Genomic DNA, 236,845 nt, shown 5'->3' on the forward strand with positions numbered 1-236,845 from the left:
GGGAAAAGAACCCGGATGAAGGCGGGACTAAGAGTGACTGACGGGCGCTCTAGCCAATGGGCGCTGTGGGGGGGGCGGCGGGAAAAATACCCGGATGAAGGCGGGACTAAGAGTGACTGACGGGCGCTCTAGCCAATGAGCGCTGTGGGGGGGGCGGTTTGAAAAGAACCCGGATGAAGGCGGGACTAAGAGTGACTGACGGGCGCTCTAGCCAATGAGCGCTGTGGGGGGGGCGGTGGGAAAATAAACCGGAAGCTAGGCGGGTCTAAGAGTGACTGACGGGCGCTCTAGCCAATCAGCGCTGTGGGGGGGCGGCGGGAAAAATACCCGGATGAAGGCGGGACTAAGAGTGACTGACGGGCGCTCTAGCCAATGAGCGCTGTGGGGGGGCGGCTTAAAAAATACCCGGATGAAGGCGGGACTAAGAGTGACTGACGGGCGCTCTAGCCAATGGGCGCTGTGGGGGGGCGGCGTGAAAAATACCCGGATGAAGGCGGGACTAAGAGTGACTGACGGGCGCTCTAGCCAATGAGCGCTGTGGGGGGGGGGCGGGAAAAATACCCGGAAGAAGGCGGGAATAAGAGTGACTGACGGGCGCTCTAGCCAATGAGAGCTGTGGGGGGGCGGTGGGAAAATAAAGCGGAAGCTAGGCGGGTCTAAGAGTGACTGACGGGCGCTCTAGCCAATGGGCGCTGTGGGGGGGCGGCGGGAAAAGAACCCGGATGAAGGCGGGACTAAGAGTGACTGACGGGCGCTCTAGCCAATCAGCGCTGTGGGGGGGCGGCGGGAAAAGAACCCGGATGAAGGCGGGACTAAGAGTGACTGACGGGCGCCCTAGCCAATGAGAGCTGTGGGGGGGCGGTGGGAAAATAAAGCGGAAGCTAGGCGGGACTAAGAGTGACTGACGGGCGCTCTAGCCAATGAGCGCTGTGGGGGGGCGGTGGGAAAAGAACCCGGATGAAGGCGGGTCTAAGAGTGACTGACGGGCGCTCTAGCCAATGAGCGCTGTGGGGGGGCGGCGGGAAAAATACCCGGATGAAGGCGGGACAAAGAGTGACTGACGGGCGCTCTAGCCAATGGGCGCTGTGGGGGGGCGGTGAAAAATACACTGATGAAGGCGGGACTAAGAGTGACTGACGGGCGCTCTAGCCAATGAGCGCTGTGGGGGGGCGGTGGGAAAAGAACCCGGATGAAGGCGGGACTAAGAGTGACTGACGGGCGCTCTAGCCAATCAGCGCTGTGGGGGGGCGGCGTGAAAAATACCCGGATGAAGGCGGGACTAAGAGTGACTGACGGGCGCTCTAGCCAATCAGCGCTGTGGGGGGGCGTTTTCAAAAGAACCCGGATGAAGGTGGGTCTAAGAGTGACTGACGGGCCCTCTAGCCAGTGAGCTCTGTGGGGGGGCGGCGGGAAAAGAACCCGGATAAAGGCGGGACTAAGAGTGATTGACGGGCGGTCTAGCCAATGAGCGCTGTGGGGGGGCGGCGGGAACCCGGATGAAGGCGGGAAAAGAACCCGGATCACCCGGATGGCCAATGGCGGCTGTGGGGGGCGGTGGCATAACAGAACGGAAAATAGACGGATCTAAGAGTGATGGACGGGCGCTCCAGTCAATGGCGACCGTGGGGGGGGAAGCCGTGGTGAAACAGACCGGGAGAGGGGCGGGGATAAACCAAGAATGGCTTAAACTGGTAAGAAATGGGCAAAAATGGGATAGAAATGGCCACAAACCGTTTAGAAATAGAAAGAAAGGCTTAAAATAGGTTAGAAATGGGGGAAAATGGCTTAGAAACAGAAAAAATGGCTCCAGATGGGTAAGAAATGGGCAAAAACTTGGTTAGAAATGAAGAAAAATGGTTTAGAAATGGCCAAAATGGCTTAAAACAGGTTAGAATTGGACATAAAAGAGCTACAAATGGCTAAAAATGGCATAAATTGGGTTAGAAGTGGCCAAAAATGGGTTAGAAATGGTCAAAAATGGCTTAAACTAGGGACAAATGGGCATAAATGGGTTAGAAGTGGGCAACATTGGGTTAGAAATGGGGAAAAAAAAAGGTTCAAAATGGGTTAGAAATAGCCAAAAAAATGACTTAAGCTGGTAAGAAATGGGCAAAAATGGGATAGAAATGGCCATAAATGGCTCCTTCGCTCATTCTTTCCCTCCTTCCTTTTTTCCCCTCCCTCCTTTATCCCAAACCCAAGGAAAGCTGCCCCCAGCAGCAGCTCATCACTTCAGTAACTGCATTCACACAGGCACACGCACCCCGAAGAGAAGGCCAGAAAGATGAGGGGACAGCACCCCCAGTCCTGTCCCGCAGGCTGCAGAGGATGGTGGCATGGCTCTTCATCAGGCTCTGCTCCGCAATGTCCCCTCTCTGTTCCCATGCCGGGACAGGCACCTCAGAGCACCATGGGCCCCATACCTACTGAGCATCACGAGACATCTGCAGCAGAACCCCTTGAAGGTACTTTTCTTTCCCCGCCCCTCCATGGAGCTATGGACAATGCTACCAAAGACCCTCAAATTCAAGCCCATTTGCCTACCAAGGACCATTTACAGGTAATGTTAAAATAAGTTAAAGTTTAATGTTAAAATAAGTTAAAATAATGATGGAAAGCATCCATCTTTTTTGTGTTCTGGTCCTGCTCCTTGGCATACAGATGCCAGTGAGAAAACACACCAAAACCAAACTCCTTCTTGAGCATCTGTTTCGAGAGAGCAGTGCGCAGAGCAGGTAAACACAGAGTCCTGACAGGCTGGAAGCAAGCCCAAGGCTCTGAAACAAGGGTGCGCAGAAGAGGGGACAGTTCTGACGGGGTCAAACTATGCCAGGCTTCCAGGCACACCCCCAGAACTGTTCTTCCTGGTGCTGCAGCGGCTGACCCCAACAGGGACACGTGCACCCTGCCCAGTCAATGTCTGAAATGCGTGTCACTTCCCATCTGGTTCTTCTTGTTAAGAAACCTGAACACAGAAGACTTCCTTCTGCCACAGTCCTCACTGGAGTACACAACAAATACAGTACTTACTGATGGAGGTGATGAGAGAGACTTGGCAACGCCGGCCTGAAGAGAGGTGAACTGTGGTTAGTAGCTTAAATCAATAAAAAACCTTCTTCAGTAAAAAAACACAGTGTGCCCGTTACAAATGTTATTCTGTTGCGCTGGTATGTTTACAAAGATAGATACCTTAAAAGGAAATGGATGCTATACATATAAAATACATTTGTTGTTATAAATTACACATTGTGCTGTTCTGTATTACCTATTTAACAGATAAATGCACAGTAAATTCTCTATATGCACACATTTATGCAGATTTATGGATGCATGTTCAACAGTGCAAACAGAGTGTGCTTGTGCAAGACAAGTGGACCACCTGTTTCAAAGACTGCTTTTCCTTAGGCAAGATCTTTATTATCAGATGTAAGAACCGTAATAGCAGATACATTGGAAGAAAATACTAAACATTATACAACTTATTTGTCTCTAGAAAATAACAAAGGGGATGCAGTCCATTATCAAAAAGAACTGTGCTCCTCATCTCTAGTAAATGCTTTTACTTCAGGTGTGTTTTGTGGAAAAAAAACATGAAGCATATGGTCTTTGAGTAGTGAATATAATTCAGACTAAGCATTAAGAAATGAAAAATATGTGGAAAGCAGTGTTTTCTAATGCTATGGGGAAAACCAGAATCACCTTGCAGTCAGAACAATTAGAGCAACATCCTGTGCAATGCATTACTGTTGCTCATCACTCTGTCCAGGTGCAGGACAACTGGCTTCATACTTCTTCTTCAAGCCTTTCAAATATATCCGCAAACTGTCTGGATCCAATTGAGAATTTCTGGCAGTCTGAACCAATCTCATTGCTAAATGGTACACAGCTCTCTGTCTCATCATCTCAGGAGTGCTCTTCTGCCTGTGCTGTTCTCAAAAACACACCATGCGGTAAAACAGGAAATCAATTCTCTTCTGCTATTACAATGCTAATATTAGCTATTTTTCAGCCTCCTTCGCACCTCCTGATTCTTGACTTGTACACCAACGCTCCATCCTAAACTCCTTCACCCTAAGGACTGCTTTGGGCTGTCACCTAACAGCAACCTTCAGTGTAGTGTTTTATAACTGGTTCAGAAACACAGATTTTACCGACATCTACTTTGCTAAAACCAGGGGCAGTGCTTCTCCCATGTCCTTCCAGGAACAGACAATGTCTCTGAGTTTTATGAAAACTGAATTACTCCCTTACAATTTTCTATTACATACCAGGATTTGTTTTGCAATGTGATTTGTCATTTCCTTTGCATCCACAATGATAGATGATGGTAGGGAGGAAACTTCTGCAGCTTTTAATCCTAAATATATAAAAAGACAAATCAGGGGTTTTGATGTAATTTTTCCCTACCTTCCACACTATGTCTGCCAGAATTAACTTGACCTATTTTTTGAAGGGAGAAATTTTAATTTTTATTAAAATTATTTTTATATACATTTTCTATTTGTGTCTTGTATTGGTTTTAATAAGCAGTACAGTTTTAAGAGTTACAAACAAACTGTTTCCTGTGTTACCTCTGAGATAGGCTTCTACAAGAAGTTACTGCTGGCAGCACTGTAACTGTGCAGGATGAGGCACATGAGGGGTTAAAGCTGAAAAATGGCACGCTGGTGCTAGCAGCTTCTCTGTTCAATTCTTTTAATTGGGCAGGCCAGAAAATGCTGTGGTTGTGCTAAATGCACTCTCCCTTTAACCCACATATCTAGTGGATACGGAAAGGAAGAGATGTATGTTTTTGTCCCTGCACTAACACACTTTTTTGCCCTCTGCCTGTGGCCCTGGCTGTTCTCAGAAAGCTGTGCTTCCTTGGAGGCTCTCACACTGTAGGGTTAAAAATGAAAAAGGGAACCTGCCCTCTTTCTTAGAATTAAACTTTGCTCAAGTAAGGGCTGTTGCAGCATCTGAAACTGAGCTTGTGCAGCAAAAGGGAAGGAAGCTTATTCTGAAATTCTGATAAAGAAACATTCTAAGTCCAGTCAATGGAAGCCTGACTGGGATAATTCCTAGGCCTCAGTTACCACTAATCTGCAAAAGTCATGTGTAGCTAATTTTCTGCTGATTAAATGTCACCTAAATCAAACTTCAGAATCTAGTATTTGGAAATCTACAGAGTTCTGTAACTCCTTAAAAATGTAGCTATGCCTTACTGTCACTCACTCATTTCTTTATTGACCCATTATTGGCCAATCTGTGCAGTCTTAAATTTGACTCATTCTGAATCATAGAACAGAATCATAGAATAGCTAGGGTTGGAAAGGACCTCAAGATCATCCAGTTCCAACCCCCCAGCCTTTCCTGAGAACACCAATGCTTTAGTGGAACCTCTCAAAATCAGCCTTTGGCTGACACACTGTATAATTCCTGCCATTTTTAAAAGAAACTCTATGCCTTTTTGCTAACCGAAAAAGCCCAAGCTGCTATTTAAATGATATATCATTACATATGGCAGACACATCAGAGAGTTTTACATAAACCTCAGCATTCACAGCTGTAAGTCTCGCCAGAACTTTCACTCACTTCCATCATCACCTCGAGCACTGTGTGCCGAGTTTGGCTCATCTCATTCAGAGATGAATCAAGTAGCTACTCACATTATTAAAATTTTTTTTTTTTATAGAATCACAGAACGGTTTGGGTTGGAAGGGATGTTAAAGATCATCTAATTCCAATCCCCCCACCACAGGAAAGGAAAATTTCATCCAAGTTCTTCATACTACCCCAAAACTAACATCTCACTGCACAGTTAAAACACATAAGCATTAGGAACATATTACAGATCTGCAACTGTAACTCTGAGAGAGATACTAACTCAGGAGGAATCTGTCAGCAGAAAAACACTGTTAGATGCCTATTAACTGAAATAATGTCCTATATGAGGTTTACTAAGTTAAAGTCATAGTAGAATCCATTACCATAGTTCTTTTCCTCTGTATACCCTTTAGAGAGTGTGTAAGTGTAAGCAATTTTCTCCTTATTTCCAGCACTACTTCTCACATGTTGCACTTCAAAATGGTAGTTTTCCACATTGGGATATAAAGCATCTATATGACACAGTTCCAGGAAATGTGTAGCAAATAATGTAAATGCCTAAATAAGGAAACAAGAAAGAAAATTTCTGTTGGAAATGATTCTGGAATAAATTACAGTAAATCAGAAAAAATAGACGATCACCTAACTCATGACAGAGGTGAAACTTTCAACCCATCTAACACCATCTTCCTGTTTTCTAAACAAGCCTCCAGCCTGTGTGATTGCTGTGTGGAACTGCCACTGTACTTTGGAAAGGTAACAGCCGATTAAAAAGGTTCAACATTCGAGCATTCGAAGCTGTACGAAGCAAAACTAAAGGGACCAGGTTGTTCCCTTTCTCGACAGAAATGCAAACTTGCATGTATGATAAAATAATTAGAAGGGGTTTTTTTTTGGTTTTGTTTCTTTTCCAAAACAGAATTACCTTTAAATTCAACAGATATTCACAGGCAGCGTAACAAATGCCAATTCCTTCTTCAGCACTGGTACCTCTGCCAAGTTCGTCAATTATGATGAGTGATTTGTCATTAGCATTTTGTATGATGTATGTTATCTAAAAAAATATTTCACATGTTACTATCCCTACAAATCCATTTTTTAAGAACCCCCATTAGGAACAGTGCTGCTCAGAGGGATGCCCAGAGGGATACTCAAGGAATACTCTGCCTTATTCAGATGAAACTTAATATAGAAATTCTTAAAAATCATGTCAGAGCCTTTTCACAGCTTTCCAACAGCTGCCAATTCTAACCAAGCAAAGACTCCTCTTGCAGCATTCCTCCTCTTGTCCATTGAATATATATCACTTTCCCTCAAAACTGTATCATTTTGGGAAAGGGAACTGAGGGAGCTTAGGCTCATTTAAGGTCCAAGGAACAATAAAATGTCAAAACTACTGTCCAACAGAGCACTGATTTTTACTTGTATTGGCATATCTTGTTATTTAAGATATGCCTGGGTTTCTGTGGTTTATCATTAAGTAACAGACGACAGCTGAATTTCTGACTACTTTTAAAAGTACATTCTTTCAGTGGAATTATACTAGTACAATGCTTACTAGCCTAACAGTAAAAATGGGCCTTGGACCCTGACTTAGCCATGTTTAATACCTCTTTCATTTCCTTCATGAACGTTGAGGCATTTGTTTCTATATCATCATCCATACCTATTCTGGTAAATATCTGCTCTGCTATTCGAAAGGAACAATACTCTGCTGGGACATAAGAACCTATAAAACAAGTAAAATATGAGTTTTCTCATATCAGTGTGACATGACAATCTGGAACTTGCAGTTGTTGGGGACTGCACCCACAAACACATGGTGGACAAATTTTATTCACCACTTCTAAGTAATTTCATCCTAATAGGGACAGCGTCAGCCTATTAAGGTGTTTCTTCCATGCTACCAGCCTGCTGTGGAACAGGTGGTTACCTCCATCTTTAAGGTAAAAAACATGAGGAGTATAACTGAGACTCATCCCTGTACTCAGGAATTTCTCATGTTCCTTTTGGATTACCAACGCATATGTAGCTTGATGAGCATACTTCAAGGACACTTGCTATCAGTCTAATGTAAGGTGCTAGACTGGGTTAAGGCGCTCCAAAGGGCTGAAGCACACAACTGTACCTCTCCTAAGAACAGACTGGGGAGGCTTCCAGATACACAAACAGGGCCAGTGGCAGACCCAAAACCTTGCAGTGGCTTCTGTCAGCAACACAAGAGCTGACAGACTTGACAAAGTCTGACAAACAGACTAAAAAACACCTGGCACCATTTAGACAGAATCTTATTCTAGGAGCCAAATCATTCAACTTCAGAAATATTTTTAAGTGGAAAACAACTGTCTGCAGAAGATTAGTAACACAGAACATTATTACTCACCAATCTGTGCCATAATTTGACAAAGTGCAATCTGTTTTAGGTATGTTGATTTTCCACTCATATTTGGTCCCGTAATAATGACAAAATTGTTACCCTCTGTCAGATATGTATTGTTAGGCACAGGTTTTTCCACAGCTATCTTTTCAAGAATGGGATGCCATCCCTGCTTGATCGCTAAAGTATCCGTAAATTCTGGACGAACTAAAGCAGAAAAAGGATACAGGACACTGCAGAGTTGGTATGGAAAGCTTCACATTTTTAAGCTAGTGAGTTCTGACAAAAAGTCATTCTTGCAGAGCAAAAGCCAAACTCAGACTCTGTTCCCTGATTTTCACTTTCCTGTAGAGAGCAAGACTGACATGCAGCACTTGGGAAGAATTACCAGCCACTTTCAGGTACAGATTCTGACTGTCATGCAAATCTTCATGACTTGTTACTACAGAAAGAATCCCATAACACTTCATTTCTAAATTAACATTGTGTTTGTGTTCTGCAGTAAGTATGGTTAGACTCCAGTAATAAACTACAAAGAGCAAAACTTGAAAAGTAATTAAAACAGAAAACCTGAAAGCCAGTTTCATAACTAATATATCCTTATTAATTTATTTTTATACTGCTATGAGCACATCAAGTACAGGGGTCATCGACCCTGTTACTACTACTTATGTACCTTGTTACACAAGCACAAGAAAAGAGGAAGTAGCATTCCTTCTATTTCTGTTCTATGTTATTGCATTGATCATTTAAGGTCCCTTCCAACCCTTGGGATTCTGTGATTATCTGGGTACGCACTATGCCTACAAAGATCCACTTGATACTATCTGTATGCATTTCTGTCAGAATACAGTTCTTCTCTGAACCTGTTCCGTATGTTCTCTTTGTCCACCTCAATGGCAGCACCCCTGGCTAACAAAGTGTTGCTAAATTTGGCAGTCCGCTTAAATGGAGCAGACTTCAAGAGAGAAGTGCTAAAACAGTTTCTCAGCTTTAAACACTGGGGAACTCTAATTACCTGGTGTAGGTTTTAGTCACTTAATGATTTACAAGAGAGAGTCAACTGGTAAAGGGGACTGAAAGCTACATATGACAGTACGTTTCTTTTAGTGGATGCACATTCATGCCTGGCTGTGGAAACTGCAGGTGTAGATTTATGGGAGAAGCTAAGTGGCTTTGGTCTTGTTATTACTGCTGAAGAAGACTTGTGCTCTGATTCATCTGGTGGGAAAGACTGTAATGCTTCCATCACATCAGGTAATGCTCAGTTCAGTTACATATCAATTCATATGTTATGACTGGAATGACCAGCACATGAAGATTCACAGTCCAAACTGCGAAGTAAACTGATCCTGCTCGTGAACTGAGAATTACATAGCAGCACCAGTAATGATGGGCTAATACATCTCCTGAAAGGGCTTCTAGACCTGATTAAGTATCTACACCGTATTGTACTGGAGGTAGGTATTCCAGCTCAGCACTAATTGAAGACAACGTGATCATTTGTACATTGCAGAACTGGGCAAGAGAAGCGGGAGAAACAATATGACAGTAAGCATGTGATCCTGGATTCCTTACAAGAGTCTATTTCCAAAAACATCTAGATGTGCTACAGAAATTGAAGCAGATAAACAAAGGTAGCCACATATTTTGTTTTATGCTACTTAGTGTTGATCTGCTTATATTATCTTGTGTCCTTTCAGAACAGAAGTGTAAACTCAGAATGTTCACGGGCTTTGTACTTTTCAATAGAATATGCTTAAACTGAAAAGACTTCTGAAAAAGACTGGCTGTGAAGGCTTACAGGATCTAAATGGCAGAATGCAATTTCAGTGAATGGAAAGAACATCAGCACAAAACTGGCAAGGATTGGCCAGAGACACTCATATGAAGTCTACTGAGACCTAGAAAATGAAATTGTGGACTTAGCAATTGGAAAACCAGACAAAACAGCCTGGATATGCTCCAGCAGGAGGGACTTTACCTGGCCCATGACAGAATCAAAGAAGAAACTTACCATAATCAGAAAGGGTGCAGGCATGGGCAAATGAAAGCAGCATATCCAGCATGGACACAATGTCAGACAGCTTGTATAGGCAATGAATGTGTTCATAGATCTCGCTCAGTAGCTTACATACTATTCTGAAATAAGACAGCAATTTAGTTGTTCCACAGTACACTGTCACTTCATACAACTTACAGAAATAAAGCAAGTTAAAAATGTTCATACTACATACATTAGGATAGGTGGTTACTCATAAAATGCAATCATTTCTGCTAGATGCAAGCAAATGTATACATTTCTTTGAAGCAAATTAAGATTTTATATCATCATCTCAGATTAAATTCTCCCATCAGACCCAAGACTCAAATAGCAACAGCTCATAGGAAAGCTTCACAAAGGGAATGAACTAAAAATACAGCTATGGAAACAAGTATATTTTATTAACACATCAAATGCAATTCTAAGTCCCTTAGGCCTTCATGTTAATAAAACCCCCATATGGTTTCTAGAAAGAATTTCCATAAAACTGACATGCAATGTTATGCTTAGTGAATCTCCTGGAACAGACAGCAGAGCAACATGACAGCAGCAAGGGCAAAATACAGAAACAGACAGTTCTCCTGCAAACGCAAGGATTCTGCATTACAAACCTAATGCATTCATTGTGTCATTTTGCATAGATAAGTCACCCATAAAAAAATTAATATATATGATGGCCACCCTTATTAAAAAGTGCCAATATGTCTGTAATCACACTTAATACAATACACACTTTGTGGTTTGGTTGGGTTTTTTTGGGGGGGGGGGGTTCAGGAAGTACATGTCCTAAGTGTCACTTTGGATTATTTCTGCAAGTGGCCACAACTGAACAGAAATCCAGCTTTAAGAAAGTGTGTAAGTAGCTGTTAATTGGACAAATCCCATGGAATTAACAAATATTAAATGGTCTTACAAGTAGGTCATGTGATATATTTCTCTCAGGGACTCCTGACATCTTTCATTCATCTTTATTAAATCTGCTGAAGTGAAGCTATATGTGTTTTTCATTTTGGTGATCTACAGAAAATACAAACCAACAGTAAGAGCTGGCCATATTATCAGAAACAAAAAATAGTTTCTAAAATGTAAACTGGGAGCAATCGGGGGGGGGGAAGGATGGGTGGAGCAGGAGAAACAATGCCTGGTTTCATTTTTTCCATACACATTTTTATGGAAAATCCATGTAAGAGAAGCAGTTATCAGCAAGATATATAACTTTATCTTCACATACAACATAACTGCATGTGATTGCACATTTCTCACTATATTAATTAGAAATAGGGCAGTTATAAAAACATACCCATTACACCTTCATTTACTTCTAGATATCTTTACTGAAATTATTTTAATTGTTGCTTAAATTACCATTTAACGTGTCCTTTAATAATGTATTCTACATTTTTTATATACTAAGTATACAAACATATTATGCAAAAACATATCTAGTACAGATACCTTTGTAAATTCTGAAGGAAGTTGGCCATTGGGTAATGCTGAACAATCAATATTCATCTGGATAAAAAACCCACGAGCAGAGCTGAAACTTGTTTTCATTGGCAGGTTGTACTTTTCTGCAAGCTGTGTGATCATACCTATATACCATAAATACAGAGTGGACCCAAATTACACAGAGACTTGTGCATGCACACATATACGTGTTTGCTTTGGTACAAAGACACATACTGTTAATGAGATTTATAGGTGCTGCATGTATCAGGTAAGCAACATGACAAAAGGCCTTAGAGGCAGGTCTCCAGGGAGTTACTGAAGTAACTTATTAATGTAACAGATGTGGCTGCATAAAGCTATTGAGAAAAAAAAAAAAAATCCAGTGGAGAATCAGATAAATTCATGGGGCTTTTAAAGGCAGGTCATGCATCCGACCGACTCCCACATGGGCCTAACGATGGCAAGGAAAGTTTGCCCAAGCACCTAGTGTCACTGCCTCATCGATAGTGAGAGACGAGAGATGATGAGTGATGAGAGTGATGAACTCAGAAACTCTCAGTTTTTAACCAGTTCATGATTCTAAGCAATCTTCTTCCCCCAGACTGAGGGGTGTGCTTTACATTTGTGATCCCCCCCTTAAATCCATCTTGTTCCTAGCTGAGAAGATACCATATGTGGGGAAACTGTTAGATGATAGAAGAACATGTAGTGTTAAATGATGGGAATTCTGAATACTTCAAAGATGGTAATGGTGTAGTACTCCTGCAAGAAGAAAGGATGGAGTTCCTTAGTGGTCTTTCCCTGCTGCTCAAGGCTCTAAGCTTACCCACTCTCATATTCCAACCACTCCAAATGTAGACTAGCAATTGAGGACATTCTGTATATAGAATCACAGAATGGTTTGGACTGGAAGGCATCTTTAAAGAATTTAGTCCAGCTCCTCTCCCATGGGCAGGGACATCTTTCACTAGATCAGGTTGCTCTAAGCCCCATCCAACCTGACCCTCAACACTTCCAGTGATGGGGCATTCAGAACTTCTGTAAAAAAACTGTTTCAGCATCTCATCACACATTATAAAAAAATTCTTATGTTCAGCTTAAACATATCCTCTTTCAGTTTAAAACCACTGCCCTTGTCCTTTTAGCATAGACCCTGGTAAAAAAAAAAAAAAAAAAAAAAAGGTCTTTCTCCTTCCCTCTGAAAAGCCCCATACTGAAAAGCCCCATATTGTTTACATATCGAAGGTCTCCTTGAAGCCCTCTCTTTTCCAGGCTGAATAGTGCCTAGTCTCTCAGCCTTTCTTCAAAGGAGAGGTGTTGCAGCCCTCTGATGAGTTTTGTAGCCTACACTGGACCCACTCCAACAGGTCCTTGTTGTTCTTGTGCTGGAAAACCTAGAGCTGGATACAGTACTCCACTGGGGTCTGACCCGAGCAGAAGAGAGGGGGAGAATCTCTCTCCTCAACTTGCTGGTCACGCTTCTTGTTTATGTAGGCCAGGACACAATATGCTCTCTGAGCTGTAAGCACACATTGCCAGCTCATGTCCAATTTTGTGTCCACCAGTATCCCAACATCCTTCCCTGCAATCCATTCATTACCCAGCCCATACTGATACTGGGGACTGTCCTGACCTAGGTGCAGGGCCTTGCATTTCAACTTGCTGGACTTTAAGAGATTCTTATAGGCCCACCCTCAAGCCTCTCATGGTCCCTGTGGAAGGCATCTGCTCCCTCCCACCAATCAATTGCACCACTCAGCTTGGTATTGTCCACAAACTTGCTGAGCGTGCATTCAATCCATGTCCATGTCACTGATGAAGATGGTAAATTGTATTTGTCTCAGTATGGACCCTTGAGGGACACCACTTGAGGGTTTCCACTTGGACATTGAGCTGTCGCTCACTGGATGTGGCCATTCAGCCAATTCCTTATCCATCTCATATCTACCTCTCATTCCTTAGTCTATCTGTCAAACCCATCTCTCTCCAAATTAGCAGCAAGGATGTTGTAGAGGACTGAATCAAAGGCTTACAGAACTCCAGGCAGACAACATCAGTATTTCAGTCTTAGTCACTTAAGAGTTTAATCCAGTAACAAGGAAAAGAGAAAAGAGTCCCTTCTGCAAGCGTGTGGGCTACAGGGAAAACAGGCACACGGAAGACTTTCACACATGCTGGATTCCCAGCAGCTACCAAATACTGGAAGGTTTAGGAAATGAAAAACAATAGCCTCTGTACTTTTCACTGTGTACTATGTAGAATATAAGACTAGAAAGGAAGCTCAGAACATATGACAGATGCTAAAGTTTCTGATGCTCTTTTAAGTTTCCAATTACATAGTAAATGAAGAAGATGGTCCTCTAGCTAGAAATCAACATCTTATACTAAAAATGGAGATCCATTCCAGAAGGCTGGGGTTTTTCTTTCTCTTTTGACTGATTAACAGGAAGATTACTAAAGCACAGTAACAGACATGATGGTAAAATTCCTTTCATTTGTGTTTTCCAACTCTTAGTAGCTTGGCTAAAAAGCAGTTCATAGATCAAGACTGCTTAAAATATAAAGAACACAGAATTCTGATATTTTAAGTCAATAAGCTAAACTAAAGATTTATCTGCTTTATGCAGAATGTTTTAGGTGGAATAACTCTGTTACATTACTTTAACTTTATTGTACTTTCAGAGAATAAGGATCAACAGACTTAAATATAGGAGCCACAATACAGTTGTTCAACTTCATTAAATAAAACTGAGTTTTTACCTACAAAAAGGAGAATCTCTGTATGTATCTTAAAAGTACTTCGGTTACTTATCAATGCCAATCAGTTTATAGTAACTATTTTTTACACATTAGAAGGTTACAACAGATAGGATTATATGGCTTCTATATGCCACGTGCAATATACTTTGAACTTCAAATAAAAAACAACTTGGTTTAGAAATACCTGCTATGTCATCAACAATTTCTGTGTATGTTCTACGAGCTATGTCGAGGAATTCATTGATGTTAGGCTTAACAGCATAGCACTTCTGGGTCCTCATGCTCAGACATCCTTTTGTGTACCTTGTATCGTCATTAATGACAGTTGTAATCTTTTCAAGTATAATTCCAAATCTGCAATATTAGTTGTATTGCTAATTAGCTACATAATATTTTACTATTTTTATTTGTAATAGCATCCCAAAATTACAAATAAGAGCATTACGAATTACTGAAGCAAGTTATGCACTGTTAAAACAAACCACTAAATTTCATGTCTACTTTTGCCTCAGAATGAAGTATGACTATAGCCAACTCTGACCAAAGATGTCATTCAAATGTTTGGGAGATAGAAATTATTTCTCAAAGATACAGGCAACTCTTGATTTTTGCATTGCTATGGGGATGCTGGGAAATCACTACTTTTGTCTTCTCAGAATTATTTCTAAAAGAGTTCAGTACATCAGCAACTGAAGTGTCACAACTAACTTTCTGGTTCACTTCCCCCCCCCCCTGTATTTTTTGTTAGTTGAAAACCAGATTTTTTGACAATTAAAATCAACTTTTAGGCAAAAGAACTGAGCTATACCTGTAACTACAGATAAGCAACGATGCAACATCTTAATTCTCACACACATTCTTAACATAAGAGCTTCTAACACACTAGCTAAAGTATCCTGATAAATACCTTGTATCTTCAAGAGAACTGTAATAAGCCTTTAGCAGCGGTGTGGTACAGTTTCTTAAAGCAGCCTGTTGAAGAGTAAAACATGGACGTGAAGAGTTAGGGAGTTTTTTAGCCCTTTCAAAGGACAAAGTTGTCAGATTCACTGAGGCTACATCAGTGGTTGGATAATCTGAGCAGGAGTTTCAGTTAAAGGTCTGTTATAAAATCAATTATTCAGGTAATGGTAGGAATCCAGTCCTTAAAAGAGTATCAGACTCAAATACGTATTTCCAATAATCTTAAGAATTAACAGACTGTGTTGACAGGATCATGTTCTGATAGATTGAAGTAAACTTACCTTTTTTTTTTTTTTTGACTTGATGATACCTATTGGTCCCTTCCAGCTTGAAATAGTCTATGAAATTTAACAAACTGCACTGTATAAAAATAAGGACGAAGCAGTCTGTGCTTTATAAAAAAAATGGCATAACTTACCTTTAGAGGCTCCACAAGTTCTAGGGTATGTTTCAGGTAGATTAAATTAGTTATTTTTGATTCAGCAGTTTTAACCTGTTGAAAAATTTTACAAATATTGGAGGTGTTTGTATGTCTGCCTGTTTGAAGAAGTACTTAAGAACTAGCAGAACTCATACTGTTAACTGTAACACCTTTGTACTTTTAATAAAAAATGCCACAATACTTTATAAGCTCACTTCGACAACTTGATGTGTAACAGCGTAAAAAAATGCTTACCTAAATTTTACATTGCCTATTGTGATAGCTTGCCTACCAGTAGCTAATATTTTCATTTGTCTGCACTGGTAACGATTGACCAAGCCACGAAAACTTCTAATCTCCTACATAGCTCTGTAAGCTCTACAAGCTCATAAACTCTTTCAAATACAATACATTATTCACAACAATTAAGCAGCATAGCCCTTTTCAGAAATGATGTTAAATACAACATAACCCAATTTGGTTGACTTATCCTTGGTTAATATATTTATGTCCTTAAACATCTACCCTTGTAATTAAAAATAAATCCAATAAATGTTTAAAAGTTTTGCTTACATTAATGACTAACTTAACCATGTTTTGTCCACATAGCCATTCTAACTTGTTTTCTATGCCCATTAATATTTACAGTAAAAAATTTTGCTGATGATATTAGAGCATAGCATGTGTAATGCATAGCATATGTACTACGTATACACTGTGTGAGGGATTCTAAGAAACCAACATAGATAAGCACACTGTTTGGTTCCGAAGAAAACCTAACGTCCGTTTTCAGTACAAATGTAGGAGTTGACCCTGTGTGAAATCTTTTCTTCTTTGTATATAATAACTCTTTATTCCTGTGGTAGAGGGCATCCCTTGCCTTATCTTAACCTTCTATATGAAGTAATTTTTCTGTAAAAGACAAGACTAAATAATGCTACATGTATGAATGGAAGAATCATGATCTGCAAATACATGTGGGGTCTAAGTCCCATGATGGAATTGGACATCAAAAGGACAGACACGGTCAGACGTGTAGAGCTGGTATTCACAGAGTGCACCTTGCTAGAATAGTTCTTACAGGAACTAACTGGTGTTAAAAGAGGATCTTTGTACATGCTGCACTTCAGGCTCAAAGGGAGAAAATGAACAAATACAGTCAATAGTCAGTAACTCTTCCATATAATGTTACTTCTTTTAGACTCATTAATGACTAAAATGCAAGCCTGTCCTTTATGGAGTCTTCACCAACATTTGTTTACAAACTAGTTAGGAACAGGAGCTGATCTCCAGTCTAACAAACACACTGCGGTACACTGAAGGAAGAGAAACCTTACTTTCACAGTATGCTAGAGATTGGAAGGGACCTCGAAAGATCATCTAGTCCAATCCCCCTGCCGGAGCATGAACACCTAGATAGTGTTACACAGGAATGTGTCCAGGCGGGTTTTGAATGTCTCCAGGGAAGGAGACTCCACAACCTCCCTGGGCAGCCTGTTCCAGTGTTCCGTCACCCTCACTGAGAAGAAGTTTCTTCTCAAGTTTAAGTGGAACCTCTTGTGTTCCAGTTTGTACCCATTACCACTTGTCCTATCATTGTTTGCCACTGAGTAGAGCCTGGCTCCATCCTCGTGACACTCCCCCTTTATATATTTATAGACACTTATAAGGTCACCCCTCAGTCTCCTCTTCTCCAAACTATAGAGACCCAGCTCCCTCAGTCTTTCCTCATAAGGGAGATGCTCCACTCCCCTAATCATCTTTGTTGCCCTTCGCTGGACTCTCTCCAGCAGCTCCCTGTCCTTCTTGAACTGAGGGACCCAGAACTGGACACAATATTCCAGATGGGGTCTCACCAGGGCAGAGTAGAGGGGAAGGAGGACCTCTCTCGACCTACTAACCACCCCCTTCTAATACACCCCAGGATGCCATTGGCCTTCTTAGCCACAAGGGCACAGTGTTGGCTCATGGTCATCCTGTCGTCCACTAGGACCCCCAGGTCCCTCTCCCCTACACTGCTCTCTAACAGGTCGTTTCCCAACCTATACTGGAACCTGGGGTTGTTCCTGCCCAGATGCAGGACTGTACACTTTCCCTTGTTATATTTCATCAAGTTATTCCCTGCCCAACTCTCCAGCCTGTCCAGGTCTCGCTGGATGGCAGCACAGCCTTCTGGCGTGTCAGCCACTCCTCCCAGCTTAGTGTCATCAGCAAACTTGCTGATAGTACACTCAATTCCCTCATCTAAATCGTTGATGAATATATTAAATAATACCGGTCCCAGTTACTTTAATTAATTTTGGTTAAAAATGTTACACTGTGATTTTCAAGGTGTAGAGATTAAACCTTTCTCAAGCTCCTAAAAGACTTCAAATGGGAAATTCATTATAAACACTGAGGAGGAAAGAGAGGTTCGAAGGAATCTGATCTGAAGGTATATTCAGTAATTTTCCCAAAGGTGATCTGTGATGGAAACCTTCTCTGTCAGCCAAGCTCCTGAATGCACTCTAATGGATGTCACGGGAGGTATACAACACTCATACAGACCAAACCCATGGCTGCCACTGTCATGCAGATAAGGAATAAAACACCTTCCTGCTGAAGCCTGAACACAAGCAGATAAAAGTATTGCTTGTCTTTCAACTAAGCTATGTTATTCTAAGCATTTATAGCTTTATTGTCTAGTTGCACTTTTATGAATAAATGCTTTTATCTGCATTTCATTTTTGACTTGTGAGATCACAGAATCCTAGAATAGTTAGATACATGATTTAATGTAGCCAGGTACTCTTTCAATCTGTAAAACAGGACCATGAGGAAACTTAAGAGTAATTGTTTCTTCAATACATTACTTATCTCTTGTATTCAAACGTTAACAGAGAAGCATGGGTCAAGAACATGATGCACAAATGACTTCCAAACACTATTCATAACCTAAAGATCTCTCTGTTATGTGCTTGAGACATACATCTTATCCGCTTTTGAGAACAGTCAGTGTAGGGGCAACTTCTGCCTCATTTTGTACTGCTTATGCTATGCAAGTGAGTATATTGTTTCTGTCAGCTCATTGTTGTTCAGAGGTTGTTCATTAACCCCTGCATGAAAAAGCTGCACTTGGTTCACAGAGCATCTGTGCCTTGGAAATTAACAGGTAAGTTCCATTTCTGGCTCTGTATGTTTATATGACTGACTTAGTTCATCTGTTTTGTATGCAGAGCTGAGAAAAGTCAGAATGCTTCCTAAGAATCTTTCTCAAAATATTTTTTCAGGCAATAAAGACTAATTTCTATTCACCTGTATTACATGAAAATCAAGAAATTATTTATTTTCTAGTAAGAAAGATGTTTCATTTTCTTTAGGCTATCAAAAAGTTTATCGACCTCCAAAAATAAGAGTAAATTTCTGTTATACACTTTTTACTCTTAGGCTGACGCAAAGGACATTCCTCTCTCTCATCATAGTACTGTCAAACAGCATGTATGCATATGAAGACTAAAGGTGGGGAATGATGAAAAAGTAAAGAGTATTGAAGTCAATTTGTATAAGTTTAGATAAATGTGATATTGAAGCAAACAGAAATTTTTCTAATATTCTTCTATGAGAATCCTCTACTGCTGTAAAATATGATCTACTCTCAATCTATAATAGAATTATTCCACGTGGTTTTAAGGTACAGTCTTTTTCTTATCGTATCACACATATTTACAGATATCACATTTATATATTGCACATCTTAGCCAGATAACTCGTAATCTAAAGTGTATTTCAAAACATACTGTATCCTGCTTTGGAATTTGTACCAAAACTGAAAGTAGTTGTTCTGTATCCAGGAATTTTGAGATAACTGTAAAACAAAAGTACAGAACAGAAAATGAACTATAATTATAGTAAAATCAATTTTTTACACTGATTAATTTATGTTAATTTTTTCTTTCGTTCTATTTTCATAAATTCTTTACCAAGTTAAAAATTGGGTTAAAAATAGCTGCTATCTCAATTATTTACTGTATCTAAATATTATTTACTGGAGGTCATATATCAATTCAGCAATATTCTTTTGTTAGATTGAATCATATTTCTTCTATGATTAAGATTACATGATCCAGCTTCAAGGGGACTAACTCATACTCTGGTACAGTCTTTATTTTACATTTGTCTAGGCCACTGCTTTACGGAGCAATGACAAAAGAACAATGCATACACAAGTATTACAGCAGTGATGCCTTTGGTTTTAATGTATACATTATACGTACTTGTATTCTTCCAACATAGTGTGTATGTAGCCATAGAGATGAAGAGTTAAACTTTTTGAAAAAGCTATTGGCCTGCTGACTTCTACCCACTTTAAGCAGAGAAATTAACTTTTCTTTGCAAAATACTTGAGAAAAAAACATCACTATCAAATAAAGATTACTTCAAAAATTAAGTGCCCACTATGTCACCTGACAATCATAAAACCCAACTTTTCAAACATATTGTCACCCCGCATACTTTCGTCTATCAGAAATAAATGCTTAAAAAGAAATGTAATACTATGAATTAAAAAATAAACTGCTACCTGCTTGAAGACCAAAAAAGAGCTCCTCATCCTGGAGGAATTCCTGAACACAGTCCAGTCTTGTGTTAATTGTTTCAGTGTCTGTTAGTGGCTCCAGGATATTGGATCTAAGTCTTCGACTTCCACCCGGAGTTTTGGTGTAGTTTAGTACACCGAAAAGTGTGTGACCATTCCTTTGAAAACAAAATGGATTGGAGAATACACTCACAAAGATGGTAAATGTCAAGGACATTTTCAGGTAAGAGTACCCTACAAATCTGAGACATGCTTTTGGGATATTTAACACCTCCCTGTTTGCCATGTGTATTATATGAACTACAGCAGTTTAGGCAGTCAGGCAATTTAATGCAATATTATCCCTCATTATATCATTTTCTTAAATACAGAAATTCATTTGTATTCAGTATTTTCTTCATTCTTTTGTGGTAGTATTCCATTCCTACTGCAGTGGTGCAGTTCACATTTTTCTTCTCAGTTGAGCTAATTAAAACCAAACAAACCCAACAGAAGGAGGCAAATTAAAGAGTCTGAGATCAAACACTAATCTGAACATTTCCGTTAAAATACATTTCTGAAAATTACTTCAAATCCTTACAAGTTCAAGAAAGAATTAAGCTTTGGATTTATTTTTTGAAAGAAATGACTTACAGCCATTATAGGAGACAACATGCTAATGATCTGTAAATAATATTCTCATGTTCATGGCTTTTACATGTTACACCCCAGAGCTTCACACTTAAGGGTTGATTGTATCTGTTTAAAATAAACAGCCTATAATATTTACATCTAGTACATACCAAACAGTTTTAGAAACCTGAAGCCTTCAACACTACTGGCTTGAAAGAAGACCACATAAACACTGTGATTGAAAGGAGAATTTGAATAGGAAGAAATCAGACACCAAACAACATAAAGATAGCTAGGCAGTACAGAAACTCCTGAAATATCATGATCCAAAAGAAGAAAGCAATAGTCAAGAGAATTAAAAAAACGGTAAAATTCAAAGCCAGTTTTATTAAGGACATACTTACCATGAGCTGCAATTCATAGCAACAATTAAAGGGAACTCTACATTTGGGATAGTATCCACACTGCTTACCTTTAAGCAACTGAGGGCTCATTTCCTGTACAGTAAATGAAAAGAGATAAGCCCCTTCAGATACTGCCACAAGAACCTGATTCAGGTGTTTCTGGTGTGTGCCTGTACTATTAACATTTACCTGTTAATATCTGATAAAAAGATATCAAAATAGGCTTTAGGGGTAATATTTAGGTCATGGAAACAGCACTGTCTGGTCTGATTCAGGCTTGCTACTGGGTCAGCAAAAAATTGTGCAGCTATAATACTAAAAATACTAAAAAAAAAAAAAAAAAAAAAAGCAGCAGTTTATTGCTGCTCAGGTCCTCCTCCTTCCTCTCTTAGAGCAGCTTTCAGAGAAACACTACTCTGAGGGTGCCAATCCTACAGGCTGGCTCCTGCAGTTACATATGAAGTGATGGAGCAAACAAGAAGAAACTGAGGGCAAAGCATGGCAGATGAACAGAAAGAAACCATAGTTACCACCCTCTTCTGAAAGAACAGATCTAACTTTGTTCTCTGTGATCCCCACAAGAGAAAACCAGGGAGAAAAACAGAGCAAGAGCCAAGCAAGACAAAACACAAAAGAACAGTGGTAAGGGTGGCTGATCTCGTCAAAGGTGCCCCTGCCCAGAGCAGGGAGCTTGGAACTAGAAGATCTTTAAAGGTCCCTTCATACCCAAACCATTTTATAATTCTGATATACTTCTAAGCAGAAAGCTTTTACAAGTAATACTTGGAGAGCGAGCAATCTCCAGGCTCTCCTTTTTATATCACGGTGATGAGTGGACTTAAGAGCAGAGGTGGATCTCAGAACTTGGCAGGCAGCCAGTTCTAACCAGAAGTGTAACAGTCTTGAGAAGGTAACTCTTGCAGTTCCCCTTCTGCCTAGAAAGCAAGGAACTCCTGGTGAAAGAAGTGTTCCAGGCATTGTTCTCACTGTGGAGAACAACTTGCCACTAGTCCTTAGAAGTAAAGGAAAACAAAACAATGTTTCAAGCCTGTTTATCTTGTGTAAAATGAATAAAATCCAGGCAGTTTAATCCAACATAAGCTACTTCTTATGGACGTGTTACCTCTTTCATTTCATGATCTGTGAAATTTTGCATCAATATCATTTTAAGTTTACACTGATTCAAAGATGACTACGTGTCATCTTTCTGCAATTCATTTGTGGGATTCCTATGCTAGAAATTTTGTGCTGAATTGTAATGTATTTCTCTGTCCAAGTATTTTCTGTAAGCTCTGAATGGTGTAAGATCTGTCATACAGAAATAAATATATTGGTCAGCTCTTTGACACAAACATCAAGAACACTTGGTAAAATACAACTTTAAAAAATGCAATTTGTAAACTTAAATATTCTTACCGAGAATCTCTGTTATTAATCACTAATTCCAGATTTTGTGCTGATGATGTATCTATCATGGCTGTTTTCTCACTCCCCTGGAAACGCACCTTGAGCGATTTAGGAGCATAAACCGAATTCTGAATAAACTCTACATATTTTAGCAAAGCTGCAGCAGCTGCAAGACAGTAATACCTTGGAAAGAAACAATCTTTAATGAATGTTGAACAGGGCTACTGAAATACCACAAAACCAAACTCTGCACTACAGAGATTATATTCACACTTGTGCTTGACAACTACTGGGATTGATAGCACTGAAAACACAGTATGTTTTAGGTATGCACTAACCCATGAATAGTGCACATATACGGATGTAAATAAAACATTCATGTTTGACTGTTTGTACACGTGACACCCCACACTATATACCTGGTACTTCAAACATACATATTTCAGTACATGACTTCAAGACCCAGGTCACCAAGGACCACTACTTAAAATTGCTGGTACAAGGAAAACAAAGAGAAGAAAGTGGAAAGCTATGAAAACAAAAACAAAATCAGAAAAAACAAACAAACAAACAAAAAAGAGGCTGTAACGGGCTTTCTATGCAAGTTTCTAGATGTATCAGAAACATCCGAGGGCAGAATAAAAGACCAGCTCTCTTCTGGTTCCCTAGCTTTTGCACCAACCCACAAGACTTGGGTGCTAAGTATGCAAAAAGGTGTTAAAAACTTATCTGAACACCGTGTGTTTTTTCCTTATTTCAACATACTTTGACTGAACCTCCATGAAAATGGTGCTGAATTCAGAGGCACACAATTGTTCTACGTATTCCAAACCCTTAGTTTCATTGAAATATTTTCTTTGCACAGTTGTAAAAGTCACATTCTGTGAAGATGGAGGGGAAAAGCAGATAGTTTTAAAAGTTACAAAGATTTTTATCATCAGACAGACTTCTCTATTTTTCTAGTGATATGTGTTTCCAAGAAAATCTATCGTTTAGTTTAGCAATCTGTGTAAGTATTCATTCTAGCTTATCAGCACAAGCAAGCCACGCTACTGCCACTCATCTTTCCTTCTCTTTGCTAGTAAGTACATACAAATAGGCTCATACTACTGTTTTGAGCAAATTAATATAGGCTTTTTCTTGGATATTGCTCTTGCTCTCAAGAACAAGACAAAGAACTTGGATTTGGTTAAAATTAATGACGTCATGGAAAGTTATTTTCATGGCAGCATCAATGCTGACATTGAAACTACAGTTTTCTCTTGCCAAGGTTTAAGCCCAAGGGATCATTATCAAGCTCTCAGCAGTAAAATGGCAATAAAGATACACAGGTTAATGTAATGGAATGCGTGGGATGTGCAAGCGGTATACGCAAAACAAAGAGGAGAGGTCAGGAAGCAGAAAAGGACTCGTGAAGAGGCCACCAGCAGTACAGACAAGGGAGCACTTAAAGCAGTATTCAATACAGAGTTTTTTAAAACTTCTGAGGCTTTGATACTTACAAATTACATACACTATTTATCTCATGATCTTTCACCCTGCAGTGCTCTTTCTTCTATAGCCCCATCTATTTATCAGGTTGAGAGAAAACAAAAAAGGAGCAAAGGAAACTGCTTGATTTCTTTTAACCTCTGAGTCCTTCCTAGGCTCAGTATTAAAATTATTTCAATACTATAAATTTGAAACTTGGGTCTTTAATCAAAAATATACTTATCTCTGCAATTGTCAAGATTAGATCTACTAGTGCTAGAACTGCATTTAGATTATTCTTTACCATGGTAAAATTAGGCCCAAAAATCATAAACCACACAAAATCTGATTGCATTCAGGGTTTTACAAGTTGTAGAAAGCTCTCAAATCAACAATCGTATAAAAGCGATCAATAAAGACTCTAAAATATTGAATGAAATTTAAGAGCTTACCTTGAAATGTTCTGTTATCAGACTGAACAATTTTGTTGTGTTCCCTGCATCACAAGCAGTGTTTGACATTATGATTTCTAGTGGTGTTAAAATCTTGAGCTTGGTAATGACCTGAACAAAAAAATTATAAAATCAATGAAAATCCATCTATAATCTAAAATATGAACCAGCAATGAAGAATGACAGCATCCTTGTATTTTAAAAATTACAAATATGTGTAATATTGTAAATAAAGACCAAACTTTCTGCTGCATTCTACACCAAGTAAAATTTATCCATATCTATAGATATGGGTATCTAAATATACATGAAACCACATTAACAAAAAATACAGGTATCTATTCCCTGTCCAACACCAAAACATGTTTGTTGTCAAAGCAAGAGATAAATATCCAGAACTGTATTCCATGGCTAAGATGGGAGAAGGACTTATTTTCAACAGACAGCAGCTTTCTGGGCTTGCAGCTGTAATGTTAATGGTGCTCTGGAAGATGAAGAAATGTAACATGTCTGAATATTAATAATCTTTTGATTGAGACTTGCTTTAGACTTTCTTGTAACCTCCTCTTACAACATTTCTCTCATTTTTACACACCTGCTGCAGGGATTCAAAGTACACTAAATGCTTTTCTATTTATTTACTTCATAAGAGAGAACAAACATTAGGCATTTATATAATCAACCACCTATTCTCAAGGAAGAAACATGAAAAAACTTTAAGCGCTTAGAAGTTAAGATGTGATAGAAGGGACAGGTAAAAATGGAAAGGTGAACAAGCATAAAGAAAAAACCCACAAAATATATAATATAAGGGTATTGCAGGGTGGGAGGGAAAGCTACTGCTGCCCATCGTGTCTGGTAATCATTAGAAAGTTTTTTCAGAGGTATCACAGATACAGTGAACCTTGAGGAACTTAAAGAATGCAAGAAAACTTCACTGAATTAATTTATGTAACATTCAAAAATAAAAGTGTACAAGAAAAGTAAAATACAATAACTTTGATATCAATCACTAGCAAAACATGGATAATGACACTGTAAAAAAGCAGCTGATCAGCAGGTAAGACAGTACTGTTAAACATGTTAAAGAATGAGATACAAAACTAAGCCATGTAGTGCCCTTGGGGAAAAGGTCTGAGAGTTGGCTTGTTTTGGGGTTCTTTGTTTGGGATTTTGTTTTTTTTTTGACTGGATGGTCAATACAGTATCAGGTATGCCCACAGACTGAAGAAGTCAGTAATCTAAATGAAAAAATACAAAGATATGTATACAAATAAAAATGCCATCTTTTAGAATAGTAAGGGAGAAAAATACTGAACAATCTGGTCAAGGCCTGACAAGCAGTAACAGAAGATGTAAACTTGACAAGTTACAAGCCTGAGTAACAGAGAAGAAAGTTGTGTTATCATAATTTAAAGACAAAATACGAGTCTTAAGAGAAGTATTTTATCATTAAATGCAAGACAAAAATCAAAAGTAAAGGGATAGGGAGGGAGTTTGGGCAGCTAAAATACTTGCCAGTTTGACAAAGATAAATTTCATGGGACACTAACGCAGCCCTTAACCTTGACACAGCAGAACAGGGAGACCCTAAACACAGCTACTGCTAGCTGAAAAGAAAGCCTTTTACACTTAGAAGTAACTGCAATCTTTACGAAACCATTAAACAACTTCCATAAAATTAATCCAAGATTTCCTTGCAAGATTCTAGTCTTAACATTCTTTTGCTTACACAGGACAGGGTTTTTTCTTAGGTACTAGCAGATCAAGTTTTCACTTTCACACCTTTAAGAGAATGGTTAAGTTGCCACATCATCACCCGAACCTCAACATTTTATCACGCACCCACACTTTCAAGGTGCGCATCTCATTTTGAATTTTAGTGCTGTGTATTACAGAAGTACTTCTGTAGCTGCCAGGTTTAATATGTACCCGCGTGTGTCAAGATCAGGATAAGTTTTAAAAGCACTGCTGATTAAAAACAAAAGAATTACATTAGACAGCATGTTTCAGTAAACAGATTTGATGGCTGTTTATATCCTGAGTCATAGCTACTTATTCTCATAAATTTAGGTTTTATTCCTTCAAATATTGTAAAGATCCTACAAGCCACATTATTTTCTAGCAGGCATAGCTACAACAAAACCATTAGATGTTTTACTCATGCTTGTGTTGCATAAAGCGGAGATATTACTCTCCAAATTAGGGTATTCAGTTCTGTATTCAGAACACTTGGCTGTAAATGGGGTGAATTTCAGTTCAAGCTGATGAGACAGAACATTTATGCAGTCAAAGCCAGACCTACAGTTACCCTACCCTACCATACCATTTATGCCCTTCTGCTCTCAGAGCTATTCTGCCTGATGAAAAGTATTTGCAAGTTCTACTACCATGTATTGCCCAGTGATCTTCAAAATTAGGCATCTCACTCCCTCACAATTCAGACACACTGGTTTTTGCAAAGGCTACTTTTCTTTTGCAGAACATTCTTTCCCCTTCATCTAAAACCTGAGGCACAGTAAGGAAAATAGTCCTTTCAACACTGCAAATTTTCTAGAATTTGTTGCTTTCACATTTGAGAAGTTTCTTCTACAAACTATCACATTCCCATTAGTCATAAGCTTTTTTAAGGAAGAAAGTCATAATTAGCCTGTAAGGGAAACAGCAATTAAGTATATGCAACAATACCTTGGCATAAGTTGTATTGTCTGAAAACTGTGATAATATCACCTCAGGATTTTTTAAGTCGATACTGGCCATTCCTACTTCACCTCTGGCAAGGCCTCTTCCTTCTATTACAGCTACAATAACTGATGCAGCAGTATGAGTAGAGACTGCAGACGAGGATGTAACTGTAAAACAGTTCCATATATTCAGTTACAAGCCACTACTTTATGTTCACAGAATCATTCTTTGACATCCCAAGTGAAATATGTATTTGTATTCTCATATAATGGAAATCCCATTCAATTTAACAAACTTCATTAAAAATTAAAAATCCTGGTTGTTGAACTCCTTACTTGCCACACCATACAGGCAAGGCACTTTCCAAAGCGTAACCATCACACTCCTACATTAAAAGATGGACTGAATGCATTACCTAAAGATTGTCAGAACTAATCACATCTCTGTTGCAACTGAAAACACTTTCTGAGTCACTACCTCTGTGCTAAACAAAGAACCGATGTTTATTACATGCCAAAAGACATGGCTATTATTATACACTTGCCATTTAAATTCCAATGATGCATAGCTATTACCGTTAATTAAAATCAGATGTATTAACTGCAGAGAGATACTGTAAATTAATATTCCACTAAAGGCATAGCTCTGATCGAGGTTGCTTAGATCTTAGTTAGGGAACTTAGATCAAGTTAGGGAAAACAAATGTTTTTATATACAAATATATATATTTTATCGGATTTTATGCTAAACTATTCTAATATCTATATCTATAGTATGCTTGAGTTCCAGTAATTAGATTTTTATTTTGGTGTGGAGGGGTTTTTTATCATTTTTGGTATCTGAAAATTGTTTTAGCCTGCATTTTCCCAGATATGATCACAACCTCAACAAATGTCATCTCCTCCTTCAAATACCCAGCTATCTCTCCAACACACCCCTTGCAAAGACTAAGTGTGAAAATTAAGCTCCTTAACGCCTAATGCCATCCCTCCTGAAGACACTAACCCTCATTTTCTTACTTAGTCTCTTTCTTTCCCCCCCATGCAGATAAAACCACCAACTCAACTGCTTTAACAACTTGCCCAACACAACACAGCAAATCTACTTTGGGATTGTACTACAGACCTACAATAAACCTGATGTTGATATCTAACCTGAACAGACCTGTTATTCCTCATCTCATGTCAGCCAAATAGCTGAAATTTCAAAAATGGGCCTGTTTTTCATTCAACTACGATTTAATGAAGTACAGCTGACTGGAGACAAAGGCTGACGCATTCCTTCATCTCACTCTTCCCACACCACTTCATACAGTGCTTCATACCACTTCTGCTAAGAAACAGAAGTTTAATTAGCATCAAGTTAAAACCCAACTGTCCTAGCATTACTCTTCTGGCACCTAAAAGCTAATCTGTGAGCTGGGAAGTTGGACAGTCTCTGAGATGAGGTTATCATCTGCAGTCAGAATCGGGGTGATGAGAAGCTGAATGAAATGAGCTGGCCCTCCCACTTCTCCCCAGTTTTCCTCTAGGTGCCTGCCATCACAAATCAATGCAACAACATGTCTAACCAATAATAATGAAGTCCCAACACATCCAATTATATTCCACATTTAAGAAGCAGTGCTCTTGTAATGGGTTGATGTAATTTTATTTGGTGTACTGAAATTCTCCTAGTCTATGAAAAACCAAAAACATGTATACACTGCTTCTTTTGGTATCTCATCTAATTTTTGTTTCATATTTGCAAAATGGCATTGCATTCTTCCAAATTCTACTGGAGAAGCTACTAACAATGTTTTGTTTGGAAATCTGTGACCAAACATTGTGAGACTGTGCTATTCAAACTAGCAAATGTGTAACTTGCAATACTGAAGTAACTATCAGCCTATGGAAAGCAGCTGCTACATACACTTCGCTACATATCAGAACGTGAGATTCTGGATATGCTGTAGTCATTAAAGGTCAGTGAAAGATTGATTAAGGACTGTCACACACAAAACAGAAAAAATAACTTCTTCAGGCTAAAGAACACACAGGTAAAATCAAAGGGAACAGACGAAGTGAGCTTGTTTCACTGTTAAGTTGCATAATGTCTAGAGAAATCTGCTCTGTGGGTTTCAACATCATAGTTACTCCAATTCTCCAGTTCCTGGAGTAGTCACAAAGAAAACTGCATCACAACAGCTGCAGGAAACCACACACTTCATGATACTTACATTTTGCAATATAATAATAATTCAGTGGCAAGTGGAGAGCCAGTTTATATTCTTATCAGGAATAGGTATTTTTTTCAAATAAATTTTTAAATAATTTCATTGCTTCAAAGAATTACCATTAAACAACTTTAAGAACACTAAAGACAGAACTGATTAATCAGTTAAAGAACTTTGAATCCCATCACTTCTGCACTACCAGAGCACACAGACAGACATAACCTGGCACAAGGCATCATTAACCTGTAGCACAACTTTTGCATAAATAGCTCATACCCAATGGATAAGCATTCCTCTGAAGATCTAGTGTTCTACATCTTTGAAGAGACCAATGTAAACCATGTAAAACTTGCATCAAGAGACCTGAGAATGACAACATGATATACAATGTACAAGCATTTACAAGCCTAAGAAGAAACCTTGATCAGCAATGTGCATGAATTTGGGATCTTCAGTTCAGTCACCACACAAACCAACATGGCCACAAAAATAAATCCATTTTGGACAATTTGAAAAAAGCCTGAATTATAACTACAGTGATAATTTATACATGAATGGAGAATGGCAAGAGGTTGCAATACCAAAACATCTACTCAAGTATTTAATGTAGCATTTTCCCCTATGGGTGCATGTTGCATTGGCAGGCACCCTCTGTAGTACAAAACACACTATGTTCTGAGTTTTGAATATACTTCAGTATCTTACTGGATCACATTAAAAAATAAAATGTGCTTTATAAAATAATGTAAAAAATGTAAGTAGGACTATTTCCTTTAGTAGCTGTTAATCTTACCTGAATATCCCATAAGAGGCGTATGGCTTCTGCAAACAGATCTACTAGAAGAGAGGGGTGTTTTTGCTACGCATGTGCTATGCAGGCCTCGCACAGAAGAACTCGTGAGATTCAGTGTGCTAGTGTTTTCTACACAAGAACTTTTGTCCCCAAAATATGATTCTGAAAGGGGAAGGAAAAAAATATTTTTTTTAATTCAGAAAGCAATACATAAATATACCACTTTGAAAACTTTATTTTTCTTACTACAGAGATATCCAAGCAACAACCTCTAATGTCACAGAGGCTCTTTGAAGTATGAAATAAAATAAAAAGAAGTCTGTTTTGAAATCAAACCTTTACTAATGCTTATTTTCCACAATGACGTAAGTTGAGGCACCAATGAAAGCCACTGTTTGCATTGCTAGACTGAAATACTACAGAAGTCACTGTACCACACATAATTTCATATTCTAATGTACCTTACAGTTATGAATGTGGTGTCAGCACCATCTTACATTTGCCTATCAGTTTTTAAATCTATACCTGAAACTGCATGTGTTTATGGGTTTATTTATTTTTGAAGGTCAGCATTCTTTTTTTAATAAAAGAAAACAAAGAACCATGCTCAAAACCTCCTCCACTTGAGAATGGAATGATCTCCCTTTGATTTTATGGCGTTCAGCTCTCAGAAATCATACAATAATCTGGGAAGTATCTGTTATCTGCAGTTTCTTTTACACACATATCTTCAGATTTATCTCTATTTTTAAGTCCTGCAAAATCTCTCAGATCATGTTTCTGTTTAACGAATTATTTAAAATATTTATTTTCAGTTTTCTTGAGATGACTAAAATCAACATCATATCCTTAATTTAGCTTGAATAGTTGCCGTAAGTTGCATAAAAAGGAATTAAAATAGAAAGAGTTTTTCTACTTAGCAGTTACAAAATTCCAGGTATTAAGAGACATGGAAGCCCAAACATTTCTGTTCCCTCTATTAAATTAAAAATAGATCTATAAGAGAGAATACTTTAGCACTGTGCTCAGATGACCCATTAACTGCATGACATTTCCTCATGGTTGGTACAAAAATACTGACAATATTGTTTGATTTTTTTTGTGGGAGATGTTTTCTTTAGATCTTACAAAACTGACATCTGGAAAAAAAAAACCCAACAAAACATCATTAGTTCAGACTGTTTTGTTTGGGGTTTTGGTTGGTTGGTTGGTTTTTTAAGAGTGGACAAATCAGCACTGAAATGCACAGTGATTTTTTAAAAAAAAAATCATTCACAATGCGTAAGTTCACTCAGAAGTTTGGTAGAGAAGACTTTGATTTCCTGGCATAACATGGGGAAAAACGTAATTTTAAAGACCAGATGAACCGAACCACCTTGGGGTATCTTTTAAAACCAGCATTTAACAAGTTATGCACTACTCAAATTGAAATTCTGTTTGTTGTTTGGCATATTTTAGGATTCATGACTGAGCATGTACATTACCCACAACCACGTTACCTTCCTCCCAGTTTACATGTAATGAAGATGTATGCACTTCAGAATGCATTCCAGCAAGTGTTAAGATAATTTCCAGCTCCTTTTATAGGTTTTTCACTGAAAAACATACAATTTGAACAATAGGAACTGGCTGGTGCACACATGTTCAGCAGTCAGGAGCTGAGGTGCCACGTCCTCAGCGGGAGCCAGCAGCCCAGGGTGAACAGCTTTATGTGGAGGATGGCAATAGCAATATCACATTTTAGGACCTCAACATTTTTACAACACATGGAGGATAACAGCATTTAAAACTACACACACACACACACACACAAAACAAAAAAAAAAAACCAAACCAACCAGCAAAAAAAAAAACAGAAAAAAAAAAAAAAGAATAAAGAAAAACCACCACCAAAGAAATCAAACCCAAGTCCCATAACCACCTGAACGCTGTCCAGGTCCCTAGTGAAGCAATACTGTGTTGCAATTCAAACCAAATTATTGACCCCATCAGGGAACAGAGATAATGCTATTAGAAATCTCACATCAAGAAAATAATGATTTATTTAAAGAAGTGTGAAGAACGACCAACATTGTCCTGATGGTTTGAAGGGAAGCGGCGGGGCGGGGGGAGAAAGGTCACTAAGGAGATGGTGCTGCGCCTCGTCAGGCAACCACCGCGTGTAACTGCCCCTTCGACCGAAACAGCGGGCAGGGCGACAGAAGAAAGCGGCCAAGGCCCGTACGGAGAGGGCAACGCAGCACCCCACCTCCTCTTCCGGAAACCGGCGCCTTTACCCCGGCAACCCGGCTAGGGGCGACGCCTTCCCGGCTTGAGCTGCCCGGCCCGGCCCCGCCGCTGGAGAGCTCTCCGGTGCTGCCCGTCGTGCTGCGCGGCGTCTGCAGCAGCCCAAGGGTATAGCGGGGCGGCCGCTCCGCCCGCCCTCCCAACCCCGACGTGGAGGAGCAGCGGCCAGTGTAGGACTCCGAGGTGGCCGAGGCGGTCTCCCGCCGGTACGCGGCCGCCGTACTGCTCGCTTCCAGCATCGCCGCCTCGCCCCGAACGGCCACCGCCGCTCCCGAAAATGGCGGCGCCCCCGCCCCGCTCTCACACCCCCGCCCCCGGCGGCCGCTGAGGGGAGCCGCGCGCCCCCGCCGCACACGGGCACAAACAGCGCTCGCCCCGCCGCAGACAGCGCGGCTGCGCACGCAGTGAAAGGGTGATACGGGGCTGCAAGGGAAGGGAGCTCTGCAGAACGGGAGCGGCGCGTTCACCCGCAGCTCGCCCCACATCCGTTCTTCAGCATCCAGAAACTGCTCCAGCCGCGTCCTCCCTGCTCACGACTTTAGGTACTAAAAGATCCCAATAACAACCACAAAGCTTGTGTACATCTAGAATTGTTAAAACATACCCTTAGCACGCTCTGACGTGTGTCACATGACTGTAGCATGCATACATACCACTAAAACCGTTCCAATAAACATTCTGACAAGATTTGTCCTTGGAACGTAACACACCTGCATTAAAAAACACTCCAGACAGAAGCCAGCCCTTGCCAGCCCACGGCGCTTCACAGACAACTGCAGTCTGATGGATACTCAGCTTCACAACTGAAATGACAGCAGTTGCAGCTCCTCTGCTGGCATCTGCTCACAGTTCAGACAGCACGTGCTTTCTCAGCAGCGAGTATCATCAGCCTGGTACCAGGAACTTGAATGTCACTGCAGAGCAAAGGATGGCAGGCTGCAGGTGCCCATTCCAGCTACTGCCTGTCCTCAATTTCAAGTCCTACACTGAGCTTTCCTTTTGTCCTGGGCTCAGCAGTAGCAGTCATTTTTCTCCTTCTTAGTAGCTGGTGCAGTGCTGTGGTTTTGACTTTCAGCCTGGGAACAGCACAGATAACACCGATGGTTTTAGCTGCTGCTCAGTAATGTTTACTCCGAGTCTCATGCTCTGCCAGGGAGGAGGGGAAGCCGGGAGGAAGCAGAGACAGGACACCTGACCCAAACTGACCGAAGAGGTATTCCATACCACAGCACGTCATGCCCAGTATATAAACTGGGGCAGTTACCCGGAAGGGCTAGATCACTGTTCAGTCAGGCTGGGTATCGGGTGGTGGGTGGCGAGTGGTTGTATTCTCTCCCCTTGTTATTTCCCTTATCATTATTATTATTATTATTGGTGGTAGCAGCAGTGATTTGCGTTATACCTTAGTTACTGGACTGCTCTTATCTCAACCCGTGGGAATTACATTCTTTTGATTCTCCTCCCCATCCCTCTGCAAGCAGGGGGAGGAAAGGGGGGAGTGAGCGAGCGCTGCGTGGTGCTGTGTTGCCGGCTGGGCTTAAACCACGACACCCTTCCATCAATTCAGAGTGCATTCAGACTCCTGCAGCTGAAGGGGGTTAGACCCTTTTCCTCTTCTCTGACAGAAATCCAAGCATATGACAAGAAAGGCAGAAACAAAGGCAAAGTCCATCTTCCACCTTCCTTCCTTCTGTATGGTCACAGGTTACAACTTAACAGAGTTGCCTTAAGAAAACTGAGAAAAATCATCTCTGGAATAAAGTACATACCTCTGGACTTGGACCATGTTCTTGAAGGCAACAGAATGGCTGTTGATCCCTCTTCCCTCCTCATTTTCTTTGAATAAGCATATCTACAGACACACAATTTATGTACCCAGATTATTCACTATTCTCTCACAAATTCTCATACAGTATCTTGCAATATTTATTGCTGGGAATACTGGCTATGCTACAGTACTTAAAATCAAGTACTAATATAATGTTGGGATCTTTCCATAGGAATATTTCCACGGGGAAAAAGAAAAAAAGGTTATGAAAGTATGTATTTCTGAAAGCCTTTAATAAAGGACCAGTAACCAAAGACTGAGAACTGCTGATTAATTATTGCAAAGTTAACTACATAAGCTCAGAAAAGAAAAATCTTATTAGTACTTTTAACAAAATAGAGGTAGACAGTAACAATGGATTTTGCACCAAAATGGCATAAGACATAACACAGACACACTAGGAAACTATTTTTTCACTGGATATTTAACAGAAAACATGACTTTCTTCACGTAAGAAAAATTGTGGTGACTTCTGCAAATACAGTACTTTAAAGAACTGATGTAAAGAATGGAAGAATATTCTTAAGAAGTCAGTTTGTGCACATACATCTTTTTTAACCTATAATCTTTTAAGATCTTCACAAGTAACAGCTTACTTAGGAAATGAAGTTGACCAGACCTTCTTCAGAAAAAAAACTCCAATACATTAACAGGATTTCAACCTACAGTTAAATGTTCTACACTGTCATGCAGTATCACCCACAGGCTAATTCTCAAGGTGTCTCTGTCTATACTAGACTAGAAATTCTGAAGATGATTCTATTCTGTCTACACAACATGGAAAAATGGCAAATTCCTATGTACTGAACAATGTTTCCTTAGATGAAAAGAAGTGGCACTTGCAAAAGTAACCTGGAATAAGAAAAAAATAACTTAAAATTTTCTGTTACACCTCATAGTTGCATAAAACCTGATCAGTGTTCTCGCTCTCTCACACTCAACACAAAGCCTGCTGTAACTTTCTTCCAAACCTTGAGAAGGAAATTAATTCATCAGGCAACTGGACAGTTTAAGAAGAGCAGGGTTCTTACCTTATCTAAAAAAGCCTGTAGAGAAAGCTTAAAACATTTATTAGAAATACTTAAGCATTCAAATGCACGTTCTCTCTTTGAAATTCTCTATTAGTAAAGGTCTACCAAAAAGTCCAGTTATACCTTACACTCTACTAACATGAACAGGCTGGGTAAAACTAACCAGATGGCTTTTAGAAGTGTCTGAAACAAATGTAGACCTTCTGAAGTACAGAAGCAAAGACTTTCTCCCCTTTACAATTACCTTTTATTATGTATTTCACTCTTAGCCAGGGTGTGAGGAACGTAAATTAAAAGGCAATTTTAGGGCTTCTATGAAGACAAAGAGGACTTAATCCTTCAGAGAACAAGTATTTTCCATGCCTAGTTTATTCTCATTACACCATAATCAAGTGCTGGCAATTACCGTCTTAAAAGCTACGAAAACAGGATTGCAACTCAGCAACAACTCTATACTCAGTTAGAAGTTACTGTCCTATAGACCTTCTCTAGAATGCTTAGTATTAGCAAATTTCACTACAGATACTCAAGGTATGCTCTATTTCTATCAGAGAAATTCTGCCTAAGGGACTCATCAATAAGTGAAGACATTTATATGCTTAATGGAACAACAACTGTTGTTTTCACTGGAATCAATTACTATCAGAAGAAAAAACTTGCTTCTCAGTATATAAAAGTGATGGCAAATGTGAAGAGGAACAATTACATACACAAGCGCACCGCAGTAAGTGCATGGCTTAAGTAGGGTTTTGTTTGCAGGTTGGTTTGATTGGTGTTTTTTTTTCGTACTCTTTTAAAGTGCTTTCTCTGATCTGCCATCAAAACATGCTTGTTGAAGGACAGATGTGAGCATGGTTGATATCACACGAATACAAAAATTAAACATTCAAGCTATTGCTTTGACTTGAATATTAAAAAAAAAAAAAGCCCACCGTGTATTTAAGTACACATTGGAAGTGTTTCTACGTCTCTTATATACAACCAAAGAACATGTTACACTCAGATTATTAGAAGCAGCCTGTTCTGATACAGTTTACGAAGTGACAAAGCCAACAGTAAAGCTATTGCTTTACTTTTGCAATGTAAACATCTCAAAGAATATGCTAACAGTTTCAGAGATGAGATTACTTAAATCAGTAGAACCAAAGCAAGTGGGCATATCAACCTTTTGTCTCTATGAGGCTTAGCTCAGAAGCTCAGGCTGTACATTTATTCTTTGAAGGACATCTTCTGGCATGCAAAAGACAGGATTGACTGCCTTGATTTGTTCTTCTCCTAATAAAGATAGTCCAGCAATTCCAAATAGGGTATGAAATGGATCCACCTGGGGGAAAAAGAAAAAGAGTTTGTGTCTGTTTCCAAAGATGTTCATGTTCAAATGTTCATTCATACAAGCTTTTCATTTGTATGGCATGAAGCTTCTGTTTGCTAGGAAGAGGCTGAAAACCCCCATGGCTGAAGGAGACAATGCAACTGAACAAAGCTTTCATTTGTGCTGACAGGCAAGACAGCTTCCACAGCATGTATCTACAATACTATGATTTACTCAGAGATGCTTGCCAATTGTCTCTTAAGACAATTTTCAACTCTGAATTTGACAGGAAGCACTCGTTTGCCTCCATTACCATTAAATGTCACAGGGTAGCAGAAGCAAAGAAGAGATTTTAAAAGTAAGTTTGATCATCCATAAGTATCGCTTCCATAAATTCCCCATTTGCTCTTCAGCAACCTTTTAATTGTCTTCAGCTCTTTAATGGTCTCTGAATACAGAGTTGTGCTGTAAAATCTTGAGAGGGGAGAAGCAACCTACTGTGAAAGAAAATTGAAGGAAAAAATATAAGAAAAAACCCAGAAGAGACAGGAGCAGTGATGTGGTGTCCAAGTATTCCTTCACTGTATGAAACTTCCCTAAAAGCACTTACCACCACATAACTGCAGCAGATTATGAAGTCTCATTAAAAGCATCCTGTCAATGGAGTTAATCAACCATTCTACAAAAACCTATCCAAAAGTCCCTGTGCCGTCTGGTGCAGCATACATCCTGTTTGCTTTAGTGGAACTTCTAGATCTCACTGCAAAGGTTCTATAATGCAGTAAACTAAGCCAAATTACCATGTTGCAGCCATATACAGGATCCTCAACCACTGATCACAGCCTAGAAGGTTCAAACTACACTACCACAGCAAGTCTCACTCCTCAATGGATTGGCAACCACATTATTAGTGCGGTCAAAGCTTAGACTTATATATACTTGCTCCTGCCCAGAACTGAGTATATGGCCATAAAGGAGGGGTAAAATAAATAAGCAGTAAAATAATAATAATGAATAGTACACTTTAGGAATGGCAAGACAGATGGACAGGCCCAGAAGGGGAGATGGTCCCCAATGGGAAGTGTGCAAGTGAAGTTACAGATTCAATCTGTTGATGAACAGTGTGTGTTCAGGGAAACCGAAATTCCTAGAAGATACATCTACTGCCATCTGCTCCTTTCTGCAATCTTCTTCAAAGCAAATAACAAGGAAACACCCGCTGAATGACAACCAAGAGCTAATAAGCACAGCTACTGAAGTTAAGTTATTGAGAATTAGCTGCTTGGAACTTAAAAAAATATAAAAAAATGACAGAGCTATCTTTTGTGAAGTGGTTCAAAACCTGAAGTACAATCACAACATCAAATCAAGACTGGAACCTAAAACTAACTAAAAACAAAACCAAAAAACAACACCAAACAAAAAAGCCCAACAACAAACCAAAACCCCCACCACACTAACCCCCCCAAATAAACACCCCCATCCTAGCCAAAACAAACATCCTCAAACAAACCAACCCCACAAGCCTCCAAAGCAACAGGTTTGTTAGGAATGAGTTTTTACAGGAACAAAGCAAAAACCTGTAGGTGTCAACACCTCTATGGCAGCACCCACTTCAACAATGGGTAACAGGTAAAAATAATATGAAATGACCACTAACATAACACACAAAAAACCTCTCAATGGAGCCTGCATTAGACATGGAGGAAAGGCTCTGCAAAGGTGCTCTTCTAGCAAGACAAAAATACTTCAATAGCTCAAATTTAATCTCAAAGCCAGAAAAGCATAAAGATTTTAAGAGTCACACTTCTCAGGGAGAATTCTGAAAAGGGAAAAAGTCTTTCTGTGTGCTCTTTAGAAATACAAAAGCCTTCCAATTTTAAGAACACCAAAATACTTCCCAAATGACAGACCAGAATAAGGAGATTTCTCCCCTTCCCCCAACTGGGAATGTATCATCTTGCAAAGAAACAGAAAGCTACTTCAGTTCTTAAGTTGTTTGTGAAGAAAGGAGAAGACATGGTCAGCTGCAATAGAATGAGCAATAAAATGAGGTCCCCTTTGTGACCTCTGACAAATAAGCAGCCAACTGCTTTACAGGAATTGCACTGAAGTCTCAGAATACTTTTATCTGTCCAGGATCCTTGAAAGATAAGGAATATGGCTTTATTTGCCATTTTACCTGGGCAATCTCCATTATTTCTTCTTGAAACCAGAGAGCACAGACCACCTAAACCATAACTGCTCTCTCAAACAAGTAGAAAATTGTACCAACACGCTCTTCATAATGTTATCACAAAACCTTTTTCCTCCCTCCTCGTATAGACAAATGCCAGTGAGAGGCAGTTGCTGGGCTGGCACAGAACAAAAGCTAACATATAAAGATTCTTAATAAAAACTTACAGCTCATTTAGATCAGGCAAAACCATGAAGAGAGTCGATGACTACTTCACCTGCACTGGACTCTAGCTTGCATATCGTTTACAGAACAAACCAAACTCCTAAACCCCCACACATCCCCCCTGCCAAAAATAAAAAAAACAAACAAACAAAAACAACAACAACAAAAAAAGACCAAAACAAAAAACCCAAACCAAACCAACCAACCAAAAAAGAAAAAAAAAAAACCACACAAAAAACCAAAACACCAGACACAGTACTTTTACAGAGGTCTTCCAAGTGGTCTTGTAAGAAACAATTTGTGTGGTATGCGTTATGAGAACCAAGCCAGGATTTGTAAGGAAGGGCAACTGACTTCAGTGGGGAATATCACAGCGCAGGTGTGACAAAGTATGTGCTGCCCAAGCAAGCCTTCAAAAGCAACTCTACCCTAATCTTTCCTACAAAGCAAACTGCAGGCTCTGCAGAATGCTTACACCTGGATCACAAGTTGAGCTACACTCAAATGAGAAAATTTACCTTCCCAGTTGGAATTTTCAGTTACGTGTCTTACATAGTAAGGGGTTATTTACCATATCTCCTGGTCTGTCAGCAAATCCTCCTGTCTCCTCATCCTGGCAAGCCAAAATAAAGCAGCGCAGCTTCTCTCTGTCAATCCAGTGTAATCTACCAATCATCTTCAAAGATGCTAGCACCCACCACGAATAACATACATCAGGTAACTGGCAAGCAGAAAAGCAGATTATTATTTGATTTTGTTTTAAACATGACACTGTAAATTTTACTGGTGATTCTGCAAATTACTAAGTGTGCTGTCACAATACTGTTGCAGAGAAACAACACTTGAAGAGCTTACTTGGAGTAAAAGACAAGAAAGTTCCTGGGTGCAGTTTCTTTTCAGAGGACTTCCCTTTTTCAGGAAGGAAAAGTCTCTTTCTCAAACCTCTTCTTCAGGAAACAAAACCACAAGAATGTGATTTTGAAGTGTTTTTCACCTGCTGTGGAAGAGGCTAAAAAACCACAGCCCCTTTTTCAGGAGTACAAAGAACTTCGTATCAATTACTTTTTGGTTGTTTGGTTGGATTTTTTTTCCATGGCAAGGGGTTGAACAGAGCAGGGGAAGCATTTTTAATTGGTTATCTATTTATCAGTCAAGATTATTTGAGGTCACACAATTCCCTAGTGTGATGAGGAACACTATTATACCCAGGATCTACATACAGGAAAACAGTAATTTTTGCACAGATTCTACAGAAGAGATCATTCCTCATGTCAGAAAATATTAAAGCCCCAATTTAACAGGATACTGGTTAAAGTAGTCAGCAAGACATACGCCCATATGTGTACCTTCCTAACCCGAGTACTCACACCAAGCGTAACTAAGGACTGCATGACAGATGTTAGTGACAAAATTAAGAGTCAAAATGAAGTCCTAACTTCTTTGAAAAGTTTATTAAATATTTCATAGAAGTCATGATGTTTTCCAGAAGTACTTCATTTTAGAAAAAATAATCTCTACTGAAGTCTGAGCAAAGAAAAAAAGCCACCTAATACCTTCTCTGGTCGTCCGTTGAGACCCCCGGAAGGTAACTGACGTTCACAAAGCCACCAACCCAGCAAGTCAACGTTTATTTGATGCAACTGGTCTGTTATAGCCAGGAATCCTGTGCAACAATAGATCTAAAATTACAGACATAAATTGGTTGTGTATTTAAAGACTATAGTTAGCAGACTAAATGCAGGAAGATCTCAAAGCAGGAGTACGGCCATGCAAACAATACAAAATAAACATACATTTTAACTTTTGGTTTTACTTTTCCATTAGTATGTTATTGATACAGTTGCACTGTATAAAAGTACCAGCTATATGATGTAATTACAGGACAGTAAGATTTTACTAATATAAGAACTTAACGCACTTGGAGAAAAAGTCTAAAAGATCAGGCAGTTTTATTTTAAGATAATGGACTCTGAAGCCAGAGAAGCCAAACTGATTTCTGCAGGCGGGATATGGCCTATATGAAAATTCTGCATCCAGCATGCGGTTTATTCCTGTATGTGCCTCTTCACCAGCAGCTTGCGGACAGCAAACTAAAGACCTTCTAAGACATTCTCTAGAAACAGGTTACCCTGATCTTTAACTATCCTGGCAATCCCACATATATCTAGCCATGTCACGCTTGCTGCCAATGTGCCATGTAACATATGTGCATGGATTAATCCATGTTTACTTTTTTCTGGGAAATAACATTTACAGTGCAACAGCACACAAAGAAGTTGTGAATGCTTCATCCCTGGCAGTATTCAAGGCCAGGCTGGACAGAGCCTTGGGTGACCTGGTTTAGTGTGAGATGTCCCTGCGCATGGCAGGGGTGTTGGAACTGAATGATCTTAAGGTCCTTTCCAACCCTAACTATTCTATGATTCTATGATACACTGGTCACCTTTCATGCAGTCACTAGGAAAGCAGCCAAAGCACAAACCACAAGAGACAAAAACCTCAACTGAAAACCACTCATCATCACCTTTTCCTAATTAAAACACACACCCAAAACAACAAGGAAAAATAACAAGAAAAGCACCCATCAACAGGGATGTGCCTATCTGAGAACAGTAAAAAAGTTTTATATTCCCAGAAAACTTTTGAACTATTGTGCAGGTAAAGGAGTTGCGCTTTACAGTGGTTCAAGGAGTATGTGAATATGCACAACAGATCTAATCCTTCCTGGAAATGCCAGCTGCAAAGAGAGTGCATTCAGCTACTTTGGTGACTTCCTTGAACAGTAGAACACGGTCCAGCCATCTAGACCATATAGGCAACCCTATACCAGTTGGTTTGAGTTTACTTTTTCCCCTCCCCTTGAGAAGGTTCACATCTCATTTTTATTTGAGCTCAGCAGCTGATAAGTGTCAAACATAACACATAACAATTGACCTTTATGTTTCATGATTTGCGGCACAGTGTACAACATCTCTATTAATACCAATTTCAATTTCTCTAAAAATTCCTTGTGCTAACTACTTCAACATCACTATGTGAAGACTGAAACACAGTCCTCTAAGTTATTCCCTTATGACATTCATCACACACACACACACACACTGTAATGGCCCAAATCTCTGATTTATCTAGCTATTTGCTTGTTTATTTTAACTAAGGTACTAGAATCAGGCATTTTGGAAACAAGAAAGGTTTATCAGTTGACATCCTTGATAGACACTGTAAAGAAATGCTTAAGGCAGTATGTGATGCTTGCAATTTTAAAACATTTCCATATGAAGCAAAACTCACCTGCCCTGCATGCGATTCGGAACCTGGTCTACAACCAAATCCTCCATCAAAGTTCATACAGGACAAAACGAATTCTACTGCTTTTCCCACATCAATAGCATCCAGCCTTCCCTGCAAGTCAGAAAAGCAACTAATGCACTTTATATACTACCAAGCTCGTTATGTTCAGAAACTTCAGCAGTACCAAACAGAAGATTTTGCATGTGTACACATAATGATTTAGGACTTACCAGAAGTGCAAGAGTTGCTGCAGCACAGAATGAGAACCTTGTATCTATTTCTCCTAGAAAGCGAGGATAGGAAATGAAATAAGAGTATTTTTATTAACAACAATAAAAATATATTTAAATCACCACTAAAAGCATGAAACAGTATGTTAAAGTACCAGGTTCTACACAGAACAAAAATCAGCCAAAAACTGCTCTTGTACTATTTCCCTTTCCAGCCCATGAATTATTCCTCACTAATTTAGAAAGTGTACATTAAAACTGTTTTGTTTACTGCACATAAGAGCAAACAGTTTATAATAAGCTGGTGTACAGTCAGATATATAGCCAAATCAATTCAACTAGTGGTAATTTACAAATAACTACACAATTTTAGAGTTTCTGTAGTGTAGACAATCACAGAGCCGTGGACTCAAAAATACCCAGACATGACTCTTCACCTGCCTTAAATCTAGGCAGAAGTAGAAGCCACTTTTGTATTTAGAGTAAGACTGATAAAAGTTGCATACTTTTATCTGGAAGCTAAACCAGAAAGGCTACATCTATAGCAGAATGATGCTCAGGAAGTCCATACCAATGTAACTCTCCTCACACAAACTCCAAACAATTAATACTTGAAGTCAAAATTTAAAATTGAACCCATCCACAAGCAGTATTTTTTTGGTTAAACTGATACAAGACTTTTCTTCTTCATCAATTCACAGGCTGATAAATACAAACCAAACCTGTGCTGTTATGTCCTACATCAGGTACTGCATTCCTTCAGTTGCACTGTTAACTTCCTCCCACAAATAACATAAATCCATTGTGCATTCGGTATGTTTTAGTACTTTAATTTTATTAAAATGTAAGCGTTCCATGGGCTATTTTCCATGGAACTAAATATTTATGCTACAGCGTAAAAATATCAGCTTTGCTCATAAAGAATTTACGTGCAGAAACAAAATCAGTATTAAGAGAAGTTCATTAGTACAAACCCAATTTTTCTCACTCCCATATACTGAAAGATGCTTCCACAGCTGTCATGCATAAAGATCGTAGCTGAATGCCATCAAATAACATGCAATTTTGTATCCCTTATGAAGTAGCTTATCTGCTGTATCAAAGCATTGTCAAGTTACAAATGCTCAAAAGTTTTTTTCTTTCAGAGATGGACAATTTTAATACAAGAATAAACCTGAAGTTTAGAACATTTATGAAAGGAATGAAACATATCTCAGCACTTGACAAAATCTCCTTTTTCATAACTCAGAAATAAGTGTTCACATACAAAACATAAGCAAAAAGATCACCCAAGGAAACTTAAGCTCACAGACTTAATACATGTCAACCAAACCAGTAAATTTTAATGATCTAAAAGTTACCCCATTTGTCTCCAGCAAATGATCCATCCTCTTGTTGCAAGCTCTGTATATATTCAACAATTCTATTTACATCAACAACATGCAGACTATCATATAAGATAAGAATCTGGGAAAAAAGACACAGTAACAATCAGAGAGAGGCAAAAATTTAAAAAAGTCTATTTCTTTAACAAAAAAAAAAAATCCTGGATTTATAAAAGACTTCATTTAACTGTGAATGCTACCTGATAAGGCTTACTAAAGTAAAATGTCATTCACTGCAGTTCATCTATCTCTGCCTAAAAACTGTTAGGAAACTCTTACTGTTAAGAAACACTTGAGTGCAAACATAGGCAATTCAAGCTGAACTCTTTCGCGCTTTGTTACTTTCCAGCTTCCAGCTCACTTCTCAAAAGCATAATCAGGTTTGTTTGTTTTTATGTCAGCATTACGCAGAACAGACATTTAATTTATGGCTAATTTCATAACGGTATAATGACATCCTAGATTTACAGATATGTAGTATGAGCACTGCTGCTACTTGGATATATGGCAAGGTTAAGTTAAACTGCTTGTTACTAACAGCACTTACAGTCCAAGCCTGTCAGCAATGATTAGTTTCAAATGATTTTTATTTACATTCACTTTTTCAAATATAATGAGGAGACCCAAACTGCAGTAACTGAAGTATGAACAGTATGAGTAGACACTAACTGTACAGTCAATAAAAAAACAGATGTCATAGGGAATATAAAGTTTGTTGAGCTACCACTGATCTGAGCCAGTAAATCCATATGACAAAGCAATACTGTTTCTGAGCCCCAGCCAGCTTCCTGGTTTTACTCGTAACTTGCATAATATGTAATGAGAGGAATTAAGAATTAGAAAGAAGAGTTCAAACTAAGCAGTATTATAGCACCAAGCCTGAAAAATACCAACAAGCATGACTTTGAACACCCAGAGTTAGATGGAATCTTTCAATTGTTAGATAAAATTTAAGTCTTAAGGAAATGAAAAAAAAAGAACATACAACTCTAACAGAAAATATATAATCATAGCATACTCCTTAAAAAGCAAATCTGAACAAATTGCTATTAATAGTCAAAGGAAGATGTGACATGACTCTTACACATTCTGGGTATGTCTCTTTGCTAAGAACATGCATGCTCATTAAGACATGCGGTTTTAATGAACAAAAGTGTTACATCAGCACTTGCTAAAACTTCGCAACTTTGCACATCTAGAGCTGCATTCAGTTAGCACGAAAACATCCTCCAGTAACATCAAGTATCTACTTAAGAACAAACATCTCTAACAACCTCAGATTGTACCCCCTTCTTATACTGCATTAGAATTTGTGAAGGGAATTTGACTGGGCAATTTGGAACAGCCCAGATGTCACAGCCTAAAGAAACTTTAGTTTCCTGGTTCTCACAGTACTTGAGTAATTCTAGAGCTAAACTGGTGATAAATACCAACTTCAGAGCAGATAATAAATGCCAGCACTTGCCACTAACCCAAGAAAACAGCACTCTTCTGTCCTACCTAAGGCTTTCAAATCAAACACCTTAAATCCAACACACTTTCTTCCTAAAACAGGGAATCTTATTTATTTGTAACACCATTTAGATATTTCTTCCATAAGACTGGACCAGAGAGAAGTTATGCAGCAATAAAACAACAGTTCAGAAACATCTGAGCCTTTTTGGTATTTTTTTCCACAACATGAGTTTTCATGAGAACAAAAGCAAAACAAAAAAAAACCAAAAACCACAACAAAACAAACAAGAGGAGAGTGACAAATTAAATCTACAGTGGAGATGATGGCAATGAAAAGATTAGGTTGAGAATTACTCTTTCTCAGGGAAAGAGTACACACCATCTAAATCGAATGCTCGGGAGACTGGTATCATTTTTAAGTTATACACAAAAAAGCAGATTTGAGGAACACAGCAAGAACCAAGTACTACAGTGTTTTTTTTTGTACAGTACTAACATCTAAACACAGTATGTATAATTATACATATTACATAGTTTAGATATATACTTATTTATATTATATAATTGTTAATACATTATAATATCTATCAATCATATTCTACAGTAATGCATACATGAAAAAAAAAATCCAAAACTTTACTCTTATTCTGGTCATACTTATCTTTCACCTCAGTGTACACTATAAAGATTTTATAAAATCCAAATTTTACCTACCAAAAGCTCAAGCAAAGCCTGTAGCTAAGAGCATTTAAAAAAAACTGCAGCAAAATTATCAAGAATGCATTAAATTATCATTAAAAAACACAGCCTTCCAAAATCTGACCATTTTGTAGGAAACAATACAGCCAAATGCTAAAGTTTTTTGTTTGATTTTTTTTTTGTTTAAGAAGGAATTCAAATAGTTTTTCCATTGGCATCTCACAGGACCTGGCTCATCAGTCTGCAGTCATCAAAAGCAGTAAATGCAATGGTTTCTTCTAAAATTGCCCTGCTACATTTACCTGGACAGCACTGAGGGTATAGAGGAGATGAGGATCATGACCTATGCTGGCACTTATTCCACCACATTCATGTTGACATGATTCGATGAATTCCAGAATTTCTTCTTTATTCATTCGGTGCAGCTGCCCCATGAGATCCATTGCTGTCAGCCCCCAGTAAACACCACTCATCCTCAAATACTCCGACATACAGTATTCCTAAGTAGTGCATTATTTTAGTTCTTCATCAGATAAGCACATAATCAGTAGAGAACAATGAAAATACTACAAACTGTAAACATTAGCTAATGTATGTCAACCATCTTTCATCCCATTAACAACTTACTAGACAGCAGCCCCTCACACATACTCTGCAGATAATGCATTTGTCCACATACGCACACATACAGGCACATGTATATGCATGTATCTACATGTACTACTTTCCCTTCCTCCCGTTTTGTCTAGTTCAAAGTATCAATATCAAATTAAACGCATGCAGGTAGTTTAGCACCAATTCAGTTATTACCTTGGTATTCAAACTACCACTCAAATTACCATCCCAGCTAGTCTCAAAAATAACAAACCTACCATTTAATGAAACTGTCAAGTGCCAAAACCGCCACAATCTAAAGCTGCACTAGGAAATGAAATTTCATCCTGAATTCTCTTAAACCAATCACATCACCCACACCACCCATAAACATTGTTTTCTACTTTCTGAGCACAAGAACAATCATAAGCAATAGTGCTTAGAGTTCTTTTGCAGACAGCAGAGGTAACTGCATGTTTTCTTCAGACACAAGCAGTTACTGACATCTTTCATCTACTGGGACCGGAATACTGTCTGGGCCTGATGGCCCAAGGCTATAAAACTGCTGTTTGTTAAAGTGTTTCTCAAACCCAGGAAGCACAGGGCAGTACTGTGGTGGGATTCCCCATGCCGTCCCATCAAAAGAGCAGCATGTAAATGTAGCTATAGTCCTTGCGCATTCTAGCGGGTGAAAATGCAACAAGCAGCTCATTTCTCAGGTCTCAGAGTAATTCTAGAGCTAAACCAATAATCTTCAAATTTACACTCAGATAATACATGCCAAAACTCATCATAGACCTCGAGATATTAACAAAGATGTCCTTCTTTTGCACTTGGGATTGCAGGGTGAGAATGAGCTGGCTTGTGAACAAGAATTTATGACTATTAACACTGCAGCTGTACTGACACGAGTCGATACCTACATAATCATCTTTCTTTGTTCCATACGAAGCTATGTAGTCCGCGTGTTTCTCCGAGAGCAACGTGCTTGGGGCATCGGGTCTTATCACAACATCCTTTTGGGGTGTCCCCTGTAAGAAGTACCAACAAAACGCCGGTTGTGCGGTCAGTTCAGGCTGTGGGACCGGGGTGTAACCCAGCCGCCACCGGGACACGGACAAACTCGGTGGTGAACACGGGCTGACCCCGTGCCCCCAGCGCTACCTTCCCAGCCCGGCTACGGCCACCGCCGCCGCCCCTAGCGAAGAGAGCGAGCGGAACCCTCCCGTAAAGCTCAGCGGAACCGCCCTTCTCCACGAACACCCCGAAACACCAGGAGCCGCGGAACCCTGCTCCACCGCCAAGGGGCCGAACCGGGCCACCACGCCGCCATCCCCGGGCCAGGCCCGCTCTGGCCCCGTAGGGCCGAGAACCACACCTGGGGCCGCCCCCAGCCCGTCAAGCGTAAGCGGAGCGCGGCTGGAAGCCTGCGCGTCCCCCCTGAGGAGAAGGCGCGGGCTCGGCCTACCCACTGACCCCGGGCCAGGCACTCTCGCCGGCGCGCCCAGCGATACCCACCATCTTGGCCGCCTGCACCGGAAGGAGTGTGGTGCTGCGGGGCGGAGCACGGCGGGGCGGCGGCGGCAGGGCCTCGCTATGGCTGCCCCAGGGCCGCCCGAAGGCAGCGGCGGTCACGGCCCGGGGCCGCGCCAGGTGAGGCGGCAGCCTGACGTACCGCCAGCGGGGCCTGCCGAGCCGAGCGTCGCCTAAAGCTGCCTGTGCGGCCCAGCCGCCATCGCCTCCCGGTGGGTGGCCCTACCGCGGTCCGCGGCTCTCCCACCGAGGAGAGGAGAGGAGAGGAGGGGGCCGGGCGGTCGTTCAGGTCTGCCGCTGCAGGGCCACGCTGCTGGGGTGGGCCACGTCCCGCTCTGCGCCGGGAGCCGCGGCAGGGGCCACACTGGGGCCTCGGGGGTGCACGAGCAGTTCTGCACAGCTAAAGGTCACCTTGACACGGGGGAAGCGGGTGAATTTACATACACTGACTGCAGCTGCGCGCTTTCCTGCGTCACAGCCCATTTAGACATGGGTCCGGTTTCTTTTTGTGACCTCAGTTCCCAAATCCCAAGATTTTAGCTACAGAGAAGGTAGCGATAACTTTAGTTCAAAACCACCCTTTGCTACCTGTTTAAAACTGCACGGGATGATAATGTGTTGATGAGCAACACCTGATGCTGCCAGGTGTCCCCCAGAGAGCTGTGCCAGGCAGGAGCACCCCTGCCATTCCATAAAGAAGTAAGATGCGCAATGCTGGCTTGCACAGAACAGTCAAGATCTATTTTTACATAAATACCTTCCAAGGATGTTGCATCATCAGTCTTCCTGCAGGTAAAGAAGTTGGTGATTTATAGCAATTAATCACTTTACTTAATGAACTCATTTCCTAGGTGGCCTACCTGAGAAATAAGTGTTGCAGAACTGATAGCAAGGTGGCTGCAGGTACTTATACTGCCCAGCACTGCATTCAGGTGATGGATGAAAGGACAAGTTGGTGAGAAATTGCAAATGAATTCATAGGATAGTTGTGGTTTGAAGGGACCTCTTGAGAGTGCTGAGTGTGACCCACCTGCCCGAGCAGGGTCAGCTAGATCAGGCTGTCCAGGACTGTCTTCAGGTGAACTCTGAGTATCTCCACAGATAGAGACTCCACCACCTCTGCCTGTGTATGACATCTCTCACAATAAAAAAAAAAAAGCACATTTTCTCATGTTGCAGAGGAATATTGTGTGTTTTAATTTGTGCCCACTGCCTCTTAGACCAAGTCTGTGAGCACTACTGAGGACAGCCTGGCTCCCTGCTGTTTGTTGCATCCCATCAGGTATCTATGCACATACATAAGACTACCCCGAGCCTTCTCTCATCCAAGCTGGAGAGTGTCGGCCTCTCCCTACATGACAGATGCTCCAGTCCGTTAACCATCTTTGTGGCCCTATGCTGAGCTCCCTGTAGTTAAGTCTATCTTTCCTGTAGTGGGGAGCCTAGAACTGGATGCAGTACTGCAGGTACGGCCTCACAAATGCCAAGTAATGTGTTCTACAAGTCCAGGGCATGTCCATCCTGCCAGCACTGCCACGACAATCTATCCAAGGTTAAAAAAAAGTACATCTTGCAACATTTCCTTCTTCTCAGCTGTTCTACAGTTACATGCTGATGCAAAGGAATCGTAGATTTAAATACACTTGATTTGAAATAAACAGAATTGCGTAAGACAGTCTGAAGGATAGCTACACATGTTCACTTGAAGTGAATTATCCTAATTGAACATATACTTGCTTAAGGAGTATAGCAGTGCCAAAGGCCACACTCTCTGGCTGGTATTGTTACTACTGGAGAGTGTTGAAATCCTCAGAGCAGACACAGTGGAGATACCAGCAATGCCGGCCATCACCCTGCTGAGCTTGGGGGGCTGCTCAGCTGCTCTGGGCTGTAACCTAGTGGCAACTGGACTGCTTTTAACGTCTTTATGACACTGGACAACTTACCCAAAATACTGTTTAAGTGATGAACAAAAAACAATCACACTACTCTTAAAAAAATATTTATTAGAATGCAGCAGTGACTGTCAGAAGTAACATTCTGATCATGTAATTTTACAACAAGGAAGCATTGTAAGGTTCTCATTCTTTGCCCATTTGGTATTTCAACAACTGATCACTTTGGAATTCAGAATGTTCAGAAAACACCAGCTTTGCTTGTCAGGAGTGAAGTGAGGGACTGGACAGAGAGAACATAAGTAGTGCTTAATAACATAGAGAATAAAAAGATTTTGAAGGCAAGTGTGTTTTGTTTTTTTTTCTCCAGGCCTCTTTAATTCTATTGAGAAATGCACTAAAATTCTCTTCCACGAGAACACAGAACACTGCAGTGGCACCAGACACACTTTATATGTTTCTTTAAGCCTTAAATTTGCCAACATGTTCACGAGCTATGATCATCCTTTGAATCTGAGCAGTTCCCTCATAAATCTGAAAAGAAGAAATAATATTAGCTGATGATTTTTTACAAGGTTTTAACACACCTACACTTTTAAACCTTCAGGGCACTAATCCAGCATGGATTAGGACGTACAGAAAGTCAAGAAAATTCCAGTGCGACAGAGCACCTTAAGTGGGCTAAATGGAATAAATCACATACAAGATCATGAGAGACAGTCTTGTTTTCTCAGTTGCCCTTACCTAAATTCACTATGGTTCTTGTGAAAATAGACATGGCAGGTGAAGAAGGATAAAGAAAATTGCTTAGGTGAGGAAGAAAATGCGTAATTTAGTTTTTTACAAAACAAGATTTGGAACACCAGGTGGAGGGGAGGAGATGACTTGTGCTGAAGTCTTGTATTTTCTTTGACTGGCCTTTCAAGTTCATGCCAAATGTTGTCTTTGATCCATCCACTTGTTTCCATTGCTTCTTGTTAACTGGTACTCTCCCCCATACAGTTTTATTTGGGTTTTGTTTTGCTGTTTAGGGTTGTTTTTTTATTTTTTTCAATCATGTGTTCTTGCATTTTCCTCCAGAAACAGTCTGCATCACACCTCTGTTTGCTGGCACCACAGTCAAAGATAGGCAATAAAGCATATATGAAGCTCTAATGCCAGAGGAGGCAAAATGCTCCCCAGGTATACGGCAATGTAATAACGCAAGAGCTGAGACAACACAGTTCAGGGCTTTAAGTGTTTCAGCTCCTAGTTCTGCCAGAACCTGGTTTGGCAAATTGCTCAAATTCATGCAAATTCAATTTCTCACCTACTTAGAGAATAATCTTCCCAAGAACCTTCCAAAGCTTTTTGAAAATAAAGACACTATAACCTGTGTTCACGTTAGTTTTTTGATTCAGAAGAATCCGTTTATTCCCAAAGTGAATTCCCTGACTGCTGCTGCTCAGCATGTGTTGATCCAGTTCATAAAGCAGGCTGTGTTCTGTGGATACTAGGTACCTTTGTAGCAAACTGAAGTGGCAGCTCCGCATTCTCTGTATACCAAATACCCACCAATCTCTCATCAAGACCTAATGTCCAAGCCTACATCTGGGCCCTTACAATTACATGCATACTGGTGACATATAGTCCAAGGGACATGACAGGCCTGCTATGAACTCAACCTGTCCAAACTGCTGACAGTGTAGCTGCTGGGGCCTCAGCACATATTCCTGCAATCAACTAATCTGCTCCTATAGCACGTAATGACTTGAGGATGAGGACACCCATGGGGCTCATGTGTAAAGACATCAAAACTCACAATCTTCTTAACGTTTTGGTTTATAAGCCGATGGAAATGGTTTCAAGAATCATTCACAATTAAAGAAGGGAAGCTTTCCCTATTTGAGTAAGGAAACTAAGATTTTCTACCAGAGTAGCAAAGATTTGTAGCAGAGTAAGGACATGTAAAAATGTTACCAGTAAACACAGTGTGTGTGATACTGAAGGAGATCAAATATATAGAAAAAAAGTTGGAAACCCAAGTTTTTGTACATGAAACATTGCCAAAAGCATATACTACCTGGAATCAGGCAGCAATACAGTAAAGCACAGTGAAGTGCAAGGTATAATCAAGAGACACAGACAAAAGAATTGTAAAGCCAACAACTTATGAGGAAAAAGGTCAAGAAGCTGCTTTAGTGTTCAGGTGGAGAGGAAAGCTGAACTACAAGGCAGGCACCAATTGAGGATACATATGGAAGGTCAGAATATTTCCATCACTTTAGGTTTTTAAGAACAGCATTAGATATAAACCATCTCGACTGCCAGAATACCAAAGACAGTGTTGGTATTTTGATTGCTCTTTTCTACTACTCTTTCTTTTTTTTTCCCTTAAAAATTCAAAAGCTTCAAAATTAAGAATCCAAGAATTTCAGAGAGTTACCTCACTGGGAAAAAAAATAAAAATAGAAAAACCATAACATATTTCTCTTACCTGAGCTGAGTTTCAATCCAGTGCAGTGACTCCTGTGTGCAAGGATTTGCCTGATTTGAATGAGTCTTTTTTCAAATTGAAGAGTCACTGCTTTCATTCGAAACTTTTTTTCTTTTTTGGGTATGTGTACATCGTGAGTTGAAGTAACGGCCATTACTCTATTTTATATGAAATGTATTCATTACTATAAAGGTCACATCCTCTGTTTTACTTACCTGGTAGATTTTAGCATCTCTCATCAGTTTTTCTACAGGATATTCAGTATTAAATCCATTTCCTCCAAAAATCTGTACTGCATCTGTAGCTACTTGGTTTGCAATGTCACCAGCAAATGCCTTTGCAATGGAAGCATAGTAGGTATTCCTGCGACCAATGTCAACTTCCCAAGCAGCTCTCTGGTAAGCCATCCTAGCCAGTTCCACTTTCATTGCCATTTCAGCAAGCAAGAAAGACACTGCTTGGTGCTGTAAACAATGAAATGAACCAGGTTAACACTGCCTGCTTAACACTCCAAGAAAAACATAATCCTAATACAGTGATCTCTTCAACAAACTCAGTAAATTGTACTACACTTCTACAGAATATGGATCAGGCTGTCAGCACTGTATGTTCAACTAGACTTCTAAGTTTTTAATTCTCAAATCCATTTAGTCATAGGGATTAAATACTGAATTATGAGGTTGTTCTTTATTATTTATGAGATTGGCATTTATCTTACTTTTTATTCATATTTCTTTAAAACTGGTAAGCAGTGTGATAGACAGTATATTCTATTAGCATTAATGCTGTGTGTTATTTCACATACCTTAGAGTTCTTTCCTTTTCCTGAAAATCCCAGTTTATTAATGCTGAAGACCTTAAGTATGTCCTGTACATGAGTTTCAGGTTTTTGGGCAGAGTTTAGTTTCTGCTTTTACTATAATCACTGATAAATTATGGAAAGTTACCACATAGCTAAGTTTACTGAAATGGTTCTGGCCTATATACTCAGAAACCCTAAAATGGCAGAGATACAATATAAAAACTAAGTAAATCAATTAATAACCTTGAAAAATCACTAGTAGTACATCCAGTGTGAAAACATAGCTTTTACTTATACTCCCCAGGCCCCCCTCACTTACTTCAACAATTGGTTTCCCAAATGTTTTTCTCTCCAAAGCATATTTAGTGGCTTCATCAAGTGCTCTTTTTGCTAATCCAACAGCACCAGCTGCTACCTGAGTTGAAAACAGCACAGACAAAAAAATCAGGGATCCTGCTATACTTTATAATTAAGTTATTTCTGATACTTACAGGTGGTCTGGTCTTATCAAAAGCTCCCATTGCTATTTTAAAGCCAGCTCCTTCAGCTATTAGTACATTTTCTTTTGGGACTCTCACATCTTCAAAGACAATACCTCTTGTATCAGAGCAGCGTTGACCCATATTAATTTCCTGAAATGGGAAATTTATAGAGGTGCAAATAAATTGGATTATGCAAAGGAACAATATGCTTTCATTCTTTAGTTTACTCAAAGGATAAAGTATGGGTTTTTTCCCAAAACACTTCATCCAAAAATTACCCTATACATGACAAATACTAGTTTTGCACTTGCAGACCAGCATGCCCTTAACTGGTCTACGATGAGCAAGTTACTTTCTCCTTATATGTAAACAGTCTGTAGCTGTCATTAGTCTTGTTGTCTTTCTGTAGTTCAACTACATCCTTCGAGATGGGAGTGAAAAAAGTAAAGAATCTAATATGCAGGCAGTACAGGGGTACTACAGGTAAATAAACAAGCTTTTCAAGTTTTTGGATTCCTTTTCTAATGTTCAACATCCAGTTTTGCTTACTACAAAAAAACAGTACTTTTTAAAGAGAAATAGCACTAGTGTCTCCAAGGCCTCTTCTTCAACCAGCAGTAACTAAAATTAAAGCTCACTTGGCTAAAGCTGTCAAACTTGCTTCTTACCCTTTCAAAGCATACTACTTCTCATTTATTGGCACTTGTCAATAAAATAGTTCTCAAAGATTCTTTCGCAGCTGTTCAAAGGCATCTTGCTTTAGACCATTCTGAATAATCCCTTATCTGAACGAATAACTTTATAATTAAATGTGTCTTATAAATAGTTCCTGTATATTGTGAAACTGAAAAGACTGTTGTACATGAGTATATAAAATGCGCAGTTGCATAACAGTCTTTTTTCTTTAATGGTAATTTGTTGCATTATCCGTTTAGAACTGAATGATAATTCCTGGCTTGTCAAACAAAAGATACAGTCTTCACCTTTCTTCCAACTTGGATTCCAGGACTATCTGCTTCCACAATGAATCCAGTAAAGGCTTTGCTTGCAGGAACTTTTGGATCTGGATTGGTACGAGCTAGCAAAAAATACCTAGTGTAAAACAAAGAAGAGGGATGCAGTTTATCCTCACAATTAACAACCAGATACTTTTCTAGCTAACATTTTAAGTGGTTTTATGTGCATTTCTATGATATAATAAATTCTATCTAAGTTAAAAACTCCTTTTTCTTGTCCCTTGCAAAAATAAACAGAGCGTGTGAGGAAGTTTCAGAGAATCAAGATTTCATAAAATTTAATAAAATTACTTCTGATAAACCTGCAAAGATTCTCCACCTTTTCCATGTACTGTAAGTCTTTGTGATATTATCAGCTTCATGAATAGTACAAAATAAACCTATTCACAGCACATACATAAAAATTAATGTTTTGGAAATACTGCATGCAAAATATTACCACCTAATTTCAAAGATCTTAATTTTATTCTTCTAAGTGTAGGTTGTAAAAAAGTATTTCTCTTAGAAATTAAACAGTTGTAAATCACATACATGGTGTTCAGTACTGTCAAAAGACATCTGGTAGATTGCCTTTGATAGATCTGCCTTGAACAAGGAAATAACAAACTAGAAAATTCAGCTTTTGGATAAATATATAAAGTTTTTTCACTTGAATTAAGAATAATTTATGTGCTGTGGATCAGCATGATGTGAGACATAACCAAAGAGGTTTATACTGTAAAGCATGCTCCATACACACCACAGCAATAATGTTTCTAGCTTCACTAGAAGTGAGAGGTGTTTTGAGTAGAATCACTGATCTCAAGTCACCATAACCATGAAGCAATGTGGCCAGCAATATGAGCCTCTTGAGTACTTTGCAAGTTAAATCAAACTGGTGCTCTCCTGCCCTGAAGAAAAAGCAGAACTGATTTCCTTTGACAGTAGAAAGATTCAAGAGGCCTTTTTGAGTGAGGAGCTGTCATATCAAGCCTCATTTTCCTTTTTAGGCTTTGCACCGCACTGAGAATACATTCTTGTATCCTACACAGATAAACTGGTCAGAGACTAAAGCGTGCGTGTTGAAACACAACAAAGATTTAGATTTCTAACAGATCTTTAAAGAACTTAGAGGGCAGAAAGCCACTATATAACATAAACATGAGTTAACAGTTAACACACCAGTTTGCTTTCCCACCGTTTGTGATCCACATCTTCTGACCATTAATGACGTATTCATCTCCTTTCTTCTCAGCCTTTGTTTTTATACCAGCCACATCAGAGCCTGCTCCAGGCTCTGTTACACAGTAAGCCTAAAGGAAAATATGTAGAATCTTGAGGAATGAAAGTTCTGTTTTTAGGCAACCACAACCTATTGAAGGCGACATGCACCCTGCTGATCTGTAAAAGGTTTAAGTGAACTGCCTGGTAAGCCCAAAAATATATTACTACTACTATTACTACTACTACTAGTAATACCCACAAACCAACCCAACCACTCAAAAACACCCAACAGCTAGATTCTTCACTAGAATCTAAACATATACGGGTTAATTTTCTTTATAAATCCATAAGAATACATAAAATTATCTTTTAATCAAACAACCACTCTGTCATTACTTCCTCAGTCTTCACAAACTGATGTGAAAGGTGAGGATCTTTGAAATGTGAAAATAAGGGCACTGAGTAACATTTTATGTTTATTGAGTTCTTCATGAGGCTTAGTTGTTCACATTTTAATGCACTGCACATGAATGTTTACTTCTTTCTATGTAACAAGTACTGTTTTTATAATATTTAATATCACAAATAGTTTAATTCCCATGCAAGGTAAGTTTCTTTTTATACAAACTTTGTATTTTTCTTAAAACGTCTACATATGCTTTCAAAAGGGAAATAAAAGGCATTAACTTTTTGTAAGTGACTTAGGATGGGGGTAATTTGCCAAGTTATAACTTCTATTTGAGTATTTAATGTATCTCATTAGCTATTCCCTGACTTTCAGTAAATGCCACCATTTATTTACAAACAAAAATGGGCCAAGTTGTAAGTTGTTAGTTTTCTGGGAGAAAAAATAAAGAAAAAAAAAGGAAAAAAAAAAAAGGAAAAAATTAAAGAAAAAATAAAAATAGGTAATACTATTAATCTGGTTTAGGAACATTCTACAAGGATGCAGTTATACTTACACACATCATTGGTTCCTCTGTCATTCTTCCTAAGTACTTTTTCTGCTGCTGCTCATTTCCTGCAATGATTACTGGCATTTGCTGAAAGAAAATATTTAGACCATTAATCCCTCTTTTTAAAACACACAGATTCTAGTTTAAAGAGCATAAGAAAAGGCAGAACTTACCCCTAGGGAATTTGCTTCAATGGCAGTCTGAACCCCTGTACATCCATAAGCTAACTCTTCTGTAATAAGGCATGCTTCAAAACTGCCAAGGCCAAGACCACCTACAGTTGAAATACTTCATTTATTAAAATGGGTTTAAATTGTAACATATTAGTGATTTACACAAATTAATTAACAACACCACATTCCCCCACATTCATCTGCTTGTGTACCATGCTTGGCAAGCCATTCTCACACAAGCTTTTTAAAAAAGGTTTTGTCAGAAGAGTAACGTGATTTGAAAATGAGGAATCACAGTTGCAGGGTTACTGTGTGATTCATGTGGGACAAGGTGCACAAAGTGGCAAGAATATACCACTCCGATTTTTTTTACTACTTTACGTTTGAGAATTAAGAGTTGTCAGAAAGCAGAAAAAGGGCTCCTGAGCTACCACTCAGGAAAGCACAGCACTGAAGGGAAAGAAAAAAGGAAAGTGTCCATACTAGTCAGACAACCAGCTCAGTAATCAGTCTCTGACAGGAGCCAACACTTTGGGAAGTAAATACAAATACAATAACAATGCAATTTTATTTCCTTAAAAATATTTTCCTCACCCTTCAGCTGACTTCCTCAGCCAAAGAGATGCCTCTTTTTGGCATCTTTGTTATACTTAACCCTTGACAGATATTTCTTGTGTGAATTTGCCCAGTCTCTTTTTGAATCTGTGTAAAATTTTAGCATCAATATCATCTGTGATAAAGAGTTTCACAAATTAACTACATACTGCATGTAGAACCATCTCCTTTCATTTATTTTAAACCTGCCATCTGCTGACTTAATTTGATGCCTTCTAGTTATACTGAAAGGGACAGTGAATTATTAATCTCTTTTCACACTCTCCATGACACATTTTAGTAATTTCTCATATAGAAGCTACATCTCACACAGAACATGCACCTTTTGTAATTTTTGTCATCCTTTTAGGAACCTTTTCCATTTCCACAATACTCTTCTAAGATAGAAGGATCTGACTACATAATGTATTAGAGGCAAGTGCAATTCAGATTCAGGCAGCAGCATAATTATGTCAGCTGCTTTTTTCCTCATTCCCTTAAAGGTCCCTTCTGACCTAAATGTTACAGTTTTGACCACTTCTGAGCATTATGCTGACATCCACGTAATCACATATTAGAAACCCCTAAATGTCTTTTTTGAAAGGTGGTAACTAGTTCAGAAGATACTGCTTCTCTGTGAAGTTCAGATCGCTTCTTTCCCTTCACATGTGCATCCCTCTTCCTTTTTTGAATTACATTTGCAATTTTAACAGTTGCTCAGTTTCATGACCTTCTCCTGCACCTCTCACCTTTTCTACACTGAATAACTTAGTATGATCAATTAACTCTATCATCTCAGTACTGACCCCCTTTAACAGTTTATTTATAGACATTACAAGTAGCACAAGACTCAGCAAGGCTACGCTGCTAATTTTTCCACTATGAAACCTGAAGATTTTTAAAACTCATTTTGGAAGTTCAAGCATTCTGTATCAACCAGGCAAGGCATCCCCTTGTTCACACACTTACCAGCTACTTCAGAGAACTCCAGTGATTTTACGAGGCATGGTTTCCTTTCACAAAACCCCTTCTGTAGCATACCATGTTTATCTCTTATCTACTATTTCTGTACTTCACCTTACTTGCTCTTAATTTCCATGGTGTATGAGGCTTACTAGTATGCATTTTCCCAGATCTCCCTTGGAGACTTTTTAAAGCAGTGGTGTCCAATTTGCCCCTTGTAATTTTTCATTTAATAATCAGGTGATTATACTGCAGTAGTTCAGCTACTTCAGCCTTTAGTTTCTCTAGAATTTGTGGCTGAATAAATCCAACTCTCACAATTGTTCCTTTTGTCTCTTTGTTCCTTAACCTCCATGGTTACTCATATTCATAAACACTGCCAAAGCACTGCTGTGCTGCACCTAATCGAAACTGAAAAAATGTCCTTCTGGAATAAACTCCCTAATTGTCCCAGCCTGTGTCAGAGACTAGAACAAAATATGACCTTCTAATTTCTCTGCCTAATCAGCTGACATAGTGCACCAGGAAAACGAGGCACTTGTAATCACGTTAGGAAAATCTACTTGTAAATTACTAAATCATGATCTGTCTAATTTATCTCCTGATTACATCCATACCTAGCAACACTTGTATGTGTCAACCTGCCTACTGATTAAATTTAGATTATCCAAGTAGGCAACTGTTTATTTTATACAGAATCCATAATTACACACATAAATCTCATCTAATGCCTTTTCTTTGTTTCATTTTACACATTAAAAAGAATGTTTACTTACCACAGCTTTCTGGTATGTGTGAATTTATAAGACCAAGTTCCCAAGCCCGTTTTATAAGTGGAAGAGGATACTGAAATAGATGTAAAAATCACCTTCTGATTCACCACAATCAACATCTTAATTTTTATGCAGGTTAAGATAAAAGTCTATTTTTCCCCTTACACTAAGGTAGACTTACCTCTCCAGTTCTGTCATACTGTGCAGCAACTGGAATAATTTCCTCCAGAGCAAATTTACGAGCAGTAGCTTGGAACTCTTTCTGTTCATCAGTAAGTTCTATTTAAAAAACAAAGGTCACAAATTCTCTACTATTTTTAATTCTGCCAGTTGCCAGACTATGAGGAAAAAGAAAACAAGAGTGTCCTTCCATGACAACCCAAACCACCACTTCCTGGGCTTCTCAAGGAATCAAAAAAGCTTGGCTTTCCCATCTTCCTTGGAGAAAACCTCCACTCTTCTCTCATCAACACCTACAATACACTCACTCACTCCTCATGAAATTATCCACAAAATAGTGAAAATGGAGTAGAGAGGACTGTGTAATACAAAATGTATTACCAAAAGAAGAAGAATGCTGTACGCATTAAATGAAGGAAGAGGAGGTGGAGGCTGTCCAAAGATCCTGGCTATTCAGTTTCAAACATCTAGCTGCTGACCCACTAAGTTTGCTTTACATCTATAGCATGCCAAGACAAGGATGAATTTCCTTATAACATTTCTTTGCAACTATGTTCAACTATGACAACGTTTAGCTACTTTAACATTGTAATATTCCTAGCTAAGGCACTTTGGCAAAAAAGCTTAAAACAGACACAAGTCTGAAGAAGAAAATCTTACAAACATTATGCACATACCTGACTTGCCTGAGCTGAGAAGAAAGTAATTTTGGTTTTCAAACTTTTTTTTTTTTTAAAGACTAGAAATCTATTTTGAATAAACACCTTGACTTTTAATTCATGTTAAACTGTGATATATTATTTTTTCTTTTACCTCTGCAATTTGCCCTTAATTGCTATATTTCTTTCAAAAACTGCAATACCTACCGAAGCTAAAGCCAGCTCCAGGTTTGCCTATATGTGCACTTTGAGCAGGTTTGCTAGAATGTGACCTCCATCCATGCCCTGCAATGGTCTGAAAAATCTGCTGAAGAGAAAAAGAACACAAGTTGTCAGATTTTTACAGCTCCAATCTCCTAAAGCTACCAGCCTGACTGCAGCACAACTTTAAATGTAGAATCCCTCTGTAGAAACAACATCACATCAAGTAGAATACAATTACTGCAGTGATAAAAAATTCTTGGCTACCTCAAGTTTTGCTCCTGTGGCAAGCAGAGCTCACATGAACTTACAGCTATTCCAGGAATCCCAGGTTTTAACAGCACTGAGGTGAGCAAGCTGCTGTATCCACTTCTGAGTGTTGCAGAACTGATTATTTAAAAATAATTAAGTGCAATTAAAATTTATGTTCACAGAGACATAGCAATATCTATCTATCATTTATACACACTCATCAAACCTGATTTTCTTGACCAGTAGTGAATATATGATCTATCCAATGTTTACCACCTACATGCAGATTTAGTAAGACTTCAAAAACAACCTATTAACCAAGATCTATAAGAATACTTTGATAACATTCCAGACTCACATCTGCTTTCTGTTACTAAGCTGTTTCCACAGACACTTAGTGATTATTTCACCCCAAACAGGGCAGAACTCAGTAGAGTATCTGAGGTTGGTTATTTTTTCCTAATACTTACCACAGATTTATTGTTTTTTTCAGTGTGTTTGCTTTGGGTTTGGTTCTGTTTGTTTGAGTTTTGTGGATTGTGGTTTTTGGTGGTAGTGGTGATTTTTGTTGGTTGGTTTGTTTGTTTTTCTTTTTTAACTTAGTGCCCACAAATATTCCTGCTACAGCTATTTTCAGAATGCCTTAATTCTGTGCAAAAATATGTCTTGATTTTAAATAGTTCTTTTACCCTCTTTCATCCTTCAGTAGTTCTGAATCTCTGAAATGTTTGGACAAAAAGTGAAAAACATTTAATTAGATAAATTTCTGGAAGGACCCAAATCAATGCTGTGCAAAACCAAACCAGCCTAAACACTAAGAAAAGCCTTGTTCTCAATTTTGCTATCTGAAAATCTAGGCAGGAGAGGGAGGGGAAGCATTATCAGACCAGCCATTTATTATGTAACATCGAAAAAAAAATCATAATAGTGCAAAAAAAGTACAAAAATTTTCCCGGAAGATGTAGAAGACAAGGACATTCCAGAAAGGTACACAGCTGGGGAGGCAACAGGTAGCTTCAAAATAAAGTTGTGAGAGACAAACATGCTCTTAAAAATAAGAATGCAATGCAGAGATTGTTACAAAGTCACACCACAAGAACCGGAAGAACACAGACAAAAGAAGGTGTCAACACAGCGTAGAAATTATTTCCAGAGGATACTGACAACACGCATAAATCAGAAAGGTGAAGAAATGCAGAAAGCCCTCTGCCAGGCACAGGAGCTGGGGAGGACATAGCTGGATACAGACTGTCAAGGCAGTTTGTTAATAGTTCAGCACTGTGTTTTCCACTAGGCAATAAATTATTCAGTTCAAGTTTTCACAAGCCACAGACATTGCAAAATGGTATCTTCTTAACTTCTGCATTACTGCTGCCACTCCTACACAGAAAAACAAACCAAGTAAGATCAACAAATGTTTATCCTGAAAAACCTCAACCCTTCAGAATGTATTATACCTTAATTCATCTGGAAAAAGACAAGATTAAGTTGAAAAAAAGCCAGATGATTCTAATAGGGTTTATTTTCCTTCCTTTCTTTTCCTTCCCTTTCTTTTCCTTCCCTTCCCCCTCTGTTAAGGAATAGCCTTTGACAGACTCATATATAGCTTTTCCATCGAAAAAGTTCTGCCTGCACCAGCAAAAGTACTGAACTCAAAGTAATGCTAAAAGTGACACACTACATGACAGAAGCTGTCAAATTTATACTAGAGAACTATTGTGGGTTGTGTACCAGAGTAGAATGCAAGTCAACACTGAAGGACACTGGAAAAAATGAACACTCCCCCCCTAAACAGAAATAGGAATTGGTCAGGTGGGATTCATACCTGGAAGTTGCGTAAATGATCAAGTGAGAAAGGATCACTGCTTGCTACATGTAAGAATCTGGATGCCCATCTGCCTGCTCTCTCAAGTTTCTTATTGCCTGACTCAAAGGAACAAGCTACTGCCAACGATGCTCCAGTGCAACTCCTGCTGCATTTCCATGCACTATTCCATAAACTCTGCCACAATTAGAAGTACTATCATTAGAATGGCAAGACTAACACCGGAATAACCTGCTGTCAGGAAAAGAGCATGACATGGATACACATGGAAGCGATACATATTATTGCCTTAACACTTCAAACAGCTACAGAACCTGTCTGAAAAGCTGCACATCACAAAAGAAGACCGACAACAAGCTAAGGTCGCTGACCTTGACTCTGCATCAGGACAAAAATGAAGAGAGTTGTCAAGCGCAGTCCGCAGCTGAGGTACTGTGCCAGCAGGCTGAACTGGAAACACCCATGCCCTAGGACGGGCATTAATAACTTCCGTTCCCCCTGCCGAACGCACGCGTTATGACCTGTGAAACAGTGGCTGGCTGCAGAGGAAACTTCTTCCTCCACGGACGCTGTCAGAGCAGCACTCTGGGGCACACCAGGCAACTTTGAACAGCTGTTGCTTTCTAGTTTGACACCAGGACGTTACTGGTGGCTCCGCACAGCAGAAGACTGGTAGTTCAGAAAAACAACTACTGCACTTCACACACACTTTCAAGAAGTAGCACAGGCAATGCGGCTCCGTGAACTGCCCGGTACAAACACCCCGAGCTATGAGCCCCGATGTGCTGCAGCGGTCTCCACCGGGACACGGGGGCCGCACAAGTACCCGCGGCTTTCCCGCAGTCCCTTCGCACGACCTTTGACACACAAAGCGGCCCGCGGTTGTGCAACAGCTCCGCGGCGGACGGGTGGGCGGGCGGCACCGGGCTGACCACGGGGACTCGCCCAAGACCTCGCCGGTAACCAGGAGTAGCGAGCGGCCCCTCCGGGGCAGCCGTCGGCCCTCGGCTCTTACCGACAAGACGGGGCGGTCGCGGCAGCGGGAGCCGGGCCTGCCCCCCGCCGCCCGCCCTCCACGCCCGCGGGGCCGCCGGAGCTTCCCGCCTTTGCTCCGGGGCGCTCCCTAGGCCGGCGGCCCTTCCCCACCACCGCAGCGCCCCGCCGCACGCCCGGGACCCGGGACCCAGGCCCCGGCCCCGGCCCCGGCCCCGGCCCGACCGCTCACCCGGGTTGCCCGCAGCGCAGACATCTTGGCGGGGGTGCCGGTGGCCGCGGAGACTCCGGCCGAGCCCGGAGAGGCGGGGCGCTGGGGCAGCGGGGCGGTGCCGCGCAATCCGCCGGCTACGCCGAGCTGAGGCCCAGAGGGGTTTAACCTCCGCGAGGGTTGCTCCGCGCCGCTGCTGAGAGTCTGGGCCAGCCGCTGCCTGGCTCCGCGGTGGGCAAGAGCCGGGGGAAGCGGCACAGCGCGCTCGGGGGCTCGGGGTACGCAGGAAAGGCGGCGCGGCTCGGGGGATGGTTGTTGTCTCCCGCCCACCCGCACAGACCTTCATTCACTGCGTTTGCTGCTTGCTCCCAGGCCAGGGGAAAGCCCGGGCTGTTGATGCCGCCGAGGTACAGGCGCTGCCCCGCAGATGTCAACTCAGCGCCAGCGAGTACCGGGAGAGGAGGTTTGACTAAGGCTTGGCCAGTGCGCCTTTCGGATAGCGACTCTTTTGGCCTGTCTCCAGCCCCGCACAACTTTCCTTCCCTCCCCCTTAGAAGAAAAGCCGCCGTGACCTGTTCTGTTGTGTTTTTACAAGAGAGACATTGAGGTGCTGGAGCCGGAGCCAGCCCAGAGAGGGGCAATGGGGTTGGTGCAGGGCCTGGAGCACAAATGTGATGGGGAACGGCTGAGGGACCTGGGGGGTTCAGTCTGGAGAAGGCTCGGTTGGGACCTGATGGCTCCCTACAAGTGCCTGACAGGAGGATGGAGCCAGGAGAGGCTGGGCTCTGCTCCCAAGGAACAAGGGATGGGACAAGAGGAAACGGCCTCAAGCTGCCCCAGGGCAGGTTTAGATGGAGCTGAGGAACAATTCCTTCCCCAGAGGGTGCTCAGGCATTGGAACAGGCTGCGCAGGGCAGGGCTGCAGTCACCGTCCCTGCAAGTGTTCACACAGCGTGGAGGGGAGCCCTCAGTGCCATGGGTCAGTGGTGGCCTTGGCAGTGCTGGGAACGGTTGGACTGGATGGGTTTAAAGGGCTTTTCCAACCTGGTTGATTCTAGGATTTTAATACCATTCTTAATTTGAGGTCTCATAGCGATGTGTACTGTGTTGATAGTTGTGTAAAATGCACTTATAAATGCTCTCAATTCTGGCCACATGCTAAAGCAAAAGCTCTTATTTTATGAATTATGTGCAGTGCACAAAATACATTCTTCTGAATATGATTCTTCAGTGTCATAAAGCAGTGTTAATTAGGGGTTTATTAAAACAACTCTTTAAAGACAAATAGCCACGTCAATTTGTCTGTGAATGACTTTTTTATGGCAAGAGATTTTAACAGAATTACCAAAACATAAAGCAATTTCCTGGAAGCTGAATTTTGGATATCGTTTCATTTTGCATAACAATTCAAAGTAAGATGTCCCAAATACTTTTAGGACAGTTATTGCCTTGGTATGTTTAGTTCTTCATTGCTTGGTTTGTTTCTGACAGTTGAGTACTGATTTTGTATTTAGTACCAAAGAATTGCTTAAGTAGGATGCTGTGTAAGAGCTATTTCTTATCTATGTCAGCTGATTAAAAGGAAGCTGAGGATAATGTTGTGTAGGCTTTATCCTGGCATGACTCCAGGTGTTCACCTGACTCAGTCACAGGCTGGTGATTAACTCCTATACCAGTAGATTCCCCACTCCCCGCCCTGTACTGTAAAGGTAGTTGAGTAAAAGACAGAAGCATAATTTATAACTTTGTTGCCCAAGTATTTAATGAAGAATTTTGTATGTTCTTCCTGTTGTAAATCTGGTTTCAAGTACATCGTACCACTCGATTGGATGGCTGCAGGGCTTTTAAATACCAGCACTCAAGTCTGCATTTTGTGTTCTATTTTATATAGGGCTCTGTTCTGTAGGTCATGTTTTTGACTATGGTGTTGGAGTTTAATTACTGAGCAGTCCATTTTCTGTTGATAAATTGTTTGGTTTGTGTATACATAGTATCTGTAACTCATCTGATTTATCATCACAACAGCCCTTGTGACGAGGTATAGGGAAAAATATTAATCTCATTTTAATGTTGTAAAAGTTTAATTTTAGATATGCAGCATGGATTTTACTATGTGAATTCTAATGAGGATTACACACACACAATTCTAAAGTTGGGTTGATGGATTCAGAATTTGTATGAAAAGCTGGTGTCACAGGTAGTATGACTGAGTCAAGTGCTTGGATACCTGTAGGGATATTAGACACTGAGTGTATTTGCTAGCTGCAGGAAGAGATTTAAATACTGTCGTGCTCAGACTTGAGACCTTATTTCTAGATGCCTTTGAGATTAGGATCCATAACCCTTCAGTAAGTAAATAAGCTCTTTTTTGCACTGTGGTGAAGAGACAGCTTGGAATGGGGCTCAGGACATCTGTAAAGCTGATAGATTGAGTAAATCAGTCCACTGAGGGAATATGGACATTAGGAAGTAATGCAGACCAATACTGTTGGATTTGTAGTGTGAAATGCTTGTATTCAAGACATGATAAGTGTTTTGTAGGATTTTTGCTTTGAGCTACACAAAGTACCTACTAGTGTGTCATTGGGGCACATTAGGTGCACTCCTAGGTCAGGTCTTCCAGATAGTTTCATCCAAAATTCAGTTAATATGCTTTGAAATCTCTCTGTGAATGAAATAATGTTCAGTAAGTGGGGACAATTGGGAGATTCCCCTCAGAACTACACTCCTTACCTGAACTGAACTGTTTGTGTAGATAGAGCCTGGGAAGATAGTTGTCTGAAACTGTCCAGCTGAGGAAACTGAGCCAGGAACAAACTGGAACATTTGCTGTTCTCCAGGCTTGCCTTGCACTAGAAGCACCTTTGCAAGTTTGCTGCTTGCCTCTGAAGACAGGTGTCTATGTAATTTCTGGATGCAAGCCTCTCTATTAAAAAGCTCCTAACTATCTGTTATCTCCTGCAGTGTTGTAGAGGTTAAAGAAAGAAGAAGGGAAAGAGTGCATGGAGCCAAGATCGGTATTCAAGGGCATTTCTGCTAACTGACAGGAGCAACTGCGATAAGGTACTAGAACCAAGTCTTGATTAAGGTCACTAGTTAATGCAGCTAATGAAGCCATACCCTTGCTCACGTTTCTTCACTCCCTTCAGTCATTTTTGCACTACCTCTCTTCACATCTTAGGTAGATGAACGAGATTGTTTTTGACAATATCTTGCCAACAGAGCTTTTATCCTGCTAGTCTGGACAGAAAATTAAAAGCATGGGTGACCTCCACCCAGTGGTCCATGTCTGCTAAGTTTTTGGGAAGAGAGGGGTGTGAAAGATGGCAAGGTTCTCTGTCAAAGCCTGAACCACTTCAACTTTGAGGCTCAGAGTTAGTTACATAAGGAGTGACAATAGATGGAAGTTCCGGTTAGATGCATCCAGCATTTTTAGCCTTTCTCAGAGAAGCAAGAAATACAGCATCTGTATTTTTATCTTCTCAAAACTTTAGTACTCTGTCACATTTCTTACTCCTCTGATCACTTTTACTACAGTAAAAATTGTATAATGCACCGTTTGTCTTGTTGGGCTTGTTTTTTTTTTTTTTGGGGGGGGTGGTTTTTTTGAGGGGGGTAATTTTTTTTAATTGTTTTAGCTTTTTTAAGGTTTTTAAAGCAATAAATGTATCTGGGAAAAGGGAGGAAAAAAAAAAAAAGGAAGATGCCTATATGGGAAGCTTTGAATTACCTAAAAAGGAAGATAATATGATGTTTGCATTAAAACATCTTCAAGTATATTTTTAGCTTGTTTGATTCCTGCATATCCCAAACTTAATTTCAGATTTTCAGTCTTTTTAATTACAAAGCCATATCTGCTCAAAGTTTTGGAGGCTTTTATTTTGACTATTATATATAAACATATCAAGTATTTTCTTCTTAGTATAATAAAACCACACTGAGTTACATTTCTGTGACTATCTAACATGAACTATAAAGAAAAAGAAAGCACAGGTGTACAGGGCTTGAGAACAAATAAAAACCATTCACTTGCATCTTGTAATGATTTTGACCTCCGAAGATGCAAAAGGTCAGTGGAAAGCTCAGAAAGTGGCTTTTGAACCATGCCTTAAAGATCACCTGTCCTGTCTTTTTCAAAGTATATTGAAATTTCCTTTAAAATTTTTCAGGACTAACTGCTTTACCCAGACAGCGATGGCTTTTAGTTGTGTGAAATAGAGACAAGTTCATCATTGAAATAGTAAAGTGAGGTAAGGCCTGTCCGCGTGAAAAAAAAAAAAGAAGAATCTAGGCCATTTTAGCACTAAATCAATTTCAGTTATCATATTGAAATGTGCTGCAGCAGGCACTTTAGCAGCTAAAAATATCTTGAGGCTATGTGGTTTGGTACATTTCTCCTTGTTGAATCATGTATTAATAAATACCCAGTTGCAATCTCCTAAACGTATTTATGCTTGTAGGTTAGGTACCAGAGCAGTAAAGTCATTAAAAAGGTGTTTTGCCAAAGCAGTGTGTGTAGCTCTGGCAACCCCCCCCGATGTAACGGCGAGTTCCACATAAGCAGAGCTTTAATGGCACAGTGACAGGAGGGGGCGCCGCAGAAAGACCTTTGTAGGCTGGATTACAATAAACGTTTATATTACAAAATGTCAGTTGTGACTATGCAAGGCCATACCAATGCTAACATTTAATGGCATACAAGAACTTAACCATGTAAATGAGTATCGATGTAAGATACAATATAGACGTTAATTTTATAGTAAAACCTGTATAATTATTTTTAGCAAGTGCAGCAAATGACAAAACACAAAGTAAGTTCTGCCTTAAATGACGAGTTCAATTTCCATAACAGCTGACAGAACTTGTGCCCACATACTGAAGACAGAATTCAGTAATCACAGAATCCCAGCCACTTTGGTTGGAAGGGACCTTAAAGCTCACCCAGTTTTGATCCCCTGCCATGGGCATGGACACCTTCCGTTAGAGCAGGTTGCTCCAACCCCTGTCCAACCTGGCCTTGAACACTGCCAGGGATGGGGCAGGCTTCTCTGGGCGCCCTGTTCCCATTGCCTCACCACCCTCACAGTGAATAACTTCTTCCTTGTATCTAACCTGATTAAGATAGGTTTAAGTTTGAACCCATTGCCCCTTGTCCTATCACTACAGTCCCTGATTAAAAGTCCCTCTCCAGTATCCTTGTAGCCCCCTTCAAACACTCTTAGCTGCTCTGAGGTATCCACACAACTTCTGTTCTCCAGGCTGAACAGCCTCAACTTTCTCAGCCTGCCTTCATAAGGGAGGTGCTTCAGCCCCTGATCATCCTCGTGGCCTCCTCTGGACTTGCTCTAACAGCTCCATGTCCCTCTTGTGTTGGGGACACCAGAACTGCAATGAAGAATGCTTAGGGAAGGCATCAAGATCATAGCATTTACCAATAATGTAGTGATTTCCTTTCCTTTTTCCCTTTCTGCTTCCCTTTCCATTTCTGCTTCCCTTTCCTTTTCCCCTTTCCTTTTTTCCTGTACCCTTTCCTTTCCCCTTTCTGTTTCCCTTTCCTTTTCCCCTTTTTTCCTTTCCCCATTCTCCTTTCTGCTTTCCCCTTTCCCTTCCTCTTTTCCCCTCTCCTCTCCTCCGCTTCCCTTCCCTTCCCTTTTCTTTCTCCAATTTTTTTCTACCCTCTAAAAATTTTCCAGTTTAGGAGTTTCCTGAGCTGGAGGTGATGCTATTGTATTTCATAATGCTTCATGGATGTCTCTTCCATTAACTTGACCAGCTGCTTTTGAATGTGTTGGGAACCACAGCTTAGTTTCTTACATTACGAAGAAACACTGGTTTGCTTGTTTTCTGTCTGCCATCTATTACCTTCATTTGTGTTCCTACTGCTTGAATTGGAAGAGGCACTGGACCGTCAGTCCCTAACCATCCTCTTTGTGTCAGTGATTTAAGGGAAAAATGTTTTGATGTCCCTGTAGCTATTTTTTTTCCAAGCTGAATAATCTTCTTTGAGTACTTTCTACAACGTCATTGTTTTGTGGCAAAATAATCAGAATCATAAAGTGGCTCATGTTCTTACAGAAAAATGAGAGTATTAGTTCTGTTCTCCTTTTCTGTTACTTTCTTTTTGTCTGGTACTTTTTTGTTCTTTTTTACTACCTCTGAATACTGAAATGAAAATTTTCATATATTATCTATGATAACAAAATACAATTCCTGGGTTGTAATGGTCAACTCAAAGCGTATATTTGTGTACGAGTGTTTCTCTGCACCCCTTGTCTGTATCATTTTACATTTATCTGCCCTGACCTTATCTGAAATTATTTCAGTCCCATAACCATTGGCAGCAAAATTTCTCACTCCAGTGTTCCTCTCACTTATCAGATCACTGATGAGTGCCTGGAACAGCAATGGTCCTGGCACATTAGTCTTTGAGATTCCCTGGGGGACCCCATCACTGTAACACAGTATTGTTTAGTCTTAAAAGTTTTTTGAAAGATTTCTGTAAAGTGAGACAAGGGGGGCACAAAATCACAAAATGGAACATATAGAACTTTAGAATCAGTTTTAAGTGATGTTAAGTTTGTGGGGTGTGGAAGTGTCTGACCCTTTGGGGGTATCTGGTCAAGAACCTCAATGCAAAATGGGGGAAGAAGAAAAGGAGGAAGCCATAAACAAGAACATAAAAAAGACACAGACATGACTGACAAATGGTAAGGTAGGCAGTGATGAGACATAAACCCGCTCAGTCGCACTAATGGGTATGGGGACATTTATTTCAGTAGGACTATCTGACCAAGTCTCTTGTCAAATGGCATAGCAAGAAAAAGTGGGAAGCCATAAACAAAACATGGAGACACAAACTTGACAGGCAAACACAACACTGACAAAGACAAGCAACAAACTGGCTCTCAATAAACTATAGGCAAACTGAGACTTTGCAACTGATGAGGATGAAAACCTGAGGGTCCAGAATGTTGGAAAGGGATCCCTGGAGCTATGAAAACTAATGAAGGAATGTGCAGGGGAAGGGCATCTGGAGGAGCAAAGGAGGAATAGGCAGAATGGGGTATAAAAGGGACCATGGATGTGCACATGTGCTTGTGTATCCAGAGAGCCTCGTGTGTGTACCTGCACCAGTGACCTGTCTCTGCCAGCTCAAGAGTAGCTTTCAGTGCTTGTGTGTGGTGTGGGTCCTGTGTGTAGATACCACTGAAGGCAATGCTTTACCTGTGGAAGTGCCTGTGACTGGCCAAGTCAGTGTCCTATGTGGGTCACTAGGACGTGTGCTCAGCTTTGCTGCTGGATGATCCTGCACATGAGAAGGTGCTGCCTCTTCCTGGACAGGTACACTGGGTCTCCAGCCTGGGCTCCAGCAGCTGGGCAGGGGTCCTGGGCTGGAGCTGCAAGTGGTGACAGCCACTCCTAACACCCCTTAACGTTTTTTAGCCATAAAAAGACTTCTTTTCTCTTTATGGTGGCTCAATTTATTTAAGACTTTTTGATGAGGCACCTTGTTTTCAAAAAATGTTTTCAGAAATCCAGATAACCTGAAGACCTGCTGTATTCCGCATCTTCACACCTGCTGACTCGCTGGGATGCCTCCAGTAGTTCTGTGAGCCCTGACTTCTCTTTACAAAAAATGTACTTCCCAATATATCATATGTTCCAAACCTGTCTACATGATTGTAGCTTCCTCTGTTTGCAGCATGCAAAGAGGAGGTTTATCGGTCTCCACTTTTCTGGATTTTCATCAGAAATATGTTCAAAACTTTCAGAAATGTCTATCACCCTCAAGTCTGTATGTGCATAGGAGGCTTGAGGGGAATACCAGATCTGCCCTGCATGTGCTCTTCCTGCTCTTGGCTTTTAAAAAGAGGATTATTTTTAGTGTCCGCACTTCTTGCAAATTAACGCTCAAACTCTTTTTTTGGCCTGCTTTAGCGTGCTTTCACATTTAACTTGCCAACTTGTGTGATCCTTTGTCATTTGCTCATTTGAGCACAGCTTTAACTTACCAAATGATTCCTCCAACTGCCCTTTTCATTCTGCCTGGACGTGCTGGCTTCCTTTCACCATTTCTCAGGCCCTTCAGAAAAACATGAATATGCAAAGATGATCTGCTATGTCTCAAAGCAGTGTCTTTACATAGCCTTCTATCTACCAGAAAAACTCTAACTCATGTATTTTTAGCACTATTCTAACCTATTGAATTCTTATTTGCAAGTTCTTTCTTTCTTTTTTAGTGTATTTTTCAGTTATTCCTTGGTTCTGATGGTTAGAACCAAGTCAAAAGATACTTCTTATCCTGGAGGATTCCAAACTAACTTCTTAATATTATGTATGATTTTATTATTTTGAAAAAATCTAAGAATCCTGATTTTATATTGGCCTATAAACCCTAGTGAAAAGAAAAAAAATTGCTTGAGTGCACGTGAGGGTTTTCTCTCCCTAGAACTTAGAAACGCTGAGTAAGTAAAATCTCATTTCTGGTTGTTAGCCAGAAAACAGAAAATGACTGCTACTGCTGAACCCAGGACACCCATATATATATCTATGCAGAACGTACATGTAGAACATGTATGTTCTGTTATATATAATGCATATAACATACGCATATATTCTATATAGCATATATGTTAAATATACCATATGTTGCCTACAATATATAAATACTGTATTACATAGTCTGTATAATGTTGTATATACACAAAAATATATGCACACACAATAGAGGCAACAGTATGTTATATATACTACTTATGATATAGATATATATATTGTTTATATATGTATTGGTAGGACTAGCTATATAAACTCCATTACCTATGGCTTTTATGGTTCAGTTTGTTGAGATTCCAATATCCGTTCTTGAAAGTAGGCTATATGCAGATACTGCTCTGCACCAAGGGAACGGAGTAGTACTGAGCTGTAGGATAGTACTGATGCTTCCTGATAATTCAACTTCAGCTCTGACCAGCAAATCCCATCCTGCCCTGCTTTATAGGTTGCAGTGCCTCATCAGAATGAGCTAGAAGACAACCCACGACCCTGGTGCTTACAGAGCTGTCCTACACAGCTTTTCTCCTGTTTGACTCAATCTCTAACACAAGAAGCTCTTCTTTCTGTAGGTGAGATTGTCTGAATTGTCATCAAAACTGAGATGAAATAAGGATTTCTCTAGATAGCAAAGTATGTCATCCCTTTGATACAGGAGGTGTTTGCTCTTTGGATCTTTTTCCCAGAACAATGACAGGTATCTTGGGTAGCTAGACCAGGGAAGTGGCTTAAGAGGGTAGGTGGACTAGGTTTAGGAAAGAACTCCAGTTTACCTTTGTGAACCACCATGGATGCACAGAATGCATTAACTTCTGCCTGGGTAGTATTCTGATGAAACAGGGTAGCTGGAAGAAGCAACTACTCATTTTAAAAGTTATAAAGACAAATAAATCCTCCCAATTGAATGCAGAAGGGAAATAACTGCACCCAAGTACTTCCAGTACTAGCAGACAAAGCTGCATATGTGAACTGAAGTAAGTACGAGAGCAATTGGCCTGAACTGAACTGAGACCTCTGCAGGGATGGATAAGGTGTGACATGTGCCTGGTTTGGTTTCCTTAAACCTAGCAAAGGCAGCTGGCTCTGTAAGACCTGGTGCTGCACTGACTGGATGAGGCACACACCCTCACTGCCTCTGATATATGTGTGATTGGTTCATGTTTCAGTACCAGCATATTAGCATCTTTCATGATCTATGCATATTAATTTAGCCATAAATAAAATACTTGCGTGCTTTTGAGGTTCGTAAGCCAGCTTTTGAAAAGTTACCCTTATTTGCAAGACTTGGAGTACTTTTCTCTCAGATTGCTCCTGTGTAAACATGTAAATGATGGCCTACATCTTCTGTCAAATATTACAACGGGTTAGTTCAATTTTTTTTCAAGACAAGATTTTGCATCTTGTGTTGGACTTTTCTGATGTTTCCCCAGCAACAAACTAAATCATAGTGTGACATCTTGTCCTGGGTTCAGCAGTAGCAGTCATGTTTCTCCTCCTTGGTAGCTGGTGCAGTGCAGTGTTTTGACTTTCGGCTCGGGAACAGAGCTGATAGAGATGTTTTGGTTTGGCCAAGGACTTTGTGAGCCTCATGCTCTGCCAGGGAGGAGGGGAAGCTGGGAGGAAGCAGAGACAGGACACCTGACCCAAACTGACCAAAGAGGTATTCCATACCACAGCACGTCATGCCCAGGATGTAACTGGGAGTTAGCCGGAAGGGCTGGGAGACTGCAGGGTTGGAGGAGGTATCGGTCGGAGCTTGGTCGGGCTTGGGGGGCGAGTTATCGGTCAGTGGGTGGTGAGGTGTTGTATTCTGTTCCCTTGTTATTTCCTTTATCATTATTATCATTGGTGGTAGCAGTAGTGATTTGTGTTATACCTTAGTTACTAAACTGTTCTTATCTCAACCCGTGGGAGTTGCATTCTTTTGATTCTCCTCTCCGTCCCTCCGAGAGCAGGGGGAGGGCAAGAAAGGGGGGGAAGTGAGCGAACGAATTACCTGACTGGGTTTAAACCACGACACATCTCAATGTAGTGTCCTTTTGCTGCAGCAATGATTTGGGCCGTCACTGTCAGCAATCAAACTGCGCTCTAAGTGGCCATTGCCCCACAGGGAAGAGGCTGACAACTGAAGTTTATAGCCAGCATCTGTATTTGTCAGCACCGAAGCTGTACTTTGACGGGATCATGGGAATGCTCCTATCAAGCCCGGACCAAAGTGTTGCGGTTCCTCCTGGTGAAGGGGGGGGCCGGGGGGGGGAGGGGACCGGAGATGCTTGGCCCGCTGAGCAGTCCCCGGGTCCTTCTCCGCGGCTCGGCTCGGCTCAGCACGGGCGGCCCGGACAGCTCCGCCGGGAGCGACGGGAGGCGCTTTCCAAGGTTCCCTCCGGGGCGGCGGGGCTAGGGCGGGCGGCGAAGGGCTTCAGGACCGGCTGCCTGCTCCCGACCCGCCACTGAGCCTCGGGGCGCGGGTGGGGACGGGGAGAGAGTCCCCCTTGACGGGGTCACGGTGCCGGGGTCGCTCCAGCTGCTGGCGGTCACGTTCCGGGGGGCAGCGACCGGGATGGAGACGTCCCCGTCGCGGAGCCCGTCAGGCGCTCGCCGTCCCGTCCCGTCCCGTCCCGTCCCGTCCCGTCCCCCTCCCCGCCCCCGGCGCGATGCCGCTGCTCCCTCCCACACCCCACGGCTCGGGCACCGCCCCCGCGGGCTCGGCGCAGGCGTCAGCTGCGGAGCCGTCGGGACGGGCGGTTTAGCGCGGGCGGTGTTCTGAGCCGAGCGGAGCGGGGTCTGCCCGGCTGCTGCCGCCTCTCATGTCTTCACGGCAACAAAGGGCGCGCTGAGCGGCGGGCGGCGGCGCCGGGCCGCAGGCCGTGCCGGCGCGGGGGCACCGGGAGACGATGGCCAGGAAGGGAGAAGCCTCCGCGCCTCTCTACGGTGAGCGCCCGGCGCGGGGGCAAGGCGGGGCGGGTGACGGTGCTGGCGGGCGGGGGCCGAGGGCCCCAGTGCCTCGCTCCGGCCTGGTTGCGCTGCGGATGCAGCCGGCGCGCGGCGGCGGCGGAGTTTGTGTCCCTCAGCGGGTGGTGGGCGCAGGGACCCCTCGCAGGCGGGAGCTCGTACAGCCCGGGGCGGCCGGGAGCGGAGGGGAGCCAGCGGCAAAGGGATGGGGGTGGGCATGGCGAAGATCTCCGCCAGCCCCCCGGCCTCGGGAACAGGTGCGTTGCGGCCGCTTTGTCCGAGCTGTGGGGCGAAGAGGGCTGCGGGGCCCGGAGCCGGGAGGGAGGGCGGGCAGGAGGGGAGGCCGCCGGGCGGCAGGTGCGCGGCGGCGGCAGGGCCGTGCCGGCCGTTAGTCGTGCAGGGTTCGGCGGCGCCAGGCCAGGCCGCGGCGGCCGTTGTGCGGGGCGGGGGCCGAGCCGCGGTGCTCGCGGGGTGCACGGCTGCTCGCAGCTGGGTCCGGGGAAGGTCACCGGGGCAGGGCTTCACCTCGGCGGGCGCTCCGTGGAAGCCGGTGCGGTTGCGGCAGCGGGCACGGGGCTTGCGGAGCTCCCTGCCCTGTGTGAAGGTGTCGGAACAGAACCGATTTCCTCTTCCAGCGTGCGCGAGATTTCTGTGGCAAAACAAACCTGCGGAGTGAGCAGCCCCCCGGGAACAGGGGGGCCAGGGAAGGAGGTAACGAGGCAGCTCCTCTGAGCGCCCCGGGGACCCTGATAACCGGCCCGGTGACACACGGGCGAGACTGCCCGGCAGAGCAGCCTCTGCCTTTTGGTGCCACGGGCACGCACTGTGCTGTGTTTACAGCTCGTGGTAAGCTCTGTTTTGTAATTCATCTCTGTGGTTTGAGCCTTGCTCTGGCTGAAGGGAAATTCACAGCTTGGCTTCCTCACAAAAGGAAAAGGGGACAAGCCATCAAGAAAGTGGGGTGTTTCAAAGGTGAAATCTAAACAGGTGCGTCTGTGGTGGTTTAACTTCAGAGAGAACCTGTGCCTACCCCTGTGGAATTCAAATGGGTTTGCAGATTACTGCAGAGGCGGTAGGCCTTGGACCACAGAAACTCATGGTCTGATGGTAGAGGAGGCATGGAAGCATCCTCTTGAAGGAATGTAGGATTCAGGAAGGGAAAATGCATTTTAAATAGATTTCACTCAGTACTGTGCATGCTTCCAGATTTGCCATTTGTAAGTACGGATGCTCTGGTAAGAAAGTTGTGACAGGAAGTACTCAGTGTTGTAACATCATAATACAATTGTTTTTGGACTTCACTTTTCAAAGCATGTTACTCAGGTAAGAAAGGGTGATCCTCTATTCAACTTAAGGGAGGAGGGTGATGTGTCTGGAATGTAGCTGACTAGGATTCCTGCTGTTCTGGCTGTTTTGTAGCATCACTGTCTTTACTTCCCGTTATCTCATTAGCATGTGTGGATTTTGTTTGTGGTAGCATGTGTTGTGTTACTACATCTCAAGCACTTGCCCTGGTCTTGTACGAGAAAGCAAAGCTTGAATTCAGCTTTTTTTTTTCCCTATTGGATCACATAATGGTAAAGACTTACAGAAGGGAAGTGCAGCATTTCCAAATTCAGCAAACATAATAAGGTTTTCCTTTCCTTACTCACTTGCTGTTATTCTCTTGACTTTGTAACTGGTTATTTATTAGTGCACAGGTGTATTTTTCTGAGGTGTACTAAACTTTTCTTCTTGGAATCTGAAGGATTCCTCAGAGGTTCAACATTTATAAATTACAGAGGCAAATTCTTCCCCAAAGTTTTGGTCTTTTAACTTGTCGCATCATTCTGATTTTTCAGAAGAGATGAGTCAAGCCCACAGCTGACAAAAGGCTCTGTGGACAGGTTTGTAACTACCTCATATTTTGCTGTGAGTACCAAGTATCCCGTTGGATGACTGCTCCTTATAAGTTGGACTGTGCTGGCAGCCTGTCATGGTAGACTGGGTGGCTGACTGCTCAAGTGATCTGGCTCTGAGAAAGGTTTTGGTAAGCCCGTAGAATTTGGAGGTAAACCCTCTCAGTTTTAGTTCCTCTGTCCACATACATGTGTGAGAAGGATCATAAATTCATCTTTGAAAACAAGCTTTTGGGTGTTTCCTGAAGTTTGGTCTTCGTCAGGATGGCTGTAGGCTGCATCCAGGGCTTGCATCAGGTTTTTCCTTAACATTTGTAAAATAGAAAGGTTTTGTCAAGAGCAATGACATGTACTTTATTGAGGCCTCTCTCTTTGGCAGGGGATTTCCAAATGAGAAAAACCAAAGCTCTTTCCCAATCGGAAGGTTGCCACTGAAGCTAAGGAGGCGAAGGAATTATTTCTTTTTCTCATTATAGCTGATTATGTGAGAGTTTTTTTTTTTAACCAAAGTAGTGTTTTCATTCATGTAGCTGCAATACTGAGGGCTGTCATGTGACTGTTGAAATAAATGGTAAATTTCTTTTTGACTTCATTGCAGAATCAGGCTCTTAGCAGTGATTGTACCATAAGCAATTTTCTATAGCAGTGAACCACAGTCCAGTTGTTAGATTACAAATCACCGAAGTCCCAGTGGGTGACGATGTTGTCTTTAAAGAAAGCTTTTATCACTATTTTAAGAAACAGTATTGCGTATATACAATTGCCAAATTTTATTACTTTCAACTCAAATTTAGCTAGCTTACTTTTTTTTTTTTTAATAGCTGCATATTTAGATCCCCTGTAGGAAGAACTACTTTCCTGTTGTTTCTTCTGCCAGTAGTGGTTGCAACCAAAACTTGAATCTATAACTGGGATTCTTAATCACTTCTGTGAAGTGATCATGTCATTTATTTATTTTACTAAAATGAATTCTCTTTTTTTATTTTCTCAAGATGGGGAGGTTCTTCTGTTTTCCTTGGAAGAGCTTTTGATGAACTGTGAAACTTCCCATCAAGACGTGTTACTTCTTTTAACTTGGCCTGCATTTCCCAGTCTTAATTTCATCCAGTTACACATATGTACCATGCAGGAAGGTCATCCTCCATCTAAAGAGAATGGGCTGTTCAGCCATAGCCGTGCTGTATGACGTGGAGGCTATTGGCTGTGACACTGCTGCAGGTAAAGCCTCCTTGGCTCCTGCTGGTAAATCCTTGTGTATCATATTAGGTAATTCATGAGGTTCAAATTTCATACCAGTGGGGTACATTTATAAGAGATGACTTGGATTTATAAAGCTAGGCATATTCCAAGTTTTTGCAAGAGGTTTTCAACAGGTGATTGATGAGATGCAAACAACAGCTCAGTTAAATTTACACACGTCTGCTTTGGTACAACAGTAAGTGCTTACTTTATTAATACAAGTAGCTGAATTGGATTCAGTGTATCTTCTTAAAATATGAACAGGACTGCATACCAGAAACAGGTCAGTAAGTGAATAGCCAATAAACCCAGTAGGATTTGATCAATACAAATTGCATATGTAGTGGTCTGGTAGGTCTTTGTATGTCTTGAGCCAAATTAATTACTACAGTTTTTAGTCCAATTAAGATTTTAGAGTATGTGAAAGCATCCAGGCTTTGATTTGTCATCCTTTAGAGGTATGAGTATTGTACTTCTTTTAGCTTACCCACTTAAGCTGAACCATTCTTGGGAGTGAGGTATTGCTCAGCCATGAGCAAGGATGATGCAGTAAGAACATCTTTACTTAAGAAGATTAACTGTTATGCATAGTGATTATTTATTGCTGAGTGGTGTGACTGTCAATGACCATTACCCAAAAAGAAATAGTTCAGTAAGCTAGGCTTCTTTGTGTCTACATACGTTTTGTTACGTCTTTTTAACAAGCAGGATGTTAATGCATAATTGAGGGGAAATTCTCTCTGCTACCATACAATTTAGTGCTGAAATGAAGTCTAACCTTCACAGAGTCCTGTGTCAGATGGATTGGATCAGTTTCTATGTGATACAAATTTTCTTTGGGATACAAAGGAAAGTGTGATTGTGTAATGGAATTGTCAAGCAGGTGATGATAAAGCTCAACCACCCTCCTTTTAGTAGAACTCCCTGTGTTACCAAAACAAGGCTTTACATACATGTACCATAACTTGGTAGTTTTGTCAGAGTTGGTGAATCCTTCTGCTTAGGAATACATTGAAATTTCTCTGCATCAGGGTGCCAAGAGCACAAATAAGTCGTCATTGCCCTGACCAGTATCCCTTTGGGTTTCCACCCCTGTCCTCTGACCAAGGGTTCCATTTCAGCTCAGGCTGGTGCCTTTCAGTCCCGTGTGTGTGTGTGCCTAGAGGTGTCTGTCCCTTGTCCCGTTTCCGAGGTGCTACATGGAATCCCTGGGTGGACCTGGCCTGCCGTCCTTTTACCACAAAGCAGTTGTTTTCACAACTCAACTTGATAAAAAGAAATTAAAGAAACCTCTTTATATCAAATGCAGAGACACTAATGGTTGTGTGAAAGTGAGACTTGGCACTTTTCTCATACCTCTTTGACATGTTTATGTTCTGGTGTGCTGGCAGTTACATATCCTGAGGTGTTCCATCTCTTTCCAAGCTTCTCTCACTTTCAGAATCAGGTACAGTCTTACATGTAAAATAAAGCCAAAATGAAATGTAGTTCTGCCTGGTTTTCTCTCATGTGCACACTTGTTTACATATCTGTGGAAGCCCAGTGGAAATCTCAAAGACAGGAGAGGAGGCAGATAAACAGGCAGTACCTTGAACTTGTCCGGCTGCAGCTGCACAAGCAGCTGAGATATCTGGTAGTCCTGGGAAATGAAAAAAATGCTCCAGCTTTTTAGTAGTTTCTTCCCTCAAGTCCAAGCCAGCTTCCTGCCTTGGGTACCCAAGCAATCCAGGTTTTTTGTGCCGGGGACTTCCAATCCCTTCCCCACTCCCATTCCCCCAGGTCATAGTTTAGCTGTGCTCCCACCCTTTCATGGCAAAACAACAAGTCTTGGGCTTTAGAGAGTGCCTTAGGTTGCTGGGGTTGGAGTTTTGTTTGTTTTTTAGTACCTATGTCATTGACGCTGTTTTGCTGCTTTTAAAACAGTATTGTGAGAGATGAAAGCAACAAGGTCCTCCACATTTTTGCATGTGGTCTTTATGCCACAAAACGTATCTCTGCTATAGTAGCAAATTTCAGGCATAGTTAATCAGAACTTGCTTGGAAGGCAGAGCTTTGAAGCATATTCCAGGACTTGCTTGGCTCCTTTGCTGTGATTTGGGTAGAATGTCATCTCAACTCTGGTCTAGCAAATTTGTCAGAGTTTGTCAATGTACACCAGTGAAGCTGGGATAGTTTTTATAATTATTTGGTTCTTCGGAGTGAAGGGACAAGAAATCGGGAAAAGTTGGTGTCTTATATTGCAGTTGGGCTGTAATAGGAGAATTTAGCATCTGTGCTGAGCTGAAAATCTTGTTCGTGGGCAAATGGGAAATACACCTTATATATACAACCAAGAATTTTATTATTAGAATAATTAAGATTTTAACAGTCTAACCCAGTGATCTTTATTAGTTCAAATCTAGTTATTACAGAAGAAGAAAGAGTACGTCTCTACAGAAAAATTCTCAAAACCAGTTCCAGTTAAATGGAGATAGAATTGTTACATTGGTGATTCTTAGTTTCTATCCCCTTTCTCTCTTGTCTAGTGACAGAAGGTTTGTTCTTTCACGTGATGCAGTAACACCCGCCCAGCACCAGCCTGAAGCCCCTAGCCTTAGGACTGGAGCAGTGCTGGAAGGTTCATCCTTCTATCCTTCCATCACTGCTCCATGTCCTAAGGTTGATGGCTTCAGTCTGGTGCTGGCTGGGTGTTACTGTGAGTTGCCAGCGTCTGGAGGCCCTTGCCAGGAGGAATATGATGTTGGTATTGATGTTTTCTTCCTTGCTCTAGGATCCACATCAGGACCTTTTTATGTTTGCTGACACACTTGTATACCTTGCTCTTCACTGGCCTACAGCTTCAAATTACATCCAAACTTACTATATATCTGATGTTTTACTTAGGTTAAATACTTGCTCTTTGTTCTCTTTTGTTAACCTTGAAAAGCAGTATTTTCCAGCTCCAGCACTGTATTTCTGAACTGTTCATTGTGAGCTGTTTGTAGTCATAGGGACTCCAGAGCTATGCCTGTGCCCCATCTTTTGTCATTCGATGCCTGTATGCTTTATCTTATGTCTACGCTTCTCAAGGTCCTGTATTTTTCTACACTGCATCCTTATGTAAGAGACATAACTATCTAGTTCTGCACAGACTAATTACATATTTCTGTTACCTGTAAAACCATGGTCACACCACAGCGTGATAAGCAAAAATGAAACAAATTAGTCATAATCATCTGGTCAGAAGGGGCATTGCTGTTGTAGTTAAACAACAGCAGACCTGGAGGTGATTCAGTAAATTCAGTAACCGATTTTCACTTGGATGTGAAAAAAGTGGTTTGCTGTGCATTCACTCCTGAAGTGCAGAAGCGCGTAAACGTTCACAGTTGCTTAACTGTGCTTACTATTTGTCTTGTCTGTTACTAGTACCTGCCTCGGAGGCAGTCAGATTTAACAAATCTGCTAGTGTGAGTACATCATTTTTATCACCCATCTGGGTGTTGGGTCAAGGAAACAGTGTCTAGCTAATTACTCTTAGCCTAATGCCATAGTACAGAAACCCCTAGCAGGATAACATCAAGTAAGCTGATTTAGAACTCTTAAAGCACGTAAACATAAGAGCTTTCCTGTGAGGTTATGTTTGAAATACAACTCTGCTTTGTTTAATACAATGAAGATAAACACATCCCCAAATTTGTTAACCACCTTGTTTTGTTACAGTGAAGGCTAAGCAAAACATAATGGTTGTGCATTGTACAACATATATGCAAGCCTGGGCATTTATGTTTTTGCATGTAGTCTCTTCCTGCTGAACTTGTACTGATTCCTTTGGAAATTTGAAGAAGCTATTTCATTTGAGAAAGCAGTGCAGAAGTACCCAAGAGAATTCTGGAAGAAGACAAACAGAATAACCTTTCACAGTTCCTTCTACCTTTATTTTCTGTGGTCACCTATCTGGGAGGTGGCTGAGTCTCAGCAAGTTTGAGAGCCAGAAGACCCAATAAAAAGCAATGTTTGGGATGCCTCTATCCCTGTTACCTTTTGCAGTGTTTGTAGCAGCCTCTGGTCAAGTGTCCACTGAACACAGTGGACAGCATTTGGCCCAGGGTCAGTTGTCGTTTAAAAATTCGTTCCTTGTTTCCTCTTGGATAAAGAAAGTAGTAGGCAAGATGGGTTTATAATACTCATTGGACTGTGCTGACTTAAGTGAACTAATGGGATCTCCATCAGGTGGTGTGATACAGAAGGCATAAACTCCATGAAGGTGATGGGAAAGCAGTGGCAAGCCTAATAAGTAATTACTGGGAAAAAATAGGTTTATTGTAAACTCATGTTTTACTTTTGCTAGGATGATGGGGAATAAACGTATGGCAGCCACTAGAGTTGGATGGATATCTTGGACATCCAAATTTTCTTACACAGCCCATCCATCCCCACAGTACCTGACTGTAATTTTAGACTACAGACCTCTGCAACTTCAGCTTGGTCCTAATGTTTTCATTTTTTCTTCCCCCCCCCCCCCCCCCCCGTTGTTCAGTCAGAATTCATTGTTGCCAAGCTTTTGTGATCCTGGAATTCCAGTCTCTGGAATTCACCTCTGTCTAGGTATAGGTACAAATGCCTTTATATGTGTCATTCTCAATAATAACTGAGCTGTAATCCATGTGAAACATCAGGTGTTTGGGTTTTTTCAAATAGTGTTACTCTGCAGGCGCACTTCACAGTGGCTGGGCTGCTATGAGCACCCATAAATAAAAGCAGCCAGGAGGGAAATCTCTCCAGCTTGTGGGATAATCCTGTATAGCCTCCCGCTGATGTAGAAATTCAGTGCTGTCCATGTGCTCATACAAATGATGGGGAATTTTTACAGGCAGGGATGGGATGCCTTTGACCGTTCCTCCTAAGGAAGGAAAGGGCACACAGCAATGTTTGCACATTTCCAGCCTCTATCCACAGAAGTGAAATCGTCCTTTCCCTCCTAGGTTGTGCTGAAGAGACTTGCAATAACAGACTGTCCTCCTTAAGTGCTGGCCTCAATCAAAGCTCCTTCATTGTACTACAACCTGAAACCCTGCCTTTGATTGGCCTCTGACAGCTGCCTAGACAAGGAAGTTTGGCCCAAAGCGGACCTCTCCCTAAAGAGAACCAGTGACTGAGGTTCTCACAAGATGTCTGGTGGGTTCCTTGTCCATCAGGAAGTCCCATGTTTGTACCCATTTCTTAATCCAGGAGATAATCAGTTAAAATATATGGTGTAGCTTTTGATGTTGTGAGGAGGCGAACCTGCTTCTGCCTTATGAGCGTGTGTAACCATAAAGAGATGGTCTAACACACAGGTGGGCCAGGATTCTGCTTAATATCTCTTCTGCACAGCTGATGATATGTAGAAAAAAGTAAGTTTCTTTTTCAGGTCAACAGATTCCCACTGGCCAATTGCATGCAGAGCATCTAGACTCATACAGACTGATGTGCCATGAAAACTGGTAGCTGAATTAGTGTCCTTCATAATCAGTGTACTTTGAAATAAATGAATATGCTGAATAATAGCCCTGGTACTTATTTAAGATTTGTTGTACTGGATGGTACAGTAAAACTAATTGTTGTCTTCATCACTTCTATTTTTCTACAGGAGTTTGAATGTCTTGGATGTGATCAGGTTGCTAAAAACCAGCTGACTAACAGTTTAGCAAAATACAGTACTTATTTTTAGACTTTTTTCCCCCAGCAGAATGATGAATAGTTCCTATGCTGTTGCTTTGCTCTGACAAAAGGCAATGAGCTGTATCTGTGAATACCCCTTTTTGTTGGTTTCAGTACAATGCAAGAGCTGTGCTAACATCTAGACAACTGCTGTAAACAGGAAAATGATAATAAGTACTGGGTGCCTGTGACCAGTGTTCTTGAACTCTTGTAACATTTACCCCCATAAGTAATTTAAAGGTTTGGGTGGGATTTGTGAGATAATAAAATGCTTATATACATACAGAATCATAGAATCGTAGAATAGTTAGGGTTGGAAAGGACCTTAGGATCATCTAGCTCTGCCCCCCCCCCCCCCCCCCCCGCAATTTAGGAAAATAGGTATATAATACAAATATACATATTTTTTTTGGCAGCTGTCCGGGTCCCTACAACCCCCAGACAAAACAGCAATAACAGAATTGTTATAGCTATTAATACCTAATTTCATTTGGAAAGCACAGGTGTGCATACACTCTATTTCTATTTGTGTGGGTCATGGTGAGTAGAATTCCTAATTCGTGCTGGTGGGCTCTTCACAAATGACTGAGAGTTGTGGCAAGAGGAATGAAACGCTTGTCAGCATCTTGCCACAGGCTGGAGATGAGCCACCACTTTGGGACCAGTCCCCCAGTCTGAGGGAGAACGTCCATCTTCACAGCTGTTTTGAAGCTTATTTTGTAATTGTAGAGAAAAAGGTAAAATGAGCTTACCTACTGGAAACTGCTGACTTTTTCTTCTGATCCCTCCATAGTGAAAGGTTTCCCATTCAATTCAGGGGATCAAAAAATCTGTAGGTAGTGAATGAGTTAGTTTGGGGTACTGAAAAACAAAATGGGAAACAATGGAAGTTTCTTAAAACCAACCCAACCCCAAAACAAGTTAATCTGTAGCTGAGCATAGTAAACAACTAAACAAACAAACCCACTAGAATTCTGGGCCATAAGCTGTCAATGAAGTTGTATATTACAACTGGAAAAGTGGCTTTGCAATCAGAAGGAAATAAACCCCTCAGCTGCTAAAAGCTCCCTGTCATGTGTACTGTAACCACTGCCAGAAAAGATACATGAGAAAACCTATGACTGTTGTGTATTTATGCTCTATCTCACACAAAGGTGTAAGGAAAATACAGTAAGAAAGGGCAACACAGTAAAGGAGCAGTTTCGTTTCTTCCTGGAGGATGACTTCCATTTGTTGACACTAGCAACTGCTTGTAACAAAACTGTGTTTGCAGGTCAAGATGGGAGCTTTTATCCATGCAGATACCAAAGAGGAGTTAATACATTTCCTCTGACACTGTCAGAACATGCTGTCACTTGGTGTAATGTCCAAGTATAAACACGAGTGTTAGGAAACCTCTGCAGATTCCCTGAGCAATCTTAAGGTGATGCTGGAATTGAGCTAGGATAGGGGCTTACAGAAACGCTGGAGCTAGTTCATAGCCCTTCCTGCTTTACTCGCCTATCTCACCGAGCGTGTAAGTGCATGGATTGGGAGGAAATCACCCTTGTCCTTATAGATGACTTTAACTTCCCAGTTCTCAGCTGAGAGATCATACAGTGGGCACAAACAGGCTCATGTAATTCCTGGAGCATACTGGAGGGATCTTCTTGGTGCAGGTACTAAGGGAGCCGACTAGGAAAAGTGCCTTCCTAGGTCTGTTGTTTGTAAAGAGAGAGCGGCTCATGGCCCACGTGGTGGTTGGTGGTTGGCTTGGTCTCAGTGACCATGAAGTAGTTGTTTCAAATTCTTGGTGACAGGAGAAAAACTGCCAGCAAAACTTCTGCCCTGAGCATGGGAAGAGCAGATCTGGGGCTGCTGCAGGAGCTGGTTGGTCAGGTCCCCTGGGAGTCTGCTTCTGAAGGTACTGGCTGCTGGTTGGTTTTTAAAGCCATCTCTTAAGAGTGCAGGAGCAGACAACTGAAGCGTGGGACGGCAAGCAAAGAGGTAGAGGGCTGGCTTGGCTGAGCAGGGATTTTCTTCCAGAACTTAGGTGGAAAAGTATACAGACATTGGAAGCAAGGACAGGTGACATGGGAGGACTACAGGGACACTGTGCAGCACTCTAGGGAGAAAATTAGCGCAGCCAAAGCTTGATTAGGGTCTCTCTATGTTCCACCTGTCTGTCTTTTTGTTACAAAATAGTAATTTTGCTAGGAAGCGCTGCTTTAGTTGATCACTTGCACCTTCATTGTTTTCTTCTGTTTTAGAGGAATTTTATGAAATTTCCTCCCCACCTTCACTGTTCTGGTTTCAGCGCTACAGATCTGACCCACAGCAAAATGAAAGTGAGTGAGAGGATCTTTTCTTCTGTGATACATTTGCATTTCATGTCACCATCAGAAATTTTAATTTTTTTAAAGGTAATTGCAGGTGACCAATCTATAATCATATTTAGAATATAAGTTTTCAATCAGGATGAATTTGTACTTGACTTCCAGCTGTGAATTCTCTCTAATGCATGATTTTTCCCTATAGGGAAAACTGCCATTTTCTTTTCATAGAATCACAGAATGGTTTGGGTTGGAAAGGACCTTAAGACCATCCAGTTCCAGCACCCTGAAATGGGCAGGGACGCCACACACTAAACCAGGTCATCGAAGACTCCGTCCAGCTTGGCCTTGAACACTGCCAGGGATGGAGCATCCACAAGCTCTCTGGGCAACTTGTTCCAGTGCCTCACCCCCATCACTTCTTCCATGTATCTAAAGATACCTAAAGAATTTCCTCCTTATATCCAATCTAAACTTCCCTGTTTAAGTTTTAACCTGTCACCCCTTGTCCTATCACTACAGTCCCTAATGAAGAGTCCCTCTCCAGCATCCTTGTAGCCCCCTTCAGACACTGGAAGCTGCTCTGAGGTCTCCATGCAGCTTCTCCAGGCTGAACAGCCCCAACTTTCTCGGCCTGTCTACATACGGGAGGTGCTGCAGCCCCTGATCATCCTTGTAGCCTACCCTGGACTTCTTCTGCAAAGCCTCAGTAGTGATAAACATTGATCAGCAAGTTGTTGGAGGTGATTTTGTTCATTTGTTTTGTGGCTTTCTAGAACTAGGTGGAAAGCACATCACAGCAGATTGTCTGTACAGCTGAAAGGCAGTTGCAAGTCTTTTCCAAGTCTTCAGGTGCATTAAAATGCTAAATCTGTAATAACTACTTTGGCTGTGAGAAAATCTTCCCCTGAAAGCCCTGAATATGAGGAATGTTGTCATGGACTTTCACGTTAGAAAAAGCTCAGGAAATATTTAACGGGTAAAGGAAGCCTCTAATTTTCATCAGTTAGGTTTTAATGACTTGTGTGTTGTTCAAGACAGGAAAACTGCAGAACGTGTGAAAAGAAGCTCACAACTTCAGGACCATTTTTTCCAACCACTTTTCTTTAGTGAGTATCCACTCAAAGCAATTGCAAATGCAACTGTACAGACACAGCTCTGACAAAGTATTACAGTACCCCAGAAATAATAGGTCTTAATACCTAATGATCAGAACTCTGTTTGGCTTGATGTACTTAATTCTGGCAATGCCCTTTGCAGGACAACTGAAACATTTCTAACACTGGCAATATGAGTAGGATGGAATGTGAATCATGGGATAGATTTTCACTTGAATTCTCTAGTGAGTGGGAAGTATTTGAAAGGGAGGGGAAGTCCAGGGATGGAGGTCAAGAGAATGCCATCTCTTCTCTTATTTTTCTTTAAGTCTGAATGGTGGCATTTATTCATCTGATGATTTTTATGTGTATTGTGAAAACACACAATTGCTTCAGTGTTCCAGCACAAGCTGGATGACAACTAAAGTAGGCCTTAGCGGGGTACATATCAAAATCATAGTGAAGGAAATGGGGACCATGTCTTGACATGAAAGAATTGGCAACATATAGCTAAAAACATGTTGCAAGAGTATAAAGGTCACTGGGAAGCTGACTTCACTTTTGTTTTTCCAGATCTGAGTGCAGCAGTCCACAACCATAAGAGGTTTTTTCCCTCTTTTTTTTTAGTCTCCAGTGAAGCAGGGACACTGGGGATAGTGATTGGTATGTCTGAAAAAGCCTGGGATTAGGAAAACTTTGGCCTCCATCCTTAGAATAGAATAGTAACTTGTAACAGCCTTCTGGCATGTGATCTTAGAAGGTCTGTCTTCTGTGTCCCGGTATTCCCAGCTTGTCATGTTTAATCTATATTAATTTTCTGAGTTATTATAGAAGCTTTGATTAGGTTTAGTGATTGAGATCTCATGTACAAGGTGCTCCAAGAGGGAAACTCTTGTTACCCTTCGTTTTATCTGTTAATAACAGGAAAATACATGGTTGTGGTTCAGGTAATTTTTTTTCCTTCAAGCAAGTTCATTATTGCATTTCCTAAAGCATTCAGGATATAGATGTATTATCATTTTAGACAGCATTTTGCAGTACGTGCTCATTATCTATATGGTTCTGTGAAGAAATCATATGGGGCTTACTGTGTGCTTTTGTAAGAATTCAGGAATCATTTCATTAATGTATTATTCAGAAGTCAAAACCAAGTAGTAACATATTATAACTATCAAATTCTCACTTATACACAGTTTACTAGGGTTACAATTTGACTTACTTAGATTCAGTTGATGGGAATGTGTTGTTCAGTTAGAAAATGCTTAGGTGCATTAGGAGAAACTATTGCTGATGGTTAAAATGAAGTCGTATTAGGGCTTGCAAAGAATTGTATCTTGAAACACGCTTGGATTTGATCTTCCTTCCTTCCAGTTCACACCATTCTTAATTAAAATACTGCTCTGCTATAGATTCGGAATTCTGACATAATGCCCTTACGTTGCCTACTAAATGTAACTTGTGGTAGACTTGTGTTTAGCAAAGGACATATGGAGAAGCCTGCTGCTGTTCTCAGACACCTGATGGGTTTGTAAACTGTTCTCCACCCTTTCACCCCTGTATCCTTGTATCCCCTGCCCGCCTGATGCGGTGTTTCCAGTTCCACTTGCTTTGAAGTTCTCCCAGCTTTCTGCTTTTGGCTTTTTTTTTTCCCCCTCCAGAGCAATTTTTGTTCCTGTGGCTCGAGCTCCAGGAAGTCCAGTTTAGATGGAGACCTGGGACCTGGTGGTGTATCTTTTAGTTAGCTGTTCTGCAAAGTTGGAAAGAGCAGTGTTGTTTTTCCCAGGGGAGGAAAAAGGGGAATTGCAGACAGTCAGGGCACGTAATGATACATCACAGTAACACCCTGATGGCTTCCTTGTGTAAGGCAGTGGCTTCAGTGTCATAGTGACTGTGCAGGAAACTTGCTCAAGCACTGGAACCTTCCCGCAGTTAAAGTAATTGTAGTTTCCTCAGATTAAATTGTATTTCCTACTTCCAAGATCAGTACCTGCTTTATAGCCTATTTAGCAAAGAACTATACTGTCCCTTCCTGTAAAGTCTCGTCCTGGTCTTGATGTCAGTTCAGCAGAATTTTTCTAGTTTTTTGATAATGTTCACTACAATTTAATGTTTATTCACTGTGAGAGTAATGATTGTGTGAGATTCAAATGAAAAATTGAAATTTATATAAATTTGCCTTCTCCTGCGAAATGATTCAGACAAATTGCATTTCTAGACAAACACTAAAAATTATTATCATTCAGAGTTTTTCCTTCTCTATGAATATAAGGCAGAGCAATGGGTAAATTATAGGCGAGACAGAAATATATCGGCTGGAGCGTCAGTGGAACTAACTGATAGTCACTTCCCTGCATCTTCAGGACTACTTCCGAAGGGTAGTATGCCGAAGTGTGATTCCCCTTTCTTGGAAGGAGCACAGGTCCTCTGGACAAGCTGGTTTTATCCTGTTCTCTGCATTTTTTTTCTATACTGCATCTCAGAAAATAGGTATTTCTGATAAATTTTGCTACCACTGCAGAAATGTTTTGTTTCATCTGGTCCCTACAAGTGTGAGGAAGAGATTTCTGGCAAAATATGTCAGGATTATGTTTCAGTGATCCACATGCTTTAATAAGGCCCTCTAATGTGAAAAGGATGTCAAAGGAGAGCTCAAAAGAAACATTGAAGTGAACTGGTGAATGTGTCCTCAAAGGCTGGTTATGCAGACCTCGATTGAGCATTGGGTAAGCATAACCTCAGTCTCCCCTCAGTCTCCTTTCAGAACTGCCTGTCCTGTTTCCAGGAATGGGGAAGCCACCTTGATAATGGGCAGTTTCACCAGGAGTCCTGCACTGTTAATGTATTGTGAGCAGCTGAGGACTGTGTGGAAGGAAAAGAGAAAAATCAAATGATATGGAGCAGAGAAAGAACATTAAAAAGTAAAAAGAAATCATTCAAAGATAACGTATGGTTGCCAAAGGCAATAGCAATAATCAAGATCTTAAAGTTCAATATGATGAATCAAACAGTAAAAAAGAAAAAGAAAGTAATAATACGGCCTAAGAAATAACCAAAGGTATGGAAGGGTTTGAGAGACTTCAGGTAAAGAATAAAAAAAGAAGAGAAGAAAAGAAAATCTGAGGGGGGGGAAAAACAAAGGAAAAGAGAAATTAAGTAATCACAGGCCGGCTGAGGTTGGAAGAGGCCTCTCCACATCACCTGGTTCAGCCCCCTGCTCAGGCAGGGCCACCCAGAGCTAGTAGCCCAGAGCCGTGTCTGGCTGAGCAGCCTCAGCTCCCCTGGTCTCTCCTCATAGCAGAGATGCTCTGGGTCCTGCAGCACCTGGGTGGCCCCTCGCTGGACTCTCTGCAGTGTGGAGATTTGGGAATTTGATAGCCAGTGCACATTTAAGACACCATGTGGCAAATAAGGTTTAGGTGCCAAGCCCTGAATTTCAAATCACAATTAACTCTATGCTGAAAGGTAAGTATATACTTAAAACTAAGCCCACTTTTAAATGCTTTCCTGAATGAGGCCATACATAAGAGGAGTGAAGAAATATTACAGTGAATGGAATGTGAATATCATAATGTATCTACTAAGAGACCCAGTTTCACTTACACAAAGAGGAGGTTGGATCAAGTCTGAAAAGTAACATTAATGCTAACATTTATTAATGTTTGAGATCTTGTTGTTTTAGTATTAACTGTATATATTTGCAGGGTCTGTTGCAGCCTATGGCTTACTTGATCTGTGCCCTCGATGCATGTATACCCTTATATTAACAAAAAAAAAGTTGGGCTTTTTGATTATTAATTCTTATTTTGTGAAGTGTCACTTCCAGATGCAACCAGATGGATTTACTGGAATAGGCCATTTCTTATAAGCTAAGGCATCTGACTGAAGCAACAAGTGACTGACGAAGTGACTTCTGTTTAACAGGAGTTTTAACTTGATAAATTCAGTGACTGGCCTACTAGGAGACTTCATAACGTAGAGCTCACTGGCAGTATAAACTCACAGGGAATTTTGCTAAAGCATAGGTTTAATACCTCTAAAAAAAATAAATAATATATGGTCAAATAAATGTGCAACCTCAGTGTTGAGTTTAATATCAATGTTATGTGTGATTGTGAATGTGTTGAATGTGAATGAATTTGAAAATGTATAAAGAAAAACATAAATCAGTGGAGAATAGTTCAAATAAGAGCAATGAGTTACAGTTACCGTAGAAAAGTGCTTTCTTAGCAGCTTCGCAGAATTAGGAAGTGACAGATTGAGCAGATGTTCTCTCTTTGTTTCTCCATGTTTGTATGTTGTACTTCTAAATTGAAACAGTGTTTGAATAGAGTTTGAACACATGCACATTTTGGAAATAGAAATCAAATTCTGGCATATCAGAGTCTCAGTAAAAAAGAAGAAATGTTTTAGGGGAGTGTGTATTGATTGTCTTTAAAACATTCCAAACAAATCCCTAAAATACATTTTGGGGCAGTAATTCATCTTGAAACTGGATGAAAATATAAACCAACATCCACTGCCCTACTAAAATTCTGGCAGCGAGCATGTAGCCTCAATGGCAACAGAAGAATCTAGGGAAGGGTAAAAGAATATGGTGTTACCGTTGTCTTCAGAGAGTTACCCTCGTGACCAGATGGTTGCAGAATTAGGTCCATGATACAACAGATGTAGCAATATGTCTGTGTATTTCTATCAGAATTGGCCCATAACATTCATCCATTGATCTCCAACCTCACTTACACAACCGCTGTACTTAAGCTGTGGTACCGTGATTCACGCTTGTGTGCTCCTGCAAGCCGTGGCACGGCTTGGTGGGGCCCTGCAGTGAAGCTGAGCCACATGCTTTGCTCAGAGGTGGTTTTCAGTCTTGTCAGGACTGGGCTGTTACCATCAACCTCCAGGAAAGCTGCTGTTGGCACAAGGGAGAGGACCAACCTCTTGAGTTTCAACCAGCCCTTAAGCTGACCAGCCAGGTGCTTTAATTAATCTTGAAAAGCAAATCGTATGCTGAGGAGTACAATACAGAATTTCAAGCTGCTCAGCTCTTCCTCTTGTGAAGAAAAACGGAGCTGCAGCTTTGGGGTTTGTTTTCTCAGGTTGAAAAGTTTGTGAGTTTGGTTTGTTTGTTTGTGGTTTTTGTTTTGGTTTTGTACAGTTTAGTTTATAGATTAACTAATACAGTCTGCATGTATAAAGGGGATCTTCATTCAAGTTGGAATTTGCCCTGCATGTGTTTGTTGTGATTTACTATTTCAATACTTAAGAAGCAAACACATTAATTTACATTTCTGTCAATACTTATAGCTCATTTTCTTAACCCCTCATTTCAGCCATAAAATGCAATGTCTCAGTGACTGTCCTGTCATCCTTCGTTTCTATAAATGCTTTGAATGCAGGTATAATTTCTGTGCTGCCCCCACAAGTGGTCTGTTTCCTGAAAGAAGAACACCACAGGGCAAATGTGTGGTACAGTCCTTTCTAACATGTTAAACGGAGGCAAGTTCTGTGAACGATGACATCCGACTAATACAAAGTATATGTTGTCTTAGGAGTTAGATGAGGTGTCAAATCAGTTACCTAAACCCAGACAGATAAGCTGCAAATGTTTGTAACAAAAATTCAGTTTGGCTGAGTGTGGGATACTTTTATAGCTGGCTGACAAGAAACAGTAGAACTAGGATATGTCTGCAGTGCTGTTGTGATTCAGAGTTCAGGAGACTTAATTGTGAGCTTACACCACTTAGAGCTGTTTTGCAAAGATCTCAGAAGAGCTATCTGCTGCCTGTAAGATGTCAGCAAAGGGGGTCCCATGTGGGGGTGTTCTGGCTGAAGACTAAGGAAAGTCCTGAATGAAGTGCCCTCATTTGGGGTCAATTGGCATAGTCTAGGCAAGAGCCCAAATCCCTAGGTTGTAGGCTAGGCTGGGTAGTAATTGTTTCTCTATTCTCAGGCAGGATATGAGGCAGAATGCAAAGCAGGATTCATGGCAATAAAACCTCACGGGAGCATGATGAAACCCAAGTGGGAAAGTTATTGGCATGAGGAAAGACCTGAATTCAAGTCTCTGCAGTAGAATTACTGGGTGGCGGTGGGGGTGTGTGTTGTTATTATTTTCATTGTTTTGGCTTGGCTGTGAGCTGTTCCATATAAAGTCAGTGTTCTCACAGACTGGAAACCGAGCCTTCCCCAGCAAGCATGTGTATCTCTCTACCAGTCCTGTTTTCCCCTTGGCTTACTATGATCTCACAACCTTCACATTACTCACCATGTAGTGGTCTGCTTGTAACAGGATCCCTCAAGTCTACCTAGTTTCTTTTTTTTAGGCCTCCAGTTATAGATCTGTCACTTCACAACTTATTCTGAATTACTAAAGTGGAGAAAACCTCTTTGAAAATAATAAAAGGCCAGTTAGGAAGCTTCTGATTCTTATCTTTGGCATCTTTTTTGCTTGTGTAATGTCTGCTGCTTAAAACATCAGATAAACTCAAGACTTCTGCTATTTTCAGTGCAAAAGTTCATAGGTTTTCATGGAACTGCTGCTGTGTGTAGTGATCGCAGCACAAATTCAAGTTGATATTTAAGAACTCCATCTGTCTTTAAAAAAAAAATCGAAGACAGAATTTCGAAGCAGTAGAGGGAGATGAAGTTTCTGAGGCTCCTTTCCTGTGGAACCAATGGAGAAACCTGTCCTTTTGGCTGAAGGAGTTATAAAGGATTTGCAAATGTAACTGTAGAATATATAGTAAATGCACATATAAACAGTGTTCACATTAACAGTGTGTGTTAGAAAATACATTCATGCCCATGGGAAGACTAATATCTGTACCTCTGAAGTCCAAATGCTCTGGTGACGTGTGCTGGTATTCACTGTTGAAGTTTAGAGCTATGTACTTCCAGCTTGCTTATGAGTGGGTGCTTCAAGCTTGAAGCCGTAACACCGCAATTGGCACTCAAACGTGTCTGCAACCCAGTGCCTCATGGAAGAGCACATCTCCATCAGCGCAGCTTCCATTACTCCTGTTAAGTGGATAACTGTGAGGTTTTGACCCTTAAGTTCATGACTCTTCTTTTAAAAAGCGCTGGCTATGCAGTGACAGGATTTTATGTAAATGTCTGAGTATAAAAGGATATTTACGTTATTTAGTCTTTGCAGCTGTGGTGATCCTTGCTGGAAGGCCACAGGACATTAAGGAGCTCATAATGCCTTGACTGCTCACCTTTTCAGACCCTGTTCTTGCTGTGCTGTGTGAATAGCTTCAGTCTCCAGACCTGTGATGTGCAGCACGTGTCATCCAGCTGCAGGGTGGGCTTGGCTGATTGCAATGAAGGAGCAACCACCTGCATGGCTGTGGCTTTATCTTAAACTGAAGCAGCATGTTCAATATGAACGTCATTTTGTTTGATGGTAGAAATGATGAATAGAGTTGTTTTCTTCCAAGAAAATCCTCAAAGACCCCTACAGACCAAAAAATGCTGGTGAACCTCTCCACGGATGATACTGTGCTGTGCTCTGATCTGAGGTCTGTGGCCAACGCTGTGCAGCTCGAGGTTCCTGGCATCTGAGGGAACATCTTGCTATCCTCTTTTTCCTTCTAGTTTTAGTGCCAATAAATGGTATTTTAATCACTATCAGCAGTATTATAATTTTCTTGTCTGTTTGTTATTAATGGATTGTACTTGTTAATAATACAGAATGGCTTATCAGCTTGTTTGAGATACCAAGGACTTTCTTTGCTGGTTTTGAAGAAGCATATAGTGTTAGTATCTTGATTGACAATAAATATTGTTTTTTTGCCTTCTGTAGCTCATAAGGGCTTAGTTGGAGCCAGTTCTGCAATGCTGCATATTAAAAATAAAAACCAACAAAACACCTTAATGGAAATTAAACACAGTATTTCAAAATGTTGTACCAGGTTCCTAGAGAAAATAACTAGTTTAATCCCAAGATTATATGCAACACCTCATTCATTTGGACCTCCAACCTAATTTCAGTTTTGAGACCTTTCTATAATGATGTGTAGCAGCTTAGTAGACAACAGAAATATCTGAAGAGGGTGCTGGCTGTTGCAACATTCTCATTTTACTTAAGCATTAGTTACATCTGGCAGTGATGTTGCATTAGTTCTTAAAACACATGTTACTGTGGTTTTGTAACATCTGGTTTTTGCTCTATACCTTTCTTTGAGCTGGTAAACAGCCTCTGTAAGAGAAGTATTGGTGTTATTCACACAAAGTGGCAGTGAACCCACCTCCATTTTTGATGATACACTTTTTAATACAAAACCTGAGAAAGTCTGTGATCAGTATTTCTCTTGAGAAAGGAATTTTTGTTTTGCAGTCTGTTCGTGTGTTACCACAGAAGCCTAATGAAGCCTGTGGGAGCTGCATAGAACAAATCAAGTCAGGACACAGATCCTTTTCAGCTGAACAGACTAAAAACTGTAGCAAGTCAAGTGAAGTTACTGATTTACTGTGCACTTATACTGGAATAGGTTGCCCAGGGAGGTTGTGAATGCTCCATCCCTGGCAGTGTTCAAGACCAGGTTGGACGAGGCCTTGGGTGAGATGGTTTAGTGTGAGGTGTCCCTGCCCATGGCAGGGGGGGTTGGAACTGGATGATCTTAAGGTCCTTTCCAACCCTAACTATTCTATGATTCTATGATTTTATGATTCTATGATTCTATTTTATTTAGACCAGAATATGGCTGATACTCTTATAAAATTAGAAATGGAATCAAATTGCTGAGTATGAAGGTCCTCTCAGACTTGGCTTTTGATATAATATTAAAACTTGTTCATGTGCTAGTTGAAACAAAGGTGTTGACATGCCTAGTACTGGAAGCAATATCTTTAGAAGTCTTGTTTCTAAAACAGAATTAAGCCTCTCTGTTGGTCTGACTACTCTCAGAATTCCCTCTTGTTATAACAGTTCTTGTTGAACACCGAGATTCTTACGATGTTGTAGCATTTATCCTAACAGCGTGAGGAAATAAGGTAGAGGTACAGAAGATGATTGGAAATGTTCTTCTCCACCTTTAGACAGAAATGTGAACAAACCTGATGAAGTTTCATTGATAATTTCGATCTTTATTTCACTGAGATACTCTCTTGAATATTTGTTAAAGTCTTTGCACTTTCTTAAGGAACTCAGCTTTGGCCTCTCCTCCATGGAAGTCAACAGGAATTTCCATGCTAGAATCAGGGTGACCCCAAAAGGTTTTGAAAATGAAACTAGATAATAAACCATTGGCTTTAGAATCACAACTGTCAAATTCATAATGCTGAATTATACACAGGAAAGGAATGTAGTCAAAATGAGTCATTCTTTTCTTGTGACATAAACAGTCCTTTCCTGATATGTCCTTTCATTAATCTCTCTGCCAGCACAGGGCTATTTCTATAGAGTAGCTCTCTCTTTTCAAATTAATTTCTGATTACCTTACCTAATTTGCAGCAGTGTTTGAATGTTGATTTCACTCTTTCTAGCTATTTTCTGTGATAGGCTGCCAAGCAGAATGTCTCTTGACTGGCAAAATATATTAGGGAACATGAAGAGCTGCTTTTGTTTTAATGGAGGATGGTACAATGTAAAGGACGCCAATTCAGAGGATATTAGGCTGATGCAACTGCTTACTGAGATATTTAATTAGTACAGAGAGGTGTGGGGGTTTTCTGGTTTGGGTTGGTTTTTTTTTGACTTAACCAATTGGACCTTTTAAAATGTGTTGATGACACTGCAGTGTTTTTCTTCTTTTCATGATGTGCAATGGACTGTTGCGGGATAAATTTTTAAAATACTTTTGTGTGACATTATCCCACTGACATTTTTCAGATTTTATATTAATTGAAAAAGAATATCCTGAAGGAAACATATTCTTCAACAATCTGTATAACCTCATGTTCTTGTACCTGTACCTGTATCTTTCTCTATATGTTACTGATGAGCATCCTTGAAATTCGTACTCCTGATTCAACTGATGTAATGGTTGTTTCATTTATAACATACCGGCAGTTTGTAAAGATCACTACAATTAGAAATTAAATTGTTAAATTTGAGTAGTGAGGTTTTCAAGAGGAAAATATAAAGATTGAAAAAAAATATCTGTTAGTGGAAGTTGTATTAACTGTTGAAGGAACCATACAGGCACAAGTCCATGGGAACTGATGAAATCCACCCATGGGTCCTAAAGGACCTGGCAAATGAAGTTGCTAAGCCACTGGCCATTGTATTTGAGAAATCGTGGTGCTCAGGTGAAGTTCCCGACGGCTGGAAAAAGGGAAATATAACCCCCATTTTCAAGAAGGAGAAAATGGATGACCTGGGGAATTACAGACCAGTCAGTGTCACCTCTGTGCCTGGCAATATCTTGGAGCAGATTCTCCTGCGAGGCATGCTAAGGCACATGAAAATCAACAAGGTGCTTTGTGACAGCCATCATGGCTTCACTAAGGGGAAATCCTGCGTGACCAGTTTGGTGGCCTTCTATGATGGGGCTACAGAACTGATGGACAGGGGTAGAGCAGTTGATGTCATCTACCTGGGCTTGTGGAAAGCATTTGACACTGTCCCCCATGACATCCTTGTCTCTAAATTGGAGAGACATCAATTTGATGGATGGACCACTCGGTGGATAAAGAACTGGCTGGATGGCCGCACACAAAGAGTTGTGGTCAATGGCTCAATGTCCAGCTGGAGACCAGTAACGAGTGGGGTCCTTCAGGGATAGGTGCTGGGACCGTTCTTGTTCAACATCTTCGTCGCTGACATGGACAGTGGGATTGAGTGTGCCCTCAGCAAGTTTGCCGATGACACCAAGCTGTGTGGTTCGGTTGATACCCTGGAGGGAAGGAATGCCATCCAGAGGGACCTCAACACGCTTGTGAGGTGGGCTGATGCCAACCTTATGAAGTTTGACCATGCCAAGTGCAAGGTCCTACACCTGGGTTGGAGCAATCCCAGGCACAGCTACAGGTTGGGCAGAGAAGAGATTCAGAGCAGCCCAAGGAGAAGGACTTGGGGGTGCTGGTCAATGAGAAAATGAACATGAGCCGGCTTCAGTGTGCGCTTGCAGCCCAGAAACCAGCCGTATCCTGGGCTGCATCCAAAGGAGCGTGACCAGCAGGTCGATGGAGGTGATCCTGCCCCTCTGCTCTGCTCTTGTGAGACCTCACTTGGAGCATTGTGTGCAGTTCTGGTGTCCTCAACATAAAAAGGACATGGAACTGTTGGAACAAGTTCAGAGGAGGCCACAAGGATGATCAGGGGCCGGAGCACCTCCCGTATGAAAATGGGCTGAGAAAGTTGGGGCTGTCCAGCCTGGAGAAGAGAAGGCTGCGTGGGGACCTCATAGCAGCCTTCCAGTATCTGAAGGGGGCCTATAGGGATGCTGGGGAGGGACTCTTCATTAGGGACTGTAGTGACAGGACAAGGGGTAACGGGTTCAAACTTAAACAGGGGAAGTTTAGGTTGGATATAAGAAGGAAATTCTTTCCTGTGAGGGTGGTGAGGCACTGGAATGGGTTGCCCAGGGAGGTTGTGAATGCTCCATCCCTGGCAGTGTTCAGGGCCAGGTTGGACAGAGCCTTGGGTGAGATGGTTTAGTGTGAGGTGTCCCTGCCCATGGCAGGGGGGTTGGAACTGGATGATCTTAAGGTCCTTTCCAGCCCTAACTATTCTATGAATCTATGATCTCCACATAATGTTTTTGATTAGGTGAAAGCATTTAGTGTCGTGGACTTGTAGTTGCTTTGACCAGTGGTCTGGTTAAATGCCCAATTACCTTTTCTGTTTTTCCATCTCTCTCAACCTGTTTAATCAAAGCAATACCTTTTCCTAAAAGTTGCCCATTTTTTGAATCTTTAGATCTTTGGGCTATAATACAACAGCTAGCATGGATTTTCCGAAGAGAGTTGAATTAAAAGGAAACTCAGGGTTTTCAACAGCAGACATGGATCAGACATATAAAGAGTGGAATGTTAACATGCAATAACACATGGACACATGTCACCTTGGAGTGTTAAAATGTTGCATTTCAGAGTTGTGTGGAGAAAATCCTTCCAATTACAATTTTAAATCTCTCCATATGTTTGCTGATAGACATGCACAGAAATAAATTGTAGGTAAAATGCAATCATTGCGAAATTACTCATTAATAGTCTTTTTTTTTTTTTAGCTTTTCCAGAGAGTTGGAATATCTAGTGAGTGCTGGTAATAGATGAATGGATTTCATATTTATATGTAGCATAGGACAGATAAAGCGTCTTTCTCCTCATTTTTTTTGTTTGAAGAGATGAGTGTGTTAACAGAATGCTAAGGAAAAAGAAGGGTATAAGCATTTGGTGTGAAATCTTCCTTTCACACACTGACAGTTTAGTTTTGCAATACCTTTTGTTCATACCAACCAGAGGCTCATCAGAATGAATGCTGTGGTGTGGTGGTTAACTGCAGAAAGCAAATTCAGGCTGCAGGCCATGAAATTTATGTTGATGCACAATTCCCTCAAGGTCTCAAGAGGTTAGCTTAATATACATGGGTAATGCATTCTGTAAGCTAATTTAAACATGGTATCTAAAGGCCACGAAAAGAGTGCTGCGACCTGCCCTGTCTGCAAGACAATGTGTCCCGAGTGTGTTCTACCACTGTACCATTGGGACAGAGTAGAACTCTACATGGCACCAGTAACAGTTACTAGCCGCAGAAGCTTGCCTTACTGCTATAGACTTCCATGTAACAAAGCATGTTAGCAGCACCTTCATGTCTGAATGATAGGCTTATGTGCTTTGCAGCACTTGGCAAGAGGCAAACGCAGACTGTAGTTCAGTGTCCTGGGTTCAGCAGTAGCAGTCATTTTTCTCCTTCTTAGTAGCTGGTGCAGTGCTGTGGTTTTGACTTTCAGCCTGGGAACAGCACAGATAACACCGATGGTTTTAGTTGCTGCTCAGTAATGTTTACTCTGAGTCTCATGCTCTGCCAGGGAGGAGGGGAAGCCGGGAGGAAGCAGAGACAGGACCCCTGACCCAAGCTAGTCGAAGAAGTATTCCATACCACAGCATGTCATGCCCAGTATATAAACTGGGGGCAGTTACGTGGAAGGGCTAGATCACTGCTCGGTCGGGCTGGGTATCGTTCGGCGGGTGGTGAGCGGTTGTATTCTCTCCCCTTGTTATTTCCCTTATTATTATTATTGGTGGTAGCAGCAGTGGTTTGTGTTATACCTTAGTTACTGGACTGCTCTTATTTCAAGCTGTGGGTGTTACATTCTTTTGACTCTCCTCCCCATCCCTCCAGGAGCAGGGGGAGGAAGAAGGAGGGGGGAGGAGTCTTGACTATACTTTTCAGTGCCATATACCCCTAATAGAAAAATGCACTGCAGCGGATTCAGCAACAAAAATGTAACACTAAAGGTTCAACTTTCAGGATTTACTTTGTTTTTAATTCCTACGATTTCACAGTTTTCACAGGATGTTACAACTTTGTCCCAGTAGTCTTTTATAAGAGCAGGAACTCTTGTTTCCAGTTGTAATCTACGCATTTACTGATATTTACCAAATATAAGATACCGATTTATAGGAATACATTGGAGATTAAACTAGAGACTAGCTTTTAGGCATCTAGGCCTAATATTAATCATTTTAAGCTGTGAAAATAGTACCAGAACTTCCAGTCAGCAAGTTCTTATATTCATTATGCTCTTAACTGCTTACTGTTCTTAAAATGTTAAGGGACATCTGTGGTGCATAAAGCTGAGCCTGTGACTGTAAAAATGCTCCTTTCTCTGTGACACTAAAGGAGATGAGGCAAGTTTCACTTCTGGGGCTGGGAGGGAATTTTCTTATCTCTCAGTGGAGCAGAACAAATCCTTATTTTTATGGCTTTCATCTTTCATATTGTTGCAGGTCTAAGAGACACTTTCTCAGGGTTGTTGAGATTGATATGTACTCTGAGAATCTCCCCAAACCATATGTGTCCTCCTGCTTTGGTTTTGGTTTATCTTTGGGATGTTTCTTCTACCCTGGGTGATACGATTTAGCGTAAGGTGTCCCTGCCCATGACAGGGACGTTGGAACTAGATGATCTTAAGGCCCTTTCCAACCCTAACTATTCTATGATTCTATGAGTTACTTGTCTGTTAAACATTCACGTGTTAAACACACACATGAAATATTCATGTCACAGTGGGCTGGGATTTTCTTTTTTTATTTATTTTCCCCAGGAGCTGTAATCCACTTTTCATGTCATTTGTGTATGAAGTGGGAACAGGATCCTGAAGCTGCTGCAAAGCCTGTAAGAGTACCTCCTTCCATTTAGGTAACAGGGATGATCTGAACCAGCATCTACATTTGACAAAATGCCTAGATACTGAGCAGTCTCTTCTTAAGATGCTGCTAAGGCCCATGTTAGCATTGCTATAATGGAAGCAGACATTGGGCTGAGTTAACATTGAGTGGCCTTTCTTTTGAACAATATGTTGTTTACAAATGTTCCTACGTGTTTTATCTTTTGTAATCACCTCTTCGCTAATTCCACATACCTTATGGCTGGTCCACAAGTAATGATTCTTCTATATGGGTTTTACTCCTGTAATAATTCCAGACTAGACTGAGCACTCAGGACTTACTTATGCCATTGTGTCCATGAATTATATTCTGGACATTGAATCCAGAATTATATTCTTCAGCCCTTTTGGTTCTAAGTTGATACACCATCAGCAACAGAAAATGTGTTCCTAATTGCATCAGAAACTGTGAAATCTGCAAACCTGTTATAATAAACTGGGTCTTACGCATTTAGCACATCATGCATTTTGTTAATGAAGCACATCATGCATTTTGTTAATGAAATGGAGAGGGAAATCTGAGGCAGCTTTATGTGCTTAGAATGTAACTTGGCACCTGCTTCTGCAGGAACACGTTGTTTCATAGAAAGACTTTTCTCATAATGCACACTGCGCTCTACAGAGGATTGGGGATGTACATCTGTAGAATATAGTTGCAAGTTAGTCTGTTTACAGGTTAAAGAGTTTTTTCCAGCTGTCTAACCAATGTGAATATTTTCAGATTTAATCTTCTTACATTCAAAATCATTCAGACAATTTTCAGATAATCATTCAAGTAGTATTTGTTTTTTTTATTGTGTCACCTGATGATTAGATGCATGGTGACATTTTCTGCATGAGTGTAACAATATCTCATTAATTGTGTATGTTGGAAATGCTGACAAGTTCGTTTTAGGAACAAAACCCTTTAACTAATGTTGGATTATTTAATTATAAACAGTCTTATTAGCAAGGAATAGAACCTGGCTCAGTGCATGCAGACCAACTTAGCTTAACATGTTGTGCTTTTTGGGGTCAATAGAGACAAAAAACATCAGTAGTCACAGTCCCCTTCTTTTGTCTAAGAACCATTTGGCTTTATTTAAATTCAAGCTTTTGATTCCAGAGGATTTTTTTATGAAGGCAAAATAAAGAATATAGTGGAAGTCTGTTTTTTATTAATAAAAGCAGAAAAAACTTGGTATGAAGGTTCACTTCTGGCCATTTCTAAGCAACTGTACGGGATTGATCAGATAAATTCTTAAAATCTTCCTGTGTTATTGTTGCATGAATATATTCACTGTTCCAGATAACACAGAGCCATTGTTAACACCAGTAGGACTACGGAGCGCGTCCTAGAGTTAATGGCAGCAGTCTCAGAAACGAAGGCAGAATGAACGAAAATGTGGCTGCCTATTAAAATACTGGATCTAATTAACATAATCTTACAAACTCCACTTGTAACTGTATATCTAACGGTTCAAAAACAGCCATGGAGATCTGGTGCTTTGTTCATTATACCAGACAGTGTGCTGTACATAGATGCTTTCAGAAAGGCAGGCATTCATCATAATGCATCTTATGTGCAGTGTTATACAGACATAAATTTTAACCTCTGTTAAAGCAGCAGTAGTCACAAGTCACAAATCTCCATCTGGATGGTTTTCTTTATATCATTTTTATGTCATTCTTAGCATTTTTTTCTTGCTTTCTTCTTTTTTTTTTCTTTTTTTTTGTCCTAAGAATATCTCTACAAGATGTGTGTGTGTCTGTACAGAGAACACAGGGAATGAGCAATTGTGTAATGATAAGGTTTTTTCATCTTATCTGTGGGCCACTCATTTTCTGTTGTTTGCCTAATCAGTCTAAAGCATAACTGGCTATTTTTGTATTCAAATATCATACCAGCTCAGTACCCAAGTGCAAAAATCATTCATGCAATTAGGCAGTTAGGCTTTCACATGAAACTGTGTCCACGTGGTTCAAAAAACCCCTTTGTGAAGGGAAAATAAGATATTCTGTAGCTTTTGGAAATGCTTTAAACTATCAGCATACTTGTGGTACGTTGAACTGTCCAGACTAATGCAGTGTAATTTATCAGATACTGCTCTGCATACACGTTTTGTTGGTATTTTAGCGATGTTTGTGTAAAACAGCCCTTCAGATCGTCCTGGAGGATATCCTCGTAAGAGAAAATGTTTTACCGATGTTAAATATGCTTGAATTTCTGATAGGTTGTCTTTGAGGAAAATGAAGTGGCCGCTCTTCATGCCATCATCTTGTGCTCAGGGCAGGGTTTGCCCTGGGGGGCTGGGGCTGTCCCCAGACACCCAGGCAAGGCTGGTACAGCCAGGGACCAGGAGTGAACCCAGGACTGGGGGTGAATATTTGTATATGCTATTGAAAAACAAAGGCTGAGAGACAGGAGTTTGTGGAGTGAATCGTGATGTCTGGGTTGAAATTTTTAGAGATTACTGTAATTTCCTAATGTTATTCAAGAAGGTGGAGCCATGGGTATGCTGCTGTCAGTAGATTACACCCTCACAGCATTTCTCTTGTTTGAGCTGACCAAAACTACAAAGATCTTATTCAAATGCTTCTACTCACACAGAAGGAAAACATAATTCATAATGCTACTCCAAGTGCTCTGTTTACATCTCAAAGAAACTTTGATTTTGCTAAATAAGTTTTAACTTGAAAGTACCTTATAGATATGAGAGTTGTTTTGTAGTGGATACTTGATAGTATAAAAATACAATAGGGAATATGAGCCGATTTTGAATTAGTATTTTATCTCAGTTCTTAAGGGAATGTCTATGAATTTTCTCCATTTTGAAGTCATTAATCACATAGGACCAAGCTTCCATCTCATTGAAAGTTGCAGTCATTATCAAATGTCAGAGTCCACTGGAGTGCTAAACATTTAGTGGAATAAATTTTGTTAGTCCTAAAAACATATCGTAGAGGAGTAAGAATAGTGTAAATTTTCCCTTGTTACAACTTGTTCTAGAGCTGAAAGTTATCTTACATATTTGATGCCTTCCCTTTGATGTCAGTATCAGGCTTATTTAGTCTGTAGTAATAGTGATGGGGTTTTTGTTGTTCTTATCTCAGAAACCCAGAAGACTGTTTTCAAATTCCTGTGTTCACCTACAGGAATACAGTTCCTCCTAAAAGTGGGGTCCTAGTTGTAAAAGTGAACTCACCAGTTGCTGAATGTGCTTAGCAGGCACGTTGCCAGAGGGCTGCTGAAATGGGAGAGCAGTACACATGTACCACACCAGGATCAGGGTAGTACACATGTGCCATGCTAGGAGCTGGGTAGTACACACCAAGGATGGAGTCTCAAAGGCACGAAGAGCCAAACAATGGAGGTAAAACTGAGGCAACTGTCTTTAGAATGTATATATTGTTTTCAAGGCAAAAGCTTCATTTTAAAATGTTAAATAAAAAGGAGGAGGGGTAGAAAGGATGGAACCTTGTCTTACTGTTTTGTTTTATGAGAACCAGGTAAGTAATCATGACTAAGAATTTAAACATTAGTTACTTTTGCAGTTATGGAACAACATGAGACACATGGTAGATAAGTACATTTTATGTTGGATGTTCTAACATGTTACATTAGGATTCCTGATGTCTAATTTTCACAGAGAATGGTAGCTCACTAGACAAACTCAGCTAACCAAAACCAGGCAAACTACCCATTCCTAGTTTGAATCAGCAGCCTTTGGAAGAGGCCTGGTATGCAGAGGAGGCCAGATCTTCAAAACCATGCGTCGCTGTTAAGGCTTTGATTACTGTGGTTTCAAGATGGCTTTTATGAGTTAGACACTGGTTTATTCAGAAGGTTGTGGGTTTGACTGTCCCCTTGCTTGCAAAGTTACTGAATTCATTTATACAAATAAAACATGCTTGTGTATGGCATAGATGATGTACACAGTCCAGAATAATCCAGCTTTTGTTTTCCTTCACCTGACATTTTTGTATCTCAAAAATGTGTATAATGGTACTTTCTTTCCCAGTAGAAACAGTGCAGTGGTTTGTTTATTAATGGTAAATGCTGATGGATAATACCCTCCTTCTGAGCTTATGAAGGTATTATTTCAGTGTTATTTTATGGTATGGTATCTGCATGCAGCATTTTACAGCATAGGACAAACTAGAAAAGGTTGCAGTGGTGTGTAAGGGTGTGTAAAGCATCTGGGGCTAGAGGCTCGGCTAGAAGAAAAGAATACTTTGACTAAGGTCTGTTGTCCTTGATCAACTAGAGTAAAGCAGCCTAGAAAGGGAAACCTCTTGTGTTTTCTGGTCCTGGGTGGGAAGCATCTGATTATTTCAAACCACCACTTTTTCCAGTTAAAGCATCTTAAAAGACTGTATTTCTGAATATAGTCTTCATATAGAAGAAAAGATGCTGTTTTTTTCTAAAGCATGAGAGTATGTTTCAAGACCAAGTACCCTTCCTAGATGGCTTAATAAGTAAAAATGTTGGGAAACTGAGATGTTTAACAAAACAGTCACATCAAACACGACTGTGTGATAACAGCTTGCTTTTCTCTTAAGAGTTCACCCAGTCTTCTGGGCCCAGTCCCTGTCTGGCAGAATGTCTCAGGCTCATAGAATAGTTGAGGTTGTACTCATCCTACACACTTGCTCCATTTCGGAAGCATTTTGGTGTCTGTGACTTTGCTTGGAAATTCCAGAAGAAATTGTAGCTGCAATAGTCCCAGAACAAGAATAAGAACTGGAAGCTGGGAGGCAAAAGAACAGAAGTATGTAATCTCTAAAGAATAATTTGGGGGAACAGCTAATAAGCCCACAGGAATGGAAGCCTTAGTGGAGCTGTGTAGGTGATCCAAACTGCCAGCAAGCTTGCTGTTTGATCTTTAGGGAAGTGTAAAACCTCCCTTAGCTCTTAACATTCATGATCACATGCCAGAATTGCAGCTTGGTGATGAATTCAGTTGTAGTATACTAACTCTATGTTTTCAGTCACCTTTCTGTGTGTAGTTGTTTGACAACCAGTGTATTTCAAAATCTGCCCAACCACCAGTGTTATCACTGGTATCAGGAGAATGTTAGCTGTGGACCTTTGAAATGTGATCATATCATGCTGGTCAAAGAGATTTCAGTGTCCTATTTAATGTTAAGTGAACATGGCAACATGTTGACTGTACAGGCATCCCTCAGGAAAAGAAAACATTGCACAGTTCTTGGACAGACTGATAGTCAGCTGGGTGTATGATGTGTTGTCACTCACTTTGTCCTGTGGCTATGACATGGAGAACATGCTTCTGCAGATGCATGGCTAATTAGGACAATACAATAGTATTCCTTTTAAAACCTGTGATTCTTGGAGCCTAGTTCAGTTTTGGTTTTCTTACCATCCTGGAAAATAAGGTCAGCCTTCTCCATTGAAGTGTCACTGGCCTCAGGATTTCCAGACAAGTTTCTTTATGGTATGTGCATACGTAGTGCCTGTGGCCTGGACTCTGCATCATGGGTAAAAAGGGCACAGAAGTGCATAGTACTTCAGTCTTCTTGAAACCTCCTTCAACCCTTGTCTTTCACTGTGTTGTGTTTTCCATCCTCTTCTTCTGTCATGTCCCTCAGTAAGACTATGGAGGTGACACTTGATTTGTGAGTGGTGCTGGATGCTCTTGGCTCCACTGTAGTCAGTGACAGTCATTTTTGAAACTCAGACCAAGTGTGGATGGGAAGCTGTGACTTGCCTGTGAAGACGTGTCCTTGCACTTAGGTGATGAGGTGACCCATTTGTCTCACCTGCCACCTCCTCTTCCCCCCTGAATTTTTTCAAGTCATGAGCCAGTGTCAGTAATACAAAGGTAGTACTGGCTGCAAATGTCATTTGGGTTTCAGCACTTTGCCTAGTTCACGGGTGTGCCCTGTATGACTGCCTCCTCCCTAGTCAGACCCTAGAACATCTAGAGTGGTGGCTGTCCACAGACAAATAACGTGAGCACAGTGGTCAGCCAGTGATCACAGTGTCATTCAGAAGCACTTACTGTGTATGCTTTTGCCTTTCCAGAAAAACAGGGAATGTTAGTGGAAAGCTGGTGGAGAACTGCAGGAGGAAAGGAATGTGTGGCCGTGGAAATGAACTGGAAGAATTGTGTGTGGGTGGTTAGAGAATGTACAAGACAGAGCATTGCAACTGGTGTTGTTTGTTCTGCTGTTGAACCACAGCCTTTTTTTTCCCCTTTTGTTTTGGAAAATTCCAGAGAGGGAATGAATTCACACTAGTCTAATGCAGAGGCAAGTATATAGCACCATGAAGGGTTGTTCCCTTGGCCGTGTAGCTTATTGGAGGATTTACTGCATTGTACATTAATACAAACGTGCCCATCCTGGCTGCTATTTGTTACTGCAGTTCCTGTTCTTTGAGTTGATCAAAAACCTCTTGCAGAATAATTTGCTTTGAAATCTGGATGATTGTTATATGATAGAGCAGGTGCCTTTTCTTTACTTTGGCTAACTTCCCTTTGTGCATTATTACCAGTGCAGTGCCAGTCACCAGTTAGATCTTTCTGAAACCTACAATCTGGGAATTTCTGGTAAGATGAATGATAAGTGTACTGTTGGCATCTGGCAGAAAATAACCTGACTTCTGTGTAATAGCATAGTAAGAAATTTTGATTAAACCATTTAAAGGAAGGAAAAATCGTTCTCATATTGTAAAGAAAGAACTTACTGATCTGGCTGTGTATTAAATATCGGAGTAGGGACAGGATTCTTGGTTGGATCCTTGGACCCACTGTGAACTATGGAACATCTACATAATTGTGTCCTTTCTGACAGTACCTCTGACAGCATGTGGTGCCTTTCTGTTCATGTCTGAGGGAGTGTCTGCAGCCTGCTGTTCCGCAGTGTGGCTCTGAATTTAGATCTCCTCCATCTCCAGTTGGAGTGCTCTATTTGTTCAGTGGGAGACAGGCACCATCGTCTCTTCTGGCGTGTGCTTTTAGGAAAGAATGCCTCATTTGTTTTTTTGGATAGAATCTCCAGGGAGGGGGGCAGGGCTGTGAATTTTGCCCAGAATCAGGTACACAAGAGCTTCTAGAGGAGTGAGCTGTGGTTGCGCTTATTTATTCAGTGTTTTCCTACTGGCTAGTTAATCAGCCCTTGCCTCAGCATGCTGGATGCTGCTGTTCTCTTTTGATAGACTTCTATTTCACTGTTAGATGCCCAAAGTAACACAGAGCTGTGGGTTGCACTGTAAGAACCCAGAGTACCTGTTCAGCCCTGACTTTAATCACCTAATGTTGCTATTTCTTAACTTATTGTCCCCAATCACTTCTGCTTATACTGTTTTGTTCAACCTAAATTAACGTTTCACATGCAAATATTTTACTGAGGTTTTGGATATTTATTTTATTAATTTGTAATGCTGAAGGTACCAGAGCTCATATGCACATGTGGCCACATGAAGGCCAGCCAAGGGGGGTCTCTCCTGGCATGCAAGGTTTCCAACAAACATGGCATTCATAATCTTGCCTGTGATTTAATATAAGACCAAGACATTAAAACTCTAGTACAATTCTTTAATGTAGTAATATTGCTGACTCACATTTTGATGTCTGGCATCCGTTCACTGAGGCTTTTACACTGAATTCTCAACTTTTAAAAGATATTCACATTTAATTGCTCTAGTAAAAATCTGTCAGTGTAAATGGCTGACACAGAATAAAAGCCCCACAGCCCCAAGTCAGGTTAAGTTTGTTGTCTTTGGGATTTAAAAATGGAATTCAGGGTGAGTTGTGTTCATCCCCTCATTAGATTTTCTGGCTGAAGGAGGAGCAAACAGGGAGACTCATGCTCTCACGATGAAAGAAATTTCAAAGGCAGCTACTGTTTAGTATGATTTATTACATAGGAGAGGAATCATAAATGTGCTTTTATTATGATTGGAATTTATGTGTGTGTCAGTGTATGATCTCATAACAAGTTATACCTAAATCTTCCGAAGAGGAAAGAAAACCTGTGTGTGCCTGTAGAACAGGTACAGAGCTTATTGGAAGAGCTGTTTTTCTACTAATGTCAACCTTTTGAATTCATATACTGCTTCTAGACATTGAGTCCTGCAGTAAAAATGCATTATTTTATATTGCTATTAGGCTGTTTCTGTATAAGGAACTTTACGTGTGATTTACAATGTGGCTTATGACTGCCTGAAGAAAAAAAGGTAATCTTTAAGTAAAATAAAATGGACTGCTACTGAACAGCACCACATCTCCAAGAGTCATTTGGATTCTCTGCAAAATGAGACAGTAGCCTTGCAAAGGCTAGGCTTTCAGGTGGTACAAGACGACTCTGCTTCTGAAAGGGGTAGATGAACTGAGCAAGAACATGTGTTGTTTTGGTTTTTCCTACTCCTACCCACAAGAAGCAGGCAGAAGCATCAGAATTTTCATATGATTTTTTAGCGAAACATCAAATGGGGTGAATCTCGCTCAATCCTGACACACCCCGAGCATTTCCTAGAGACCCAATTTGTTCGTGCTCTTGTATCTTTGAGCATTGCAGCAGCAGATTGATACACTTGCCCTAAAGGAGTCATTACTGTTGCTGAGGCATTGTTATTAGAAGACCATGAAGGTACCGATGTACTCCAGCAGGGGGAAGCAGCACATACACATTCAGCTGCAACACCTTTCCCGTAAAAGGACTGGTTAGTAAAAGGCCATGCCATTTCTAGGCGCGGGCCCGTGCAATAGTTGACCAAACACCACGAAAGAAACCTGATGACACCGGTAGTTATTAAAGCAGAAATAGCAGTTTATTAGAGTTGGGGGATAAACTGCTGGCCAAATGCCATGTTAGTTAGTGTACATGTGTGCTTAGCACTGTTCAAGGCCTTCTGTTACTGTGCTATATCAGGATTTGCTGAAGCAGCCTTTGACAGAGGTGCAAACTTGAGTAGGAGCACAGTGCCATCAGTCACTTGGCTTCCCTGCTTTTCTTTGTATTTGCCTGTGGATAGCAGGAAGTCTAGTGAAGTATGAGAGTTCAGTCAAGGGTTAATATTTTACCAAATATCATTCTGCATCCTGATATTGTTTTTATCATCAGTTGCTGATAGTGGTAGTACTAAATATCTCACCTGATAAACATTTTAACATAGCTGTTGTGTTCTGTAATAGCAAAACGGGCTGTGGCTTCATGTCACAGACATCATTTGTGAACTGTAATAGGAGATCATTCTTCTTTGCCCTTGTGTACTACACAGTGACAGTGTTAACTTAAAAACATTACTTCTGTTGTTCCTGCATGGAGTTGAGCCCTGTCTTGTAAAGCTATTGTAGGAATGCATATGCAAGTGTATGTGTTTCTCATTACAGAATTCTGCTGTAAGTGTTTTGGTCATCTTTCATAGAGAACGGAGGTTTCGTGCTGGTCAGGATGGCCACACAGGGATTCTGTTCCTTTGTGGCTAAAAGGAGAGGTTGGTTGCTTTTCCTTTTTTCTTTTTTCTTAATGGCTTCAGGCTTTCAGATTCACATTCTGTGATGCCATGTAGTTCCTTTCACCGTGTAAGCGTTACAGTATCGAAAGTAACAATGTGAAGACTTTCTAACACCAACTCTGCTGTTCTACACTTCTGTGCTGTGCAGAATTGCAAAATGTAAATTTTATTAAGAAGAAAAGTTACTAAATTGTGACTCCTCCTGCAGAGAAATGTTGCACTTGACAGGAACAAAAGTTCCATCTACACAGACAGTGTACACTTTAGACTTGAGCGTGTCAGAGTGAATCTTACTTTCCCTGCTTGTATGGCTTGTACTTTGGGGCAGCTCGTCTCATGTGTACAGGAAGAAAGATGTGGCCAGCCATGACATGTGAAGACTGTTTTCTCTTGCAGCAGCTCAGCCTACAAAAGCACAATAATTACCAACTGTGATGACTTACTCCCAGCACAGATCAGTGTTTTTTTTCGGTTGTATTGACTTTTATAGGATTATTTTACAAATGCAATTCAGGTGAACACGTTTCCCTTTCTGCTTATACCCTGTAGGTTGTACAAGCTGATAAGAGTCGTTTCTCTTTGTTCATGCTATCAGACTGGCTTGCAGAAGGTAGGCAAGGCCCTGAGTGGTAACTTCCTGCTCACAGCCAGGCTTGCCTCCTCTGGGATTTGCCATTCTCATTGGAGAGTCCCTGACACTCAGCTTTATTTTAAAATCTATTTAAATAGTATTTCGATGTATCTGTGCTTGCTGGGGGCAGTGTGCTAGCAGCACAGGAGTCTGCAGGCAGTATCTCCCGCAAGACAGCTTGCTAAAGTCATCCAGGTACAGCAACATGGGTAGAGATGAGGAGAACTACTATGGAAAACACGGTAATTCACCTGCTTTCTTACAACAGTTTATAAGTGCCTGGTCTAAGTCTCACTTATTTCAACTGTGTTATTTCAATTTAGTTTAATGGGCTTGGATTGAGTCCCACATGGTTTTCTGTAACTTCTTCAGTTATTAGCAGTATCCTGTTTTTTTTCCAGCATGGTATTTGCAAGTTTATTCAGATCACAGATCAAAGGTAAACTTTGCTTATATACATTGCTGATTTTTATTTTAGATAAGTAATTTAGATTTGCTTTTTAAAATTATTACAGTGATGAAGGGCAACAACTAAATTCATACGCTGTTTGGAGTCAGGATTGGAAAATTAAATATTTTGTGAAATATTTCTTGTAATGATATTATAATTCAGTGTATAAATGTTTCCTGTTATAAATCAGCCTGTGAAATAGATCTCTCATCTCCAAAGACTGAATGTAATCTCATTTCTTTAATCTTATCAAAAATTAACAGTCATTATCCCACAGAAGTGCTTTCTTCCTTGTGCCTACCAAACTCCTATGGCTCAGAATTTGCTTTCTAAATGCATTTGGGCTTTTAAGGCAAAGGAAGTGATTTGCTTTTACCAGGAGTTATGTAAATACTAATAACATCAGTTATTAATATTCCCACCGAATTCCCACCTCGCCCCCAAATTGGTAATTAAGTAGGGAATATGAGAATGACACAAACAGTGATGCTACAGACCACTTCTGTCAGGAGATTTTCGTGTCTTTTTAAGTCAGAATAGAGTTATAAGCTCATAGCACCCCTCCTCTTGCCTGATGGAGATGAAAATCTCTGTCTGAATCAGGGCTCGTTTGGGGTTCATTTTCTTGCCTGTTAGTGCATATTAATTTTCATTGTAGCAGTATTGTGAAGTTCACCTCCTACACTTGAATATGCTCCATAAATACGTGTATCTTTTCATGTGCATTTTCGTTGTTCCATTTCATAAGCACGCACGCAGGCATGACATAAATAACAAAACTTGAGCTATTTACAATTTACTCTGTTAATAATGATCATATGGAAAGGAGGACACTTGTGGAAATACATTGCATCTGGCCCAGCTGATTACGTTATAGAACTATTCTACTTGATGGAGATATCCTGGATATTCAAGAGACAGCCCCTGTCAACAAGCTTTCTCAGTACAACACGGAATGACTTAGAAACATCTATAAGCAGAATCTAAGTGTATGGCTTCCCTGCTGAAAGCCTATCGTGGTTTTGAAAATCTGTCTGCTTGCTGTGAATGGAGTTTGTCACTTTCATCAGTTGACGAAAATCCCTTTGAACTGTTACATCATTCATCAAAACTTTGGTTCTGCCCCCAGAAGTATTTTAACACTTGTCACCTGCACAGCTTCAGTGTTCCTTCTACTTCATTGTTGAAACCATCAAGGAAATACTGAATAGCTTTGGAGGACAGGTTCCTCTGGTCATGGGAGCAAGCTGACTACTAATGTTCAGGAGTGAAGACTTGGGGTCTCAATGGATGATTCAGTGGAAGTAGACTGTAAGAAAGAGTTATTAGGCATGGACTGAGATCAAACAGAAAAAGTCATTGTATGGTTGTATAAATCATGGCCAATATTTGTGTTGAATATCCTGTGCAGTTCTGGCCCTTCCCTTTCCAGTGCTGTCTAGTAGTGCTGGAAAAGGTACAGAAAAGGAACAGAAGTATGACTAAAAGTATAGAATAGCTTTCTTATGAGAAATAAGTGAAGAGAAGACAAGTAAAGAGGAACAACCTTTACAATATTTAGCTTTCCCAGTCTCTCTCTCCTGTGTTAAAATGCATTTGTTTTAGGAGCTTGGTAAGGTGGACCTAAACACCTCAGATGAAGGACAAATAGAATTTTATTATCTGCTCTGTTTATTGTACTGGCCTATGTGTATTTTGATAAGGTTTTTCTGATAGAAACCAAGAACAAAGTGTGGTATTTAGTTAATAAGTAAGTTCTGCTTTTGAGTAGTTGCTGAATTCTCCTCTAGTTGAAGAAGTATTTTTTCTGTGGGCAGGGGAAAGCTTAGGCTGGTTCCACCCTTCAATACCAGATATATTCAGAGGAGGAGATCCTTAAGGAGGCAGTGAGAAAGCACTCTGAAACATTAATTTGTATTGTAGCATTGACATTTGAATGAAGAAGTAGTTTTTCATTGCACAAAGTTTGTTTCAGTGAATCTCCATTGCTACTGAACTTGGAAAAAAAAACATGAAACTGAACAGTTGGCTTCAAAAGGAAAAATCCCAGCCCTGGTTTGTTGGATGAAGGATGAAGTTGCTTCTCTCTCTTCATACAGTAGCTTGAAAGTTGAAAATCTAAATTCTGTGATGAATTTGTGTTACTCTTTCCTAAGTGAAATCATGCTGTAATTCGCTGTCCTCAAGTCCATTTGAAGCACACACTGGTGGGTTGGTATTTGGCAGTTTCTTTATATAGTTTGGTAAGGAATATTATAGAATATAAGCCAGAGCAGTTGCACTACCAAGCAGAGCTGTGTAGAGGGAGCAAGGTCAGCCCAGAATTTCTGCAGTCTCCAGCCATACTTCATCATCTCATAATCCCAGTGTGAAAAGGGCAGACCTGCAGCTCTGTGCCTATGCAGTCCTGCAACCAAAGCAGTGTGAAGTGCGAGTAACTCTGCAAGGCTGTAAGGAGAACATTAGATACAGGTATGACTCAAAACTGGTTTTAAAAGAAAAACCAGAAGGGTTTAGCCTGCAGCTTCAGAGAGGTAGGTTCACTTTCTGCCAAACACACTTAACGTGACTGCAAGACATAATCCTATCTCTCAAGTATCAGCAACTTTCTACTGTGAATCCTGTGCAGAGGTTTAGTAATAGAATGTTCGTTGAGGTATTTTATTGTGTGGTAAATGTGAGGCCCACAAAGTTTTTAAGATAGAAGAAAAAAAGCTCTGATCTCATCTACAAAAACTAGGTCATTCTATTGGTGGATTACTGATATTGCCTACTTGAAATGATTTTAATAGAACTGATTAAACAGGAATATATGGAAGATGTTCTTCAAAGATTGCTGCTAACATCCCCCTCTCTATAGATCTTATTTTAAATAAGGACATATTTTTATACTCTTTTATTTTAAATGCAGGTGAACCAAGGAAATTTGACCCAAAGTTCAGAGGACCTATCCATAACAGGTAAATAGCTTAACTCATTCATTTAATCCTTTCAGTTTTGCAGTGAGTGGGGTAAATAACTTTGTTAACAAAACTTGTGAATCTGATTCTGCAATTCTTTTAAATCCAGAAGACAATCCTTACCACCTAGGGGGATGTGTGATTACCGGGGAATATTTAACTGTGTGCTCTTTAGTTCTTTCTATTTGAATACCAATTCTGTACACCTCATTCTGTCTAGTACCTGCTGAATTACATTGTGATGACATAAGTAGGAATATTTGAGGTGTTGTCATGTTCTGGGGTGCAGGACTGTGTGATGCACTGTGTCTGGTTTCATACAGCACAGGACTGGAACCCTCACACACTCTGTTCTTCAGCTGGTTTTCCTGCTCCCAAAGTCACCTCATTAAGGGACTGCCCTAGTTCTCTCCAGAGCATGTGCTGGTGTACACCATTCCTTTTGTACCCGAGCTGGCAAGTGGGGTAAATCCCTGGTAGACAATGGGTAGTGCTTGGACAGTGGCAGGAGCACTGCCAGTGATGGGGCTGACTGCTGGAGCCACCCAGCCTGGAAACCCTTGCTGAAGTGTATTACTCCCACAGTTTTTGTCAGATGAATTCTTTGCAGGGAGATTCAGTTGTCTGACCTTGTTTGTTTGTTTTATAGAACAGAGCTGTTGCTAGTGGTTCTGTGTTGAACAATGGTGGGCAAGAGGAGTTACCAGCAAGGCAATGTGTGTAGTGCTTTGCTAGTACCATCATTCTGAAGGGGGTTGTTTGTGGAGTTTGGTATATTTAATGCAAATATCTTTTTATTAAAAACAGTTAAAATGCAATGTCCATGGTGTTGATTGACTCTAAGCCAACCAGCTCATGAAAATCCAAAATGATGCTATCAAGATGATGTCTTTGGTATGACTACATCCTGCAGACCTTTCAGGTTTTTCTATGCTTACTCTGCACTGTTCAGAACTGTCTGCCTCTGTTCTCCATAGAAATGTTCATGTACAGTGAAATATGCGTTGAAAACGTGGATTGTATCTAACCTAAAAGTAGCTCTGAAACATTTTCTTTGTTACAAAGCCTCCTAGCAGAACCATCTGGATGGACTTCACTCCATAGTGGGTGGTGCAGATGAAAGCATGTCTGTTAGCACTTTGAAGGTTCAGTAGTTTACAAGGGAAATTACTCAGAAAGCATCTAAGAAATCATGGGCAATTTCTCAGAGCATCTTTGTCTGTCCTGTATAAGAGAACTGCAGCTTTGTGGTACCCTTATTTGAACACATGCCCACTGTTCTTGTCTATGCAACATGTATTTCTTCTTTTCCTTTCTGAAAACTAAGAATTTTAGAAATAAATGAAAACGTTTGTTTAGAGACCATCCTTATGATACCGCCAGTATCACGATACTGCACTGTGTACAGCAATGAATTTAAGTGATAGTTTAGGGATGTTATTAAGCATTCACCTATGTGTATTTCTACCAGAAAATGCTTGTGAGGAGGTTTGTATATTGCATCCACCCTGTGAGCAGTAGCTCAGCCTTTTCTCAACTCAAAATGATGCAGCAGGATTCCTGTAGACAAATTCCTCGAGGAAAATACAAACTCCTGGTGTTCCTGTCAGTCCGAGCTGGAGGCCTGCACCTTCCTCACACCAGATCTGATGATCAGCTTAACTGAATGCACACCAGACAAAATCTAGCACATCGTATTTTAGGCCTAAGCTATCTCTGATTCCTCAAAGGCAGAAATTTCCTCCAAGCCATCTGTCCCTGCCCCAAGAGGTTCACCCCTAGGAGCAGAGTGAGTTGGGCACCTCTCAGTTTCCGGATGTATGAACACTTTTCTGGTGTCACAACCCTAAAGCTAGCTAGCTGTATGTCTGTCTGTCTCTCCCATTGGCACTGAAATGGTCTCTCATACTGGGCTTCAGGCAGATTTGTCACGTGAGAGGAGGGCTCTGTTGCATGGTCTCAGTGTTTGATGCCAATGCCAGGCAAAGGGGGAAGGCTTGCCATTAATAAGAAATCCAGATAGAGTGTGTTATGCTTCTTTAAGAATAAAAAAGCATTTCTTCCAGCAACATCATCATAAGATATCTTACATATGCTTGTGGATAAATCAGTCAGGTACCACCGTACTGCTTCTACTTTTTCCTAGTGCAGTGATACTACTTTGAGTATGAAATGAACTGTCTTCCTTCACTTAGATTTTCCCTAAGTTTCAGCAAGTGAATTTATAGAGTCAGTACAACCATGGCATCTTTTTCTAAACTGCTTTGGCAAAATCAGATGAGTAAATCACGCTTCTGGCTTACCTCAAGTTTTGTGGAGTTTAACTTAACTCTTTCCCTTGCCCCTTGTTATTTTTCTCCCTCTTCTATGTATTCTTCTCTTGGCCTTTTCTTGTCTTCCTCTTGCTGGTTAGACACACTGTAGATTTGTTTTTCTTGCGATGTTTTACAAACTCTGACACCTCCTGGGCTATCTTTGATTGTTCAGCGTCTTTCTAGAAATTCAGTGTTCTTGTTAAGACAAAGATCACCTTTTTCTCTGTGGTTAGAAAATACAGTTAATGGGTTCTCAGGCGAATTGAATACCCATAAATGACCATAAGCACTGAGTTATCTTTAGGAGTTTGGAAAAACCTAATAAAAATTGCTGACTGTAACTAGCAATGCAAACTTCACCTTCTCATAATATACAAGTGCATCGCTTATAGATGTCTCCATGCACATCACTTGATAGTCGTCAATATTGAAATAATAAACAATTTTTGACATTTAAGTTATCCTTTATGCTTTTTAGACTAAATAGCCTGCTAAAGATGAAAGTCTGCTGTAGATAAGTGTTGGTAGAATATAACATTACTTCTCTTGCTACTGGTATTTTATTGTTCCGTCTATGTTCCATTGCGTGGTGTTGTCTGTATCAACATAACATGCCACGTACTCACTAATATGCATGGGGAAGCCTGCATTTTATTTTGAACTCTTGTTTGATGTTCCTGGATTGGGGCATTCCGTGTCTACAGATGTTGAGCATTTCCAGATACTGAAATCTGGGTGTTCCAGATCTAAACAATACTTGATAAAGCACTGTACCTGTAACTAAGACATATCAACTTAGTAAGTCCATGCAAGTCAGTGCAGATCAATCATAAAGAAAATGCAGAATTTAAGTTGACAGAAAACATCTTGTGGTGAAAACTTGCATAAATACCTTTTTCCATGTGTTTTGGCCTTCTCGGTAGAAGTAGCAATTCTGGGGGATTTGAAAGGAACTTTCTCTACAAATATTTAGCTTTTGAGCGCCCTGGACATTTATTCAGCTGTGCAGGATGATGCCTTCAGTGCCACTATGCCGATAGAAATGCCCATTTGTACAGCAGATTTTGTTTCTCAGTTCACCCCAATGGAGAAAGGAGTCTTCAGAACTATTGAAGGCATTGGGTGGCACAGTGTAACACCACCTTGACACAACGTGGTTTAGGGAAGTCTCGGAACACAAGCTGTCAGTCAAGCAGGGAAGAGGAATTCAGAAGCAAGGCCACTAGTGGTCACTTTAATGTGTCAGCAGAGTTGAAAGTGGTAACCTGAAACTCACACTGTGAACATCTTGAGCCTCGTTTTCTCTGCAGATGCACAGTGCCGATCTCAGGGCTATTTGTAGGTGCTAATATCTGCTCGTGCTGCTTCACTAATGAATGTTGTATTTTCTTGCTAGTGCAGCATCTTGAGTGAAATTGCACTTGTGACAGATTGGGCATGAAACTGCTGAACAGAGAGAGGTTCTAGACAGTCATTAACAATGAAGTGCATAAACTGTCAATGAATAAATGGCTTTTAGGCACTAATCTGTGTGGATGATTTTATCTTTGCATTCATTTATTTGCTAGAATGCCATGCACAAAGTATTCTTTGTGTGCACTGCCACAAGCAACCCGGCAAGAGAAGCCGAGGAGCGTGACCAGCAGGTCGAAGGAGGTGATCCTGCCCCTCTACTCTGCTCTCGTGAGACCTCACCTGGAGCATTGTGTGCAGTTCTGGTGTCCTCAACATAAAAAGGACATGGAACTGTTGGAACAAGTCCAGAGGAGGCCACGAGGATGCTCAGGGGCTGGAGCACCTCCCGTATGAAGACAGGCTGAGGAAGTTGGGGCTGTTCAGCCTGGAGAAGAGAAGCTGCGTGGAGACCTCAGAGCAGCCTTCCAATATCTGAAGGGGGCTATAGGGATGCTGGGGATGGACTCTTCATTAGAGACTGTAGTGATAGGACAAGGGGTGACGCGTTCAAACTGAAACAGGGGAAGTTTAGACTGGATATAAGGAAGAAGTTCTTTCTTGTTAGGGTGGTGAGGCACTGGAATGGGTTGCCCAGGGAAGCTGTGAATGCTCCATCCCTGTCAGTGTTCAAGGCCAGGTTGGACAGAGCCTTGGGTGAGATGGTTTAGTGTGAGGTCTCCCTGCCCATAGCAGGAGGGTTGGACCTGGATGATCTTAAGGTCCTTTCCAACCCAAACTATTCTGTGATTCTATGATTCTATGGTATGTTTCTGAGAGACGGTGGAAAGCAAAGAAGGCTCCATAAATTAAGCTAAATGACAGTAGTAAGCAGTAAAATGTGATGCAGCAGGCTGAACCGTGCACTTAACCAAATGAAGGGCTTTCATGACATCACCTGAAAATGATGAATTGGGTGGTTTTTTCAGCAGTTTATTTCCGTCTTCAAACACAGACTCACTGTGGTTTGGCTTAGATTATGGAGCCTAGTTATCTCAAAAGTACCAAGACCCATCATAATTTCCAATATTGCCTGTTAGCAAAAGCACTTTGAATGTTTTCATCATCTCCGCCATAAGAAATGTGAAGTGTTTTATATCATTAATCTTTGAATGTTTGCACATCATTATTACAGAAAAGTGTGATCATGCTATCTGTAAGCAAGATCCTAGAGCCTGTATGATCAACAGTGTTCTCGGTTCCTATTCTCATAACCCTGTTTTCATAAATCCATCTTCCTTGGGGTTCAGTTTAACAGTTCAGTCTCCCGAGTAATTTTACTCTGCCTCATTAGCCTGAAACAAAGCGAAAAAGCAGATTTGCCATAACAAGCCACCTTCTTAGTTTGAAAAAAAGAATATCAAATCTATTTTTAGTCAAAGTGTGGCTGGAGAATTTCTGATTAGGTTTCAGTAGTAAACATGGGCTTCCAGTATTTCCTGTTTCAAAGCAATTCCCATCATTCCAGTTCCTGCACCTTTGGAAACTCCCAGAATCTTCACAGTATAACCTTGTGTCTTTACGGAGTTACTTTGATTTATTCATTTAGGTTGTTTTACATTTTTCTTCCTCTCCTGTGGAGCCCTTGGTCTATGAGGTAATACTGTGATCTCACTGAAAGCGAGCTTCTTGAGCTGACAGTAGAGTTCAACAGAGCCAGGGTTTCACCCATAGTGTCTTGTAAAATAAGCCGTTATTTCATGCAAGCAACATTTAGTCTTGTGAACTAAACAGTTCTTGTGAACTGTTTCAGATTTTTCTGAAGCCACCCGAAAGAGGATTTATGTACTTCTCATATCATTTAAAGTACCGATATAAACTTAAACAGGGGAAGTTTAGATTGGATATAAGGAAGAAGTTCTTTCCTGTTAGGGTGCAGAGGCACTGGAATGGGTTGCCCAGGGAGGTTGTGAATGCTCCATCCCTGGAGGTGTTCAAGGCCAGGTTGGACGAAGCCTTGGGTGAGATGGTTTAGTGTGAGGTGTCCCTGCCCATGGCAGGGGGGTTGGAACTGGATGATCTTAAGGTCCTTTCCAACCCTAACTATTCTATGGTTCTATGATTCTATAACAGCAATACTTTTGTGCTTTACGCAGAACCGAAGATCCTGTGTTCTGGTAAGGTGTTGGTGGGTACTTGTTTGTGATGGCTCTGCAAAACTTTAAAAGGGAGCTTTAACACAAATGGTGTAACCTCTAATTGCATTTAGTATCATAAAATGGGACCTGCGAGAATTGGACTGGCAGAGGTCTTTGAGACTATAGGAGTTGTAATTAAAGTCTTTTGTGGTGCCATATTTCTCCTGAGACATCTTGAATTAAATATCATACCTCTTAGGAACGGCTGTGCCTGGGATTGCTCCGAGCCAGGTGTAGGACCTTGCACTTGGCATGGTTAAACTTCATAAGGTTGGCATCAGCCCACCTCACAAGCGTGTCAGTGTCCGTCTGGATGGCATTCCTTCCCTCCAGTGTATCAGCACAGCTTGGTGTCATCGGCAAACTTGCTGAGGGCGCACTCAATCCCACTTTTTGGATTGGAGTTTGGATTCTAAGGTTTCTTTTATGGTGAGATTCAGGTCTTTGCATAGAGTCGCAAGCTGAGATGAACAGCTTGTAACCTTTAGGTTGTACAAGGCGTTCTTCACCAAAGCTGTGTCAGACAAGCAGGACATGGGAAATAACAAGTGACTGCAGTCCTTCAGATGAGGAGGTTCTGGGCAGCACGCCCTTTTAGCCCTTTGTTAATTAAACCCTGGTGAGACCTGTTCAGCTGCAACTGTTTCTTAAGCAGTGAAGCCTGCAAAAGCTTGTGAGGTGGCAGTGATTTTGCTTCCACACATCTTTACAAACCAGGGCTTGTATAGTTGGAGTCCTTGGAGTGTATACTGACCTCTTCCTGCTTGCCTGGGAGCATCGTAGTTCATGTTAATTACAGTCCTGGAGCTGCTCTGATCAAGGTCAGACACTGGAGAAAGATTAGTCTAAGTGGTCACTGGTCACACCTCCATTCCTCTGCCTGCATGACATTAATGTGCAGAGCAGTAAGTCAACGACAGTAATTAACTGACTATTCACAGTTTACTCATTGGCTCAGTTTTCAGACAGAAGAGTGTTGCTCTTTGTTTGTTTCTCTGTAAAAGAAGGTATGACTCTCCCGGGTTTGCTGGGGACTTTTGTCCTCTCTGTAGAGCATATTTCGGTTGCGTTAAATGAGGTCAGACAGCTGAGTTGGAATCTTGTGCAGAGATTAGGGGTAGTTGCAGGTAGGCCTTTCTTTCATTTCATGCTGTTATGTTTCCATAACATATGCGTCCATATGTTTATAATACAGGTGAGTTGTGCTGAATCTTTCTTTCATCACATTGTCTGCAGTATTTGATACCAGTGTTAGGGCAGATGTCCTGTAGGAGCTTCTACCATACGTGGTCTCGTAGACTCAGTGTTGTAAGGTATTGTTTTAAGAATGTTTAAATCTATTGTTCAGTATGTTCTTATTGCTGTCTACAGCATGAAGGGCATACACAGTTACTTGCTTACACCTCAAATGCGATCTTGTAAGACTTGCACTTAGTGCAGATGTAGACATCTTCTTCAGATGTTAAAAACACCTCAGAGGGTTCTACTAGACACCTTGTTTTAAAAAGTGTTTCTTTCTGTTCCTAGGCACTGTACAGACATCGTGTGCTGTGTGATCTTCATAGTCGTCATTCTGGGTTACATTGCATTAGGAGTTGTGGGTAAGTACAGCAGGTGCAGTCCTGCCAGTTCCTCTCTCTGTTATGTCTGTCCTCTCAGGCAACGTGGTTACGGTGATGTGAGACAATGAAGTGATTTTATTCCCTTCTCTGCACATGCAGTGGTTTCCTGCTGAACAGGAGGCATCTGAGCAGCCTTCCCTTGCAAACCTTACGAAATGCTGCTGACAGCTAGAACCTGTTCCTAGAACCAGATACTGAATTTGTAGCTGGTGACTTTCTCTACCTTTCTTACAGAGAAGATCTGAACTTTCAATCTAGAAATATTTAGTCCAGCTCCAGGTCCACATGGTCCCTGCTTTTCATCTTTCCTTGTACTGTGCTTCAGCTATTCTTTTTACTCTAATTTATTTCTAAGTAGAAGATGAGATCAGCTTTGGCCCAGTTCCAGGGGCCAGCCATGTACAAAGTACGTGAGAGTCAACGAGGTGTACATTAAGAGAAAATAGATTCTGAATCAATCCTTACTCAATAATTATGCTTTATTATGGAATGGAAAAGGTATTTCTTGAAAATGTGTGAATGCTGCTTTGGATCCCTGTTTAATTTGGCTTGAGAAGTAAACAATAAATGCAGGTTCAGCACACAACTGCTATGGCTGAAAATGTGAGTCGAAATTTGCCCTTAGTAATGTATGTATAGCTCACATGTGTGTTTTTGTAAGCAGCAGTGGAATATTTGGTGTTTCTGTGGCTTGGGATGTAGTCTGAGTAAAAGGTAACCAACTCTTGAAAGATGAAAACAAATTGATTTTTGCTACTGGCTGTGCTTAGTTCTGCTTCAGTGGTGGCTGCTGTTGAGTGACTGTACTGAATAGAAGTTGTTATTCTATGATTTACTTTCTCATTCTTTAAACTTTACAGATGAGCTAATAGTGCTAATTTAACATTCCATGTTGGTTTTCCTTCCTGACAAACTGGCTTAACTTTCATGTATATTCCAGAGACTTTGGGCTTATCTGGGTGATACTTTATAAATGTTTAGCATCTTAATTCAAGATTATTTTAATTCAGCAAAGTGCATGTAAAAGGCAGCAAATAAGGTACCCTGGAAAAAAGCCTCACGTCAAAGGACACTTTAATTTAAAGTAATGACTCTTGCTGTGTTACTCTGATACAGCAAGGGATGCTTCTACAATACCGGTGTTAGGCACATGGATTTACAAATTCTGTATCACTTATTCTATTACCTTTTTCAATACCTTGATAAATTGCTTGTATTAAAAAGCCGTAAGAACACTTTGGCAGGTCAGTTTCTTCATACACTAAAACATGTAAAATACACCCTTAAGGGAAGCAAAATAAGAATAGAAAAATTGCCCTTTCAAAAACACACAAGAGAGGGAATGAGAGAGGATGTATACCCAGATAGATTTGCAGTTTGTTTTTAAGTGTCACAAGATGCCATTGCTCTAATCACATTTTCTCCTCGACATGGAGCTTTCTAGCCTTTACAACCACTGACATATCCCAGAAAGCACAGAAAAAGGAGTGCATCTGACAGGCACTGAGTGACAGACATTGGCTATTTTTGATACTGCCCATGTGTGTTGGTTCCACATAGCTGCAGGCCTCCGGAAAACACTATTCTAGTGTCATAGAATGTCATGTTGCCACTCTGAGAGCTGAGTCAATGCTGCAATATGGTTCAGCTGCTCTTTAGCTTTAGCCCAGATGTTTGTTCCAGGACTCATGAGCATCAGAGCATGCTGGAATCAGGATTGTATGTGGCTGGATTCCTTTTCATTTAGTCACCAGCAGTGCAGTACAACATGCAGACCATGATGCTGCTCTCTCTGTCGGGCTATTTCTTACAACAACCTTCTTTTCAGTGAGAACTGCCGAGTTCTGACTAGAAGTTGTTTATTTGTCACCTGTATTCTTTCACTGTCATTGCTCAAAGTTTGCAAAGAAGGCAACAGAGGATTAAGTTTATTAATCTTGATGTTAACCCCTGGCACAGGCAATGAAAGCAGCTGTGTGTTTTTTCTTCTGTGGGTCATTTTCCTTCTCTTTCTGCTGCAGAGTTAATGAAATGCTAAATATATATGTCTTAAATCAGACACAATTAGTTTTCATTTTGCTTTGGGATTTAGCTGAGAGGTGACTTCCTCCATCCCCCAGCTGATCCCAGTGGTGGAATTTCAAAAAGTGTGCTAAATCTGCTGTTCAAAAAGCAGACTCTTTTTCATACTGTCTTATTGAAAACATGACTGAAGCCTTAGGCACACAGGAGAACTACTGCCAAGGACAGCTTTAGACAATCTGATAATGGCAAAGCAGGTACGGTTTACAATCTCCTAATTTCTACTAGTAATTGAGAAAAAACACTGCAAAAGGTGGGTGGTTAAATTTGAGACCAAGGATTCATACAAACCCAGCAAAACCAAGGGAGCCTTTTGAAATACTTGAGCAGGCTTTGCATTAGAATTGAAAAGAGAGTGAGGAGAATGCTCTGCTCTGCCCATTCGATGAGCTGAACTTTGTTCTTGTTGGCTGTGTTAGTCCACCCAAGCAGACTGGAAGAAGTAAGCCTGGCTCTCGTGAGCCCTTCCTAAGGAAAGATCCTTAATGAGACTGCGATAGCAAAACAAAATAATCAATTCCACCACCATTATGTTGCAGTGTTTATCTCCTTTCTCCCAGGTTTCTCTGAGGAGTGAAAAAGAATTCCAGGTTTAATATGAAAGGGATATTGTTGGCAGTAGCAACAACTCCTGGATTACAGAAGCGAGGTCATATTAAAGCAGAAACAAAAACTCCCTCTTGTCAGTCATGATGGAATAGAGTGCACATGGCAGAACATAGAGACTCTTTGCAGTCACCAGAGAGCCTCCTGCTTTCTAATATCATGTGCACACATGAGTTATCAACTGACTGTAAGAATTCCTAAGAGGGAGTTGATGCCTCCTAAATATTCCCTTTAAGCAGTGCTACTGAAATATGCCAGTGGGGCTAACAAATGAAAAAGGGAGTGATGCTTAACACTGTTGAAGCGCTTTAGCTTTTTCTGAGTGTCAGAACATCACAGTTATTCTGAAATGCAGCTGATTGGAAAGTCCAGAAAGTGTTTGATACCAAGCAGCAGGTTGATTTCCGAACTCCAAAGCACAGGAAAACTAATGTAGGTTAAAAGAACTAGCAGATTCATTTTAGTAACCTAAAAGTGTTCCAGGTGAAAGGCGGCATTGCAGATGCTCTGTCAGTGTTTGCAAGTCATTGAAGATGCTGTGCATCTGTCCTGAACGTTTCAATAAATTTACACTCTGCTGCTCTGAGATCTTACATAGGCTCTGCCTCTCCTACACATATTGTTGTTAAGCGCTGTTGTTCTTACCAAAGTGACCTTGAGGAAAATGACAGCTGCACAAATGACTAAATATAATGTCACAAAGTTGAGAGAAAATGGGATAATTACAGAGAAGCAAGTTCAAGGTGGTTTGCATAGTTCAAAGCCTCAAGTGTATGCTAAGTGGGCTCCTGACATTTAGTATATAGTGCGGATGGGGAACATTGGGACGGGAAGCTTTGTAATGCTTTTAATCTTTCCCACATAATACAAGCACAAGGAGGTGTTTGGAAGAAGATCCAATTTCTAACAGCTCTTTAGCAACCTGATTTTAGGGTGTCATCTCAGGGTAGTGATAGGGAATTCTATTCTGATATTACATCTTCCTTTTAGATGATACTTAAAAATACATGCAAGTTCCATTCCTTCGGGTCAAGGTAAGCAGTTAGTCAGGAGAGTTCAAAGGTTAGACTTTGGCTAGTCATGAAGGAAGCTAAATCAGGTCTGCACAGTACAGCTTAGGAATGGTGACACTAGTAGTGACAGCTGGTGTGTACCTGATCCTTAAGGGGAAATCACGGTGCAGGTGGAAGTGGCTTGGAGAAGAAATCCTGCTTCAAAGTGGAGAAAAGTTTAAAAGTTCAATATAAACCTCTTCCCATTCAGTGCCATGGTTGTGGCTAGTCCATAGAATACACAAGTTGCCAGGTGCAGACCTAATAACTAAAAATGGGAAAGTTGCCAAGTTGGGAAATGTTTAATTTACAAAGTGAGAGTTCATTTCCATTCATAGTGCAAATGGAGTCCATTACATTTGGTCACGCCTTTTGTGTATCCGTCACACCCCCACTTAATCCCATTAATTTCAATTCCATTGAAATGTTGTCAGCACTCAGATTTGTCTACATAGTTAATTCCTCTTCTTTCCCCTTTTGAAAACCATCAGTTTTTAAGTCCATTATGCCATATTTTGGATACAATCCAGATACACGTGCCCTGAAGGTAAAAAGTGAGCTGGTTTGCTTTCTTCCTGCTTCATCCGTATCTTAGTTCAGGTTAGTTTGGTTTATGTTTTGGTGTTCCATTAGGAGCTCTACAAATCAATACTCTTCAGTGGTGATCAACAGAGATTAAACGGTACATTAGGCGTGATACATATTCATGCTGGTCTGCTTCAACTATTAACTGTGTGCACTTGAGTAACATGCTAAAAGACGATGTGTGTGTTTGCAGCTTGGGTGCACGGCGACCCCAGGAAAGTGATTTATCCAACTGACAGCTACGGGCAGTTCTGCGGTCAGAAAGACACCCCCAATGAGTGAGTACTCGATGCATTCACATACCTCTGTTACTCATGCAGTGTGAAAAAGGTGTGAAATTTCAAGTTTCTCTGTCTTTCAGAGAATCTTTTTGGTAAAGGATCAACATAGCTTAAAGATGGCATCACTAATTGCATTGCAAGTAACTAGCTGGCAGAGCTTTTTACTACCCAGGTTTGGATAGTTAATTCTTTTATCCACCTTGGAGCAAGAGTAGTCCTAAAGCATTATTGCCTGGGTCTTATTTTTTTTCAACATGTACCAAATAACAGAAGAGACCAGAAGGAGAAGCACCTGGGGCTTTTTTTCTGGTTTTTACCCAGTGCCGGTAGAGAGGAGACTGAGAGGTCTGGAAGCAGGCAGCTCTAAGTACACCTTCCCTGGCATACCTGCCGAGCGGCTTGCTTTGCTTATCTCTGTTTCCCAGTGGTTTTAAATCCTGAATTGTGAGAGTTAAATGAATCCATTGATCTCAACAGAGCACTTCTGCATGGAAATAGCTGCTCAGGAAGGAAAGGTGTCGCATCGATGTTTCCTCTGGAAAATCGAAGTGCTTTATGAAACAGAATTGTAAAGACAGTTTGTTTTTCTCCCCTCTACTTCTCCCTTTTAAAAAGTAAGTATTAGGCACCCTTTATGCCCTTGTCACTGACAGGAAGCTGGAGGCTCTGCAGGAAGCAAGCCAGAAGCTAGTGTTTGGTAACAGCTCTCTGCTTCTTTCTTTTCCCATTTAGTTTACTAATGGGGAGAAAACGTGAGGATGCCTCTGTCCAAAGGGCATTCCGAAGGGAAGGAGCAGGAGATGGGGAGTGGAACAGAGGCCGAGCTAGGACTTCATATCCTCTCAAGTTTTTGTTACAGAGGAAACAGACTAAATGGTGTAAGAAGACCTGTTCCACCCTCTGAGATTCTTCACAGCAGGTTTTGGAGAGGCCAACTTCCTGAAGGGGAAAAACTAGGAGCAAAAGTTGTTGTGTTGTGTGTTCCCCTCACTGCACCCCTCGCCTGCTCCCCTTCTCACTCCCAATTTGCTCTTGTGCCCTAAGGTCAGTACGAAGCAATGGGCAGGTGGGTTTGGGAGCCTCAGACCCACAGTGTCCATGCACTGTGCGGTGTGTAGCCAGATGTGTGTCTCTGTTATCGTCCACTCCCGTTCCTCCTTCTGCTCTGTTACATCCCATTCCTTCTTTCTATTTGTTAATCAAGACTTCCCTTTGGTTATTTTTTACAGTGTGATTTCCAGTTCCTATCCACAAATGTCCCTCCATCTGTATGATTGCTGGAGAATAGTACAGCTGCTGAGACTGCATTTTGGCACTTCCTGGCTATGTTGAGGAGTTTCTCACAAAAATATAAGCCAAAAGAGACATAACACAACCTCCTGGGAAAGCAGGAGTGTTGGTAGCAGTAGGCCAGGAGGCCCCTCTGAACAAGTCCCTCCGGTCCCTGAAAGCGGAGGTGTGGGATGTGCTCATGATGCCTTCACTGCTGCCATTGTCAGGGTTTTCTGATGTCCTGAAAGTAAGCACTGTGAAAGGCTAACCCAGGACTATGGTTTTCCTGAGTCTCTAAGGCTTTACTCTGAGAAGTTTTTCTTGGACAGTGATCACAGTCTCTGTGTTTTGAGTCTTGAATTCCATGCAGTCAAGTTAATTCTACTTTGTGCTGTCTTGAGAGTCTCTCTTAGGCCTCTTTGTGTCTACCTGCAATCCATCCATTAATCTCCATGTAATCTGTAAGCTTGTTTTGCCTCCTGCAGAGCACAGTGTAATCATGGAATACAGCATAATTTCATTATAAAGACCACAGACCTAGTTCTCGGTGGCTGTTTTCTTATGTCACACACATATTTAAACTTCTTTTCCTGCTGTCGAAATCAGCAAGTGGGCTAAGTCCTATGGAAAAAAAATGATTCCATTAATGGCCTTGAGCAGCTCATGGATTATGAGCACTGTCAAGGAGCTATTGCAGAGCGATGGCATTTCAGTCCAAAAGTTTGCTCTGTGGATTTGCAGAAATCACAGCTCATGTTAGTGAAACTGGTTTTGCCAGGATGTGTGGTTTGTTACCAGTGCACCGTAGAACAGACCTTGGTGAAAACAATTTAACCTTGTAAAATGTGGGGCAGTTGAGCTAACCCCAGTTTTAAAGGGAACTTGAATGTGCAGTGAAATTCCAGAAGCTGTCAAGTGTGAGGATCTGGGGTGCAAACTCCTCAGACTGTCCCTTCTTTACATCACAGGAGGTTTGTCAGGGCTAGGAGCAGATGCTATCATTATCATTCTTTTTCCTGGCCAGCTGCTTTCAGGTTTCAGCCATAAAAAGCTTTTGATTGATTTTGGTGCCACCTTCTGATCAGCCAGAAACAGGCAGATTTCACAGTGTAGCATTTGCCAGTAGTGATTTGGCATGCAGTGCACACACTGTGTTCAGTGTAAGCAGAGGGACCGCAGAGGTTTTGCAGGGGTATTTTACAGACCTCGCTTCTCAGAGGCAGGACTACAGATGCCTCTAACAGTGCCTCGGTTGTTTCAGCTTAAAACCATGTGGTGAAAAAGCCTTCTCAAAAGTTAGCATTCTTTAACTCGCATAGTTCCTTAGACCAAATACTTCTGGTTTCGGTGCTGTCTTGGCATGAAACACCCAGGGTCTGCTTGGGATTTTTGGGGGTGGTTTTTTTTTGCTTTGTATTTGCAATATGACCAATCACAGTATTAGAACTTAAATATCAATACATGCTGTGAGGTTTTGAATGGTAGGATGTACAAGCACCCTTAATCATCACATTACTTATGTCCACTTTCATAGGAACAAGACCATTTTGTTTCACGTCAAGATTCTGGAATGTGTCAGCCCCATAGTGTTAATAAACCTACAGTGCCCTATAGCACAGGTGAGTGAAATACTGAGATTGCCTCTTAGTCATGGTGCTTAAGAACTAGACATACATTTGTTTGATTTAAAAATTCATATCCTTCAAAATGTAACATGATTGGTTTATAGATGACCTGTAGCACACGGTCCCTGTAGCCTATGGTGGTCAGAAAAAATAAAGAGAAATGCACAAAACTGAGTATTTTGGATAAGAGTTGACAAAAAAAAAGAAATGGTCTGTTTAGCTGAATGCAGCAACTTGTGGCTTACGAATTCATCACAAGCAGATGTTGAGTAGTAATCAGTGCATGCAGAAAATACTTCTGATCAACATCTAGGGTTTTCCAAAGTAGACGTGTTCAAGAAGATGTGCATATCCCCAGTGACAGGAGTATCTGGGTATGGTTAGAGCCTGCAGCACTTTGAAAAGTGAAGATCTTGAAAGCTTGTTCTTGCCTTGTGCCACAATTTGTACTTCCTTGGCTGTGCTGCAGCATCTTGTGAAGCTATGAAATAAACCCAGGCACTGAGCTTGTGTGGATTAACATCATCCTGCTGATGTTTTTTACATGAGACCATTTCACTGACCTGCTTTGTTGAACAATTGCACAGTTATGCTCATCTGTTCCATCTTCTAGGGCAACAACTTACGGCATGGGGTAGGTCAGAGGATTTAGGTGAAGGGCTGCTCTGATCCAGCTTTGCTGCCAGAGTATTTGTACTGTGTAACTAAGCTGCAGGTGACCAAGTATGGTCTTGGCCATCTTGACAATACTCAGTGAGGTCCAGTATTAATCTGGATGAGGGTTGTTACATGGTCACCAATTTACTGATTCCAAATGTTAATTGTCTTTATTTAACTATCATTTAAAAACGCTTCCCATTCCAGCTTGCCCTTACTTCTGATCCCTGTCCTTGATAGATGTTTCTGGCCTATCAGTTAGTGTGACCATATGGACTATTTGACACAGCTGAAGAGATGGAAATCTCCAGCAAAGAATAGCAAGAGTCCTCTTAACACTGACCAGCTGCTGTTGGAATGGAAACTTTTCTCTGTCAGCAGCAGGTTTGTTCCAGGAATCCCTGTCTGTTCACATGCAAACACTGACACTGTTACCCTGCAGTCTTTAGACTCTGTTACTGGAACACTCCAGCCTGTTCAGAAATCCTCCAGTCATTGTGTGGGATGTGACTGGGGCTGTGGGCAAGTTGGCAGTAGTCATGAATCGAGTAAGGTGAAATATTTGTTGAAGGAGAGTCTGGGGGAGCAGAGTAGTTGTTTTGTCGATTTCCAAATGTACAACATCTCCAAAGCACGGAAGGGTTTTGGCTGTTTGCTCCTGCAGATGGTTAATTCTCTGGTCTCTTGTGAAAAGCTCTTTTGATAATTCCTCTTTTGAGCTGCAAACAAGGTCTTTCATTCCTGTCCCGTTCATATCAAACAGCAGGAGGGAAAAAAACAAAAACTGGTGTGGGAAGGGCTTCAGTTCTTGAGTAAAACACTGGATTCGCAAACTGTTATTACAGTTCACTGCATCCATAGACAGTGTGTTTCATTGCCTGTTTCACAGGTGAGAAGCTGAGGTCAGAGTAAAGTATATACTTGTTAGTTACCTCTTGTCCCAGCAAGACAAAACTTCTTTGTTCCTTGGCCTGTGGGTAGTGCGCAGGACTGTAGCACCCGTGTAGAATGACCTCTTGCAGCATGCACCCTGTTCTGAGGATTAGTACAAGATCTTTTGGCAAAAGTCCCTCAGGTGAATCGTGTATGATGGAATCCCTTGAGGTGAAGCACAGCTTCGTGCATGATGTCCTCTGGTGCTTGGATAGCAGAGCTTTGCAAAGTGTGTTTGGTTAGCACAGCTCTGGAAACGGTGAACAGCCTTCTGGAAAAGGCTGAAACTTGCTAAACAGATGGACTTCAGACTATGCGGGAGTGTTTAGGAGCACTAAGGAGTCAGACAAATGCTGCAGTAAGCATTACTGAAGGCAATTCCATAGAACAGGGCAGTTTGGCAGGTGGCCTTTTTTCTTGCTTTCTGATTGCACTGACTTTCCTTACCCTTCTCTACCCCCAGTGTGTCTTCTTTTCTTACAGCTTGGGTCTCACAGTGCCCAGGCAGGTTTGTGACCTACATTGATATTCAGGCTTCCTACAGATACAAACCCGATCAGTGGAATTACTTGAAGCAGTTCTGCAGACCTGGTTTTAAGAGTCCTCACAAGGTCTGTGTGTGTATCAGGAGGAGATGGAATACATTTTGTTTCTTCAAGCAATGTGTAATAAGCATGATTTTACTGAGCTACAGCAAAGCTTTGAATTATTCTGATCTCACCGTATAAGGAGTTGTCCCATACATACGCTTTGGCAGTGATTTGGTCAGGGATGAAGGTCTTGTATGCACATCCCATCCCTAACTCTTTCAGTGATTACTGTTTCCTTAAAGAGTATCTGCAGCTACCCATGTGGTTGCAGTACTGTGAGAAGTATCCTTTAGTACTTAAGTACCCCGCAGCAGTCGAGCAGAGTGTCTCAAAGCAGTTCTTAAGGCTCCTGTTGTGTAGAGCTCCTCAGTAATTTAGCTAGGCAAAGAAGTCTGTCTTTCGTGGAACTGATTTTGGACTCAAATGTACTGTGTGATTTCTCCCATCTCTAAACCGCCTTGCACTAAAGCTGTGTTAGTTGTGTTAAATTCTTACTCTTCTTTAGGAGAAAAGTAAGGGGGAGGCAAGGAGCGATTGCCCAGTCATTGCTGCTTTACCTGCCGATCCAAAGTGAAGAGGTCTTTTCTTTTTTGTCACTAGAAAAGTAAAGAATAGTCTTTTCCCAAATCCCATTGAGAGGCTGGATTCTCACATCATGAATGTGTCTTGCAGCTCCAGCAGTCAAGTTTGGGGAGGAGGCTACAGAGTCCAGTTTGGGGCATTTTCTCAGAGTGGGTGGGAAACAAAACCCACGTAGTTAATTCTGCTATGTATTCAGCATTCCCGGTTTTCCCCTTTTCAGTCTGTTGCTCAAGCTCTACGTGATGAAGGTTGTCCTTTGATGATCATTCCAAGCAGGCCTTGTGAGTGGTTCTATTTCTTACACACATCTTAGCAGACTGTAAGCGTTCACATGAAATCACAGCTCCAGTCTGAAAAGTGTTCTGTGGCAAGACCACGAGGAGCTGGCTCTTACCTGGCAGTGGCCTCCATTCAGTTTTAAACAGTTTGAAAGTATGAAGCTTTATCATCATTTTTTCTAGAGAGCCATCCATGGACACTTGGAGTGTGATTGGGTCAAGCTGAGCTCTTTCTTGCTCTTGAATCATTCCTGATAAGAAGTGGTTTACGGTGCAAACTCTTCCTTCCAGAACATGTGAGCACCCAACCGAACCCAAGCCAACCTGTTGGCAGGAAGGAAATGCCACGACTGCAGGAAAGCTCCTCTGGGCAGCTGTTGAAGTTCAGGTGGTACTTGAGCCCAGTTAACCGGGCAGCTTGCTTTTCAGTGCTGCACATAGTGCTGCCTATGGAGGGTGGCAGAGGAATTAAGGGGACAAAAAGCTGGTTTTGTCACTGTGGTCAGCAGGTGCTTTTGAGTAGACAGGCAGAGGTCTCAGAGCTCAAGAGTGTCTGTCACTGACCTAGAAGCTCATGCAAATAAGGAAGTGCTGTTATTTTTTTCCATGCTTTAAAATAGAGATTGTGTAAAGCAGGCCCAGGCTGTCAAAAAGAGAAAATAATGGATGAAGCGATAAAGAATTAAAAATCTGTATGAAAAATGATGTACTGACCCAAAAGACAGAAAATCATTTGCAAAGAAGTTCTTACCTTCTTTTTGCCTACAGCCAGAGGTGAAGATCAGAGAGGGAAGAAAAGAGACATGTTAGTTAAGTGTTTCCTGAGAATAAGTGGGGGAGTAGATATTGCAGACTGAATATTGAGCCCAGGCATCAGTGCTTATTGGAACCTGATAAGGAAAGTGCAGAACCAGTAGATAAAGGTGACGTACAGCTGTGTAGGAGGACTGACCTACTCTTCCCTTTGGAATGAAACCAAGGATTTGGTGCAGCAAAGAGCAGGGCAACATAAATGAGTATGTGAACGTCTGTCCTTGTCTCTCTCTTTTATAAACTCCTCCTCTCTCTGTCTTACCCATAGTTTCTGTCTTTTTTTCCATTGCTTCCTTTTTCCATTGCTTTCCATTTCTGCTTTCTTTTGGTATTTTGAATAGTTCTTAAGAGATGCTTCCTGGACTTCTCCATGAAGAGTGGTGTGCTAGCTGTGGCAAATCAGACTACCTTCAAAGATGGAAGAGGGAAAACAAGAAACGTAACCGACCTCAGGGGAGCTGCAAAGTAGGTTTTACCCTTCTTAAGTGCTTGTGTGTTGGATTCTGAGACTGTGAAATAATTTAGGAATTGAAAAACAAAGATCAGAATCTGTTGTATCAAATGGCTGAGGGTACCCAGACGAGACTTCCTGGTAGATGGTTTCTGTGCCTGAGCACTTGCAAAGTTCCAGTAGGGAAAACCAGCACTGTGGTATGCAGAAATGAGCAAGGAGCCAAAAGCTTTAGTGTTCCTCAGAATGACTGTCAGTTTTGAAAACATTCCACTTGGTTTTCCTAGCCAAAATTAATAGCAAGGAAAGTTAAAGGAGGTTCAAATTGAAGTCTTCATGCAGCAGGACTCGGGCCAGCCAGTGATGGCCTCAGCTCTTCCTTCCTACAGCAGCCTTCCTAGTGCTGTGGATTGTCCTAGTACTTTTGCATCTCACCTCATCAGCATGCTCCTGTTTTTAGCACACGTCTGAAGGTTTTTAGCAACGTCCTGGGCTCTGATGCCAGACAGCACCTCCCTTGCAGATGGACAGCAAGCATCTCCAATGCTGGGTAGCAACCAGCTACTCTCCATCCTCAGGCAGTCTGGAGCACAGGGGTACCTTTTCTTACCTCTGGATCTGAGGCTGCCACATTCTAGCACCTTCCCAGCAGTGCTAGCACCCGCACCTTAGGAAGTTTCCTTCTTCTGGCATCTACAACTACATTGTTTGTTCTTTGACAAGATGATTCTTCATTTCTTCTTAGGAAACGTTAATATGGGCAAGCACTTTTCAGGATAGGAAAACAACTCCAAGAAGTCCTCCTTTTGCTTCACTGAGCAGTTTTCTGCTTCTCTGCTATTAGCAGTCTTGTCTTTTCTCAGCAGCATCAGTAATATCCTGGATGCAAGATCAATTGGAGTAAAAAGTTTTGAAGACTATGCTATTTCTTGGTACTGGATTTTAATGTAAGATTCTAATGGGTAATTTTATGTTTTTTCCAAACTCACTATGGAATGTGTAGGGAATTGAAGAATTGATCACGTACGTGTTTGTTACCAAACCTACTTTTAAGCTTTGCCATAATGTTGTTATGGTTCTGTATGTGAGGTAAGGATAGCACAGCATACATGCATACAGTATGGTCTGGAGTAGCTTTTGAATATCCTACCAGGCAGAAAGCCAAGAGGTGCTGCTGTCTTCTGTTGCAGGACCCATCTGCCTGGTAATTCCAAACCTAAAAATTCTTGATTAAGAGACTTTCAAACCAATTGCAGTTGCTAAATGTCGTGAGTATCTATATAAAACACATCCCAATTTCCAAATTGATACTAGCAATATGTAGTTAAATTCATTGTAATACACAAATCCAGTGCAGCAGGCAAAGCAACTTAAAGAACAAAAACTGCTGAACAGAGTTGCCTTTATCTTGCAGTTATTACTCAATAATGAGCAATTAGTAAAAATGCAGCACCAAAACAAAAGAAGTAGCTATTTTGCTGCAGCAGATCTGTGAGTATATATGCCTAAATGGCCGTTCTCTCTAGATCTGTTATTGAAATCAGACTTATGGTGAAGATTCTCTCAAAGGAGATGCTGCTCAACAGATGGGCTGGTGAGAGAATTGACCATTTTCTGAACAGACTTTCTCCATACTGAAGCCAGTTTCCCCATTTCAAATAGGATACTTTTATAAGGGATTGTTGTTACTTTTAAAGTAGTTGGGTAGAATTTTCCTCACACTTTTCACCAAATGACAGCATGCATCCAGTGATTTCTGGGCAAACATATGAAAGTGCCAGAGTTTGGGTGATGAGAGTGAAGGCCTGATGGTGAAAGGAGGTGGGATTAAAAATCTAATATGGAATTGCTCTGTTCTTTTTATCCTACTCCCAAAGAACTGCTGCTTTCAAGGCTCAGTTTAAGGGAAGCACTCTATTAATGACAGTTGTTACCATGTATTCATTCAGTTTTGGTGTTACTAGAGCAAATCTGAAGCTAACCGTAGATAAAGGTATCTTACTGCCTTGAAGAAGAGAGTCAGGAACTCCAAAATGACAGTGCTTTTTTTGAGGAATACATTCTGAATTTCAAACAAGCCATTCAGAAAGGGAACACGCATCATGCTGGGAAGCCTCTAAGGGGCTAGGACTTAAGACCAGTTTACAAAGGCTTAACTAAATAAACTGATGTTCTTTTTCTTGTCCCTCTGCCCGTCTGGCTTAGTTTGCCCAAGACATCCGGTTTTGATTGTTTGTGGTCAGGCTGACCCGTTTGTTATCTTTAGTCACTGGCTAAATAAACTGGGAACGTTCAGAAGAGAAGTTCCTGACCACAGGGAAGAAAAGGGTTTCATTTCTTTTGAGTCTGTTCTAACACAAAATTCTGATGTAACACCTCAAAGTTCTAGAGAAATGAAATGTTCTGTGAAGCGTCTGAGCTGGATCTTTGTTGGATGGAACCATTGTTCACACTGCTTTATTTGCATTGCTTTAGAAGAAACCCGCTGAGTAAAGGCCTTTTGCAGTCATTCTTTCCTTTCTGACTTGCTTTCTGGGAGTGAAATGAAAGCAAATGTTTCCTTAGCACAGACTTGATAAAGACACTGGAGATGTCCATCCTAGGGGTCCCACTGATGGCTCTGAACAGGTTCTTTTTATGCATCACTATGCCCTGATCATTTTCTTCTCCGATGGGTAGAAAGGATCACTGGTTTTCCTCCTAAAATGAATTCTTTTTTTTCTAGGAAAGCTCCTCAAATGTTACTTTCCTAATATTGTTTCTGTGCAAGCAGGGATTTTAAATGGAGGACATAAACCAGTAACCTCCCCACACACAGGTATTTCTCCCATTTAAGTTTGTGTGCTGTAGACTAGGCCATGGCCTGGAAAAGGCAGTGAGTTGGTCAGCCAGTGTAAATGACCAAACCAGACGTGTGCTGGTCCCATTCAGACGCCCTGAGAACTCGGTGTACGCAGACAATTCTGGCTGTGTCCAGATCATCATATATAATCTGTCTGTTTCTAACAGCAGAGAGCCATGAGGAAATATTTCATAAGGAAGATTTTGAAATACATTTTTGCAAACCGTTCTCCTACACGAGACGAAGGGACCCTCATTTGGAGTAAGAGGCGTGCAAGAAAGATGCTCACACTTGTTCTCCCTGGGTTTCTGTTTCTTGTCTTTCTAGTGGGCTGTTCGTTGCAATGATTGTGAGTCTGCTCTTCCTTGTGTTATTGAGGTTCACAGCTGGGATTCTCTTCTGGATTTTCATCTTTGGCGTGACTGGAATTATAGGTTATGGTAGGTGTAATCCTCCAGCCTCTGAGGCTGTTTTTCCTTATTGCTTGATTTTGGGCAAGGAAAGCAAGTGATTACATCAGTTAAATGCTGTAGTTGGGAGAACTAGTGCCTAGGTTTAGACTCAATTAAATGAGAAGGGCCTAAATGGCAGCAAAATTTAGTAAGAATCCAGCTGTGCTGATACTTAGCCCCAGATGTAGTAACCCGAACTATTTACCCCCAGTGTACTTAGTCCACTTTCACTTGTACTGATCTTTCTTATCTGTAGATGTGATGTTATAGCTGGCTAGTCTCGCAGTAACGCGTGTTTAGTTTTGCTTCCCTGACATGCTGAGGACAAAACGCTTCACTTGTCAAAGATTTAAATAACCCCAACCTTGTCTTTGCACTCTTCAAAAACGCTCATTTGATATTGATTGATTTTTAACAGGCATCTGGCATTGTCGCTGGGAGTACGACCATCTTAAAGGAATACCTGGATCTGAGCTCACTGTTTCTGGTACTGGATTCCAGACAGACTTGAGAGTGCACCTGCAGCTGAGGCAAACATGGTTAGCATTTAGTAAGTGCCCTTTAAACTTGGTATCCGTTAAGGGATGTTCAGAAGATTCAGTCGCTGTCTTGCTACAGTTTCTGCCTTGTTAAATCTCCTCCTCTACATATGTTGCTCATAGAAGTAATCAGAATTCACTTTCTTTGTATAGTACAAAAATCTACCTTTTCTGCAAAGCGACTAGCGTATGTGTAAGGGGCCAGAATGCAGTCGCACTAGTGATGAGAGTGAAAAAGGCTTGTGTTCCTAGCATTCTACTTCCCGTGTGTTCAGTCTTCACAATGGGGAAGCAGAAGGCAAGAACTAAGTCCCGATGAAGATAAGGAGGGGCATTTTTGTCTCTCAGTCTGTTTATGCCCCCTCCTGGAGGGCCCCAGAAATGAGACGAATAACTCTGTGCATCTTTTGTAGACCTGTTTACATTCAGGTCACTGCATTTTCTTGGAGGCTGTCCTGAGGCTGTGTAATGAACCATCACAAATGTCATCACTTCTGGTTTTCAGAAGTGCTTCACTGCTTTCTCTTACAAGGGCAGTGTATTTAAAACAATCCTACTGGAACAAGACAAGGAGGGGCACAAGAGAGAACAAATACCTGTCAAATACTATTTGTGCTGCTGTTACTACTCTATGAGCAGGCCCACAGGCACTAACTGATGATGAATGGCACATAGCCTAAAGCACTGCTTCTCCCTATTGGTAGCTAAATGAATAGAGCAGTAGTTTACTCCTTTAGTCTGCTTTCTCTGCTTTGTGTCTTCAAGTAACTGTGTTGGATCATTGAGCTCAGGAGCATCTTTGCATATTGTTGAGGCAGAGCTTTTTAGCATGCTGGCCCTAGAGAATATTAGGATTTTATTCCATCTTTCCGTGTAACTCCCCTGCCTGATTCTTAGCAGCCAATGTACAGTTTATCCAGAGGTCAGTGTCACTTTCAGATGAGTGAATTGAGGTACTACTAATGGGGACAAGCTACGTTAACTTAAGAGATCTGAACTGGCCTGAGACCAACTGCAAAGCAACCTGCCTATGTATTCCTTCATGGAGAACCATATCAAAAATAGGTGCTGAAATGTGTGTAACAAAACCTTTGTTCTGAAGAAAGTCTGTGGCTCTGAGCACCACAGGGGTCACTTGCCATGTGCAGTTCTGATGGCTAGGGGTACTGCTATCAGTACTGGGGATCGCAACTGAACATCATCTCTGACTATCTGGGTCTGGATTCTGAGGCTGTGTCAAAGCTGTGGGACCTGAAGCCAATTCCCCTGTCCCTGTGCAAACCTCCAGACGCCACGGCTGAGGGATACCTTCCCTTTGTCTTCCTCTCCCTCCACAGAACTCTTGGTTTCAGCTGGAGGAGACAGGGCCTGCTGTGTGTAACCATCCACCACCGCTGGGCTGGTTTAATTGTTGTCTAACCCTCTGAGGCACCCAGAATTAAGGGATGTGTCTCAGGGTGAGAGGAGGTGTGCTTCAGGCATTTAAGACTCTGCCTTCTCGAGGTGGAGTCCAGAGAATTCTTTTGCTTCCTATTGCAGCAGTAGGATTTGAAGTGACACAAATAGAAATCAGAGAGAAGCCAACTCTTTAAACAAGATCTGGGTTATGAATCAAACACTGCTCACAACTAAGAGAGGAAATGTTTCGGGACATGGTGCTCTCAGCTCTCTAACCTTAGAGCAAGTTTGTGTGATTCCAGCATCACAGCTGGAAGGTGAAAATCATTTGACCAAAACTGGACAAAAAAAAACCCAAAGCCCCTTTGTTTTCAGAAGTGCTTCACAAAGCCTCTTTGGTTTTTTTGACAGGAATGAGGGGAAAGGAGCTCACGCCAAGCTAACGCTCAGACGAGCCTGTTGATTTAAGTACACGTAAATGTTAAAGGAGTATGTATCAGAAAACTGCACTCTTCAGGCAAAGTTGACTCTTCATCTCCTTTTTATTTGTTGTATCTAAATACTACAGATGAGCAGCATTAGAGTATAAATGTGCAAAATGCTTGTTATGAAAAGCAGAATTTGTTAGGGGTGAACTGGCAGGGTCGTGCCCATTCTGACAAACTCTGGGCATGTAGAATTCCCCCCCCCAAAGCTATGAAATGGGGTTGATGATTGGCAGCTGCAGTGAGAGAAGGAAAGAGCTGCTCCAGCAGGCAATTCTATGGAGTTCATGAACAATAGTGCAAAACACAAGGGGTGGGGAGAGGGGGGAATTACAGAGGCAGCCTGTTGGTTCGGTTCTTCATAAACCTAACTTTTGTGTGTTTCCAGTGGTAATACTTTGTGGTGCTGAGGTCATAATCATACTGATGCTGATCTTCCTAAGGAATGGGATCCTGATCGCCATTGCATTGTGCTTATAAGAGCTTTCTCATTTGCAGTAAGACATTTCTTATCTCCCAGCTCCCTGCCTTAAGAGTACAGACGCTGTTAGCGGCCCCATGTATCCTGGGTGCAAGGAGGTGTGTGCCCAGTGTGGGGCACTGTTAATAGGAGCCTAAGAGCTACAGCTGCCAGCTTTGCTCTGTCATTGGATTGTCTCCAGAGAGACATATACTAGTGGTAGAGGAGTGGTGTTGTTTTGGCTGGGGCTTTTAATTTAGGAAAGACCTTTTTTTCTGGAAATGCATAAGTCACATAAGATGTGGGAGGCCTCTTCATTTTGTGTTTTCTGAAATCTGGATAGGCTTTATTCACAGTGGTTCCTGGTTTATCCAGTGCCAACTCTTAGTTGTGGTTTGAGTTTGGTTTGGGTTTAATGGGAATATAAGAAAGGAGAAATGGACTTAACAGCTCTTGGATTTAATTGCAAATAGCTAAGGCCTTGAGGGCCTCGGAAAGGGCTCTTTAGAGCACATGGAGTTAGCTCTGAGTTTATCTGTGTGCACTTGCTTGTAGTTTTCTGCCCTCTCTGTTGGTGTTATGGTTCTCAGGAGTCAGGGTTTAGGATTTTTGTAATGGGATTGGGAAATGCTGAGGTTCTGCCTTCAAGGTACCTGTTTCTGGACTGTGCAGTCAAAGCATTTTAATTTTGGCACATCCTCTTTGGTTCATGACTACAGGAACACTGTTATCCAGCACTTTTGTTCACAACCTTGACGAAGGATTTCAGGAAGTTCATAAACTTCCTGCTGGGAAGTGCTAACATTCTGTAGTTTTTCAGCAGCAGGGAAAGGTCACTTGAGGGTGATGGTTTTACTCTCCTGCGTAATGCATGAGGTGAAGCTCTGTGTGCAACATACAGAAAGGTGCAAACCAAGCTGCTAATGACTGGAAATCAAATTGCATTTTTCAATGCCTTTTAACTCCTCTTTCAAAACTACTGCAATTGTCTTGAAATCCATAGGGGCAAACAGTTAACAGTCGTTACTCCATCCATGGTGTCTGTGGAAACCAAGGGGCCTATCGTGACCTGCTGCACGCTGCTAGTACGTAGTGACTGTTTCTGCTGTGTACCCCTACTGGACTTCTGCATTTCCAGACTCAGACAGAAATGGATGTGTTGCTCTTCAGCTCCTGATTGCACATGAGGGTTTGCACATGGCAAATTGATAATGTTGATTGTAGCTGCCTCTGTTGATGGTAGAAATGGCAAATGGTAAAGACATCTGAAGAAAGAGCCTGCAGTATTCTGAGATCCCAGCTCTAGATTATGCTGCCACTATCAACGAGCAGCTCAGAGTAAAAAGGGTGATGCTAGAAGAGGACTGAAAAAAAAAGCTTGTTTCTTAAATTGCTGCAGCTTACTGACATGTTTTGTTTCTTTCCCAGGTCTGCTGGCTATATAATGTCTGTGTTGTTCTACCCAATCGTCACCTTCGTACTCATTGCCGTTTGTATTTCCTACGAGGCTGTGACAGCTGTGTATCCTTCTATCTGTGTACCTCTCTGGAGGAACAGTCTTCTGGTCTACAAGACCGGATAAGTCTCTGCTTTCACCTTAGCCAAACCAGTGTTAAAAGGGCTATTTGGTCACTTGGCACTTGCTGCACCGGTGCACTCTTCCTCACTGGGCATTTGCGTGTGATGTACCAACTGGATAGTGAATTCAATGTCATTAGAAAGAACTGGACTAAAACCCATGCCAAGGTAGAGGATCATACAAGGTCTTTTATACTACATAAGGTTGGCTTCAAGGGGTGAAAAAGGAACCTCAGCAAAGAGTGACTATGCCCTTTCTTGGCTGTATGCTCTGTGAACCTGATGTTAATGGTCGCTTAGTTAGCTTGGGTGGGCTCCACGTGTGTTTTGTACAGAATAATGTAGGGAAGGAGTGAGAGAACACAGAGCGCCCGGAGTCCTCTGAATTGCCTGACAGCAGCCATTGTCTGTCCCTGGAAAGGCAAGGCTTTGGTAAAGTGTCAGAAAGGGGACAGTCACGTTTTGCAAACAAATTGTTCTTTGTCATGCAAAGAGGGCCATGGCATACAGCTCTGGGATGAAGTCTGCCTGAGTTCTGTAAGTAATGAAAGTATTCAGTCTTGTCTGTGGCCCTTCATACCCATCTCTGCATAGCAAGAGCGTTTTTCTGTGAGCGGCACAAGTGTTTTAGAGCTTGTGGTTACCCCCTGCAGACTCCTGAGTTGCTCAAAGCCCACAGCTCTGGGATTCCTCCTTGAAAAACCTCATTCAGTTTTCTGGCTACATCAGGAGAACCTGTGTATAAAGTAATGGCTAATCAAACACCATGCAAGTATGCAAAGCTGACTTGTGACCCAGAGGGAGGTGTTACAAATACTTCCCTGCTGTGAGAGCTATCCTAATTGTATTTCTTAATCGCTGTTAAATGCAATGTGAGAAAATGTGCGTACCTTAAGTAATGATTCCTCATGTTAAATCTGAAAATAGTGCTTCGTGTTCAGCTAAGACTCCTTTGTTCAAAGCAGTTTAGAGCTATGAAGCATTTTCTTTGTGCAGTGTCCTGTGAGCAGGTGAGTATCAACCAGCCTCATTTTCTGGGTGAGAAAAGAAGACGCAGAAATAGAGGTTTATTTGGAAAAGTGTTCCTGAATTCATGAGGATTTCTGGTTTTGTGGTTCTCAAAAGGCAGTGGAAGAATTTGAAAGCTGTGCCTCAGACTTGCCCAAAGAGCAGCCAGGTTTCAAAGCAGAGGCTTGGCTGCTTTTGCACAGTGATGACCTTTATGGAGCTCCAGAAATACTTGTCTTTTGACTTGAGTGTGGGGTTGAATTGAAGTGTTTCTTGAAAACTAGAATTATTTATCAAATGTTATAGCAAGGTTATTTTCAGGTGTTTAAATGTCAATGTACTGCTGTGGTTAGGTACATCCCAGACAATTCCCCAACATCCTGATACCCGAACACTAAAAAAAAGGGATTAGGAACTGACTGGTTTTATTTAACGCCCAAACTGAGCAAACGCATGAATTGAACAACAGAAGTAAGGAAGAGTAATTTCATGTAAAGACTGCTCCTGTTTTAATACCGTGAGATGGGTAAGGGAAGCTGTGGCAGCTTGTACAGAATGGCTCAGCTCAGTTGATTTCAGCTCGGTTGTGCTGATTTGCACAAGCCTCTGGTTTTGACTTACCCTCTGGTTTTCAATTGTTCTTATTTCCTCACTATTACTTTTTATGTGAGCAGCTTTTCTTTAATGAAACGGAAGCGTTTGTGTATCTTAAAAGTATATTTCTGACATTCAAATTCCATATCTCTAGGTTTCAGTCGTGTGGTAAGCAGCCCTGTTTGCCAACCGTATAGTTTAAAGTTAAACACCTGCATAGGACATGAGTCCTTATATATGCAAACAGGTTACATAGTACTGGAGTGCAGTGTTGAATGATCTAATGAGACATCAAGCAGAATGATGTGATTTGTATGAAGCTGCTAAATTTCAGAGCCTGTGAACACAGGATTCAGTGCTTATCATTGTGGTGTTGATTTCTCTTCCCGGACAGGCTTTTAGCACAACCAAGGTGACTGAACTGTGTGCAGGTGCTCAGCGTACTTTTGCTTTTTATGGAGGAGAAAGCCCGTACCTGAGTACCTCTTCATCTTCCAGGTAGCCGATGCCTTTGTCTTTCTCTGGCTGGTGAACTTTGCAGTTGCACTGGGTCCACGGACCCTTGCTGGTGCCTTTGGCTGGCATTTGGAGCCTTAATTCTTGCAATTGTCCAGCTTATTCGAGTAATACTGGAGTACTTGGATCACAAACTGAAAGGTGAGATTTATGAATCTAGCCTAGCTTATCAAGGCCTCCTCTGGTAAATCCCTTCCTTCCTCTCCCAAGATGTTTTTCGTTAATGAAAAGAGAGCTTTAGCTGTTGTAGTTGCATTTGAAGCCAGTGAATATATGCTGATTTACTCAAATTGAGGCTGTGTCCTTGGGAACCTAATGCAAAGTTTGCATGGGGGATGTGGATCTGCTCTAATTGAAAGCTACTGAGTTAAATTTGGTCGAGAAAGAGAGTCCGTACCTAGAAGAAAAGAAGTAATGTTTCTGCTTTTGTCATAATGTAAGATTTTCTTACGAATACCTTTCCATGTTCTGAGAAAGACACTTCAGGAGCTCTGTGTATGAAGTACTCTCCTCTTTTCCAGGTACACAGAACTCCTTCACTAGATTCCTACTCTGCTGCCTCAAATGCTGTTTCTGGTGTTTGGAAAAATTCTTAAAATTTATAAACAGAAATGCCTACATCATGGTATGTGCTGTCTCTGCAGGTGGTCTCCCTGTCTGGGGCACTAAAATACCCTAGCCACTCCTAATGGCTCAGCAGCCAGCGGTACTAGAATCTGCTGGAAAAGTAATGGGATTTATATGAGTTGTCAGGAATGCATGTGGTCCTACCATGGAAAAGATTTTTTGTTTTCCCTGAGTCTAAACTCAGCTTCTTTCGGTGCGTGTCCTCGTCCATCACCCTCACCCCCAAAGTAAGTGGGAGGAGATGGCATATAACTGGTTAACTGAGTCAGCAATTGAAATCCTGATTTGAACAGGAATATGAGCTCATTTCATATGGCATGTTGATGACACTTCTGTTTGGAGGCAGTGTTTGTATAAGGCATGTGGTATCTGTACTTCCTCCTGGAAGTTAAAAGCACAAATTCTACCAGCAGCAGTAGTGCTATTTCTCTAAAATAACCATTCTTAGCTTCCAGAAGAGAACTTCCAGATTTTCATCTAAATAAATACACACAGATGTCAGCCTAGGATGCTCTGACTGGAAGCAATTTCATTGTTTGAATGCTACAGTCCCGGCTTGTTATCTCAAAAGAGATGGCTGGAATGGGTCCATTATAACCCATGTTCATGCAATTGGTGTTAGAAATTAATGCCATCTGGAAGAGGAAGTATTCTTGTTGACTATCTTGTTTACAGTTGATGAACTGAATGCACTGAGAGCTGTTCTAGTATATCCCACCCTGGCAGATGCTATTCCAGGAAGAAGAAAAGGTTGTGTTCCTGAATAGCTTTAGCTGCTTTACTTTATGCTGATGTAAATCCACTTTGATACTGGTATTTCTGATTCTTATTAAGTGAGAGCAGCGTCAGGCCCAAGGAGAGACCTACAGGGGTCGACTCACTTCTGCTCTACAAGTGCCTGTTCTTTTCACTGACTATAATCTAGTGCAGGTAGCAAGCAATGTGAGAATCCCTCAGCAAGTACCTTATTTGCTCGACTTGGCAAACTCAGTACTGTGTCTCCTGCCTGCCAGATCGCTGGGGTAGCCCACTCATCACGAGGTCATTTGAAGGGGAAAGATGGATAATACTGTGTCCCAACCTGGTGGGAACATTGAGAGGTAGTGGGTGACCGGGGGAAGTGCTTTATGTTCACCTGCATCCCAGTGCATGTACCAGAACCGTGCTTTGGAAGATGCTGGCACACGAGGGGGGATCCTCATTATTTGAATACTGAACAGCTGCCGCTTTTTGCAGATTGCCATCTACGGTAAAAACTTCTGCACCTCGGCGAAGGAAGCGTTCTTTCTGCTCATGCGGAATGTGGTGAGGTAAGGGGCCACCCTCCAGGACTTGGAATGTCAGGATTTCCTGCTGTCACGCTCTGAAGACAGACTTCTGTCCTCTCCCATTATTGGAAGATGATTCTGTCCTCAGACATGGCCAGCAGGCTCTCCAGCACAGCAACCTGTGCAAAGCTGATGGAATCCAACAGTTTTGTTGTGATTTGCTCTTTCAAATTCATAAGCATCCAGTATAGATTCCTCCAAGGAACCAATGGAGCCCTTGATAGGAGACCTGCAGATATACAGGAATGGTGTGCTCATCATCTGCCATATGTGTGTTTCTTGAGCTTTGGCCCACTCACTGTCTGTGAAAAAGGAAAGCAGAATCTTCAGAGTGAACCAGAAAGCTTATGGGGTGTCAGGGAGTGGAAGAAAAGAAGAGAGTACTTTGCTTTCCAGACCAGTATCTGTAACATACCCACATATCCCTTAGTGCTGGGAACTCCCCTGGCCCTTTTCCCTACTGTGAAGACTGCTGCCAAGCTCCCTGTTCTCATCAGTACTTTTCCTCATCGCTCCCGGCTCTTCCTGTACTACTGTGAGATCAGAAAATAGTGGAAGAATAACTTAGGGGCAGGTCATGTTGATACAATAGCAGGCAGCCTGATTGCCAGGCAAGAGACACAATAAAACTGGTTAGGTGATTCAAATTAAGTGAAGGACTGGGAGGTGGAGATGAATGGAGAGGGAGGCTGAAATAGGAAAATGAAAATGATGCTTAAGAAACTAGAGTGAAGAATTGGAGATGGGAGAATGGAGTGCATTCACTCCATTACCCCACAGTAATAGTGGCACGGGGTGCCCACGCTTGTGCAGTAGGGCAGAGAAGCTGCCTTCATGTGCTTTCCTAGCATCACCTCACTCCCGTTCCTTCATGTGCTTTCCTAACATCACCTCACTCCCGTTTGTGGTTTTGCTCTTAATCATTAAAGCAATAGCTAAAAGCCAGGCATGTACTTTTCATTGTTTCAATCTGAGGTGTTTTTGTCTTGTGTATATTGCTAATTCTGAATTCTGACAGGTTAATGATGATTTAATCTCTTTAATATTCCTTAATGTTCATCTTTCATGGTAGTCAGTGCTGTGCATTACCATATCCATAGCCTTCAGGCTGATGACACAAAGCTCATTTTCCATCCCATTATTTACCTGCAGTTTCTGGTAAGACAGGCTTGAAGTATTTCGAGCAGGAACTCCCTGCTGTTGCTTTCAGTGAGGGCTGCAGATTTACTGTCAGTTCTGCTGTCTACCTTAATTCATCTTTGTGCTTTGAGGCCTCCTGCCTTCAGTGTTGTACCATATCTTAAAATAGTGGATTTGGCATGGTATGGGGTTGTGAAATGTGGCCAGATGGGACAAAGTAAGAAGAAGACCTACAAGCATTGCTCTCTTTTTTCGGTGTGTATTTTGCCTCTTCTAGCCTGGTTTATCTGTGACCCTAGAAGAAAGGCTGAAATAAACATAATTTGATGTTTTGTTTTGTTTTTTAACCATCAAGAGCAGTGAATGGTCTTCAACTGCAGAATCAGTATTGCTGTATTAACTCACCAAGAGGCTCAGTGCTGCTTTGCTTCCTAGGATCAGGCTGTGACAAAGCCCATCTCAGTGTTGCATTTCTGCATGGTTGTATTGTCAGCCCATGAAACCAGCAGAAGGCACCTTCTTGGTCATGTTTGTCAATTATCTGTAGATAAACTATAGATTTAAGGAGAAATAATACAAGTGTCTGGATGGTGATTGTGGGTCATTTGTTCTTTGCTGACAGAGTTGCAGTTCTGGACAAAGTTACAGACTTCCTTTTATTCCTGGGGAAAATCCTCGTTGCTGGTGGTGTAGGTAAGCTAATGGTTTCTTTCCAACATTCTGTGTTCTGGTACCTACAAGCACACCATGTTCATATGTGCTTAGTTAACAGCTGGAGGTTCTCATGGGTCTTACCATTTGGGAAGCTTTCCGATGTTTGTGGGGTTTACAGGATTGAACTAAAATGATTCTTTTCTTTTTCCCCCCTCTCCCTCTGCCCCGTGTGCTGTTGGGAGCATCTTTTCCATAACTGGAGGAAGTGGGGCAGGTCTGCAGGAGATGGGCCTGAAGCTCTTCTGTATTCAAACTCATTATAGAATCATAGAATAGTTAGGGTTGGAAGGGACCTTAAGATCATCCAGTTCCAACCCTCCTGCCATGAGCAGGAACACCTCACACTAAACCTTTATAGCTGTAAGCTATAAAGGGATGTCTTAATTATCAGTAAATATAAAAATATGTTATTCATGCTTTTCTGCAACAGAAAAGTGATTTTATTTCTTAAATGGAACACTCTCAGAAATGGGGTTGACATGTTCCCTCACTGCGTTTGCAACTGCCACAGCTGCTTCAGTCATTAGTTTACAAATAACCACATTTTGTATTCTGTATACTAAAAAAGAAAAAATACTAACAAAGTCTGTTTTAATCAAAACCTGAAAATTAGTCCAAAGAGCAGGTCTAAGCTACTTTGTCATTGCTCTAGCCTGACTTTCAGCTGGGGTAGCAAATTTGATTTGAAACATGTTCTCCAAAATGTAAGCCATGGGATAGTGAAATTAATTAGTGCCTTTGTCGTCTTCAAGAATAAACTCTTTGGGTGGTCTCTGTTACAGGTACATTGGTCTGTTCTAAACCTCTCGTGCTTATCACTAACACTGCTGTTTCCCCATTTAATCTGAAGTAGCTCAGTATTTCTTCAAGCAGTAAAAGTTAAAGCAGCCAATTTTTCCTCAGTCTTTTTTATTTTACAAAAGATCCACCCATTGGCCCTTGTTATCCCATGTCATCGTCTTGTTTATCATCATGTATTAATTATGCTATTAAATCCAGTAGAATGATAAAACAATTCATTAAAATCTCTCTGGGCCCATGAATATCTTTATGGTAATTGATTCATTTACATATCTCTTCTGTCAGAATGCAGATCCAGGAGATAATTGGTGTTGAGGAATTTACTGGTTGCAAGCTCGTATTTAAACCCACCTTGGTTCTGGTGTCTGTTTGTTTTATCTCATCCACTCTTTAGGCTTAGGAAATCAGAGTCAGTACAGGAATCAGTGATCTTTTCTGCTTCTTGCAGGTGTTCTTGCGTTCTTTTTCTTCACTCAGAAGATACCAGTCATTGCACAGGAAGCACCAGCGTTAAATTACTACTGGGTACCATTGTTGGTAAGGAAACTACCTACTCTCCCTGACCATTGAGAACAATTTGAAGTGTCCAGACTACTCGGGGAATAGTCTCGTAGTAGCTCCTGTTGTCACCCTCTCAGTGGCATGCTGTCCACTGAGGTGAGGATTGAGCTGCAAAGGCTGGTGGTGAGGCACCAATGTCAGTGTGACTTCTAGTGGAAGGGACTTGTGATGCATCTCTTTCTCCTTTTGTAGCCACACTAGGCTCTGGGCCATCTCCAGGATGAGGGTTCTTTAGAATAAACTTGCAGGAGTTCAGAATATCCTTGGCATATATTCTCTTTGGGGATAGAAATGGCTGCAGTTTGGCAGCTGGAAAGCCAGCAGCTACTGCATGTTAGAATATAGTGTCTTGAGTCTGTGATCCCTTTCTGCAGAAGTAGTGACCTTTGGTAGAATTACAGAGGTGCCATTAAATCTTCCTAAATATGCTTAGCAGACTAGGCTTCTGACTTGTGTTACCACTGCCACACTGATGCTAAACTGAATTTGAGGGTTTATTGTGTTGGGTTTTTTTGTAGACAGTCATTATTGGCTCCTACCTAGTTGCACACGGGTTCTTCAGCGTCTATGCAATGTGTGTTGACACGCTTTTCCTCTGCTTTTGTAAGTACCATGGTTTCTTTCACTAATACCTGCAGGTGACAGGAAGAGTAGAAAACCACCTTATCCATTCCTTACAGAATTCTGGTGACATGCTATCAGACTGTGAAAAACAAACTGCTTTTCAGACTGGCTCCTTGATGTGCAGAAGTGTTTCAGTGTTCAGTTTTAATTAGTTTAAGTAATGGAAGGTAGCTGTCTGGCTCTTGGGGATATCTGGCTTTTGTTTTTCAGTCGTTCCTTAACTTTCATTAACGGGTTTTTTCTGGGTGCTTTGTAAAGAGCCCTGTACAGAAATGATTTACTTAAACCTTTTGTCAATAACAAAGTTATTCTTTGGTATACATGTTTATAGAATCATAGAATAGTTAGGGTATATATGTTTCTTTTAACTTAACAGCCCTGAACAAAGTATTATGCTAAAATGTCTTCAAATTTGTGTAAAATACCATTTAACAAACTATCTGTCCCTTGGACCCACCAGTGGCAAGCCATCTTGGGCACTCTCAGAGGGACTGCTGCTGTTCAGTGTGTCCAGTCAGAGAATACTGAAGTCACAAAAAAAATCTGTCTCAGATTAGGACGTGACTATAAGAAGAGGATGTACTTATTCCAAAATACATTCAGTTTCCTAGATTTATAGAATTAAAGAAACAAAGTATAATTTTCCTATAATCAAAGTCATTCTGGTTGAAGTTGCATGGTAGTGATTGCTCTTGCAACTGGTGAATTACTTGATAATGCTAAGGTGATACTGATCCCCTTAGCATTAGTCATAGGCTTGACTATAGTCATAGGCTTAATCTAGCACATGCATAGTGGATCACTGAGGCACGGTAAACATAGTAATACTGATCCTCCTTTTACAATGGCATAAAGTCTTTCTTTCCTTTAAACACTCACCTTCCTAACCTTGCTTCCCAAGGAACTAAGGTTAGCAGTGATTCTGGAAATACTGGGTGACCAAAGAATCACAGGAACAAAATGAGTCAGAAAACGGAATGTTAATGTCTAGTTGAGAGCTATTTATCTTACGGACTTTGGTTCTAAACAAACATAATCACAGGCAGACATAGGACTAATAACACTCCATAAGTAAGTTACTACTGTTATTTAGAGTGAAATGGAAATGGATCAAACTAATTAAATGTATTTTTTGGTGCACTCAAATATTAGGAGGTTTTTTTTTAATTCATTCCAGAGCCGCAGGGTATATACTGCCTTGGAGATACCTGAAGATTTGCTTCCTCTAACCTCTTTGCCCAGCCCTTATATGTAGTGCTCTCTCTCTGGCCCCAGCAGGGTTGCACTTGCAATGACTGTGCTTCCCTGCACACTCCCTCCAGATTGCTCATCAGTGTGAAATAGTTCACTGGTCTGTGACTACTGCGTGGCACAATCACTGGGCTGAACCCAGTTTAGTCATGGCCTTCTTCCTTTCCCTGGGGGAAGAAAAGCAGTATGTCTGCCTCATTATTTAAAATTCATATTCTGGTTTGCTTCCCGTGCAGTAATTCAGTAATGGTAGCCAGAGATCATATAGAATTTTGTGCACTTGTGGCATCAGGTTTTCAGAAGAACTTTATCTTAGGTAGTGAGAAAGGGTCCAGTTTTAAGAAGTGCTTAGATCCTCAGCTCTCGCTGGGGCAAAATTTTAAGCCAGAAATGCCAGGCTTCTGTGGAAGCATGAATGTTTCAGAGAATTCCCACCTATACTGCCAAACCAAAGACTGAGGAATAAACTGCATATATTGCTGTCATTTAAAAATGGCTAGATGCTTGCATCTCTGCTTTGTGTAAAACCTCTTCTGGTTTGAGCAAATAGAAATTTGGTAGTGTCCTTTGTCAACAGTACAGCTGAACTGCCTTGACTGAGACTGGTTTTAATATTGGGTCTTCTTCTGCTCTCTCTTTTCTTCAATTCTGGATGTGTGTGTGGTTGAACTGCTGTCTGCTCTTCTGGCTGCTTTTGCTGTGTAAATTCAGGTGAAGACCTGGAAAGAAATGATGGATCTACAGCAAAGCCCTACTTCATGTCAGCTAGCCTTCACCGAATTCTAGGGAAGAAGGAGCTAAGCCCTAAGAAGGCAGCGGGATAACATACACTAAACTGCAACATCAAAACAGTGTCACTTTTAAGCAAAACTTGTATAAAGTAGGCAAAAGTAAAAACTGTAAATGATGCTTCTGGTTAATGGGTGATTCTTTTTTCCTTTTGCTTATATCTAAAAAAAATGAGCAACATTGGTAACATTTAACTAGTTTAAGTGCTTAAACTAACATCTGTGAAAACAGGCCGCGTTTTAGTTTATAGAGTGCCTATGAGAAGGAAAATGTAAATTTCAAGCTTTTTTAAGTCTATAATGATGTTTTAATAACTTTTGTAACACAAGTTGCTGCCTTAGATGACAGCAGTTTTGATAATGTTTCTTTTTGTAAGTGTATATTTGTAAGAGAAATTCAGGCAATTTTTTGAAAGCACTAACATAACCTAATCAGCCATAAAAGATTGTTTGAGACTCTCTAGTTACCCAGGAGATGGTACTAAATTTGTAAATATGGTGCTATGATTGTATTTTTTTGTACAAGCTGGTTCACAGCTATTTAAACTGTGATTATACATGCATTAATGATTCCCTACACTGAAAAATGTAGTGATATTTTAATCACATCCACATCTGCGTCTTTTATGAAATGATGGTACCCTGCAGGTCCCAAAGAAGGTGGTCAGAGGAGACTATACCTGGTCCTGCTTAAAGTGAGGTTTTCTGTGAGTTGTGCTTGAAAGACGATTTAATCAAGAGAAGGTCCCACTGCACTCGATTTGTGGTTTCACAAAAGAAGTTTCATCTGGTACAAGATGGTGAATGTATCGTTTTTAGCTGATGCGTGAGAGAGATGCACTTAATATCCCCCTATCTCTGATTGTTCTGTGTTATGAGGAGCTGAGTTGCACTGAAAGGAAAACCAAATGCAGTCTTTTTTAACTTGGAGGAAAGCCTTGGCTGCAGTTGTGAAAGGAATTCTGTTGCCATTGCCTAGCTCAGAAGGGCTCCTTAATAAGACATTGCAGTGACCGTGCGTGTCCTGAGGGCCAGGCCTGCTCCTTCAGCAGGTCTCCGGGCTCTCAGGTGCTCACACAGAAATGTGTTAAAACATTGAACTCAATTATTCTCATGATGCAGCATGAATTACTTAGATACTGAAACGTGCTCTAAAAGATTTAGTTTGCTTTTTGATTATTAAATTTGCCCGGTCATTAGAACAATATCCAGTGGTAGAAAGCACATTAATATTCTGTTCCATTTAATGACCCTCCCATTAGTAGAAGTGTCACTGAGGTTAGTAGCAGCTCTGCTCATGGAAGAAGTCTTACACTGGAGTGCTTCTCAAGTCCTTTATTGCCATGAGCTGAGCTGAAAAGGTTTTCATTTATTGGTCTCATGGGTGCCCAAGGACCCAGCCACACTGATCCTGACCCTAGTTTTCATGGATTCCACCACAGTGGGTAAGATATTCCATTACTGTCTGCTTGCAGCAGTGGCATGTGCCATGCCTCTGCCAGACCTCTTACAGAAGTTCAACACTTGACATAATTTCCTAGCCCCAGGAGTCAGTTGGTCTCACAAAGGGAAAGGCAAATTCTTTTCCAGATGATTTGAATGCAAATTTCTGGGGAAAATTTCCTGACAATCCACATCCCAAAGTGATTTTGCTCTCTAACAACTCATGGCTCCAGTTCATGATAACTGTAAGCACTAGAAGCAGAAATACTGCTGATGTGGCCGGTGTGGGGTCCTGCTGATGCATGGTGAGTACCACCCCTGTGCTGCTGGCACGTGCACAGCAGGGTCTCAAAACCTGGTGAGCTGATGCACAAGCACAGGGTACTCACATGCATTCCCTGTGATTGGGTTGGCACTGCAGCACTTTCCCTGGAGCAGAAATGAGGGGTCTGGTTTAGGACTCAAGTAATGTAAAGGTGTACAGTTTCAAATGGAACTGCTGGTTGTGGGCACCTTCAGATTTTGAGAACCCCTCTTAGCCTAGAGTAAACCTGACTTTTGGAAAGGGCTGAGGAACCTGCCTTCAGAAAAACACAGGCTTCCAACTACGAAGTTTTGCATCATCATCATCATCATTCCCTTCTCCTTATGTGCATGGTGTTGAATATCCAACCCCCCCCCCCCCCCCCCCCCCCCCCCATTCTAATCTCTTCTGAGAATGCAGTCAGTAGCTTTCTGGGGTCTGTGTCACCATTCTGTGATCGAAGGAGCGGCTGGTGTGATCACAGCCTGTCTGCTCAACCTTTCTTTTGAATTTTATTTTTTCCATAGTGCTGAGTGGTTAGTTTGCATTAAGGAATCTATATTTCTATTGGACCTGAGTGTCTTACTGGGAGCTCAGCTGAAAAAGCGTGTTTCTGAACACAGTGTGGTTTTTTATCATATGAATGTAACCATAGGGTTTATTAGGAATAAACCATAATAGACATAGTAGACAGTCATTTGACTAGAAGACTTTTGTAACAAGCCTATGCATTTACTAAAAGAATTTCTAAAAGTGAAAGTTTTAAATTGTATTATTATTTATATACAGTAAATATATATGTATAAATTTGCTTCACTCACTATTTTGTGAAATCATTTAGAATGTGATCATCATTTCTGAGAAAACTTAAAAGCCATTTTCTTAATGATATAATTATGAGAACTGTGACAATATAAAGCAATACCACGTAGATTTTGTAATCACTAGATTCAGTAAATAAATCAGAATGATTTAATACTAAGATTGGCTTTAAAAAATAAATTGCTGTTAATGAATTAAGTAGAAATTAATGCAAGTAATTACATGGGAAAGAATAACATAAAATATTTTAAGACTAACTTATTATAATGGTTCCTAGCTCATCCTGTGTGCCAGAGTCTGCAGCCTTGCACCGCAGAGGAGGTCCTAGTGGTGACATTCATGGATCTGGACATGTCCTTTGTTGCTTTATTTAGTGTAAAATTGAAAATTCCATCCCTCACTTCAGAGAGTGGAATCTGTAGTAGCTGTGTCTGTAACACGGTGAATTATGTCCTGTGTGCTTTGCTCTGAGCCCATGGGAGTTGGTGACAATGTGCCCACCCATCCCATGAGGCACAGCCCCGTGGCACACGTGGCAGATGTGACACATGTGACAGACGTGGCACGCGCTGGTGGGCGTCTGGTGCTGACAGTGCAAGAGAGGAGGTGATGCTGGGACCAAATATGTGGCAGAATCCCATTGTGCTGCTGCTGGCAAAGGGCTTGGCAGGTTCTGATCCTTCCCGGCCCCAGAAGCTTTGGGAAGGCAGAAAGCCCCATTTATGGACCCCATGAGCAAGCAGAACATAGAAACCAAGAGACAGTAGAAAGCACCTGCTATCACATCCCCGTAGTCATGTTTGGTTTAGTTCTGGTTGGGTTCATTGTGCCTCCCTAGGGTATATTAATGGATGGCTTTCATTTACACGTTTTATACCAAAGGTTTAATATCAAGCCTTCAAATTTTGTAAAAAAGGGGAAAAAACAGAAAAAAAAAAAGTAACCCCAGAAACAAAACAAAGAAATGAGAAAGATGACATCGTTTCTTATGCTGAGGTGTTTTTTAACAAGTGGTATGCAGCAGCAGATTCTCGGGTGTCCCAAGGATGCTGAATGGTCTCTTGGACGCTACTGTTTAGAAGGATGAGATACTGTAAAGTTGCATGTTCTGCTGTAGAACAGAAAACAGATTTTGGCAGGTGCAGTGTCAGGCTGGTTCTGGACAGTCAGTAAGTGTTCTTCTGCAAACGGTTGTCAGAGGAGATGGGGAAGAACAGCCTGGCTCTCCTGGGTGACGTGTAATGTCTGTCAGTCTCCTTTGGGTCTCTTGCTCAGCCTGGACAGCTGTGTCGTCTCAAAGTGCCTTACAGGCTGTTACTTCACCTGCCTTCTATTCCGAAGTTTATTCGCACCAAGTAGACTACAGAACAGGAAAGGATTGGTAGGGAAAGGCGTGCTCTCCTTATTTCCAATTAACTGATACGCAGTGAGCTATGGGAGAGCTGTTGGTTGTGCCTGGCTGCGGGATGCAGCTCCCGCAGTGTGGTGAAGACACGGACTGTGTGGTCCAGGAGGAAACCCGTCATGGCCATGGTCAAATAATCCAATGAAACCAATGCAAGGTGTTCTGTTTTCAGTAGTACAGTCGTTTATAGCTTTAATTTATGCCATGGTGAACTCCTGAGCTGGGACCAGCGGTTCTGCTTTGAATTCCAGCGCCCATACCATTGTACCTGTTGCTGCGGGGAGAGCTGGGCTCGAGTACTGAGAGCAGGAGGGGAGAAGCCGGTGCATCATCCATCCTCCACATTGCGCCTGACCATTTTCTATTCTAGAAATGTTTATAAATTATGCTAAATTTTTAAACTTTTGATACAGGTGATGATTTTGAGGTGATGTTAATTTGTACTGCGCTGTGATCCAATTGAAAAGAGAACTGTTTATTCATGTTCCAGTAACACTGGTGCTACTGATACTGTCTGTTACTCTGCTGCAGAGCATCCACATGTATTTCTCCCAAACACCGGCTTGTAAAACCACGGAAAAGGCTGTTTAAGGAGCGGGACGGAGGTCACTGTCTCGTTGATGTGATTGTTAAATTGTCACCTTGACAAAACCAAACTGACAAGAGCACGACAGTTTGAGCTCTAAACGCTGTTGCTTCTGCTGTGGAGAAACGGGCCTGCGCTGCTGCAGTACCTTTGCTGACAGGAGCGTGTCCCTTTGTTGTTCACTGTTCTCAGCTCTTGGGGATTGTTCTAATAAAGGTTTGGATACAAACACGCGTCCCTCTGTGCTGCCGGGGACCCGCGGGCGGGCGCTGCCGGGGACCGGGCTGGAGGCGGAGGGGCCGGGGCGGGCGCGGATCAGGTCGGTAGAGCCGGGCCGGGCGGTTCAGTGCCGCTGCCCGTGCCCGCAGCGAAGGCCCCGCTCTGCGGGTGTGGGAACGGGGCTGGGGTTAGGGTTAGGGGGAGGGTTAGGGTTAGGGTTAGGGGGAGGGCTCTGCTCGGTCCGGGTCGTTACGGGGCTGCCGGGGTCTGTTTGAGCCGTGCAGTAGCAGAACACGGCGGAGGGCGGGAGCCCCTTCTGGGACCTCCTGGCGCCAGAGCAGGGGCGTTTTGAATGAGCCGCAGAGCCCCGGCCTGGTTTGGGTTGAAGGGACCTTGAAGTTCCTCCAGCTTCAAGCCCTGCCGCGGGCAGGGACCCATTCCACTGGAGCGGCTTGCTCCAAGCCCCTGTGTCCAACCTGGCCATAGAAATCTCTTTTTGGGTTTAGGAAACTCACCCCTTTCCCCCTTGTGTTCGTGTGAGCGTAACAGAACTGCTGTTACACACCACGGGCTGACTTCACATGCTTCTCTGGCAGGGGACGTGCTGCTGGTGGTGTTGCCATCACAGATGGAGCTGTAGAAGGCTGGAGGCCAGGTCCTTCTGTAACAAGTAGGGAAATAAAAGCAGGAGCTGCCTGCAGCATGTGGGTCTGGCAGATGGAGAAAACCCACACCGAACCAACAACCCCCAGAACCCCAAAACCAAACAACAGCCACCAACCAAACCCAGTGCAAAAGCTTCTCAGCGGGGAGATCCATCTCTGCAAAGGGAGCACCAGGGCAGTTATCTGGAGCCAGGACAGAGGCAGTATTTGGGCTGGAGGTCAACAGCTAAGGCATGCGGTGTAAGTTGTTGAATGTGTGGGAGCCCTGCCTGAGAGGATGCTCCTGGCATCCGGCAGTGGTTGCAGTGAAACCTGCAGGTAATGTTCTTGTCCCAGCACAGAAAGGCTGATGCTGCCGCTGCCGCTGTCAGCTGGGCAAAACGGCTCAGCCTGGAGGGTTTAGATGTGGGCAAGGCTGGTCCAGGCTGAACACTGGAAGGTGGACGGTAATTGGCATCTTCAGAGGGATACTGGCTTTGTTTTACAGTGAGGCTGATGGAGGCCATGCCACCAGGAAGAGGCAGAAGTCTGGCAGAGAGCAGATGCTTGGAAGAGCTAAAAGGTGCTGCAGTTCTACAGCACATTTCATGAAAGCACTTCTTTCTTCTTCCTTTCTTTTCACATTTGATCAGACACAGATTTGGCCGATGCCGCCTGCGTGCTTTTGTTCTGTAGAGCACCACTGGAAAGCTCAGTCCTGACCATGACAATAAGCAACAATAATAGCAAAGCACTGCTCATGTTAAAGCACAGCATCAGGGGTTGAATTCAGGGGATGATGTGAGGCCTTTCCAAATCTCTCATTGTGTACCCAGATACTGGAAGAGACATTTGTAATATAGAAGTTATTGTTAGGGGATTTTGGAGCATAGAGAACCTTTACCATGTGTCTCATATGTACATAGTTATTTTAATTAAATGTGGATTATTTTTTTAAGCTACATCAGTATCTGCTCTTAACACACATGGCCTGTTGGAACTGACTGCCGCTATTCATTATATTGTTCTTCAGAACGTCAGGCTTACTAGCAAAATTCCTTTCTTGCCTCCTTTTAAGTATGTTTTCAGACTGATGTGTTTTATATCTCACATGGTTTTCCTGCCATTCCTATTACTTTTAAATCTAACACTTGGCTGCATGCCATAGAACCTTTAATCCAGCCCCAGATGAGTTCTGGGGAGGAGAGGACACCTTGCATCCCACATGGTGCTGCAGTGGTGCTGGGACAGAGCAGTGGTGTGCCCTGTCTGAAGAAGGAGGCTATGAGGTAACTGATCTGCACTAGTGAAACAGACCCTGGCCGTAAATACAGGATGAAGATGTTTCTGCCTGTGTGTGCGGGTTTGACGTGTACTGCTGGCTGTGTCCTTGCTGCTTCACTTTGCAGATGAACGTTGCTGTTGGTGCATTCTCTCCTGGGACCTGGCATGCTGCTCTGCAGATCCGCACATCTGCAGATGGCTTGGGGAGGGAAAGGAAGGGATTGTTTTATACAGAGCTTCAGAATGCAGTTTCTGGTTGCCATCACTTTCAACACATCTGACCGACTCAATTTCCTGTCTTGAATCAACTTTCATTTCATTAAGTCCCAAGTTTTCATTTCTGTTGGTTGTCTGGGCGAGATATTTTCATTCTGGAGCCTGAAAGAGCCCAAGTTTGGAAAGGAATCAGTGTAGTCTCAGGAGAAGGCTGCGTGCTCACATGCTTAATCTGCTCCAAATGATCATGTCAAAAGTGGGGTTTGCAGTTTGGTTTTATTTCTTTTCTTTGTTTCTTTAGTTTGTGCAGTTCCAGTTCCTTGCAGCAATACAAAGTGCTTGAAGAGCACCATCCCACTGGTATGGTTAACTCATGGTTAATCACAGTCTAACACTCAGCTGTAGTGGTTTGGGGTCACTGGAGCTTTAACAAGTCAATGTTATATGTTTGACTTTAATATTTAGTGGCTTTTGTGTCCAGTGGTGGCCACTCTTCCTGAACTGATGTCATGACCAGAAACATGTAACTCAATGTGCAGAATGTTTTAGCATCCTTGCCCACTGCCAAGGTGCCTGTACAAATTCCTGCGGAGACACTGAAGATCAGGATGTGTATTGAATGGTAACGCTTCTCTGAGTTAAACTGTGCATAACATACATGCACGTGTTGTTTTGTGTTTTAAAATCGTATTTGGGGTAAGTGCCATGTATCCATGGATCCATGTCACAGGAATTTCTGCTGATTGTTTCTGAAAGTAGTAAAAAAGGTGGTTGTCAGTTGTTCCCGCGTTCAGTGAATTACAGTTCACATCCTATTTGAATGATACTTTTACAGTTAGCTGTCTCAGATAACCTGCTAGCTCCCATAAAAACCCAAGCATTCCCTTGTGTGATTTTTCTCTGTGGAGTAGCTGTCTTTCAAATGCAATACCTCATTTTTAAGACAAGGAAATGTGTAACTTTTATCTGCCAGTGCCCTGTTACTTGTTCTAAGTTCCCTGTGTTCCAGCAATGAACTTTATTTGCAGGAGGTCCGGATCAGGAGACAGCCTTCTCCCGTGAGGTCAGCTTGGGATGGCCGCTGTTGTAGGATATCACTGGGGGGCAGGAGGGCTTTAAGAGATAATCCCAAAGGGGAACCCCGCAGGCCAGGAATGTTGGGGAGAGCTGACGCAGAGCCGTGTGTGCCCAGCAGGGTGAAGCTGGCGGTGAGCAGGGTGCGGAGGGTTGTGCGAGGGGAGGAATGTGCAGTTCTCAGGCAGAGCAGGAAGGCGCGAGGTCTTTTCACAGGATTTCTGTTCATTTGCTGCTTGTTTGTGTGGGGAAAAGAGAAATTCGCGAGAGCAGAAGAGCAAAGATGAGCACTGGAAGGGAGACAAATGATGGATGGAGAGTCAAACGCTTGATTGTGGTGAGGCCACCGGTGCTGCTGCCCCTGGTGATGATGAGATGCTGTAGAGCTCATGGGTCTCACATCACACTTCAAGAGTCAGTTCTTACTGCATTGTTCTATTTTTTAACCTAAGGGCTGCACAGCTATGGGGAACAGATGAAGTGAGCACGCTTTAAAGCACAAACCAAATGGAAAGAGAAAACTCACACATATAAAACGCTTTTTAAAGCATTTTTTGAAGAAAGACTGGTCTGAGCTATACCCTGAATTATTTTTTTCCCTGATGATAGATTTTACAATGGTCAATACCTGTTTGCTGGTACATCCTGGTACAGTCCCTTCTGAGGGTGTAAATACCCTCTTACAACAGTGATATGTTGATTAGCTTTTTGTCATCTTAATGTCTGCATGAATAATTGCTTCCACATAAGAACATTATGTACTGAGATCAGAGCAGTCACCATGGAGCGCAGCTGTGCTGGAGCAGGTAGCACAACACAAAGAGGCAAAGTCTTTGTTCTGTTGGGTGCTTCAAAAGCAAGTTCCCAGAAGTTGCTTCTTTGCACACAGAGAAGTCACCAAAACCTTCTGCAAATTTCTATTAATATAAAATGGGAAAGAAAATGAATGGGAGCAGGAAAATGTGCATCTTTATAGAGCAGTGTTTAAAGTGGACTTTGTGGGATTTGGAGGGGAGACCTTTTTCTTGCAGAAGTAGTACTGTCTCCTCATTTGATTTGTTCTGGTTTGAGCCACTTTATCAAGGTTGCTCTCTACAGATTTTTTTTTTCCCACTGCTTGCTTTGCTGAGTTCAGGCCTTTCAAACTGAGAGAGCAGAACACTCGCTGACCAGGATACTTGCAGAGGAAGACCAGGGGATGTGACTGGTCTGCAGGCAGTGCCTGACATAGCTTAGGGAGTATTATTTTTCTCCCCCAGCCCTGGTCCTCCTCCTGAAGTAAGCTGCAATTTTCTCATGCTGGAAGTACCTCTCATATCAGTAGACTGACTGTGGGTGTCCTCATCAGGTTGATCTAGAGTTTCTAATGAGAAGGGAGGGAGAGACAGTCTGTGATGCTCCAGCAGCCTGGTGAGAGAAAACTGCTAAAGCTGAGACAACTTCTGTTGTGTCCCCTCATTTGATGACAGTGAGACAGCAGGTCAGGCGTCAGCACTGATTCTAAAATCACTGTCATATCTTTCATCTCAGGGGAGTATATTTGGAAAATAGAGGGCACAGTGCGCAGACTTATGTTGCTAGCAAAAAACCTAACTGCCAGACACTTCATCCCTCAAATCCAGGATGTTCTGAATAGACAAAGAATGGATTTTTGTTCTTGAGCCAGTTTACACTTGAAACCCCCTGACCTTACAACCTTTACTGCTCCTCAGAAGCTGTATGGCTGGGCTGGACTCGCAGGCACGTTAACAAATATGTGGTCTCCTTGATGCACCTCTGGGGAAGAGCACGTATTGTGCTTCCAGATGATGTCCTTACACACCGAGCTCTGTTTGTAAAATGCTTAGAAACTATATGGACACTATTGGAGTAGCTTAGATCAAAGAATTAAGCCCTTGAGCTTCTAAGCATGAGTTCAGAAAGAGAGTTACTGCCTTTGTTGTGAACACTGGTGTTCTGGATGCCTGTGGTTTTGTAACAATGCCTTAAAAAGCATGAGAGAATTAAGCACAGTCTCAGGAGGGATATCCAACACTTCTCTCAAACAGCGAAGATGTCACATACCTTCTTAATGTCCCTGCTGAACTGTCAAAATACCAACTTGGAAAAAACACATCCAGGTAAAGGTGGCTGCATCGGCATCCTGGCTGGGCTAAGAAACAGCAGAGCAGTGTGGGACCACCTGTGTGCCCATCAACAGAACCATGCTCTGTTTACCTTACACTTCATTCTGCCTGTGTAGGAGAAGAGGAAAACTCTTTTCTTAGCTGCGCTAGGCATTAGGTATGGAACAACAATACTCAATGACATCTTCATGCAGGAGAGTTTGGATTTGTAGCTCTGAAAAAGCTGGGATTCGTATGTTCTGTAATCACCTCGTATTCTAGCTTACCATAATAATTTTTTGTCCGTAAGAAGGCTGAATGCTGCAGCAGAGCAGTGTAATGCAAAGTTAGCTCCTTTTTAGCATTGCTAAAGGTCTGTTGTGTGCTGACAGAGCAGGAAGTGTCCCAGTACCTCTGCCTGGTGGCAGTACAGCTCAGTGGGAATTGCTGTCAGCTGGAGAAGCCTCCTGTATGACTGCAGCAGCCGTGGTGCTTCAGCTTAGTGCATGAGAGCAAATTCTTGGTAGTCCAGAAGCAAGGTATTGAGGCAGCTGTGTCATAAACAGCAAATATAGTAAAACCGAGTGTTACATGTAGATAAAACTATTGGAAAAGCCAAATGAAGCCACGGAAGAGCCTTTTTGCAAGAGATCAGTCCAGAGGCTAAATGGTTTCACTCTGTGTTGCTGCTGGCATCCATTCACATCGAGAGTCACCAGTGCTGGATTGTCATTACAGCACAACTGTATTGGGTTGCATCAAAATGCTCCTGCACCTAGAAATATCAAACAGACTGTACATTCTGGGTCAGAGCATTTTCCTGGACTGCTAGTTGGTTAGAGGACACGCTGATAAACCAGCTCAGTTCCTCTACTTGCCTTGGAAGGATCTCTGTTTGAGTCAAACCAGCCATCCAGAAACTGAGAGCAAAGCACCGTATCTCTTTCTACACCTAAAAATGAGCAGGGATATATTTATTTCAGCTGGTTCCTTGGGAATACTTACTTTGCTCTTCGCAGGAAGGAGCTGCAGAAGGGGAACATGAAGGAGAGAATGCCATGGAGGAGGATGCACTTGTACCAGGTAAATTTGGTGTAGCTGACCAGGGAAGACGTTACACATTGAAAAGGCTCCACTGCTAAGATATTAATTTTATTTTATGTTTCAATTCCTTGGCATCCATTTCATAGAAGAGCAGATTTTAAACTGTTTGGTTCTGGGAGTTTAAGTTTGCCTAAATCAGGATCAAGGATGGAATATAAAACCGCCAGCCCTAAAGAGTATGAGAAAGACCAAGTGTTGACAATGAGCCAGGTGGGGATAACGCTGGATGCCAGGGTGGAGAACAAATGCAGATCAACATTAAGGTTATTTTTTTCTTTTGGAGGCTGCTCATGATGTGTAATTTCTTTAAAACAGAATGCAAAAAACATTTGGTAGGGGGTTATTTTAGCATATATGGAAGAGCTAAGAATGACTCAGTAAGTCTTTTCTTTGGACTTCATTTTATACAGTAAACTCCCACTGGAGAGAAAACCAACTCTCATACATTTGTGTTAAAGTTATTACCTTTTTTTAAATTTTATTTTATTTTTATTTAATTACTATTACCAGACCGACTGGGAAAAAAATCTGTAAATAATCTTAAAGCAATGGTCTTGTGAGAAATGGACCTCCAGAGTTTGGGATTGTGTTGTTCTAAGTGACAATCCCAAACGCACCCGCTTTTCCAGATTTAGGTAGTTGGTGAAAGCACACAGTAAGTACCTGCAGCATTCCTGTTTCTTTTAACCACGAGGGACAGAGAGGCTGCATGAATGGACCTGGCTCCGAACACGTTCTGGAGTCAGCGTTTCTTAACAGGGTGAGCATTAGTTACATCCTTACCTATAACTGAATCCTCTTACACCTTAAAGGAAAAACTATTCTGCTCAAAACCAGGGCAGCTACATAGGACAACAGGAGGTCACTCTGAAATGGATGTTAGAATTGCATTCCATTACTGTGCATTAAAACCAGGTAAAAAGTACTGCAGTAGGTACCCACTACCGTACCTTGTTCTCTCATGTTCTACCCAAGAACACGTGAAAAAGGGTTATCGGATCGGTATGTTTTCATTTTTAAAAGAAACAGGAGAGTTACAGTGTGCAAACATACACTCCAGTGTAACTCGATTGATAAACAGCTTAGAGGCAGCCCGTGCTTTGTTACTGATTTGTACTATCTTTTTCTGTCCCTAGATGTCCCTGTGCTGGAGGCTCAGCCGCACAGACCTGAGCTGGGTTTTCTGGATGAACTCCACCGGTTCAGCAGTTTTCTGCTCTTCGTTTAAGCTAATGATAACTTTTGTTCCATTTTTTGAGAACTCGTGCTTGTCGCGCTGGTAGGGACTCTTGTGGCAACTCTGAGGGCTTCGGTTTCCATTGTAGAATGAGTCGGAGTTCAGAGTCAGCTGCCAACAACAGCAATGCGCAGAATGCAGTTGGCAGAGGTTAAATATTTGGACTTGCAAATGTTTCTCTGCTGCAGGCGCACACACTTTTCTCAGGAGCTGTCTAGGGAGTACGTGTGGAGGAGCTGCATGTTTGGAGTTCAAATGTGTGTTGCTGTAATGGTGAAAGCTATGGTGAAATCAGTGGTACAGAATCCAGTAAACCATTAGCCAGGGCTGGTTACGGGCGCTTCTGCACAGGGCCAGCAGAGTGGTGGCCTTTGTGGATCTTCTAACTTGGTATTCATGTCACTAGCGAAGAATGGGGGTGACCACCTCAGGGATTACAGCAGGTCACAGGTGGCTGGACAAAAAGCAGGAAGCAGAAGGCTTGCAACTTCCACTTTAATAATACATCCATCCATCATAAACCAGCTGCCGTTCTGAACTAAAGAGAATCAAGTTTATCTGTTGGAGACTAGTGCGACTTCTGAATAAGTAATGATTTTAAATGCAACTTAATTTAAAAGCAAGACAAGAAAAAGGGGGACAAAAGCACAGATTCTTGTGTCAAATATTTCTGGAAATAGCATCTTTTATGAAGAGGCCGACCCTTGTACATCTATGTGACTACCCATCCTTTTTACATCACTAACCGTGCATGTCCTAAGGAGGGGTGTATTGCAAGATGGAAACACAGGGTTCAAGAAGGCAATGCCATATATCAGAGCTGAGCTGTAAAATTTCATAGGAGGGGCAGGGGGAAAGACAAGAGTCATCAGTCTCTTCAGAAATGAAAGCTATTCGTGACAGTTATCTGTACTTATAAAAAAGAATTAATAAAGGTGGAAGTACAATAAGACCAACTTGCCTAAACTTTAAGCAACTCTTCAACTCTATATGTAGTCATAGAAGGGATGCAGAAAGTAGTTACGGTTACTATAATGCAAATGTAGAAAACAGCTTCTGGCCAAAAAGCAAACTCATGACATCAGGCAGCATTAGCAAATGTCAGCAAGGGCAATGTGTACATCTATTAATAAATCTAACCAGGAGTGATGCTAGTGCTGGCCTGTTACTCAGAGTCAGAATTATAGCCAGGGAACACCACAAGTCCAGACCAGACCCTCACCTGTGTCAGTTTTGACCAAAAAAACCCAGACAAACAGAAAAGGAAATCTCTGGTCAGGTCCAATCCGATTGTCTCCTTGGAGAACTGAACCAGGCAGCAACCTCCCCACATCATTAACTCTTATTTTTGAGGGACACCAGGATAGATGCTGTAGGAATAGATTGCTTCTTCACTTTGCAAACTGATGTACTAGCAGCTTCTCATAATAAACAGAGATCCTTTAGAAGCTCTGTGGAGCATGCGCTAGGCAGGACACTTTTCATCTCTGTTTCTACCTCCTCCTCCAGCAGGTTGAATATAATACATTTTAAGTTTTATTTTACAGTGCAATTACTTGTTCCAACACATTACATGAGCCAGCCCCAACTTGCATTGGTTAGGTCAGGGAAGGAAGGGGAAGAGGAGTGGAAGTTGATAGCCAGCCTCCTCAGAGGTCTTTTGAGACACAACTGTAACTTTTATAGTGATATTTCTTCCTTTGATAACCTCTTGATGCAAAATATGTTTTGGATCTTTAGTTCCATTTTGGATTTCTTAAGATATGTAGCATTGAAACTATTAGCAAGTGTCATATGATCATCCTATAATGTAGGCTAAACACTTTGGCATCAGAGAACATATTACAAAGTTCTCTGCAAAAGCATCTACAGAGCACTAGGCAGAGCTCCATATATTTCTCTGTACAAGATCCCTTAAGCAAGATGTTAAGATGCATTATTTCATACATCAATTTGAAATTGAACCTGTGCAGTCTAAAAGGCACTGACTGAGCATACTGCATATTCCTGCTGGAACTATAGCTTCATTCTCTTTCTGTGAAGAGAGCCCACTCATTTCCTCAGCACTGCAGTATCCAAGTTAGGCTTTAAACAGCAACAACAAGACCAGATCCTCCAATGGAGCTTCCTATTTTCTACTCTACACTTACAAATAGCTGCTCAGTCTTTCGTAGCAGCAAATGAATTCTCCTGCTTCCTATTTTCATAGGGAAATGGGAAAATTGCTCCCTATTTACCTTAATCCTGCACTGAACAGAAGAGGGTTTCATAAATAAGACCAGACTTACTTTGTTTCAGGCTACTTAAAGCTGCTTAGTCCCCTAGAGTGACTAATCACTTTTCTTTAAAGGGGACTTGACACAAGGCAGGTTGCATTTTAAATTACCAAAATTAGCATTATTTAGCATTTAAGTGGTAAAACTTCAGCAGTAAGGTTGTCCTACTTGTATAACAGACCCAACAAATGGACAAAAACCAGTCTGTCTGCTGATACACATGCAGTTTTGTACCATACAGCTGCACGGAGCTAGCTTAGGTACTGAAAACAGCGTACTGGATCCAGCATCCCACACAGAGTATTGCGCTAAGAAGTTGTTATGTACATTAGAATAAAATGCAAAGACAGTCAAGTTCCACAGCACCCTGTCTGTGGTGTTCTGCGAAACAACTGTGGCAGGATAATATCAGCCTAAACAAACCACTGTGTCAGTGCAAATACACTGCTTTTGCTAACTCAGATTAGCTCAGACATCTGCGAGCAGCACTTGAAACAGTGCCAACGTTTAAGTTATGGAACTTAAATAACTGTGAGCTTGAAGTTATGCTCTCAGAAGCCCTTATCCTTCCGTGGTGGCAGGGAGACTACTGCCATTTCCACATTGAAATGGTTTCACCAGGACAGTTAAGTTTCACAGAATAGAGACACTAACTCATAGCTCGGAGAGCATAACAGGACATGGACACACACACCTTCAAAGTACGATTTCCTTCTGAAGCAAGTAAACTTTAGGTGTGTAAATTTGATCTACCAGTCTTAAATCCTTGAAGGAAACTAGTCTGTGAAGACAAAAATCAGTGGAATTGCCAGTATGCACTAGCCTTTGTCCATGGAATCAGTGTACCAAAGCATGCTTTGCGATTGAGTCTTAGCACATGAACATTTAAAACACAGTAGACTTTCGTGCACTTGATTGATTCCAGCCTCTGTTCTATGCAGTTTGACACAGGTCAGTTCAAATACCAAACTAGAATTTGCTTTACAAATGCAGACTCTAAGTATTGCATATTATGTACACAGGAGAAAAGCACTGAAGAAAGCAGAAGGTGACGTAGTAAAGATTCACGGTTAAAGCAGAGGAGAATTCAGGTTCTCCACTTGCTGCCTTGAATCATAGTTAAATGTCCTATATACATCCATCCTATACATCCACCATTTCCCTCACCGTGCAGCTGCACACCTGCAGGAGCAGCACTGGTTTCTGTATACTTACTTGAAAGATGTGTCTGGGGGTGTTTCAAGACCCATCTAAGCCCATTTAAAAAAAAAGGGATTTTTAAATCCCATTGGGACAGATATGAACACTCCTGAAAATCCAGTGTAGTGCACCTAAAGCGTACCAGGGACCTTCTCTTTAAATGGAAGATTCGAGTTCAGCACTTGGAAAGGACCCCGGCGAAGCCACGGACACACAGCACCACTCTTGCTTGGCATGCTACAGCAGAAACTTTATTCAGTTCATTTGGAAAATATTTGCAACCAAAATTTATTTTTGTAAACTCACAGAAATAAGCTTTAACATAGAGGCTGTTACAACTCAAATACAGGTAATACTTTCAGCAATAACTTACAGATACAAACTAATGATAAACTACAATTTCACAGAGAATTGTAAACATTTTGCACAATTGTCAGTCCTTTCTTTTAGGCAAGGTGCTCTTTTGATGGCAAATAAATTAACACACACATAACTAGAGTGGACTACTTCCAGACAATACAAAAAGGTGTTGAATAAGGCTTGTAAACAATGTAATAGTTATTTATGCAGAATCCATAAAAGTGTCTTGCAGGCTAAATATACTTACATACCTGGGCAGCAAAACTGATCTTGAAAATGCTTTAGATGTTAAATAAAAAGTGAACATTAATATCTTTCCAATGGTACTTTTAATACTCGATAAATGACTTAAGGTTACACCCTTAATAGTTTATATCCCTGACAGAAAGGAGTTAGGTGTGACTTAGTGGCAGTTGTGTCATTGAGTGGGGTAGTAGAGGCTGGAGTCCAAGAGCTGTCGGAGAGTGAGCTACAAAACCAGAAATATTTACTGGTCAGCTTCAGGGGAGGTACAAAAAGATCACAAGCAAGTAATTCCCATTGGGCACAGACAGTCCTCTGGTCCCAAGCACTGCAGTGTGCTCTCTGTGTCCCAGCCCCGCATCCACGCACAGCCGACCTTACACCCCTGCTCTGGAGGGAAATAAGCTCAGGCGACACGTGCAGCTCGGAGCCCAGTTCCCCCCAGACCTTCACAGTCCTTCCTAATCACAAATACAAGCCAAAGCTGTTGACTTGCTGGACCATAAGGACACGCAACAACTGAAACATACTTTTGACCTCTGGGTACCGCCTCCCCATGCATCACTGGGAGGGAAGCCAGAGTTTTTGGTGAAGCTGCTGGATTGAGTGTAACTACAGTCCTTGGGGTAAGAGCCAGGGAGTGGGTGGTCTTAAAATTACCTATTATTAGAAACCTGGCAGGGATGCTTAAGAAAAGTGTTTGGTCTCTTATTACTAATATTCATAGGCTGGAGGAAGCACAAGAAATGGTCTTCACACCCAGATCTTTAGCTCTGCTCTTACAGTGAAGGGCCACGGATCGAAGAGGGACACTTCTTAATGGAGTGTAGATACCAAGTAGTAATAACATATAGAATCATAGAATGGTTTGGGCTGGAATACGCCTTAAAGATAATCTGGTTCCCAACCCCTGCCATGGGCAGGGACATACTAGGAATTAAAAATCCTTCAAGTTTCCTTACTCAGTACCTGATAAACTGCTCTTGCTGGAGTCACTAATGATTTTACTTGGGTATGTGACGTTGCTGTACCTACCATCCATATAGCTGTGTAGAGCAGTTAACATCGTTCCATCCTGGGGTACGTATGCGGAATACGCCATTTCCTCTAACATGGGTGGAGACAGCCTGGAGGGCTGAACTGCTGTCACAGGAGCAGTAGATGAATGATTAGGACTAACGTGTTTCTTATGGCGTGCTCTGCAATTTTGAAACCACACCTGAAAAGGGGAAAAAATTTACATCATGTTGACAGATGGCATGCCGTTTCAACATTAGCATAATAAAAACACCAGAGTTCTAACTTCAGCTGAACTCAGTTAGTTAATCGGGTCTTTGGCATAACACTGACAGTCCAAATGAAGAAACATCCAGTCAAAGCCTGCAGGGTGCCTCAAATGAGCATGGTCAAACCAGGGAAGCTCCAGCAGTGACCAGCACCCCCAAAGGGCAGGCAGGGTGCAGGGCTGCACGGGGCACAGCCAGCGCTGTCCCTCAGCACATGGCTGACCATGCAGTGGCTGTTCACAGGATACGCTTTCCTCTTTGCATTGAAAAGTATACAAAATTCCTTTTTTTGCTGCCAGGTACCTTGTTTTTGGCAGCAAAACTGTCAATCTTCCAGGCCAGAACAAGCCGAGGGAACTGCAAACGTATTTTTATATAAACACATAAATGTTTAATTTATACAATATGAAAATTCATAGCTACGCTGAAAGAGCATGCTTATACTGTTTGCTGAGAGGCATCGTCAGCATAGATTCGAGGTTTGTCTTTCCCCCTGTTTTGGATGGCATGGGTGTATGCTTCAGCTTTGCTTTCTAGAACAGGTCACTCGATACCCACTTGCTCCCGAGTGCCATTTTCTCGGATTGAAGCTCTTAAGAACAGACTATTAAAGTAAAAAAAAATAAAATATCGGTATTTAGAAGACCTTAGTGCAATTTCTTTATCATTTAGGCTGAGAAGTTTCTTCCTGGAAGATTATTAATCCTCTACACAACATGCAAGAGGAATACAAGAAGTTTTCCAAATTCACGTTTATTCTAGACCTATTCCTGACCAAGGATGTTGTCCGACGTTATGTGAAAACTGCCAGATTAGGTCTTTTTCCATCTCAGAGTAACTACGTGGGGAAAGTTGTTATTGAGCATTTCCAAAGAATGAGTACCAGCCTTTGTCATTCAGCGTCTTAGCACGGTTACCTGTATAACACGCCTGCTCAAGCCTGTTCTTTCGGCCAGTTTCTGGAGTGTTTGTGCATCTGGATTGTTGTCCTGAGCAAACTGTGCTTGCATAACCTGAAACAGCAAGATAAGAGATGGCAGGTTTGTGTGCGCAGTACTGAGAGCAGCATTAGGGACTCCTCTAAGACCGAGGTCCTACTCCTTCCTTTAATCACTTCTCCCTGACAGTCCCAAATACATTAAGGAAAAAAAAACAATAGAAAATCCCCCCAATCCCTTTATTCTGCTCAACTGAGCTGCACCGTTTACCAGGAATGGAGTGAATTCTGCTTGGCAGTAATGAAACATGCAGGGGGTGCTCAGTGAGGGTGGCATTAAAAGGACTGAGAGAAAATTCACTACAGAGAAATTTGAACGTCCCTGATAATGTCTATAGCTGCAGACCACAGCGCAAGGAAGGGATTTTGATTCACCTCTCTGAATGTGTCAGTCTCTGTCTGCATCTTGTGTTACACGGAACAGCTTAACCCTCTTTGCAGCTGCACAGAGGGTGGACTTGGAAGTTGCTTGTGCCTCCCTCACCTTTAACCAACCCAAGGAACGCAGTGGATCCCCCTCGCCTGCCCTGCGCTATGCGGCTGTTCGATTACACTTCTCTGTTACAGAAAGCTGCTGTCAACCCTTGGCGTTAGGATATGAATGACTTTTTTCTTAGGCAGTAGATGTCACCTTGGCCTCACCCTGAACAGTTTCAGTGCCTGGGAGAGGTAACTTTGTTTAAGGAAATAAGGCCCCATGGGTTTCTGAAAGGTATCTTCAGCAGCTCAGTAAACAGTAGCTTCTCATTTCTGGGTTTTGACCCTTGATAGTCTGCAAATCTCACCTGGCTGCTTCTTTGAAGATTCCAACTACTTCTCTCCATTTAGAAACACCAAAACTATTTACTTCCCTACTGCGCCATACAAAGATATAAAAAAGCATGGACGTCCTTTGGTACAAGTACTTCATGAGGTGTGTTACTACATGCTGCCACCCTGACAGTTGCTTATCCTTCCGATGCTTCCCTTGCTGGAAGTCTTATACCAGCATCAAAGTCAGGTACAGAGAGATGCACTGAGCAGACAGCAAGTGTCATTAAACAACAAGAGGCCTTGAGAACTCAAAAGAGCTGACGAAGTAGGTCAGAATCTCTTTTAAAAACAGGAAAAGGGAGAGAACATGGAAGTTTGAGTGACTGCAAATGGGAAGAAGCTCTGAAAATGGTTCCTATGCTGATGGCTGTGCCTATCTCCCCTTCAGCAACTGCTGGAAAAGAAAGTTTCCTTTTGCAGAGGTTCAAATTTGATGCCCAGACCCCTCATCAGGTATTGCCAACATGCTTGCTTGCAATAATTCTGTCTCCAGTCACGGCTGAAATGACAAAGCAAGCTTTGAACAGCCACATGCCATGTACTACAGCACCACTTAAATGCCTCACACCTCAACTTTAGTTTTTCTCAAGTGTTTTCACCACAAACAGAAGGAGGACAGGCAAACAAAACAGAGCTCAAACTGAGACAGTAGAAAACAAATGCCATAGCAGCCACATGTGACCAGAAATTCAGATGTGTTATAAGCTGAAAGCAGGGATGTGTAGCTGGGATTAGGTAGAGAACAGCTTCCTTCCCACTGCAGGCTGAAACCTCTAAATCTGGTCTCACCAGTACCCCTCTCATGGGGAGCTGGCTCTAGTCATGCTGGTTTTCCCTAGAAAGCTCATTTAAGTGAAGCGATGATCCAGAGGGTGAAATAACTCATGTCTGCAGCAGTCCAGAGCTAACTCCTGCCAAGGGAGCAACAAGACAAGAAGCCTTGAAAGCAGAGCATTACAACAAAATCCAGCCTTCCACCCTGTTAACATCCTGAAGTCATGCACAGAGCCCCTCCTCAGTACGGCTTTTTGCATTATAGAATTCTAAAAATATTTTGTCTTTATCATATGCAGCCACGTAAATGCCTGATCAAATAGATTTCATCAAGCAATCAAAACAGAACCACCTTTTTGTTTCCACTCTCCAGAATTACTGGCTGCCCCCAGGCAAATAAAAAGTTTGAAGAGTAACTATTTCATATTAAACTACTGAAGCTAACAAACAATTCCAGAAACATGCTGTGTCTTGATAGTTTATGAAAGAGTTTAAAGCATGCAAGTTCCACACCACACACACACACACACACACACACACACCCCCCATATGCATCTGATTTCCTATCGGTTCAGCACCTATGTCCTGCAGAAACCTGAGCTACGCAAGCCCTTAGCACTGCCTCTACCTGGAGCTGATCTGCTGTGAAGCTGGTCCGAGCTCTTTTTGCTGGTTTTGGATGATTCACATCTTGTTCTGTTAGTAGTGCTCCTTCCACACTAATCCCATTACCTGGAACGTTAAAAGGAAAACACCACTGTCTGCTAAACGTTCAAAGCAATGTTATTTGTAACTCAGACTGTTCTGCAATGACAGCACTTGGCCAGCTGAATCTCAGCTTTAAAAAAGCCATATTCTGTTCAGAGTTAAATTGGTCTGGCACCATTACCCATTACAGCCCAAAGCACTCCCTTCCAAGTGAGGAAAGATCCAGCACGATACTTTATCGGGTAGATACACTCTTGCTTTCTTTTCCTTAGGATAGAAAACAAGTTACACAACTAACAAAAAAATAACAAATTTTAAAAAATTAAAACATCAAATAACTTGCACATTATTTTAATTCAAGAACCTGCGCTTCCAGCCTCAGCAAAGGCAGGTAATTACCTCTTCATAAGGAAGATGAAGTGAACCCCAACAGTTTAATTAAAGCTGAACCACAAACACAGTTCTTAACAAAAGCAGCATGTTACCATTTTCGACTTCTCTTTTCAGGTTGTCCAACATGCAGTCGTAATGTACTCTGCACAGGACTTTCTCCTCGACCAAAGCAAACTCCTCTCCTGTAGAAAGCTGCCTCTTGCAGGAGAAGCAGGCGAAGCACGCCAAGTGGTAGACATTCCCTTTAGCCCTGCGGACCCAGTCAGTAGCATGGATGTGCCTCCCGCAGCGGGAGCAGCGGGTCCCATACCGCCTGGAAAACAGAGGCCACCACAGGGTGAGGGCAAAGACACCGACTGTGCAGGCAGGAAGGATGCTCTGGGAGGACGACCTGGATGTGGCAGCACAGCTGAGACCCACAGTGGGCAGGCTGGCCACGAGGATGGGGGACACTGTAGTTGTGTCTTACCTGGGCAACAAAAGTAAATCCATGAGTTTGATCCGATTGCTTAAGGCAAGACCATACTGAACTACAGAAGTTAATATTTTCATGAGCCAAGAGGAGAACAGAACAATCATAAACTTTTACGTGAATTCACAACTCTTTGCCCTTTCTTTTGTAACTGCTCTTTTAAGAGCTGTGAGTGGAAGATGGAAGCAGCTGACACTGTGTTCAAAAGTCTCCCAATTATTCAAGTACATTTCACATTGCTCTAGTGGTAATCTGAATTGTTATATTTAGCTACACCACCCCTCACTAATCAGTCAGTCCCCTTCAGCGGAAGGGGGAAAACCAGTATCTTCACAGTTATTTCCTTAATTACCACCACATTATTATTTTCAAAGAAATTCAAATATCTGTAAGGATTTACATTACTACAGCAGATTATTTCTCTTTGAAGAGGAAACCATCAGCCAAGGGATGTTGATTATTTAGATAAGAATTTGTCCTTATGAGTCTGCAAAAATTCTCTTTGCCTTTCCAGTTGGCAGCATTCAGCCTGCCCCCTCCCTCTCCTTCAGTGGCAAAACTGACAAGCTGAACACAGTCCTTTCACCACACAGGTGAGGATCCCATAAACACATTGGTACCACTGATCACACCAAAATCAACAGCACTTTGTTTTGCTTTCTGGACTCAAGATTTTTGTATCGCAAGTACTTCCAATGCAACACAAATAAGTACTATCCTTCCTTACAGGATTAGACCTTAATTGTGAAGAACGCCTTATTTTCCAAATCAAATGGATCACAAAGGTATAACTGCTGAAAGCTCCTGTTAAAGATCATGGGATTTATTCTGGGTTGTTTTTGTAGTTTCAGGGGATTGCCTGAGTCTCATACCAGCGAAGTGCTAGTCTAGGCAGAATATCATCTCAGCTGTGCCTCATATTCTCCGTCAGTATTACCAAAGGATGATTCTTCACACACACAATAACTTTACAGTTTACTATGGCTTGAACTCCGATTCCCTGCCCATGACTGTACAAATGCAGTAGCTGTGCGTAACAGTGGATGGGTAGAGGGGGAGACTTCATAGGCCACTGCATTAGACAAACTTGGGGTCTCCCAGGTCCCTCTGCAAGGAATGACAGTTTAACTACTGAGAATAAACATAAAGGGCCAACCCAAAGGGCCTCAATGTGCGTTTTAGTTGCAGCTTAAGCTAAAAAATAATGAGCAAGCATAATGTGTTACCGAGTAAAATGATAATCCTGTGTGGCATACCTGAAATAGTCGAGTTTGCAGAAGATATCTTTATCTTTGATGTAGCAGCTCGTGTGCCTTCCTAGGGACGTCCTGCAGACGCTGCAGGAGAGGCAGCGCACATGCCAGCAAAGGTCATTCACCTGCAAAACAGAACAATCCCCTCCAGGTCGGTGCTGCCAACCTTGGGTTTCAGTGTCACAACCTGGTTTTCCACCTGTACTGACAAGGCCGAAACAGTCACATGTGCCATGAGTCACAGGACATTACTCTTCAATGCAAAGCATCTTCTTCATAGCAGAGTTTGTGCACTGAAGGGTAATTGATGTGATTGGGTATTCCGAATAAGCTTTCATGGTTTTGCAATTAAAAGCGACAGAAGAGAAAGCAAGAGATCAGAGTTCCACGAAGGCATTGTGTACCCAGTACTGCTTTCATAGCATTGGAGTAACAGAGCAACTCTTGGCCTCACATGACCTCAGGAAGGCAGTGAACTCACATACTTCTATTTTCCAGCCTGTCAAAGTCCTGCTGAACAAAGAGCAAACCTTGCAGAGGGATCTGAAACTTTAAAATACTAGTATTGAAGGGCAGTGTGTGTTTGGGGGCTAAGTCTGCCAAAGAGAAACGCACCACAGCCACATCTTCATTTGCCAGGTTTCTGTTAAAGCAAAGTAAGTAAACGAAGCTAGTCTCAAAATACCAGCAGATGCTTTAACAGCAAGTTCAACAGTTCTTTATCATCGATATCTACAGAACTGGACGCAGCCCTGGGAAGCAGCACGAGAATCAGCAGATGTGAAAGCTCACATTTATTTTTTTTTGGTAAATAAATTATGTGCATTTACTTTAATTTTTCTTTTCCCATGAAGAGAACTCTTGGTCCTGCAGACGCTGTGCTTCACACATCAGCTAAATAACTTAAATCATTTCAGAATCTGAGACTCCCAGTGACCACAGAAATTAAGTAACAGCCCTCTGGATAATCCGATTCTGCAAATTCTCTAAGCCAAACAATGACTAAGTCAGATTTATTTTTTTTATTTTCTGAGCCAATTTCTGGTCTCACACCAAACAGCCCATAGATTGCCTAGGGCAAAGCAGCAGATTTGAGATAATCCAGGATGTGCCTTTCATCAGACCCTGCCAGACAAATCACAGCGAAAGCTCGGCCCTGACTCCAGCACTTGCGCTGGAGTCGCTCGTTTCAGTCCTTCTCCAGGTTGTAACGTTATGTTTTGCAGTTGCCCAACGCTCTCCCTCACTGGCAACGTCTCCCCGTGTGCTGACAGATTTACACTGCGCTATAATGTGAAACTGTTGACAGCGGCTCTCACCAAACCCATCCTCCCAGAGGAGCTGCTCCGAGGCTGGCCCCTGGCAGCTTCACCAGCCAGGCCGGGCCTGCTCCCCCTTCGCATGCAGCGGCTCCAACCAGGACCGAGGGCCCATGCCAGGAACCCCAGTGCAGCACAAGACACCCAGGCACAGAGAACTCATCTCACTGCCTCTCCTCCGGAGGTCAGCACTCTTCTACAGAGCAGGACATCAGCTGTCCCCTCTGCCATCACCATCTACATTCTCCCATTAATTTACAAAGTTGGAAGATGCACTCTGATGGTCAGCAGGAAACCACCAGCACCGACTGCTTTCCTTCTCTGCCCGTGGAAGCACTAACAGCTAGTTCAAACTTCAGGCTAAATCCTTTAGGCCTTTTGCTCCAAGCAACGTCTGCAGTTGTTCACTCAGGTGACATCAGACAGACAAACGAGCTCCTGGCATGTCACAGGAATGAAAAGGCTGGAACGGAGCTGGGGTGAGCTCCACTGCACCCCCCCCCCCTTGCAGAGGTGGCTGGGATTGACCAAGAGGCACCAAGCAGTACCCCACACCTGCACCCACCGGGTTTTAAATGAGCACCAACCTGCATATGCCTTTCTTTGACCTCCCCACCCTAAGCAAAAGGGTCTAATAACAACATCGGGGTGTTTTCAACGGTGATAACGACTTTCAGTTTGCAAGATATACAACGGCTTTACTCAAGGCTGCACCTAATAGAACGAAGCGACTTCCAGCAGTTTGCCTGATCTCACTTTTGAAAATGAGATGGCAAAAATCCGATCCAGGATAATTTTAATGGCTGTAGAACAGGAGGAAAATAGCCCCCTCTCATCTACATTGACACAGCTTATTTAAAGTCACATGGTTTTGCTTGGTTTTAAATTATCTTAGTCCCGAATGCTAAGGCTGGCAAAATTACTCTGCAGTCACACAGCTTGCTTCCTTTTCACAGGAATTACTAAACTATCTTTTTACTTCTACGTTTCTCAACGGTCAGTCTGTTGGCCTGAGCTTCAGCACACCACACTGGCGAGTTTATTTTAGCTAATACCAAACAGGTCGCGCCGTCACCGCTTCACCAGGAGCGTTAAGGCACGGCCGGGAAGCGACCCCTGCTCTCACCCACCGCTTTTCTCCCCGCTCTCCCCTACGGCACGTCAAGAAAACACAGTCCCGCACCGAAGAACGTTACCCGAGGGCTGCGCAGAGACCTGGCTCTGCCCCAAAGCCCGAATCCCGCAGGCGGACGTGCGACCGGGCTCGCCGTCAGACCCTCTCCAGTGGAACGGGCCGTCCCAGGAGGGGAGAACAGCGAGGCCCGGCGGCACCGGGGCTCGGACCGCAGGCCGAGAGCAGGCAAACGTCCGCGGGGCTCCCGGGCCGGGCGGCGCCGTGCGAGCAGCAGGGCCGCCGGGTCACGTCGGTGAGGAAACGGTGTCAGAGCCGCCCGCTCAGCGCTTACCTTGAGCAGGTACTTGTCCACGATCTCCAGACCACAGCTGCTGCACACGCACTTGCTGGGGACACAGCCGGAGCCCGAGGCCATAGACTGCGGCGAGGAGGAGGGCGAGAGGGCGGTGGAGGAAGAGCAGGAGTCCTCGTCGGCCACTGCGGGGCTCGCCTGCGGAAAACCGCGGTCAGCGCCCAGGCGAGGCGGGAGCCCCGCGCCGGTACCTGCGGGGCCCCGCCGGGGTGGGAACGCGGTGGGAACCGGAGCTTCTCCGCGGGGCCATGGCCCCATCCCGGGCATCGGCCCCGCGCTCCCCTCGCACGGCACCACGCACCTTCTCCGCGGGGCCGCCGAGCGCGGGCAGGTCCTTGTCCTCCAGCCTGCAGACGAACATCGGGTCGCTCTTCCAATACATGGCACGGCCCTACCGCATTCCAGCCCCGCGGCGGCCCCGGGACCCCGCGCCCGGGCTCTGCTCTCAGCGCCTGCCGGAAAAAAAGTTTTGTTTCAAGGGGGAGGGCCCGGCGGCGCGGACCTGCCTGCTCTGGCCTCACCTCCTGCGCTAAACCCGCCTTCAGCGCGGCGGGACCACGCCGGCCTTCGGGCGGGGTGGGGGGCGGCGGCGGCAACGAAAAAACCCAGAGGACCCCCCCCCCCAGCCCCCCTGTTTGCCTTCATCCTCTGCCACCGCTCCCCCCAAGCGCAGACTCGCGTTACAGCGCTCTAGCTAGCGGTGGAGGCTAACCCGGCGGGGGGCAGAGAGAGCGTCAACGGGAAAAGTTTTTCCATCTTGCAAAGCTCTAAAGCCCGAGCTTTTCCCGGTAGATTTAAACTTACATCTCCTAAACCTGCCGCCCGCGCCTCTCGGGTCCCTCCATAAAACCTCCCTCGTTACCCCAAACAGGGAGCACCTGAGTTGCAGGAGGCCGAGCTCACGCCCCAGGACCGCGGGTGTTGCTCGCCAACTCCCGCGCCCTCGGTCCCGCCGCGGACAGTAGGTGTCGGCAGCTCCCAGAGCACGGAACCGGCCCGTCGGCGGTCCTGGGCTTTGTACGTGACAAACCTTCCCCGCAGCCCCGCTCAGCCCGAGCACCGCTCCTGCTCTCGGGACATGTCGGGAGAACAAAGCAGCCGCAGCCCTGCCGGACGCAGGTGAGGTGAATAACGCGGTGTCTGCGTCTCGGCACGTATTTAACCAGCCAGGTGGCTTTAATTAAACTTGTGTTTCCATCTTCCCCCGTCTTTGTTTCAGCTCCGCCTGACGATCTATGGGAGACATGCTGCAGAGCCCCAGTAAGCAGAGAGACTTGCCGTGCGCTGAGATAGGTTTGGTGAAGGGGATTCCGCTGCTGGTAAGCGGAGTGAAAGGAGAAACCCCGTGTTCTTTCTTCCCCCCCCCCCCCCCCCCCCCCCGGAGCTGTCTTTTCAAATCCTAGGGCACGATCATGTAGGACCGTAACTGAGTGGCTGTCCGGAATGTCCCCGTTTGTCCAGCACTAGAACCGACCTAATCCCGGACAGAATTCCCCTTTAATTTAGCCCTAATGTCCCCAACAGCAGCCGCTACAGCGAGGCGAGCAGCGGTTTGGGGTTTTTGATCGTGACAAGACTCAGAGCAGTGCGACCTGCACGGCCCGGCGGGGGAAGTGGGGCTGCGGCCGAGCACCGAGCGTTTGCCGGACTCCACCGCTCCCGCGCTGGCCCGGAGGCAGACTTTTGGGCTTCTCCACGTCCTGTCCTTTCCCCTTCCCCTCTTCCTCGACGGCAGCGCGGCCGGAGCAGCCCCGTGCCGCGACGTCCCGCAGATCCCCGGCCCGCCCGCCCCGCTGGGCTGCGCCCAGACGTAAACACCCTCCGGGACACTAGCTCCCGGCCCGGTGCCGCGTCCAGCACGAAGCCCGCCGAGCTGCCCCGGCGCGACCGCCCGTCTTTGAGCACCGAGGTACGACACGGGAGCTACTGCCTGCCCCGGCGGCGGGCGGAAAACGAGCACCTGGGGGGAAGGTAGGGGAGAGGTCCGAAAGGTGCTGCCGAGAAGGGAACGGGCCAGACCCGCCGAGGAGAGCCCACGGTAAGCTCGGGGTGAGACTAGGCTGTTGCAGCAGCGTCGGGTTTCTTGGTCGTCGGCTCTTTTTCCACACTGTCAGCGAGAAGAGGGTGTCGGTGCGCACTACACGGAGGGGTGCGATTTAGATTCCTGTAAAATATCTCCCTGTCGGTGTGCGAACATCTTCGGTCTCGAAAAGTGGGAGCCGGCCCTGGCGGTCCACGCGTCGCTCCCCACGGAGGCTGCGAGCAAGTAGCGGTAGCTCATAAGCGGTGATGGGGGCCGGTCCGTGGTGCGCACCCCTTCGGAGACTGGCTCCGAGGCGTGTTCGTCCGGGGGGTGCTCGGAGCTGGTCAGACGACAGAGCCCGGTCACTGAAGCGGCCCAGAGCAGTTTCGCGAGAGGTGAGCAGTTTCGCAGAGCTTGTTGGAGGGAGCCGTTATTCCCTAAACAAGGTCAGAATAGCGATAGTACGTGCAGGGTGGACGTGGAAAGGGCATGGGCTTGGTTATCCGGGCTCCTCCCGTGCGTGATTTACCATCTCTCTCCAACGTCCGGTCTGAATTTCATCGTTTCACTTGCACATCCTCGATGTTTGTGTTTTTATTTAGGAGATGAAGACATGCAGGCTTTAGGGAGTTCCCGATTTCTGCGGTCTCTCCTCTCCCCGCGGCTCCGGTGCTGCTCCTGTCCCGCCGCTCCTCGCCTCGCGGTTCTCGGCATAAAGAGAAGGGAGGGGACGGGAACCTGCCGAGGGAGCAGGGAACTCCCGGACACTTCTGTCGAGGCTGGGAGCGGAGAGAGGGACTCCCGCGGGACCCGCCGACGGTGTAGGGGGGTGGGATAGACGGTACACTGCGGCTGGTTGTGGTTCCTCTCCCTCGCAAGTAATAAGGACGTGTGTGTGTGCATGTGGGAGTGCTAATGAGCTGGCACGTAGGAGAGGCAAATATCTGACGGTAAGGCGCGGCACGAAGGAAACGGTGGACTCGGACAGTGAGGGTTGCTTTAACGAGAGGGTGTTGGCCTGTGGACCGCTTCATCAGAGACCGCACCGCGAGTGCGTGCGGCCGATGCCCCTCTCTGGAGCTTGCTCTAATGAAACTGGTTCTCCCGTTAAAACAATCTGCTGTGAAATTAAAAACGGCACCGTGGTAAGCCCACGGAAACGAGCACTGGGCCGTGGTGAGTCGGGCCGCCGTCCCCGGCTGGTACCGTCGGACACGGCTGTAGCCGCCGTTCGCAGCCCCGTGGCCTTCCCTCCGCCGTGCCCTGCCCGGTGAGCCCTCTCCGCGACGCTCCTGGGGCCGTGATTTCGGCGGGACAATCCCCGCTGGTGTCCCAGTGCCCGCCTCGCCTTCCCCAGCCTCACCTCCGGCTCATCGGCCTCCGCGCTCCCCAGCGGGGCTGGGGCGAGGAAGGCTGCCCCGGCCCCCATCTTCCCCTTTGGGTAGCCGCGGGACCAGCAGCGGTCTGGCAGAAGCCGCGGAGCGGAGAGCAGGGTCCCGCAGCCGCTGCGGGATGGAGCTCGGCTCCCCGCCCCTGGCTTAGCAGCTTCGCCCGCGTACTGTGGTATTCGCACACCTGCCAGCATCCAGAGGTTTTCCAGCTGTGGACCGCAACGTCCCGGACGGGGCTGCGGATGGGTTGCGCTCGGTGCGCTGCGGCCGGCGGGTGAGGAGATCCCGCCAGCTCTCTCTGTGAGTCCGCATCCGCACCGGCTCCAGGGACTGGGGAAAGCGGCAGGGCCTGCGCTAGCCCCGACTCCGAGGTTAGGGGCTGATTTAACGAGTGAACGAACCCGTCTCTTACCAATGACTTGTTTTCCGAATCAGTGCAGCAAACTTTCCGCTGGCCAGGCTGTCTCCCGCCGGTTTAGGGGTCCGGGATCTCCCAAAGCTGCGCGCATGTGGCTTCTGTTGGTGGCTGGTCCAGTGAGGAGCTCCGTGTTGTTTAATTGGGGGTGACCGATCACTCAGAGGGAGAAATTTCTATTTCCTAACCGGATTCCCGAGCAGCGGTTCCCTCACCAGCAGCCAGAGCTCGAGGCGATTTGCCGTTTTCTTTTTCCCTTTTTTTTTTTTTCCCTACAGGAAAACCCCCGGGGCCTGTGGGGGGCGGGGAGCAGAGAACAAGAAGGGGGTTAGTGGGATGTAACCCTGCATCTTTTTAGAGCACTGGCCCCTTGCACTGCGGGAGAAAGTTCAGGAGTAATTTCGGCACCCCAGTGTGTAACTGCAATAATTTCGCATCATTTTCTCAGATCCACTTATTTCACCTCTCGGTCCCTGCACTAGGAGCAGACTATCCGGGTGAAGTCTCCGAGTGTTCGGTTTAAGCTGATGTGCTCCTGAGATCGCGGTGAACGCTTTACCTAGAAGTTGACTTTTTAAGACTCCGTGCTGGTTGTGTCTCGCCGTCATTCAGCCAGAGAAAGTGCTGGGGACGGAGGAAATTAAAGCAGCGATCGTATTATAAAAACCAGCATTTTGCCCTTAACGTTCTAGAGAGCAAACCCAAAATGGAAACCATCGTGAGTTGTTTATAAATACAGGGCTACAAAGCTCGCTGCATGTTTTCAGTTGTGAGGATGTTCTGTTCTCCGTGAGCACGGTAAAAGGGCCTGAAAGGTTCCCTTGAGCTATCGTATCTGCCCGCCTAATTCCTTTCACTTCTGTTTATGCGATGAATAAACACTGTTCTGGCAGGAGAGTGGGCCTGTCGGATGGAAACGTGTGTGCGGCAGGAGGAGGGGGCCCGATGGGGCCGCGGGAGCTCGGAAGGTTTTCAGCTCCGACGGGGACCGGGACCCCACTGGGGGGAAGTGCCGCGGGACCCACCGCCTCCCCTCCCGGGGGAAGCAGCCGGGCGGCTCCCCATGGAGCGATATCTGCACCCCACCCGCAGGCCGCCCGGCTGCCCCGGTCCCGCTCTGCCGGGGCAGGGCACCCCCGGCTGCCGGGCGCTCCGGCTTTTGCTGCGGCTCTCCCCGCAGGACGCGGCGAGGCCCGGAGGCCGCTCCGCTCCGGGACCCTGGGCAGGTGCTGTGGAAACCTCAACTCTCCCGGCTCCCCGCACAGAGCCTGCTTCGCGGGTATGGCCGCGGTCACCGTGCCCGCGGTGCTGCTCACACCCTCCGCGCCGCGCTGTCTGCTTGGCACCGGGAGCGGTTCGACGGGCGGCTCGGGCATCCACCGCCGGGGGCTGTGCCGGGGACCCCCCGCAGGCTCTACTCCGACCGGCGGGGTCTCGCACCGTTCCGACCGGCGGACGCCCTGCCCCTCGCCTCGCTGGTGATCCCCCGCCCCGGAGGGAGCGGGGTCCGAGCTGTCACCCGACCCGGGGCAAATGCAAATGACGGGCAGCAGACGGGCTCACTCCGGGCCGTGCCGCAGCTCCTGGGTTAGGGTCGCGCCTCCGAAAGCCCAGCACAACCCGCCTGGAGCAGGCGCAGGGAGTCACCTCTTCCGACGGATGCAAACTGCCCTCCACCCCCCAGCAGAGCAAATGCTTTTCAGAGAAAAGTCATATTCACTACCTGGAGATCAAATCCCGCCTCTTTCCACCGCCCGAGGCCACGCTCTGGGTGCAGGATCTGCTCCTCGGTCCTGTCTTCTCACACAGAAATCACGCACTGAGTCCACCTCAGCCTTTGAAACGCGCTTGCTTCGGCTTGAAATGTGTTCAGGGGTTTTTAAGTGGCCTTGTTGCTGTGTTTCAACCTCAGACACGTTCAGGGGACTTAAGTAGTGCTGAGCTCAGTGAAAATTGGGAATCGAGGAGGTGTGCAACCTCTGGCACTTGAATACCTCTGTCTCCCTAAGCACTAGTCACTGGTGAACGTTTTGGCTGTTACAGAGATAGGGATGACTTTGGCTGACACTTCTCAGAGGCAGAGTGTGTGCTTCATCACATGCTCAGCGGTGGGACGTTCTTTTGGTGTAGCAGAAAGAGGACTGTTCTTTGCAGTGTGAATTAAAGGGCAGATTCAATCTGGTTTAAGACGTGAGCTTCCAAACACTTCCCCAGCTGATGAATGACTTTGCGTGCTGATGCCATGTTATGTGTGTTAAAATGAGAATGTCTGTTAAAACAGTGCTCCCTGCCTGGAGATGTTTTTGTTCATAGGTGGACAAGTTGGGGAAGGGAGCTTATGAGAAAAGGTGATTTGCTCATACCCAGACCTGAAAATGCCAGAAACAGGTCTGCTGCTCACAGGTTACAATTGCCAAAATGTTTGCATGTGTTTACACGTAAACCAAGACCCAGTTTTGTGAGTGGTGCGTCTGCAGTGCTACTGTATAATCCTCTGAAATAAAATATATTCCTTTTGGAAGTGCAGGGGCTGCAGGTGTTCAGTGCAGTGTTTTAAGTCGAAGAAAGGAATCATATTCCTCTTTGTGTTTATCATTTTTACACTGATAAGGCTGCAGTAACTCTTGACTGACTCATGGGACTGAGTGGGGAAATTTTACCTGGTGCTAGAGTTATGCTGCTCCACAGGAGGATGAAGTGCCCAGATGGCATGTGCTTCTGCCCAGGCACCTGATTTATTGAGGTTGGTGCTTGAAAGCAGCCCAGTACATGTGGGCAGGGGGCAAGGTAGGGGAAATGTCATGTCAGTTTAACAGAGTTCCCTTTGTCCACCTGCTTGTCCCAAGGAGCTTCCTGAGATTAACTTATCTGTTCCCATGTGGAAGCACTGGTCAGGATTTAAAATTATCTGTGATCACACTGGGGCATTAGGAAAAATAACCTAGGGTATTTTGGCTGTAACTGTTGGGGATCTGGATCCAGTCCTATTGCTGATATGGTCAGCAGCACCCTTGGCTGTTGTGTCTCTGCTTTTGAAGGGCAGCAAGGCAGCGTTTCACTGAGCACAGTTCAAAAAGAGCTGGGCTGGTTCAGCCTGGAGCAGAGAAGGCTCCTTAAGGGGAGACCTTAGAGCAGCTCCAGTGCCTGAAGGGGCTGCAGGAAAGCTGTAGAGGGGCTTGGGACAAGGGATGTAGGGACAGGCCAAGGGGAATGGCTTTAACCTGCCAGAGGGGAGACTGAGCTGAGCTCTTAGGCAGAAGCTCTTCCCTGTGAGGGTGCTGAGGCGCTGGCACAGGGTGCCCAGAGAAGCTGTGGCTGCCCCATCCCTGGCAGTGTTCAAGGGCAGGTTGGACACAGGGGCTTGGAGCAAGCTGCTTCAGTGGAAGGGGTCCCTGCCCGTGGTAGGGGTTGGAGCTGGAGGAGCTTTGAGGTCCCTTCCAACACAAACCAGGCTGGGATTCTAAAAGAAAAAGAAAAAAAGAAAAAGCTGGGTCACACCAGCACATCAGCACTTTGAACCGCTGAGCTCTGCTGCCTGCACACATCGCAGTTGGCTTGTTCACCTCAGTGCTCTGCACAAACCCCTTGTCCCCTCTGTGGGCTCAAGAGCCATCAGACTCTCTGTATGATGCTTTCAATCCTCTTTGTACTCCACAACAGTCTGACAGATGATGATTTTTATTACTGGTGCTCTTACAATAATCATCTGTTTATTGCTTCGACATGGGATTGCATGAAGGAGGAGAGTGACAGAGGAAAGATTTTAAAGGCAAGTGTTTGTGTTTACTGTCTGATGTTTTGCTGTTCCTTAGTACCACCAACGGTGGTGCTTGACCAGGAGAAAAATTACTTACCTAGCTTTCAGGGACAGATAGCTTAATGGGATGAAAGAAAACCTAGAGTTCAGTGAAGTGCTGACTTGCCATCAGGTTACACAGCCTGTAACACTGGCGCTGTTCTACTGCTGTGCTACAAATATCCAAGCATGTAGATGTCAGCAGCCAGCCCTGATGGCATCGAGGGGCAGGTTTACCAGCTGAGGAACCTGATGGGCTCAGCACACCATGCCAGAGAGCCACAAAACTTCAGATTGCCCCACTCCGAAGCTCCGAAGGGTTCCAGCATGTGGAGCCTTGTCAGGCTGGAGGCCAGGACTTTGGCAAGCAGAAAGATGACTCGCTGAGAGCCCCTTGGCCTTGTGCGTGCCAAAGGTCTGCTTGGTTTTGTCTCCTATGTGGCTGCAAGCAGTGGGAAACGTGGCCCCTGTCCGTCCTGTCTGACTGTTTGTGCTCTGCAGTGAGTTTTGCTGTTTCCACGTCTACTTTGCACTGCTGTTTTGGGAACCTGTGTTTTTCCGTAAGACAGGATCATAGTGTGCTCAGAAATGGAGACTGTGTTTATCCTGTCTTTGCTGCATTCCATTTGGTGTATCTGCGGTTCATGCCAGTGTTTTGTGGGGGGATTCATACTGGTGGCTGATCATGCCCCACATTCTCATGGAGGAACAGGCCAGGACATATGATGCTGCTTTGTGTCTGAATCTTGGTGTTAAATGGGATATGCAGGATCCCATAGCAAGTATTTCAGACAACTAAACTTCTGCAGAGGCACAAGAGGAGAATGTATGAATTTTATTCACTACTAGAAGCTATGAATGTGCTATTCATCCATGATATGTATGACTAGATGATATATACAAGAAGAATGGAGTCTCACCAGACAGCTGTTACATCGGAAGACCAAAGGTGTTATAAAGAAGAACTCCTTCCCATCATGAAGATACATGAACTGATCAAATGTGAGTGCCTGTCTAACCACAAATAAATCTTTCACAGAAGGCAAAGGCATTCACTAGGACTCATACTAGGACTCAGTGCTGCTTGAGTGGACATGGAGTTACGGACAGACAAGATACCTTCTTCACTGCCTGCTGCTCTGCATAGTTAAGAGCTCTCCCTTCAACCTTTCCTGATTTATGTTGTCATTGGCCATCTGAAGAGTTTGAGGTTGACACTGGCTGCATCTCTGGTGCCTCCCAGTGAGGCAATGTTTGCTCTCTGGAGCTCAGCTAGTTTCTTAGCAACATGGGTTAGTGGTGGCCTTGGCAGTGCTGGGGAATGGTTGGACTTGATCTTAAAGCTCTTTTCCAACATTACTGATTCTACAGTTGTAACTGTGCCAAGGCTGACCTGCCCGGTGCCGTCACATCACCCGCAGCTCCATCAGGACTGTTGCAGTGGGGATGTGGTACCTCTCCCGCATGGCCGATCATGCTGCAGTCCTGTCCATCCTGCACAGTGGCAGTGCCCTGCGGTACGCGGTGAGATCCAGCTCTTCACAGCATGAACCCATCCCTGCTGCCCCTCTCTGCTGTGCACACAGCAACACTCCCCTTTGTGTCTCCTGGGTGTGTGTTTGAAGACCCTCCTCCATCAGGGTCTGTGGGCCACGTGTATGGTTGTTACCTGGGGGTACACAATGCCTTAGCTGGAAAGGCATGTCTGGGGTTGGAGGGAGGGGGGGCTTACAAGTGAGCAGAGCAGGCTGCTTTGGAGTGAGGTGCCCTGCAGAAGTGTCTGTATCCAACAAGAGGGAGATGTCAGCACAGCTTAACAAACCGTTGCTCTCTTTCTTTAGTAAGTGTCAGACCTTCCTTTTCCATAGGCTAATGTCTTTGTGTGAATTGAACATTGTAGCTGAAGTCCCCTTGCACTAATCATTCCAAATAAGAGACCCACTGTGCACAGTCCCAGTACTGCTGGGCAAGTTCCTAACTAGAAACCTTAAGCAGTAGTGAAGGCGTTTACTTTGGAGTCAGTAGGGGCTGTGTGTTCCACACCTTTGGCTCACACCAAAAAAACGGCTTGGGTTTCATAGAGTCACAGAATGCTTTGGGTCAGAAAGGACCTTAAGTTCACCTAGTTCCAACCCCCTGCCATGATTTGTCTCATTTTCATCCATATGTGGCAATTCATGATTAGGACTTAAAGAGAGGACATTACTTAATTGTGGTTTATGTGCTTCTTATTTGTCATTGCAAGCAAAATAAATTAGAAGGATTCATTCATTTGAAGTTGTTGGTACTTTCAGAGAATACTTATACACTGGCAACAGAAAGTACATAATTTTGAAGGTCAGTTGAGATCAGATGCTCCCACAGTGTATTGATTAGGGCTTGTACTAGTCCTTAGCAAGGTACGCATTAAGATGCGTAAGGAGGTGTCATTCAGCTTGGTCCAGAAGAGAGAAGGGCTCTCCAGAACCATCTGATCCAGCGTCCTCCTACAGTGGGGGCCTATGGCTGTATCAGTGCAGGACTTGTCTGTTCACAAAGCTCTTTCTATCATTTTAAATGTGAGGGAATATCCAGGCAAAGGCACATGCTCATGGATCTGATGCAAAGTGGTTTAAAGGTCATGATTAGGAACGAAGAAGGAAACAGAATTAGACCAGCTCAGAGTACAGAAGAGATGCTTTGAATACGTCCTACATAGGTATGCTTCCTTCCATTTGAATTCCCAAATCACAAGTTATTTTAGAGAAGCACTGAAAGAGTAATGGATCCAGTTCTTCCTCCGCGAATGGGATACTGGAGGAAGGGCTGTTTTAAGGTTGCATGGGCAGAGTTCGCAGTACTAATAAGCAGTTTGGGAGCAGAGGATGTGAACACACACGCCTGTCAGAGCGGCTTGCATATGAGTTCAACAGGCTGTGATGTGCAGCTGACAAAGAGCCCTTCAGACCGCCCAGCCTCACACTGGGCTCACCCTGTTAGGGGTGAAGACAAAGAATGGACTGACTTCGCTGGGGACAGGCCAGGGCATTCGCTAAGCCAGCAGGTCCCTGTAAACAGCTCGCGGTGCCTCCCGTGGTGGTTGCTGCCATCTCAGTCACTTGCCTCATATGTGGGTATTTTGGGGTGGGAGGTTTAGCACAGTATCTGATTCCAGAGCCTGAATGGAGAACGTGCATTAACACCCAAGGCGCGATGTGGTTGTGTTGCCGGAGGAGCTCCGCAGTGTCCCACGGTGCACGGGAGCTGCGCCGGGATGGGCTGGAAGAGGTTCTGGAGGTGTCTGGAGCCGAGGGTGCTGGCTGCTGTGGTGGGGCATGGGCACCCTGTGCTGGGTTTTCCTGTGGTGCCTGTGTGTGTAAGGCAGCAGGGAGCCACAGTGTGGCCCATGGACCTGCTCCTTTCACAAACGGGGTGTATGATACTGCATACAGCTCTGTGTGCTGTTGCTTCTACAGCATGTGAGCGTGCTTGTTTTGCAGAGAAATGATGCCTGCTTTACTCGGCTGGGCAGAACTTAGCCTCTGGGATATTTTGAAGCTCTTTGACTTGCTCTGTACACAGCCAGCTGGTTTTGAGTTAAACCATCGCTCCCAGATCCGAGTCGCAGTGGTACAATTTGCTGCATTTTCAGATAGTTTGAACTCTTAACTTTGTCTTTCATTTCTAAGAAAGGTCACCTTAGGCAAACGGTTCAGTTCACGTAACGTGCTACAGCTTTGGCTACTAAGGCTACTTGTGTAGTTAGTGATGACAGAGGTGGAAGCTCTGTGTTTAGAAATCAGGTTGCAGCACTGCCTGTGTAACAACGCTGTGATCCTGACCCTGCCACAGTGCCCACTGCTTCAGCCTGAGTAATAGCCACAAGATTGGTCTTCTCTTTGAAGATTCTAAGCTTCTCGTGGATGTATGCAAAGGAATGGTTACGCAATACTTTAGATATGCTGTGTAAAAAAGTATAATCCATAAATACAGGTAAATGCTTTGAAGTGCAGCAGTGCAGCTACAGGACTTGGAATTTTGAGGTGAAATTTATGATTTCAGCCTTTCCTTCTGGAACAGTTTTTGTTCTTATTTTCTTCTACATTCACTGGTACCTCAAATTCTATAAAGAACATAAGAACTGAAGGGTCTGATTTACAAACTCAAACCACTGCATTGAAATGTAGATTCTGCATTTTATGGTTTATTGGACAACATCAGTTTCAAAACTTGGAAAAAAAGTAGGTAGAAAGACAAGGTTGTGTTTTACTGGAAACGCTTTCTCTTCAGCTTAATTTTAAAACCAACGTTCCTCAAAAGTGACATATTTTTCCAAAAATTGTTTCTCTTCTGCCAAGTTGGTATTTTCTGAGATACGTGTGCCCCTCAGAAGTGTTCTGACTGGTGTTGGGGTAAAGTCATAGCTGGTTTTTGTTTCAACATGAAGCTTGGTTTCTTTGATGAGTTGGTTGAATGCCCCATCCCTGGCAGCGTTCAAGGCCAGGTTGGACACAGGGGCTTGGAGCAAGCTGCTCTAGTGGAAGGTGTCCCTGCCTGCGGCAGGGGTTGGGGCTGGAGGAGCTTTAAGCTCCCTCCCAACCCAAACCATGCCATGATTCTGGGATTCTACAACTCCCACATTTTCTGCAGCTCCGTGACCACGTGCAGGGAAGCAGCTGATCCGCAGCGCCTGGCAGCCAGGGAGCTTGTGTGGGGTGGATCGGTGGGCACTGGGGTGTGTGTGGGTGAGCAGGGATGAGGCGATTGGCAGTGGTCACAGGGCTGGCAGTGCCACGGACTGCACATCAACCAGCAGCTCCGTGTTCTGGTGCTACAAGGGACTTGCTCCAGACCTTCAGATGAATAAGGAGGGGAAAGCTGGGTGCTAAATCCATGTACACGTCAAGTGCCTTGCCTGGATAACAGTGTTTGGTTTTGGCAAATGGTGCTGCCCTTCGGTGGAGAGCTGTTGAGGATGATTCCACCACTGCCCACAGAGTACTTGGAAAACCTCTACTTTTAGGCATTAGTGGTCTTGATCCAAAGGCAATGGAAATATCTTTAACAGCTTCTGGAACGAGCACTTATGAAAATAAAATGTCTTATTTATTAACTTTCTTGATACAGTGAAGGGAAGTTGTTCAAATGTCTCCAAACTGTGGGCTCTTGAGCATCAGTCTGCCACATTCTTTGATGTAATTTAGTCGTTTTGTTTTGTTGTTTTCTCCCCAGGGGATGGGGGTGCTTTTGGAAGGACAGATGAGTTTTGCCTTGAAAGTGAGAAGTCAGGCTTTAAGAACTAACATGTACCCTGGGAGCTTTCAGTGTGTGGGCCATGAGAGATGCTCCCCCACTCAGACAAAGTCAGCCTATGGTCCTCCTTCCTGCAGAAAGAGCCCCTCAGGCCATAATGAGTTTAGTCTGCAGGATTTCCTCTTCCGGTGACATTATCAGGAGAAATTACCCTGTGCCATTACCTGTGGCCAATGAAGGTTGACAGGCCTCCCCCTGCGCTCCTCTCCCGACTCCCTGACACAGGGAGGGATTGTCTGGGCTTGGCTCTTTGAAGTTTCCCTCACCTCCACTTCCAGCTCACTGCAATTTCAGCGCCACAGCCCCTGTCCATGGGGTGCTGCCATGGTTATCACATCTGGGTGCCATGGGAGCTGGGGGGGCATGCAGGGCTGCCCATTGGGTGCAGGTCTGCAAGCGGGAGGTAGGCAGTGCGATTATTTCTTAGATGATGCTTGACTCCAAAGATGTTTGAAGAAAGACTCAGACAAGCCTAAATGTGTACTAGCTTGTTTGGTGGCAAGAACCAAACCTTGTCCTAACCATGCTGTGTGAAACTGATTTCAGTCTTTGGTCAATGAGGGTTGAAATTGGAAGCAGCTAAGTAAGCCTGGTGTGTGCTGTGCATTGTGTGTTTATTGTGCACAGCTCTTCAATCTTACAGACTTTCACACAACATCAGACAACACCCTTCATAAAAGAACTGGTTTTCCAGTGATCATGATAAAGAGTTTGTGTGGCATCAAGGTACACAGAACTACAGCCAAACATCGCTTTATTACCCAGTCTTTTCCTTTCCCCCTGACTTTACTTTTAAACCTTCATTGAATGGCTGTATCATTGATCTTGAACATTTTGGACACCTCAGGAGTGTTTTCTGTCCAGGACTCTGCTGGCTTCAGTTTATATCACTCAGTTACATCCACAGCCAGGCATTGTTCAGTGACTCAGAATGGTTTTGGTTTACATCCACTTTATCACTCTGTGTCTCCTATAGAATTACTGTACACAGAAATTCAGCCCTGTCTGTACAACTAGATAAAGAAATACAGCTCTGCACATGAGCTCCAGGGGCACTGTAAATGCCACAGCCTTGGTTAAGACTGCCCACCCAGCAGCAAATGGGGAAGCCTTTTCACAGGATGGGTGTCTCAGTTCCCGTTTGATCATTTTGGGTAGCAAGAGGTGATGTCCTGCGGCATTCAGCCCTGGGAGGGTGGAACCAGCTTCATGGCTGGTGGCTTCAATGCTGCATTCACAGAGACTGCAGGGAGGGCTCCTGGGAGAAAGGAGCATTGTTCTGCTTGGAGGGTACCTGGGAGCAACATTGTTCCCTCTGGTCCAAACTGCATGCCCTCTCCTTTCACCCTCCAGGGGCGATGCTCTGCAGGGAATGATTTGCCATGGTTGTCAGCAGCAGTAGGTGCTGGTATTGCCGTCTTCTCCAGACAAAAAGCTGGATTCCTGGGAAACTTTCTGTGGCTGTGTTGGAAAAACACCACCCTCCCCGAGCCCCATCTGCAGGGAGGTGACTTGGCAGAGCTCCCTGGCTTTAACGTGAGTAAGGGAGGATGTAGGGGGGAATTCCTGCTCTTTGTGGAGCATTTCTCTCCATGGATGCTGTCTCTCTAGGGGAACAAAGGGCTTCCTGCTCCCAGGTGAGGCAGCAAGCATTAAACCCTGACTGGGGGACCTGCTGCGGATTTGCATTGCTATCACTGCTTCTGATTCTGCAGCTTTTCCGGGGCTTCGTTAACCCGGTTACTTGATTCACAGCTTGGAGAATTGGTTTGGTTTTCTGTAACTGGGAGGCCTCCATGTAAAGCTTGATCTTGGTGTAATTGTCAGTCAGTTTTGTAATTTTATTGGGCCTCAAAGTATTCTGTGGCTGGAGGAAATGCTCTGTGTAAAACTCACAGCTTCATCTGGTAGTGATTTGTCATTTACCATGTTTTGGGCTTGTTGCCAGCTCAGCTGTTACCAAATGAAACGAAGACAAGGGAATAAAATGATTATCAAGAAAAGGCCTAGAAATGTTGCAAATGAAATAAATGAAGAATAGCTTAAAACTAAGACAAGGATATATATAATCAGTCACAGAAATCATGAGGGCAGGCAGGAAGGGAGTTCAAGTTTCCCCTATATGGGAGTCCTTTTCACACCGAGTACGTTTTGGTGTTATCTGTGATCAAGTGGACCACCAAGACAGGATTTCCTGTGAATAAGACCGTATTTATCTCTGTTTTGTGTAGCTTTGGGTGGGGTATCTATTATTGGAGTTAAAAAGCCTGTTAGTATCACACATTCACTCTGTGGTGGGACACCAGCAAGCAAGAAGGGCCCCCCAGCTCTTCCTGCATTCAGCAGGTACTGGTCTGTTTGCACAGAGCTGGTGCTGTCTGGGGTTCCCTGCTCATTTCAGAAGCAGTGTGTATAGCCTGGGAGCTGTCTGGTGTCCCTTACCTATGGGGCAGGTGGAAGAACATTTCCAAATGGACTGCCCAAATCCATCACCACTCTGAAAAACAGTCCCGTGGTCCAGTTAAGTGGAAGTTTTGAAGGGCTGAGCACTACAGGTGAAAAATGCGTATTCCATGCATAAACTTCCAATGGTCATATTTAGTTTGCGTAAGGAGTTGCATGAGTTTGCTTTTAGTTTGTGTAAGTTTAGTTTTAGTTTGTGTAAGGAGTTGCTTCTTTACTCTTCCAGTACTGGCTTTTGGTTTAATATGCACATTAGGCAGAAGTTGTGACTTTATGTTGTGGAAAAATAAAAGGTGAAAACATAAGGGTGATTCAACAAATACTTTATCCAAATACCAGGCACTTCTGGGGCTTGTCAAGTGTTTTGGAGACTGTTCCACAGCTCTGTCAGCAGCCAACAGTGAAGGGAATTTCCCACAACTTTTAATATGCTCCTAATTCAGTGATTTTTGTTCTCAGCTACACGAGGCAAGTCAGTAACATTTAATGGAGGCAGAAACAGAGGTGCAGGGAGATGAATGACTTGCATAAGGCCCTACAGGTCACCCAGCAGCATGTCCTGCTGTGGGTGCACACGGGTGTGTGCTGTGAGGATACTCCCTTGTTAGCTCGATCACGAGAGGATCACTCTGAGCCCTGCCCAGGCAAGAAGGGGCATTGCAATACAGAGGGGCCATGCCAGCACCGGCTCGGGAAGGCAGTGGGACATCCTTCAGCTGCTCACTGGGCTGGGCTGGGGGTCAGGCAAGCTGGGGCAGAGCAGCTCCCACCTTCATTCATGCTGGTGCAGTAGTCAGAGGTGAGTGATGAGGTCTGTCTCACAGCAAGAGCAGCAGCACTGTGATCCTACTCATGGCACATAACATGAAGATGTGGGCCCCTTACAGCCATTTTAACCTTTTGGTAGAAAGAAGTTGAACCAAGCAGCAGCTGTTTGGTAAACTTGCACTTCTTCAGGCTCCAGCTCTGCTTATGATGTCCCAGTTTTCTCAGTCCAGATATCTTCTTCATTAATAAACTGCAAGGACTGCATTTGCTCTTCTTTATCCACTGTCCTTAGCATGGTTATCCTTCCCATGGTTACTACTGCCACTTTCATCCCTTACTCTCCCTTCCAAATCCACTCTTCCTCCTCTTGCCTTTAATTTTAATCCTGCTTTGAGATGCATATTGCCTTAGCTACTTTTCTCCTGCTGTGCTAAATTGGTCCTTGAGGAAGGCAATGCCTTCCATCATCACACATCATTGCTGATTTCCCCTTACAGAAAGGAATGGCTTCTGTCGAGGGGGTCCTGGCCTTGATGGCAGGTGGCTTGATGACTGTTATGGTTGTAGTCTTCAAGTACATGAGCAAGAGAAATTCTCTTGTCTTGTGGTCTTTTTATTCTTTCCTGAAGATGCACTGGTACACTAAGGAAAAGGAACTTAAATTGAGCTGGCAGTGGCTTCTTTGTGATACCAGCGTGCTGGAACACAGCTCTGTCTTATTCAGAGGGCAGGACACTTGCTCTTGATGTGAGATGCACCCCTACACCACCAGCCGTTCTCCCCACCCAGAGCCTTAGCTGATGTTGAATACGCGTGTGCTTTTAATGGCGGTGAGCAAGTGAGGCTCTATCTTTTTTGTGTAACTGAAGAAGCTATTAAATAGTGAGCCTAATGGAGGACTAAGATCAAGGAAATGGGAAGTTTTATTCCAGTCTTTGAGCTCAGCTTCCTTGGGAGTAATGTATACAGTGCTGTGTACAAACCTAAGCTGGGAAGTGTTAATGTGAACTGGAACCTGTAGGGACAGCATACACTTAAAGAAATGGCCATTTATTGTGCTTGAACTTTTGGTTAGTGAAAGACAGGATCCATTTAGAAAAGGAGATGGGGAAAGGAAGACTGCTGAGATGCTAAATAGGCACAGGAAGGCAATGATAATTTAGAAGTGGATTTGTATTCCGTGTCTGTAGAGCAGTGATGTATATGCTTTTTTGATATTTGGGAAATGTGAATTTCTTTTCCATGCTGTGCTTTAACACAAGTGTGGATCCAGCTTTCCTAGCCATGAAAATAGAGATGGTCAGCACACCGAAAACTCTTTCCCATTTTGGTCACTTATTGTCTTATTTCCAATCATTTGAGGTCATTTACGTTGAGTGAAGCCTGGAAATGTGATGCGTTTATGGCAGCTTTTCGAGCAATTTAGAAGACCTCTGGAGTTCAGGCTTTGAAATTAATTTTAGTGTGTCTTGGTGCATTACCTGAGGCTGTGTAAGCCCAGTTTGCTCTACACTGGGTTCCATCACGGTTGCTGCTGTTTAATCCCAGTGGGCACACCGTGGGACACATAGTGGGACAAGGGGAGTGTGAAAATGCATGGTCTGAGATACAGAGCATTTAATAGGTAAAGCAGAGCTGTGTGCACAAGCAAAGCACAATGTGGAATCCATTCACCACTTCCCATAGGGCAGGTGCTCAGCCATCCTCAGGGCAGCACAGCTCCATCACCAAGGAAAAGGAATTTAAATTGAGCTGGCAGTGGCTTTTTTGTGATATCAGTATGCTGGCGTAATGGTGACTTGGGAGGACAAACACCATCACTCCAAACGTCCCCCTTTTCCTCCTCCATCCTCCAGCTGTTACTGCTGAGCATGACACAGTATGATGTGGAATATCCCTTGGGTCAGTTGGCATCCCCTGTCCTGGCTGTGTCCCTCCACCAGCTCCTTGTACACCCCCAGTCTGCTCGCTGGTGGGGTGATGTGAGGAGCAGAACAGGCCTTGATGCTATGCAAGCATTGCTCAATGATAACTAACACATCCTTGTGTGATCAATGCTGTTTTCATCATAAATCCATAACACAGTCCCATGCAAGCTCCTATGAAGAAAACTAACTCCAGCCCATCCAAAGCCAGTAGAATGATGGCTCAAAAGTCAAAGTTAAAAAGAAGAGTTAATGGGAAGTTAAGATGCCGGAAGGAAAAAGATGTGTAATGATCTGATCCAAAAGTACCAGTTGCACCTTGCTGAGAGACTGAAGTGTTCTCAGTTTGCACCCTGGTTCCCTCAAATAGGGTCTGGCCAGTTAACAGCAAATACACAGTTTCTGATGAGAAGGTGCATTTGCCTTTTTCTTTGTTTGTTACTGACATTTAATGTACATGTCAGCTACTGAGGTTCTTGTTGTAGCGTTGCTGGAAAGCTTCAGAAGTGAAAGTAAATGGTGTAGGGGTTGGCTAGCCTTCATCTGCTGTCCTAGGAGATGTTCAAACCTGCTCTGCTTTCAAAGTGTCTGCTTTGAGCAAAGGTTGCCAGATTGCCTTCTAGGGTTCCTTCCAACCAGAACAATTCTATGGTTTGTGATAAGACGTTCATAAACAAGCCTGACTCATTAATTTACCCTCTCCAGGTATTTCTCCAGCGCACCCTTGCTTGCTACTGCATTGCTGGGAGAATACCCCATTTTGATTAACTGCCTGGAAAGATTCTGATTATTTAATGATATGCTTATGACTAATTCATGCTCTCTCCAGATGAGTGAGTCAGGCTCCAGGCTCGCCAACTATGAGTTACGCAGCCAATCTGAAAAGTCATTTTCATTTATTTTCTTAATCTGAACTGCCGGATTAATCGCATATTTTTGTCTTCTCAAGACCAGTGAGAATGCCATTTCCAGCCTCTCATAGCAGAATGGTGGAAACGTGCTCTGGAAACAGGAAAAACAGAAAGAAAACATTTACATTTCTAAACAAACTATCCATCCAAGCAGGTAATCGCTTTGGGAAGGGCAGAGGGAATGTCCTGAGCTCACAGCAGCCCATCAAGTCACACAAGCAGTAGGAATATGGCACAAGGTTTTTCACTGCACTGTAAGCAGTTAATAGAGCAAGTGAAATGGGCTCCCAGGAACACTTTTTTGGCACTGCAGAGGTTTTTCATGCTAACAAACCATCTCATTGCTATTTTCACAGGATCATGTGTTTGGGAGGGGCCCCTGGATATTGCCCAGTGCAACCCCACCAGTCAGCAGGGTCAGCTACCCTGGCTGAGCTGTGCATATCTCCACATATGGAGGGTCCACAGCCTCTCTGTCCAGCATCTGACAGTGTTTGACCACCCTCAGGGTGAAAAAGCTCCATCATCATGTTCAGATAGAACTTAGAATCATGGAATTCCAGACTGGTTTGTGTTGAAGGAGCCTTAAAGCTCATCCAACCCCCTGCCACGGGCAGGGACACCTTCCACTAGCTTCCCATGTTTCTGCTTGTGCGCATTGCTTCTTGTCCTGTCAATAGCTGCCTCTTCTTCCTCCCCTTCCATCAGGTGTTTATACACATGGAGAAGACCCTCCAAGCCCTCTCTTCTCTAGACTGAAAAGTCCCACCTATCTCAGGTGTCCTCATTTTCCAGCCTAGGAAACCAGTTCCCAATGCTTCTCCCCCAGTGCTGCCAGCAGCAGTCACCCAGCTCGCCTGCCTTGGGTGTATTCAGGACATTGCTAAGCTGTTCCAGACTGAATCCAGGATGTGATCCAGTTGGTGTTCTGTTGTAGTGAGCTGGGAGGCAGAGGGCTGAGATCAATCAGTACATGGAGGGACATTCTCTTTACGTATAAAACCAGTTGTGAATTAAAACTGGTTAGGAAAAAAGAAGAGCCACAAAAATGAGGTTCTTTCTGATGACAGGATCAACTTCTATTAAACCATCCCCAGTTTAGAGTTTGCTGCCTTCAGAGGCAAAAAGCAGTCTTGATTTAAAACAAACCAATAAATCTCCCTTTTTTCCTGTTTGCTTATGCCACTATTCCCACTATGTAATCTGAGCATAAAGGAAAGCACGCTGCTAAACTTTCTGAAGCCTTCATTTAGCATTTGCATGAAGAACTTTAAAAGAAATAATACAAACAAGTTGGATGTATATAAGGAGTCTTGGAAGATTATATCGCAGATAAGGAAAATGCTTAGGATTTTCTTTTTGTATGTGTAATGCCTTTGCAACCTACTTGCAACATTATTCCCTGCATGAGGGCCCCCTAATTATTTCATCATGCAGCAGGAAATTCTGGTGGGTCATATATAAACAGCCCGAGGCAGAGACCTCTTCATCAGATAGAGCGTGACATCTGACATCTGTGCAGCCTGCCGTTCGCATGCCACAATTAGCCAGGCAGCCCAAACACTAACGAACGCAGGAGCAAGTGGGAGCATGGGGCTAACTGGTGATGGCAAAGGTCTCCCCTAATCCAAAGCTACAACTCGGCATCCTTTCCTTTTCCAGATGGCCACGTCCCACCCCTCGTACGGGGAGCCTGCAGCAGGCTCGGTCACGGTGAGGTGCTGGCCGGTGGGGTGGGATCCTCACCCTGCTGTGCACAGAGGTTCTTCCTGAGGATGGGGTGACGCACGGGCCTCTTGGTTCACATGTGCCTCCTGGGCAGAGCCGGGCCCCCTGCATGGTCCGTGACTGCTCAGGTTTTCTCACTGTACTTCTGTGGTCCCTCCACAAACAGGCAGATATTTTTCCCTAAATGAGCAATGGTCGGTGGTGTTTCCTTGGTATAAAAAAATGGCTTCTTGGGGAAATTGTTGCAAGCAGCAGTCTGGGGAGGAGTTTGGGAAGTGTATGGAAAGGATGTGCCAGCCGTCACCACTGCCCCTTGGAACTTCCTACCTGGTATTCCCTGCACCTCCACATGCCCCTTCCTGTGCTGGCTGGCCCGAGCCATGCTGCGTGTGCAGGAGAGGTGCAACAGCGTTGCTAGCTCTGACACTTGGTTTGTTCATCTGCCTTTCCTGGATGAAAGTGATAGACTGCATGAAAAACAAAGGAAAATTCTCTGAAGGAATGTTGTAAGGAAACAGCAGTTCCCTCGTGTGACATGTATTGTTCCCCCCAGTGTATATTTCCACTGTCTTCAAATATACAACTCCATTTCATTATTATTGTTATTGTTCAGACTATTGGATTCTCTTTTTGTGTGTCTTGGCTGTTTTGAATCAAATAAGAAAGTTTTTTCAACATATTTTTTTTACTTCAGCTTTAACCTTAAGCCCAGTCCTAGAAAAAAATCTGTTCAGCATTTTTCTGCACTCTGTCCAAACCTACTCGCACAGGAAAATGTTCTTTCCATTACTGCATTTAAGAGCATGATAAATCCCAGCAGTTTTAAGAAATTGAGGATAGCAGCAGTATTTAAGGACAGACTTTCAGCGTTAATACTGGACTACTGAGGCTTAAGCTCTGCAGCACCTCTCACTGCAAAATCTTCTTCAGATAAACAATTCATAATCAGCCTGTGCTCACATTTCAGTCATTCAGTAATGCCGAGGATTTCCTGGGAAATCAGCGCTTTTCTTCCCCTTGGGTAAGTGACTGAAAGGGGTGAAGTTTGTTTGCTGAAATCAGCGATGTTAAAATCAAAGCGTGTCACTGGCTGACAGAGTTCCCAGCTTTCCCGTGCTGTACTCTGCTGCCCTTCTTACGTTAGTTACATTTGTAATTCCTCATTAACCCTTTTATCTGCTCTAACCTCCAGCTGTTCATCACATCCGCAGGGTCTGCAGCATGCAGGCTGTGCGAAGGCGCTCCTCTTCTGTTCCCTGTGATCTGCACGGCTGAAGGCAGCCCGCGCCCGCGGCTGCAGCACTCACCTTGGCGTTCCCTGCTGGTTCTGCAGGCTTTATTTTTAGAAGCTACTCGAGGGTTATTTTATGGTTCCCCCTGGCTTGCGGTTGTCTGACAGCTCATGAGAGGCAATGGGGAAGCTTCTGCATAACTCCCCCATAGCCTCAGAGCAATTATTGCTGATCCTGTGAGGTGACTCCCCTGCTCCTGCCAGGAAGGGTAAAAGGGCTTCTTGGTTTGGGGGTGCAACGTTACCCTCACAGCCCCTTTCACAGGCCTGCTCATGATTCAGGCAGGGATGTAATTTGGTGTCTGCCCAAGTAAGGCTGCGATAAACACATTTACAATGTAAGAAGCACAGGTTAGGTTGGGATAACTGCTCCTTCTGCTTCTCCTTTGTACTGATCGATACATTCCAGATACAGTGCATCATAAGATACCATCATATCATGCACATGGAGGAGAATATTTGTCTCTGAAGTCCTGCAATCTGTAGTGGTTTTAGGTGAACTGCAGCTATTCTGGCAGTAATTCTCCATCAGTTTTCTCTTACAGCAGTTTTCTGTAACTCTCCAGTAATTTCTTTCGGCTGCTGGTCCCGCTCTGGGTCCCTGAAGCCTCCTCCTGAGGTCCTGCCTGCCCCTGGAAGCACTAAGTTAGCCACCGGCCACTTCACAAGGGGTTTTCATTGCTGGGCCTGGTCTTTGCTTGCTTACAAGTGCAAGAGCATGGGAGAGCCCTGCTCTTGCCAACTCTGCCCTGTGCCTGCTTCTCCTTGTGCTGCGGCTGAGAAGCCGGCCTGGAGAGAGGGGAAGGCAGACAGGGGACGGCTGCGGTGACCACATCTGGAGACATGGCAGAATCCCAGCCTGGTTTGTGTTGGAAGGGACCTTGAAGCTCCTCCAGCTCCAACCCCTACCACGGGCAGGGACCCCTTCCGCTAGAGCAGCTTGCTCCAAGCCCCTGTGTCCAACCTGGCCTTGAACACTGCCAGGGATGGGGCAGCCACAGCTTCTCTGGGCACCCTGTGCCAGCACCTCAGCACCCTCACAGGGAAGAGCTTCTGCCTAAGAGCTCATCTCAGTCTCCCCTCTGGCAGGTTAAAGCCATTCCCCTTGGCCTGTCCCTACATCCCTTGTCCCAAGCCCCTCTCCAGCTTTCCTGCAGCCCCTTCAGGCACTGGAGCTGCTCTCAGGTCTCCCCTTCAGGAGCCTTCTCTTCTCCAGGCTGCCCCAGCCCAGCTCTCTCAGCCTGGCTCCAGAGCAGAGCTGCTCCAGCCCTCGCAGCATCTCCATGGCCTCCTCTGGCCTCACTCCAACAGCTCCACGTCCCGCTTGTGCTGCTGCCCCGGACCTGGATCAGGGCTGCAGGGGGGGTGCAGCCCTGGGAATCGGTGACCACGCTCCTGATGCAGCCCGGGTCACGGCTGGTTTCTGGGAAGCACAGAACGAAGAAGTGACTGTGGGAGACCCGGGCTTCCCTCGGCAGAGCCACGAGCGCCCGACGGGCCGTGGGGCCGGGCAGGGTGAGCTGAGCTCTCTGCCTGAGGACGTGGGGAGAAGCTGAGCAATGCAGGGCTCAGAGCGGCCACCTCAGGAGGCAGTGCCAAGGGTGGAACAGCCGAGGAAAACGGCAGCCCAAGGCAGCGCTGACATCCGGAAACGGCTGCGGGCTGCGTCGGGGCGCTGGGGACGGGTGAGAGAGCGCTGGAGCGCTGCAGGGACCGGGACCGGGTGGCCTGGGGCTGGTGTGACTCATGGGGACTGGAGCTGAAGCATCCTCGGAGCTGCTCGTGCGAGGGTGTGAAGCTGCATCCATCGTGGCTGGATGTCCGGGGCTGGGCAGAGGAGGTGCAGCAGGACCTGGTGTCACCTGGGGAAGGCGCAAGAAATTGTCCGAACCCCTAATTTCTGATGTGGTGCATCCATCTGTAGTATCATTACCACAGTTACAGTGAGAGTTCAACACGTAAGGGATCCCAGAGGCTCTCCATAGGAGTGAGTTTCCCTGGACGTGGTGCTGACTCGTGCTTTAGCTGGGTACAGGCTTTCACTGATGCTCCGTGATCTCTCCCCAGTGTGAAGCCTCAGGTGCTGGAGGCAGGCTCCTGTTGCACTTTCTCACCAGTAAGAATATCAGTAAGATCCTTTTGCTATTCAGCCACCAGTTTTCATCAAGAACTTGGGAGAAGGCTCTTTATTCCTCTGTCAGAGCCAGCTGAGATTGGTGGACGGTCACAGGCTGACCCGGGGGGGAGGCTCGCAGAGACCATGCATGCATGAAGACACAGCTGTACTTTGCCAGTTGCCCTGATGTGTTGGGGAGCCGAGCTGAAGAGTCGGTTCATTTTCCTGGGTAACTCAGGAGCAGAGGGAAGACTTTCCATTTCCTGGAGCAGGAGAGACTCAGGAGACATGGCCAGTGCTAGAGCTGTTGCTCCCTGCCTGGTGTTTCAGGTCCTGCTGGGTGCCTTCCAACAAACAGGTTACACATCGGAGGGTGTTTTAGGGGTGGCTTCTGCTGCTGCTCGTGCTTGGTGCCCGAGGGACCTTCCCCCACAAGGGAAAAGGCTTTTGGTGGGCTTGAGGAAGAAATGTGGCTCTGGCTAAAGCTAAGCAAACAGCACACAGCTTTATGCAAGGGAAATAACAGACCTGGGCTAGGTGTGGACACAGAAAGCTTTGAGAGGGTGAGGGCTCATCTATGGTACCGATGGAGAAGAGAGGGATATTGATACAGATGGGAGAACTGCTGCTGAGGCCTCCTGAGCTGGGTGATGTGTTTGAGAAACAGAGGAGAGCATCATCGTGTCTGAATTGACACTCCCAGGAGAGCACTGGTGCAGCAGTGAAAAGCAGCTCCATGTAACTATGCAGGGTACCCTCTCAGGCCTTTGGGACTGTCCTTAGCTGCTGTTTGCAGGTAGGTTACATGTTCTTGCAGCTCTGTCACGGTGATTGACTGATAATTGTTTCTATTCTTAATTTTGCTGGGAAATGCTGGGCTGGGAAATCAGAATGAATTAACTGGAAACATGGTTGTTGCTCATGGTGGGCTCTATAAGCCACTTAGAATTGAAACACTGAATGTAACAGGCCGGTGGTGTACAAGGTGATTACTTAAAGAACTCCATGGGGCTCGGTAGCCTGTGCAAGTGGCTTCTCAGGCATCTACTGGGACTGAGCCAGACTGTGCTGGGGGCAGAAAACCAGGCAGAGGTGTCTGTGGATGGGGATTGCTAAGGGAGGAGCAGCCTGGAGCTGTGGCGGTCTCCATGCAGCCTGGGGCACAAGAAGGGTGACACCCCACCTGGCAAGGCAGAAGGGCCCTGGACTGTCCATGCTGGGAACTGATTTCTCAGGCACAGAGTGCTTCCCAGGAGCTGCCCAGGAGGTCAGAAGGTGTGTGCTCTGGGGCAGGTGTTGTAGGTTGCTGGGAGGCAGAAAGCATGGAAGTGCTACAGCAAATTCAGTACTGCAGGATTTGAGCCTGAGCTGGGGAATTTTGGGCTGTTTGGGTTGGGTTTTTTTTTTTTTTTTTTTTGATCGTGCAGCGCTTGTGCCCCTTTTCTGTCCTCAGCTCTGAGAGCACGAGCACACCGATATATCCTTTAGTACATTGGGCTGAACTGGTGACTGTGGGAGAGCTTTGCTTTTCCCATCACAAAACCTCAATTGGTTCTTTGGTGCATGGGTTCCTGTCAACTTCCTGACAAGTGGACACCAGTGCTCAGGAACCCTCTACGAGTTTTCTAGCTCCATCGCTCTTTCACCCTGTGGAGCTGTGCTGCTCGGTGCCCCAGGTCCTTCCCTGCCAACACGGATTGCTAATGGGTGACGGCTAAGGCTGTGAAGCCCCTGCATCCCAGAGGAACATCTGGATCTCTGATACTGCAGCCACAAATGGTGGGCTTGTGAGCAAGCTGGTGTCACTGCATCTTTAGAGGCTGTCAGATTGTCTGTTAGTCAACTTGGCTTATATCAGCAAGAAGAAGTTGAGCTCTGAGATAATTACATGGATATATGAGAGTCATCACACATCCCATTCCAGATAAGCTGAATAAACAGACTATAACTGGTCCCTGCCCCTTTTGCTCTGCTGCTCCTGCAGCTCACCTGACAGCACTGGATGTGACATGTGGTCTGGTGGGAATGCACCCACACTGTGGTGCTGGGCATTGCTCTATCTTGTAGCTCCTTTCTACGAGGCAGGAATGTGGAAATCTGATGAAACTGAGACAGGCCTGTCCGGCTCAATGAGCGTTACAGCCCGATTCCAGTTTGGAAAGCCTCTCAGAAAGGTTCTTGCATGCATATTTCAGTAACACTGAAGCCTATGGGATTCAAGCTCCCATTATTAAGTCCTGGCCTGATTACTGTTCCCTTCAGCACATGCTTGGGGTATTTCAGAGCTGGCAATCGGGCCACATGTTTGACACATGTGGTTATTTATCAAGAAAGCCAAACTTACTCTCATGTGGGGCTTCTGCCTATTCCATTGTGGGCTCAGGGAGAGTTCTCCTTCACAAGGCAGCACGAACTTTAACGAAACGTCACTGGTTTTTAAAGCACACAGGCAATTGGCTGTGTCTGAGGCACAGTTCTGAGCAAACTGTTGGGTTTCTGGGGAAAGCAAAGATGTTCCCCTCGTGTCCGACCGGTGCTTTTGCGGCGGACCTGTGACTCTAGCAACCAGCTGGTCTGTGCCCTTTCCCTAAGCAGAACCTTTCTGCGTGTTGTCACCTTCCTTCGCATCCCTTGCTATGCAGATTTGTTTCTGAAATCAGCTGTGTGAGTCTCTTGTATCCATTTCCTGCAAGTGTGGAAGTGTCAGGCAGAGGTGGCCTGATCTCCTTGGTTCCCTGCCAGTAGCACGTGTTATTATTGGTTGTAAGAGTGAAACACTTGGCTTACACGAAGCCTTAGTTCATGTTATAGCAGATGTGGATGGTACCTTTTTAGGCAGTGACACAATAGAGCAGAAAAGGATGATCACTTGTCACTGTAATGTCTATAAACCTCTTAAATCCAGCATCCTATGAAGCCCATGGCACCCTGTGGGGATGTGGTAGGTAACACTCCAGACTGCAGCAGTCTGCATGGGAGCAGGCTTTTGTCCAGCGTCCTTGTGGAACCTCCTGGGAATGCTGAAGGCAAGCAGTGGAGAGTGTGGGGGAGAAATCTGGTGTCATGGCCCCTGGGAAGCCCTGGCGACGATCTCAGCCTGGGCCTGGTGCTGCTTACCTGTGCCTTTAAACTGCTCTCTAATAAAAGTTGAAATGTAATCACTGGCAATTATGTCATCAGCACCATCTGTTGGAAAGAGTTGAGACTCAAGATGCTGAAGATTTTTGAGTGATTTTGCCGTTCTGCACCAGAAAGTGTGTGCAGCGAATACCTCCTGTGGTTGTCTCAAAGACCTTTATCTTCTCCTCATATTTCTTCTCTAAATCTGAACCCAAGTCCTATAATTATTGCTGAAGAGGAATGAGAAATGTCTAGTCTTTAATAGGCATTACATACATTTATGCATAGAGAGAATTATTACTGGAGATGGCACAGGAGGAGAACAGCATTCCTATTTAAAAGCTCTAAAGGTACATATGTTTCAGGTAAAACCTAAAATAAAAATCCTTGATACGGATGGGAATTTCATGAATGAATTTCTTTTCCTTTTTGCCTCTTTAATGAAGAGCACAAGCAGAATTGCAGATTCAAACACCTTGGAGTACTGGGGCAGGCAGGGGGTTGATTAGAGTTGTCTAATTATAACTAATGACAGAAATAACATAGGCTCCTGTTTTGCCTCGATGATGTAGGAATTGAGCCACCTGATACAAATACAGCATGCCTCCCCTTGTTTTCTTGTGGCAGGTGATACAAAACTAACTTAGTAAAACTGCGCTGCTGTTCAGGTTCTCAAGAGCTGGACACCTCAGTCTGTCTCCCAGCTCCTGGTCCTGTTCACCAGCTTCCTGGGAATGTGCAATGGTATCTGGCAGTGAGGTAGCAGCCAGTGTTCGGGATTAAAGCTGTTCCTGGTGTACTTGCTCTCACTGCAGCTGCAGCCTGCTGCTTGGCTGAGACCGACATCTTGCTTAGGAGTCTGTTTAACTCCAGTTGCTCTGACATGGGCATTTTGATGCTTCCATATGCTGTGTGGCATTAGCAGTTATAAGTGGACAGAATTCCTCCAACTGGAATTGGGAATGATGTTTCTGTGGTGCTGTTCTGAGAATCCTTGTGTGTATTTTTGTAAGTACACAAAGTTCAGTGTGTATTTTTCCCCAGAGAAGCTCAGGCCAGGAAAAACTGCTTAAAACATAGTCAGAACAAGACACTTTGAGGTGCTTCATTACCCCGCACCTTCCCTGCTAGGCATTCTCTCCAAGCTCCAGTCAATCATAGAATCATAGAATCACAGAATAGTCAGGGTTGGAAAGGACCTTAAGATCATCCAGTTCCAACCCCCCTGCCATGGGCAGGGACACCTCACACTAAACCAGCTCACCCAAGGCCTCATCCAACCTGGCTTTGAATACTGCCAGGGATGGAGCATTCACAGCTTCCCTGGGCAACCCATTCCAGTGCCTCACCACCCTCACAGTAAAGAATTTCCTCCTTATATCCAATCTAAACTTCCCCTGTTTCAGTTTTAACCCTTTAACGCTTGTCCTGTCACTACAGTCCCTAATGAAGAGTCCCTCCGCAGCACCCTGTAGGCCCCCTTCAGATAAGCGGAGCTGTCAGGTCTTCTAGTGATGGAGGGACAGGAGCCAGGGCTCTGCTCCCAGCTCACCCCTGGCTGGTATCCCGTTCTGCTCAGTGACTCCTTGTGTGTGGTGTCCATGTGGTTTGGGGACTGCTTTTACACAAGGGCTTGGATCACCACTGCTGTTTAAAAACCTACCTTTTAATGCTGTTTGTTGTCTGCTAATGAGCATATTCACTGAAACAAGGACCTTGTGCCCTGAAGCAAGATTCTAATGCTGAGGGAAACAAAAATGGCAAATATTTCTGTTAGGTATAATTCTCCAGCAATATTTCTATAACTCAAATCCCCAGGTACCTGTCGGTGCAAGTAGAGAGGAGAAAAAGAGTCCTTGAACCTATGCCTGGCTCCAGGGGAGACCAGCCACTGTGCATATGTGCCAGGCTAAGGATGAAGCATAGCACAAGCTGTGAGGTGAGGAAGAGCCGTGGATGGAGCAGAGCTCTGGCTCCATGTCTCAGTGGCTGTTCCAGCACCATTATCCAAATCCCTCCTGCCACAGAGGGGTTGCAGAGGCAGACCCTGCAACTGCCACCATGCCCTTGGCTTTCCTGAGCAGGATGTGGGGCATGGCTGTCCCCACCGAACAACGGCTGGTGTTCCCCCAGGTTGCCTTCATGGCCAGTGGTCACCAAGGGATTGATTGCTGAGGCTGCCTGGAGCCACGGCATTACAAACACAGAGAGCTGAGGAGGAGGTGTGGATTGGTTTATTTTGCAGACCTTACGGCTGTTTGGAGACTGGAGAGCAGCTCCAGTGCCTAAAAGGGGCTGCAGGAAAGCTGGAGAGGGGCTTGGGACAAGGGCCTGTAGGGACAGGCCAAGGGGAATGGCTTTAACCTGCCCGAGGGGAGACTGAGCTGAGCTCTTAGGCAGAAGCTCTTCCCTGTGAGGGTGCTGAGGCGCTGGCACAGGGTGCCCAGAGAAGCTGTGGCTGCCCCATCCCTGGCAGTGCTCAAGGCCAGGTTGGACACAGGGGCTTGGAGCAAGCTGCTCTAGTGGAAGGGGTCCCTGCCTGTGGCAGGGGTTGGAGCTGGAGGAGCTTTAAGGTCCCTTGAACCCAAACCAGGCTGTGGTTATATGGTTCTGTGATTCTGTCTCAGTAGCCATTGCAAGAACAGCAAGTTGGAATAGCAGGACAGAAGAAAAGAAACAATCTGGCACACAGACCACAACTGGTTGATCTCTCTTTTAATTTCTAAATTCCCCAGAGAATCACTTGTTTATTAAGATGTTAAAATCTATTGTCTCACACTTCTGCTGGGCTAATCCAGGAATCTGCTAGAAAACTCCCTTCTTGCAGACTATCCTTTTCAAATCCTACTTTGTTTAAATAGGGTTCAGGTTTGAACTTGGTCAAATTCAACATTTAAGCTTTGCATTCGCGGGTCTGTGTGAATAGCATAGCTTCACTCAAAACGAGAGTATCCATGCACACAAGCAGCATATTCCTTAAACCTCAGGAGAAAATGAGTATGTGCAATACATGTGGTTAAGTGTAACTGTGGAAGCAGCCCAAAAAACTCCTTTGTAAGACACTTCTTTACGCTTTACTCCAGGACAAAGCAGCAGTCAGTGGATTTCCTGACATTGCATGCGGAACAGGAATAACTTCAGGTTGCCGCACAAGAACAACCAGAACGTCCCAAGTTAATGAAGTGTCTGCCTTGCGAGTGATTTCCTTGGTTTAGCCATGTGCACGTTAGGGTCCGTTCTAACCTCCCCTGGCTGTGGAGCTCAGGAGCTCGGAGCAGGCACAGGGCCCCTTGCCGTGGTGCTCCCCAGGGCTCGGCTCCTCCAGGCAGGGAAGCACACAAGTTCCTGGGCTGTGCTCCCGTGAGCAGAGGACAAGGAAACCAGAATATGGGAGGACAAAGGGAAATGAGTGATGGAGAACCAGCACAGAAATGCAGTCTTTCAGCAGCTGATGATCTTGTCTCTGTATTGTCTTGCTGCTGCTTGCAGGCTGAGTTAAGAAGAGCTGATTATCACACCAAACACAAGGAGCAGCCCTATAGTGACTGTACTGGAGGAAACACAACTTTGTGTCACCTCTGGGGTATCACTGCAAGTTCTCATGCATTTCCAGGCGCTGGTCGTGTCTGAAGATGTGTCTGATTTGTGGGTCATATGCTGCGTGACTTTTCCAGCAGTAATTGTGGGTACCTCCCCTTCTAGGACAGCGGCTGCTAATTCATCTTGCTGTCTGGCAGGGTGAATTCCAGGGTGTAGAAGTGCTGGTGCGGCCTGATGGCTGGCTGAAGGTGAAAGTTACCTGAATGGTCTCATTAGCTACAATTAGTGGGTATCTTGCAAATGAAGGTGACAGTGAGGGCAGGCCAGTAGAGCAGGGGAGACACTGACAGCAGAGAAGGCATCTAAACTTGAGAGGAGTCTGATTCTCGCAGGAAACTTCAAACATGAAAGGTGCCTTTAATGTAATTCTTCAGTCTCTTTCACATTAAGACAATACAACGTGCAGCTCACTTCTTACAGTCAGTAATGCCCTTGCCTATCCCTCACATCCATATGATTTAGATAATAAGGGGTGTGGATGACTCTTGTTTTCAGGGAAATAGTTGTTTGGCTGTGTTTTGGTGTTTTTATAAAGTCCCCTGGATAGAGCCTCAGAATGGGATAGATTACATTTCTGCTTCAGTGGTTAGAGGAACTTCCATTACTTTCATTAAAAATGATGCATTTAGTAAGTTTCTACCAAATAGACATCTATTAATGTATAACTTGTTTCAGAATTTATTTTCATAATTTATATATATTTATATTCTAAAATTTATATTCATTCGTATTACATTTGTAATTTATATTTATTTAAAGCAGCCCAACCTATTTGATAGAGTGGTGCGCCTTTGGGTCTTCTTGTAATGTCAAATATACATCAGTGACCTTGGGACAGGACCTGTTTCACTCCTGGAGCGAGCCCTGCAATCTAAACGACACAACATCGTTTGGGCATCTGGCCCAAACTATTTCTGTTTGCCCCCACTGAATCAGTGCATATCTGCAGCGCTTCCCCTGTCCGCATGTCCTTCCCTGCCTGTCTTACAACCCCTTCGTGGCGAGGTCTGCGTGCACCAAAACGCAATGAGGTGTTTCCTCAATAGGGGAACTCTGTGAACGGAAGTAACCCTGCCAGCAAGCAGCTCCCCGGACCCGCGTCCTGTGTGCACCCTGCTTCTGCTCTCGGCGCGGTGTCAGTGCTGGCTGGGGGAGGCACCGGCCCGGGCAGTGACACCCCGCGCTCTCCCACCCACTGCCGCCTCTCCTAGAGCCTGGTCTCAGGCCGGTGGTTCCCCGCGGGTTCACAGCAGGAGCCTGGGAGCCACGGGCTTGGACTGGTGCGGCAGCAAATCCGCATCCCCTGGGGATGCAGTGTGTGTGTGCTCATCTGCACACCAAGGACCCGGTAACTGGAGAGAACAAAGGAGGGTAATGTGTGTAGAAACCACACCGTGAGACAGAGCAGTTTTGGGAAGGGGTGATAAAAGGCTTTGCTGCGGTAGTGCGGTGTCTGCTGTATGCCCTCAGGGCTGGGTTTGGAAATGCAGAGAGATCTCTGCAATGTTATTAGAGAGGTAAGTACAACCAGTGATTGTATCATGATGGGAGGCTCTTAACCTTCCAGATACAGATTTGAGAGCAGATGCGACAGGGTCCAGATATTTCTGCTTGTGTTGGTCTCCAGGTTTCTTTGCATGTGGAAGAGCTTTGGCCTTTGTTTGAACCTCAGGTGTGAAACCCATCCAGAATCTGCATGGCAGACAGAGGCAAAATGCTGTGGGGAATGACTCCAGACTGAACTGGATAAATGCCTCAAAAGGGCACAATGAATGGATAAAGATCCCATAATGTAAAGAAAAAGTGTTAAGTGAACAGAAAAGCTGCGCCTTAGACGTAAAAAGTGCAAAATAAAGTGGAGATTCCCAAGGACTGTATGAGCTATATTTTTATAAAACAAAGTCAAAGTTTCTTCAATCAAGTTTGGACTTAGGCTGGAAAAAGAAGTAAAAGGTAATTTATAATATTAATCATGTATATTTATATATATTTATATAATATTTTATATTTTAAATATATTGATCATAAACTGATCCCATCATAAACTAACACTGTGTCCAAGGTTCCCATAAATATTCTTTCAGCCTCATGGGGACATGCTGTGTGGCTAATGAGACAAAAGGATAGGGAAAAAGATCTGCATCAGGAACAGACTGTGGTGGGCTGACCCCAGCCAGGAACTAAGCAACTCCCTGCCTCTTGCTTACTCCTCACCCCGCAGTGGGATGGAGGGAGAATCAGGAGGGCAAAAGCCACTAAAACCAGAGGGTGTAGGTAAGTGAAGGGAGGAAAAAAATATCCAAACAAAAAGAAAGATGAAGTGATGCAAAGGCAATCGCTCACTGACCGCCTCCTCCAGCTGACTGGTGCCATGTGCTTTAGTGAAGCTGCTTGGTCGGGGCTGTACTGTGCGGCCATGGCAGAAAGAGGAGCAGTACAGAAGAGGTGGTCGGTGGTTGCTGGCTTCTCAACCAGATCAACAGAGCAGATAGAATCATAGAATAGAATCACAGAATAGTTTGGGGTGGAAAGGACCTTAAGATCATCCAGTTCCAACCCCCTGCCATGGGCAGGGACACCTCACACTAAACCATCTCACCCAAGGCTCTGTCCAACCTGGCCTTGAACACTGCCAGGGATGGAGCATCCACAGCTTCCGTGGGCAACCCATTCTAGTGCCTCACCACTTTCTTCACAGTAAAGAACTTCTTCCTTATATCCAATCTAAACTTCCCCTGTTTAAGTTTTAACCCGTTACCCCTTGTCCTGTCACTACAGTCCCTAATGAAGAGTCCCTCCCCAGCATCCCTATAGCTCCCCTTCAGATACTGGAAGGCTGCTGTGAGGTCTATAGATCTAAGATGTCACTTTGCTGTGGGAAGGGTGATGAAAGGTGTGGAGGTAAATGACCAATGGGATAAAATACCGCATGAATTTAGCAGAGTCAGGCCATCCCAGACTGACCATCTCCTGCTTAAAGAATTCGGCTTCCTCTTTGTGGAGTCTGCATCCTTGGAGACATTAAAAGTCCAACTGGTCATGGGGCTGAGCAACCAGCTGTGGGTGGCCCTGCTTGAGGAGGGGGTGGGACCAGATGGTCTCCAGAGGACCCCTCCAACCTCAGCCAGTCTGTGGTTCTGTGAGAGGAGTATGCTCAGGGCAAGAGAGCAATTGGGCTGGATGTGCTGACCACATCCGAGGTGCATTCATATCCCAAGTCTGTATTGGGGCACTTCCGTGAAAGTGGAGCAAAGAATTAGCTAAAATAATTTGAAATTATTTGTTAAAAGTATTATTTTAGAGGGGCGAGCATCTTTCTTCCAACTCTTAACTCTGCTAAAGTGCAAGTTTACCCAGGGAATAGACACAGTTCAGATCTGGGGGTGTTACCGCTGGATGGAAAATGAATTCTCAAGTGTTTGAAAAATGAGACATCTTCTCCGTGGGTTTTTCATAGAAAACCCTGGAACTATTGAAGAAAAATGTCCAAAGAAAATGAAAACTTTGTCACTTTTGTCGTTTCCCTGTGCCAGGAAGGGAAAGGAGCCTTGGCCAGCGCAGGGCTCTGCTGCTGCCTGCCTGGCACAGGGCTGCCACACTCTGCCCTGAGCAGCGACGGTTACAGGATTGTCCAGAACCAGATGGTGGCATTGGAGCCTAAATGACTCACAAGTGAAATGCTTTAGTCTTAAATTCCTCCCTGATGTTACTCCATCAAAGCCAATTAATTTGGCCTCCTGAGCCAGCATCCTCCTAAACTTTGCCAAACCTCTTTGGCTTGTTACTGTTGTTTGCAAATGGTTTTAGAACAAGCCCTCTTCCCCTCCCCTCCAGACGTGTGCTCAGCAAGCATGGCCTCCAGGCAGAGGCTTGTTAGTAGTGAAAGAGCTGTCCCCACCTAGAAATCTGCACTCAACCTGAAGGTATTTATTGTTCTGTTTTACCAGTGGGTCTGGTAACGCTGGAAGGTTTCTAGAGACATATACCAAGTTTTACCAATTTGACTTTGCTCCTTTGTGCCTGTATCAAGTTCTGCCAGCTGCCCCGAATGCTTTCTTTGGGGATGGGGAAGTGATGCTGACACCACTGTCTCTTCTTGGTTTGGTTGTTTTTCCTGCAGAAAATGTGCTGCTGAACATGTACCTTTCAGGTATGACTCGGGTGTTTTAAACAGGTCAGAATTACACTCTCTGAGGCTCACAAACATTTGGCAGCAAAACTGCTGCTGAGATGAAGGAGCACTGGGTGGCTGGGCAAGGGACAGCCTGACAGGGTCTCTCCTCTCCCAGTCGCTGCTTCAGGTCCAGACCAGAGCAATGGTCACCAGCTGCTCTCTGGGGAACGTGGTGTGGTACCCAGCGAGAGCCAAGTGCTGCAGAAGATGAGATGAGTGGAACCCCCACTTACAACCTCCCCTGCTGCAGAGATAATCTTCAGTCTCAGAGGCAAGGCCATGGGTTGGGAAACAAGTGGGCTGAGAGAAACCTGGGGAGGGTTAGGCAAGTGTCAGAGTGGGGTTGGAAGGCTCTGCCTGCCAGCATCACACTTTAAAAGTAATGTTTCCATTGTAGGTGCTTGGGTAAGTATCAGTGTCCCACGGAGAGGGTGCTGCTCTTCCAGGCGGGGAGAGAAACAGAGAAACTGTTCTTTCCCCCCGTTCCTGCTTCCCACCCACAAGTAACTCAAGTGAATTTCCTGGAGTCGCTCCAGTTGAAAACTGGAGAAATAGGAGAGTCTTTGTTTAATGCAGCTCTTCAGAAATGCCATTTCTTGTGGCTTATGTCACCTTCCAGTGGCACATGAATCATCATGTAATGTAGTAATACTGTATTGACTGGAAGTGTTTCTAATGCTGAAGTCAAAGTAAAGTGGAAGAGAATACAAACGGCCAACTACTCAACTCGTCTGCAGCCAGGCGCAGGTGTGGGGTGGGGGTGTCTGTCCTTGAGTCCAACGTGTCCTTCTACGGGATTCAGTCTGCCTGTCTTTAGGCACTTTAAGAAGCAGCAGTACCCTGCCAGGCATGCCAGGTGCTCTTTCCCTGTGTTCCAGGAAGGAATATAAACCCACAGCAGACCAAAGTGTTCTGGCAAGGAGTCACCCTTCCATGCAGATAGCCAGGGCTCATGGTGGGGGGTCAGGTCTCTGCTGGCCTTGGTGCCCCTCATCTTTCTGTAATGCAATGCTGCATTTCCCTTGTGGAGGGGGAGAATGCCGTTACATCTGGTAATGATGTTATTCTTATTGCATTCGTGTGTTGCACTGCTGTACAGACCTTGAACATATACATCCAGCCATCTGATCCAGCTCTTTTTTTGCTATACACATTCACTTACTCTTCAGCTCTGAGGCATATTGACTTAATTCCCTCTGTTTTCTAATGCTGTGTGTGGTTTAATCACATCCCCAGGAAGAGGTGTAATTATTAAACCACAGGAAAGTTAATGACTGGTATTTGCTCTATAGCATAACCCATTTTGGTGTCCGGGGTTTGGCATGTCACCCAATGGGAAAACCAGCTTGGAGACATAATCCTCAAAGCACACATGATTTTCCAGTGATTTATACATCTCTTTTTTTCACATACCAGTTAGAACAATAGGTTTGCTGGTTATTTTAGAAGCCTGTGTTTTCTCGATCAAACTGTGTGGTGCTTACCGTGCTGAAAACTCTTCCCTGGCATTATCCCATGGTTTATATGGGGGATGGGCATTTCACCATATGCAAACTAGATTCTACATGAAATTTGCATTCTTGTGTAAATGTTGCCTACAGTACTTGTCATTACACAAATGCATAATTCAGGGGTGTTTGTTAAATCAAGAGCTTCTAATGTACTTTGCTTATTATGTATAAAATCCCTAGGAAATTGGCTAACAATTGCTCAACATTTTCCTTACTGAAGGGATTTCCTGGCAGCCTGGCCATAGCGGTTGGTTATCAGTAGCTCTCTGTTTGTCTTATGAATTCTGCTTAACTAAAGATCCACTAAAATACATCAAACTTTATATTAGTCAAAAGGGAAAGGGACAGAACCCACTAGAAAACAGCATTTATGCATTTGGTTCATATTGTATTTAGAAATGATGATCTGGAATCAAATCTCTGCTTTTGTCTATGAGGTTCATTAAATGATATTGAAGATAGCTTAGAAACAGGGCCAGTTTAATCATCTTTATTAGCCCCTACATGAAGTTTGCAAGCCAAACAAGACATCTGTGAGCCCAGGGCAGTGGTGGAGTCCTCCTCTCTGGAGGGATTTAGGAAATGTGTAGATGTGGTGCCCACTCTGAGCAATGTCATCCACTGTGAAATCAGTACATCAGGCAGTGCATGGCATGGACTTGATGTGCAGAGGATCAGGGGACAGTCAGGGTTTTGCTTGAGGGGTGAAGGAGACTCATGCAGGGGTTGTGCTTTGTTTATTGTGTATGAAGTCCTAAGGTGAAGAGGGAAGGGCACGCCGTGATGGATAGCTTGTTCAGGGCATAATGGTGTGACATCAGGGAAAACACCCATGGAATGAAGTGCTATTCTGTGCGAGTAAAAGTACCAGAACTGCAATGAGTGAACTTGAACAACCCTGCTTGTTTGCAGGGACTGGTTAACAGTTCTGGAAACGGAGGATTAACAGTATTTTCCAGTGAAAACTACCATGGTTTGTTTTCTGTTTCATGGAGCCAAATAAACCAGAATTCAGCTCTCAGATGACTCAGTGGCACGCTGATAGTTCTGTTTCTGGAGCATTTGTGAGAATTGCGTTCTTGCTGTGTGTGAAATTCGCTTTCTCCCTTTTTAAGATGTTCAGTCTGAGCTTTATATTGGACTGCTCTTAAAAATTACAGAACCTTTCAAGGGGTGGTTCTGGGTTCATGCACAAACTGGACACTAGTGGTGTTTTACTGCATTCACTTTGAAGACTGTTTCTGATTTCATACATTTCTTTTCAAGAATGTCAGGATTGCCAATTTAACCTGGCCTTGAGGTCAAAAACAGGCTTTAAGCTTTTGCATAGGAATATACGGTCATTTGGGTACTGCAGGGGATGTAGAGCCCTTCCACAACACAGTGGCAAACCCTGTGTGGGGCGTATGGATTGTGTGTGATCTGGAGACTGGAGAATCAAGCTTTGGAATGGAAATCCATCAGGCCAAATGCCTCATCCACCTCCTCATCCCAGCAGCTCAGTGAGGACAGGCAAAGCGTCCCCACCACCAACAGGACTCCCCCACGCTTTGTGTCTAGGTGAATTGCATCGGTGAAGGTGACCCCCAAAGGAAGCGCTCTTCACACCAGAGGGGACGGAGGGACTGTGCAGAGTCTTATCTCGAGACAATCAGGTGATTTCTCAGTGTGAATGTGCATGGCTCAGGGATCGTTTCCCTGTTTTGGGGAGATGAAATCTCGGAATGTGCTTTTGTTTTTGTACAAGTGGGGCTCAAAATAAAGGGGTGTCACTGGGGAGCAGGGAGCAGTTGTTCAGTCAGAAAGTTTGAAACTTGTTTTCGAAGCAAGAGAACATATTGCGGTTTTTTTTTTCCCCCACTCTATAAATAACTCTTGGCAGGCAGAAACAACCTTGATTGCATGAGATGAAGTAGAGCAACCAGCAGGCTCTACAGCAGAATAAATGGCACTGTGCCAAGAGCTTCATCAAATGAATAATAGCTTCCACTTGACAATCAGTAAAGTGCCTCTTCTCCTGTGGATTTAGTTTTTAATGATGATTAGAGAGGATGGGCCCCTAAAATTTCTCTGGTAGAAATGACCTCCTATTAATTTCTGTTACTTGAAATGCTGAATTTCAAAGCTATTTTACAGCTGCAAAACCAAAGGCACTGACATAAAGGAACTATTATCTTTGTAATTGTAGCAACAAGTACTAAATTTGTCATTGATTAACAGAGACTTTTTAACTTTATGAGCCTTCTGTTGGCTGTGCCCCTTACATAATGTTCTGAGCTTCCCAGATTGCTGTCCTTGCAAAGGGAAATGTTTGTTAAGTGTGAAAGAAAACCCCGTGGACCAGAAAGCCCTTCTGTCCTACTGCCTTTTCCTAAGGTAACTCCTTCACGTGTTTTTGATCTAACGTTGCGCCGACTGCGGTGGGGAGCGAAGGGTGTGCTCCATGTGGCTGAGCCCTCCCTGCGTGCACGTCTTGGGTGTGCTGTGGCGTGGGGTGCCGCGCACACCGCGAGAACAAATACCTAACCCCCAGTTGTTGTGTTCCCCGGGAACAAAGGGAGCTTCCCTGCTTTGCTGAGCAGAGAGAGGGGATTTTCATGTAGGAGTTTAATTGCCTTGAAAACCTGCACGCACATCCCATGCCTCCTTCCTTGGGTTTTGTGTTGTTTTCTTTAAAGCAAGGGTGTGGAAAAGAACTTTGTCAAATGCTGTTGGAGCCTCCATGAGGCTCTTTGAACGGGGAGTCACAAGAAAGACTGATCAGTTCCTACATCTTGATTAAAATGTAGAAGCAAATTACAGCCTAGTCTAGGCTTCTGTCTTTGGGCTGCTGCTGCTGCTGGTTTGGGACAACACATGCTGCACGGTATTTAATAACGCAGCATAATCTTACAAAACGATAAACCACTTCTCACAATCTCCTCAGTCTGGAATGTCCCGGAGGTGCCCATTCCCCTGCTCCAGGGAGCCAGGAAGGACTCCAGCACTATGGAAGTGTCTGTGCTGGTGGGCTGCGCTGCACTGTGCCCGCTGCCCTCCCCCTGGGAAGCACAGCTGAGGTGAGGAGCACATTCCCAGCCTTCTGGGGGTGGCCCCAGGAGAGGAAATGTCCCTGGGGAGCCCTGCAGGAAGCACAGAAAAAGAAGGAGCTTTATCTATGGGGTTGGAGCAAGCTGCTCTAGTGGAAGGTGTCCCTGCCCATGGCAGGGGTTGGAACTGGAGGAGCTTTAAGGTCCCTTCCACCCAAACCAGGCTGGGATTCTGTGATTATGTATTAATTAATGCTCTTACAACATGAGGCTGTTACTCAGTAAACAAAATAAGTGCTTGAGGGAGGTAAAATAACCTTTCTGTTTCACATCCAGAGGGGGTTTCAGAGCGCTGCCTCCCGTGTACCACGCTGGGATGGAGCATCAGCAGAAGACGATGAAAGGAGCATCGTAATGGGAAATTTTTGTCAGTGCAGGCACTCAGACGTGTTGCACAGGGGGATGTTGACTGCCTTGGCGTGTCTGGCTTGACTACATGAGCCCTCCAGGCTTGTCTGAATTGTGCTATCAGGAAGCTTTGACAGCTACTGATGGTACTTAGAAGGATGCTGCAGGGAAAAAATAATGAGAAAAGACCTGAGACCACCATCCAGATTTGTGGGTGTGCAGGCAGGATGTGAGGGACCACTGAAACGAGGAAACGTAGAGAGTCAGTTGTAGGCACTTGCTAAGGATATTTTTTAATATTTTGTTGTGAATCTCATTTTTTGGTTTATCATAGAACCATAGAACAGTTAGGGTTGGAAAGGACCTTAAGATCATCCAGTTCCAACCCCCCTGCCATGGGCAGGGACATCTCACACTGAACAACAGCACCCAAGGCTCTGTCCAACCTGGCCTTGAGCACTGCCAGGGATGGAGCACTCACAACCTCTCTGGGCAACCCATTCCAATGCCTCACCACCCTCACAGTAAAGAATTTCCTCCTTATATCCAATCCAAACTTCCCCTGTTTAAGTTTGAACCCGTTACCCCTTGTCCTGTCACATTTTTACTAAAAGTGATCTCAATTTCTTAGTAAAAATCTGGCTTTTCATAAAAATTTGGAACATTTCATCTCGACGATTGAAATTGGATTGAAACTGGGTCTTCCGATATCCAGTCTGAATTGGATATTGAAGCTGGCAATTTGTCACCAACCTTTTTCTCTACATAAAATCCCAGTGTTGATGAATCAGCGTGTTTTTTTAAATAAACTTTTCTCTGTAAGGTCTTGGCAAGCAATAGAGGCATCCAGAGCAGAGCATGTCAGCAGAGAAAGGAATTTAGTTCTGGAACCAGTCATTCCATACGTGTTCTGTGGGAGCTGGGCTTTTCTTCAGCTTTACCACTAGTGAAAATGATTCTGAAATCGTTTCTGTAGGTGCTCGTTTTGTCTGTGTGTGCTGCCTGGTGCTGCGCTTTCTTACCACATCAACAGAATAGAGCAGGAGCTTTGTGTCTGCGAGGCCAGCTTTGGGAGGCGTGAGCCCTGCCTGATGTTTGCATGAAGGTGCTGCGGCTGTGATACCTGCAGTGGTGCAAGCACGCAGCACTGCTGTGAAAAGCCTGGTGAAGAGAGCTTCTACCCACAGCTTTGGAGACTTCTGAACACAGCCAGGTTACCAGTGGTCACTGTAACCCAGATCCCATGGGATGCTCGAAGCAGTGTTCACTGGCATGAGCTGGCAATGAGTGGACAGGGTATCTTGGGAGTGGTGCCTCATCCTTGCAGCAGCTCTGCTCCCTGGGCTGTAGACTGCCTCACCCTAGCCTGTGCAATGGGATTACAGCCTGGTTTTATCCCTTTAGCTGCTCGGACCTGCATTAAGCACTTGCACAATTGCATTTTTATTATTATTGGCAGAAGTTGGCTTTCATTTAGCACGTGCCCTATCACTTACTCTGGAGTTCTCTCACAAATGATGTGTCATCAGCAAACAGCATTTAAATTGTGTTTCCATGCTATCAGACATGTACTCCAGGGCATTTCCACTGCAACTATTGGAGCTCTTATCAAGGTCTGGAGAATACAATAGAGTATGCAATGCTGACAACACCGAATTGCTTGTGTGAGATGTCACTGCACTGCAGAAATCATTTCCTGCTTTAAACTCAGGAGAACATGGTGCTGCCTTGGGCCACCCCACTGCTGTAGGGTAACTATGAGTAAATACTTCTCTCCCACAGTGACCTGTGTGTGACCAAGGTAACAGCAGGCAGCACTGAGACACTAACGTAACCTTGGTTTGCGGTTGAGGGGCTGGGGAGGAAAGCGGAGGCAAAGGGGTTCAGAAAAATCAGGTAACACTGGTAAGGACTTGTTTCCTCAACAGGCAGAGGCTCTGTAGCCTGCACTGCAGACCCGCAAGGTTCATACTCAAATGAGATGGTAGCAGGAAGAGTGCTTTTACAAAGCCCCTCCCAGTGATAAATGTCCATTGCATACCCATGCACCTGTGAGGAAATCCAGCGTTTTGTTTAGGAATTCATGGCTCGTTTGCCCTTTCCTTCATCTCAGAAGGACTTCCCAGTATTTCCAGTGGGGCTCCAGCGTGACTGCTGGTGCTGTCGGGACGCGCTGGTGAGGTCGTGGCAACCCAGTCTTTGTGCTTTTATCTAAAATCAGAAATACCTGGGCTATCTCAAAGGCACTAGTGTTGTCCATGGAGCTTTAAATCACTGTGCACCTGTGAAAGCCGATTAAGGTGGTGGATAGTACCCTACCAGGGATGCTGCCGAGACTCTAAGTCAAATTCAATCCAAATACGTTAAATTTGAGTGTGTTGTTTCAAGTTAATGGGTATAGCTTCAACTCAAGACAAAGGCAGGAGCTGAAACCAGGTGAATATGGCTTTAAACCACACAGGAGTTTTCCTTGGGATTTTCTGTGCCCTGTTTAAGTTTAGTTTAATAAACCAATCAAAATACTCTGTAGAAATGATAAACTTAAAAGTGTTTTATTCCAGTAGTGTGGCTTGGATAATTCAGGGCAATCTGGAAGTCAGAAAGTGGTCAAAATAAGTTACTGCAGGTATTAGGGGTAGCAGTTAGCCTTAGGAACCAATCCCTTGGGAAATTCTTGTGATTTCATCTTGCAGAAACTAACTGGGCTCACTTGAAAAGCTTCGTCACAAACATAGATTTATTTTGTGGGTGATCAAGTTTCAGAGAGAACTCATGATTTCCCACAAGAAATCTAACCCATCCGTATGTCCTTGTCCTGTTTAGAATCAGTGAGAACAATTACAATTACTTTTCTAGAAGGTTCTTCTCTCTTCCAGTCTCAATTTTCTAGCAACCTTAGAGAAGAAAAAGCAATCAGTCAGTCATCTCCAGGACATGTAAAGCCCTGAAGTCCTCTGAAATCGAAGCAGGCCGGAAGGAACCAAGAATCAAGCTTCCCACTTCAACCCTACAGCGGCTTCCTCAGCTGGAAACAAACAGGCTCAGAGGCTTTGTACCGCTGTGAGCTGCTCTGTGTGCTGCAAACCAGAATGAGAGTCTTGATCATTTCAACACTTTCATTTTCTCTTAATGGGCAGAGCTTTTGTTTTGCAATAGGCACCAGATCTTGAAACAAATCAAAATTGAACCAAGTAAAACAAAAGGCAGAACTGAGAAATGGAGAGCCAGACCCTCAGATGCTGTCAATCAGCTCATTTCACTGGTGGAGCTTTTGAGCTGAGGGAGGTGGACACTGGTCTATCTACAACCCAGGACACCGACCTCTGCCAGTAAACTGGAATGAAATGAGAGCCAAATCATTTATGCATCTTCTTTGGCACCTCCATGTCACTGTTGCAGAAGCATTTCAGATGTGGACTAAATCCTGGAGAACTGCCTTTGTGTTTGATGTGCCCTAAACGTGCAGCGTCTCCTTCCTGAGTGCCTGGAGGTGAATCCTGCCCTTGCTGCTGAAAAGGTGATGAGGATTTGGCTCCACTGAATGAATGGCAGCGAAGTATTGTTAACTTCAGCAGACTTTTACTGGGGATGCAAAAGGTCCTTTTACAAGATTGCTTCTGAATCTTGGCTTCTCCACTGCGGTGTTCCTGAAAAAGTGCCTAAAAAGATGCTTAGACTTCACTGAAGATAGAGTTTAATCCTGGCTGTTCACAAGTGATTACTTCTTGCTACAAGGCAATTGGTTAAAATATCCTAGCAGTTTCCTGCAGTCAATATGAATTTGTCTTGAACTGGTGAACTGCAAAGCTGCAGTATCTAGCAAGTGGGGTGGAACAATTCCAATATTCCCGAGGAGCCCTGAGTAACAAAAGAACATGTTTGGGGCTCAGCTTGGTCAATATGGGAGTAATAATAGATGTTCGTTGTGAAATGTAAGATCAGAGCTTGCTGCTCTTGCTCCTGCTGTGGCAACCAAAACGATTCTGTTTCCCCAGTATCATCACTCTGATCTCGCAGAGTGGGAAAGCAGCACACACTGCAGCTCGAGGCTCACCCGAGGAAAACAACGCTTCATTATCTTCAAGAAAAGCTGCATTTCTCAGGAAATTTAAGCCCCCAAACAGCCATGTTGAGGCAATCTGGTATTTATCAGCGAACAAGGCCCCTTGTGGGGTGTGTAAGTGTCTGCCCCTTGCATGGGGAAGAGCTGGTTGATCCCTGCCTGTCCACACCAGTGGGTCGGTCTCTGGAGGGTGCTCAGCACCCCGATGCTGCTACGTCCCCCATTTAATCCTTGTCTGCCCATGTTTTACTACGCATTTCAGTGAGAGGACAGCAGCGAGCTTTAGGAAGCCCTACTTGATACGGAAAGCTGCAACCACTTGAAGAGATGCCAAATGTAGGATAATGATTTGCCAGTGAATTAGATGGCAGAGTTACCTTTGAGGAAACAGTGCACATCCAGGACCCCTGTTGACACCAGGGCTGTAATGAGCTGAATTCTGCTGTGGCTGTGATGAGCTAGCACCTCTGTGGAAGGCAGTGAGACCTACCAGTCACTGCAGCCTTGCTGTAAGGCTGCCCAGGCACCTGAGACATCCTCTGCCCTTTGCTAAGCCACACATATATATTGTTCAGGAGCAGCAATACTTTCCAGAAGAAGCAATACTTCATCTGTAGAAAAAAAGCTCTCTTTTTGCTACAGATGAAGCTGATGTCTCCTGTCACCAGACACAGCTCCTCTTGCTCCTGGGTCTTCCCTTTGCCTCTCCCTGCGTGATTCCGTCCATCCCCTTGCTCAAGGAATTCTGGGCCGCTGCAGTTTGTGATAAATGCACAATGAAAGTAACAAGGCGTTGAAGTGACACTGCTGCTTGGAGCAAGCTGCCCTAGTGGAAGTGTGCATGCCCGTGGCAGGGATCGGAACTGGATGAGCTTTAAGGTCCTTTCCAACACAAGCCATGACATGACTCTGTGGTTCTATGGCTGCAGGGGATGTTTAACCTCCTCTGTGCATGGGCAGTGGTGTGTTCCCTTGCTGGCGCAGCAGGATGGCTCGGTGTTACCACTGCAGCCCCTGGGATGATGGCAGAGAGCTTGCAGCACGCTCCCTTCCCTGCTGGGAACCAGCCAGTTCTCGTGTCCCTGTGCAACAAGGGAAGAGCAAAACCATGCAGTTGTTTCCCAAGCCACTCAAATCACTGTCCTAGCTTTGGCATTGATTCTTAAGCCAGGGCATAGGCTTCCCTCTTTACTTCAATGGGACTTTAGTTCATGTTTAAGGTTGAGCACATCCTTCAGTCCTTTCCTGGGTTAGGAACCATTGAAAACAGATGAAGTGTCTTGTACAAGGGTGCACAAGCTAAAAGGAAGGTTTGCAAGGCAACAGCTGAAAGATTCTCCCAGTGCAAGAAGCTAGAGTGCAGTGACGAGAGGAATGCTGTTTCTCACCTCACTGTCCAGCTGATAGCTTCAGACATGCTCAGCCAGCCTCTAGATTTAGAATCATAGAATAGTTAGGGTTGGAAAGGACCTTAAGATCATCCAGTTCCAGCCCCCTGCCATGGGCAGGGACACCTCACACTAAGCCATGTCACCCAAGGCTCTGTCCAACCTGGCCTTGAACACCGCCAGGGATGGAGCATTCACAGCTCCCCATGGCAAAGTTTGGATGGTGGTCATTTGAAGGTGGTCAGCTTGCACACCCTGCGCAGTGCTGGATGAATGGGTACAGATGTCAGAGTGTCTTTTTTTTCAGTCACATTTGCCCGTCACTGCATTGTATTGATGTAATCTCCAAGTGGATCAAACCCCTTTCATTGGTGGAGCTTTTGAGCTGAGGGAGCTGGACTCTGGTGCATCCCTTCACTAAGGATGTTTTTGTGTAAATTTTCTTGCCTATGAGGTTAATTGCATGCATTTGATCTTATCTTTGTCTCCAGCCAGGGAAATATCCAGTGCAGCTCCAGCAGGTTCTCAAGAAGAGCACTGTCTGTCCTTCTGAACTGACAAGTTTGTGTGCTTATTAAACATAGCTGTGGGCACCTTTATCTTTGCCCAGCAATGTGTGCAAAATCATGGAGTGTCCTGAGCTGGAAGGGACCTGTGGGGACCACTGAGTACAACTCCTCACTCCAGCAGCCTAAAAGTTAAACCAGATATCTAAGAGTGTGTTCAAAGATTTCTTAAACACTGACAGGCCTGGGGCCATGACCACTTCCCTGAGGAGCTGGTTCCAGTAACAGCAATATTTTACTTGGGGTGTTGATTTCGATGCAAGATAGATTGTAATGCAGCAAATCACTGCAGCAAAGCTCTAAGCAAGGCATTGCTTAATTCATGGGTTTATTTAACCCTTGTTTAACTCTGCAACATGCTTTACATGCACAAAAGGAATCTTTTATCAGTTTTGCTTGTGGAGAGCCTTTAAAGACAGGGAATGAGGAGCCAAGTTTGTGGTAAAGACTGAGCCCCTGGATATGGACTCTTCATTAGGGACTGTAGTGACAGGACAAGGGGTAACGGGTTCAAACTTAAACAGGGGAAGTTTAGATTGGATATAAGGAGGAAACTCTTTACTGTGAGGGTGGTGAGGCACTGGAATGGGTTGCCCAGGGAGGTTGTGAATGCTCCATCCCTGGCAGTGTTCAAGGCCAGGTTGGACAGAGCCTTGGGTGAGCTGGTTTAGTGTGAGGTGTCCCTGCCCATGGCAGGGGGGTTGGAACTGGATGATCTTAAGGTCCTTTCCAACCCTGACTATTCTATGATTCCGTGATTCCATAGCACTATTGACCCGGCCGTTTCCGCTCGCAGTGACAGGACAGTCTGCAGTGACGGTCTGGCCCCGAGAGCTGTGCTCTGCTGAGAAGCACTCGGCGCTTCTCCAGAACCCCTCTGCTCTGCAGCGGGGAAGGTGGAAGAGGCTGTGCCGAGTCCTAGACCTCATCTCTGCTGGGCTCAGGTGTGCACTGCCCCTTCTGCACGTGGGTTTGCAGCACTGTGAGTGCACTACTGTGAGTAACACCACCACCCAGACTGACGTTCTTTCCCACTGTTGATGCCATTGTTTTCTTCATAGCACCCTGCAGCAAAGAGAAGCTGTTACGTTTGCCCTGAGAAACGAGCACACAGACGAAACCTCTCCGAGATAACTAACAAACTAACAGTGACCTACAAAATCACTATTTTTTGTTAACGTAAGTAGGAGGTCTGCAATGTTTCATGTTGGTATTTAGGCAACTATTCTGTAGGTAAGCTTGCAGCACCCAGGAGCATATAGCCTAATTCCTGGGGTTTAGAGCCAGTAGAAACAATTAGTGGTGATTGAGGATGACTCTCCTGTTCGGCTGTTAACATTAACTTTTAACACTGAAAAGCAAATAGGGGCTTGGCAGTCAAAAACGCTGTATAAACTGAATTTTCCAGCCTATGCCATGATGAACAGCTCTGTCGTGACCTGCTGTTTATTGGGCTGGGTTTGCAATACCACAGTATTCTGAAAAAATCATTTCCATATGAGTATTGGTGTGAGATTTTCCTTTCTGAACATATCTTCCTCAGTTTGTCATGGTTTTCACTGCCATGGAGCTATAAGGAGAACCTATGTGTTTCAATTGGTTGCCAGAATGCTCACATACTTAGGCTGTGCAGTGAAAATTGATTTATTTTGTGGATATGAAGTTGTAGCTATAAAGTTTTATTGAATAGTCATCATTGGTAAAGAAAATACTCGAACAGAGTGCAGAGAGACTGAATGCTTTTGAATCCATGGGCTTTGGTCTGAGCAATGAAGCAGAGAGCCATCTGCTATCAGCCCAAGGAGAAGGGCCTGGGACATTCTGTTGCCAACCAGCCAGGACATCTTGATTTCATACTGCAGGGGTGGAGGTGATAATGGATGTTGATGGGATATTATGAATAAGGTCAAAATCGTCCTTTGCTTTTCTTGCCATGGTCCTTCTGTAGAAGGAGCTCTGTCTGTTAGCCAGGATGCCACCACATCGTGTGTCAGAGTAAGGTGAACTGACCATGGATGGTTACAGCTGGAGGGTACCTTTACACATTGCTGTGCCCCTGCTTCTCTGCTGTTTCTTGCTGGATGCACATGCTTTGGGCTCAGATTAGCTGTGCAGAACAGGCTCGTGTGTGGCCAACAAGCCAACGATGCTGGACATCAGCGCTCGGTCTCGTGCTGTGGCGTGACTTCCCTGTGCTCTCAGGAAGGCAGTTCAGTCACCGTGCCTCAGTTCCTGTTCTGCAGGATGCAGATTGCCTCTTAGAGCTTTTACAGGGAAAAATGCAGCAAATAGGGTGAGCTGTGCAGCTTCTCAGGAGTCCCGGCACCACAGTCCGGCCGGCCCTGGGTCCCCTGGGTGTTTGCTGCTGCTGATGCGAGCAGGAGTCCACGCTCACTCAGCACAGAGGAAAGGTTCAGATTAACAACTGTGTATTCCTTATGCTCACATTCATCTGTCACCTTCACCCCGTCTCCCAGCATGGTTAAGTCATCCAGGAATGAGTTGAAAGGGCTGGGTTTGTAATTAAAGTGGGAACACATGGCTGAGTTTTCTTTTACCTGCTGCAGAACATGGAGCAAGGGGACATGCAAGATGTGAATTGGATGTAAACTTCCAAGAAGAGCTGAGCAGTCACTTCAGTGATGCTGCCTGCAGCTTGCTCGCCTGCTTTTGATGCGGCGCTAGGGTTACCGGAGGGTTATTCACATCTCTGACTGCTGGCATCCTGGACTCTGATGACATCTCCTTTCACTATTTCTCATCCATTCATTGGTAAGAGTACATAGCTTTTCAGTTTGTTTAAAGGAGTCCCACTCATGTTTTTCCCTCAGATTCTTTCTCAAGGAATCAAAACTGAAAAGGACAGAGGCTGGATGAGTTTTGGCTCCAGCCTTTGGCAGGTATTGAGTAAAAATACGGTGTGAAAAGTGTGAGCTCCTGCTATTTACATCTGCAGCGAACAGCTGATGGTAATGTACTGCAGAGCCAGGTTTGTTACCTCTGAGCGTCAGCTGCCTTCTGCAGCTCAAACCCCACAACTGTAAATGTCTGACTGTGGGTGTTTCTGGGTTAGGTGTTGTCTGTGGATGCACAGGTAGGCATCGACTGAGTTGGAGAAGAGGATAAGGGTCTGGTCCTGTGGTGGTTGTTAGAGTGTGTTTCACCCGATGCTTTGTGTGCATCACAGTCACCCTCTGAGATTATGAACATCGTTTTGTCAAGGGCCTGCAGGGACAGGCCAAGGGGAATGGCTTTAACCTGCCTGAGGGGATGCTGAGATGAGCTCTTAGGCAGAAGCTCTTCCCTGTGAGGGTGCTGAGGCGCTGGCACAGGGTGCCCAGAGAAGCTGTGGCTGCCCCATCCCTGGCAGTGTTCAAGGCCAGGTTGGACACAGGGGCTTGGAGCAAGCTGCTCCAGTGGAAGGGGTCCCTGCCCGTGGCAGGGGTTGGAGGTGTGATGATTCTATGATAACATAAGGACTTGTGTTGAAAGGGAAACTGTGTTGGAAGATGGGCAAAATACAGCCCCCCAAAATGGGGAATTAATTTAAAGTCACACAGAGAATCTATAGCAAAGTGAAAAGCAGGAATGAACCCTCCAAGTCCTGGGCCTCAGCTATAATCACAAACCTGGTTTACACTCATTTGCTCGTACTGTCATCAGGAGCTGATTTATTAAAATCCCTAAGGGTCACAGTGCTCCCTATAGTAAGAATGAGACAATGCAATGGATTATTGTCTGCTGCACTGGCCATGATCTGATCTAACTGTTTGTGTTAGCATTGCTGTTTATTTATATACCTAGGAAACTCTTTTTACAGTTTACTTTTGCTCGCTCCAGTCGTCCGTTCACAGTCAAATAACTAAACCTTGGTGTCCCACTGGAAACCACCATCTATCCTTAGTTTATTCAAAGAATGACCTCAGCACGAGGAGTGTTTTGGTTCAGACACCGAGCTCTGTCTCCATGGAAGTGCACCTTGCTCCAACCCTGGCAGTGCTCCGGGCTGGGTTCAGTGGGGTTTTTAGTAGTGGGATCTGGGAAGCTGGACAGGTGCACTCAGTTATGGTTTGTGGTGTTGTTTGTGGCACATGGACTTGGAGGTGGAGGAAGAACTCAGAGCTCTCCTTGTCAGGGTCAGTATGATCAATGGAGCAAAAAGAAATGTTTATGCTTGTGAAATTCCATCGCTTGGTTTTGCCCTTAATCCTTTTTCTGGTTATGCAGGAAATGGCCTTAGTCGCTTCAGAAGGAGCCCGTGCTCGGGTAACGGGGACTCCTGGTGTGGGGGCTCCGTCTTCATGATTTTTCTGCTTAAGAGCTCTATAGGAAATCTCCTGTTTTCTCACAAGCATTTGTAAGCTCAGAGGAGACTGGAAGACCCGCTGGGCTCTGCCAAGTGGTTACCACAAGCCCGGGGATTAGTCCAGGGGCTGCTCCAGGCTGTGGAGCCTGAAAGGCTCAGCGAAGATGTTGTTGTTTGTTAATTATTTCAGCCACAGCTTTCATGTTCAAGTTCATGTTCGTGTTCGTGTTTGTGTTCGTGTTCATGTTTGTGTTCGTGTTCGTGTTCTTGTTCATGTTCCTTGCTAACAGCAGGTGACCTGTGTTCAGGGGCAGGGGAAGCTAATTCTACAGAGAACACAAGTGCTGCTTTCACCTGGTGTTTGGTGCCTGGTGCTGTTTTCTCCCTGGCCCAGGCTCACTCTGGTGTCCTCCCATTTGATGCTCGTTTCCAGATGGTGATCTGTACCTGGTGCTGCTGCCTCCCCAGGGACTCCTGCTCTCTGGTACCTTGTACATCTGTTGGTCAGACTGTGCCATCATTTCATCTTAAAGAAATTAATTATCCTCATTGAATTCCTTTATAGAAAGGGAAGAATTAGTTTTCTCCTGTGCCTCGTCTTGGTACTGGCTTCCAACAAGCAGTCTCTGGGCCAGGAGCAGCCGAACAGGGAAGCACATAGCTGCACAGGAGCAGAATAGCAAGAGCAAATAGAACCGCATCACAAGGGCACTCTCTGAACTGCAGTGCTGAGGCAAAGCAGGTGCATCTGTGAAAGCTGCTAGAGTTGCCTTTGGGGCTAAACCCCGTGAGCAGGGGCCCATCTGCCCTGCTCAGAGCAGTGTCTGCTTCCTCCACACGCTCACAGTCCCTGGACTATGGCACTACCTGTGCAGGGGGCCCAGCGCCTCTGCCTTCTCCTAATGAACCTCTGTGATACGGCTTTGATGGAGGAAGGCTGTGCTGCCTGCAGGTCCTCACCTGCCTGTGGCCACCGGGTCCCTCTGCCTGCGGGTGGTCAGCTCTCCTTGCAGGGTGCCCCTTCCTTTGGAGCTGGACAGGCACTGGTGGGCACCTGCCTTGGATTTTGGTGCACTTCAAGGGCTGTAAAGACCTGGCACGGCTGAGCAGGGACAGGGGACTTGGGAGATCAGCTCTCACTGTGTCTGTTCCGCTGACTGAAGCTGCCTTCTGCGGTGGCAGGGTGAGAAGACACGTACGGGGCACACAGATCCCGGCACAGGGGCCCAGGGGAATCGTTGCTGGAGAGGCATGGTTGGGTCTGCAGGCTGCGAGCACGTGGTGCGGAGGAGCCCGGGATGGCTCACGGCAGCACAAGGCGAGGGGACAGTGGTGATCTGTGGGCTGCCGGTGTAGCCTTTTGTGAAGTGACTGAAGGGCTGGTGTGACTGCAGAACATAACCAATAAACTGCTTGTGATGGTAAGGACGAGGAGGGAGCCCAAGTGCAGAACCAGGCATTTGAGGAGCGGCATGGGAAGGGAACGGTGGGCTGGCCAGCCGTTCCAGAAGAAATCACTGTGGAACTTGGCTGTCTGTGAGGTTGCTTGGCTGTGCCTCACTTTACAGTGTGCAACCCAACAGTGGTTACTGCTCAGAGGAGGAATCACAGCTCATCTCCGGAGCGGACTCACGTGCAGGTGTAATACCAGAAAGGCAAAACCGCTGACACAGTTCTACCAGTGTGATCGTGGGGGCAGGATGGAGTTACCTCCTGCCAGGCTGCTGGCGTGGGCGCACGCTGATCCTCGGGGCATGGGTACGGTCCGGTGCGCTTTAAACCACAGGGGAAGTTAGCGCTGTGGAAGTGGTTCAGCTATCACCCCTGCAGCCCTCTGCTGCCGCACTGAGCGGCTCCTGGAGGCTCTGCACTGGCTCCTTCCCCAGCACAGCTGGGACAACCGGCAGGAAGGCAGCCGGGAGCCTCGGGCAGATCTCTGCCTCTCCGCTCCCGTTTTCACATGGAATAGTTGCGCTGCCCAGAGCGACAGCACGGAGCTGCTGCCAGGGCCGCTGCTTTCCTGGACATCCTTCCTGCCCACAGTTAACAGCACCGTGTGGGTTTGCTTAAAACTGCTACCAGTGCTCTCAGTGCGCGCGGGGACTCGGGCGTCTGGATTGCAGCGTCAGCAGCCTCAGCTGGCTTATCGCTGTGAATGAGCTGCAGTTACCAGAGCCCAAAAAGCTCCCTCTGCTTCCGCCCAGCTCTCCCCTGCGTTGCCTGTCTTGAAAATGAATCCACTGTCCCTGCCATGTTTCCTTAGAGCCCGTTCCTGAAGCTACTGCGGACTGGGGATGCTCACACGACCGCTCTGCTTATTAATTACAGCCAAATGGCATAAGCTGCAGACAGTGGAGACAAATAATGATGCTCACCAAGCCAGTTTTCTTTCTTTCCAGCCATTTCTCTCTGTGAATATTAAGGATTAGACTTGAAACTGAAACACCTTTGCTGTGCAGCGGTAGAACTAGGACACAGCAAGGGTGTTCGCGGGGATTTCAGCTCAGTTTTAGTGGTAGACTTTATCTACAGATGCCACTTTAATCGATTTACCTTTATTGTTTGCCTCTTGATTTTAAGTGTTCCACCTTGCTACTTCCTGACCGCACACGAGCCGGAACTCTTCCAGGACAGAAAGTCTGAATTCAGTACAAAGATTTCTTCTCGGAAAATGGCTGAAATAGGTTTTACAGGGTGCCCTGAAGATCAACAGACCTGGGTCCCCATCAGTCAATGGCAGGGGCCTGAACACCTTCATCTTCTTTTCCAGAGTAGTTAAATCCATGGCAATGAACAGTTAGATGGTATGGAAGTGTCAGGATCTCCCAATGCCTAAGACTCTAATTAGATTAAAACAGTAAAGGATGAGGGAAGATGTTTAGGGGAATTAGGCTGAAGTGAGTTTGCTATGGATGTACTCACCTGAAGAAACTGTGCTGTTTAGGTTAACTCCAGTGAATGATAACCCTAGTGAGAGATCTACAGAGATACATTAGAATATGCCCAGTGCTTCAGGCTGTCTGAAATGTCTACCCTGATTTGTTTATTGGTTCCAGCTCTAAAACAGGGCAAGCCATTGGTGTGACTCTGAGCACTCTTGCTATGGAGTAGCTGTACATCCCATTCCTAAACAACTCTGCATGACCAATGTTCCGTGTTTGACTCTGAAGAGAGGCTGGAGAACTCCACAAGGATACGTTGTAGACCCTTGAATATCAGTGAAACTGGGAAAAGAAGGGGAATGCAGGGGGAAATCATACATTCAAGGGGAGGGAGCTACAGTAGCAAAGCCCAAATTATTGAATGAGGGTTCATTACTGTGTGCTGAGTGTGGGGTGCTTAAAGAGTGGGGGCAGGTTTCCTGTGGTGGGGAGTGCAATCACAATGATTTTAGCACAGCTCGTAAAGGAGAATGTGACCCTTTAATGTTTGTGATCAGGAGTCAGCAACTCAGAGGAAACAATCAGGTTGTGTAGTTCCAAGTGACACAGAGCTCCTGGCGCAGTCAGCAATTAAACCAGAGCTGATTTATGTAAAACAGTATTTGTGATTTAAATGCCTGACAGTACCATGGGGTTCAGTCCTTCAAGTGCCAGTGAAGACTGAACATCAAAGGTGACTTACTCAGAATGGCTCTTCACACACTGCAGCCTCTGTGCAACCCTCATGGCAAACACAGAATGGTAAGGGCTTTGTTTCCAGTCACGTCTGTGCTTTTCTGTAAGACTGCAATGTCACAACAAGCTCTCCAGCACTTCTGCAAGTGTTTTATGTTACGTTGGATGATAACAAACCAAAACCTTTCTGGGACCTGCGCACATTGGTACATTCTGGTAGCAAGGTGCCTCCATTCTTCCTATTCCACTAATAAGGGGATTTCAGCAACTTGCTTTTAGTGACACCGGTAATTACCTGTGTCTGTAGGAAGCCAAATGAACAAGGATATGATACACAATCACAGACAGATGTGGTTAAGAACATCACAGATGTTACCTGGCTGGCTGAGGCACACATGCTCCTGTTTATGTTACTTTCTCAGCCCTGTGCAGGCTGGGGCTTTAAAGGCACTCGAGCAATGTGTTCAGTAGATCACTTCAGTTAGCGTCATAACCATGGATGCACTAGGACAATATGTGACCATTAAAAGGCGAGAGAATGGATCTCCCAAAGTCTCAAAAGGCAAGATTTGTGTTTGCTTATGTTCTAACTCCCTGTGGCTTGGTCAGTTTGTTGTGATTAGTAACTTCTGTTCATCTGATACCCTGAACCTTCCTGTTGAATCCCTTTCCCTCTCTGATTCAGGGTTGCTAGTTCCCTTTTTTAAGCTCAAGTTAACTCCAGCTGCCATATTAAGTTGGAAGTTTGCTTAACTCCACACAAATAGGTGGTGACAGATTGATCCTCAGAGCTCATTGCTTCACCTGTTCTCCATACTGACACTTTGCCAGTTATTCCCCGTTGTTCACCAGGTATTGTGGAAGCTACCAGAAGAGTTAGGGCGTTTGGAGGTCAGAGCAAACAGTCTTACGCCTTGCCTACTATGTGTAATGCCAAAGTAAAACTATCATGTTAAAGGAGTGTATTTTCATATATTTTCATATTATTCTTATTGAATATTATATATTCAGTGTGAGGCGCTGGCACAGGGTATCCAGAGAAGCTGTGGCTGCCCCATCCCTGGCAGTGTTCAAGGCCAGGTTGGACACAGGGGCTTGGAGCAAGCTGCTCTAGTGGAAGGGGTCCCTGCCCATGGCAGGGGCTGGAGCTGAAGGAGCTTTAAGGTCCCTTCCAACTCAAAGTAGGCTGGGATCCTATGGAACAGAGGGTCTGGCAGCCCTGGGGTGTCCGGTGTCTGATGCTGTTCCTGCACGCTGCCCAGTGCAGGACACAAAAGTTGTCTTGCAGCCAGACCCAAAAGGCAGAGATGTGGGGTTTTTCCTGGGGAAGTGCCCAGAAGCCAGAGCTGCAGAACCTGCCCTGCCATTCCCTTGGGCTAGCCCCAGAGAACCTATCAGCAAGATGGGTTTCGTTAAATGAAGGTCTGTGCTCTGTGCCAGACTGCGAAAGTATCTGTGTGACGTGAGTCATTCCCCCAGAAATAGACCCTGAACGACCAAAAGCTCATTGCACTGTGTCAGGAGTAAAGTTTGGACAGGAAACAGAGTAGTTTTTTGGCTTCAGCAGATGAAGTGAACCCCTTGTGAAAAGAATTTGCAATTTCAAGTGGAAAATGTGGAAGAAGGGAAGAATGTACAAATAATGCCAAGAAACAGACTCACTCCTCTGGCACAAAATATGGAGGAGTCTTTCCAGCTGGTGGTGGGGACCCAGGAGCACCGCACGGGTCAGAAATCAGTGAACCGAGTTATCTTGTTGCAGTCAGCGTGTGTGATTTTCAAGCAGATTTGAGGACCCAACAGTATGTTAAAAAATCCGTTTTGGGTGACAAGAGCGAGAACAAAAAGCAGATTCTAAGTTTGTCAGACTCAAATATTCATGTTTCACTGGTGAAAACAAACAGAACGGGCAGTTCCTTTGAACTGGGCTGTAGGTGTATACAATGAGCTCATGGAGATCCAGGTGCAGCCATTAAGGGAACATTTGATATTGTGAAGTTCATTCAACTTCAAATGCTGGTACTTCTAGAAAGTGTGTTATTTAATGTAAGTGTAAATAGGAGGCAAGAAAGGGAACTGTTTTTTATAGTTTGGAAAGTCATCCACTTTCTCAGCAATAAATACCATTAACCATTTCGTGCCCTTTGTGCACACGAAGAGGCTTTTAGCGATGTAGAACCTGTGTCCTTGTTCCTCTCTACACTACTGATACATCTAACTGGGACAACATAGCCTGTCCGTAGCTATGTTTGAACTGGGGCTGGGGAGGGGGATCCTCTCAGGGACCCCAGGGGCTGTGCCTGGGCAGACCTGGACACTGCAGGGAGCAGGACATGGAATCACACAGGGGTTGGGGTTGGGACAGTTTGTCTTGGCCAGGCGCTGGGGCTTGGTGTGGGGCACCCAGTACCCTCCCTGTAAGAAAAAGCTGATGGTTTCTGTTCATGAGAACTGGTCTTGGATGTGCAAATTAGTTCAGGCAAAGCAAAATATTAGTATAGTATAAATAAGGATGACGGACCTCCTCCTGCGCTCCAGATTCACTTGTTTCAACACTGAAAAACAGGCATTCATATTATTTTCACTGTTTTGTCACCTTTTTAGAATGTTTTCTGACTTTTAGCAGCCTCTAAAGTTGGTAAAGAGTTAAGGTAAAGAGTTAAGGTAAGGAGTTAAGGCATTAAATGGTCTCCACTCATAATGGTGTTCAGTGTTGGCAACATCAGCAGTTGAACATATTTGGGGGAGAAATTAAGTGACAGATAGTTGGTCAGCAAACCTTCAGACCTAGCTCTACTCTCTGCAGCTGTTTAGCCTGTGAAATGAGATGCCAAACCTGTTCAGGTTTTAAGGGCTGCGGTTTACACTTGTTTCTCAGTTTCTAGTATTAAAGACCACCTCCCACAAGTATCGCCTCAAGTTCTTGCGTTCTTGTCTTCACTGCTGCGTTTAGATCCTGAAGCGGATCGATCCTGTCTGTTAAGTCTCTTTGTGCAGGACTAGCAATGAATTACCCCAGGTCAAGCTCTGTTTACGCAGTGGGCTGCTCCTGCAGAATTACCTTCTTGACTTAATAGCTTCCTTTCGGGTGACATTTCTGCCGGGGAGCAGGCAAATTGCGCAGGGTCAGCGTGCAGAGCAGCTCCGAGCGAGGGCGGAAACTGCGGCGGACCCGGGCAATTGAAGGGGCAGGCGGGCAGGCAGAGCGCGGCCGGAGCCCTGCGGCGCTGGGCTTGGTGTGCTCCGCTCCGCTCCGCTCCGGGGCGTGAGGGGCAGACCGGTGCGCTGACAGGGAGCCACAGCAGCGCGGCCATCCCTCCAGCTTCGTGGCGGCGTGTTCTGTGCTCCCCCAGCCCCGGTGTTACACCTGGCAATTGCCTGCCCGTGTCCGCAGCCGTCACGTTTCCCGGCGGCTCTTCCATCCATGGTGCAGCTTCCCTGCACCTTCCCTCCTGCTCGTCCCTGAAACCGCCTTTGGAGTCTTTGTCTTACAGATAGCTGGGAGCTGAAGCCTTGCGGCTGAGCCTGCTCTCGTCGTGGCACAGGAGCTGTGAATTTGCTTCCTCATGTGTAACGTAGGGGGATAGGGCTAAAGGACCTGATGCAGATCCCATGAACCTGCTCTTGGTGATCCTGATGCTGTTCCATATGTGTCTGTATGCTTTACAGAGCACATCGTGCTATACAGAACACATGATTTGTATGGTTTATGTGTGTGTATATATTATATTCTATATAATTATATATTTTATATATATTTGTATTGTGTTTATATATATATATAAGCATTATTTGGTTTACATATATATGAACTCAAATAAATTAGAGTTTTATCTTGTATGAAACTTACAGTAAGGGAACAATTAGGCACTAAAACCCAGGCGTCTTGCATATGTGCCTAAAAACTGAGCTGAAGCTTGATTCCATGCTTGCCCCATGACACTCTGCTCATCGAGGTGACGGGTGAGCCTGTTTCACTGCTGCTTTGCTTGTTATTGCACCTTGGCTCTATTTAAAGTGGACATCCAAAGCCCCTTTGTGTGGGGAAGAACCTAAAACACAAGTGCGTCATATTTAAAACAATGGAGTTACCTTTTCCCTATGGAAATCCTTCTATTTATTCTGTGTTCTACGAGAGGAAAAATAGAAAAGTCTCCCTTTAATTAAGCTCTTTATCCTTTGAAGTTATTTTGGATTTTTTTTTCACGTCGGTGATGTAATTTATGTAAATAATCATCTATCTATGAAAGGAGTGTGTCTGTCAAAAGCTAAAATAAAAAACATCCGTCATTTTGAAGTGATTAACATTCTCCAGATGTTTAAATCATCGGATTTCAGGAGTTTCCCTTTGTTGTGATAATGATATAGTATCCAGAACTAGACTGTTTACTTTTTTGCA

The 236,845-nt window shown here is 43.6% G+C and overlaps 5 protein-coding genes and 1 non-coding gene across 14 annotated transcripts; 1 reads left to right on the forward strand and 5 right to left on the reverse strand.

Annotated features, from left to right (window-relative positions):
* Positions 1-3,600: 3,600 nt before the first annotated feature.
* Positions 3,601-32,718, reverse strand: MSH4 (mutS homolog 4). Of its 6 annotated transcripts, XM_057407146.1 has the most exons (21): positions 32,133-32,217; positions 30,458-30,499; positions 30,212-30,373; positions 27,207-27,370; positions 24,519-24,629; positions 23,362-23,477; positions 22,606-22,779; positions 20,159-20,331; positions 19,377-19,444; positions 15,598-15,672; positions 15,124-15,188; positions 14,401-14,570; positions 11,463-11,599; positions 10,921-11,024; positions 9,981-10,105; positions 7,970-8,170; positions 7,197-7,315; positions 6,512-6,640; positions 5,970-6,144; positions 4,269-4,357; positions 3,601-3,926 (listed from the first exon to the last, which is right to left on the reverse strand). In XM_057407146.1, exons 3-21 carry the CDS (start codon positions 30,222-30,224, stop codon positions 3,741-3,743), a joined length of 2,394 nt encoding a protein of 797 aa, XP_057263129.1. In that variant the 5' UTR covers positions 30,225-30,373; positions 30,458-30,499; positions 32,133-32,217; the 3' UTR covers positions 3,601-3,740. The 6 variants fall into 6 exon arrangements, with proteins under 6 accessions (XP_057263129.1, XP_057263130.1, XP_057263131.1 ...); XM_057407147.1 differs by lacking the exons at positions 30,458-30,499; positions 32,133-32,217 and adding an exon at positions 32,460-32,718; XM_057407148.1 differs by lacking the exon at positions 27,207-27,370.
* Positions 32,719-36,294: 3,576 nt separating this feature from the next.
* RABGGTB (Rab geranylgeranyltransferase subunit beta) lies at positions 36,295-48,338 on the reverse strand. Its single transcript, XM_057407152.1, has 9 exons — positions 48,242-48,338; positions 47,647-47,754; positions 46,432-46,629; positions 43,952-44,057; positions 42,591-42,643; positions 42,361-42,471; positions 40,623-40,748; positions 39,641-39,790; positions 36,295-36,680 (listed from the first exon to the last, which is right to left on the reverse strand). The coding sequence occupies exons 1-9, from the start codon at positions 48,242-48,244 to the stop codon at positions 36,540-36,542; spliced, it is 996 nt and encodes a 331-aa protein (XP_057263135.1). The 5' UTR covers positions 48,245-48,338; the 3' UTR covers positions 36,295-36,539.
* Positions 47,440-47,522, reverse strand: LOC130598085 (small nucleolar RNA SNORD45). The gene has a single exon (XR_008971937.1). It is a non-coding gene; the product is annotated as a small nucleolar RNA SNORD45 (small nucleolar RNA).
* A 1,904-nt stretch (positions 48,339-50,242) lies between the features above and the next one.
* ACADM (acyl-CoA dehydrogenase medium chain) lies at positions 50,243-64,271 on the reverse strand. Its single transcript, XM_057407153.1, is given in 13 exon segments — positions 50,243-50,685; positions 52,843-53,091; positions 53,749-53,844; positions 53,921-54,061; positions 54,895-55,003; positions 56,089-56,219; positions 57,093-57,173; positions 57,260-57,360; positions 59,593-59,662; positions 59,771-59,868; positions 60,636-60,735; positions 63,932-64,013; positions 64,015-64,271. Coding segments are annotated over 13 exon segments (1,572 nt in total). The 5' UTR covers positions 64,257-64,271; the 3' UTR covers positions 50,243-50,613.
* An 11,296-nt stretch (positions 64,272-75,567) lies between these two features.
* SLC44A5 (solute carrier family 44 member 5) lies at positions 75,568-152,642 on the forward strand. Its single transcript, XM_057407145.1, is given in 25 exon segments — positions 75,568-75,672; positions 115,433-115,481; positions 122,914-122,987; positions 127,527-127,611; positions 130,421-130,505; positions 130,854-130,868; positions 132,599-132,712; positions 133,494-133,554; positions 134,706-134,829; positions 135,679-135,762; positions 137,985-138,097; positions 138,528-138,659; positions 140,920-141,008; positions 141,582-141,640; positions 142,420-142,512; positions 143,282-143,375; positions 144,566-144,644; positions 144,647-144,745; positions 144,748-144,828; positions 145,209-145,312; positions 146,551-146,624; positions 148,405-148,475; positions 149,746-149,834; positions 150,377-150,461; positions 152,445-152,642. Coding segments are annotated over 25 exon segments (2,118 nt in total). The 5' UTR covers positions 75,568-75,620; the 3' UTR covers positions 152,558-152,642.
* Positions 152,643-168,669: 16,027 nt separating this feature from the next.
* Positions 168,670-184,404, reverse strand: LHX8 (LIM homeobox 8). 4 transcript variants are annotated; one of them, XM_057407157.1, is made up of 9 exons: positions 184,098-184,404; positions 178,847-178,997; positions 178,525-178,683; positions 175,743-175,864; positions 174,107-174,327; positions 173,542-173,645; positions 171,247-171,342; positions 170,079-170,262; positions 168,670-169,269 (listed from the first exon to the last, which is right to left on the reverse strand). In XM_057407157.1, the coding sequence occupies exons 2-9, from the start codon at positions 178,925-178,927 to the stop codon at positions 169,193-169,195; spliced, it is 1,044 nt and encodes a 347-aa protein (XP_057263140.1). In that variant the 5' UTR covers positions 178,928-178,997; positions 184,098-184,404; the 3' UTR covers positions 168,670-169,192. The 4 variants fall into 4 exon arrangements, with proteins under 4 accessions (XP_057263140.1, XP_057263139.1, XP_057263138.1 ...); XM_057407156.1 differs by lacking the exon at positions 184,098-184,404 and adding an exon at positions 179,576-179,763; XM_057407155.1 differs by lacking the exon at positions 184,098-184,404 and adding an exon at positions 179,424-179,763.
* Positions 184,405-236,845: the final 52,441 nt, after the last annotated feature.

The sequence above is a fragment of the Pezoporus wallicus genome, unplaced genomic scaffold (genome assembly GCF_028554395.1).
Source record: "Pezoporus wallicus isolate ANWC-B61680 ecotype Strahan unplaced genomic scaffold, APGP_CSIRO_Pwel_v1 contig_8805, whole genome shotgun sequence".
Classification (NCBI taxonomy): domain Eukaryota; kingdom Metazoa; phylum Chordata; class Aves; order Psittaciformes; family Psittacidae; genus Pezoporus; species Pezoporus wallicus.

Coding starts and splice junctions, on each gene's coding strand:
- MSH4 (XM_057407147.1), bottom strand. Junction 6,641..7,196: donor TCATGAAGGAAATGAAAGAG/GTATTAAACATG, acceptor ATATTTTTTTAG/ATAACATACATCATACAAAA. Junction 6,145..6,511: donor AATATCTGTTGAATTTAAAG/GTAATTCTGTTT, acceptor TTCCTTATTTAG/GCATTTACATTATTTGCTAC.
- RABGGTB (XM_057407152.1), bottom strand. Junction 46,630..47,646: donor GAACAAAGAAAGATGATTAT/GTAGGTATCGAC, acceptor TGCACTACTTAG/GAATACTGTATGTCGGAGTA. Junction 44,058..46,431: donor ATACCCTCAGTGCTGTCCAG/GTAAATGTAGCA, acceptor CTTTTTTCCCAG/ATTCTTATCTTATATGATAG.
- LHX8 (XM_057407157.1), bottom strand. CDS start 178,927: ATGTATTGGAAGAGCGACCCGATGTTCGTCTGCAGGCTGGAGGACAAG. Junction 170,263..171,246: donor TGAGCAGGCGTGTTATACAG/GTAACCGTGCTA, acceptor TCCCCTTTTCAG/GTGTGGTTTCAAAATTGCAG. Junction 169,270..170,078: donor TCTACACAGCTATATGGATG/GTAGGTACAGCA, acceptor CTGGTTTTGTAG/CTCACTCTCCGACAGCTCTT.